Source organism: Megalobrama amblycephala, linkage group LG17 (assembly GCF_018812025.1).
Source record: "Megalobrama amblycephala isolate DHTTF-2021 linkage group LG17, ASM1881202v1, whole genome shotgun sequence".
NCBI classification, from domain to species: Eukaryota; Metazoa; Chordata; class Actinopteri; order Cypriniformes; family Xenocyprididae; genus Megalobrama; species Megalobrama amblycephala.
This window is the reverse complement of record NC_063060.1, coordinates 21,456,933-21,745,290: the sequence shown is the minus strand read 5'-3', so window position 1 is coordinate 21,745,290 and position 288,358 is coordinate 21,456,933. Positions and strand designations below refer to the sequence as shown.

The 288,358-nt window shown below is 37.1% G+C and overlaps 5 protein-coding genes and 2 long non-coding RNA genes across 16 annotated transcripts; 2 read left to right on the top strand and 5 right to left on the bottom strand.

Annotated features, from left to right (window-relative positions):
* Positions 1-5,144: 5,144 nt before the first annotated feature.
* Positions 5,145-31,619, bottom strand: prkacbb (protein kinase, cAMP-dependent, catalytic, beta b). The gene is made up of 12 exons (XM_048164987.1): positions 31,610-31,619; positions 30,581-30,649; positions 20,256-20,264; positions 19,735-19,796; positions 17,302-17,430; positions 16,898-16,996; positions 14,394-14,476; positions 13,298-13,424; positions 10,000-10,095; positions 9,795-9,917; positions 9,535-9,699; positions 5,145-6,974 (listed from the first exon to the last, which is right to left on the bottom strand). The coding sequence occupies exons 1-12, from the start codon at positions 31,617-31,619 to the stop codon at positions 6,849-6,851; spliced, it is 1,098 nt and encodes a 365-aa protein (XP_048020944.1). The 3' UTR covers positions 5,145-6,848.
* Positions 31,620-46,639: 15,020 nt separating this feature from the next.
* Positions 46,640-182,429, bottom strand: LOC125249983 (adhesion G protein-coupled receptor L2-like). 9 transcript variants are annotated; one of them, XM_048162258.1, is made up of 24 exons: positions 182,037-182,429; positions 156,440-156,643; positions 139,359-139,572; positions 136,996-137,105; positions 131,752-131,766; positions 129,605-130,405; positions 113,257-113,538; positions 108,863-108,966; positions 105,764-105,949; positions 100,815-100,853; positions 93,380-93,563; positions 82,015-82,137; positions 81,326-81,531; positions 80,111-80,287; positions 76,578-76,787; positions 73,563-73,783; positions 72,788-72,854; positions 65,300-65,391; positions 63,797-63,965; positions 62,930-63,058; positions 60,037-60,133; positions 52,903-53,016; positions 49,682-49,717; positions 48,290-48,453 (listed from the first exon to the last, which is right to left on the bottom strand). In XM_048162258.1, the coding sequence occupies exons 2-23, from the start codon at positions 156,513-156,515 to the stop codon at positions 49,683-49,685; spliced, it is 3,651 nt and encodes a 1,216-aa protein (XP_048018215.1). In that variant the 5' UTR covers positions 156,516-156,643; positions 182,037-182,429; the 3' UTR covers positions 48,290-48,453; position 49,682. The 9 variants fall into 9 exon arrangements, with proteins under 9 accessions (XP_048018208.1, XP_048018213.1, XP_048018210.1 ...); XM_048162251.1 differs by lacking the exon at positions 49,682-49,717 and having other exon boundaries at positions 46,640-48,453; XM_048162256.1 differs by lacking the exons at positions 49,682-49,717; positions 52,903-53,016 and having other exon boundaries at positions 46,640-48,453.
* A 16,657-nt stretch (positions 182,430-199,086) lies between these two features.
* LOC125251732 lies at positions 199,087-210,224 on the top strand. The gene is made up of 2 exons (XR_007181072.1): positions 199,087-199,645; positions 210,058-210,224. It is a non-coding gene; the product is annotated as an uncharacterized LOC125251732 (long non-coding RNA).
* A 10,343-nt stretch (positions 210,225-220,567) lies between these two features.
* helz2b (helicase with zinc finger 2b) lies at positions 220,568-255,409 on the bottom strand. Its single transcript, XM_048164802.1, has 19 exons — positions 255,254-255,409; positions 252,329-252,922; positions 248,990-249,097; positions 248,357-248,877; positions 243,928-244,578; positions 242,671-243,463; positions 242,282-242,357; positions 238,062-242,124; positions 237,819-237,904; positions 236,448-236,585; positions 235,084-235,239; positions 234,856-235,000; positions 234,628-234,738; positions 234,222-234,414; positions 224,106-224,240; positions 223,805-224,026; positions 223,390-223,549; positions 221,530-221,697; positions 220,568-221,359 (listed from the first exon to the last, which is right to left on the bottom strand). Exons 2-19 carry the CDS (start codon positions 252,824-252,826, stop codon positions 221,247-221,249), a joined length of 8,337 nt encoding a protein of 2,778 aa, XP_048020759.1. The 5' UTR covers positions 252,827-252,922; positions 255,254-255,409; the 3' UTR covers positions 220,568-221,246.
* Positions 255,410-255,924: 515 nt separating this feature from the next.
* On the bottom strand, positions 255,925-268,881 carry LOC125251716 (guanylate-binding protein 1-like). The gene is made up of 12 exons (XM_048164803.1): positions 268,765-268,881; positions 264,813-264,887; positions 264,471-264,667; positions 264,215-264,342; positions 264,006-264,115; positions 263,723-263,922; positions 262,203-262,448; positions 261,952-262,100; positions 261,600-261,731; positions 261,197-261,409; positions 258,548-258,650; positions 255,925-258,378 (listed from the first exon to the last, which is right to left on the bottom strand). The coding sequence occupies exons 3-12, from the start codon at positions 264,661-264,663 to the stop codon at positions 257,969-257,971; spliced, it is 1,884 nt and encodes a 627-aa protein (XP_048020760.1). The 5' UTR covers positions 264,664-264,667; positions 264,813-264,887; positions 268,765-268,881; the 3' UTR covers positions 255,925-257,968.
* Positions 268,882-268,918: 37 nt separating this feature from the next.
* Positions 268,919-281,701, top strand: LOC125251717 (guanylate-binding protein 1-like). 2 transcript variants are annotated; one of them, XM_048164804.1, is made up of 7 exons: positions 268,919-269,217; positions 274,310-274,506; positions 277,431-277,558; positions 277,709-277,818; positions 277,932-278,125; positions 280,893-281,135; positions 281,267-281,701. In XM_048164804.1, exons 1-7 carry the CDS (start codon positions 269,081-269,083, stop codon positions 281,593-281,595), a joined length of 1,338 nt encoding a protein of 445 aa, XP_048020761.1. In that variant the 5' UTR covers positions 268,919-269,080; the 3' UTR covers positions 281,596-281,701. The 2 variants fall into 2 exon arrangements, with proteins under 2 accessions (XP_048020761.1, XP_048020762.1); XM_048164805.1 differs by lacking the exon at positions 268,919-269,217 and adding an exon at positions 273,679-274,196 and having other exon boundaries at positions 281,267-281,698.
* Positions 270,971-273,245, bottom strand: LOC125251718. Its single transcript, XR_007181070.1, has 2 exons — positions 272,788-273,245; positions 270,971-271,917 (listed from the first exon to the last, which is right to left on the bottom strand). It is a non-coding gene; the product is annotated as an uncharacterized LOC125251718 (long non-coding RNA).
* Positions 281,702-288,358: the final 6,657 nt, after the last annotated feature.

Sequence of the window (288,358 nt, the reverse complement as noted above, 5' to 3'; positions counted from 1 at the left end):
ACCAAAGTAACAAAATGCATTTTTAGCCAAATATACCAGGAAAACAAATAACTGTATTGTGCCTTTTTTTTTTAAACAGACTAATCACATTAAGATTCAATAAATACAAAACTGGAGTCATATCAAAGTGTAGTCTAAGAAGATCTTCCATTACACTATGTATTTTCTTTCAGTATGGCAAAAATTTTGTCACAGTATCAAAAACAATGAATGAATGTACCTTTATCTTTATTACATTTCAGGCCAACACAGGCCTTATTTATTTTATTTATTTCTGTTTTATTATCTCCCGCAGGAGAAATTTGTTTCGCATCAATACGCATCAGTGTAAGATATATCCTATTAAAGAATTTGAAATTGAGCTTGTGGATCCCAAGGGAGGTACATTTAAGGTACACATTATCACATACATCAGCCCAGTCGTTCTCTTCAATGGTTTGACCAATGTCGCCCTTCAGTCCTGGCAAGGCAGAGATCCAATGCTAGACAATATATCATATGTCCTTGACATTGATCTCTTTAAGCAGATCGGATTCAGTAAAGTGTCTTCAATCTCTGTTATATCCATTCTTAACTCGAACGCCGGTCACCCGAGCTGCCCACAAGGCTATTGGCGCAGACGATAGGACATTATTTTGACCGCAATGTTTTATTCTCCATCATTCAGTGCATTTTACCTGTACATAAATGAACCTTTATGTTATGTCATCGCAGATTAAAATTTATTAAACAAAATATTTAGTGCATTTATGAAGAAAAGATTCAGCACCCAAGGAAATATGCAAATAGTACCATGTTACAGGCAACAAAAAGGCAGTCCTTCATTATGTTTGCAGAATTTTTAATCATGTGGCTCCCTCTAGTGTATATTTGGTAGTACATAGGCTATCATTTGAAATAATTGCTGGGCTGCGTTTCTCAAAAGCATCATGATTCGTTAGCCTAGAGAACCATTGGTACCGATGAAGCCTACAGTAAGATAATAGAACGGTTGGAACCAATTAAGCCTAAGTAGACATTAGAACCATTAGAAGCCTACAGTAAGTAGAACCATTGGCACCAATGGTCGCTCACAATGATTTGAGAAACACAGCCCTGATCATTTAGATGACCTGATGATGCAATTTGGCAGATGTCCTCAAACCGTCCCGATGTGCATATGGACCAAGGTTTGGAGAAACAAGATTCAGGCCGAATTCATTTTGGGACACAACCAAAACCATATCAGCTGATCTTCCAAACAACAAACGAGTTTTGAACAACTTTTAGTCAGGAGGGTCTCGTCATTTCTTGTTGTATAGCCTTCGTTGTGTTGCGCCTCCAGTCCAGACAGACGTGTTTGTGGGGTATTTCGGTCTATAGCAGAATTAGAATTTGTACAATTTGATTGTATGAAAATGTATGATTTTCAACTGCATGAAAAGCTCCATCATTCCTAAACTCATACCTAAATCTAGCCCTCAGTGGGGCGAGAGAAGATCACGATGAGGGTACGAATTCATAAGAAACTGCAACAAAACAAATTGTTGTGAGACTGTGTTGCAACTTGCACATTTCCAGAGGCTGTCATTTTGGTCATGTGAACACAGTTTTGTGAAGTTCATTTAGAAAAAAATTGCACTCACAAAAGGCAATATGGGCAATATTCAAAAATATGTTGGCCCATATCTGCTGCATGATTACACGATCAAAATTCTCGTTACCTTTATTTCAGGAGCACATCTATCTCTATGATTATATACCAAATTTCATGCAAATGTGAGAGAAAAAAAGACCTATATGACAAATTAAAAAAAATAATAATAATAATTTGTCAAATTTTCATAATGAGCCTTTCACAAACGTGACGCCTTTTGGATCTTTGGAGATTTCAAGAAGTCTACAAGAAAAGTCCAGACAGTTGGGACAAGTGTACAGATTTCTGCTTATTAATGACAAATTTAGCTGACAAAATAAAAAGTTAACAAATGCAAGATCCTTATTTTAATAAAATAAAGTTGTCTTATTTAATAATAAACTAGCCTTTATTTTGCTTCTTTATTTCATTTTACTTTATTTTATTTTTTAAAGAAAGACTGGATGTTTTATTAACTCTTTTGATCATAATTTTAAATCCAGGGCCCAGTTGTTCAAAAAGTTTAATCTGGATCAGAATGATCTAAATTTGGAAATCTTATGTTTTGCTATCCAAGATCAGGTAATCTTTTGTATCTTTTGGTAATCTTTGGTAATCTTAGTCTTACTTTTGTGCCGGTTTTTCAGAACAAATCAATTACCAAATCTGGATTACCAGTGCTCTGGATGGGGTTAAATTTCCAAGTGTAGGCTGCTAGCTAAGACAAGAACAACAGGTAGAAGTGTCAGTGTGGTCACATTTTATTTGAAGAGAAAGAGCATTCTCATTTTGCATTCCCCCAAGAAACTTTGCATTCATTCATTCAAGAACTCAAGTTTTGAGAGTGAATGCAAAGTTTATTGGGGGAACGCAAAAGCATTAAAGGGTTAGTTCATCCAAAAATTATGTACTCATTACGTACTCACCTTCATGTCGTTCCAAACCTGTAAGACCTTCGTTTATCTTCAGAACACAAATTAAGATATTTTTGATGAAATCCGAGAGTTTTTTTTATCTCCCATAAAAAGCAATGGAATTACCACATTCAAGGTCCAGAGAAGTGGTAAAGACATCGTTAAAATAGTGTAAAAAATAGTCCATCCCTTATCTGAGGTCAATGAAACACTGTCTATATAAATCTATATATAGAGATCAGTGAGCAAGCAGCAAGTCTTAATTGTTACAGCTAGTATCAGAAGCAATGTATAAGTGATAGAAATTAATATTTTTCAACATTTTGAATTCTGATGTAGTTACTTTGGTTTATTGTTTGCAATATAATTCATTTAGGCTACTTCTACGTTATGTTTCAGACTTGCGTATCATCTAGAATTCATCCCTTTCCCACTTCGCCTATTCATGTGCTTGTAAGGTGTAATTAGTAGTGATGGAAGAAACTAATCTTTTCAAAACTTTGAACAAAGCTCTCAAGGTTAGCAAAAAAAAGTGTAATGGATGTCAATGGAGGAGAGGCTTCATTACACTGAATAAATAAATCATTTTCCAACAAAAGCAGTATATTCAATGAATCGGCAGTCAATTGGCTAATCTTCAACATGTTTGCTCTTAAACATTAATTTTGGACTGATCTATTTTTTGCACCGAAAAAATGCTGTTTTATAAGATAAGTCACGGGCAATTGCGTGATGGGTAGGGTTCAGCTTACAGCACTTTTCATTCATTTCTATGGTATCCGCAAACAATGATTGACTGTCACACAACTCGAACGAAATTCAATGACGCCAAGGCTGTATTGTGATTGGTTAAGGCACATGTGTCTAAGTTGGACATTACGCTTTCTCCAATGATAGAGACCTTCGTATCTACAATAAGATCATCTGCTTTAAATCAATTAAACCAATTGCGTCGCAAAATGATTTACTGTTCCAAAGCGCTCAAAACGCCACACACCAAACATGCATAAAAACATCTTTACAACCCAAGCCTAGTAGTGACCATACCCTTACCGGTAACACTTATCCTTCATTAATGAATAACTACACAGGAACAAATGAGTAATGCATCATTAACACTCTAGTAACTAACAAGAAACTGTGATTAATAAATTAGTTGCAAATTAGTAATAGTGCTCAGTTGAATGTGGTAGTCATTATTAGCTAATCAGTAACTACTGTTTTTTCATACCTCCCAGAGAACTACTAAGAACTATACAAGTTCATAATTAATGTGAATAATGCATAATGTCTAATTAATACTAAAGTGAAGGTCATGGTAACACACTAGTATTGAAGGATCAGTATTCTAAAGTGTTACCATGTGCTCTATATGCAAGTCGCTTTGTAACTTTTATGCTTTCCCCATTTCTCAAACAGCTTTACATTTTTTAATCAAAAGAAAATATACAACATCAGAAAAATGCAAACACCCAACTTATTAAAAAGTCAAACAACTACAAAAAAAACCAACCAAAAAAAGTTAAAGTGGGAAAAAAAAATACTATTATGTAATGAAATAATTGCGCTGATGTTAATTTCCTGTTCTATTCGCTATTCTATTTCTTAATTCTTTTATTTTTAGTTATAAAGATCAAATTGATTTACATTAAAAGCTCTCAGACTTTAATCAAATGTTTTTGGCCATATAAATATCAGCAACTGAACCAAATTGTTTATTTTTTGCTCAGTTTGGGCCTCTGAATAATTTTGTCCCCTGCTCTAGTATAAGCACCATATTCATATTTCAAGTTTTTACGGCTCATAGCATCAAATATAAAACAAAGCACATTAGATTTTTCTGACTATTATTTCATATGTTAGGCTTTGCAGGGTTAACAAATATCAAAAAGCATCAGTATAAAACAATTGCCAGCAGCAATTAAAGTTTAAGTAGAATTACGTTTGACCAGTAATTGTTCCATAAAGGATAGTTAACTTCCTGTCGCACGAACTCTAGGTATAATAAAACAAACATTGCTTACTCGTGGTTATCAGCTCCAGAAATGTATTCTGGAGTTAGTTCAGTCAACGGAGTTAGAAACCCAGGGTTTGTACATCCAGAAAGACATTAGTCCACATCGCCACCTACTGGGCTGTTGTGAAATCACTTTTCTCAGTGCCATTCAGTATCTGACATTTTTGATGAATGTAAACAAGGATTATGTTGTTTAATACTAAAAATAAGGAATGATTAAACTCAAAAAACATCAAGCAAGCATGTTTGACCTTCTGTTTACCATATTTTATGTGCTTTATATATGTGAATAAAAACAGTCGTATCTCTTCAGAAGACTTGTCGATTCAAATGGAGTAGTTTCAGGGGAATTGATTTTCAATAGAGGGACAGAAATCTCTAGCTGTATTTGCATGAGCACTAACAGGCTTTAGGCTAGTAGTGGCTAAATGAACTGCAATTTAAGTGACAATGCTGCAACCTTTTGTGGCAGTACAATGCTATTTACTAACAGCCTGTCTGAAAGAATGTTTAAATTCTTGCAGGTTGAAAAGGTGATTTTTAAAGGCATTTAGTCCAAGTATAAAGATCATTTGTACACATTCAAAAGAACAACCAATCTTAAAAATAAAATTTATTAGCATCTCTCTAATATGTGTATAAATAAAAACATTTATAAGAAATAATGCATATACGCAGTATGAGCTGAACAATAACTGGATTATATGTGATACAAAGGAGAAGAGGCTTACTAGCCTCTGATTTTTTTCTCTCTTTCTTTGTAACATATTCAGTTTCTTAGTATATGTCTGTGAGAATGTACCTCAAAATTCAAACTTTTCAAACAATATGCATACCTAGAAGTTTCAACACTACATTCGGTCATAAGAAAAGAAAAAGAAAAAATACGACAGAAGTTCAACAGCAACAATGGAAGAGAGAACATGGAGTTTTGGCAGTTTTACAATTTTCAGTTAAGAGAGAACTTTGCAAAACAGCTTCAACATTAAATTAAAAACAGTGACAAAAAAAGTGAACAAGTAACTGATGTGTAACTGATAAGTGCCTCACTGTGATGATCCAATTCAGGGATGGGCAGCTTCGGTCCTGGAGGACCACTGTCCTACAGAGTTCAGCTCCGAAACCGATCAAACACACCTGAACAAGCGAATCAATGTCTTCAGGATTACTAGAAAGCTACATGCTGGCGAGTTTTTAATCAGGGTTTGAACTAAACTCTGCAGGACAGTGGCACTCCAGGATCGAAGCTACCCATCCCTGATCCAATTCATCTTGCAGCGATTGGACCAATGCATTTGCTGTTTTTCTTAGTTTTAAATATCAGATAATAAACAGCAGTTAAAATGATCAAAGTGAACCAATCTTTAAGGTTTTTCTTACATTTTAGAATAAAACCTTTGCATAATGAATAAAAATGCACAGAAGTGGTAAAATAAGATATATTTTATATTGCTAACAACATCTGTCAGTATATGCATGAGACTGGACCTTTACTGTAACATTGTGATAAAGATCACTGTAACATTTGTAACGCAATCATTCTGTGGGCTCTGTAATATCGAGTTTTCTAAGGCAAATCTGAAGAGTTAAGACCTCCTCCTCTGCCATTCACAACATGATGGTTTTGGTCATGCTTTCAACACACAAGGTGGTTCGAATAAAAGAAAAACCACTCTGAATTCAACAGATATGCACAAGTAACAAAAAAATAAAAAGTTGTCAGTTGTTTTGGTCTAAGGTAAAAAGAAAATAAAAGCGAGGTGTAACACCAAAACTGCCAATAGGTTCAGGCAACGCCTACCTTTCCAATCACAACACTGTGTGACGCTGCCATGAAAAAAGTAACAATGCTGAATTGGCCTTTTTTGTGTTTTTTTTCCTCCCCCACGTCTATTTTAAATGTCATTCTAAAATCTTCACATCTTTCAAAAAAAAAAAAAACTTTCAAAACGGGGAACACAATGTCAAACAACTGAGGTTGTTTAACAAAGCAAAAAAAAAAAAAAAAAAGGAGTAGGAAAAGAGTGAATTACAGGAGTAAGAGATGTGCCAGTGTATATGGTTAAGAGCATGAGAACCCTGGTGACCTGGTGACCTCTCTAAAGCCGGATGGAATGAAGGAAGTACACAAGAAGTTGAAGGGTGATGTGCTCTCTGCTCATCCCATGTCTTTAGAGTGCAAAGATACCCTTATTTGACGTGTCGTGTGATGCGCACACACAAACACACACGCATATATACACATATATAGAGAAGTAAATATATGTATATATGCATATGCCTAGCTTAGATGTGTCCGTAACTAAAACTCTGAGAATTCCTTTGCGCATTTTTCTGTAAGAGATACACGAATGTCTTCCTCTTCGTAGTCGTCAAAGTTGCTCGTGTCTCCAGGACCTCTGCACTTTGGTATGAATGGCGCCTCCACCTGGTGGGTGATTGGAGAAATTGTTATGATCAGAAGTCTACCATAATGCCTGTGCACTTCTCTGTTAACTGTTCACTAATCTCCTTTGTATATACATAACTGAATAATTTTCTCAACAATATAATATAGCAACAAATTTAGTTCTCTTACTATACATTACCGATCAAAAATTTAGAATAGTTAAGTTTCTTTAATGTTTTTGAAAGACGCAATTTTGCCAGATCAGGTAACGGTCAGATCTGATACTGAGAGTACTCATGGTTGTTACGGTTAAGCTCCACAGAAGGCAAAAACACATAATAAGCACCATAAAAGTTCTTGCACTATATTCCAAGTCTTCTGAAGCCATTCAATACAGTAAAATCAGAAATATTGTGAAATATTATTATAATATAAAACGGCTCTTTTCAATGTGAACATATAGTAAAATGTAATTTATACCTGTGATGTCAAAGCTGAATTTTCAGCATCATTCGTCCAGTCTTCAGGGTCACATGATCCTTCAGAAATCATTCTTATATATTCTTATAAAGCACATATTAATGCCATATTCTGCATGACCACATTCTACATCCTTTAATCCTACCCAATACCTAAACTTAAAGGGTTAGTTCACCCAAAAAAGAAAATAATGTCAATTATTACTCACCCTCATGCCGTTCCACACCCGTAAGACCTTCGTTCATCTTGAGAACTCAAATTAAGATATTTTTGTTGAAATCCGATGACTCAGTGAGGCCTCCATAGCCAGCAATTACATTTCCTATCTCAAGATCCATTAATGTATTAAAAACAAATTTAAATCAGTTCATGTGAGTACAGTGGTTCAATATTAATATTATAAAGCAACGAGAATACTTTTGGTGTGCCAAAAAAATAAATAAATAAATAACGACTTACATAGTGATGGCCGATTTCAAAACACTGCTTCATGAAGCTTCGGAGCATAATGAATCAGTGTATCGAATCATGATTCAGATCGCGTGTCAAACCGCCAAATTGCTGAAATCATGTGACTTTGGCGCTCCGAACCGCTGATTCGACACGTTGATTCATAACGCTCTGAATGTTCCTGAAGCAGTGTTTTGAAATCAGCCATCACTATATAAGTCGTTTTTTTTTTTTTTTTTTTTTTTGCCGCACCAAAAATATTCTCGTCACTTTATAATATTAATATTGAACCACTGTACTCACATGAACTGATTTTAGTACATTAATAGATCTTGAGAGAAATGTCATTGCCATGGGTGTGGAACGGCATGAGGGTGAGTAATAAATGACATTATTTTCATTTTTTTGGTGAACTAACCCTTTAACAACTACTCTACAAACTATTAAAGGGTTAGTTTACCCAAAAATGAAAATTCTGTCATTAATTACTCACCCTCATGTCGTTCCACACCCATAAGACCTTTGTTCATCTTCCGAACACAATTTGTAAGATATTTTTGATAAAATTCAATGGCTCCTGAGGCTGCATTGAGAGCAAGTTAACTTAGACTTTCAAACACCCAGAAAGGTACTAAAAACTTATTTAAAACAGTTCATGTGACTACAATGGTTCAACCTTAATACTTTTTGTGCACCAAAAAAACAAAATAACGACTTTATTGAGCAATATCTAGCACTCGTCACTGAACTAAACACTGCTTCATGAAGCTTCACAAATCTTTTGTTTTGAATCAGTGGTTTGGAGCGTGTATCAAACAATCTCAAAGTCATGTGATTTCAGTAAATGAGGCTTTGTTGCGTCATGAGTGTTTCGAAATTTCAATGATTCATATGACTTTGGCAGTGCTCCAAACCACTGATTCGAAACAAAAGATTCATAAAGCTTCGAAGCTTCATGAAGCAGTGTTTAGTTCAGTGACAAGTGCTAGATATTGCCGAGTAAAGCCGTTATTTTGTTTTTTTTGGTGCACAGAAAGTATTCTCGTCGCTTCATAACCTTAAGGTTGAACCATTGTAGTCACATGAACTGTTTTAAATATATTTATAGTAGCTTTCTGGGCATTTGAAAGTCCAAGTTAACTTGCCCTCAATGCAGCCTCATGAGCCATTGGATTTTATCAAAAATATCTTAATTTGTGTTCCGAAGATGAACGAAGGTCTTACGGGTGTGGAACGACATGAGGGCAAGTAATAAGACAAAATTTTTGGGTGAACTAACCCTTTAATCAGCAGTAAATTAGGAGTTTGAGGCAAAAGTCATAGTCAATATATGGATATTTATTTTGAATAAATGCTGTTCTTTTTAATTTTTTATTCATCATAGAATCCTGAAAAAAAAGTATGAGTTTCCACAAAAACATGAAGCAGAACAACTGGTTTCTACATCAAACCATTAATAATAACTGATCACCAATAATTTATCATGTGACACTGAAGACTGGACTAATGATGCAAGAAATTCAGCTTTGCATCACAGGAATAAATAATATTTTTAAAATATATTCACATAGAATACAGATATTATATATTGTAATAAACCTCACTACACTCAATATGGTGGTGTGTAAACTAAGGCTCAAACTAGGTAACTGAAGACTGAGGATCTTACCTTCCTCTCATAGATGGCTATCCAATCCGTTGTGGCAAACCATTTGTGGTTTTTGATATCATTGACACCATTCCTTAGGTTGCCATAGCGCTTAGTCAGGTCCACCTGCAGCAGATTCCTCAACAGATCTTTCAAATCGGAACTGAAGTGTGAGGGGAATCGTACCTACAAAACATGTTCATTTTGATTCAGTGCATATTCAAACAAATCTAATTGCTTAAATGTATAAATACAGTAAACACAATGCAACCTGCCAGTACCTTTCCAGATACGATTTTCTCATAGATCTGAATGGGCTGGTCTGCAAAAAATGGGGGATATCCAGCAGCCATTTCATATATGAGAACGCCAAGTGCCCACCAGTCCACAGCCTTGTTGTATCCCTAAATTTGAACATCAAATAAGTGATTTGCCTTGTGGGAAATTTGGATTCAACTGAATGTAAAAAAAAACGCAGATGAAGACCTTGCTGAGGATGATCTCTGGCGCCAGGTACTCTGGAGTTCCACATAATGTCCAGGTTCTGCCTTTTACTCTTTTTGCAAATCCAAAATCTGTTACCTGTGCGGGAAACCACAGTTTAGTACATTTAAGTAATCTTTTATAACAAAACAGGCAAATATTTAAATACAGCAAACTCAGAATGGCATTTTTTTTTAAATTATACAACATTCTTTCAGCAGACACTGTTTTATGAGTTTCCGTTAGGATTAAATATGACTGCCTCCAGTGTGTTTTGCAGCACAATTCAGGGTCAGCACTTTACCTGATGCTGAGGCAAAGGAACTACTATAGCTGTCACCATTACTGTGATTCTTGTGCACTTCAAATTCCAATTACACATTCAGGCCATCTGCAGGGTTTTTCAAATCAAATTCAATGAATTTAAAGCATTGCTGGGCACTGGCGGTGAAGGAAGCCAGAAGGCTGAAGGATATGGTCAGATCATGGGACTCCTGATTCAATGGACAGGTACTGGCAATCCAGAATGACTGACTGCAACCATTACAGATGTGAAAGCAAAAACTCAGGTGTGGGAAAAGTTTGGAAAGTCTATGAAGATGAACTGTTTGCCTGCATCAGACATCTCAGCCAAGGGGATATTGTTTTTAGCTGGGGTGGGGAACATGCCAGGCAATATACTCAGGTGGCCTGATTACTATGATTTGAGCATTACTGGAAAGCCTCAAGTTTCCTAAACATTATTGCTGAGCATGGGCATTATTCATGGCCAATTTAATTCAAATGACACCTAAATCAGGATAATACACCATGCCTGACTTGCTTGACTGATTTTCAGTCACAAATTCAGGGTGTTCTGAAGACCAGGGTCAATGACCCATTTAATAGTGGACCTAATAAAGAGGACTTTAAAGGTGCCATAGAACACTTTTTCCACAAGATGCAATATAAGTCTAAGTCTAACTGCCTATTTTGGGGCATAATTATAAATGCGCTGATCCAGCGCCTGTCCCCTTTAAATGCTTGCGCTCCCCGCCCCCATGCTCGCGACTCTATAATACATTGCATAAACAAAGTTCACACAGCTAATATAACCCTCAAAATGGATCTTTACAAAGTGTTCGTCATGCAGCATACCCGATTATGTAAGTATGGTATTTATTTGGATGTTTACATTTGATTCTGAATGAGTTTGATAGTGCTCCGTGGCTAACGGGCTAAAGCTAACATTACACACTGTTGGAGAGATTTATAAAGAATGAACTTGTGTTTATGAATTATACAGACTGCAAGTGTTTAATAATGAAAATAACGACATGACATGATCTCCGTGAATACAGTAAGAAACGATGGTAACTTTAACCACATTTAACAGTACATTAGCAACATGCTAATGAAACATTTAGAAAGAATTTACAAATATCACTAAAAATATCATGATATCATGGATCATGTGAGTTATTATTGCCCCATCTGCCATTTTTCGCTATTGTCCTTGCTTGCTTACCTAGTCTGACGATTCAGCTGTGCACAGATCCAGATGTTAATGCTGCCTGCCCTTGTGTAATGCCTTGAACATGGGATGGCTTATGCAATTTTTGGGGGCGTACATATTAATGATCCCATTTGTTGCGTCACAGTAGGTGTTATGTTGAGATTTGCTTGTTCTTCTGAGGTCTTTTAAACAAATGAGATTTACATAAGAAGGAGGAAACAATGGTGTTTGAGACTCACTGTGTGTCATTTCCATGTACTGAACTCTTGTTATTCAACTATGTCAAGGTAAATTAAATTTTCAATTCTATGGCACCTTTAAAGAGGTTATGACCCATTGTAATAAATTACGCTGTCTGCACTGGACAACAGACAGATGCACAATTATATTTTCAAGGTAAAAACCTTTCAGACGACCCCAGTGTTAGTAACAATTGGATGGCTTATTATTAATGATGTCCCAGAATGTGTCAGAGGATTACATAAGGAATTATTGATGACGGGCCAGTGAATTATTAGAAAACTCGGTGTACGTTATTGGCTGTTCACGTGAGCAAGCACGACGTATGCATGTGATGCCGACGCAGGAGCCGGCCAATACTGAGGCGGCGTTCTGATGTAGAACACGAAAGTGCTGAACGCCTATTTAATGACACCTGATCGAGTCATAGAATGTGATTATTAGCCAATTGATCGGAGCATCCCTAAGAAAAGTCATGTCATGACTCATGATCCCTTTAAGTAACCATTCACTTTAAAAATGTCTGCACTTGAGACTTTTACAGTGGTAAGAGTAAGTTTGTGAATCAAAAATATTTGGATTTCTGCACTGATTACTCATAAAATCCAAATCATAATTGAAGACCAACACAATCCGTCTTAACTAACAACACACAACAGTTCAACATTTTATTAAAGACACAGAATGATCATTAACAGGGTAGGCTGGATAAAGTAAGTGGACTTCTGTTTTATGACTGCTCCAAAAGCGAATTAGAGTCAATTAAGGAGGTGAGATTGGAAGTGTGGGTTTCCCTGTTCCTGGTCCTTTAAATAAAGGCACAAAGTCTAGTTACTGACAAATCTGTTCTTTTAAGAAAGACTGTTAAGTGTGAACCATGAATGTTCCACAATGCTTCTGGGAAAATTTTCAGTAGACAGTTGAGACAAAAGTTTTACAAAATGCTTAATTTAGAAGAAATAGGGCACTGCACACCAACACCAAAACTGTGAAACATGGAGGAGGAGCCTCATGATTTAGTGCTGCTTTGCTGCCTCAAGGTCTAGTTACATTGCAATCACTGAATCAAAAAGAGTATCAAGACACTTTACAGGAAAATGACAAGACGACAGTTCGTGACTGTAGAGAGGTTGGGTGCAACAAGACAACAACCCAACGCATTAAAGAATGGCCAAAAGAGAAGAAAATGCATGTTTCCCTGAGTCCTTACATTTCAGATGCTATGGAATGAATTAAAGGCGGCTTACATATTAATAAACAGAAATATTGATAAACTCAAACAGATTTGTGGGGAGGGATGTCCAAAATTGGTCAAAAGTCTCATAAGCAGCTACTGGAAACCATTGATGGAAGTGTTGCTGCTAAAGGAGGATTTACAAGTTACTATTCAAGGGTTCACTTACTTTTTCCACCCTGCACTGTGAATGACTCGATGTATTCAATAGAAATGTGAAAAGTACAACAGTCTGTGCGTAGTTAGAATGTCTATAACTACGAGTTAAATTAGAATCAGATCACATTTTATTAGGAATCAATGCCGAAATCCATTTATTTTCAAAGGGTTACCTGTATATATCCATGCTGGTCAATGAGTAGGTTTTCAGGTTTCAGGTCTCTGTAGATGAGGTCTAGTGAGTGGAGGTACTCAAAGGTCAGGACAATCTGTGCAGCATAAAACCGTGCATGTGGTTCACTATCGATCAGAGAAATCACATCCAAGAATTAGAGATAAAACAGGAGATCTAAGTGACAGTAAGACATAAGACATACAAATCATTGAAGCAAGGTTTTCCTGGATCTTGGCATGTGTAGATGACATCAGCTAAAACAGGTACACCGGTAAATAGAGTGTTCAATAGCAATTGTTTTTACATATGATATGACAATTACAGAGCCTCTAAAGGAAAAATGGAGGTGGGAAAAAATAAGATGGAAAGAAAAAAAGTCTAGGCTTATTTGCATTTGCTCGCAAAGAACTCAATGTTTTGCGAGCAAATGCAAACTTTCTTGGGGAAATGAAAAACATTTGTGAGAGAAGGCAAAAGATTTGACAATTTTTCCTCCAATTTCTTTTTTTTTTCCTCCATAACGTCCCTAGGGGCTCCGTATAGAATTGTATCGTGAATCATTATTGGTACTGGGAACGACCACTGATTTTTTTATGATCATTATTGTGAACTGCTGAATATAGTAACACTTTCTGATATATGACATACATAACATTAACAAGCCCAAATAGCATAGAATTACTTGCATTTCATGTAGGTTTTCAGTGAAAAACACATTTAAACCTATAAGATCAAACATTAAGCATTTTGTTTGAAATGCATGCACACACTTGTTGAGTTTATTGGTGACTTGAGTGCTGTCAGGATGAGTCATTTTGTAAAAAGGATCAACTCTTAGAAATTTCTGACATTTAAAAAAAAATAAAATAAATGCAAGCACATTAACCAGCACTAACACCTGAAACAATTTAATAACTTGACAAACTAGTAATTCTTTTGCAACATTAGCCAAGTAATACTTTTAATAACAATAATATTCAATCATTTAATCAGACATGGGCATTGTTTGCATAAACCTGAGCTGGAGTTTAACTTCAATTGATCTGGCAGAAATGAATAAACGGCTTTGTTAGCTTAAACATGTCTTCACTCACCTAAACCTTCCAATTCTTCTAAGATGTGAGAACATCTCCCCTCCTGGTACATACTCCATCACCATATACAAATTAGAGTTGTCCTATGAGAATAAAGCTGAAATTAAAATTGAGAGACACACAAGTCTAGACTAGAGATGTGTAGAGGTACACATTTTTTTTTTTAAAAAACAAAGGCCATGTTCAAATTACTGTCATAATAAAGTAATTAAAAAAAAATTATAATAATAATTCTATGTTGGCTAACTCTTGTTATTCTGTTTAAAATTTAGCAGTGGGACAAAAAGCCAATTCTCTGATGCTTAAATACACTTGCATTTCAAAATTCCTTTATGATGTAAAACAGTCAGTTACATTACAAGGGATTGTATATGGATTGGACAAAATATCTGATGTCTCAACAGTAGGGGTGTCACGAAGATCTCGCGAGACTAAAACGTGATGAGATTTCTCGTCGAGGCGAAAAGTAGTCTCGTGATGTTGCCATGACAGAGTGTTAGGATGATTAGGAAAGAATATGCCACCGCTACGTTTACATTACGCCTCCACTGTCGTTTTGCTTTGTATTTAAATAAAAAAACATTTAATTCAGTTGGATAACGGTTGCCGCTGCTTCATATTTACAGAGTTACGCGCAATCACTGAAAGTGAAAGTAAACACAAGCACGCATTCAAACACGATTTCAATACCCCGCATTTTGAAAGCGGCTCCCTGATGAATGCAAATATCTCTCAATATGAAAGCTATTTTAGGCTGGGCAGTGTAGTTGTAACCATCTCTTAGCTCTGTATCAAAGAAAAATGTTGGTCTTATTTGCACTTTGAATATTGAGAGAGTGCGATTATGGTTGCACTTATTGTAAAGTGTTACCATAAAAATGAATAACAGTTTTCTCTTAATCTTATTAAGCACAAACAATAAGGTTTCATTTGTTAACATTAGTTAATGCACTGTGAACTATCATCAACTAACAATGAATGACTATTTTTATTAACTAACATAAACAAAGATTAATAAATACTGTAGCACATATATTGATCATTGTTAGTTGCTGTTGGTTAATTAATGCTTAATAAATGAGACCTTATTGTAAAGTGTTACCATTTTTATTTATACTGTTTTTATGATCAGTTTGTGGAAAGGAGTTCAGTTAGGAGGTCAAAAGTTGTAGAAGCTCATAAATCATGTACAGTAAGGTCTGAAGAGACTGAAATCATACAGAAAAGAAGTCAGTCAGTTGAGTTAGTGGCAAAACCTTTTACAGTGCTTGAGTATTGTTGTCTTTTACTGCATATGATAATTCATACTCAGAAAGTAGAACTGAAATGACATTCATTACAAGATGATTAGTTAAAACATTTCAAATACACCTGAAGAATATTTTTTCTAGTCATGTATTTCGCCATTGAGGATTTCTTAAAAATAGTGTGTAAAAATCTTGTCTCGTCTCGTGAGATACCCATCTCGTCACACCCCTACTAAACAGATCTGTGCATTAGTGAATGTAGCCTATCAGACCTGCTGCTGTTTATGCTGTCGATAATAGTAATAAGTAATTGCTTGTAATGTATTTTTGTTCCTCATTACTGTCTGTTAGTTGTTTTGAAGCTATATTCTGACTGTTGTTGATGTTTTTCTTACAAGACAGTACAATCTCTAATTTCTATATGTGAACAGTGTTGCTTACGTTTGTTTTTTAACTTAAAAATAAAGAAAATTACAGAAAATAAATTCAAATGTATGTACACCATAGCTGGAATTACATGAACACTTCTATAGAATGTTTTTTATATTTATTTATTTTTAATATTGTGTAGATTTAGAAAAATGAACCAGGGTATAGTAACACTTCACAAAAAGGTCTCATTTGTTAACATTTGTCAACATTAGTTAAAGGGTTAGTTCGCCCAAAAAAAAAAAAAAAAAAATTAATAACCTGTCATTAATTACGATGTCTTTACTACCTTTCTGGACCTTGAACGTGGTAATTTTGTTGTTTTCTATGTGGGATAAAAAAAAAAAAACTCTCGGATTTCATCAAAAATATCTTAATTTGTGTACTGAAGATGATCGAAGGTCTTGCGGATGTGGAACGACATGAGGGTGAGTAATTAATGACAGAAATTTCATTTTTGGGTGAACTAACCCTTTAATTTAGTTAATAAAAAACACAGTTGTTCATGGTTTGTTCATGTTAGTTCACTGTGCATTAACTAATGTTAACAAATACATCTTTTGATTTTAATAATGAATAAGTAAATGTTGAAATTATCTTAAAGAGGAATAAATACTGTAGAAGTCTTGTTCATTCTTAGTTCATGTTAACTAAAGTAGTTAATTAATGAAACCTTGTTAAGTGTTACCCCATCTTTCATGGTTAAATAGGATACAATAAATTCAGATGAACTGGCCAAATACTGTCTGCTTAACTGCTTGGGCTGATACATCAGTTGATCGCTACACAAAGCTAATGAAATGGCTATAGGAAGGTGCTGTAAAGTACCTTAAAGGCATATTCCAATCTGACAAGGAACGGGAAGGATACTGCTTGTAATATTTTCTTTTCATTTAGTGTATGCTCCACTTGTTTCAACTTCACCACCTAGCAAAAAATATATAAACAAACAAGAATTCTTGAGCAGATAATCATACACCATCATTCGTACTGTATTTATTTAGAGCATGGTCTGTCTGAAGCATCGATTCTGATCAAATATATCATGTCTTAATGCACACCTAGGTGTTTATTATCCCTTTCATATTGATACAAATAATTAGACTGTGAAAGCATTACTGATACTTTTGTTTTTGAAGAACTGTTAAATAAATTACATTTTTATGGTGTGCAAATACTGACAGAGAAATCAAACACACATTGATTTTGGTTACAAGCGTACTACAACCAACCTTTTGTTTGTCCAGAATTTTCATGGCATAGAACTGATCTGTAGCCTTGTGTTTAACCAACATAACTCTCCCAAAGGATCCTGTGCCCAATGTCTTTAGTCTGTCAAAGTCATCTAAGCCAGTTGTGCTCTACAGGGACAAAAACAAATAGTTAAAAGAATCTGTCCTTCAATAGTGCCATATTAGATACAAATTAACTTCTGATATCTAAATACAATATTGAAGAAAATATATTCATAAAAGGTAGACACACAGCCCCCCCAAAAAATGCAAATTTAGTCTTGCTGTCCAGTAAAAATGTACATAAAACACATCATTAATCCACACATACTTGAATTTTATGTATTATATGCAATTTTATTATATAGCCGTTCAAAAGTTTGGGATCGGTAAGATTTTTTATGTTTTTAAATGAAGTCTCTTATGTTCAGGACAGCACTTATTTGATGCGGAGAGTATAAACCAAGCTTAAAGGGGTGGTTAAATGAGATTTCAGTTTTTTTAACTTTAGTTAGTGTGTAATGTTGCTGCTTGAGCATAAACAGTATCTGCAAAGTTACAGCACTGAAAGTTCAATGCAAATGGAGATATCGTCTTTTAAAGTTAAATGCCTACAAACACGACCGGTTTTGGACTACAACGGGTTGGTGACATCATAAACCCTGCAAAACACGCCCCCGGGAACACGCAACAAAGTGGGCGAGGCCATGTCGCGCAGCATAATGGAAGCCAAAGAGTTGTGTACACCCGACGCGAGCAGCGCGGCACAGCGCGACGTGTCAAAAGATAATAGAACCCATTATAATCTGTGATATTTTCTACACTGGATGCGGCGCTGAAGACAGCTTCCAGAATCTACACGAGTTCAATGCTGGATGGCTATTACTGAATGCACAAAGGCTATTACTGAAAGATGGAGCAGTTCCCACTTTAAAAGCAGAAGCTGCTGTTTATTGGCTTCAAACTGTAAGTACATTTTATTGTATTGTTAAGTCTTTTAAACTTATAGCCCTGTTGCTATTTTTGGTTGCATCAAGGACATATACAAAGAGCAACTCGTTTTTGCTTCGCTAGCCAGTTAGCTAAACTCTACAAACACCAACAAACTTCTATGTTCACAGACAAAGAGTTGTTCATTTTATAAATTAAAAGCTACCTTTACAAAAATGCAACTACTCAGTCATGTATTCGGCTACAGTAAAGCTTTAATCAGGATAAAACTGTATATTGAAAGCTAAAAAACAGCAGTGACAGCATATCTAAACACTTTGACACAAATACAAAATGAAATACCATTCATAAGCGTCCTTTAAAAGCTGCGATTGCGATTGACCCTCTTCATCTGGGTCTAATTCGGGCTCAATTTTATACAGCAATATAGACGCTACTATTTACATTTTGACTGAAGCAACGGATGGTAAGGAGAGTGTCGTGTCCGGACGCTTCAGCGAATCACGATACACTGGGCCAGCTACCAATCTGAGCACATTGCGTATTTCGGAGGGAGCGGCTTCATAGAAGCAGGAAGTCAAACGAGCCGTTCATATGACAGTGGAAACAGAGGTGTAGAATAAAGGTAAAATATATGAAAAATACAGCGTTTTCAAAAAAACAAAGCATTAAGACATGATAAACTGTGCCCCAAGAACACAATCAAGCACTTAACCACCCCTTTAAGCAACATGATCTCATTCAGGTGTGAACGGCAAAAATGACGGCATCGCAGTGTGTGGGGTCGTGCTCCATTTCACGAGGCGGTGTGCACAGCGTTTTTTGTAAGTTTGCGCACTGCTCCAATTCCGAAGATGCACGACTTTGCGCAAATTCTGGCCAAACAGGTACATCTGTACCAGCATCTCACAGGCACCCAGTTTGCACTTGTCCAAATTAATTTCTTACATTTACAAAATGAGCCTACAATAGCAGAAATAAGCCTTTTTAATGAAAATAAAGGGTTATGTTTAATAAAAATGTTCATGAAATTAAATAAAATTGTTAAATGAAATAAAATATTTAAGAGACTGTTGTTTAATTTAGTTTTATACATATGTTCTCATATCCATACATTTTGTTCTAATGTCACAAATAATAATCTCAAGGTTTACTGTATTTTACATGATTCTTTGGTTCTTTTGTAGCATTGGTTTGGTGAAGTGTAATAAACAAACATTGTCACATGTGTACCTCACTTCTCACCCCTGCTTCCTGATGGTTTAGAGAAAAATTACTCCAAGTCGCCCCCTGTCATTTCAAAGAGTACTACAATGGCGGGCATGTCAAGCATAAATGCCTCGTCCGTTTGGGGAGGAGCGCACACAGTCAGTGGAGGGTTACGGTGCGGAGCCAGGTGAAAGTATAAACAGGCTTTAGTGGCTGGCTGTGTGAATGGGGCTTTAAAAAAAAAAAAAAAAAAAAAAAAAAAAACACACTCACCTGTGGTGGTGATTCCCATTTTCTCAAGAAATCTTCTTTGGCTTTGGCTAGAAACTCTTTGACTGCAAGAAGGGGAAAAAATAAAAAATAAAAAAATCAGTACAATCAGGCAAACTGTTTCTGGAACTTAATTCAACTAACTAATTGGCATTTAAAAATGCTTCATATTCAAGTCGACAACCAATTAGTAAAACAAGGGAATATTTTTTCTAGCTAGTTATAACAAAATCAGGCAATCTCACAAGGCATGGCAACCATGGACATCAATGGTGAAAAGGTGTTCTTGTGAAGCATGCATATATTTTGTTACTGACTAACACAGGAACAGGACATCAACAGTGTAAGTTAAGACAATCCCACATAAAACAAAAACAACACAGCAGACTTCAGTTGACCGCAGTGACAGAAAAATGATCAGAAAGCTAATCATTACATTTACTGTGGCTTTTCTTAGACTGGCCAAGAGAATTTACGCAAATGTTTTCCGTCACTGCGGTAACCTAATGTAATCGTGATCATACCAAAAGTCTCTACAGATCACCAAGGATTTTCAGGAACATTCACCCACATGGATGGGATGATGAAGAATCAGACAGAGAAAAGGAGAGAAAGACAAAGAGAGATACAAAAGAAAGATTTCTGTCAAACAATCACATCAGTTAGACGGTGCAAGACATGGATTAGACGTGACAAAAGTACAGGTCTAAAGAAACTAGACAAAGCAAACGTAGATACAAAAGTCCAGTCAAAAGTTTATCACTTCTGCTGAATAAGACGACTACTAGAGACAATCTGAGGATGATAATCATAGTTCACAACAATTTAGCGAAACATTCAAGAGCAATGTGTACAAAACGGTTAACGGTTTTGGGCAGTGTACCATACGTGTGCTTATTTTCTAACAGATAGTTTTTGTTTGAAGACTTTTTACAACCGCAGATGCCTGCAGGAGGATTCTTCTCACTGTCACATCCTTTTATGGTATGTTCTTGCTTCGCAAGTATGTGATGGCCTGGAACAAACCATTTTGTAAAGTATGACTGCTTATGGGTACAGACAGTTATAGACAAAGACTAGAACAGTTCAGGATTTACAGAATTTAAGGAAATGTTGTGCAGAAATACTGATTTTGAACTGATATTTAACAAATTTGTGCTTGATTTATATTGACAATGAACACGGAGCAAGGAGAGTCTGCGCCTGTTTTGTACGTTCCAGTAGATATATCTAAAAATCCTAAATTTAGTTGAGCATCAACAATATTTTTCATAGACTATCTTAAAAATAAATGTATTTTGTCTTGCTGCACTGGCAGATTTTTACTTTTTAACTTGCTTACACTTAAAATATGTATAATAATAATAAAAAAAAATCTGCCAGTGCAGATATAAGGTATATCGTAGAAGATATATCTTCTCTGAAAAAAATATCTTAAGTGTCTAATCAGTGTAGCTTTTCACATAAATGTATCTTGAAAATCCCTGATTAAAATAACAATAACACTACCACCACTCATTAAGAACAGAATTTTTAGCAGTGTGAGTGCCCAGATTATTGAAATGTATTATTCTATATGCACATAGGCAGTTTTGCACCTATTAATATGATTGTCTTTCTTATGAGGACTTTAAACGTTTTGATTATTTTGGTATATAAAAGTTATAGTTATTTCTACTGTTTATTTTTTTTTTTATGTATGCATGCATATAACACTGCTTCCTTAAAGGAATAGTTTATTGGTTATTATACAACATTCAATAAACAAAATTGAGTACACTTTATTTTAAGGTCTCCTTGTTGCAGTGTAATTATAGATTTAAATACTGAGTAATATTAACTACTAGGGCTGACCGATATATCGCATGCGATTGTCACGTGCATTTCGTCAGTAAAGCCGGTTCCCTGATTACTGCTAAATCGCCATCACCTGCTTTCAAATGGAGCGGCATTTAATAGACAGGGCCGTAGTTCACTGACAAGCTACGCAATATCGCGTACATTATCGAAGGTGATTCATCTGCGATATGAACGTGATATTGCGTGGCTTGTCAGTGAACTACGGCTTTACTGACGAAATGCACGCGACAATCGCATGCTATATATCGGTCAGCCCTATTAACTACATGTTCTTTCTATAGGGTTAGGATTAGGGTTTGCTTTGGGGTTAGTTGCATGTAATTATGGATCATTTACTGTTATTGCTATGTACATGTAACGTCTAACAAGGACACTGTAAAAAAAAAAAAAAAAAAAAAAAAAAAAAAAAAAAGTGTTACCAACCTAAAGTTACATTTTAGACAAAATTTTGCCACTTAAGCCCAAAGTATAGTTCACTTTTTGTGAGCATTTGAGGGTACTTGTACACGCAGGTCGCAAATGCGCAATTATTATTTTTTTGGTTGCAGTAATTAGTTTAACCACAAGGTGGCAACTGTGCCATGGGAGCGTCGAATGCATGCAAGCTACACTGACAATGTATGAAGAGTGAAGAGGTTATGAAGTACCCTTAACTCTAGCATGAAAGAATACAAAGATGTTTACATGGGTTGTAACTAGTGGCGAGACATTGCTCCAAACTGTACGTCGAATGCCTGTGTATGCATACCAGTCAAATGAAGTACACTTTCCAAGGCTGTGCATTGAAAATGAAAATAGTTGGTATAGTGGTATTTGGTGTTTTGTTCCTAAATTAATCAGTGTTTTGGACAAATCAGGACTGCATTTCCCAAAAGCATCGTAAGTCTAAGTTGATCGTAGAACATTTGCCACCAATGGTCTCTACGATCAACTTAGGCTTACCGTAGTGTTGTAGTCAAGACCACCTAAACAAAGACCAAGTCAAGACCAAGATCAGTGTGTGTGTCGAGACCAAGACAAGACTAAGACTTTGAGAGGTTGAGACCAAGACCAAGGCAAGTCGAGACCAAATCAAGGTGAAATTAGAAATAAGTTATTGATTGCATTTGAAGCAGGAAGTTTTACATCCAATCAAATTAACGATGTGAATTAACGACATCCCTGGAGTTGTGGTCTTGAAATAAAATCCTGAGTCCTTTTAGTCTGAGACCAAGACAAGACCAAGACCTTCAAAAAATGGTCTTAAGGCTGGTCTCGAGTACTACAACACTAGGCTTACGATGCTTTTGGGAAATGCAGCACAGTTTAGTAAATGATTCAATGACTCCCTCATAAATACACCTTTAAACTAGCATAGCGATGTAACGTGCAGAAAGAGTCACTGAAAATTCTCAATACTACTACATAGACTGACAGCTTGTCAGGAGAGCACAAACATGGATAAGCAGATTGATAAAAACAGTGAAAAGTCTCAACACTCCAGAACACTGTTCGACCAATCAGATTTTAGGACCGAAACAAACTGTTGTATAAAATGTGTTAACCTTTAAAATTAAAATTACCAGTTACATTTTATATTAGGTTGCCTTAACTACTATGTACTAACATCAAATAACTACAAGTCTATGGATTTACTGTGTAACTGGCGCAAGTGTTAATGAGCATCACCTGCGCACCGGTCTCGAGTTTCTCATGGAGGAGCTTTGGGAGCATAAAAGGGGGAGAGATGACAATGAAGGAAGAGAAAGGACCAGGCCCAGGGAAACTCTGGGTTTTTCGTTTCAGAATGGGAGGAATCTCAAACCCGAGAAAGCAGGGTAAGTCAAGCCCATTTCTGAAAAAGAGGTAACTTGCACTCAGAGTCAGATACCATGGTAACTTACTCCGTGAACCTAACCTGGTCGCAAGCAGGTTTTCTTCGGTAAACCCAGAGTTTCTTTCGGCCTCCTTCCCCTTTTTTTAATGTGCAAGTGATGTTTAAATACCTCATTCATTCATGCTGCAAAAAAATGCTTTTCTTGCTGAGTCTTATTTCAAGTACAAATATTTACATTTTTACTTAAATCAAGATGGATTTAAATTTTTACTTAAATCAAGGTGGATTTTCTATTTAAGAAAATTATATAAGATATTTAGTCTTGTTTCCTGGGAGGGAACTAAATTAAGTGCATTTTACTTAAGTAAAATTATCTGCCAGTGTGGTAATAAAAATAATCTGAATGCATTTTTTTGCATGTTGGTTACCATGAAAATGAACAGCAGTTCAATAACTTATCGTTCTGCCAGTTTTCACCTCTAATATTATAACAGTGACAATTAAACTTGCATTGACTCGGAATTATGCGGATGTCTCTTTGTTTGGAGCTGTTGCCATGGTGAATCATAATATCGACGCTCCATTGATAATGGCTTTTCATAGCCGTGGTGCACGCACTTAACTCAGTCAACCTACTCAGAGTTGACTGAACTAACTCAATTCAGCTGTTCTGAAACAGAAAACTCAGAGTTTCCCATCTCGCATCTAAGTCAACTCAGAGTTCAAGTTTTAACTCAGAGTTTGTTGAACCTCCTTATTTAAACAGGCCCCTGGAATATTTATGTTATGTTTTATTTATGTGTGTGCAGCAGTCGTTCGAGAGGGTTTGCCGCATTTACTTTCGTTTTGTGTTTGTTTATTTTATGATTATTTTATGATTTTGTTTTAATGATTATTAAAGTGTTCCTGCCTCCTTCCCTGAACAACTAACAGTGTTACAGTTAGGAGTTAGAATTGGGTTAAGGGTTTGGTTTATGGTTAGGGGTAAAGTTAACAGTGTAACTACAAATGTTAATTAAACGCAAGTACTTTAAATTCTAATACAATGGAGAACAGATATACGTAGCCTATACAGTATCAAATAGTCAAGTACATAGTAGTTAAAGCCACCTAATATAAAGTGTGAAAAATGCTGGTTTTAGCCCTTCAAATCTGAAGTCCACATTGCATTTGGAGATGCAGGTCCATCACACTGAACAGTGCACTTAAACTAACAGTGTTGATTGCAGTTGATTGTATCAAGCCTTTCAAATCTACTAATTACTCTTATCCTCTGAAGATGACAAGATGTTCACATCAGTGACCACAGCTAAGTGTACTTAGGCTTGGAAGGCTCTCATAGTACTAAGATTACAGGTCACTGGTATGTTGTTGTGGCGGCGACCCAAAACAAAGAAACCACTACTCATTTGTCTTTAGTGACTGTTTTTGTTCACTGTTTAGGCCAAAAACAAACATCTACAAACTTGCTTAATTTAGGAAGGTCACAGCACAGTCCTAAAATTTGTTGTATTGCAGGGGTGGAGCTACATAAAGGCCAGGAAGGCACTGGTCCACCTAATAAAAGTTGTCAAAATATACTAATAGTCTGGAAATAAACCAAAACTGTAAAATAATCCTAGAAAAATAATCTGTTAAGTGTATATAATTTTAATACTGTGCCATTTTTTCTCACTTTTTAGTGGTTTTCATTTCACAATAACACTAGGCACAGTTTCCACAGAATAAAATGACAATTAAATCAATACCAGCGTAAGACTCTGACGGTGACGCACTGAACACTTACATGAGTAGCTTTGAGAGTAACTCAACTGCTTTCAAAACAATGTAAGTTTTCTAGCTACAAGCTACTTTTTCCAACAATAAGTTTTTAATATCTGATTTTTAATCACACAAGAACATTTGATCTTCTGCATGAACCGATGAGTTTTGTTCTCACACATCAAGTATGGTCGGTTGAGCTTCCGTTTACCATATTCGATTTGCCCTATGTAGGTTCACTGATCAATGTTTATATGTGAATTAAAAAAAATAAAAATACATGGGTTCATCATGAAAGTGATCATGTCTCTTCAGAAGCCTTGGATTAAACCGTTAGATTCATATGGATTATGTCTCTTTGTACTTTTTAATGTGTGAAAGCTTTGACTGCATGGGATAGAAATCTCAGGTTTCATTACTAAGTTTCGAAAGTGAACAAAAGTCTTATCGGTTTGGAACGACATAAAAGGCAGCGAATTTTCATTTTTTTTGGGTGAACTATCCCTTTAAAAGAATACCTGACTGAAAAATAAAAATGCTATCATTACTCATCTTCATGTCACTCCAAACAGTGAGGGACGATTCACACAAAACATTTTTTTGTGCCCCAATTTGCTGCTTTCTAAAGAGGTCATGAAATGTCTTTTTATTATTCTAATGTTTCTAGAGGGTCACATATAATACCAGTAAAGGGGGAAGTATACCAGATTAAAAGGATAAACTGTAGAGGTGCTTCGATTGACCGGATACAGATCGTTGTCGGCTGATAATAGCTTTATAGGTGGACCCTATAAAGGCCAATCAGAAGAGCCGATCAGATGACGCAAAACTCGGGAGACAATTTTTCTATGCGCAGCTAAAATTGCTTCACTACATTCACCGGTCTGGCAGTTCTACCAGGTGTCTGAAAAGGACAATATATTTGCAACTTCTTTGCAGATTGCAGAGACATTGCAACGACAGCAACCCTACATAAATGACAGCAAGAAACTAGGGCTGTGATATTTTAGTGCATTTCTTTTCTTCACAGCGGTGCACTTTTGTTCCTCCCAAAAAGCCCAAAATTAAAAGGCACAAAATATGTAGAATTTTTGGATTAAAATATCCAAAAACCACTAGAAGAGTGTTATATTTTGTTGACTTGTGTACGTACATTATCCTAAATGTTTCCAAGAATATTTAAATCCAGAGAAATAAGCAATTTTTAAACGGGACATGGACGTGTCCGACTGTCCACTCGTCACCTATCAGTGACGTCATACCCAATTTTATTTTGTAGAAACCATGGAAACACCAAAGACGCTTTAAAATATTACGTTTTATTAGCCCCGCTCTGCTTCATAATACATTAACGTTAATAACCTCATCCATGAACATGATTTCTGCCCGAGTCCCATCCAGATTCTTTTCCACCACCTGTGAGGCGAAGACAACATCTCCCAAGATTCCACGCTAAAACTGAGCATAATCAAGCTACGCCTTTGTTTTGAATAGGTGACCTCTAGAGGCAAAAGTTCTACATACTGTGCCTTTAGTGTTCAAATCAGCTAGATCAGTGATTGTTGTAAAATAAAGGCTACTTTTGCTAAACTGAAGGATGTGCTTTATAACAAAAAAAATAAAAAAAATAAAAAAATAATATATATATATATATATATATATATATATATATATATATATATATATATATATATATATATGCAGTTAAATAATAACATATATATACTGCATCAAGCCACGAAAGAAATACTGTTCTCCGAGCAGCGTTCTGTGTGCGCGCTCCAAAACGGAATAGGAACACAGAGAAGCAAAGTGAACTTTGAGCTTCTGGTTCGTGCCTAAATGGTTTAATATACACAGAAATGCCCAACTTGGTGAGTATTCACATAAAAACAGTTGGTTATGTCTTAAGTGAACATAAACAGTTGGGAAATAAGTCACGTGCAACAGTATAGTGGATCCGTGCATTCGGTCTTAAAGTGACAGCAGCCTAATATTCCTGCTGTCGTCTGTGTCATTAATGTTAATCAAACAAGAAAACAAAGAGAAAATCACTCATTGCTCTTTAGTAGATTTAGTAGGATTAATCTATATTAAATTTTTACAGTGAAGACTATGCAGTGTTGTTTACTTTGTTGATAAACACTTCAGTTTTTTATTTTTATTATTTAACTCACAGGAATATTCTATTTGTTAAGCTCTAAACTGTTCCTAACCACAGCAGCAACCCTTGCTTGCCATTAAATAAAGAGTTGTCATGATACTTTCTCATCTCTTGATTTTTTTACTTACAATACATTGTCGTCAAGAACATGATCCTGATAAATCCTGATCAGAGCACCCTTTAAAACTGGTATAAAATATTTAACCGGTTTAATTTTTATACTGATCGTACCAGTACCAACATGTTTAATGATTTAAAGAAGCAATCTGTAATTTTTGCTCTTATTCATTTTACACATGAAATAAGATACTCTGTTGAGGTTTTTAAGCACTTTTCAGCTGGTCAGGCTTAGAGACCAGATGGCTAGCCAGGCAGGGAGACCAGCTAGAGGCTAGTTTAAGCATTTTCCCCGTTTCACAGACAAGGCTTAAGCTAGTCCTAAACTAAAATGCATGTTTGAGCTTTTTTAACTGAAAGCAACTTGCACGGACATATTTTAAAATACATCAGTGACATCAGTTTTGTCTCAAGATGCACACCAGCAATGTTTTTTCTAGGGTAAGTTTATAAAAGCTACTTAAATATCCTAATTGAACTAAGGCCTAATCCTGGCTTAGTCAAAGCCCTGTCTATGAAACTGGGCCCTAATTTATTTTTTTCAGAAGGAACAGAGACAGATCTTTGAATTCTAAGATATATTTAATGACTTACAATTATGAAAATTGTAAAGTTTTAAAAGTAAATCATGTAATATTATGTAATAATTTTTTTGCGCTTCATGCAACCTGCCTTAAAAGCATAGCATGTAGAGGTTTAGAGGTTGTTTATTCAAAACAATAACAAAGGTGTAGCTTAATGATTCCATGAATGAGTGTTGAATCATGGGAGTTGTCATCCGATGTAATCCACAGCCGATGAAAAGCGATCCGATAGAACTCAGAACTCCTGATACAAACATGAGAGTCACAGTTTGTTTGTTTGTTTTTAACGCCATGCCAGCTTCAGTGGCTATTTTCATGGCGAGAAAAATCTATGGAAAAACTATATCAGGTGTTTTCAATTTATTTTTGCTAAAAACTCAAACTATATTTGGTTTAACTTTGTTAAAAACTTCTTTAAAAGAGTTAACTGAATAAAAAAGGTTTCTCACAGGGTTAAAACCAGCACAATCTAATAAAACATGCTTCAATGATAAAGAGTTTTGACAGAAAGAACATTTTGGTGGATCTTTTCCTAGTATTAAGAACTTGTGTGTCATCTTGGAATGGCCTATTCTGCAACGGGTATAAACAATCTTGTACAATCAGTTTGAGATTTGATATAAACATGGGGGCTGATTTCATGAAGTTTGTTCATAGAATATAAATCTCATTCTGTTTGCCATTTGTTATTAATATAGAAATTAATTATTGGTTTTAGATCCATAGGAGGTACTGTGCACATTTTGAAGTCTGCTGATAATGCCTCTATGTTACTCGCAGTAAATAAAGAAAAGAGTAAAACTAACAGTGTTGAGCTATATAACAATGATTAGTTTTCTGTCCATAAATGTATCCAAACAGTTGCTCACCTGCCTAATAAAAAGTAATATATTAAAGCATCTTTGGTGTTTCCATGGTTTCCACTGAAGTAAAAGAAAATCAAGGGTACCACTGATAGGTAACGCAATGACAGGGGCCGTTACACTGGTTAAAACAGCTGGTTTCTCTGGATTGTTGGAAACACTAGTGGTTTTCGGATATTTTAATCCAAAAATCGTAGATATTGTGTCTTTAACTGTTGTTAACATCCAGCTTGATGTTCCTATGTGTTAGAGCTGCACGATTAACCATTAAAAGCTGTTCTTTCGAGTTGCTCTCACAGTATTTTGATGTCATATGCTATTCGGTCTGCGCAGCACCGCATGAAAGCGAACACACACATTGACATGGTATAGGTTAAATGAATGAAGACTTGCAACCTCTTGATTGAACCAGTCTGAACCAGTCTGAACCAGCAGGCCTGGCGTGAAGGGGGGCTTAGCCCTATGATGATCCCTATAATGATCTTTTAATCTTTAATAATACTATCAGCTGACAGGGCTCCCTGTACGTTTACAGCATTAGTTGAGAGATTGTTTCCCTGAGAATAATTAACATGTAATTGTACCTGATATTTATTCAAATTAATCGATATTGAATCAAGATCAGAACTGTATCGCAAACTTATACAATTGAAATTGTGAAATGTGTCAAGCACTAATAAAAGCAGTAGGGTATTGCACCATGTAAACATTGTAACATGTTGTCACTTAACTTAATTAAATCGTTTCGTTACCAAATGTTTTGAGAAATAATACACTGTATTATTATTTTCCCTTCCATAATTCTCACTCCAAGCTAAACTCAAAAGTAGCAACCCTGCAGTAAAAGTCTAGCCATTGCCAATTAGCTTCACACGTATTAACGAACACCGCAAGAAACCAGTCGTTTTAGTTAGTTTTCCAAGAGTTTATTATATGCTCACCAGCTACAACAGGCGTTTAATTAACTTAATGGCTTCATGTTGTTTACTAGAGGCAGTAGACTGCTGTTAATAGGCCCAACCTGACACTCAGTGTACATTTTATTTATCCTGCAGCCCGAATTCCACAGTTCACCACAACTAGATCAACTGTTCATTTTTATGTACATTATCTAATGGCAACTAAAGATCTAGAAAACATGTGTGAACGATAAGAAATCGCGTTTGAGCGAGTGTTTCTCCTGATACAGGCGCAGCAGAAGGTCTGGGCCTCTCTCTAACCTAGCAAATAGCTTATTAGCCTCCAACCTTTTTGCTCCGTTGCATACTTAAAGTAGAAGTTATTAAAACAAAAGCGTTCGCACGGCCCTCTTTCCCGTTTTAAAGTTTCAGTTTATATAAGCGTTTCCATTCACGTAGAAAAATAAACGCCACTGATAGCCTTAGGCCTCCATCAAGCTAGTTTGACTCACTTTGTGGTTTCTAGATGACAAACAACCATAGCAGCTCGATCTAAATACAAAAACCTTTTTGCTGGCTATGGTAAACACAGAATGATCACAAATTAACAGTTTGGAAACGCACACACCTCTCCAGACCTGCTTAACATTTGCACTCACTAAGCAGCTAACTAACATTAGCCCTGGCTACAAAGTTAAATAAATACTGACATTCTAAGAACAGCAAGGACTTTTGAAAGTAATGCACCCCTTAATATCAGGTGAATCAAAAGCTCCTCCTCTTACCGCTCTCCAGTTCACTTGCCTTTCTTGGCAGTTGCTGCGTTTCCCATAGTGCGGGAGACACGGGCGATTCTCAGCTGTGAGCGCGGACGAGACGACAGCGAGTCCTTGGAGGAAGCTTCCCTGAACTCGACACCTCGGGCCGTATCTTATGGACCAACACTTTACACGGACGACGAACTGCAGACAGAGAAATCGGTTGCAGGACAGATCCCTCGGCAGCGGTTCTCCTTCCTTGCCGCAGATGGCAGCCTCTCGTCTCCGCCACGGTGATCGCGGAGTCTCTTGACTTTCTCACAGCGTTCTTCACCCACTAAGCCAAATCTTCCTCTGCTGTAGGAGAGACATGGCGATTGCGACCAGAAAGAGGATTGATACTGCCACCTGCTGGAGGGTCAAATTAAGTGATAACAGTTATGCAGTGCAACAGCTAAATGTAATAAAAAGGAATAACGGGTAAAACGTAAAAATAAAATGGTGAAAAGAGACAATGATACAATATGGCTGCAAGTAGTTACTGCTAAAATAATGAGGTGTTGTTTTATCTTAAAAAAGAAAAAGAAAAAAAAGCTTCTTGTGGCAATCTGTCTGGTTTGTTACAGTCACTGTTTTCACATCTGATTCTTCGTGAACATTTGTTTTTATTTCATTTACAATAATAATAATAATAGCAATAGTAAATAATAGTTATTAGATTGTATTGGGGGAAAAAAAATTAGGATCCTGGGTTTCATATTTTAAATATATGAGCAATATCACACGTGTAGCCATGTGATATTCGCTGTATATGAGCCATAGACTGGAGGGGAAAAAGAAAAAAAAAGGCTGCCGAGTGCTGTAGGTAATCACAGCGTGCTGATATACAGCTACACTGAACAAAATTATAAACGCAACACTTTTGTTTTTGCCCCCATTTTTCATGAGCTGAACTCAAAGATTTACTGTATTTGGGGGGGGATGGGGGGGGGGGGGAGTTCAGTAACAACACAATCAACAACCTGGGGAGCGTTTCCCAAAAACATAGTTGCTAACCTGTTAGCATCTTCGTTGGTTGGCAATGGGAAATTGTATTGCAACCAACAAAATTGCTAACTTAGTTAGCAACTATGGTTTTGGGAAACGCTCCCCAGTTTGTTGATTGTGGCCTGTGGAATGTTGGTCATCTCCTCTTCAATGGCTGTGCAAAGTTGCTGGATATTGGCAGGACCTGGAACACGCTGTCGTATACGCTGATCCAGAGCATCCCAAACATGCTCAAGAACTGGGATGTTTTCAGCTTCCAGGAATTGTGTACAACATGGGGCCGTGCATTATCATGCTGCAACATGAGGTGATGGACGTGGATGAATTGCACAACAATGGGGCTCAGGATCTCGTCACGGTATCTCTGTGCATTCAAAATGCCATCAATAAAATGCACCTGTGTTCGTTGTCCATAACATACGCCTGCCTATACCATAACCCCACCGTCACCATGGGCCACTCGATCCACAACGTTGACATCAGCAAACCGCTCACCCACACAATGCCATACACACTGTCTGCCCTGTACAGGGAAAACCGGGATTCATCCGTGAAGAGAACACCTCTCCAAAGTGTCAGACGCCATTGAATGTGAGCATTTGCCCGCTCCAGTCAGTTACGACGTCAAACTGCAGTCAGGTCGAGACCCCAATGAGGACGACGAGCACGCAGATGAGCTTCCCTGAGATGGTTTCTGACAGTTTGTGCAGAAATTCTTTGCTTATGCAAACTGATTGTTGCAGCAGCTGTCCGGGTGGCTGGTCTCAGACGATCTTGGAAGTGAAGATGCTGGATGTGGAGGTCCTGGGCTGGTGTGGTTATACGTGGTCTGCGGTTGTGAGGCCGGCTGGATGTACTGCCAAATTCTCTGAAATGCATTTGGAGACAGCTTATGGTAGAGAAATAAACATTCAATTCATGGGCAACAGCTCTGGTGGACATTCCTGCAGTCAACATGCCAATTGCACGCATCGCTCCCTCAAAATTTGCGACATCTGTGGCATTGTGCTGTGTGATAAAACTGCACATTTTAGAGTGGCCTTTTATTGTGGCCTTTTATTAAGGCACACCTGTGCAATAATCATGCTGTCTAATCAGCATCTTGATATGCCACACCTGTGAGGTGGATGAATTATCTCAGCAAAGGAGAAGTGCTCACTAACACAGATTTAGACAGATTTGTGAACAATATTTGAGAGAAATAGGCCTTTTGTGTACATAGAAAAAGTCTTAGATCTTTGAGTCCAGCTCATGAAAAATGGGGGCAAAAACAAAAGTGTTGCATTTATAATTTTGTTCAGTGTATATATAAATAGTGAATAGTGACGTCACATGTGGCCAAGTATGGTGTCCTATACTCGGAATTTGTGCTCTGCATTTCACCCATCCAAGTGCACACACCGTGAACACACACTCAAAGCAGTGGGCAGCCATTTTTGCTGCGGCACCTGGGGAGTGATTGGGGGTTAGGTGCCTTGCTCCAGGACACCTTAGTTGTGGGTAATGAGAGTGGAAGAGAGCGCTGTTCCTTCACTCCCTCCACCTACATTTCCTGCCTGTACTGAGACTCAAACCCACGACCTTCGGGTTACAAATCCACTGCAAAACAACTGCATAAGAGTTTTCATGGCCCTTTTCCCATTTTTAAAGTTTCAGTTTATATAAGCATTTCCAATTATGTAGAAAATTGAACAACACTAATAGCCGTAGGCCTCCGATCAAGCTAGTTTGACTCACTTTGTGGTTTGTAGATGACAAACAACCACAGCAGAGTGATCTCAATACACTAAACCCATATATTTCAAATATGAAACCCATAAGGGATGCATTACTTTCAAAAGTCCTTGACCTATGATCAGATTCGAGAAACAGAATGAACTGTTGTATAAATAAATAAATAAATAAATATATATATTTACGGTTTGAGTTCTTCCAAGCAGATTCAATCATTGTTAACACACCTCATACCACAGGAATATCTGATCAGATAATCTGTAGAGCCATCAAGATAACCTGGACATTACCTATATTGTCAGAATGGGAGAATTGGGCCCAAAATCGACCCCATTACTTTGTAGTGTGTGGGGGCCTTAAGCAGATTAATGACATGAAGGAAACTGTTGAATTTGTGAGTGCTGAAGGAAACAACTTTAAACTCAAATTGGGCACAGGATTGTGCACATCATTAATGCTGCACACTAGAAACAGCTTTTTGCTTTTCCAAAACTCTTTCATGCCTTCTAATTGTTTTGACTTAATGTTTTTGCTATTGTTATTTTTACTTATTTTCATTACATGCTCTTGTACTAAAGTTTAGGATTTATTACAGAGTATATTTGTAGTCTAACCACTAGATGTCAATAGCAGCTTACTCATCTGTAAACTATAAATACTCCATACATCTGAAGAAGTGTTGTTGTCAGTTTCCATGTGAGGACCTAGGGTGCTTCTCAAGTGGAATGCTGCAACCTAGTGAGGCTGTGGGTGCTTCTCATTTCTTATTTGTATATTATCGTTTCCTTTCCTCGCTTCTAAGCTCCACCCCCTTAGGATGCGAGGGAAGGATACACCTGTGTATCCTTGCTCATGACTCCTTAGTCCTCAGAGTATTGAGAAACTCCCTGTTTGTCCTTCCTATTCCAGTCCTTCGAAGGCTTGTAGAGTCCTCCTCAGCATTAAACAACAGAATGAGATCCTCGCTCCCCCGTCCTCCAGCCTGTGACCTGGAAACCGATCAAAGTTAGCCATCTTGATGAACATCTCAATTTTCGAATTGCACAGCAAGGAGGCAAGGAACGTGGAGTATGGAAGCTTCCAGGGGAGCTATTAGCGAGGATGTGCAAGTGTATCATGTAGTAATCCTGAACACCTGCTGAGATCTTAATGTACGGCTGGCCAACTCTGGCCCCTGAGATCCACTTTCCTGCAGAGTTTAGCTCCAACCCTGATCAAACTCGCCTGCCTGTAGCTTTCCAGTAATCCTGAAGACCTTGATTCGCTTGTCAAGATGTGTTTGATCAGGGTCCTGGAGGAAGTTAACCTGAGATCTTACATGGTCAGGACTGAAGATGGTCAAATCCTGAGGAGAAATCAAAGGAGTCTTCTGAAAACATAAGAGATATTGCCAGAGAATAAATCTGCAGATAACACAGACTTGGGTGCATCACCATAAACATCTGAAACATCACCAGCCCCACAAAACAAGGAACTAGCTGAAGAAATGCATTCACCTGTGTTGAGAAGATCCAAACGCACAGTAAATCTTCCTGATAGGCTTAACCTGTGGATAGTAATTTAAACTGAACTTAGACATTTGAGGATTCACAATGAAAATAAAAATAAAAACAAGATGTCACAGTCACTATCAGTTTGTTTTAGTTATCATGGACTTTCAGTTTGTTTTCATTCATCACGTGTTTCTTTGTTCTAGTTTCCCGTCACTCATCAGCAGTGTTGCCAATTGCCTTCAGTTCAAAGTAGCTAAAACTGGTCACTAAATGTTGCTAGATGACATCATACTGGCGAGTCCACTGATCTATAGTAATATAGTAATATAGACCAGTGGGCGAGTCACAGAATCTAGATAAGGTTTGTCCAAGAAGTTGCTAGATTTGTCACCAGGCTTTTAAAAGAAAGTCTCAAAAGGAGCAGGGAAGTCGCTAAATCTAGCGACAAAATCGCTAAATTGGCAGCTCTGCTCATCAGTCGCCATGGACACTAACTCATCTTTACAACTGATCATCATTTAGTTCGTCATCACTTTGTATTTAAGTTCCTGCTTGTGTTCAGTTCGATGTACGGTTGTTCGTGTCACGTTTACATGCTGTTTCCCATTTTGGCTATTATCTTTGTATTTATCTACTAAACTTTTTATTATATTATATTCATCTTCATCTTTCTTGGACCTTCCACTCAGCGTTACATTAGTAATTACTGGGACTGACTGCGAATGTAAATGTTTCTAAAGTTTCAGTTACATGCATAAGGTTCTGTATCATCTTTACAATGTTTGCAAGGTATTTACACTGTATTTACACTTTTTTTAACTGTAAATAAAACAGATTGTATTGGAATGTGGAGCGCTAAAGTCATGTGATTTCAGTATACGAGGCTTCATTACGTCATAAGTGTTTAGAAATATCAATAGTTCACGTGACTTTGGCAGTTTGATACTCGATCCGAACCACCGATTCAAAACAAAAGATTCTTAAAGCTTCGAAGCTTCATTAGGCAGTGTTTTGAAACCGGTCATCACTAGATATTGTTGAATATACAATTCGCTATTTTGGCGCACAAAAAGTCTTACGGGTGTGGAACGACATGAGTGTAAGTAATTAATGACAGAATTTTCATTTTTTGGTGAACTAACCCTTTAACTTGTACACATCTAAAGAAAAGCGGATTTTATTAAAGAGTATATGTCCAGTCTAACCACTAGATGTCAGTAGTGCCTTGTTGTTAGTTTCCATGTGCCACCTAAGATGGAATAAATAGACATGAGAATTACATTACTTTCATCAATGGTACTAGAAATATTACGCTCTCTTTCATTCTCTGCTTCCTTTCTTAGTGTTTTTCTGATACTCGCCTTCTCTCTAGCACTTTGTTTCGGGAAGAGTCTTCTTCTGTCTGCTTCACTCAGCTCCAGTGCTCTGCCCAGTGTGAGTCTTATCCATCTGCCAGCATATTCTCATTCACGCACTGCTCAGTCTGGTGTTTGACCTTCCTGGCTACATCTGACTATGGCAGGGGTTCTCAACTCTGGCCCTTGAGCGTCACTTTCCTGCAGAGTTTAGTTCCAACCATAATCAAACACAAGTCAAGGTGAAGTCAATAAATCAAGGTCTTCAGGATTACTAGAAAGTTATAGAAAGGTGGGTTTGATCAAGGTTGAGAAGCCCTGGAGAATGGTCTTCTCCAATCCTGGTCCTGGGAACCCACCACTCTGCACATTTTGGATGTCTCCCTTATTTAACACACCTGATTCAGATCAACAGCTTGTTAGGTTAAAGAATCATGAACTGAGTGTGTCAGATTAGTACCTCACTGGACAAAACCTACTTCTTTAGAGGGTGTTGCCCTGTATTTTCATATTTCAACACAGATTTATATTGGAAAATGTGGGGGTGCTGCTGAGCTCAGGAGTGCAAGGGCACCCTCTAGCTTTATTTGCTGGTTGATCAGAGGTTGCATTCAATCTTGCCTGCATTCGTTACCATTAAGATGTTGGGTTGGGTACACTAGTACTTACAGGCATATGGAAAATCGGCAACACTTTACAATAAGCTCTCATTCAACTAACATGAAAGCAAAGCATTTGTTGCAGCAAAATATTAATCTATTTTAATATTAGTTAATAAAAATAAAGTTGTTTGTTGTTTGTTCATGTTAGTTCACAATGCATTGTATGGTCTCATGAATAATTGTAAACATGGTTATAATACATTATAATACTTATCTATTCATTGAACACAGAAAGTACAATGCATTAAAACACACAGCAAACAACCAATTTCAGAATCTGTAAATATTATAATGTTTTTAACTTTGGTTACAATTATCTATGAAAAGATAAAATGCATTATAACATGCATTATGAATAGCTTTATAATGCATTATACATAAGGGCTTTGATTTTCTTTTCCAGTTAAGTATCTTTGGATGTACTGAAGATGAAAGGTTGCTCCCCTTGCTTCCTCCTAAAGAGCACACCTCGAGGCACCCAATGTAGTAATCCCAAATGAAGTTAACAATAACAGATTGCAATTTTCCAAAATGCCCAGCAGAGGGGTTTATGCATACCAGCCTATGCCAGAGAGCAGAAGCTATCCTATGTATGATAGTTGCAGAAGGAGATTTTTTTTTTTTTTTTTTTCCAAAAATCCTTCCCAGTATTTCTGTAAAAGTGAGAGATTGTTTTTAACACTTTATCTATACTGGATTTGGATATCTCTCCCTTTAATTCCGGCCTTTTCTCACCAGAGAAAGACTGTCCTCTCTTTGGGAGACAAGCTCAAATAATGTGATCTCCATTTAGCTCTGTTTTTGCAATGAAGCAAGTCATCAGCTCAGTACTCAGTACTGCCACTGCCAAGTGCCAAGATGGGTGAAGGAAGAAGGCCCAAGGCGATACTGAATGTCATGAAATGATCTACTTATCGGCCAGAATGCCCTTTGGTATACCGTCTTGCAGTCTTAACAGTCTTAATTTGTCTTGCAGACATTCCCACATTGCTGTCTCTTCTTATTCACTCTATGATCTTTTTTTATTTATTTTTTTTGTAACCCACACACAGGCTCGTTACATGTTGTCTATTGGAAATTGGTTAATCATGCTCAAGGGGAGTATCAAAAATAAGAATATTGAAATGGCCTCATTGTCCTGCCGTCTTGCCATTTCAGCATGGTGTGCATCTTTTTTTTGGGAACTGAGATTATTATCTCTGTATAAGGGTAAATTTATTGTACCCATAATATCCTGAGTGCTACTTTATCTTGTTTTACCATTGCCCTTTCAAATGTGTCACAGACAACACATCACAATTTTGATTATTTTCCCTACAAATCCATTCCTCAATGTATCCATAAGGCTTAACAAAATCCAAGGATCAAGTGTCAGTGATAAGTCTCTGATGGGTGTCAGATGAATGGTATAGAGAATGGCAATAGATGTGCCCTGCTGCTTTTGAAAATCAGCAGTTCATCTATATTAAATGATACCTCCAGTGTTGTTATTCTTCATGTTATCTCCCTCAGGTAGTGCTGCAGCTGCTCTCCTACATTAAAATAACACACTCCATCTTTATAGCACAGTGGTGCTGGAAGAGTTCAGACATTGGTGTTGAATGGACAATGCTTATCTTTGTTAGGACAGACTGACAGATAGATGTACTAGACCTTAAATAAATAGTTCACTCAAAAACAAAAAAATCTTTTATTTACTGTTGTTCCAAACCTATACAGCAGTATTAGTCCACACATCTATGGTTGTGGAGATTCTTAAGTTCCAATGTTCCAATGCCAGTGTTTATCACTCCTGTAGTTGTCTGTCAAAGGTTTCTTCATTATCATGTTTCTAAATGACTGCGACTCCACAGTCAAAAAGTATGGCATTTCCTCCATGAGTTACTTTCCCTCCTGATCCTTAACAAAAATCTTTTCTTGCTTGTTTGGGTGAGGTTGAACCACCCAGATAAAAATAAAGTATACTTGAATGCACTAAAAAATACTTAAATAGAAGCAAGTACATTTGTAGTTCATTCTTATTTTTTTGTGCTAAATAAAATTGTAAAAGTTATACACTATGAATTCACCAATTAAAAGTATATTTCTACTTCAGTAGTACTTGAGTGCAATTGAAAAAGTATACTAAATACCACTAATACTTAAATTGATTTTTAGTGCATTGAAATAAAGTATACTACCGCAAAAATATAGTTTTATTAGTGTATTTTTTAAAAATGTGCTTTGAATGCTTAAAAAATTTGTTCAATCTTAGTAGACTTTTATATAGTAATCCTAAATTTAAATTAAATTGTCATTTTCCCAGCTGTGGTACTTAAGTACACTTAATATAAATGCACTAATTAACACTAACACTTTGATTGATTTTAAGTCAGATAAAGTAAACCAAATATACAAAGTGCATTGCTTAAAAGTGTGCTATGAACGCTTTGAATACAATTTTAGTGGATTTTTATATACTATCACTAAGTTCTATTTTAATGCATTTTCATGAAAAATACAGTAGAAATGTATTAATTACAATTAATTAAGAGATTAATTTGAGAGCAATACATTATAAATACATTTTGTATATATTTATTATATATTCTTATATTTTAAATAATTCATAAGTCTATTTTCTATGTCTGATGAGTATATTTAAAAGTGTATGAAAGGGTACAAGTGGTAACTAAATACATTTTTTTAATTCTAACATTTTAGCTTATATTCATGGTGTCTCAAAATAGCACAGTTGAGTACACCTTTTTTGACCTGGGCACAGGATTCCTGATTAGCAACAACTTTTGACTTTACTTTGCAACACATTATACCAAACACTGCGAAAGATACAGCAGATTGATATGTAGCTGAAAGTGTAAATGTGTTAAAAGTTTAAAATCGTTTTTATCTACTTTTCATTGACCAAGTTCAGATGATCTCTAACAGAAAAAACGCTCTACTATAATTGCATAATATTCACCATTAAAAAAAAAAATCACTCAACAAATGCACACATTTTTCCCAAAATGGATAAATAAAACAACTCCTTACTCCAAAACCATATTCTCCACACAATGATTTGATTTGGAGCTGGCTGAGAACCTGGAACACCATGCTAGTTCTCACTGGCTCAACTACTCTACCCTAACTACTTATGAAGTGAATTGGACACTGTAATACTCCCCAGGGGTAAGGAAGAAAACTGGACACTGTCTATAAAGCCTTGCAACAGGTTTGTGCCTGTTACAGCACTCAGATCGATGCGGCCCAATTTAACCCCCAGTGCGCTCATTCACAAAATGAATAAATTTACTTAGACACACACATTGCAAGCCTAACAAAAAAAAGAAAATACCCTTTCCTAAAAATGTGAACTGTATTAAAAGAAAAGCTCTCTCTCCAAAAGATAACCAATGAGTTTGTACTGCATAACAAGTGCTACTAATGAACCTTCTTTATGCAAACAGCAAATTTCAAGATGGAGCTTGATTATATCGCACACACACACACACACACACACACACACACACACACACACACACACACAAACAAACAGAAGCCTTAGAACTTCTGCAGAAATCATTCCATACTTTAAGTCTCTGAAAAAAAACACCCACCGTCAAAATTCTTGTAATCAGGATGTGCATAAAACACTAACACTGTCATCATGCAAAATGGATAAGACGACAACATTGTCAGCAGTTTGCATCCAGCGGTTAATTTGCCATCTGCTCCACCTGAAGGGTGATAATTACATAGAAATAGGATGAGACGGGCTGTTTTTCAGAGTAAGAATGAGGCAATATATATGCATAGAAACCCTGCAAAGCTTTTTGAAGGTGTTTAAGACTTTCATTAAGCCTGGTGTTGTGTCTTAAAAACATGCTGATAAAAGAGTGCTGGTGCTGTCTGCTTGTTTATGGCTCTCTTTTATGCGTTTCATCTGGTTAGTGTGTGTGCAGGTGGATTGTTGTTGTATTTTGCGCATTTGAGACAAAAGTTTTATGGATGTTTCCATTAATTGAATCATTAGCAACTCCATCAAATTGCACTTTGTAGTTTAAAAAATAGTATGCTGCCATTCAGCAGTATTCTGATATTTTTTCCAAGTAACATTAAAATTGAACACATAGGTGTTCAGCAAGTAACACTAATTTTTGAGGACGCTCGAAGGCGTGAAAGATATGGAGTTACATGATAAATATTCTAGGAAACAGGTCCTGATACAAGTCTTGTACTTTCTTTTAAAGTAGGTGATAGAGCGACACCTTAACTCCCAATTCATGTCACCCTCTTAGGACCTCACCAGGCCTTTAGGCTAGGACACACCAAGCCAAAAGTCGGTCGTCGACCAAAGTCAGGCCGTAGGTGAGCATCTGTCGGGCTAGTTTTTGTGGTATGTTCCACACGTCAGCTCTTGTTGGGCTAACGTCATTGGCATTTTGCCCAGGCCTGTCGGTGAGAGTCGAAACTCTGATTGGATGTTCAGTTTAGGGGCAGGGACTGTCTAAAGCCTGGGACCCACCAAGTCGACATAAGAACTAGAGGCGACGAAAGCCGACTGTGTCTCGGGCCAAAAAGCCCGATAAGGACGAAAGGTGACTGTCAACTAGTATGTGCGTTCTGCGCCTGCATGTAAGTAAAAATCTGTCTATATCAGCAGGTATCAATAGTCTATTTTCTATTCTATTTCTAAGTCTATTGCCCGCCTGGGCACAATGACCTGCACCTACCCCTAACCATGCCCAATGTGTATTATTAATAAACATTCTTTAGGCACTTTATTTCCACTTTTCAAACATTTTCTTCTCTATTATTGAAAATAAATGCCTTTCCTGTCACTGTGTGGTATGTGATGGGAAAAAGGAGAAGAGCGAGCTCGACAAAAAGCAGTTTCGAACACTCATCAATCGCATCCAAAGCCAGGTGTGCGAGCCAACATGTCCAACCAATACGCCCATATAGGTCATTTGTCACTTCCCTGAAATACGACCCATAGAAGCATTTACTAAAGTTGCGCCCCTATAGAGTACCTCAGGAATTATGTGTTTTTGTAGGCCAACCCGAAAGTTAGCGGTGCACGGGTTCCCTCGATTGAAAGCCTATGCATTTTTTCCCATAGACTTTTGGGTAACCAAAGGTTTAACAAAGGATTATGACACTTACACGTTTTGTCTATCAAGATAATCTTTACAAGATAACAACATTTATACATTTTGAAGCCTAAATAAAGTCGTCAGATATAAAAAGCTAACAGTAGGCTATAAACAGACTACAGCACACCATGGTCGCGGATCAACGTCACCACCAACAAGCTTCCTCAAACTTTATTTAAAAAACAACTTTATTTAAAAACATGCTCGCTGATTATGATCTGCACTGTGTATGAATACTTATCCACTTTTTCATGAGAAATGCTATCCAAATGTCCTGTTTGTCATGATGACGTCTAAAGTCCCCGCCAAAGGAAGTAGTCCCTTTTAGCAATTTGTTAGCAACCACCGTTTTTTAAGACACAATAAAGGTTTAAAAAATCACAAGCGGGTTATAACTGGCGTGTTTTATGACATGGATCAAAACGTGAAAATATTTAGAGGCTTTGTTAACCACAGACCTTATTTCAGGTGATTTAGCAAAAACCCATTAAAAAAACCCATAGACTTTAGGGCAATGGAACCGGAAGTCCTAAAATGCTAACTCGCTTCTGGGTTAGCATTTTCGCTATCCCTGAGGTACTTTATTGACAACAGGACACTTTCATTTTAATGCATGAAATACGACCCATAGGAGCGTTTGCTAAAGTTGTGCCCCTATTGACAACAGGACACTTTCATTTTAATGCATTGTACCCTTTTATCTGCGTCATATTTTGGGTTTTGCGTGGCTCAATTGGTAGAGCATTGCAATATACAACAGTATGCAATCATGCGATCATGGGTTCGATCCTAGGGAACGCATGTGCTCATAAAGTGTATATGCACCATAAATCACCAAGGGTATGTTTAGGGTTGGGGTAGGTGTGGTTGTTAATAAAAAATGAATTTTTCTAAAAGGAAATAGGACAAATGGCAGGTAAGGGACCGTGTATTTAAATGAACACGCATTTTGATTGGTAACGACGGTCATACGTAATTTCATGACGACAGACGTAACACGACACTGTCATTATTTTTACGCCAGCTAGAGGGCGCATGACTTTAAAATGTAAATATAGGTTGTAATAAGGTGCTTGAAAAAAAACACCCATTGGGTCATTTTTTGAAGGACAGTCTCCCCAACCAGACATTGGTGGTGGAAGATAATGTAAATAGCGTTTGCCAACAAGCCTGCTATTTGCACTTAATGAGTGTACCAGCATTTTTTTTCCTTCCCCTCGCTTGGGCCCCAAGTGCGCACGGGCCCCTGGGCCCGTAATGATAATGATAATCCGGCCCTGTTAACGATGCTCAAAAACGGCCTGTTACTGCCCGACAGCCGACCATCAACTTGGTGTATCTCGGCCTTAAGAGGAGGTTGCCTTGGGTCAAAGTTGCCATGGCAGATATGTTCTTAAAACGCTGGAGAAGCTTGTGTGTTGGTTATCTGGTCTGCAGTACCTGACACAGGTACTGTGGAACATAATCCAGTTTGTGTTCTTGGCTTTCTAAGGTTTTTGCTCAGTTGTGATTTCACATCCTGATAGAGTCTGACAGTACTGAGACAGTCTGCATAAATCATCACGGACATGCAGTCACATCCAGTAGATTTGGCACTGCATGCTCTCTGGAGCAGCCGTCACCTGCTGTCCATTTGTGAGGTGTAGGTCCCAGGTCATCTGAATTGTGGTGCAGACTTGCTCTTGCATCAGGAAGTCATGATTAAAGAATGAAGGCTGCATTTTCAGGTGTTGAGGATTTGGTAAGAGTTTGAGAAAGCAAAATGGGCTTACTTAAGGCTCAGCAATACTTAATTTTCTGCGTTCTGCTCCATTTTGCAAACAGGTGATCACTCAACTGAGCACTCACTTGTCTTTACAAGATCTCAAATCATTCACAAATGCACTGTTGTCCATGCACAAGTCATTATGTCATGCAGACATAATGCCGGGCCTTCATTCACATCAGCTTGGTAAACATATTAGCTATGTTTCCATCCAAAGTTGCGAATTTAACTTGTGTGCAAATTTGGAATATCACATAAAACATTTGCGAATAAAGCACTGTTTCCTTCCAGTAAGTCCTGATAAACTGGCGCTAAATACCACTAAGAAAAATGGAAGTTGCTGCAGTAGAAGCCATTGTATATAATAATTTTCGTATATAATAAATTACTTGTACCTTAGAGCACACAGGTGAAACGCAATAAACGCTGTCATGTTATCTTGCATTCAGATGCCAGGTGTTTGTGAACGCAATCATGTGAGGCACTTCTGGAAGGTAATTACACCGAACCACTTTAATGACAGACTTTGCTCAGGGATTGACAGACTGACCAAAACAGCATTTCAAATGCTGTGCAAGGAGAACGGTCTGCTGGTTGGTCCAGTTATGCCATCCCATCGCAAAGTGGAATCTTTTTTAATGCGCATCAACAAATTTATTCGGTAAAAGTTTTTCCATCATAGTTCATGCGCATGTTTTCGTATTGCATAAAAATGTATATTACTCATTTAAGTGCATATGTTTTATGTGCATTTTTTGAATTTATGCGCATCTTGGCATTTCCATCCAGGTTTTTTTTATTCGATATCCCAAAATGCACATAAAAATAGGTGGATGGAAACAGTTATTGTCTGCTTTGGTATTCGATATTTGATATTCCAAGCTTCCCACAGCCGGGATGAAGCTCCAGCCAAAATGGCTTGTCCTACGTTTCCTCAGAATTTTACCCTTAGCATCCCAGATGCTGTGAAGAGTTGCTATACTAATCCCTCTCAGGCCCCTTTTACAAACTCAGGCCCCAAAACGCAAGCGTAGTGTAAACGACAGACCAAACAACCATGGCAAAACTTATGCGTTTTAAAATGAAAACGCACTCGTGTAAATGGGGCCTCAATAAATTGGTACAATTCTATTTGGAATTCAGGGGAAATCATTCCTGGGTGAGGTTACCGTAAACTCATTCCTTCATTCCTTCTTATTTCCACAGTGATGCAAAAACATGTTCAACAGGACTGTACACTTGCAATATACTGACCAAGCTTTCACATATTTACATGGAAAAGTTTTGTGGTCTAAGGGTTATTAATAATTTAATTCGCACATGTCGGAAAACAAGATATCTTAGCCACAAATTAAGAATTAATTTCAGAAGATTCAAGTCTTTCTCCATCACTGACGCTCATTTGTGCTCATTTTCCCTCATTTGTGACAAAACGTTTTTCCGCCATTGGCCAGTTGTTGCAGTAATCTGCGTTTTCAGTTATACAGTAGGGGCGCTGTAACGAAACTTCTGAAATACTACAGCATCTCCAGATCCAAAAACAAGTGAAGAAGAAAATCTGCATAAACCAAGCCGCAACCTCCCCGTTTCTCTTGGAGCCAATACGGAAGTGACTTAAACTGCAATTCATCGACTGGCCGCTAGGGACAGTCCCCAAAAGAGAGCAGAATCTCATTGAGCCCCATGTTAAAATGCCCAACTTTACAGCAGAAAAAAAAAAAAACGTTTACAGCCTGGTACAAATTGTGGTTTTGGTCTATACAGCTAATTTTGCCCTTCATGACAACTCTGATGGGGGTAAATCTTTTTTATAACTCAACCGTTTAAAATATATTAAGCCTTAAAGTTCTGCATAATTAAGGGCATGGTCACTTGAGTGACAGATGGATTGTAGTACCACTAGCCGTTTATCTGCTGCCGTCACGTCACCTCAGCTCCACCCACGTCCCACCTCTTTGCCCAATTTCTGTTATCCGGTAGTGACACGCTGCCAAGATGGCAACAGTCGGCTTTAGGTTTCAAAAATGCTCTTCAGAAACCTACGGGTGACGTCACGAACACTACGGACATTTTTTTTTTTTTTCTATGGCATAAACCATAAGGAGTGGACACAAGCATTGCTTATGCACAAGTAAGCTAACGTGATCATTAAACATTCAACGGCATATAAATCAAAACTGCTTAACGTTACTGAATGAAATGTCAAACCCATGAAGACAAAATGACAGCAGTTAATAGACTCTATTAGGACAGTTCTGGTCTAATGATTAGAGAGTCAGACTTGTAACACGAATGTCGCGGGTTTGAGTCTCATTTCGCTTTACTCCATCTGTTTTGATCATCTTTCTTAATAAAGGCCTTCTGAAGTGAAGCGATGCGTTTATGATAAAGATATACATATTTAACACGTTATGAAGTAAAATATCTAGCTTCCGCTAGACCGCCTTTTGTATTCAAGTTACAAAGAAAGTGTAAACTGGCGTCAAGCATTTTAAACTTCAAGAGTTTTACACTTTCTTTGTACATTGAATACGGAAGGCGGTTCGAAAGACACTTTTTTTTTTTAACAGTAAAATTTCACTAATGCGACTGCACCATTACAAGGCAAAATCGGCCACCAGCTATTTATTCCAAATCAGATCTAGAAGAATAAATAAAAGTCTTTTCCCCTGTGAAATACATCACATTTATGTAGTAAAATGGGTTATGAATGGAGTTTCATGCTGTCTTGATGTTTTAGATTAGAAAAATTGCAAATAAGTAATCAGGTGATCTCTGCAGTTTTTTCATTTGCCATACTTCTAAAAAAAAAAAAAAAAAAAAAAAAAAAAAACCCCACACATTTTGCTAGTTTAATGCCACACTGAATAATTGATATATCTGCAAACGAGAAAAAATTGTCACATTTATTCAATATCAAACAAGAGTTGAATGTACATTTGTAATGGGGTCTTAGAAAAGACTGAAATGAATATCAACAGTGTTACATCATACCCACTTTCATTCCAACCCTTTTTATTTCCATACTTCATATAATAAATTATTTAGTGCCAAATAATGAGATATGTTCTTAAGACATTGCGTTGACACATATGAATGTTACTGATCCCTGACAAAGTCAAAGCATTTTTTTTAAGTAAAAGAAATTACATATTAGTCCAATTCATACCAAATCTGTGCAAGACACAGCTTCCATTAAGCTAAAAAAAATTATAATTAAAAATAAGGAAGCTTTTTTTTTTTTTTTTTTTGTACATATACGTTGGCAAAATACAATTTTCATGGTGAAATCCATAACTGAACACATCATTCACAAGTGGAGATGTGGTGATCATGGGTTGAACTGTCTTTCTTTACACTTGGTACTGCAAAATATATTTTTAGTTGTCATTCGTACAACAGTTATTTGTGCAATAGAGAAAATATAAGGCCTGAGTCTGGGATATTAATTCTTTTAATTTTCTGTATCACAGTCTCTCTCCATTCATTCTGTATTTCCAAGAAGGGAAGATTCACCTGCAAACTGGCTGGGAGAGTTTTCAAAGTTCTACAAAATTCAGACATTGGCATGTTTCTTTTTTTCTTTTCTTTTTTACAGTATACTGTACAAAGCTTTTGGCAGATGTAGATGATGCCAGTCTTGACACTTTCTGCTCGAGTTTGACCAGACCGTCAGTTCTGTTACTAAAAAACAAGTGAGAAAGAGTCATTGTGCCGTTGACTAGTCCCTCTCTTTCTGTCGTTTGTGGCTGAATAGACAGAATGTGAGGCAAAAGAAGAAAACGGACGAAAGTTGACATTCTTGGCTCAGAGGCTGGTGATTAGCTGCATCTGTCCATCGCTAGCGGGTTCGCTCTCTAGTGGAAGGCAGCCGTCGGGGAGCCTGGGGCCAATGCAGCCCACGCTAGTGCCTCCTCGGCTAATCTGATAGTAGGAAAGCGCTTGAGTCCCATTTCCCAAGTCGGGCAAGCTCTTGTAGCAGTGTTCCTCAATTTCACTTTGAGCTGATGAGCAAGGGGAACCATCGTCCTGTCCACTGACCAGGTCGGGGGATTCAGAAGGTAAGGAGGACTGAGAGTCTCTGAGATTGGGCATGCTTGTGTACAATGAGTCTCTGTTATTTGGCGAGGGTGCGTTGTCTTCCTCTCTTGCGCTTTGCTCATCTTCTTCTGGCTCTCTGCTGTTTTTCTGCGGCCTGATGGCCTGCTGAGATGCCTTTTGAGTGCAGTAAAGGAGCGAATGAGTTCGTTGGGGCAAAAGCGGAGCCTCGAGGGTCACCCGGTCGTTCGGGTGAAGGAGAAGAAGCTCCAGCGCCTGGTGGCTGGCGGATGGCGGCAAAGCGGAGGTGTCGGCATCAGTAACTATGACGTCGACTTCATTCCCGCTTCTGTTCCCGACACCTCCGTCGACGCTGACGCAGGCCTCCTGTGGAGCCAGGTCTCTGTCCCTGTGGCCGTCGGACCCCGGTTGGCATTTTGAGCTGGTTTGGTTTTGCGGCAACCTGCGAGGTCTCAGGTTGTTGTGAACCAGCTCGGAGATGATCATCTTTTCAAAGGCAGCGTCGTCCAGGTGCACAGTAGTCGGGCAGCTCAATGCAGGGTCTTCGTAGTCGTCCTCTCGGAGGGAGTAACTGTTGTTGAAGTTGTCGTTGAGAGGGAGTGTGTCCATGGTGCTGACATCACGGCTGTTGGTCAGGGAGTGCTGGCCTGAAATAAAAAACAAAAAATTCAGTGAAATGAACAAATAGTAAGTAGCATGACAGACAATATTGGGTATTTGTTACTATTTAAAGACATGATATTTCTCATCCCACTCATTACATGCCAAATGCCAACTAAAAATAACATTAAAAACTAAAATAATAAATTAAAGAGGACCTATTATGCTTTTTTCCATGTTCAACTTTTTTTAGTGTTGCAGTTTGAGCATGAAAAAGGTCTGCAAAGTTCCAAAGCACAAAGTCACTCCAAAGGGAGTTATTCTCTATATCGATGCGCAATCAGTTTCTAAACTTCCTGAAACGCCTCCATTGTAGTTTAGAATTTTTTTTCTGGGAATGAACACGTCACAATATTCCTCATTTAAATAATTCCCACCCAAGGTATGCGCAAAACAATGGGGCGGGGCCTGGTTGAGTTAATTAGTAGTGTTGAAACTCATGGTTATGGTAAGGGGCGGGGCATTACCCAAGCACACATGTAGTGCTTGACCAATCACAACACACTGGTCCAGCCAATCAGAGCACACTGTGCTTTTCAGATGGAGGGGCTTCATAGAGACAGGAACCAAACAGGGCTGCATTTCCCAAAAGCATCATAAGTCTAAAGGTGATGATACATGGGGCAACTTTTGCCAGGCAAATGACGCCGAACGATGTTGCTTGGGCACTTTCCCATTGAGAATGGGAAACAAATTTCGATCTAAAGTTTCCAGATAGAAATTTGTTGCCCAGTCTCAATGGGAAAGTGCCCAAGCATCATTGCTCGCTGACATTGCCAGACAACGTTGCTCAAAAAGTTGCCGTGTATTACCACCTTAAGTTGATCGTATAGAACCATTGCCACCAATGGAGCTACGATCAACTTAGGCTTATGATACTTTTGGGAAACACTCAAATCAAGACTTGGGCATAATAGGTCCTCTTTTAACAAGTAGAGATGCATGTCACTAAACGGAAACTGTTCAAACAAAATGTTCAATGTTCCATAAACTGATGTCCTTAACAGTACAGCACAGAGAAAAAGAATGTTAAAAGGCAGCCAAAGAACCTCTTGCAAAAACACAAAGAGTCATTATTGTAAATGAATGCCAGATGCAACAGCGAAAAGCATAGACACAAAACATGCTGTAAATGTCTGTATAGAACACAACAGAATGGAAGCATGTTTGTAGAGCACACCGATTACAAACAGCAGGCAGGGTGAAAACACTCACATCATGTGTGTCTGCTCAGGCTAGCTGACCTGAGAACTGCCCATGTGCGAAAAGAAAGAGTCAAATAACGCCTTCTTTAGAAAATTGCAGCGAAGACAGAAAGTGAGAAATCATCAAGCAGAAAAGCTTGCAAATAACAAACGTCTGAATTCAGCCCATCAAGATCCACCACACATTTTATTTCACTCACGATTTGAAATAAAATTGAATTGGCCAGACGCCACAAGATGTTGAATTGTAATTTAATAACGTAATTTGTGATGAAACATAATTGTGCCCATAGTTTTCATATAAATAATAAAAATTCATATAAATTCATATAAAATTCATATTTATTATTTTCATATAAATAATAAAAAAAGTTAATTAAGAAAAAGTTTGCAATTTTGCAATGACAGCCTGCTGTTTCCTGACATAAATCAAGTTTAAACATGATTAAAAACTATTAACAGCTATAAAAAGTGATTATCATTTTAGTGATTATAACCACACAAGTGTGCTAATAATACACCCTTGTATATAGTATATTCTAATTTGAAGCATTTCAAACACTTCTTAATATTAGTTCATGGGGTGATTATACTGAAATGTGAAAAGAAAAAAGTATTAAAACTACACTCAGAGCAAAGAGATGAATTTCTTTAAATTTCATTCCATTTGAATTCACTTCAAAACTGAATTACAATTCTCTATCCTGTTTCCTACCCTCTCTCTCTCTCTCTCTTTTTTTAGAAGAGTCCTGGCAGTTCCAGACTTCTTTCATTTAAGAATAATGGAGGCCGCTGTGCTCTTGTTAACCTTCAATGCACCAAACAGTTTTGTAGATTTCCTTAGACCTGTGCCTCGACAAAATCCTGTTTCTCCACTCTGCAGGCTGTCCTTTCAAACTCATGACTTTTGTTCTGATATGCATTTTCAGCTGTTACACTTTATATAGACAGGTGTTTACTTTAATAATTTGTCCAATCTTTAATGAATTTGCCACAGATTTACTCCAATCAAAGTGTACAAACATCTCAAAGATGATCCAGAGAAATAGGTTGTTTTTTTTTTTTCCATACTTCCTGATTCGAATTAAAAATTAAAATATATTGAAATTTAAAATATATGTCACAATTGAATTTTTAATGGCACCCAACAAGGTCATAAATAATCAACAAAATATGATCAATATTTTAATTCAGCTCAAATTATTCTAGTAAATGTCCATGATAGAAGTGCCATTAATAAAATGTGAATGTGTAAAACAATAGAGCTTTTTTTAAAACTTATTATTATTATTATTTTTTTTTAATGATTTGTGAGTTGACTTCAGTAGTAAGTGAATCTATCAGAAGGCTGAATGCAGAATGTGGCAGGTGTAAGTTTTAGCCAAACAATCTTTAAAACAAAATTAATTACAAAAAAAATTGTTTAGGCCTATATGAATGCATAAACATCTCGAGTCATAATTACAGAGCAGTACAAAATATCAACAGTATCACTTAAGTAATAAAAATAAAGTGGTGATAGAACAGAAAGTGGAGAAAATCATACATTTTTGAAACTGCTGCTCGGTTTCATGCAGAGCACAGGATGAATTTAAATAATATAAGATAGCAGGGATGTGAAAAATATATCTGTGTTCTGCTGTGAAATAAGGAGTCTCTTTTTAGAGTGTGAAACAGGCATCAAAGGGTTGAACGGGAGGAGAGCGGGACCGAGGGGGAGAAAGGATGGACAAAAATAAAGCAAACAAGCATAAAACATTATCTGAGCCAAGGTTATTTGCATTTGTTTATGCATTGGCGATGGGTATAATCCAGACTGGTACTGTCTGGAGAGCCTGGCCAACAGATGCAGACAGAATGCATTTGGACAAGCTGGAAAGCAGGAATTCTGGGAGAAAAGCCAGGCCAGATCTTTGATTGTTCGGTGTCGGAAATATATTGCATGCACTCAGTGTTTACAATGGGCACAGATATTCTTTTCTTCTGCTGCTGGTGTTTGTCTAAGTGGAATGTAAAGAGCGAAGGTCTCAGGGAAATTGTTCTTTCTCTGGTCTGAGCCAGCTGTTCAGATGCAATTACTAAAGAGTTTCTTTTGTTCGCTCCTCCTGTTTCAGGCATCGCGGAATGTGTTCATGCTGCAGTCAGCCCCGAGACGTGGCTACAAAGACTCACAAAAAGAAATAAAACTTGTATATTTAATTAGCAGAGTGAATACATTTATCCACATGTCCGTAAACAGCACCGAATCTCATCTGCTTTCTTATTTATTCACAAAGATTCAAAGATTCATTCGCAGTGTTGATCAATTTCATCATATGCTGTGAATTTTGCATATTGTACCATAAAGTGCAGAATACGTGGTTTTGTAAAAAATCTACAATATTCATATAGTTTATTCAATTCTGTCAACTTAGACTTTTGAAGATACAGTAGATCATCACTTTGTTTTATACTTAAAGTGGCTTAAAATGTTGATTAAATGCATTTTTTTGATAATACAATATTAAATGGGAAAGATTACTAAAACAAAGTGACCTGTGGTTCAATAGTTTAAGCCTTCTACCACATCCATTAGTCTACTACATAAAGAGGCATGGCATTGCTTTCTTTGACTGTGTTTAGATCCAAAGCGATCAAAGCTGCATCTGAAGTGTGTCTGCACTGAATACGTTGACACAGCACATCCTTCTCATAATGTTCACTAACAACAGCACTACAGAGGACAGGCTCTGATTCAAATATCATGCTTCCAAAGATTTCCCGCTTTGTAGAACAAAGATGGTTCAAATCCATTCGTCACTCTGTATAAGTTACAGATTACGTGCAACGGCATGCAGGACTTCAGAAGGAATTGGAAGTGCAATGTTATTAGCATTAAAAAAGGCATTGTAAAAATGATTACAGTAAAAAGTTTTATAATAAATAATATTTTATGTGTAGTTTGGTACTATGACTTGGAACTACCCAAGGAACTGCCCGGTTAACAATATAAAGCAGGTATAGAAAAAACACAAAATCATTAACAAAAAGGGTGAACTAATAAATTGGAGGTAATGGTAATAAAAAAGGATTCATGCAGCTGAAAAACAATTGTTTTTAAAGAAGAACGGCCGCAGTGATTTCATTACAGCCTCTGCAAATGACAGTTGTGTGTTAATAGCGCTGTATTTCTTCAACCCACACCACCTCAATATTCCCAAACAGCAGAATGAGAACAGCCCTGTAGAGCACCTGGAGGTGAAGGTGTGCTGCAGACGATGGTTTCGGCAAGAAGGTTGTTATAGCGGTTGTTAGTGTCGTGAGGCCTGAGGAGAGGGTTAGTTAGGAGATAGTTGCCCGTCATTCCTGTTGAATAGATAAAGAGAGGAGCAATAAGAGGGATGACTGTGAACGAGAGAGGATTAGGAAAGCAGAACAGAAGAAAACAGGATTACGTAAGATAACAACCACAGAGTGATAAGTTGTTCCGAGAATTTCAGAATCACATATTTCAGATATGTGAACAGAACGGCCCACCAACCAAATGCTGTACTTGAACAGAAGTGAACAACTTTCACCATGCCAAATTACAGCAAAATATTTTTAGATTATAATTAGGAGTGCTACAAAAACACTTGATCTGAAAAGTATTAGGCTAGATGAACTTTCATGCAAATCTAAGGCCCTGTTTACACCAGGTGTATTTTCATCAATCGGATCACAAGTGGACGACACTAAATACTAGGGGTAGGAGGGAAAACAAACAAACAAACAAAAAAAAATTAAATCTATGCATCGTGATTCTCTCTCCAACGATTCTGGATCAGAATCGATTCTGAGCTTATAGTTTTTAACCGGATGCGCGATGACGCGGTGTGCTTTAGAAACACCCATATTCTGCCTGCTTCCAATTCCTCACACACATACATCACTCGAACTTTCCGCAAAATAATCATCCATAAAGTTCGGAAAGGTTGAAGCGAATTACAAAGGACATTTACAGGCTTCGTTGCACAGGCTGGCCTGTGAGAGACGCGCACTTTGTTTGATGTTACACACGTGCAGTGTGCGGTCTCACTCGCCGGTATTTTCCTTACAAATGCTCTACGAAGTCATCATTTATGTCGTGTGGAATGCAGTGGACTTATATATTCAAAATATGAAACTCAGAAGGCTGCTTTCAATTTCAAATGCTGACGAGCACTTTTCTGAAGAGTGCTCGTGCATGCGGCTGTGCGTGACTTCGGGTGCGTTCACACGGGGCGCCGGCGTTAACGCTTCTCGTTTACTTTGAATGGGTGACGTCATGCTTTGCTGAACTGAATTGTGGGTTCCGTCGCGTCGCTTCACTCGCGTTGCAAGCGGCAGAAGTTGAAGATTTCTCAACTTTTCAAGCATCAACGCAGGCGTCATCCAATCAGATCGCCCTATGCAAATACCCAAGAGCAGTCACAGCCAACTGCGTTCGTGCAACACCGGAAAGTAATGTGATTGGCTGTAATCACTATAACGGTCGCGTCAACACAAGCTTCAGACATGCCCTCCGTCAAGCGTTGACGCTGATGCCCCGTGTGAATGCAGTGGTTGCACTTGATTATCAAAATGGTTTTGTAAACACAGCCAGTTTTCTCTTAAGAGATTAAACGGAAGTAAACTCTTATTTCGGTGTGAAATAAACAGATATGGAAATGTATAAATTAAAGTTAAAGCTCCAGTCACCTCACGAAGATCCAGAAAAAAAAGTCCGCTGGTGCCTCAGTGACTACTTCACTCAGAGAAGCTGTCAATCTTGACGTCTCACCCCCGTTTTTGTAGCATCAAATAACTAACTAAAACCAAACTTACTTAAAAAAGAACACTTGAACTAACACCAGCGTGATAAAAACTGTCTGACAGAAATGTTTGAAATGTAATTTAATTGTTTAGTTTGTCTCACGTCCCACTGGAATACATGGAGAGGGCGGGGTTTATGACCTATATTGCATCCATATTGTAATCCAACTATATTGCATGATCGAGGCGCTTTGGCTTCACTTTTCAAGACTCGTGTGGCATGCTTGGAAAAATCCCATACATTTACCCACTAGGGCTGGAACAATGCACTGACGTGATTGATTACGCTAGTTGCGCACTGTTTACGTTTTTCTCTAATCCCGTCATTTTTCACACAAAACAAAACTCTAGAGCAGATGCTAATGGCTAGTATGGCCATTTTATTTTTTATTTTATTTTATGAGCGTGACAACTGCATTCTATAACCAAACTGACACTTGCACATTTTCAGGACTCGCAACCACATTCTCGACAAACTTGCGATGAAGTCTTAATCGACGTAATAGATTATGTCCAGCCATATTACCCACCCACAGACCCTCCCCTTGAAGAAATCAGGACAGAACTGGTCGAAATTGGACAAAAAAAAGATGGATTAACACACCAGGAATAACTGGAATGTGTCTCCCTCGTCTATTTGTGATGCAATCAAACAAAATGCATCTTAATATCAGGTGTAAACAGGGCCTAAGTGTAGCAAAGAACACTTGAAAAGCTAAACTTGACCTGCATCATAGCTGAGCATATTAGAAGGTCAGTATGACTCAAACACAGTCAAGCTCTCGCTCGGTCACATCTACTGCCTTATCAAGCGGGCAATGAGAGCTGGAAATCATACTCTCATCAGCAACACTTTTGCAAAGCCTAAATAAATGATCATTTTTAAAAAGCAGCCTGCATTGTCGCTTTCCAACCTAGGACAAAGGCCTCAAGACTTCATGTAGAGTGCTGATGAGAAAAGAACAAAGCAACTATTTGCACACAGCTCAGCTTGGGACTCAAAACTGATAGTGTTGTCTGATCCCACTATAGATAGAAAATTAACAAAAATTAAATAATAAAATATCCAATTAAGCCACACATTCTACTATTCATAGTTTGCATGTGATATCACACCCCTAAATAAAAGCCCACCTGGAGGCCAAAACAAGGCTTCCCTCCGTTGACCACCAGTGATTTTTATCAGGTTTGTACTAAAGTACTAATGTATTAAGACCGTGACATTAAAAGACCAAATCCAGTATATACCTTAATAATGGTGCATACTAGGGCTCTCACAGTACCAACATTTCAGTAGTCGGTACCAATACCAGTAAAATTTTGCGGTTCTCAATACTAATTTCGGTACCAGAGCAAAAACTGTTGAATTACGTACTTTAAAAAATGTCCTGTTTTGTCTCATCCATTGGGCATCACTGTCAATCACTGCAGTTTCTGAATCAATCACTTATTTAAATATGGTTGTCAATCCAGAAACTTTGCAGTGTACTGAGCAGCATGAAAAACTAAACTTGGATAATACTACTACTAAACTAAAACTAAACTAAAATGAACGGATAATAAACAGAAAGCAAGAAGAGCCTCCATTGGTCCCACTTTATATTAAGTGGCCTTAACTACTATGTACCAGTGTTGGGCACGTTACTTTAAAAAAGTAATTAGTTATAGTTACTAGTTACTTCTCACAAATAGTAATGGAGTTAGTAACTGAGTTACATCATTATAAAATTAACTAATTACCAGGGAAAGTAACTATTGCGTTACTTAAAAATAAATAAATAAATAAATAAATAAATAAATATGTCAAATAACTTGAATGCCCCCAATATTAAATATAAGTCTAAGAATAAATTATTCTTGATCTGCTCTTGTTATGAAATTTCTCTGTACTGTACAATACGTGTTGGAAAATGTAGTTCCATATTCATGTTTAAATAGCCCTATATTATGTTTTAAATTCATGTACTTGATTATGAAAAGTGAACAGCATGAGTAAGATGCATCATAAGATGCGCAATATATTGGGAGACATGGAGTGGGTCAGACATGATTTTAAACACTTTATTAAGTTTTGTTTTGTAGAAAGCCTTTCTTTAAAGTGAATTTCGGTTTGTAAAAATTGTATCTTCATTTTAATCAATGTTTCATCAACCAATTGCCTGGATTTAATAAATAAGAAGCAAATAGCAGACAATATAGCTAATCTTGGCAGACGTGGGCGCGATCACTGGGGTGTGAACTGGAGCGCGACTTATAGGCTAAATGAACCGAAACTCAGCGGCTGCTTGCCTCGCATACATTGAGAAATATATCTATAGAAAGCTTGAAATATCTAAAAACGAAAAGAAATAGGCTACTCTGATTACATAGCCTAATCCGAATGAAATGTGCATTCTCTCTCTAAGCGCGTCCGATGAGAGTCAGTAATGTCAACTTCATCTTTGCAGCCGACACTGATTCAGAAAACATTACTTTATTAATAAACAAGGTGCTTCGACAGATTGGAGTTGCTGTTTATTGCAGTAGATAGGACCTTTGAACCAGAAAGACACAGCTTACATTTGACTAAAAGGTTTTTGTCTTTATGCTCAACTAAAGTGAAATAATGAGCATATTTCCACTTTGAGAAACTCGTCTTGCTCTCGCCTTGACTCCATGACTGCCGCACATACTTGAATAAACGGAAACGTGCGTCTTCGTGTTTACAGGTTGGCATCCGCCAATCCTACAATGCGTCGCTGCTGTAAACAGTAGGCTGTAGGCTACACACTTCAGCCAAAATTAATTAATTTAAAAAAGTAACGGACGGCGCACCATATGGTAACGGTAACAGAGTTAATTTATTTAAAAAGTAATGCGTTACAGTATTAGTTACTGTCAAAAGTAGTAACGCGTTACTGCCCAACACTGCTATGTACTTACATTTAAATTAATCATTTGATTCAATGCACTTATTGTGTACATACATGTTTTTACATTGTACTTATATTTTAAAAACACCTGCATGTAATTACATCTGTAATCAATTTCTGTTATTACATTTATAATTACACTGATGACCCATCCCTTACACCTTACCCCCACCCTTAAACCTACCCATACCACCAAAGCTTTCCCTAACCTTACCCGTATCCACCTCAATAGCAGTACAAGTGTTTTGCAATTCAATATGAACCCAATAAGTACATTGTACTTATTTTTTGATGTAAGTACATAGTAGTTAAGGCCACTTAATATAAAGTGGGACCCCTCCATTTATAATCGCTGAGGCTGCGGGTGTGGAACAACATGAGGGTGAGTAATAAATGACATTATTTTCATTTTTGGGTGAACTAGCCCTTTAAGTGTTTTTCCATAGAAAGCCCTTATAAAGAAAACACTTAACTATTTAGTGTGTTGCATTCATATTCTGGGCTCATCTGCTCACCTGTATCTAGTATGCATCATTAATAAGGTGTAAACTGAATTTGATCATTTAATAACACTGTTTTAGTACATTAAGGCACTTTAAGTGTTTTTCGCATTAAGCGTTTTAGAATGTCATGATTTTAGTGATAAAAATACTGCAGCAGTTGCTATATATGAACCACAAGAGCCCAAAACTTGTATTTGTTCACTTCTTTTTGTTTTTCCTCTTTTGAGAGGTGATCTAAATATTCGTGCCTTGAAACAGATGGGAAATTGACAGGACTGTGCTGCAGTTGATGGATGTTTTGCTCACCAGGTCTCTGCGCCAGTCATGTGACTAAAAACTATGAACTGATTTGTTTCTTTATAATTGTTACAAACGTGTATGTAGCACGCAATGGGAAAAACATAAAAAGTTGCTATAATATGCTATAAATTAGCATATTAAATTGCTAAAATTGGTTGATAAAATCGGTAGATGGATTAATGCCACGAATGCCACGAACAAACAGTATATCACTAAATTAAATAAGAGACACCGGTAAACCAAATATATCTTCATTACTTCTTGTGAAAGTGTTCACTTACAATAATACAAGTGTTCACTTTTTAAATTAGTGGTAATTGCAAGCATTGTTCCCTGCTGCTTTGTCTTAGTAAGCAGTAGTAGTAAAATAATAGTAATTAAATAAGTATTTTAATTAAAAAAAAGTGGTAACACTTTCCTTAAAGCCTTTATGTAGGGGGCATTATAAAAGTAATGCGTTACTTATGCCATTTAATGGGTAGTATGATCTTATAAATACCTGTAACCAGTTATAATATATTATAATACTCATATATTCATTGTTACAGCTTTAAAAAAAAGATTAATGCAAGGAGACAGCAATTATTATAATGCATTTTAACTTTGGTTTATATTATTTATGAAAAGATAATGCATTATAAAATACATTATGAATAGAATACCTTTATACATAAAGGCTTTAAGTTTTACCAAAAAAGTTTTAAAACATTTTAAATTAATACAAAGTTTTTTTATTTTATTATTATTTTTTTTTAAATAAGGCTATGTTCTCGCTGTGGACCTTTATAAAATAATTTGATCTGCATTCATATGTAATCAACGATTTTTATATTACATTCAGCTAACTTTCTCACTTTATCATATAAATCATCATACTGTAGTAAACTGTCTGTTTCTTAATGATCTCTTGTACTGTCCTTGTTAAATGTTACATGTAGTTACTATAATTACTATAAATTGTGCATACTTGCAATGCAAGAGAAATATTTTCTTATGTTTATTCAATCAATGCTACTACTTATACATGATATTTTGTTAATCTTATATGAGTTGCATATATTTCCTGACATAACTTTTAAATAACGAAAAGATTCCATTTGTTTTTGACATACAGACATGTGTAGATGTGTGTAACCATTGCATGTACTGACAACAGATTTTCTACCTTTATTGTTTATTAAAATAAGTTGTTTCTGACAGAGTGATTAGTGAAGGAGGACTAAAGTAATGGTTTCAAAAGAGCGTTAACTGTTTAAGAATATACACGTAAGGGTTAGATTTTGACTGATAAGCATGGAGATGTTATAACTACTGAGCACTGGCCCACTCTTTCGGTCATACACGGTGAAAAACTCAGATATATTATATTTTATGTTTCTCTCTCTCTCACTCACTCTGATGTTTCAAAGCTAATCTACAAATGCTGTGAGAGGCAACTTGGAAACAATGATTTCTTTCTGCAGTCAAGGTCAGTTGGGCCGGGAGAGTTTTAGGGAGTCAGATATTTAGGCACGTCAGGTGGGCACGGCTATTAAAGGATGTCGATGAACTAGAAAATGTACATATATGAATATAGGAAGTAGGATGCCTTATGATAATTAAAAATCAATTTTGAAAGTCTTTGTTTGCCAAAAAATTAACATGCACATACCATAAATAAAATCCTATTAATAACTCTACAGTAAGATACTAAGACGCAAGAAAAATAATTATAACTTTCACATAAACATCAATGTTAAACGAGGCAACAATCAGAAAAAAAAAAACACCATATAGTGTCTATAAATCTATAGTAGCGTATCTGAGAGTTCAGTGTTTCACTATGCAAGATCTGTCACCTTGGTTTAGTGTGGAAGTGCTGTTGATATCTCCGGAAATGAAGGAAGACTCTGACTGTTTCCTCACAGTATCGTTCCACATCCTCCTGATGCGGCTCTGCGGCGAGAGAAAGACACGTTCACTGATTATTGAAGCTAATATTTATGTAGAATGACAGCTTTGCAGTCTCAGGCTGTCTCCGAAATCACCCCCCATTAGCCTTAAAAAGGGCACTATTTGAGGGGACTGACATTTGTAGTGGTGTCCGAAACCAGTGAATGTTATGGAGTGCACTCATTCAATCCCATAATGCACCGCAATAACAAGTGTACAACTGATGACGGCTAGAAAATATCCATAATGCACTGTGAGGGTCATGCTGAATGAATTCCAGCCTGCAGCTGAATCGTCCATTCATCCATTTTCTAAACTGCTGGTTCAATGTGGGTACAATGTAAATTCCTTTTAATTATTAAATTGTTTAGTTAATGTTTATACATAGTTTCCATGACAATCTTTTCATTACTACTGGAGCTGCCAGTTTGTCAAGTTTCAAATGATTATTGAACAGCAAGCACAAACTATGCAAAACCAGCAGCCCTTCCGGCGCACTCAGTGTCCAAATTCACTCATTCGTTTTCATTCACTCCTTCAAGTGGACTATATCAGTGCATCAATGTAGGGAATAGTAAAGTTGGGTATATGAGGCGATTTCGAACACATCTTCAGTGTTTGAGGGGCTATTAACACTACATGTGGAATAAAGACTGCTAAAGAAAAAGTCTTAACAACACATTTTCATCTTTTGCAGCTTAAGATCCCCCACAATATTTACAATGCAATTCAGGGCAAGAGAAAACAACAATATTCTACTTAATGTCTAATACTTATCAAGAAATCGTTATTATTGAAGGAATGTTGTGGTTTCAATGCAGGTCAAGCTCTATCAACAAAATTTGTGGCATAATGTCGACTACAAGAGAAAATTATGTTTGAAGTTTCTGTAAAACTGCTTTCAAACCATGTCAAACATAAGGGCCGCCACCCTATTTCTTGTGGCCCGCAAGACAATTTAATTAAACTGTAATTGCATCATGTTTCCACCTCTTCATGTATTCCTGCGATTCATTTTTTTTTTAAAAACAAAACTGTGTTTAACAACAATGTTTATTTTAGGTTTCAGACATTTAAATAATGCTAGTACTAGTAAAAATTTCACAGTTTGAAAAATAAACACTGATGTTTTTGAAAGCCACAATAGTTCAACTGTGCAAACAAGTTAAGTTACAGCTTGCTATAAATTACACATCAACTGACAAGGTCATTATAAAAAAATTAAATCAAAATCTATAAAAACAATACACGGGTCAAACAGCGTGAAGAGTATAATGACAAGCATTGTTGCTATGGAAATAGGAATGTGAATCATTCTATCTAATACTTCTTTCAAAGCAGCAAGTTGTAAATATATGGATTTTGTTATTGTCTTCAACCACACTATAACCAGTTTTAATACCGTACTGTAAAAAGCATTATACAAATAAACGTGAATTGAAGTGAATTGAATTAAAAAAAATAATGCAGTTACAGTAGTGAACTTACAATGGAAGTGAGGCAAGACATTATACACTACATGTAGTCTTTAGTAAAACTATTTATTATTTGAGCTTAAAGTTGTATTAATCATCCTTTTTGAACTGTAAGTACTAGTTGGATGAACCTGTAGTTATGCATTACTGATGTAAGTTTTCTCAAAATGCCAATGTCTTCAAGAAGACTGGACCAACCAACCAGCAAACTACCTTAAAAACTCTGCGCAAGTATCTGGCGGTGGTGGACGCTAACCAAGTATGTTTACTCTGTTACTATACTTGAGTACAATTTGAAGTATCTGTAGTCTATCTATTTCAAAGATCATAATATCATAATTTTTACTTTAAAAACATAGTTACTCAATATTTGGAACTGAAAAAATAGACATCTGCTTTGAGACACGACAGCCATGTCCGATTCGTGAACTGGCTCAAATACGAATTGGACTGATTACAATTGCAGCTGTTCTCCTGTCAACAAGGAACTGATTTTATGATCCATTCAGGACAAGCCTTCTGGTAACAACTCACTGAATTGTTTGTGTCCAGCTCAAAATTAAATGTTGAGTGACAGATGTTGAAAAAACTAAGTTATAATGATAATAATTATTAGTAATGTCAGTTGTTTGTGATGTAAATCTGCTGAAACAGGACGAGCTGTTTAAATCCAGTGTGTGAAATGTTTGAATGTGGTAAACATTTCACATCACTGTCTGTACAGGGTAGGCTAGGTAAATACTATAAATAAATGTTAAAATTATTCAAATTAGTGCCTCATGCATCTTCCCCCCGCCGCACCAAATTCAAAATATATGAAACTTGTAAATTTGCACAGCGTTCTTCTTAAATGTCAACGCATTTTGCCCCGTGTTGCATCTGTTTTATATTGTATTCTATAGTACAGATCTTAACTTGTTTGCACAGTTGAATTATTAGTAACGTTGATATTTTGGATATCAATAGTACAATTGTATATTGAAATTTAATGTTCTAGTAATAAAAAAAGAAAAAGAAAGAAAGAAAAACTGTTCTAGAAGAGCCCAAAAACAAAATCAAGACTTTGTCAAAGGGCATAAAATGGCCTCTTTGAATCATTGGATAATTTTCAGAGAAGTGAACATGTTTGCAGAGTTTAGCTCAAACCCTGATCAAACTTACCTGCCTGTAACTCTGAAGACCTTGATTAGCTTGCTAAGGTGTCTTTGATTAGGGTTGGACCTAAACTCTGCAGGGCAGTGGCCTTCCAGGACCGGATCTGAGGAACCCTGGTTTACTGTGTTTGGTTTTTCATATGATACAACTGGAGAGGTTATAGATGTACCTGTGTAGCAGATGAATATCGAGCTGTGGACCTGGAAGCCGAGGATTTGTTAGTGCTGTGGGGTCCTTCAGAGGGAAGAGCACTACAGCACTGAGACTGCCGGAAACACTTGCTGTACTCTTTACGCACCTATGATAACAGAATCCAACATCAGGTCAGTTAGCAACCAAACGCAAGACCCGAGCAAAAAAGATTAGGAGACATACATAATGCACAGTAGTGGCCAAAAGTAAAGTCTGGAAGGGTATATTTGTTTTTAACGATCCTAAAAGTTTGATTAAACCATCAAAATATGAGGAAAACACACATATATATATATATATACTTAGAGGCTAAGTGCCATCTGAAATTTTCTTCTAAAATGAGCATTTTTATCAAGTTTGTATGTTTAGGTTCAGGGCAATTCTGTCTCTAAACTTCTTTCACTGTGTAACAATTAAAATTTGAGCAAGAGCAACTTCAGGCTGAGTGACTTTTTGAAAAACAAAAAAGTCTAATGCCTTTCATTATTGAATTTTTCAAAACACTGACAGATATTTCACTCACAATTGAGCCTGAAATAAAACTGGATTGCAAACACTTATGTTGACTTTAACTATTATAATTAAATATATATTTTATTTCATACATAAAGGATATAACCTCTTAAAACAAGCCTTTAAAAAAAGACAACCTTCATATTTTCTACTGACTTAAAGTACGACAAACTCAAAGGATTTTAGTTGAATTAAAATCACAAAATAAACACTGCAGCCAGAAAATGGCTTTATGAATCAATATTTAACACATTCAGCAGTGTTCAGTAATGAAGAATGTGGTGTATGAAAACCATTTCCTGTAGCTTTTCACAAGTGGGCTTGGGTTTACCTTCTTCTGCAGAAGACAGTGGAAGATGAAGATGAACATCCCTTGTAAAGTGTTGAAGATAGTGAAGAGGTATGCCATAATAACTGAAGAGTCGTTCAAGAAAAACAGGCCAAACGACCACGTCAGACAAAGAAGACACAGCAACGCAAAAGCACCAAACACCCAGGACCTGAAAATGACGTGATAATGGTTTAAAACACATTCCGTAGCTTTTGTGAACAATATCAAGGCTTCTCTGCCAGTGTAACGGGTCTAAAAATTAGAACACATATTTTTGTCCCTTTAGTTCTATTTTTTTCTCTGTTTGCTTATGCAGTTGCAATCTCTTTCTAATCTTGATTCTGTACAATTGTAGATGTTGTCAGTGTACAGACTGACAACATCTGACTCCATCAAAGTGCAAAGCATGACAAATGATTACAATCTAATTTCAGACTGTTAGATTCATCAGCCAATCAAATAGTTCTGTTTGTACCTATTTATATGTAGGCCACACAGCAAGCTTTTTGTGTGTGCGTTTCTGAATTAGTTTACAGTTGTTTTATGCATTAATTAATCTCATTTACTTTGTTTCTACATCTTGTTGATTTTAACGAGAGCATTCGCAAGAGTGAAGAACTCAAGTGAGCTCATGCTGAGCAAAACTCTTGCGATTTGAGTGGTACTGAGCTTATTTCCTCTCTGTGAGCGAGACATTTAATTGCCTTTGATTGGCTATTGCATTTATTTGCTCAGTTTTACTCGGAACACACAAACACACAAAATTAATGATTAAAAAAAAAAACCACTACTTTTGTTTGCAAATAGAAAATAAATTCATAAATTTAACCCACTCCTACGATTAGACCACCCACATATAAGAGTCTAAGACAGCAGTATATCACTGGACTTGTTCCCAATAGATTCCAACAACTATTTCTGTGGCTCAAATGTCCTGAACGGATGATCCCTTAAAATGGACACGACAAGGGGAGATTTCTCTCCGTCTCCTGCTGCATTTTTAAAAGTAATCGTGACTTTGGGTCCAATAAAACATCTTGCGTATCATTCCATTGTATGGCCCATCTGGAAATATGCATGTAGTTCCCAAGGAAAATGTTTATGAGAGGGTCAGACTGTGATATCACATTGCAGGAAGTGAACGAATAAGTTAATAACACGGTGCTTGAAAAGTTAATGCTTTCTCTAATTATTCCCATAAACCCCAATTAGGTGCATTTGAGTATTTACAGTCCAGCTCCAGATGCAAACCTCTACCTCATGTGCAGTCTTTACCACAGAAAACTGCTCAGTGCCACAAAGCCAGATTGTGGAGATACAATCATAATGTTATCATTTTAAGATCTTGCCACTTTGAATAAAGCAATCAAGATGATAAGTCGGGACAACAAAATAGTCGAGTGCTAAAGATGAAAGAAAATGTCCGAATGTGAAATTGTGCAGACAGCTGGGCTAAAAACAAAGCTGCTAAATGTGTTCGACAGTGCTGAAGATTGATCTTACCTTATGCTCTCCAGTCTGCTGGAATCAGGTTTCATAGACATTGAGTGTTTTACCATCTTGTACATAGTCACCACCAGAAAGATGAGATTGAGCTGTTGGAAAAGATAAAACACGTTGAGAAGACCACACAGCTTTCCCCACAGTTCTTGGAACTCACGTTTGCAATTCATCATTCAGATGGCATATTTGTTCAGCTGCACTTTTCCGGAGAGCACCACGTAACAGTTACACGGGCAAGAATAGTAGAACATCTTTCTTTGGTCGTGTGATCACTGTGCTGTTAGACGAATGTAACAACGGCATTAAAAAATAAAAATCAAGTGTGGTTTATGTTGGCTGTAGTACACTATGATCTGAACTATGAAGTATAGCCTTCAATAATTCATAAAGTAGACAGCATCTGCAAAAATGTCACAATGCAAGAATGGATGGACCCTACTGGGAGTTTCCAAGATATCTTATAACCTGGAATGAGACGGTATTACGCATAGGCCATTTGGAAAGGTGTTCAATTCTTAACACGACAGGCTGTGACTCAAGTTAGTACAGAAGCTTGTAAGAATGTTAATATTTCTTGAGACATAAACTACCAACAGGAAAATATAGTGCTACCATTTGTTCCTAATTTTGATCTTAAAGGTGCCCTAGATTGTTTTTTTACAAGATGTAATATAAGTCCTAGGTGTCCCCTGAATGTGTCTGTGAAGTTTCAGCTCAAAATACCCCATAGATTTTTTTTAATTAATTTTTTTATCTGCCTATTTTGGGGCATCATTAACTATGCACTGATTTTTTCAGCACAGCCCCTTTAAGAGATGCGCTCCATCTGCCACACGAGCTCTCGACTATATTACAGTGCATTTACAAAGTTCACACAGCTAATATAACCCTCAAATGGATCTTTACAAGATGTTCGTCATGCATGCTGTATGCATGCTTCGAATTATGTGAGTAAAGTATTTATTTAGATGGTTATGTTTGATTCTGTGTGAGTTTGAGGCTATGCTCTGTGGCTAAAGCTAACATTACACACTGTTGGAGAGATTTATAAAGAATGAAGTTGTGTTTATGCATTATACAGACTGCACGTGTTTAAAAATGAAAATAGCAACGACTCTCGTCTCTGTGAATACAGTAAGAAACGATGGTAACTTTAACCACATTTAACAGTACATTAGCAACATGCTAATGAAACATTTAGAAAGACAATTTACAAATATCACTAAAAATATCATGATACCATGGATCATGTCAGTTATTATTGCTCCATCTGCCATTTTTCGCTGTTGTTCTTGCTTGTTACATAACAGTCTGTGTTATGTTGAGATCCGAGTGTTTTCCGGAAGTCTTTTAAACAAATGAGATTTACATAAGAAGGAGGAAACAATGGGGTTTGAAACTCAATGTATGTCTTTTCCATGTACTGAACTCTTGTTATTCAACTATGCCGAGGTAAATTCAAATTCTGATTCTAGGGCACCTTTAAAGATTATCGCAGACAAACGGCGCGTAGGGGCCTTCTCAGACTAGTGTAAGTCATAACTCTGGCCCTGAAAATGTCTGCTTGCTGGCAAGAGCTTGTGTTTTTCTTCACCACCCTGAACATGGGAATGTAATTCAGGCTGACCAGAGTAAAATAAAAATAATGAATCCCAAAAAAAAAAAAGAATCATCTATTTTAAATATGTGGAATAGGAAGAGAGCACGCTCTGTTAAAAGAGGTAGTGGTGTCTATCTTTTGACTTTCCTAACTTCAAAAACTAACCTAAAATATAATATCATCATCCTGATTTTAGAACCTCTCTACACAATTTCCTATCCATCAAATTCTCAAAAAAAAAAAGACTCTAAAATGGCATTTAATTAGTGGAAAACTCCTTGGTTAAATCATGTGTTTCTGGAGTGTTGAAAATCTACATATTTTACTTCAAAATGTGGGTCACATAGATAATAATATAACGACAGTTGGGGAAAACATTCCATTTAAGTACTGACTATTTGTATAGGTTAGTAACAGAGCACATGTTCTTAACTTGCTATATTGTGTTTGACTATAATCCAAAATGAAAAAAAAACCTACATTACAAATAAGTGAGCACATTACAGCTTTATAAACAAAAGTGAAAAACACACATCTGTTTTTTTATGTGTTTTTTTTTTTTTTTTTTGGAGGAACAGAAAGACAGAAACAGAATATGCGCTTTGAAAAGAAAGTCACCGAAATTCTTTGCTTTGTCGATCATCAACACAAACCACATGTAAACACCAAAGAATCCAACTCAATTTTTCAGAGCCTTTCAAATGCGGATCACCCCTGCCCAGAAACAGAAAGAAGGAAAGAAAGAGTATTACTGGATGAAATGAAGAGAAGAAAGAAAGAAAGAAAGAAAGAAAGAAAGAAAGAAAGAAAGAAAGAAAGAAAGAAAAAGAAATCTATCCATCTATATTTAAAAATGTATCCATCTATAATGATATACATATATATAATACAATATATAAAACTAGATTTTTACTGTATAGTTTATGAAATTTTCTTAACCTAGTTCATCAAAATAAAATGCAGAAACAAAACAGAGTTACACGGCTCTATTTAAATACAGAAGGGCTGTGCAAATGGTGGTACAGCAAACACATTTTTTGCATATGTGAAGGTTTCTACTTTATGTGGATATTGGGACATTTTACTTTGTGAATATGAAAACATTTGCATTTGTGTGGAATGAGAGGTACGTGAGCCAACAGGATTAAGCCATATGTCGGCTTTGTATTCTGTTTTAAGAGCTGCTCACCTCACTTTTTCACGAATTTAGCAATATTGCATGATTTATTTCACTTAACTACATGTATTCTTTCATTTCTCTTCACAAATCCTTATTCACATTTCACCCTGTCTTTTTTGCAGGGAATTTATTTAGATTATTCCCCTTTTATTTGAATCCTTATATTCACATCCAATGAGGTTAAAAAAGGCTGTAGATCAAATATATTTGTACTTGTCAAAATAACAGAAATAACTTTTTTTTTTTGAGATTGGTAAATGGTAAATATTGGTCAACGCAACACAACGCAAGTCAAATTTCAGTTTTCAACAGTCTGTGGTTGTATAACAAATTTCCCATTAGGGTTGGGAATCGAAAATCAATTCCAATTCTGGAATCGGATACTTAAGGTCAGGAATCGGATACTTGATATAAAGTTAAAAATTCGATTGCGCTTACTGTGTGTGTATTTGAATGTGGGTTTTCAAACCATTCAAGTGTAAGAAGACACGAAAGAGAATTCAATTTGCTGTATTCTGTACTGGGCACATCCAGAGCGTGCACACAAAAAGCTGCTTCTCATATAGTGCACAAATACTGAACCGAGTTGTCTTTGGCTTCATCTTGTGCTTGAATGGACAAATACACACAACATTATGTCAAAATATCCTCGTAAACACAGTCAGTTATGTCTTAAGTGAATATAAACAGTTGAGAAAGAAAATGCATGTGTAAAGGTCATTGCACACTGAGTCCGAAATTTGCATGCGAAACTTTCGCACGTTAAAAAATTAATTCGACCTCACGTTATGACAATCGCGTTTGCACACTGCCTCCGAAACTTTCGTCCGTCAAAAAAATATTCGGATCAGGTTCGATTTTCTGCGTTTTTCGCATCCGTGGCACGCATTTTGAGAGACGTTTTGACAATTCAGAGCCAACGTACACGAACGCAAAAATCCAGAATGCCATCTGACAAGTTGATACACGTCGTCTACGGCACAAATCAGTAGCACTGAATGACAAACAACGTGAGGAATACAAAGAGACCGAATATAAAGACATATTGTGCCAGTAGTAAAGCATCAAACAGAGCCACTGACATCCTGAAGTAACTAATCTTTGAAACGCTCGGATAATCCCGCAGCTCCTTGATGAGGTGAATTCTCCTTTCTCTCTATGCAATCTCGGGATTGAATGGACCCAATATTTCCTCTTTCTTTTTCTCTTTTTAAGAATAGAGGAGACAACTAATCATGCTCACTGCTGCTTGAAGACTTCATTTTATATTGTTTTGCGATTTGTTTTGCGATTTTTTTCCACAACGCATTCATTAATACGCATCGGAGTCAGTGTGCAAGGTCTCTGTGCATGACGAATTTTTTGGGTTGCGAATACGAAAAAACGCATGCGAAAATTTCGGACTCAGTGTGCAAAGGCCTTAACAGTATATTCGATCCATGCATTCGGTCTTAAAGTGACAGCAGCCTAATAAACCTCCTGCTGTCTGTGTCATTACTGTTAATCAAAGAAGAAAAGAAAAAGAGAATCACTCTCAATGATTTTGACTGAATAACTTTTGTAACTTTAATAAGGATTGTTCTATACTCTGCAGTTATTTTACACTTGATTTCAATTTCTGAACTTTCAGTTGTATTTATTTGTGCTATTGCTAATTTGCTTATTTGTTCTTATTTTATTACTGTGTTGTCTTTAATGATGTTTGAAATTTATATTAGTTAGTCTAGTTTATTAGTTAGTTGTTCTTTAGGCTGCTGATTTTCGTTCATGGTATTCAGCTGCAACAGAATGTTTTGCAAAAAGACATAATAAATATGTTTGATATCTAAATGTCTGACTTCATTTTTTACAATATTGGAGTTAAAAACTGGGAATCAATAAGTTTTGGAATCGATAAGCAGAATCAGAATCGGAATAACTAAAATTCAAATGATACCCAACCCTATTTCCCACAACCCGGTAATTCAGTAAGTTAGACTTTTTCATTTAGCAGTAAATATGAACAGAGTTGTGGTGAAGAGGAAATTACTAACGGTAAGAGAAACAGGTCAATTGACACACACACACAAAAAAAAAGACAAGTGAGGGTTAATGGAGAGAGAGCTTGAGGGTGGGTCTTTAGATCACTGATTATGGTGTTGTTGAGTGTTTGCTGCTGAGCCACCAGGAGCTGCTTTGCTCCGGCTTGAGTGGAGAGGCTAAGGAATGCATTTAACACAGCTGGGAGTGATGACACAGATCTGACGAGACAGCCAGGCAGGCCAGGCACAGCACAAGAGGAAGCCAGGCTAGCCGAACCACCTCAACCCTCCTCTGTGCCTCCCAGCCTCCTCCTCCATCTCACCCTTCCACTCCTCAAAATAGACCATCAAGCACAAGTTTAATATAAACCAGCTTGTGTTCAGAGGACAAGTTACTCTTCTAACTGCGTCTGTTGAAGTACTGTATATATTTGTAATTCATGGGTTGTGAGAGTACAGAGAGGATCTGCTTAATTAAATATAAATGTCCTAAAATAGGCTTTATGCAAAATATAATTTCTTATTTTTTTTCTCTTTTGGTTTTGAGATGAAATATGACCATCCTCGAAGATATCATGAATGAGAATGACAATTACAAACTAACAAGTGCCACATAAAAAAAATGTCACATGCAATTTATGAATTGGTCCTACCAGAATTTCTTTTTACTCCTAGTTTTGGGGTAAAACATGACCTTTATATGTGATGCACCCATGTGTTAAATTCCTGGTTACAGGAAGTGACCTCTCTGACACAGAAGGTACATGGGATGCAAATAATTTGATACAATGCACTGTTCATACATGTTTTTTTTTTAAATACTTGCATGTAATTACATCTATAATTACACCACTGAGCATTCCTTTACACCTTAACCCAACCTTAAACCTACCCATACCACCAAACCTGTCCCTAACCTTGCCCTTATCCACCTCTTAATAGCAGCACAAGTGTTTTGCAATACAATATGAACACTATACGTTGTACTTGTTCTTGAATGCAAGTACAAAGTAGTTAAGGACACCTAATATAAAGTGTGTTTCCTGTTCTGAAAAGCCACATTCAAAATATTGTAAAATATAAACTAAACAGTACTGACTTTAAACTTCATTATCTCAGCATCTAATGGCATCTATTTTTTGGAAAATGGCTTGGGTCATATTTTTATCTATCTTTGGGCAGAGAGAGAGAGAAAAAAAAAAACATTCATACTATGAAATATTATCCCCATTGTGATGCCATAATTCATATCAGTATGATAACAACTTTAGCTATCCATAGCTGAACAGCTGAAAATGCATACCAGAGTCATGAGGTTAAAGAAACTGCCTGGAGAACTGAGAAACAGAATTCTGTCAAGATCTGGGGAAGGCTACAAAAAATATGCATTAAGGTTCCTCAAAGCACATTGCTCTCCATTTTTAATTGCAGTTTACATACATTTTTAAATTCCATCTTAAATTGATGAAGTTTGCAACAACCAGGACTCTTCCTAGAGCTGGCCACCCAGCCAAAACAAACAGAGGAGTAGGGCCTTGGTAAGAGAAGTGACCAAGAACTCAGTGATTATTCTGGTTTAGCTCCAGAGATCATGTGTGGAGATGGGAGAAACTTGCAGAAGGACAACCATCACTACAGTCTTAGTGGCCATACACACATTTGCCCAAAAAAAGCACCCAAAGGACTACCAGACTATGTGAAACAATTCTCTGGTCTGATGAATTTCAATTACAAGCATCATATCTGGAGAAAACCAAAGATAATGGTTGTATCATGCTGTGGGGGTGCCTTTCAGAGGCAGGGACTGGGGCAGGGTAGAAACTAAATGTAGCAAAATACAGAGATATCCTTAAGGAAAACCTGAGGAACACTCAGGACCTCGGACTGGGCTGAAGGTATACCTTTTAACAGGACAATGACCCTAATCACACAGCTAAGAGAATGCAAGAGAGGCTTAGGGAATATAATGGACTTGAATCCATTTGAACATCTCTGGAGAGAACTCAACATGGCTGCCCACTGATTGTCCACAGCCAACCTGACAAAGCTGAAGACGATCTGCTGAAACAAATGGTAGAAAATCCCCAAATTCAGGTGTGCAATGCTTGTCACATCATATCCAAAAAGACTTGAGGCTATAACCGCTGCCAAAGGAGGAAGTGAATTAAGTCTGAATACTTACTTCAAAGAAAACTGTATTTCCATACAATCATTTCTCTATACTTTCATTTTCAAGAACTGAAATTCCATTTTAACCTTCAGGTCTGGAGTCATTCTCCAGGAATATAGAAAGTAAATAGGAGATCGCTCTATGAATAACGACTGACCCATGGGAAGACAGTATACATTACTGACCAATCAAAATGAAACAACAAAAAACAGCATCAATTATTGCCCAATGTAAAGAAAGCTTATCTTACTGAACTACAGAAAAACAGCATATGTTACCAAGACATGGGAACACAGCATACACATCAGGGTTGGGTATTATCAATTATCTCAAAAAAACATAGACATTATGATGCATATCTCACAATTCAACATGATGCAAAAAAACACCAATATATCTCTTTACTGGTGAATATGAAGTACAACATCACTTAAGGAATTTCAATGTTTTTGTAACCTTTCTAGAGGAAGTTCTAAACACCTAAATAAAGGTTGTCGTGTTAAATGTGAAAACTTACCATAATGATGAATGTAACAGGGCCGATGAAACTCCAAATGAAATGATTATCAACTCTCAACCAACAGCTAGAAAGAGGGAAAAAGGGAAATTACCACCACAGAAGCAATTACTTATGAACACACTGCAAAGTTTTGAGAGTGACAACCACTTTCATTGGATGGAATGACATTCCCCAAATCAGTATTTCCCAACCCTGTTTCTGGAGGCACACTAACAGTAAACATTTTGAATGTCTCCCTTATCTGACCCCACCCATTCAGGTTTTGAAGTCTCGGTCCCACTTTATATTAGGTGGCCTTAACTACTATGTACTTGCATCAAAAAATAAGTACAATGTACTTATTGTGTTCATATTGCAAAACACTTGTACTGCTATTGAGGTGGATACAGGTAAGTTTAGGGACAGGTTTGGTGGTATGGGTAGGTTTAAGGGTGGGTCAAGGTGTAAGGGATGGGTAAACAGTGTAATTATTAATATAATTACAGAAATTAATTACAGATATAATTACATGCAAGGCATTTTTAAAATATAAGTACAATGTAAAAACATGTATGTACACAATAAGTGCATTGTATCAAATGATTAATATAAATGTAAGTACACTGTAGTTAAAGACACCTAATATAAAGTGGGACCGCAGTCTCTACTAGTGAGACTAATTGTGTAATTAATATCAATGACATAATAGACCAATGCAGGTCTGTATTTGCATTTAAATGCAAGACCTTAAGCACAGTTCAATATTTTTATATCAACAAAGAACATTACTCACGCTTTCCTCGTCCCATAGCTCTTATAGTCGATGGCTGCCGAAATGCCAACCACCACACAGGGGAACAGGTAGCCAGATGCATAATAGTATTTTCGTCTAGAGAATTCACTCTCAAAGACCTCCACAAGCATGAGGAACAACTGAACGCCCTCCAAACACATCCAGGAAAATGCCGCAAGAAAGAAGAAATGCAGAAGTCCAGCAATCACAGAGCAAATAATCTGCGCAGAAAGAAATTAGAGGAGTTTAGTCTTCAAAGCCGTTTTTTAAGAACTTTATTCACCAAAAATGTTATTTGAGTTAAACCAATGTGTTCACACCTCTTTCACAGGGATAGTCAATCCTGCTTCTGGAGAGCTATAGTCCTGCAGTTGAGCTCCAACCCCAATCAAACCGACCTGAATCACCTAACCAAGGTTTACTTGAAAAGTACAGGCAGGTCTGCTGGAGCAGGGTTGGAACTGAACTCTGCAGGAGGGTATTTTTCCAGGAGCAGGTTTGGAGACCCCTGTTATAACATCTTACTGAACATCTTTAACGTCTCTCTTTTTTAATCTGTATCAAAAAATTTTTTGTTCCAAACCCTTGTGAGAAATTGACCTTACTAAGTCAGTATCCTAACCCATTTGAAACTCTATTCATAGTCAATAACATCATTAAACTCCTTCATTGGTCAAATTACTTGGTCAAATACTGCACCTCATGATAAGGGAATGTTAAGTTCTCTTCTTTGGATAATAATCACTGTTGATTCTAGTTTGATGGTAGCAAATTGTTAAGTTCAAGTGATGCGGTCTTAAATGGTTAGTTCACACAAAAATGAAATTTCTGTTATTAATTACTCACCCTCATGTCGTTCCACATCTGCAAGACCTTCATTCATCTTCGGAACACAAATTAAGATATTTTTGATGAAATCGGAGTGTTTTTTATCATCTCCCATAGAAAGTAACATGACTACAGTGGTTCAACCTTAATGTTATGAAGCACCGAGAATACTTTTTGCACCCAAAAAAATAAAATAAAGACAAGACGTATTCTCGTCGCTTCATAACATTAAGGTTGAACCACTGTAGTCACGTTGACTATTTTAATTGACTATTCTCTGGACCTTGAATGTAGTAATTTCGTTGCTTTCTATGGGAGATAAAAATTGGATTTCATCAAAAATGTCTTAATTTGTGTTCTGAAGATGAACGAAGGTCTTTCGGGTTTGAAACGACATGAGAGTGAGTGACAGGAATTTAATTTTTGGGTGAACTAACCCTTTAAGGTCCTCACACTGACTAGAGTTTGGCAAGTTGCCATTCTGTTGGTTGCCAGTAGGAATTTCTACTTAACCACATTATATCGCTGTGGGTTGTGGTGGCTCTTGTGGGAGTGCCTAAGTCAAAAATGTTGCAGCTTACTAGGGTTGAAACTGATATACTACAATGTAGCATATGCACACGTATCAGGATAATCAATAAACTTTGGAGTTTTCAGAACGCTTTTAACCTGATGAACTGTGTTTGTAAATCACTAAATCGGCTCCGGCCGGCTGTGACTTCGGCAGGTTTGTGGACCCGTGAGGGTAAACAGAAAACTCCAACTTCCACACTTTGGTGACTTCAAAGGAGCACTACCCCCCAGAGACTGTCCAGAAACATTCCAACACACACACACACACCCACACACAAACACATACAGAAACACACAAACATACACTTTTGACTGTATATGTAAAATACAACTATGCCAAAATATATCCATCATGTATTTAGAGCGTATGCATGTTTCCTAGTGTTTAAATGAGTGTATTTGTGCTAGTGTGCTTTTAATGATGAAATTTTGTCTGTAAACCATAACTTCTTTTCTATGCCTTTCTGATCTATCGAGTTTGATCTCTCTGTAAAGCTCTGGACTCGAGCTATTCACTGAGATAGGTCACATAGCTGACAAATGCATTTTTCTATGTGTTTAATGATATTGTGAAGAAAGCACTCCATCTCGAAATCCGATCTGATAGTTATTAGAGGTTGATGCAAAGGTTCAGCTTGGAGTGGAAACAAAGGAACTTTGCCCACCAAATAGTGCTGCGCATCTATTGCGCCGCTACAATTCTGGAGGTGTGTTAGCTTGGGTTTCCATAAGGCCAATGACACACACGGAAGTCCTTGGTCTCCCGATTGTCTCACGAGCCCTCGTGCACGTCTCTCCCGGACGTCTCCGTTGACCACGCGCTGCCATCGCGCTCATCTTCGGGACCGCCATCTTCCAGCGAAACTCACTCTCAAGTCCTCAGTTCAAAGCTTCCCGCGGAACGGAAGAAGCCAACGAACTGCACCAGCGCTAAACTGAAATTCGACACGCACAACCAATGCTGCCGTTTCTCAATCTTAGATGATGAAACTGATTTCCGTGCTGGCTTCAAGGACTGTTTTGTAAGTTTGCTACTTGCCTTCTCTCTTTCCTTCTCTACTTCCACTCTTGTACATACGTGTGTATATTCTTGTATATATATTTAGACGTATAACCTCTGTATTCGTAGTTTGCATATATTAAAACGTTATTCACGCTCGATTGTTCTGTTTGTTCTTTCAACTGAAGACCAAGTCACTTTAACGTTTTTCAATCGTTTTATGCTTTGATGCTATAATAGCAAGTTATTCTCATGGCCAGAGAATAACTCCGTTCATAATATTCTATGAGAAGCAGCGGTTTGCTGGACGAGCTGGTAGTTTCTCTAAATAATTATTGAACCTGAACTAATCACATATATAATCAATTATAATTCATTATAATTGATTCACAATATATGTTTAATCCCCCCCTTGGGTCGGTATGTGCATAATAATTCATAAAACCTTATGAATTATTATATTCATATTCCACCCATAAATTGATTAATAACCGCTACATCGTTACAACAAAAACATTTTAGTTTATTTGTATAGTGCTTTTCACAATATATATTGTTTCAAAGCAGCTTTACAGAAAACATTTTCAGTATTATAATTTAGGAAGTATACTCACTGGAGGTTCGGTCATGTTGATGCCTACAAGAAAGAGAAGCTCTGCAATAAAGAGGTTGATGCAGAGGTTCTTGTGGATGGTGTTGCGGTCATTCTGCAGGCCACGGAAGAAGCAGAAGGTGAAAATGCTAATGGCAAGGCAGACAAGCGAGACAGCAATGCCCATCCGTGTGATAACCGTCAGCAGGAGCTCGTGAATGCTCCCCTCACCCTTGAAAAATAAAAAATTTGCATTAACAGTTATGCCATGTTCTACTTAACTCTAATGCTTCACTTTTTAGAATATAATAAGTGAGAATTGGCTTTTTGTTTTCGAATGTGTAGAGACTAGAAAAACTGGCCCAGTTTCAAATGCAAAAAAAAAAAAAAAGAAAATTACCTTTTCCAGTAAATGTATCACATCTGCTAGTCACCCATGCAACGACCTTCCATCTTTTATATATATTTCTACTATTCACACATCAGCAACAAAATTCAGTTCCAGTGGAGACAGTTACATTGATTAAAATGGAAGCTCACATCTGGAATAGAGTGAGGGTTTGACAGCAGGCGTCTTAAATAAGACCGTTCAAAACTCCTAGTTCTTATAGCATCCATCTTACATCTTTGTTCATGCATAGCTCAATACACAACTTTATTTTAAAAAAAGCTAAAGACATTTTTACATTGAGCTCAAATCATTCATCTTATGCCTTTGTTCACACATAGCGTAACTAGATTTTTTTTTTAAATAAAAAAAGCCTACGATGATTTTATATTAACAACAGGTTCAGTTCACATGTCGTCCAAACAAAAAACAATTCTTTTATATTTACTGAAAAGGCTGTTTGCATGAAAACACTTAATGTCATTTCTTGAATGTTCAGTTGGCTTGTCTCTTCAATGACACTGCATTAAATTATGACTGTTTAAATCAGGATAAAAATTGATCATAAATAATAAAAAAAAAAAAAGCGAGATCATTACAATTTTGCGTGACTATTTAACTGACACATTTCGATTAGTTAGTAAGACTAGGTGCAACAATCCCTGTAGACCAGCATTTCATTTAAATGAGGAATGTTCTAATCAGCTATTGGCCCAATTGGTGTTCTTCCTTTTCAGCCATTGCTAATGACTGCTCCAAACGCACGACTGCCATGACACAAAGATTAAAGGCCAGAACACACCAAGCCGACGCTGACGAACTAGTGGCAACAAAAGCAGACTGCGGGGTTGGCTCACGTCGGCAGCATCTGTGTCCAAAGTTGGCCTGACACACCAAACCAACGCTAAACAGCCGACGGCCAAGTGGCACGTCAGTTCTGCGCCTGCGTGAGATGAAATGCCTTTCCGAACCAGCAGGTGGCAGTAGCTGAACAGCCAATCAGAAAGATCAGATGGCCCGATGGACCGACGAGCTCCAATGCCGATTCAATATTTCGAATCGGCCGAAAAAAAAGCAGACGAGGACCACCTTCAGCCGACGGTGCAGAACACACTGAGAACACTTAGTCGGCCGACGAAGAAAAACTGCCCAACGGCCGACCGTCGGCTTGGTGTGTTCCTGCCTTAACACTGAGAGGAGCCATCTAGTAACAAGCAGTGGGCTGATCAAGCTCAGATGTATGTCCCCAAGCCACTTTTTGGTCTCTTACAGTGCTCAATTGTTGGACCTTGTGGTGTTCCTCCTTTTCAGCCATAGCCAATGACTGCCTCGCTTGGTGGCCTGCAAGAATGCCTTTATTGTTTGTCTGCTGGACATCTGCTAAACTCATTCTATATTCCTCCACAGGTGGAATTCCACAGGTCTTTCCAGGTAATTCAATGCCCTCCCATCTCATCCAGCAGTCTTGCTTGGCTTAAGATACGGCTTTAGTGATCCTATTCACTTCTTGATGGCATACATCCTCCACCACAAGTTGTCGACATTCAGATAGTGTTGCCTTTTGCCTGGTGGTCTTGGTTTGTCCTAGTCCAAAATCCATTCTTTCGTGTTGTACCTGGCCAACAATGTCCCGGTGTAAAAGGGCTGATTTTGTGTCATGGATTGCTAATGCTAGATTGCATTTCCTTCTGTTATTATAGGATTGGAGTGGGCTCTCCCACAACAATATCATTGGACTGTCTAAATATGTCTAACTTAACTTTAGCACATTTGTTTTCCTCTGTAAGTCTTGTAATTGGGAGTGAAATTACCCTGTTTCCATACAGTCCCATCATGCTGAGACATCTTCGTAATCCAAGCCACTTCCTCATGTGTGAGCTAATCAAACTGTCCAGCTTGTTGACCTGTGAAAGGGTGACCTTGTAGAAGGTAATTGGCCAGAAAGACAGGGAAGGTGAAACTTTGGTGCCTCCAATTTGGGTTTCTGCCCTGTCTTTCCTGGGTGAGCAGTAATGTCGATGTACTTGAGACCAGGGATTACATCCCCCCTCATTTGTTTCAGATGCATGTTGTTTAGGTTCACATCAGACCAGTATCTGAAGCTTTTAATTGGTTTCTCCAGCACTGTAGGTATTGGTTGAATTATCGGATGGATTTGTTCAAACTATGGAAATAATGTGATTCATTTGGCATGATTTCCAATTCTCAACCCTACAGCACAGCTTTGACTATCTTGTGAGTACTGTCAAAGATTTTTTCAAAAGCACTGAATACAATATACGGAATATCTATCCACCTTTTTTGCATTAAAAAAACCTTTACCGCACACATTTCTGCAATTTCTAAGAACTTAAAGATAGTGTTATGGAACAATGGTAGCAAAAGGTTATGAAAAGACTAATTATTCAATGAAAAAAATATATTTCAATGCTGGATTTGTTCAACACAACTAAACCTTAACCTTAATCAATTTACAAGCAGCTGCTTTCCTTGCATTTCTGGGAGCTGAAATCTATCATTTTATTTCACAGCTTGCATTTAAGAAGTCAATATTTAAGTTGAAAACATTTCAGACAATTTTGTTTTTGTCATTTCGACAACAAATTCTGAGCTGCCTAAATTCAGTTTCTTTAAAAAACAAAAAAAAACATATTTTTCACTTAATATATTTTCCCTTATAAATTCACTTCAACACTTCGACTACGGTATACAAGACTTTTGTCATTAATGTACTTCCATATTTGTGATTTAAGATGCAGTTGCACCACAAAACCCATAATTTCCACATTCATTACAGCTTAAAACGATAACTACGCTATCATATAGTGTTTGGTGTTATCAGACAATTGCTACTGCTTTCATGTCATACTGACATATAATTGCATTGTTCCCAGAAACCTACTATTGACACAAGAGCTTCATTCATCAAAGTAAACTAAGAATTATATTATTATTAGGAAAGTGCTCCATTATATTCATTTGTTTTGTTGTAGAGAGATAAGAAAACTCAACAGACTCATGGTTATATGAAAAGCATGGAGAAAGCAGAAAATGGGCATTGAGGAATCGCTGGTGACTTATAATTACTGTACATAACTGAACTACATATTGATTTCCTCTACCAGATGTCCCACCACAGGGCAGGTCTGGGACCAATTGATACTCACCGCATGTGCATCTCGATGGGCCATCAGGATTGCAAAGTTAGTCAGGTGACTGCAGGAACAAGTGGTGTGAGTCTTGTTTGTTGCTAGGAGTTTGCAGCCTTGTGTTGACCAGTATCCTACCATGCTCCGCTCTGAATAGTTCCAAAATGAGCAGTTTGGGTTGAAGTAGTTCTCAGTCTGATAAATGAAGAAACATGTCAATTTTATTTGCATGTGATGGGTGACATCTGTAAGGTTTTGAGATTTAAACCTCCCAATAACAAAGTCATAAATGTTTTATACCCAAACAGTATGTTTTCCTTGATCAACAATCTCTATTAACTCTTTCCCCGACCAGCGTTTTATTTTATAGTTGCCAGTCAGCACCAACATTTTTTGATCATATTCACAAATTTCCATGCCCCCCAGAATATTCTGTTGAATGAATATGTAAACAGTCAATATATCAAAAGAAAAAACAGAGCCTCTGCTTTTAAACAAAACTTCTTTCATTCTTTTTATATCGAATACTTGAATGTGGGTAATTAAAAAAAAAAAAAAAAAAACTTTTGACTTTTTTTTCATCTGGATGGGATTCAGAATGATAACAAAAACATAGATGGAGTAGATAGAATCCATCAACACCCCCAAAGCTTCACACTCATAAACTCGACATTTCCTTCAGTAACGTTACGAAGTTTTGATCTATATGCCGTTTTAATATTTGATGATCTCGTTAGCTTACAACATAAGCAAGCAATGTTTATCTGCTCTTCCTGGTTTACGGAGATCTTCTTTTTATTTGTTTTTGGATCTGGAGATGCTGTACTATTTAAGAAGATCTGTAACAGCGCCCTCTACCGTATAACAGTGAAAACACGGAATGCCGGAAAAACCCGTCAATGACGGGTAAGTCATAAATGACGGAAATTTTTGTCAGTGGTGGGGAAAGAGTTAAGAATGTTTTTCAAGGTTTAACTCTAACCTTAACTCAAATCCTAGAATCAGAGGGCATGGATTACTTGCCAATTCAAAATAGCATGCCTCATATTTTAAATAACAATAAGGCCAAATACCAGTTTCCAAATATTTAGCAGTTGAAACGTGAACGATTTTTAAAATCTTTCTTCTTTTTATACTCTGATGAAAATAAAGCACCAATACCTGTGGGAAAAGAAAAAAAACAACTAACAAAAATAACATTAAAAGACTAACAGTCTTAATTTGATTTCTTACATCCAAATGCTCCAGTGTGAAGATGATTGGTTCCGCCACAAACACACGGCTGGATTCTTTATTGATGGAGGCGGAGAGGATGTGGGAGTTGACAGTCAGGGTGTGGTTTCTGACTCCGCCCTCACCCATCAGTCTCACCGTGGCGTTCTCCGTACTGAGGAAATGCCCCAAGTGCTTATAAAGGACAAAAACCAGCTTGGCAATACCTTGAGAAAATAAACGATGAGAGAAGATACTATGTAATTTCTTGTTGGAATTGCAATTGACGAAACAGAACTTCTCTTTCAAACCATTCAGGTAAAATGGCTATAGGGTTTCATTTTCCTTCTCAAAATATCTATAACATTTTCTTTCTTATTTTGGACTTTCTCTTTTACCGTCATAATAGATCAAAGAGAATGTTGAACAAGTAAGATCTTACAAGCATTTTTTTTGCTAGCAACCAGAATAACAAAACATGTGGAAGGATACACAATGGTACCCTTGAGTCCTGATGTTTATTACAGACATAGTAACACAAGAATGCATGTAAAATGTGTATAACAGTAACTTGCAATGCACTAAGTACTTGTGCAGAGTGTTTATGGCCTATATTACATCCTACAGATCAGGAAAATCATTGACTTCATTAAGCATCTGAAGTAGCTTCATTCAAGCATTTAAAATACCATAATCTTGCATTTATTTACCGTTTTTACTGTTTAGCTTGACCATATTTGCTGAGAGGTGAATTGTGGCTCCTCTTTTGCTGGTCTGTGGAAACCTGAAGTCCTGAATTTGGCCATCAGTGCTCAACACATACACGTCCAACACTGAATGAAGAAATAAATCAGATTGAAACAAAATGATAAACAATTGCTGTTGCATAAACTGCTCTGGAAGTTCTCACATTCTTCTGTCAGATGGAAATCAAGGACTCATTAAGTCTATGTGAGGTAATTTAATTTAAACAAGACAGTGTGTACATAAGAGACTGAATTGAGAAGAAAGCAATAGAACTGTGTTTGTTTCAAGTTTTCCTAATGCTCCTCAGGCCACAGCCAACTAATTCTCTTCAAAGCTGCATTTGTACCACATCATATAATTTTCAAACGAGAGGCAGAGAATAAAAACGTGTATTCTCTAGTAAGCAGAGAATATTTTCTCATGTGCCTAAATTAAAGAAGGAAAAAAAAGCTACTTCATTACCTTCTACTAAAATTGGCACCTTTAACTGAAAGATGACACATCCTTTTTCTTATACAGCCACCACTTTGAGTATTGTGATTTCTGACATTCATTTCCCTTTTGATGTGAAAGCAAGAGATCTGAGAGCTACGGCTTGACAGACCCCATCTTCATTCACTTTCAAAGTATATACAAGAGCAGTCAGGGCATTCTCTTTTTCTGACACCAAAAGAAAACAATGATATGATTTTGGATTGTATAAATGATGAAAGACTATCTAATATCCTGATATCAGACGTTACAATCGTGAACAAATTTAAAGTGTCATGAAAGCCACCTGTTTTAGCCTGTCATTCACATCTCAGAGTTGGAAAAAGTCTCAAGGAATGGGCATGTAAAGCTGTGGAAGAGTGGCAGGGTGTGTGTGTGTGTGTGTGTGTAACAATAAAACACAGACCTGCAACACACTCATTATACAGACACATGAATATTTAAATGTGTCAACGGGAGGGGGAAGAAAAAAAAAAACAGAGTTGAGGGCACCTTGATGCATTTTAAAAATCTAACCCTACAGTATATAACAACAAACTGCCAAAACAAGGGAGAAACGCGGAAGGTCAGATAATATTTTCAATATATTTAAGAGCACTACAGTCTCTAAACAAAAAAAACACATCAGTTTAACACAGTTACTTTTTTGCCAATTCTTTGAATTTTCCATTTAGATCATTTTCTTCTGTATATCAGAATAATCCATCATGTTATCACGTTCACGACGTACGGCTGTATCAGTGTCCTTATTTGCACAAATATTTCATTTGAAGAAGACATGATTAAATATGTGTGCATACACGGTGCTGGTTCATGTTTAGAGCACTAGAGTGTAAGAAATATGTCCATAAAAAACTTGAAACGTGCACGCTCCGGTCTGTATCTGATCTATAAGATCCACGTAGGTGAGCGTTGTTAAACTCACTGAGGCGTTCCGCACAGAAACCGCTCTCATGCACACTCCGCATGTTGTTTGAATTCTCCACTGTAATGCGATAATATAGCGCAGTGGTTGGGTTAAAAGAGTTTATTCTCATGAATAAAAGCAGAGATTAGCTCAGGGCCAGCTAACGTAGATTTGTGCCTGCAGCCAGTCACACACTCCAAAGGCACACTTCTACCTCACATTCGACTTTGCTTTTCAACCCGTTAGAACGAAATTGCAAGCAAAAATAACCAATTTCCACTTATTGATAAAATGCATGAGTGCTTTTAGTGTTTTCAGAGATGTGCACATCTCTGTTCACATCTCAAAAAATGTGTTTTAGGGATTCATGACCCATTAAAACAACAACAAAAAACACGCACACAAACAAGCTTTGAGGTGAAAATCAAGGGAGTGAAAAAGCTTTGAGCCAAGGTTTGGGGGGGTTGGTGGGTCTGCAGTAATCCAAAGGCCTACATAGTGAAATGACAGATGAGTGCACAAAGCTGACTTATATGAATGAGATCATATTACTAATAAATTCCACTTGCAGGGGCCTGGCTTGTATTCTTACTATGTGAATGGTTAAAGGCCGTCACATGCTGAGACCGGAGCTAAACCTATTCGGTTTCAGCACTTCACCAGTGATGAATGCATACATGAATATTACAAATATCCACCCTTTTGACACGCACTCAAGATAATAGCTCAACCCCAATCTTGACTTTTTTTTTTTTTTTCTATGGACTCTACTCCTGATGCCTATAAGCACTTTAAGCGCTAAAATTTAAAGAGGAGCTATTTGCCCTTGATTTGTTTTTGGCCTCTACAAGAATAGGATTTCATGCTTGAATGTTCAAAAGCTCATTATTTTCCCCATACTTTTACATTTGTTGCAGCTCCTCTCTTCCCAGTCTGTCAGTAACGCTCGGTTTAGTTCCTGTCTCTGTGAAACTTCTGAAAAGTACAATGTTCTGTGATTGGTCGGCTGGATCAGTGTGTTGTGATTGGTACAGTATCTCACAGAAATGAGTACACCCCTCACATTTTTGTAAATATTTTATTATATCTTCTCATGTGACAACACTGAAGAAATTACACTTTGCTACAATGTAAAGTAGTGAATGTACAGCTTGTATAACAGTGTAAATTTGCTGTCTCCTCAAAATAACTCAACACACAGCCATTAATGTCTAAACCGCTTGGCCACAAAAGTGAGTACACCCCTAAGTGAAAATGTCCCAACTGGGCCTAATTAGCCATTTTCTCTCCCCGGTCTCATGTGACTCGTTAGTTTTACAAGGTCTCAGGTGTGAATGGGGAGCAGGTGTGTTAAATTTGGTGTTAAAGGGGTGGTTAAATGCGATTTCACTTTTTTAACTTTAGTTAGTGTGTAATGTTGCTGGTTGAGCATAAACAGTATCTGCAAAGTTACAGTGCTGAAAGTTCAATGCAAACGGAGATATTGTCTTTTAAAGTTATGGCAGTTTACTGCCTACAAAAACAACCCGTTTTGGAGTACAACGGGTTGGTGACATTATAAACCCTCAAAACACGCCCCTGGGAACGCGCAACAAAGTGGGTGTGGTGCAGCATGTGGAAATGAAGAGTTGTGTACACCGGACCACGCGACACGTCAAAAGATAATAGAACCCATTATAATCTGTGATATTTTCTACACTGGATGCGGCACTGAAGACAGCTTCACGAGTTCAATGTTGGATGGCTATTACTGAATGCACAAAGGCTATTACTGAAAGATGAAACAGTTCCAACTTTAAAAGCAGAAGCTGCTGTTTATTGGCTTCAAACTGTAAGTACATTTTATTGTTTGTACATGTCTTTTAAACCTATAATTCTGTTGCTATTTTTGGTTGCATCAAGGACATATACAAAGAGCAACTTGTTTTTGCTTCGCTAGCCAGTTAGCTAAATTCTACAAACACCAACAAACTTCTATGTTCATAGACAAACAGTTGTTGATGCTATAAATTAAATGCTACCTTTACAAAAATGCGACTACTCAGTCATGCATTCGGCAACAGTAAAGCTTTAATCAGGATAAAACTGTATATTGAAAGCTAACAAACAGCAGTGACCTCTTATCTAAACACTTTGACACAAATACAAAATGAAATACCATTCATAAACGTCCTTTAAAAGCCGTGATTGCATTTGACCCTCTTCATCTGGGTCTATTTCGGGCTCAATTTGATACAGCAATATAGACGCCATTATTTACATTTTGACTGAAGCAACGGATGGTAAGGAGCGTGTCATGTCCGGACGCTTCAGCGAATCACGATACACTGGGCCAGCTACCAACCTGCTAACCAATCTGAGCACATTGCGTATTTCAGAGGGAGCGCCTTCATAGTAGCAGGAAGTCAAACGAGCCGTTCATATGACAGTGGAAACAGAGGTGTAGAATAAAGGTAAAATATATGAAAAATACAGCGTTTTCAAAAAAACGAAGCATTAAGACATGATAAACTGTGCCCCAAGAACACAATAAAGCCTAGAAAAAAAACACTTAACCACCCCTTCAATCACTCTCACCCTCTCATACTGGTCACTGGAAGTTCAACATGGCACCTCATGGCAAAGAACTCTCTGAGGATCTGAAAAAAGAATTGTTGCTCTACATAAAGATGGCTTAGGCTATAAGAAGATTGTCAAGACCCTGAAACTGAGCTGCAGCACAGTGGCCAAGACCACCTTAACAGGACAGGTTCCACTCAGAACAGGCCTCGCCATGGTCGACCAAAGTTGAGTGCACGTGCTCAGCATCATATCCAGAGGCTGTGTTTGGGAAATAAACGTATGAGTGCTGCCAGCATTGCTGCAGAGGTTGAAGGGGTCAGCCTGTCAGTGTTCAGACCATATGCTGCACACTGCATCAAATTGGTCTGCATAGCTGTCATCCCAGAAGGAAGCCTCTTCTAAAGATGATGCACAAGAAAACCCGCAAACAGTTTGCTGAAGACAAGCGGACTAAGGACATAGATTACTGGAACCATGTCCTGTGGTCTGATGAGACCAAAATAAACTTACTTGGTTCAGATGGTGTCAAGCGTGTGTCGCGGCAACCAGGCGAGGAGTACAAAGACAAGTGTGTCTTGCCTACAGTCAACCATGGTGGTGGGAGTGTCATGGTCTAGGGCTGCATGAGTGCTGCCGGCACTAGGGAGCTACAGTTCATTGAGGGAACCATGAATGAGCAGAGCATGATCCCCTACCTTCAGAGACTGGGACGCAGGGCAGTATTCCAACATGCAAACGACCCCAAACACACCTCCAAGACGACCACTGCCTTGCTAAAGAAGCTGAAGGTAAAGGTGATGGACTGGCCAATCATGTCTCCAGACCTAAACCCTAAACCCTATTGAGCATCTGCACCTTCCATCCTCAAATGGAAGGTGTAGGAGCGCAAGGTCTCTAACATCCACCAGCTCCGTGATGTCGTCATGGAGTGTAAGAGGAATCCAGTGGCAACCTGTGAAGCTCTGGTGAACTCCATGCCCAAGAGTGTTAAGGCAGTGCTGGAAAATAATGGTGGCCACACAAAATATTGACACATTGTGTCCAATTTGGACATTTTCATTAAGGGGTGTACTCACTTTTGTGGCCAGCGGTTTAGACATTAATGGCTGTGTGTTGAGTTATTTTGAGGGGACAGCAAATTTACACTGTTATAAAAGCTGTACACTCACTACACTACATTGTAGCAAAGTGTAATTTCTTCAGTGTTGTCACATGAAAAGATATAATAAAATATTTACAAAAATGTGAGGGGTGTACTCACTTCTGTGAGATACTGTATATGGCTATAGAAATAAAGGTAACATTTCATTTCTGAACTCCCGGGATATGTAAGAGAACCAACATAAAAAAAAAAAAAAAACTTCCAGGTACATGTTCATCTGTTTCGGATAAAATTAACACGCTTTTAGTGCCACTCATTGGACATGTCACTTTGAAACAGTCACGAAACATGCAAAATGTGCAAAATATTTTGTAGAAATTTCGACACAGGCACATTTTTCCAATGAGCCTGGGTTTATACAAGTGGTAGCTTTTTTTTTTTTTTAGAATGGTAAATTTAAAATTGATAAAGAAGAATTCAAGGGAATAAATACATTTATTAATATTTTACTTGTGTGAATAATATGTAATCAATAAAAAAGTAGCTCTATTCTGATTGGGAGTATTTTAAAACGTCAATCTAATTAAAAGTACATATTTTTTTAATGTAATCCAGATTACAGTATACAGAGCAGGATAGTAACTGATTATAAGTAGATTTTTAAAACTAGAGAAGAATGCTAAACCTTGGTTAGCAAATTCAAGAAAGGTCAACATCCAGCCTGAAATCAAACTGACAAAAGCAACATGAGATTCTCTGTAAACTCTTGTACAGCTGTCAAAGCCTCAAATTCCTGCATTATTCACAGTAGATTCTCATATCTGTTGTCTGTAAATAGCAATCAGCACAATGATTTCTTGAGGCCAGATCGAATCTGCCGGGAAAGGTTCGCTAAATTAAGCAGCACGACATTAGTGTTGTGTAGTATTGCTTAGTTTCTTCTGCTCATTCCACAGACTCACCAGGAAAGCTGATATCTGCAGAGACGGATGTGTGGTAACAAAAGCAGTGTTGGTTACAGTCATCTAAAAGACTCTGCAAATGCATAGTTGTAACCTGTAACTGCCCGAAACACACTTCACTGTGACCTTGCTTAATTTCACCTGATACAACACGAACAGCATATTCATTAATCCGGCAAAAACCTTCTTAATCCAAGCGTGTACAAAATCAAAAGCTTCATAAGAAACAAAATGCTTTAATAAAATGCATTTTAGGAGCCAAGAACATCTAATGACTGAATAAATTGTTATAAAGCTCTCCAGCTGTAGAGGACCACAGCAAACAGATAAAGACAGTAACAAAACATTTGTGCTCAGATAAGCATAGTTTAAATTCATACATGAACACAAACCTAATTATCCCAAAATGCTCAGAGAGCTGAACAGGGTACATGAAACTGCCACAGCAAGACCTGCTCAAGACATTTAGCTGCTGCAGTATGTTTGATTTGCATACTGTCTAATATGCTAGTCGCCTGAATAATTAATCATGGAGCTGCTCTCCATATGATTTCTTTACCTCTGAGGAGCTGGTCCTAAATATGCTTGTTTCAGATACTTAACTGTTCTATCCGCACTGCAGCAATGTACAAAAAGACTATCTGTTTTTCAAGTTTTCCTTTACTACCAATGTCAACACTTTTATTGCAGCAGGGCTGTCAACAAGGCTGAAAAGTTCTTTTTTTTCCAATAAATATTTCAAAAACGCCAAAGGCATTATTTCAGTTATAGAAAAAGATCAGTGAACACCAGATTTTTTTTTAAATAACGCCATATTATAATATATTGTTATTTATTGCAAAGGGGAAAAATGCATTTATTTTAAAGTGCAAACAAGTATGAAATGAAAAATCTAACATAACCTCCCAGTTCCAGTGTTAATTTGTTGTTTTAATCGTTAAAGTTGTTTCAGTCCTAGATTGACTTTTGATGAACATCTCTTGTTAGTTTGGTTAATATTTCAACATATTAATTTTCACTTTTTCAGTTGATGAAAATAACATTTAAGTTGACAAGAAAGAGCTAAATTAAACCAAATATTCAAACATTTTATATATTAATGTGCAGTACCATTCAAACGTTTGGGGTCAGTAAGATTTTGTTAGAGAGTGCATTTATTTGATCCAAAATGCAGCAAAAACAGCAATATTGTGAAATATTAATGTAAATTAAAATGACTGTTTTCTTTGTGAATATACTGTAAAATCTAATAATTTATTCCTGTGATCAAAGCAGATTTTTCACTAGCCATTATTCCAGTCTTTAGTGTCAAATATTGCACTAAACATGTCTTCAGGTATAAAAAAAATATTTTTATAGCTTTTTTAATAATTTTTATTTTGCACTACCCAACAAAATCATCCCACTCATTCTAGAACAATGCTCAGGTGAACATTTCTGTATTTCTTTATATTGCAATATATATTGCAGAAAAAGTTAATCTCTTACTTGTTTTTCCAATATTGCGTAGCCCAATATTGGGGTCTTTTAACTAGTTGCTTATTACCATATTACTAGAATATTGGCTATTAATTAGTACTTATTAAGCACATATTAATGCCTTATTCTACATTCTTGATTCTACCCAATACCTTAACTTAACAGCTACCTTACTAACTATTAATAAGCAGTAAATTAGGAGGTTATTCAGGGAAAAGTCGTAGTTAATAGTTTATATGTGTTCCCTATACTTAAGTGTTACCAGTGATCCTCCAGAAATCATTCTTATATGCTGATTTGCTGCTAAAGAAACATTTCTGATTATTAGTAATGTTGAAAACAGCTGTGCTGCTTCATATTTTTGTGGAAAATGGGATATACATTTTATTTTTCAGGATTCTTTGATTAAAGCTCACAATAACAGCATTTATTTGAAATAGAAATATTTTGCAACCTTGACTGTCCCTTGATCAATTTAATGCATTTTTACTGATTAAAAAGGGTTTTTTTGCTGGTTTTTTTTTTAAATAATACAAAAAATCTTGTTGACCCGAAACCTTTGAACATGTATAAGGGTCAAAGATGAAAATACAATAAGTGCAAAACAGCTTTGAATTGTTGTTGTTGTTTTTCAGTGCATCAGAATGGGTCCTGTTTAATTAGTTTTTTTTTTTTTTTCCCTGAGCAAAAATGAAATATACATTTTTACCATGATTTACAGAAGACACCCACTAAAATGTCATTCAGTGTAACAATCATGTCAGGGATATTTACAACCAAAAATACATTCATACCATATTACCATACATATATACCCTAAATGCTAATTACTTATAATTTTACATTTTTATACTTTGCCACTATCCTAGATTTTGCCCATTTGTCAGCAAGAATTTTTTACTCATTTAAATTGCAATAAAATTTAGTATGCTCACTTACTCTTTTAAATATTTTAATACATACATATCAGAATAAGTATGTTGTTTAAATTTTTACATAAATATAAGTGTTACACTGAATGACAATGGAACATTAACCCACATTTTGACATTTTATTTTTCCAAAATTTATTTGAAACCTTAAAAGTAGACATTTTAATGTGCTTTCTATGTATATAAAATCACAATTTCTATTGACGCAGACATCTAAATGTCTTTGATCCATAAACATTTAACAAAACACTGAAATTTTACACAGAGTACACTATTGTAATAGTGCGTTGTTGTGGAAAATTCACAGCATGATGTTCACATTCTGACTAGCACGCAACTTAATTCAAGTTCACTTGTGAATTTGCTAGTTCAATAGTATGTTTGCGTTGTGCGTATATGATTAATTTGACAAAACATATGAGTTAATGAACACATTAGCAAAGCGCTTTAGTGTACCGGTGTTTAGTCACTGTTCAGCTTTAACCCTACACAGTGGACCGATCCCTGAAACTATAAATATATTTTTTCTAAATTGTTCTTCAGTGCTAACAACTGCTTGCCAGATGCCAGCTTTTGTATTTGAATGTGCACTTAAATCTGTTGAATGTTCAAAATACAAATTTTCATTTGAAAGCCTTTGTAGTGAGTTTCATAATTCAAAGTGATAGACAAACAGCTAAACTCGAACTGGACTGGCAAAGCATTTATACCACAAAAGTATTAAGGGTTCAAAGTTTCATAAAATAAGAACTTTAAAGAAAAGAAAGATTGCAATGCAAGACTGATCTCTACATCCAAACACTGACACAGTACTTAGATCTATTATTCCCTTTTTCAACGTGTTGATTTTGTTTTTAGGCTCTACTAGAACAGGTTTTCATGCTTGAATGTTCCAAAAAAAAAAAAAAAAAAAAAAATATATATATATATATATATATATATATATATATATATATATATATATATATATATGTTTTTTTTTTTTTTTTCCCATATTTAAAATTGCTGCAGCTCCTCTCTTCTCAGTCTGTCAGTAACACTCTGTTTCATTCCTGTCTCTATGAAGCCCCTCCTTCTGAAAAGCACAAAGTGCTCTGATTGGTCAGCTTGACTAGTTGTGACTGGTCAACTGCTTTGAGAGTGTTTGGGAAATGTCCCGCCTCTTACCATAACGGTGAGTTTCAACACACTACTAACTCACTCAACAGGCCACGCCCCTTTATTTTGCACATCTTGGGCAGGAATTATTTAAATGCGGAATATTGTGACGTATTCGCTCCCAGAAGAAAACTCAAGACTACAATGGTTGGCGTTTCAGGGAGTTCAGAAACAGTACACACTTATATAGAGATTATTAGGGGTGTGACGAGACGGGTATCTCACGAGACGAGACGAGACTCGACATTGAGTTCACGAGATGAGACGAGACAAGATTTTTACACACTATTTTTAAGAAATCCTCAATGGTGAAATACATGACTAGAAAAAATATTCTGCAGGTGTATTTGAAATGTTTTAACTAATCATCTTATAATGAATGTCATTCAGTTCTACTTTCTGAGTATGAATTATCATATGCAGTAAAAGACAACAATACTCAAGTACTGTAAAAGATTTTGTCACTAACTCAACTGACTGACTTCTCTTCTGTATGATTTCAGTCCCTTCAGACCTTACTGTACATGATTTATGAGCTTCTACAACTTTTGACCTCCTAACTGAACTCCTTTCCACAGACTGATCATAGAAATAAAAACAGTATAAATAAAAACGGTAACACTTTACAATAAGGTCTCATTTATTAACATTAACATATTAACCAACATCAACTAACAATGAGCAATATATTTGCTACAGTATTTATTAATCTTTATGTTAGTTAATAAAAATAGTCATTCATTGTTAGTTCATGATAGTTCACAGTGCATTAACTAATGTTAACAAATGAAACCTTACTGTTTGTGCTTAATAAGATTAAGAGAAAACTGTTATTCATTTTTATGGTAACACTTTACAAGTTGAAACCATAATCGCACTCTCTCAATATTCAAAGTGCAAATAAGACCAAATGTTTCTTTGGTACAGAGCTAAGAGATGGTTACAACTACACTGCCCAGCCTAAAATAGCTTTCATATTGAGAGATATTTGCATTCATCAGGGAGCCGCTTTCAAAATGCGGGTACTGAAATCGCGTTTGAATGCGCGCGCGCGTTTACTTTCACTTTTAGCGATCGCACGTAACTCTGTAAATATGGAGCGGGGGCGACCGTTATCCAACTGAATTAAATGTTTTTTTTATTTAAATACAAAGCACAACGACAGTGGAGGCGTAATGTAAACGTAGCGGTGGCATATTCTTATATTCTTTCCTAATCATCCTAACACTCTGTCATGGCAACATCACGAGACTACTTTTCGCCTCGACGAGAAATCTCGTCACACTTTAGTCTCGCGAGATCTCGTGACACGAGATCTCGTCACACCCCTAGAGATTATGTTTTAAAAAACGAAAAGTCCTCTAATAAATCCTCTTTAAACTTCAGACTGTCTTAAGTATGATGCTCTGTTCTCTTATATGAGCATAATGGCATATGAAATCTTTGACAGCACTAGTGCCCTGTCCAAAAATGTGTACTGTGTTGGCATTTGGTTTCAGAATGTTCGGAAACATAATTTGGAGTTTTTTGGCACTGGTTGGAGTAGTGTGAACTGACCTTACTACCTCTTCCAAGCATTCTTGCCAATTCTATTTCCTTCTCCTTTGGTTTTCATAATTAGCCCTTACTCAGGGAATACTCCATTAGTCATTAAGTGGCAGTTGTGACAGGTGGCTCAAATCGAAACTTCATCAGTTATAATCAAAAGATTCCGGCTCAGATGAAATGACTTACTGATGTTCTCGGCAGGCACTCTGACGACAGCGGGCTCTATCAGGTTGTCTGCAAGGACAAAGGCTCCTTCCTCCAGGGTATCTAGTAACATAGTGGCGGCATGTGTTTGCTCTGTGGAATTCATGTCCTCCCAGGATTTAAGGGCTTCTGGCCTCAGGAGGTTATCAACCGTGTCCACAATAGCCTGTAACCATGGAAACAAGGGAAATGACAGGCAGTTGATATTTTTCCAACACTTTCCCTGGAAAAAAAAAGGATCCAGCACATGGAATACACTGGGGACAGCAGAAGCAAATGAGACTTGTGACATGCAACAACAACTATAATGGGAAATGAAACACTTTCTGAAACTGTACAACTAGTGTAATTTGTGCAAAAATATGCCGTTTGACTTCATGGCTCAACATTTAATGTGTTGTGTGTGTTCATGCCACCTTTCATTAGAGATCACTGTGACAAAATAACATTCCTATCCAATTCCATTACCTATTATTTGTAATTTCCAAACAGTTTCTACATGGTTTCTTTTTTTCTCTGAATCCATACTGGACATAGGGGTCCATTTGGGTATCCCACACAAACTGGAGCCCTTCTGCTCCCAGCAACAACCCACTGCTACACAATCTGCTTGATTGTGATATTAAATTCCCTGTTGGGGATCAATAATGCATTTCTTCCTATCTGTAACAGAATCTAACTGCAATGCTGTCACAAAAATCTTTCTGAGAAGTAAAAACATGATCAGACTGGAAGTAGGCTTACAGATTATAGGAAAGGCTCCAGAAAATGGGATGTTCTCATTTGTATCCAAGAAAAATCATTAGTATGCAATTCAATTAACAAATCTCAAGGCGACTAACAATACTGCAGTGCTTCTGGGATTAAAGGAGGATTTTAACCCTGTAAACTCTGACATATGAAATAATAGTCAGAGAAATTATGTTTTATGTTATGTATCATATTTGAAACATCAGACTTTTATGCTCCATTTAGTATGATACAGTCATGTGAAAAAGATGTATCAGGATATAATAAAAAAAAAATCATCTGGCCGTTAGCAGGTCTTAAATTTAGGTAAATACAACCTTAGATGAACAAAAATGACATAACACTTCATTATGGTCATTATTTATTTAACAAAAATAAAGAAAAATATATAGAAGCCATGTGTGACAAACTCAATAGTATGAAATACTAAATACTTGCTGATGATCAATTAATCAGTGGCATTTGATTAGAAGTACCCAGCTGCAACTTAAGCCGAGTTTCCACCACAGGAACTTTCCCCAAGGAACTAGGGGCTTTGGTGTGGTACTCGGTGTGTTTCAACTGCAGGGACCAGGTCTAAATGAAGTTACGGGTAAAAATTTCCCCTTCAGAAAGTCTCTGCTCTCTAGGTAGTAATTTTTCAAAGTTCAGGAACTTTCGGGGGTGGGGCTTGGGCACTGAACATGCTGATTGGTTGAGTTCACGCAGCATTTTGATTGATTGACTCCATGCAGCACTTTTATTTCAACCATCTTTTATAAAAGCATATTTGCGGTGCATGCAGTCGAGTTGTTTGCTATTCGAATCAACAATGGAGTTTAAAAATTACTACTGGACCGAATGAGGTTCAGGCTTTATTAAGCTTATATGCGGAGGATGAAATCCAGCGGGAACTGGAAAGTCATGCGCAGTCAATACAGAACGTCACCGGACTAATCTTCACTGTACATTAGAGCCGCAATGGAAACACAGACAGCAACAGGTATTGGGGAAAAAGTTCCATGGACAAATTGTTAGAAGGTAATTTTTGGTGGAAACGAGGCTTTACCCTCTTAATTCCTTTGGAAGCAGTAAGGGAGTACTTAGATTTTCATACATCTCCATTTTGGCCTACTTTTTGTTAAATAAATAATGACATGGTGTAATATGTCATGTGTTGTTGTTCATCTGGGTTGTATTTACATTAATTATAAGACGTGCAAAAAAACGATGATTTTTTTATATTACGTTATGATGCATAAAACTATAGAATTCAAAGAAGATGTACTTTTGTTTTCACATGGCTATATAGATATATATATATATATATATTTTATTGAGGCCCAAATTGAGAAAAAGTATGAGAAAAAGTATGCAATTTAAAACTTACAAAAATTAAGTTGAAATTCTGACACTTGTAATGTAACTCAGTGAGATCTTTCTAACATTATAGCAGATATTTACATAAAATTATATAAATTTTATGTAAATATCTTTTTAAAAATTACATACAGTCATTACTCTGTATCTGCCAATAATGTGCCTTAGTAAGGTGACATTTGATGCTTAGTTTTATGATCAAAGCTCTGTAGTTTTTAGAAATCATTCTGTCCATTTCTCCTCTTAAGCTTTTATTCGTTTTGATTTGCAAGGAAATATTCTAAATGTTATGTTTAAGATGGTTAAAATTATTATTTAATCTTTTAAAATATTTTTAAATTTCAATATACATTTTGAAAATGTTATGTTGCTAAGCGTAAATGGTATAATATAATCTACAAAATATAAATGTAATTTTTTTTAAAATTTTAAAGGTGAAGTATGTAAGATATTTTATGTTAAAATACATTCTCTTAACCCAGTTTATTGTTCATTGACTACTATTAGTATGTCATTTTTGGGTTTAGTATGTCTGCTCAACCAGTAGCGTGAGCTTGGAGGCATGGCTACAGTAGCAGGCAGAGCCAGAGGGTGTTAGTCACTGTACGACCATGACTAACACGTTACATTGGAAAAGACATACAGCTTCGGTTACAGAAGCGCAAGTTGCTGCATGTAGACCTTCAAAGGTTAAATAGATCATGAACACATCAAAGCTAACAGGGCAATGCGATGCTATGCACTACAATGGACACTTCAATACTGTATACAGTATCCATCATGCACCCATTCAGGGGTGCATTTTCCCAAAGCGAACTATGGTCGCAAGTTTCGTCATTACCAATAGAGTTCAATGGGACTTAAGACTACGATAGTTGGCTAACGAATGCTTTCAGGAAACGCACCCCAGAAAGACAAATGTACAAGTTCATAATGTTTACTCAGCCTTGCTTGTGTTCGCTTTAGACAGTGTTAGTCTACTCACCTGCATACTTATGACATGTAGCTACACAGCTAAAAGTATTCCTAAAATGTTGGGCCTGTTATTGAAAGTAGCCTACTTTTACCTGTTGAGACATGCCTTCACAAGCACCCGCAATAGCTGTATTTGTGATGTTTGAGTTGGGGGAGGCGCAACGCATGAAAGGAGCTTTTGCAAAATATGTTTTATTCTTGTAATTCCACTTTGGTGCCACTAGTGTTGCAGAACTACATACTTCACCTTTAACTTCACTCTGAACTTCTAAAGGACTTGCAAAAGCCCATGCACTGGGTCCCAGACGGGGTGACCTGTTACCTGTTGAGACTGTGAGAGAATCTCATTACCACAGAGCCCTTGAATGACATGGAGTAATTGTAGGACACTAAACACTAATCACTCCAGCGAGACTCCCCCTGCAATTAGTCTACAGTAAGTCAAAAGCATCTGCTAAGCCATAAGTAGTATTCACAGCCCTTTTCTTGCTGGTTGGCAAGTTATTATGTACAGCAATTGATGGAGTACTGTGTGGGCTGTCTGAAGTGTGAGTGGCCTTGTGGGCTGTAACATTTATTTCAGAGTTGACGCACTGCAGAAGGCATATAGCCATATGCGCTGCTACCAATTATGATGATATCCGACATTACCAAAAGACAAAAATAACAGCGAGAAGTAACTTAGCAGTTAAGTTTGTGAAGGATTTTCAATCTCTAAAATCACTGGGCTTGTTTAAACTTGGCATTAACATGTATCCGGATGTTGTCCACATACACATTGAAAAGACAAGCGTAAAAGCATTTGTGATCAGAATGTTATCCAATCTGTGTGTTCTAGTACAGGTAGTCGAAGACATATTGTAATCGTATCTCAGTGGAATGGAAACACAATCTAACCATCGTTTCTGCATTTACAGATCAATGTCACACAAAACCCAGCTCACTATCCGGTAGCTGGGTGTTTTTACAAGACAATCAGGAGAGGAGTAGAACACAGTAAAGGTCCCGATATACTCACAGCAAAGTTCTTCTTCGTTCTTCGCTTAGGGGTAAAGAGAAATTCTAAATACGTGAGCAGCGGTATACTGTTCCATTATACTGCAAATAATCTGATGTTGTTCACACTGCTGAGAGCGGCGTTTAGATGAATATGTTAATATGTGCTCTGTGCTTTCCTCTCAATAGCAAAATAAGCAACTACAATGATCAGTTAAAGGGCACCTATTATGCAAATTCCACTTTTACATGGTGTTTGGAAATAAATGTGTGTTGGCAGTGAGTGAACAACTACCCTACAATGATAAAAATCCACCCACTTCTTTTTTTTAATCCCCATTAAACCAAAGCGGTTTTATTAAGCCCTATTCGGACGGGATTAGTTTTACATGGGGATGTGGAGTAATGCAATTTTACCTCAGGACATCTGTAATATTAATTGGCCAATTTGCACGGGACAAGACATCTCAGTAAAACTAGCAGAAGTGGGAGGGGTAACTCGATTTATGCCCCGCCGTCACCTCCCTGTCGTCATGTGGGTATATGTTGCTTTCTCATTCCATGTGCGCAAACCTGGCGCAAACACATATAATCTAAATATATAAACTATATATAACAGTTAGGTCCGGTCAAATGACTTATCAATTAAATTCTGACTGGATTATGATGGTAATATAGCCTGACTTCGTCATACTCATATTCTAGGTAGAATGTGAGTCTGATACTGCTCCATTGCACTTGAATTATGGGGCGTGTCTTAACCGAACCAGTAAAAAAAAAAAAACTCTGCACTCAATTGGATAGACCTACAACCAATCAGAGCAACGCAGTAAGTGACGTATGTTGAACTTGTACTTAAACTTTTGCCGAATCACGTTGGAAGGACGGCAAACACATCTTTCCCATCGACAAATGCCTTGATTGCGGTTCTTTGTTCGTCTTTTAAAATTAATGCGCTGTTGATTTCTTTTATTACAGACGTGATAGCGGAATCTAAACATCGTACTTCTCCAGCTGCAGTCATCGTTGGTGAAAACCAATTCAACCCAAGCGCTCTTTGATGACGTGGGTGGTTACGTAACCGCAGATAGCCTGTCCATCATCGATTAAAGCCCACCCTGGCAATTTGATTGGCTCGGCCTTCTGGGAGCTGAGCATAATTACTCCACAATGGATCGAGACCAGACCGAACTTCCCGTCCAAAAAATGTTGTGGGCGGGGTTCGGGCTGGCACCCAGGCTAATGGTAATAGGCACTTAGCTAAAGATAAAATTAGTTTTGTGCCTCTGACAATTGCTTTCGATCTTCTTTTTGCTCTGAATGGTATGTAGAAAATACTTGAGGTTTGCAACAGACTTGTCCCACCACCTACAACACAAATGAATGTTTCTTCAAGTGCTTCCATGCTTGAAAAATGCGCAGAAAACTACTTTTAAACAGGAAATGATGGAATTTTACCGTACATATTTACAGTGGGTCTATTCGAACGGGATTAGTATTACCTGAGGTAATTTTTCCGGACCTTTTTACAGAAGGTAAAAGTCACCGTAATCTTTACTGACATTGTCCGTAATGATTACCGAGATGGCACATTCGGACGGGACTAAAATCACTGAGAAGCTCTGGTAATTACTTTACCCCCACCTCCCCATGTAAAACTAATCCCGTCCGAATAGGGCTTTAGTCAAGCCGCTTTTGATTCTCTGGGCAGTGTGACGTCAAACTGCTCAGGCCCTGCCCACAGGCCACTGACTGACAGTCCTGCATTACCATAGTTTCTATCTTCAGCGAGTTGTACACCGTCCTTCATTTTCTCCATGTTTGAGCAGCTGTAGTGACAACAATGTCTGTTAAGTAATTGAAATGTTTTGTTGCTGGATGTAAGAGTGAATATAACATTCTTCTTTTACTCCTGACATCTAAGCCGCTGATCGCAGTGGATTAGTTTTAATTTTGAAAGGAATGTGCCACAGATCTAATATACACATATGATTTCTGTTACATTACCTGCTGTTTGTGTTCACAGATATAACTGGCTGTGTTTATGTGAACTGTGTGTGTTTTTGACACAGCCTTGTGTGTATTTGACAGTTTAAACAACAAAAAATGTGAAAGAAGTTACTCACGGAGACTTGACATCTGACAGCCAGCTGTCTGTGTGTGCGTGCTTCAGATAAGTGTGCTCAGAAAACGATCCATTAGAAGTTTAAACTGATGTAGCTTTAAAACGTGTAGAAATAGTAAACTTTAATGATGAAAGAATTATGCTATCTGTGAGAGTGATCACGATACAGATGATAATCAAAACCAAGCAGATGTCTTGTTAGTATTTGGCAGAGAATCAGATTGAGGTGGAAACTGTGATCACGGCACGCAGCAGCTCATTTGCATTTAAAGGCACATGCACGAAAACAGCTTGTTTTTGACTGAATAATGGGTATTTACAACATGGATTTATAAATGATCTGTGAGGTATTTTAAGCTGAAACTTCACACAGACATTCTGAGGACACCTGAGACCTAAATTACATCTTGTAAAAATGGGCAAAATAGTTGCCCTTTAAGATAGCATCTGATCATAGGAATGTGGATGTTCGCAGCAGCTCTGTAAGTATTTGATTCAGTTCAATTCTGTGAACCGACTATATCTCAGTCGGCTACATCAGCTCAAATGAGTAAATGGATTCAATAAACTAAAGCCTATTGTTTGTTTTCTTTTTCCAATATGTCCCAGTCCAACCTTGTTTCAAAAGGAAATAGATCAACACAGGAAAGAAAGAAAATAATAATAAAAAAGGGTTGTGAATATCTATATATGTATTGTGTGTGATATGCCATTATTCTTTTACAGTGCAGCTTTGAATAACTGACTGAAACAAGTAATTCAGGATGACGAAACTACAGGAGAGATATGCATAAAAGATAAAAAGGAAGAAACGGCGGTGTGTGAAGCACTCAGGTGCGGGTGAGGAAGTGGCCACATTTGCACTTTGATCACACTATCAGCTGATAGACCAGAGCGATTATGACTGTGGGATGTCAATTACTCAGGCAAAGAACAAGAGTATAAACCAGCAAGAAATCCAATCATTCAGGTATGAACAGAAAAGCACAGAGTGTGAAGTTAAGGAAGAAAAGCGGTGAGGAGGAGGAAGGGAAAGCAACACAAAGCAACACAAAAGACGAGACTGCCTTAAAAGAGAGCTGCGTGTAATCAGACAGACTCACACGGGCCAGCAGGACAACAGACACATGGATTTCCAGCCAGACACACAGACAAACAAGCTGCATGCAGCTGAGCAGGTGAAAGGAATACTGGGAGTGTGTCCGTATATACCTTTGTATAGGCCCTGCAAGTCCTCTCTCTTTTTTGACGCTTTTTCCCCCCAAACACAAAGACGAGAGATTAGGAACAATACAGAGAGAGAGAGAGAGAGAGAGGGAAAGAGAGAGAGGAAAAGAGAAACAGAAACAGAACAAATAAGAGCCAGCCATTTCATGTATGGGTACTGCTTAAACTATGAGCTTGGTTTTCAGTGATTTTTTTTTTTTTTTTTTTTCTTAGATGAAGACCACTGTTTTTCCAGTTAAAAATATGAAGCATATTTACATGCACATTCCTTAAGCATTTTGGGTGTTTGTTCACAGAGAGCCCCTTCACAGACAGTGCGCCAGTACAGATTTGAATTCTTTTATTGCATATTATCACGCTGGAATGGTTTAATAGCACTTGAATTAATAGTGTGATCATATAAAGTAATGCTAGCCAAAGGATGACAGAAAAAAAAAAAAAAAAAAAGAAAAAAAAATTACATATACACTACCATTCAAAAGTTTGGGGTCAGTAAGATTTTTTAATGTTTTAAAAGAAGTATCTTCTGCTCACCAAGTCTGCATTTATTTGATTAAAAATACAAACAAAAACGGTAATATTGTGAAATATTATTCCAATTTAAAACAGCCATTTTCTATGTCAATATACAGTAAAGTGTAATTTATTCCTGTGATCAAAGCTGAATTTTCAGTATCATTACTGCAGTCTTCAGTGTCACATGATCCTTTAGAAATCAATCTAATATGATGATTTGATGCTCAAGAAACATTTAGGATTATTATCAATGTTGAAAACAGTTATTTACATTTTTATTTCATGATGCTATGATGAATAGAAAGTTCAAAAGAACAGCATTTGTCTGAAATCTAAATCTTTTGTAACATTAAACACTACCGTTCAAAAGTTTGGGGTCAGTAAGAATTTTAATTTTATTTTTGGGGGATAGAAATAAAATTAATCAATACTTTTATTCATCAAGGATGAGTTAAACTGATCAAAAGTTACAGTAAAGACAATTATAATGTTAGAAAATATTCTATTTTCAATAAATGCTTTCTTTTGAACTTTCTATTCATCGAAGAATTTAGAAAAAAATAATTTTGATAATAATAATGAATGTTTCTTGAGCATCAAATCATCATATTAGACTTGATTTCTGAAGGGTCATGTGACACTGAAGACTGGAGTAATGATGCTGAAAATTCAGCTTTGATCACAGGAAAAAATTACACTTTACTGTATATTGACATAGAAAACAGCTGTTTTAAATTGGAATAATATTTCAATAATATTTTTTAATCAAATAAATGCAGGCTTGGTGAGCAGAAGATACTTCTTTTAAAACATTAAAAAATCTTACTGACCCCAAACTTTTGAACGGTAGTGTATATTATATTATATTATATTATATATATATATATATATATATATATATATATATATATATATATATATATATATATATATATATATATATATATATGGGCTGTCAAACGATTAATCGCGATTAATCACATACAAAATAAAAGTTTAAGTTTGCATAATATTTGTGTGAATACTGTGTGTAATTAATATGTATATATAAATACACAAATTAATGTATATAATTAAGAAAATTATGTTATTTATGCACAAAATATTTTTATATATAATATAAATTATATAAAAATATATAAATAAATAAATATACTTAATATTTCTCAAATATATACATGAATGTGTATTTATATATACATAATTAAACACAGTACACCCACATATATTAGGCAAACTCAAACTTTTATTTTGTATGCGATTGATCGCGATTAATCGTTTGACAGCTCTAATATAGAGTTCAAATGCAAAAACCTTTAAGTCTGTCTAAAATGTTTTCTTTTAAATAAGCAGTTTTTAATCAGGCTTCAATGCTTTAGGTTCTGTAATTTCACTTTAATGGCAATGAAAAGTGTTATTAGTCAGTTATTGAAATGCCTTATTTTCAAAAATGTCACTTTAGTGAATTCACTGGTATTTAAAAAGGGACATATCATGAAAATCTGACTTGTTTAAGTGCTACGTCCCTGGTGCATCTACCAAACCAGATAAACATGCAAAAAGGACAACCCAGTAACTTTGTTTTGGCCAAGCCTTTTCTCTGCAAGCATGTGAAAAAATAAGCCGCTCAGATTTCGCTCCTCTTGTGACATATCTTATTATAATATTACCACCCCTTAATCTGCATGTTTCCACCCACAGCGCCTCATAAAGCCAAGACAAAAGCACATTAACTGCTCTGTCGTTGGCTGCACAGAAGAGCAACTCGTTAGCTTGGATGGCCTGCAAGTTGACCCTGGCAAGCTCGATTGCTAAAAAAGTAGCACTTCTGTTCAAGCGATATTTTGGAAAAAAATATTAGACCATTCACAGCATTTGATAGCAATCATAAACGTTAGCCTGGTGTGTATGACTCTGTTTGGCAAACAGGTACGCCATGTATAGTGGGCGCCCATATGGGTTTTTCACAAAAGATTAGCATGACGGCACATGCTAGTCGATGAATTGAATCAACTCCACAGCAACTACATAAATTTATCCACTAACCATTCAGAAACGTCCAGTTGAATTCTAAAAGTTGTAACTTCTTCCTGAATCTCTCCATCAGTGTCTGACTCCAGTTTGAACAATGCAAGGCTGAACAACCGACAATCGTCATTTCGGTCGTGCGTGAGATTCTCCAGCTTTGTTGTTGTTAAGCAACCAACGCGCAAACTGTTAAAGCTCCATGTTCTTTTGGAAAGAAGCTCATTTGCATTTAATGGGACACACAAAAATAGCATGTTGCTCACACCCAAATAGGGGCAAATTTGACAAGCTATCATAAATGATCTCTGGGGTATTTTTAGCTGAAACTTCACAGACACATTCTGGGGACACCAGAGACTTATATTACATCTTGTGAAAAGGGGCATAATAGGTCCCCTTTAACAAACTTGACTGTCTTTTGTTGCAAAACCAGCTAAGTCCATGTCTACTTTTTTTTTTGCAAAAACCTCTAAGTCCACCTCTCTTTGGAACAAGATATATGAAAACGTCTGTCAGTTTTAAAGCAGCAAAAGGAACACTGTTGTGTGTACTTGCTACTCGTGAAATCCTGTCATTGCCACTGTAACGATGGACAAAACATGATAAAAACTTGCAGCATTGGCAATTGAAAGTCGACTCATATGCACAACATCATTCATTTAAAAAAAATTATATGATTCGATTTGCGTCTTCTGATTGGATTCTTCTGTGGACTTAGAGGCTTTTGCTGACAAAGGAAAGTGGTGTTTAGCGGTTTCTGCCAACGAACCGGTATTTCTGAATGAGCTGACTCTGGGATTTAGCGGATTTGAAGCAAAAGTATTTAATGAACGCATAACGATGTGTGGAGAGCATTCGCTCAATATCATTCTCCCATTTCTGACGGAGGTGGCGTTTAGCAGCTTTTGCATTGAAGTCTTCATATATTAAAGTGAATATAATGTGTACAGTATATATTCAAATTTTAACTAAGTTTTTTTTTTTTTTGGTGGTTGTAGTATTTCTTTTTTTTTTTTTTTTGTGACAATCTTGGGCCAAGATGTTTTTGCAGGCCTGGATGATGCAATGATGCTGAATTAACTGTCACCTCTGTTTCTCTCTGCTGCCCAACATTTCCACATGTGAGAACCCAAGGGGAAAATGTTTTGCTCAGAGTCTGATCTTTCATATGTCACTTCAATGAAAGTTTCAGAATGTAATATTGACAGCTAGCAGTTGAAATGGGTACTGCAGTCCAAATTCAAAATATTGGAGAGGGTTGTTTCTCCTGCTCCCTCCTACTAGGACTCCACGCTTACGCTGGTTGCCAGATTGAGGCCACGTAACAGGAACAAGCGCTACTGACAATGGAAGGTGACAAGCCTTACACTAAGTTGATCAGCCAAAGTACCACGTCATCAAGCTTTTTAGATGGACAGAAACCGCAATCTCAGATCCAGTTTGTTTGCTGGCTTCAATACGCTGTGTTTTCGGGGTATCAAAATACTATTGGGTAAATTCGCAGTGTGCGAGAATCACACAAACCATAACAAAAACAAACATTTTGACACGGAATACACATTTCAACATAGACTAACTAGCTGTAGCATTGTTTTTCAGAGAAATAAGTATTTGAACTTCGTTTGCATGAACATGTTTCCAAAATCTCTGCAAACATATGGTATTTTTATGCTTTAGTACAGTCAAACAAATTACAAACAGCACCTTTAAGTATCAAATTACATGACATACAGAGTACAGAGCTATTCAGTGAATGTGGATTACATACAGTTCAGATAATGTGATCTTGTCAAATTCTGCAGACAATATTATGTTTGTATATTTATGTTCATACTGAGATGTCTTAACTGAGTGAAGGTTTCAGAGTCTCAGAAAATCTATATTCTATATTTATACTCTGTAAATCTATATAGAGCTCTATTTATATTTATACTCTATAAATCTTTATAGAGCTCTATTTTCTGGATGGATGGATGTCAATCGTAACAAATTTTTGTGTCAAAAAATTGTCTGGGTGGGACACAAGCCTCATGACAGAGAAGGAACTAGGTGCAATGATGGATAAATCAGCTTTGGGAATTTATGTGGCAATATAAGCCATGGTAGTAATGCCATAAAAGCTTGACTCAAGATAAGAAATGACACTTCAGCTAACAATAGGGACTGGCATCCCCTCACATAAACATACTTTTCCTGGCAACTGAATTTGTCATGTTAAAAGCATCTCCCACAGAGACTGTCAAACCAGAACTGTTGAGGCTTTTAGGATTTATTCAAACTTTATCAAACCAAGATTCAATCATGTGACCCCATAAAAAAAAAAAAAAAACACACACACACACACAACCAGAAAGCACAAACTCTCTTGCCAGACATGAAGTGTACTGTACCTTGTTGAAGCTACGTCCCGCCGTATCTTTATCGTCATGTTTAAGCTCTTGCAGTTGTGCGTCCAGTATATCCACAAGTTGCTCCATTAGCCGAACAGATGAGCTAATGTCCCCGGCAAACACAGGGCCCTGAGTGTGACGCGCCAACTCATTGGCCAGACTTGCAGCATTTTCACCACTGCGGATCTGGAGTTGTAAGAAGTTCAGAAAAAAACGACTGAGTTAAAAAGCCATGTAACTGAATGGACAGTTATCATATTAATAATTATGGCTAGGCATTGGCACAAATTTCATGATTTGACAATTTTGATTCACAAGCTTGCAATTCAATATTGATTCATTAAGATATACTGTATATCAGGTAGAGTACATCAATTTTCTCAAGGAAAAAATCTTTTCGACCTAAAGCTGTAAACTGTACAGGTAACCCTGTCAGTCAGTGCATTACTATCATTGCATTAATATGTTAGAGGATAGATGTTCCCACATCAACTGAAAACAGCACAGACTAAAAACATCCATTCTTAGGATTTAAGAGTCAATATCAGTTCATCAAAATGAGAATTAAAATCGAGAAAACATTATTTTCAACCCAGTCCTAATACTAATTTTCTGGTACATCAGCTCAGTGAATACTTGGGCTTGTTAATGGCATCTACCCATAACATATTATATTTTGTAAATTTATCTTATCTTCCCCTCTATCCACTGATATTTTCCCTGTATTGTACTGCTGTAGAACACCTGATCCTCACTACAAACATTTCAATGTACAATTGGTTATATTAAAGGTGCCCTAGAATGTTTTTTTACAAGATGTAATATAAATCTAAGGTGTCCCCTGAATGTGTCTGTGAAGATTCAGCTCAAAATAACCCATAGATTTTTTTAAATAAATTTTTTTAACTGCCTATTTTGGGGCATCATTAAATATGCGCCGATTCAGGCTGCGGCCCCTTTAAATCCTCGTGCTCCCTGCCCCCGAGCTCGTGACTATAAAAGTTCACACAGCTAATATAACCATCAAATGGATCTTTAAAAAATGTTCGTCATGCATGCTGCATGCATGCGTCGGATCATGTGAGTATAGTATTTATTTGGATGTTTACATTTGATTCTGAATGAGTTTGAGGCTGTGCTCCGTGGCTAAAGCTAACATTACACACTGTTGGAGAGATTTATAAAAAATGAAGATGTATTTGTGCATAATACAGACTGCAAGTGTTTAAAAATGAAAATAGCGATGGCTCCGTGAATATAGTAATAAACGATAGTAACTTTAACCACATTTAACAGTACATTAGCAACATGCTAACGAAACATTTAGAAAGACAATTTACAAATATCACTAAAAATATCATGATATCATGGATCATGTCAGTTATTATTGCTCCATCTGCCATTTTTTGCTGTTGTCCTTGCTTGCTTACCTAGTCTGATGATTCAGCTGTGCACAGATCCAGACGTTAATACTGCCTGCCTTGTCTAATGCCTTGAACATGGGCTGGCATATGCAAATATTGGGGGCGTACATATTAATGATCCCGACTGTTACGTAACAGTTGGTGTTATGTTAAGATTCGCCTGTTCTTTGGAGGTCTTTTAAACAAATGAGATTTACATAAGAAGGAGGAAACAATGGAGTTTTATATATATATATATATATATATATATATATATATATATATATATATATATATATATATATATATATATATATATATATTACATACATATACATATATGGCAAATCTCAACTGCTTGATTGTTTATATCGTTGCATAAATGTAACTATATTATCACAGCTCTATATTATATAAAGTTGGATGTCCGTTATCAAACCAACATTAAAGTACATACAATATACTGCCTTAAGGTGATAAATAAAATATAGCAATCTTAACTACTTTATTGCTTGTATCATCGCAAAATATAAACCATATTATCAATATACTAAATGCAACTATAAAGCATGGAGATATTATGAAATAATGTGTAGGGATGTCCAGATCCGATCACGTGATCGGAAATCGGGCCCGATCATGTGGTTTCAGACTCGATCGGAATCGGACGTTACCTCCCGATCAGGACTCGGATATATATGTATATATATTCTCATTATTTTTAACACATATATAGTGACGCGGTGGCACAGAGTTAGGCCTGTTTCACACTGCAAGCGTAAGCGGCGCGTGAGTAGCGCATATTTTTTTCAGAGTGCATGTCAACCAACGGATGCATTCACACAGGCAGCAGGAGCAGCTCGTAAAGCGTCAGGCAGGAGCGTCGCGTAAGCAGCAGTGCCGCGATCGTCTCGGCACCGAGTCTATCCCTGTGTCTCAATCAGCTCCCTAGCTCCCTAGGTCGTGAATCAGTATATAATGAAAGTGAATGTGGCTGATACCCTGATCAGTGCCTTGACTACTGAACTAGGGAGCTGATTGAGACACACTGCGCTGCTGACGCGTAATTAAAGTGAAAGCACACTTTTGATGGACAAAATAAATATAATTTCACACAAAAAGTGTTCAAAATGCATGTGTTTTAACAAGAATTTGAGTATGACAGAAAAGAAAATTAAGAATCAAAAATAATAATAGAAGATTTACCCATTTAAACTTGTTTTTTATTATTCAGTTTGGGTTAAAGTATGGTGTGTTATAAAAAACTAAAGTAAACTAGCCAGAAAATATGATATATATAAACATTATTTTAGTTATTACACAGACTCATTATTTTAGTTATTACACTACGCATACCCAAATGAAACTTTGCCTTTTTTATATTTACTGTTGCACTAAAGTGAAGTGAACAATTTATGTTATTTATTACTTGATTGTTCAAGCTACCTCACAGAAGTGCTCTGTTTGTAATTAAATAAAAAATAAGGAACATCCTGGATCTGTTTTTTTTTTTCGCTCTTCTTTATTCTTTTTTTGATGTATTATAGAAGTATCGGATCGGGACTCGGTATCGGCAGATACTCAAAATCAAATGACTCGGACTCGAGGGCAAAAAAACCTGATCGGGACATCCCTAATAATGTGTGATGTAAAAAGTGGTATACAAATAAGTTTGAGTCAGCTATTTTAGACTCACCTTCTGTGCCACCTGGGTCACCCAGTGCGAAGTACAGTTGCTGAGATCAGGACCTTTTGGACTCCAGATGCCGTCAACAGTCGTGCAGAGGAACAACGCGATTCCTGGTGAACCACAGAAAGGGCAAATCTGTTCAACAGTGATTTTAAGGTCAGCACTAGTTTGGAGGTCTCCATCTTTGGGACAGTTGTCAGTTCTTTCCTATTTAGTACTTGGGGGGGCACTGATGAAGTTAAAGGTGGGGGTTTAATGCTATTTCATGCATTCTGACACTGTTAAAGAGTTAGATTCTCATGCTAAACATGGCCAAAGTTTCAAAACACGAGTTGGACGCATGACGTATTTCTGTGCTAAAAATACTCTTCCAAATCCTCTTAAATTTCGGGATCTTTTTTTCAAGTATGTGCCTGTGTGACATCAGAAAGGTCGGAGTTCCTTGTTAGGGCACTTCTCCCGGAAGAGAGCATGCACACATGTCGACCAGAGCAAGAGAGCAAGAGCACGCCCATCAACGTGCTTCATTCAGGTTTACAGAAATCATCGGCAGCCCTGCACAGGACTTGCTCGAGAAAGATTTGTCACTGTTTTTAGACCATGAAATCAACAATGTCACCAAAGAAGTGTATTTTTGGTTGTGAGGGCAAAATAACCTTGCTTCCGAAAGAACCCAGTGTTCAGTGGAGCTGAGAGATTTGTGCTCACGCATTACATTGATGCGCTCTCGATAGTTGCAAACTGATAGTTGCAATCACTTTTTTTATTGGTTACAATGAATGGAGAATAACTTGTGTATTTCCATGGCTGCTTGTCGGTGTTATGTTGCTTATGGTTTCATAAAAAAAGGCCCAGTTCTACGCTGGATATACAAATTGTTTGAAAATGAGTCGGAACCGCAGGTGGTGAGTAAAACTGCTTCAAATGTCTGTTTTGTTGGCAATAGGCACCTAAGTGCATTTAATGTAAACAACACGAATGTAGTGAATTCATAAATTCATTATTCATCATTCACTATACGCTATATTCATTATAGTGATTCAAAAGTTATCCAGGGATAATGCGATGGTGTATTGTGTGTGTTTAAATACATTTGTTTAGTTGACCATTGATAGCTTGCAGACGATCACTACACAAAAGTTGCACGTGCTCGTCACTCTATAGCTCCGCTCACACGACACGCCTCAAGGCACTCGGCTGTTTTCGGAAAGACTCAATAGAGCGTATCTATCTTTTATAAATATGATAAAACTAAAGACTTTTCGGCAATATGAAGGATGCTATACTATTCTATAGGTATACACGCAGAAACTGTGTGTGATACCCTCCTTTACGGAAGTGTGATTGTGTTTGTCACTCTCTCTCTCTTAAAGACACTTGTTGAGAGTGCTGTTGGAAGGTTGTTGTAATCCCGCTCGGCACTGAAAATGCTACATTTAAAGCTGGGTTTTTCTGTACTTTTGATGCTTGCAATTCTTATTTTGAGGAACATGAATTTCGTAAAGCATCAGAAAGTTGTGTTTGAGAGAGCGGTTCACGTGTATATGGAGCGTATTGTGAGGGAACTTTTTCCAATTCGGTAGAGTGAGGTAATCTTGGGGTTTAATCAGTGCATTATATGTAGAGTTTGTTTGAGGATGATTTTGGTGCAGGGAATTATTTATTTATTTAGGCACTCGAGTTGCAGATTTATTTTGTAAATATTGTGTTTTCACTGCTGCATGCAGAATATTGTTTGATATTTTGAATTATTTTTCTGGGCCCAGTAGTTCAACGAGTGACACGGTAAGCAAATGAATGTTTGTTCTTTAAATTTTAATATTGCTTGTTAGGGGTGTGACGAGACAGGTAGCTCACGAGACGAGACACAAGATTAAGTTCACGAGAACGAGACGAGATTTTTACACACTATTTTTAAGAAATCCTCCAAGATGAAATACAGGACTAGGAAATAATCTGCAGTGTATTTGAAATGTTTTAACCAATCATCTTGTAATGAATGTCATTTCAGCTCTACTTTCTTAGTATGAATATGCATATGCAGGAAAAGACGACAATACTCGAGGACTGTAAAAGGTTTTGTCGCAAACTCAACTGACTGGCTTCTCTCCTGTATGATTTCATATGAGTCTCTTCAGACCTGAGAACTGTACATGAATTATGAGTGTCTACAACTTTTGATCTCCTAACTGAACTCCTTTCCACAAATTGATCACAGAAATAAAAACACTATTAATAAATGTGGTAACACTTTACAATAAGGTCTGTTTAAACATATAAACACACATTTTATATATATATATATATATATATAGTTAGTTAGTTCATGATTCATTGTTAGTTCATGATAGTTCACAGTGCATTAACTAGTGTTAACAAATACAACTTTTAATTTTAATAATGTATTAGTAAATGTTGAAATTAACATCAACTAAGATTAATAAATGACGTAGAAGTATTGTTCTTCCTTGGTTCTTGTAACTACAGTTGACTAATGTTAAGTAATAAAACCTTATTGTAAAGTGTTATCATAAAAATTAATAACAACCATATGCAATTAATAAGGTTATATGCAATTAATAATAACCTTATGCAACCATAATCAAAGCACTCTCTTAATATTCAAGTGCAAATAAGACCAAATTTTTCTTGAAGCATGATACAGAGCTGAGAGATGGTTACAACTACAAAATGCAAAATGCAGGGTATCTCGTCAAAATTTAATCTCTTAATTTTGTTAAAATACTATTTTTGTATAGGTGTATGAACTAATTGGATGAATGGATTTAAAAAAATAAATAATTACATGTATGTGTATATAAAAAAATAATAATTACATGTATGTATGTATTTATTTATTTATATATATAGTACAGGAACCGCTAAGATTTTTAATGTTTTTAAAAGAAGTTTCGTCTGCTCACCAAGGCAACATTTATTTAATTAAAAATACAGTAAAAAACAGTAATATTGTGAAATATTATTACAATTTAAAATAACTGTTTTCTATTTGAATATATTTCACAAAGTAATTTATTCCTGTGATGGCAAAGCTGAATTTTCAGCATCATTACTCCAGTCTTCAGTGTCACATGATCCTTCAGAAATCATTCTAATATGCTGATCTGCTGCTCAAGAAACATTTAATGTGTACAATTGTACAAAATATTTGTGTACAATATTTTTTTTCAGGATTATTTGATGAATAGAAAGTTCAAAAGAACAGTGTTTATCTGAAATCTAATCTTTTGTAACATTATAAATGTCTTTACTGCCACTTTTGATTGATTTAATGCATCCTTGCTGAATAAAAGTATTCATTTCTTTAATTTCTTTTCAAAAAAATAAAAATAAAAATTCTTACTGACCCCAAACTTTTGAACGGTAGTGTATAACGCTACAGAAGCTTTGTATTTCAGATAAATGCTGTTTTTTTTAACTTTCTATTCATCAAGGAATCCTGAAAAAAAAAGTACACAACTGTTTTCAACATTGAAAATAATCATAAATGTTTATTGAGCAGCAAATCAGCATATTAGAATGATTTCTGAAGGATCATGTGACACTGTGTGTGTGTGTGTGTGTGTGTGTATATTATATATATATATATATATATATATATATATATATATATATATATATATATATATATATATATATATATATATATATATACACACACACATACATATATATATTTTTTATATTTTATATTTTTTTTAAGAATTGTGGAATTGTGGCAATATTGAATCTAATTGTTTGCTGATTTATTTAAGTGTCACTCATTTATTATTGTTGTAAATTGTAAATGTTCCTGGGGCTGAAATTTTTTGTGATTTAAGTTTCTCTCTCTCTCTCTCTCTCTCTCTCTCTCTTTTTCCTTTTTTGGGATATGTTGTACTGAACTGAGATGTGATATCAAGATCTGAACTGAGCTTGAATAGAAACGTTTTAAACCAAATCTTGTCGTTCATTGTCCTATTTGATATCCATAAAATAACTGATTAAGTGTCATCTTTAATAATTATGAATTTAAATTTAATAACTGCAGTTTTTACTCCTGGCCAAATAGTCTAACAGTATCACATGAAAAATGTATTAATTACAAGATTAAAACATTTTAAAATGTTAGGACTATATCTGGTGGTATTTGTATAAAATAGTTATGCTATGAAAACAGTTTCTATTACAAACAGCATTGTACAACATTTACTTATTAACTTATGGAATGCAAATCTGGCCAATAATTTTGACATCACGACTCGGATAATATTCAAATAAGAAACGGCACGTCTGATACCAGCACAAGTGGAAAAAGGTGTCGACTTCTACAATTGACAACAAGATGCCTGACACTAACTGTAAAAATAATTCAAATGCCTTTTTCACGGCAGACATACCTCGAGTTCCTTTAGGACAAGGACGTTCCACTGTCACTCCTCTGTGTGCTTGTGGCCAGGATATTCCTCTTCTCTCTGTACGGTCACAGAAGCGCTTGCTGGAGGGCGGGAGGCTGACGGCGGTGGGGTCCGCCGGCGGATCAGGGTGCTCCACCGCAACAGGGTTGGGAGTGACGGTCATGTGCGCCGCAGGTCTGTGGGCAATGGTGGTAGTGGTGATCATGACAGGAGGTGTAGATCTTCCAGGCTGCAGTGTTGACGTGACATCAGAGACAGTTGGTACTGTGGGAACAGGAGAGAGTCCGTTTGTATGAGTTTGTTTTCTTGCTTTCATTTTATTTTTAACACACTGACATGGTTTGTGATGTATGCAGTCAAAATCAGAGACCCTTCTGTTGCAATTCGCTCACTACAAATTTGATACATGTTACTGCCAGGGTTTTTATAGTTAAACAAAAATGGTTACACTTTATTTTAAGGTGTCAGTATTACAGTGTAATTATTCATTTAAGTACTGAGTAATGACAATTAACTACATGTACTTACAATAGGGTTAGGGTTAGGATGAGGGTTTGGTTTAGGGTTAATTGCACGCAATTATGCATAATCTCCAGTTATTACTACAGTAAATACATATAACATATGTAACAATGACACTGTAAAACAAAGTGTTATCACAAAAACTAAAACATTTTTGATACAAGAAATAAAATAAACATTAACTGAAATAAAATAAATAAAAATAAAAAATATAAGAAAATTAATTAAATATGTATATAAAAAATGAAATAATTAAATATAAATAAAAATATAAAAAACAAACTTATTTTATCTAATTGCAAAAGCAAACATTTAAATGTTAACTGAAATAAAATAAATAAAAAAAAATTAAAATAAAACATTTTTAATAAGAAAAATAAAATAAATAAAAAACATAGCTATTTTGAGATATCTATCCTTATCATGAAATAAAACTTATGCCGTGAAATAATATTGTGGTCATATCGCCCACCCCTATTTCGATGGCAATTTTTTTTCCATCTCTGTGTGATGCCTAATAAAGTAGTGTTTATAAGGTTTGTGTACAGGGATATATATATAGATAGATATAATTTAAACTTATTTTAATTCAGCTAATTGCCTAAGCAACATTTCTCATTTTCATTTAGCTTAACATTTGTTATTGTTTACTTTTGCTAAAATAACAAAACAAATTTAAATGAAATAATTAATAAAAACTATATAGACAAATAAAAAAAATAATAAAAGTGACAAACACACAACAAAATTCCGAGAACTTTAACTAAAATGAAAATGAAAATAAAAAATACAACAATAAAAACTCAATAATGATAGTAAAACAACACTGGTTACTGCCAGATGTAAACGGCAATAAGCATCAGCTGACCACTTGTTATCGAATTGACCAAAATGTATCTTGCCAGGTGTAGACATAACTTTTTTTCTTTTCTTTTTTTATCTCAACTTCTTTCTCTTGTAATCTCTGATCTCTGTCCAAAGAAAAATGACTGCAGCAGGAAAGCAAACTCAAAAGTCCCTTCTTTATCATAAGATACAAAATACTACCAACTATTATAAACACACCATATAAGCTTTGATGAACAAAAGTCAATGACTGGTTTAACATTTTCGGGCTATTGGTCTCTAATTACAGCAAGAAAGTCGTAAACATGAATATCTCAAGATACGAATGTGCTCAGATCAAAATATTCCCTTTCATGTTAGTCACTCAGGGGAGACAACTGCTGAAAAATCACACCAATTCATTGGCAGATGCCGCTTAATTCCCGCCCCTTCACATGTGTATGTCACGTCACACATATAAAGAAGCTCAGCACCATCTTGTTCTCTCTGAGATACAAGGACAAACATTTTTGGATGCCGAGTTGTCTTAGAAGGGGCTTTTTAGTGAAGCCATGACAAAAAAATTTCAAAAAATGAATAACTTGCAAAGGAATGTGTGATATTGTTTTTAATAATGTGCAACACATTAATATATATATATCTGTTAAGATATCAAAAAATATGCTTTAGGGTTTCATGACCCTTCATCACGGGAACTGAAATTCTGCAGGATGTTGTGATATTAAGTAGATTCAGAGCCGTGTGCTGTACTGTGATCCATGAGGAATGTTAATGAAGTCGAATCGCTTTTTGTGGCCATCGTTCTATTTGCAGCATTCTAATGCAGTCACAATAACAAAACTGCCCACGGGCCTCTAAGACCAAGGTTTCAGTTTTTTGCTTGTGTGTTTATGTGTGTGTGTCATCCCAAATATCCAAAAGCTTTATCGCTTAATACTGAATGGATTTTAGAAGGGTGAGGACACAGTCTGCATTAAAAGAAAAGGTTATTTTTTACTGAATTAAGAACATTGGTAGATCATTTAAAGTGCTTTCCGTCATTGTGACAGATAAAACAAATAAAGTTGAATTCTGGTCTTTTGTGTTTTCAAACTTAGCAATACTCCCACAGTAAAAAAAAAAAAAAAAAAAAAAAGGGACACTAATACACAAAACCAAGAGCCTGAAACAATGTTAGGACTGATAAAAATAAAAGCGCTCTTGCAACAAAAGCTCTTGTGATGTGCATGTCACAATAAAACTAAGAAACCTTAGAATATTTACTGACAGATTAAAAAAAACGAACAAAATGGAAAATGTACACCCCAGCTTGTCAAACTGTGGATAATGAATATGTGTAACGCAACCTCTGCACACACACATTTTCCCTTCCATTCAAAGTAACAAAATGATTAAAAACTTGACAAAACTCACATCGCTGTGATAAAAACACTCAAAGGTTAGGCTATAATCATTATTTGTCACTTTGACAGATTGGGTTATCATGGTCTGTCATGCTATATTTTAACCATCAGTAGAATAAAAAACATAAGACTAAAAATATTGACACTTAATCCATTCCTAACATTTCCAACTAACAAAATAGTTTCAAAAGAGAAGAAAGTTTTGAAGAGTGCTTTCAGAATCTTATTCTAGAGGTAGAAGTTACCAAAGTGTTTTCCAGACAAAAGCAGTGATTTTTTTTTCTCAGCATTATTGCCATTTGATTATTATTAATGACATTGTCGACAGCGGCAACTCTAATAGGCTGCATTCACACTAATGCACTAATGATGTATTCTGACACATCATTAGATTTGTCGTGTCCGTTTACAATCCCTTAAGACATAACTGATTGTGTTTACATTAGTTTCGCATCATACAAACACTTGCAAGTGCATTTTCAGGCTCACATGCAGTCGCACACAGCCGCATGCCGTGGACGCTGTTCTGAGAACACACATTTGAAAGTAGCCACCTGTCAAGACAGCAAGTTTCTTGTATCGAGTATATTCTGTATTGCAAATGGCATAAATGATGCCTACATCAGGCATTTAGAAGTAGGCATGCACCAAAATATCGGCTACAGAAAATTTTCAGCTGAAACAGCTATTTTCGGAAATGGGCCAAAATCAGTGACGATTTTAAAACACTGCTTTATGAAGCTTCAAATCTTTTGTTTCGAATCAGTGGTTCGGAGCGTGTATCAAACTACCAAATTCACATGATTTCAGTAAACGAGGCTTCGTTACGTCATAAGTGTTTCGAAATTTCAACGGTTCACGTGACTTTGGCAGTTTGATACACGCTCCGAACCACTGATTCGAAACAAAATATTTGTAAAGCTTCGAAGCTTCATGAAGCAGTGTTTTGAGATCACCCATCACTAGATATTATTGAATAAAGTCATTATTTTGTTTTGTTTTGTTTTTTGGCACACAAAAAGTATTCTCGTCGCTTCATAACATTAAGGTTGAACCACTGTGGTCACATGAACTGTTTTCAATACGTCTTTAGTACCTTTCAGGGCGTTTGAAAGTGTAAATTAACTTGCTGTCAATGGAGGCCTCACTGAGCTATCGGATTTTATCAAAAATATCTTAATTTGTGTTCCGAAGATGAATGAAGGTCTTACGGGTGTGGAAGGACATGAGGGTGAGTAATTAATGACAGAATTTTCATTTTTGGGTGAACTAACTCCTTTAATGATACAGACGACAGCAGGAATATTAGGCTGCTGTCACTTTAAGACCGAATGCATGGATCCAATATACTGATACATACACATATACATAAACTGAGACATACAGTATACTTATTTCCCAACTGTTTATGTTCACTTAAGACATAACCAATGGTGTTTAAGCAAATATTCACCATCATTTTGACATTTCTGTGTGTATTTATCCATTTAGATTAAGCTGTCTGTGTGGTCCACTCGGAGAGAGTACACAGAAAGCCGCTTAAAGCAGTTTTATTTAACTCTTTTTTTATCATTAAGCATTTTAGCATGTCGCTTAGAAAAATGTCTCAAGTTTTGTGCCATCTGACCGGCTCTTCTGACCTGCCTTTATAAAGACCTCCTATAAAGCTAGTATCGATCGGCACAACCCTTAGCGCCTGCCATCCAATAATGGCAAAAAACGTTTGTGCTTTGTTACTTTTAAATATGAAGCAAAGTCTCAACTTTGAATTCTGTCAATTTTATTACCAAATTCAAACAACAAATGTTGTTTTGGCGCTCTTTAATACAGTATGACAGATGGCTGTAGCGCCTCAATTCAAGCGGCAGCACAGATCAAGCGCACTACAGCATTAAAGGTCATGAAACACTAAACTATATTTCCTCAGATTTTAACAGAGGTACAGTAGTGGCCTAAGTGATGTCTGGCCAAGGAAAGTTGACATCTTCACCTTCTTTATTCAAATATTATTAAAAACTTGTTAAAGGTTTTTGTAAGCAAATTGTGTATTTGTATTTGGTGTCAATCATTTTAGATGTGATAACCTAATGGCAAATTGTACAGACATAATTTTTGTCCAGGCTATCTTACAAAGAAATTATGAACACGACAACAAGAAAAAACCAATGAAATATTAATTACTTATTATGTTTGATTTAATGTATGCTTTTTTCAAGATAAATACCTTAACCAAGATTAGTGTTTTTGACAAAGAGTGAGATCACATACAGTAAGTGAGACGCATGAATTTGTAAATTAAATGCTCAGTTAAATACATGTAAATTAAATGTTCAGTGTTAGTGTAATTAATGTTCAATATTATTATTATTATTTTTTTTTTTAGGGCTGTGCCGGTCAGCGTTGACAACCGCCCCACCAGTGGTGGTACGCCAAAACACATTTTTGAGCTTTAAAGATAAAACTAGAAACGAATGCTTTCATTTCCACCAGAAACAGTATGCTGTCTTTGTTATGTACCTTTGACGTTTTCACTGTACTATGAGATTCAGGATACTTTTTTTCTAATCTGCTGGGCTATATAAAATGAATATTATGCACATTGCAATTCAGCCCTTGAAGAGTGGGTACTTTTTAGAAAATGAAAAGTGGCTGATTGTGAGTGAATGGTCAACACATTAAACAAATTAACTGACTGTGAACCTATTTAATTAAGCCGTCTACTACTTCAAAAACGGCAAATAGTGTCTCATGCTGCCACAAGCAGGACACATTTTCCCTTTGTTGTAGCAGTCTTGAGTCCTCGTCTTGGTTATTTTTGCACACTGGGCTGTTCAGGGAAGATCTGGATCACAATGAATTGATTTTGTTAGCAGAAACAAATGCAAATAGAAGAAACAAATGCAGAATTGTTCCAGATTGGTAGTTTGGAAGCCAACCCAGTGTGTGTTTGTGTAACCATTGACTTAGAGGCAGTGTTGTCACAATACCAACATTTCAGCACTCAATAACAATACCAGTGACATTTACCAGTGTTCAATACCAATTCTGATATAAAAGTAAAAATAAATAAAAGTTTGATTATTATAAATTACACCAGACAAAAAGCTTGCTATATCTGAACGGTTTATCTTTAATCAAACTGATCTCGTCAGCTTTGCTCACACCAGCTAATTCTGATATTAGAATAGAACTGCATGTTTTTTAGGTCACAACATTCTTTTGAAACAACCTAACATGCTGAACAGTAAAATGATGTAAAAACTATGATTTAAACAACGTTACAACTTCAAGTAATAAAAGATGACAAAAAAATAATTATGTATGATATATACACACACATACAGGTGCTGGTCATATAATTAGAATATCGTGAAAAAGTTCTTTTTTTTTTTATTGTAAATTATTAAAAAAAAATGAAACTTTCATTTATACTAGATTCCCTACATGTAAAGTAAAACATTTCAAAAGTTTTTTTTATTTGTTGATTAGAACGTACAGCTAACGAAAGTCCAAAATCCAGTATCTCAAAATATTAGAATATTTACATTTGAGTTTCATTAAATGACCATCCCTATAGTATAAATTCCGGGTATCTCTTGTTCTTTGAAACCACACTAATGGGGAAGACTGCTGACTTGGCAATGGTCCAGGAGACAATCATTGACACCCTCCACAAAGAGAGTAAGTCACAGAAGGTCATTACTGAATGTGGTGGCTGTTTACAGAGTGATGTATCAAAGCATATTAAATGCAAAGTTGACTAGAAGGAAGAAATTGGGCAGGCAAAGGTGCACAAGCAACAGGGATGACCACAAGCTTGAGAATACTGTCAAGTAAAGCCAATTCAAACACTTGGGAGAGCTTCACAATGAGTCAAATGAAGCCGGAGTCAGTGCATCAAGAGTCACCACACTCAGACATCTTCAAGAAAAGGACTACCAAGCCACTTCTGGAGTTTGGACTTTCATGAGCTGTACGCTCTAATCATCAAAATTAAAAAAAAAAAAAAAAAAACTTTTGAAATGTTTTACTTTACATGTAGGGAATCTAGAATATATGAAAGTTTCATTTTTAAAAATAATTTACAATAAAAAAACTTTTTCACGATATTCTAATTATATGACCAGCACCTGTATATACATATATATATATATACATATACACACACATATATATTTTTTAAAAATGAAACTTTCATATATTCTAGATTCCCTACATGTAAAGTAAAACACTTCAAAAGTTTAATATATACCATTACCATATATACAAAAATGCATACACACACACGTATACACCCACTGGCAGTTTTAGTTTCTTATTTAGAGCATAATTTCATTAGAAATGTATTTTTAATATTTCCATATTAAAACCAATTAAAAGTATAGATCATCCACAAATGAAAATTCTGTCATCATTTACTCACCTTCATAGCCAGTGAAGCCTAAAAATGTTATGTGTAATAAATGTTATGTTGAATCAAAAAAAACATTTCTTTCTAAAGCTACTTTTTGTAATGTCTATTTGATGCTTTTCTCATTTAACACAACAATGACTTTATCTTTTGGTGGTAATTTCTCAGCCAAATTTGATGTCTGATAAATTTGTGATTAATTAGATGATTAATCACCACATCATGAAATTAATTAGATTAAAAATTGTAATCCTTGACAGCCCTAATGTAATGTAAATACTCTACAGACACTTCATACACATATACCGTCATACCGCCCAGCCCTACATCGACACTATGCTTTCTAGATGAAAACCATTCAATTCTTAAACCTCGTGGCAACTGCATTCACCTTGTGCCCACTTAAATGTTCTTCTTTGGCAAAGTGGAAAACAAAGAGAGTGAACGAGTGAGAAAATAAATAGAGGTAAACTGCTTGTCAATGGCTGAGTCCGCCTCATTGCTTCATTTTGACATCTCCTGGATCGTGCCTCTACAATTTTCTTTTTATTATGCCAGGCAATTTCACTGCCTGGCAGGAGAAGGAATCGCAAGGCATTGTCCATCAGAGCTTTCAGGAAAAGTAGCATCAATTAGCTGTCATTTCAGTCAGTGTCACTGAAATCACCCTCTGCAGAACGCAAGGACGTATAGCCTATCAAAGGCGAGACCACTCAGCAGCTCACAACGATTAAGAATAACATGAGTCCCAGAGTGAAGAGCAATCCTGAATGGTCTGCTGAGAAATTGGGATTTCAAGAGGAAAAGTGGTGAGACTGCTAAACAAATCTGTCACATAATTGACGTTGGCTTGTGCTTATTACTGCTATGGAGCTTTTACAGACTAAAACATTAAGAAATATAACTGGCAAAATGGTCTCAATTTCTTTTCTTTCTTTTTTTATTCAAGCAACAAGTAGGAGTTGCCAAATGCAAATGTAGTCTTTGTCCAAAGTTTCCTCCAGCTGGAGTTTTCTGGTGGCTGTCATTTGGAGGTGGGTTTATTACACGCTTACTGCATCACAAAAACATGACTTAGGATCAGCATGTGTTTGTGCAGTCTAGGAGCAATAAATTATAAATGCCATCTTGGTGCTTCCAAGATTTCTATCTCAAGGTCTAACAAAATTGTGTGGCATCAAAATAAAACAAAAAGACCAACAAAACTAAGTTGACAAAAGATAATAACGCAGAAGTGCTTTTACAAGTGGCAAGTGTTTGTTGTATCAACAAAACTTGTAGCAAAGTCACGCAGTCCATGAGGCGGGTTCTTGTGCTTTTACTTGACTGTAGCAGCTGCGCAATGTGTCTGCTTGTGTTTTATGACAGGTGGCAACCAGTGTTAAGGTGGCTAACTGATGCTGGATTTACATGTCATATTATCATACGTGTGCTATTAACTTTAAACATTAAGGTTATCTTCAATACCGGTATATTGCGTCACCCCTAATTAACACGATAACGATATTTCATTTTTAAATATCATGATTATCGTCAATACTGGTATATCGTAACACCCCTAGTTTAAAATATCCAAATTGGTTTGTCCCATTTCAGACATTTCGCATTTATATGGTTTCATCAATCGTGAGTTAGACTGCCATTTTGTAGTCTATGTCGTTCCTAAGAATCATCAAGGGAAAATTCATCAGCAGGGTTTCACCTCTACTATTGATTAAATGACTGAATAACTATTTCCATTGTTGACTGAGAGTCAACTTCCGTGACATCTCTAGCAGTAATGTGTGACTGAGACAGATGGGGGCTTTATCAGGTCATCTAAGGTAAAAGGCATTTCACATCTGACTATCAGGGTCTAGTCCATATTGGAACAAAGGATCCCACTTTATATTAGGTGTCCTTAACTACTATGTACTTGCGTCAAAAAATAAGTACAATGTACTAATTGTGTTCATATACTTTTGCTGCTATAAAAAGTGGAATACGGGTAAAATTAGGGACAAGTTTGGTGGAATGGGTAGGTTTAAGTGTGGGTTAAGGTGTAAGGGAAGTGTCAACAGTGTAATTATATATGTAATTACAGAAATGAATTACAGATGTAATTACATGCAGGTATTTTTTTTAAAATAAAGTACAATGTAAAAACGTGTATGTACACAATAAGTGCACTGTATCAAATGTTTAATCTAATGTTAGTACATAGTAGTTAGACACCTAATATAAAGTGGGGCCAAACAAAGTTCTATGAACATTAACAATCATAGGAATAGGACTTAAATCATAAATCGTTTGTCCAATCTCTTTGCATATTTTATAAAACTGTATATTAATTTTCAGTTAAAAAGAAGTTGCAACCAAAGTCTTTTGTTTAAATCCCTAACCCTAAGTATGAGCAACAGCGATACTGAAGCAATACTAAAGACCATCAGTTAAACTTCATTAAACTAATCTTTCTGACTGAATTAGGAAAAAAAATAGAGTTAGTAACTAACCTAGAGCAGCACACACCATCTGAAGCACTAGCAATCTCATAGTGTAACTACATTACCTCCAACCCTTGGGATACTAAGGGTAGTTTCCGTTGTCCGGTAGAGCCGGGAAAAAAATGTCACAAAATTAAATCTCTCCGATCCATCCCGGCCCCACCCCCCTCAGTAAATTTTTAAACAACATCGACATCAAACCATTTGTTCTTCGATTTTAGAGGCCAGACGCGAAGGAGGATCTTCAGGAACGCCTGAAGTATAGAGCCAGACAGCTCCGCCACCACCGGAGAAAAAGCCGAAGTAAGCTTTAAAGATATTTTGTATTTTCTGTTCGCGCTATGCACTAATTTAAATGTTACACAGGAAAAATACATACATTTTATGTTAAAAAAATGCATTCAGAATAGGGCTGGACGATTATGGCCTAAAATCAAAACCTCGATTAATTGAACATTTTACCTCGATTACGATTAATGAACGATTATTTTATTTCTGATTTTTTTTTTTTTATTCCCTCATAGTTCACTGACAAGGTTTGTACAGTAAATAGCCTATGATTGACTATTAAGGTGGGATATTTTTTTCCTGTTGAAAGAGTGATCTGACATCATAGCTCACTATCAGCAGTTATTTTATCTATGGTTTGTAACATTTCTTACAGGTTTCTGCTCGTTGTAAATCAGATAAAGATAAATTAGCACAGTACCAGTAGTGATTGCGTGTGTGAATTAGTCATACCGTCTCTCTATTAATTGTGAGGCTGTGGGTTGTAAATAGTTCCTTCAAAAGTAGAAAAAATAGATGCTATAACTTTTGAGTTTCTAAGCTATTTTAGTGATAAATCACAGGACAGCGCTGACAACAAGTTTCTGCGTTCCTCTGTGTGCGCGCGATCTTCACGTTTTGCGCAGCTGTTTGTATGAGTGTTCGTGCCACATGCAGCTGCGCGAGCGCACCATAGATATATGTATATATCTATGCGAGCGCGGTAGCTCGATATAATAATACACATCCGATCGTCTAATCGCTTCAATGTCCAAACCATAAAACAAATACAACTGACAAAGTTTAGTCAAGACGCAAGGCTCACCGCTCACGCGCCATCACTATGTGTTGAACCGGCGTTCGCCTCCGTGTTTTGCTTTTATGCCACTGACTGGACTGGGCGGAGTCACGTGGCTACACACGCAGTTATGTTTTTAAGGGGGAAGTATTAACAGGATTAAAAAACCGAAATAACCGACATGGGAAAATTACGTCGGTTAGAGGTTCTGAATTTCGGTTTCGATTACTTTTCGATTAATCGTCCAGCCCTAATTCAGAAATTGCTAATAAATTTCACATACAACTACAAAGCAAAATTTACTCCAATAATCACATAAAGCAATATATACTATATAACAAATCTCAACTGCTTGATTATTTATATTGTCACCATATGAAAAACTGATACATTTGGAAAATGTAGGCATTTAAGGTGTTATACACATTTACATCATGAATTTCTGTAAAGCTGCTTAAAAACAATGCGTATTCTCAGAGGTGCAATACAATCAAACAAATTAAAATAATTGCAAAAGAATGCAGTAAAGCATGCAGTATTTCCTAAAGCCATTTTGTTTCTGTGAACTTGTAAAGAGAAACACCTGTTTTGCAGAATCTTTAAAGGTTTAAAGTCTTAGACCCCACATGGGCATTACATTTCCACTAATCACCACAGACTAACAGGTGTCAAACGCTCCATTACCAAACAACATTACCAGTTTGACTTGTGTGTTCCTGTGAATAGCTACAGGCACATTAAAAAAACAACAACAGACGAATTGGTGCCAGAGTCAGAGACTCTGTTTAGAAACTCTGATGTATGTGTGCTAAAGACCAAAGAGAGGGAAAATGTGGCTTATTAACTTTGGGACTGACACTGCCTCAAGGAATATAACTCTGTATGTGAAGCAAGAGAATGAATAACAGAGGCAAATAGTGAGGAGGCAGAGAAAAGCATAGAACAATACTCTCTTTTTTCTTGCTTGCTCTTCTCAGTTCTGTTTGCTGCGAATGCCTCGATTAAGCACGAAATGTGTGTTGTGTTGAAACTCAAAAGACACAGAGGCACTCTTATGGGATACTCTCAGAGGACACTGGGCATTGAAAGCCACATTTTAGTCTCTTATTGGCTCCAAAACGGGTTTGTTATATGTTATATTATTATATTTTATGACTTAATGTATATATAAAAATAAATAAATAAATAAAACAACTGCCAATTCAATGGTGGCTGATTCTTCATACCAATAAGTAGCATTAATTTTTAATCTTTTACACTTGAAAAATTGCAGTTCTAAGCTTGCTCTCTTTTCTCTTTAATGCTTTGTGGTACAAGTCTTTTTTTGGTCTATTAATGAAGTGATGCTTGAGTTGGCATGCAGACATACATTTATTTTTATTAACGAAAGAGTAACATCTGTAAAAACTGTAACCTTTTTATAGGGTATAATTTAAATATTCTGAGTCTGACTCTCATTAAATTTAAACATTTGTCTTCCATAGTATCATATTTTGTAGATCATGATAACCACAGGTAAAACCACACAGGGCACCTCATTACCATGGTAAAACGTATGATATCAGAAGTAGACGTAGGCTAGAGGTAGATTCAATCATCTCACTTGAACCAAAACACCACATTCCCTTTCCAAATGAATAAAAAAAATACACAGGAAGCACAGATTTAGAAAAGACACAGAAGATCAAAAGTTATGTCAAATTAGTTATACCATAAGGTCCATTTGTTCTTCATTAAACCCAACAAATTTTTTATCAGTCCTGGTGTGAACAGACACAGATGCATTTCAAATTCACATTTGTTAAGACACCTTAAAACTATAAAAAAGCTAAAGAGTATATTTTAAGAGATAATTTGACTAATTTGTGTGAAATGGCAAGACGATTTCTATCTATCTACAATGGAAGAGAAACAGAAATCGTCTTATTATAATGTCCCTTTTCCCTTACAAATCAGATATGTTTTATGTCGGTCTGCGCCCCTCATGGAATTATAAGAATTGTAAAGGAGGATTACAACACCACGCATTTTACACTCAGCTCTAAGACTTGCAGTAGCATTTCAGGGTGTTGTTACAGTGGTTTAAGAGCACAACAGTGTTCCTGGTACACTTTCAAAGGATGGAAATTGAGCTAACGTGTAATTACCCAACTCACAGTTGAGGTGTAATACATAGCTCATAAAGTCTGGTAATGAGATTTAATCGCTCCCATAGATGCATCTCACGTCATCAGTTCTGGATGGTGTAAATTCTACAGATGCTTTGCCGGCAGGTAATGCCATGGGGTTTTACCACTTTCCCAGTGAATTTTAATGCAAGCAACTAATTTTATCTCTGCGCTCACAGATTCCATTCTAGCTAGAGACACTACATGTACCATTACATTTTCTAAGAAAAATATTTCAGTGCAATCAATACTGAAATACTATGTATTTAACATTAAGTATTTAATTAAAATCTTAAAGGTAATAAACAAGTGTTTTGTATATGTTCAGCACAAGCTCACTGATGTAAAGCTGCTACTGTGAATAGGATTTTGTAATTATATTTTCATCAACAGAGCATATGTTCTAGCTTAAGCTCTGGTTTTACAACAACAGTGGTGGCAGAAATTAACATTTCCATTTCCATTAAGGGGCAATTTATGACCCCTTAAAATGATTTCCATGGGGATTTTTTACTTTTATTATGGCTGTTTTTAACTTTATTAAATGTATCAGTCATCTTTTATATCAATTCTTACATTTAATCCAATTAGAATAATAAGACACTTTAGGGCTGTTACCAATCAAAATAAATTAGTATCAATAAACGCCATCTTTGCACTGCAAAGGTGGATCAGAAGCTGCATTTGAAGTGTATTTTAGGTGTTTTTACTAATGAACATTATACGTGAACCTCGGGTGATATTCTAAAATAATAAAAATGCAATTCATGTCAATGTGAGTCATTGAATCATTCATTCACCTGGTTTGTTTAAAAGCGGATTCATTTTCAAATTCAAATTTATAGTCAAACAGGCTGAATACATGGTTTTTATAATGCATGCACATTAAAATCATGACAGGTCAAATCTAACCTGTTTAAAATCTAACTTAATGCTCTACAATGCAAGTAAACCACTCGCATGGGTGACTAAAATTTCATGCTAGGCGACTAAATAATGTCTATTTAGCCATTGGCTTAGGGCTGCACAATTCCTAATCGAATTTCTAATCGCGATTACGATTAAGGATGCCACTATTTCGTAATCGTTCAAAGGTGCGATTACAAGGAAAAATATCCACTTCCATTAGTCTGCATGTTTAAGAGGTGTGTTATGAGCATGTCACATTGTGAGAGGTGAATCACGACTACTTCAGAATGTATAAGGTCTAACCTAGCACAAAAGGAGCTACCAGTGACGTAGGTGTACGCTGATATGTCGAACAGCCACGAAACACCAGCACCTGCCATTTTTTAAAAGCCGTGTACACAGCCTATGTATTTACACCACAAACTAACTCTACAAACATGGAAAACAGTGATAGATGGACCTCTGAACCATACGCTAAGGAGAAAATCCAGGACGACTTTGAGCATACCAAGCAAAACATGATTATGTATAAGCACAGCAAAAGCTAATACTGTTTCATATACTGTCTACTTTCTTTGTATAATAGTTCTATCTATTAACATATTAGACAGGACTGTTAAACAGATTGTAAACTACTGAAGATGGAGAATGCAAGCATTGTGTGCTCAGGCTCTGTCTGAACTGTTCTCAGCGGCGTCAAAATAAAAATCTGCCGCGCCGTCAAAATAAAAGTCACAACAACAAGCACAGTTTACGTCTCTTCAGGCCCTAGTGGAACATTAGTTTTCAGGGAACCACACTGGTGGTGAAAGCCCCTATTATACCATTCATATATTGACTTTTTCATTATTATTTAAAAAAGAAATCAAACCAATATATAGTTGACATTTGAGGTTTAATGCTATAGAAAAATAATAAAAATTGTGTTTTCAGATTGTTTTTATACAAAAATATGGCATGCAGTTGCTTCAAACAATGGTATAAAGCTATTCAATACATCATTCTATGTAAATTGTGATAATCATAATTAATAATCGCAATTACAATTTCAAGGGAATAATTGACAATTATGATTTTTGTCAATCGTGCAGCCCTATATTGACTAATAAATTGTTAGATTTCACTCACCAATGTTTGAGTTAGAGGCCAAGTATAAGTTTGGCACAGATATTTTTTACCCATTTTGAACACTCTGAGCGCTTGAGTGTTTCGCTCTCCGTCTTTAAAGCCCACAATTGTAATTTATCTCAAAGGATGCACAGTGCATGTGACCCACTGTAAACTGTAGCGTGAAGGCTCCCAACTCGCAGTCACTCAGCTGAGAGTGCCGCTACATTGACACTACATGTAAATGATATTCTTTGTTGTAAAATGTCGAAAAATGTGCATTCATACATTTTCATTCATACATGGTTACCACGTATTAGTTCTAATTAAGTTCTATCGAAGGCGATTCATCTGCGATAATGAATGCAATATTGCGTAGCTGGTCAGTGATCTACGGCTCTGTCTATTAAATGCCGCTCCATTTGAAAGCAGGTGATGGCGATTTAGCGGTAATCAGGGAACCGGCTTTACTGACGAAATGCATGTGACAATCGCATGCGATATATTGCCCAGCCCTATGATATAGTAACTAAAGCAGTATTTAAGAAGGGGGACAGCAGACTACAAGAGCAGACAGAAACAGGCCTAGTGAGAATGGGTACTGCTGTGTTGTATAATGGCGCACAAACACATTTAATGGCTCTTGATGACTGATCATTTCTTCCCTGGCAAGTCATTCCTCAAGCCTGGTCGTAAGCAAGATGCATGTATTTCGCCATGCAATTGCTATCCCTTCAACACTTCTGGAGAAACCAGTCCTGTAGCAATGGCAACTAGCTGAGACTATAGATTTTCCTAAGTAGGGTCATAAGCTTATCGCATACTGTGTACATTTGTAAAAATGCTGCAGGTGCAGGTCTAAGCCTGGCAGTGAGGTTAATATGGTTATGGCCGTCATACCTTGAACCTTTATGCAGCCAATGATAAATGCATCATTTTCAAACTATACATTTTCCTTTAACACACACCACATGATATCGAGACTGTCTAAATGAACTGAAAATACTATTCTCTAAGAACTTAATCAGATTCTATGGGAACAATTTGAGACGTACTTTTGCGAAACATGGCAATTATGGGTGAGGTTTACAGGGTTACGCCATAATAGAGGGGAATAGGCCTGCAAAGTCTCATCAGCCACTTGAGTCAAGTCACTGAGTGTCCTGCTTGCCTCACTATGATAATTGGCCTTTACAGGCAGTCACTGCAACAATCACACATGAGAATGATTAAATAATCCCCTGCACTTGAGCCATTTTGGTTTAGAGGACTCTCTCTAGGGGTCTCTCCACCATCACACACACTTGTATCATTACAGTACTCAAAATTAAAAGTAAATCATCCATAGCAGCCTATGCTCTGCAGACATAAAAATTGGACCACCACACAAAACCAGAGACAATAATGAGTCTTACCTTCGCCTGGATCGGGTGGCCCAAACTCGAGATCGTATCGTAGAATGTAAAAATTATTCCACACATATAGCTGGTTATCCCTGGGGTTGTAATCCACAGCTGCGATGTACTGATACTGGTTAGGAAAGAGGATATTGATATACTCCCCTTGCCCCAGTTTGGTGTTATACACATAGTCAATTTGGCTCTTACTGGCCTCGCTTTCATTCTCTTCATAGGTGGAACGCACCACGTGCAGTACGCCACACACCATGAAGGCATTGGAGGCCGAGCGTTTGTCATAGACGGTCTCCCATGTGGCCTCAAAGCGCAAAGTATATGGATTGAGTTGGCTGAGAACGATACGTCCATTATTCTGCTCGGTAGCATAGATAACCCACAGTCCCCGTTCGTCAACCGCCAAGTCGATGTCCGTTTTCCCACCCCAGCGATACGGTGAAGTGTCGTGGTAGTTGGCATTGGCAACTATGGCCTCCCCACTCTTTATCCGTGTGCGCAAGTCAAACTTGACAATATTTCGAGTGCGTTCCTTGTTGAAGAAGATGGCCCCATCATAGGCCACAAACCCGGTTCCGTCAACGCGGTGCGGAAGCTTGTAGGTAGTTGTCTGGCGACCACTTCTCAAGTCGTCGAGTGAGGCATACTCTATGAGAGTGTCAGTGCGGTACGGAGTCCATGGCATGAAGTAGATCTTGTCCCCTGCCTGCAGGGGGTCTTTGCACCAAGCTCCAGACTGCTGTTCAGCCTCGAAGACAAAGGTTGGATCTCCTACTGCTTTCAGAGTCCCAGGGCAAATAAAAACTGGGGGAAAAAGGTCAAGAGGCAAGAACTAGAGTTAGAAAATGAACCAGTAATGCATTATGTAATGATCTTCTATGCATTCTTTGGGTCCAATGTATGTGTAAGGATTTTTGAGGCTAATGTACCACAATATAATTTTAGCAGTGTCATATCTGGTGGTGTGTACATTGTCAAAAGAAAACGAGAGGTTAAGTGGGAGAAACTGCATGGACTGTTTGAGGTGGCCTTGCTCCCTGAGATTGTTGGCAAACAAGTTTAACTGAGAGGAACAGACAAAAGGGAAAAAGCCCTGTAAATGAGAAAAGATGAGAGAAACAACACTAATGGACAGATAAAATTCATTTTGGAATATCTATGTTAATAGCAATGATTCTTTTACGTCAACAGTATGGGGCGGGTTTTGTCGTATTTGTTGCAAAAGCCACACCTTGAAAGTAAGCACACATACATGGATTATGTCTGAGGAAAGAACCGACGACACATGAGAGGCGAGAGGAAAGGACACAAAGGTCAAGGGAACTGGATGATAATGCTGTTCAGGACAGATAGGATGACAGCCAAACAGAAGTGTCTTCACTCGTCACTGAGGAACGAATAGGAGAGTGAGGCCAAACGCACCCGTCTCTGGGCGTTGAACCAGTTAGAAATGCAAAGTCTGTGGTGAACAGCATATCACATGCAGATGGCTACAGGTAATTGGCCTCTCTCTTCCATCAATATCATGTGGCATCGAAGGAAAAAGCCAAATAAAATTAAGCCAGAGTTCATTGTACATTAAATCAACTATGTCAAAGAGCCTATATTACCTTGAAGTGAAATGTGTGATTTTAGTGCTTTTAGAGGCACTAGAATGGCAAAAAAAAGTGTTTCCAAACAGGTTTTCAAAACTGGTTTTCCCTGTCTTAAAAACAAAACAGTTCCACCTTAATCTCACCACTGGTTGAGTCAAAGCTGGGTTGGTCGGGACACTCAAACAAAGAGAGAGATGTGTTGATAGCCCAAAAGTGTTTACACTTTGCAGGGAATCAATAGACAAACACTTATAGCTTACTTATAATTGGCTCCAAAAATTAAACTGGGAAAGTATTTTATCGTCTAAAAAATTACAGACATCAGATTGGAAAATGGATGATAATATAGAATCTAGACCATAGGAGATATCCATGTCAGTCTATAAAAAAAAAAAGTTTTAAAAGCATTTTAACCTCCAGTTTCAGTTAGATAGATCTTGTCCATCCTGATATCATGTAGGTGATGGGGTGGGGTGGGGGGAGCAGTGTGGAGGGTTCGAAACCATACAACACAAAACAAGGAGCTGAGGACTGAGAGCCAGAGCAGTCATTTACCTTTTTGCTCCACTTCTATTTGAGCCGTGGAAAAACAAGAGAATGAAAAGAGCGTCAAGGGAGAGAAAAGATTAGAAGAGGACCCCCCACCCCACCCCCTAAAAAAAAAAAAAAAAAAAAACGTACATTTATATATACAGGCCAAAGCATTTACGTCAAATAAGAAACCATCCAGTGATGAAATGTATACAGCACATGCAGAAAAAAAAAACTGTTCAGGGAAAATGCTTTTAGTGTTGCACCTGTGTTACCGAGAATAGGGTTTAATTAATCATGTTGCTATCAGTGGACACCTAGCAACAAAGAAAGAAGCTATTAGAGTGGTAAAGAGAGCAGGAGAAAGAAAAACTGCAAGATAAAGAGGTACACAGATAATAGGTATTTTGAAAAGCACACAAACTTTTCTTTCAAACACTAAAAAAGATGTAAAATTAGAAGTTATGGATATTATCTAAGAATAGATAATATTACAACTGAACAACTCTATTAATTTTTTGACATGAATCACACACTGCCACAAAAAAAACCCTAATAATACATGAATAGGCATGTAACATGCTAGATAAATTGATATACATGAGCTTATATTAATTCAATATGAATATGTCAATTAAAATGTATTTTTGGACAATTTCAATACTACAAAAAACTAAGAATGCTGAAAAAGAAACTGATACTACAACATTTAAAAATCAGAGGTGTAGGAACAATTTGAAGGCTTGGATCATGAATATTAATGAAGTGACAGTGTATGTGCATTAGTCTTATTTATTTGTATTAATTATTTGAAAGAGAGGTAAGCGTGTGCTAGACATAGCACAATTACTGCTTACTGCAAAGTTCATCCATTCAATCCACTGCCAAAGAAACAGTTTGGATTGTAAGCAGTCTTCTGCTTGGTTTATAATGTATAATGTAAAAAAAAAAAAAAAAAGTTTTCTTTGCACCTCAGGCAAGAAAAGTGAACTAAAGTTTGGGGTCAGTAACATTTTTAATGCAGTTGAAAGAAGTCTCTTGTGCTCACCAAGGCTGTATTTATTTGATCAAAAATGCAGTAAAACATTAATATTTAAATTAATTTCAAATAGCTGTTTTCTATGTGAATATATATTAAAATGTAATGTATTCCTGTGATCCAAAGCTGAATTTTCAGCATCTTTACTCCAGTCTTTAGTGTCACATAATCCTTCAGAAATCATTCTAATATTATGATTTGCTGCTCAAGAAAACAAAGTTGTGCTGTTTCATATTTCTGTGGATATGGTGAAACATTTGATTAAAAGCATTTACTTTATGTTATTCTTTTTTAACATTCTAAATGTATTTACTGTCACTTTGGATCAATTCAATGCATCATTGATGAATAAAAGTAAAATTAAGCCCATCAACATGGGGAAGGCTTAATTTAACCTTGAACCTACAAGCTGAAAAAGTAAAATATAACTTCCATAACTTCCATCAGAAGACATATGCTCTTTGAGAAAATCAGTGCCAAAACAGGAAATGTATATGGTCCTGAAACAACCATCTGCAAATGTAAAGGCTTTCAATAGAGAGACAAATACAAGAAACAAAGCATCTGTAGAAGAGACAACAAAGAAGAGAATTTTGTTATTCCCCAAAGGTGCAATAGCCATCAGAGCTAACAGCTGCAGAACTGGACAGAGAATTAGAAATCCAAAAGGTAAGCTGAAAATATTAAACACAGAGTAAACACATTTCCATTTAATCACTGATAGAGAAACAATGGCACGAAGCTAAATGCTGAAACAGACAGTGGCTCTGTTCCAAATCCTAATGAGCTTCCTAGTGTATATACACAGCATTTAAAGGCTTCATAAGCTACGTTTCCATCTAATGTTGTGAATTTAACTTATGCACAAATTAAAAATATCTCAACATGTTTAACAGAATAAAACAGTCACTTCCTGGGAAATTGGAGCAAAATATCTGTAATAAAAATGGAGGTTGCTGCAATCAGGGAAGAAACTGTGCCTCTTTTTTTCTCCGTTATAAATGACTTGCGTCTCAGAGCGGCAGACGAAACGCAATAAACATTGTCATGTTATCTTGTGTTTGGATGCTGCTGTGTGTGAACGCAATTGTGTGACACACTTCTGGGAGGGAATTAAAACAAATCATTCTGAGGACAGACTTTGGTCATTTCAGAACCACCAAACCAACATTTGAGATTCTGGTTAGTCCAATTATCCAGTCACATCCAATGTCACTGTTGAGGCAAAGTCACATGAATTTTCTGTTGTGCATCAAGGGATTTATATATGTTTCCATTGTAGTTTATGTGCATATATTCTTATCAAAGAAAAAATTAATCCGCCTCAACTGAGCACATACATTTTTTATGAGCATTTGTAATATTTTTGCATTATCAATATCTTGGCATTACCATCCAGAGTTTATTTTTATGGATATCCTAAAATGCGCATAAAAATAGGTGGATGGAAACATAGGAGTGCAACTATAGCTACAATGCCAAATTTTGGTCTAAATCTATGGCAGCACTGCATGTTTTTTTTTTGTTTTTTTTCCACTAATAAGAATGTGCAAAAATTCTCATTCAAGATCCAGGAAAATTACATTTATAAAGACTACATATAATGTATTCACCTGTATTCTACACAGTAAAGAAATTCAGTATTTCACCTATAATTGGTTTGTGGTTTTATGAATGTACTTATTATTAGATCATTGTGTTGTTTGCTTGGTAACATGGTGACATCAACAGTGACTATTAATAGAGCTGCTGCCCATTAATGAAGAAAGTGTGAAATCACTTACAAAGATCCTTTTCAATTAGGATGCTACCTATGTAGGTAGCAGACAGCAGGGCAGCTCACTATGTTTTGGAACAGAGCTATGATGTTAGGATTCGACACAGAACTGCACTCAACCTGATACCTGATAAATACATTTACTTGAAGTATTTTGTGAAGTGCTAAAACTTATTCACCATCAAAACATATCTATGTGGCTTAAAGGATTAGTTCACTTTCAAATGAAAATTAGCCCAAGCTTTACTCACCCTCAAGCCATCCTAGGTGTATATGACTTTCTTCTTTTATGATGAACACAGTTGGAGAAATATTAATAAATATCCTGACGCATCCAAGCTTTATAATGGCAGTGAACAGGGGTCACGAGTATGAGCTGAAGAAAGTGCTTCTATCCACATCCATCCATCCATCCATCCATCCATCCATCCATCATAAACGTGTACTCCACACGGCTCCGGGGGATTAATAAAGTACTTCTGAAGCGAAGCAATGCGTTTGTGTAAAAATATCTATATTTAACAAGTTATGAAGTAAAATATCTAGCTTCCGCCAGACCGCCTTCCGTATTCAACGTACGAAGAAAGTGTAAAACTCTTGCAGTTCAAAAAGCTTACGCTACGGCCTACTAGCTTCCACCAGACCGCCTTCCCTATTCAACTTACAGAAAAAGTGTAACTGACGCGACACCAGTTTACACTTCGTAACTTGAATACGGAAGGCGGTCTGGTGGAAGCTAGATATTTTACTTCATAACTTACAGTGGGGATCGAAAGTTTGGGAACCCCTTTCAGAATCAGTGAAAATGTGAAAATTTTTAACAAAACAAGAGAGATCATACAAAATGCATGTTATTTTTTGTTTAGTACTGTCCTGAGTAAGATATTTTACATAAAAGATGTTTGCATATAGTCCACAAGACTAAAAAAAATAGCTGAATTTATTAAAATAACCCCGTTCAAAAGTTTGGGAACCCTTGGATCTTAATACTGTGTGTCGTTACCTGATGATCCACGACTGTTTGTTTGTTTTGTGATGGTTGTTCATGAGTCTCTTGTTTGTTCTGAGCAGTTAAACTGAAGTCTGTTCTTCAGAAAAATCCTCCATGTCCTGCAGGTTCTTCAGTTTTCCAGCATCTTTTGCATATTTGAACCCTTTCCAGCAGTTACTGTATGATTTTGAGATCCATCATTTCACACTGAGGACAATTGAGGGACTCAAACACAACTATTAAAAAAGGTTCAAACATTCACTGATGCTCCAGAAGGAAACACAATGCATTAAGAGCCGGGGAGTGAAAACTTTTTGAATTTAAAGATCAAGGTATATTGTACTTAATTTTTCTTCTGGGAAACATGCAAGTATCTTCTGTTGCTTTCGATGGGCAGTACTAAATGAAAAAAATTATATTTCAACAAAATAAGAAAAATGTGGACATCTTCATCCTGTTCAAAAGTTTTCACCCCCCAGATCTTATTGCATCGTGTTTCCTTCTGGAGCATCAGTGAACGTTTAAACCTTTTTTAATAGAGTCCCTCAGTTGTCCTCAGCGTGAAAAGATGAATCTCAAAATCATACAGTAACTGCTGTAAAGGGTTCAAATATGCAAAAGATGCTTGAAAACTGAAGAATTTGCAGGATCTGGAGGATTTTTCTGAAGAACAGAGCTCAGTTTAACTGCTCAGGACAAACAAGAGACTCATGAACAACCATCACAAAACAAACAAACAGTCATAGATCATCCAGGTAACCAAACACAGTATTAAGACCCAAGGGTTCCCAAACTTTTGAACGGGGTTATTTTAATAAATTCAGCTATTTTTTGTCTTGTGGACTATATGTAAACAGCTTTTACTGTCCTGAGTAATATATCTTACTCAGGACAGTACTAAACAAAAAATAACATGCATTTTGTATGATCTCTCTTGTTTTGTTAAAAATCTTCACATTTTCACAGATTCTGAAAGGGGTTCCCAAACTTTCGATCCCCACTGTATTAAATATGGATATGTTTTTTTTACACAAACGCATCGCTTCATTTCAGAAGGCCTTTATTAACCCCCCAGAGCCGTGTGGAGTACGTTTATGATGGATGGATGTGGATGGAGGCACTTTCTTCTGCTCATATTCGTTGATCCCGTTGACTGCCATTATAAAGCTCGGATGTGTCAGGATATTTATTAATATTTCTCCAATTGTGTTCAACAGAAAGAGGAAAGTAATATACACCTAGGATGGCTTGAAGTTGAGTAAAGATTGGGCTAATTTTCATTTAAAAAAGAATGAATCCTTTAAGTGTTTTTTTTTAAAACGTCTTAAATCATACCAAATTCCATAATGTCACATTTCAGCATTACTTGGCAAACAATTTACAGTAAAATAAACAAGATAAACTCATTATTATTTGGCACCATGTGCAGTATTACAGAATATTTGTAAGAAGATAACTTACTGTATGGCACACATTCATACTGGACCTCAAGATACTTGTATGTCCCAGGACACGGATCAGGAAAGACATCTGAGCCAGTGACGACAACACATTGAGTCCGATTGTTACACCTAAAAAACCAAGCATTAATGAGAAGAATTAATGGACAAAACTTCCTGGAGAGGTGTTTACTATTCTCACTGTTAGTTTACTAGAGTATTTTATGCTATCAGTAAATAAAATTATGATTACTCCATTTATTTTAAAAGAAAATGTAACATTAATATAAAGTGTGAATGATTACTTCTGATTTGAGCGCTTAACTTCATGGCATTTTTGTGGTGATTAATTAAAAGTCAGGTTTCAGTCATTCTGTTTAGTTTGATGTGAAAAAGATTCAGTTTGAAGTTGGAGTTCACCCCTAAACCTAACCATCAGTAGGGCATAAACAGATTGTACAAAAATATTCAAAATGGTACAAATTCATACAAATTAACCGCCAATTCACCAAAATATTGAAATAGTTATGAACTGCCTCAAGGGTTTATTCAACAATACACCTTTCCTGAGATTTGAAGATACGACTTCACATTATGGCCCTACATGACCTTATCCCAAACCCTTGTATCTGTTATGTGTCCATCAAGCTTATGAATATTCGCCTCGGCATAAAGACATCTTTTATTATTTATGTTAATTGCATCCTTCTTTGCATCACATTCTACAAACACTGAGGCGGGCTGTATTCATGCCATGATTACACATCCTAGATGTTAACCAGCAGAACAGCTTGGCTATGGGCTAACCAGGAAAAAGAAAATAATTTAAAAAAAACAAGAAATTTCATTAATTCATTTCAACTTCATTCGGGCCAACTGCAAGCTATTCTGACAGGGAATATAAAAAAATGAAGAAAACCCTAAAGGACATTCAAATCCTCCAGCAGCACTGAATATAAATACAATCTACGAATTTCCTTTTCTGTGATGCAGTTCATAGGTAATGGTAAGATTGCATTAACCAATCAAATCAGATGAACATGTCTATATGATTGCTGCAGAAAACTGAAGATTCGGCTGTCAGAGGTTTAACTTTGACCCTGGCAATGTTACTCATTCAGTCATTGAGTTAACAGCAGAACAACATGGCATTAAATGGACATTTTACCCAAAAAAAAAAAAAATGATTAATCTGTGCACATAAATATTCTTTTAAATGCATGTGCCTCATAATCTTGAATGAAAATAACTTCCCCTCCCTCTTGCAGCAACATCTCTTCTCTGATGACGAGGGCGGGGCAACCTATCACTCACATGAAATCCACCAATGGCAAACTACAACCATCCAACTATCTAATCAATTCCCCATGGACAAAATCAAGCCCCGCCCTATATTTTTCTTCGTGCTCTAGAAGACATTTAGGGAAGAATAGACCATCACAATTTCCGTTTCATGCTGATTTTAACTTGGTGGATACTGCATTTTCAATCTCAAAAACAAAACATTATGTTATGTTTCATTTTATTCTCTCTCTAAACCCTGATATCCCAATAGCAGGGCTGGCACCATTTTTGCGGGATGAATCCCTCATTGCGGTGACAAAGCTATACAGTGTGCAACAATGCGCTGTTAGAATATACAGATAGTGTTAGCCTAATACATAATTTTTTTTTTTTACTTAGAATCGAATGGTATATAATATAATAATAAAGTATTAAAAACTAAAATAATTATAAACATTAAAATAAAATAAGCCCATATGCTAATTTAATCGCTGTGAAAAATAATAATATAAATTTGTATATAATAAATATTAATATTTATAAAATTATAATAATACAATATAATATAAATAAATAATATAAATATAATATGATAACGTAATATAATATAATTTATAAATAATATAATATGAAGGCAGACCTTTGACTATCTTTGTCTACTTTATAACAGGTCCAAAAACACTGTGTAGAACAATCAGTTAAAACAAAGGAACTTGAAACTTGAGTTTACATGCTAAAACGTCAATGAATAAAAATGAATATGTAGGATTTACTTTGAAACAATTTTCACTCAGAAATGCAAATAATTACAAATAAAAATTTGCAAGTATCACATTGAATTGAAAATTCAATTCTGAAGTAAAAAAGAATAGTAATGGTATTTTCTTGTAAAACACTCCAATAATCTTGTTTTATTTCCAAATCTTTTTACAGTGTTTTTAGAGTGTAGAGCATTTCTGTAATCACCTAGCAACAGAACACTAAAAGAAACAATGACAAAAACATTCGCTCAGCAAACTTCAGTATCTACAACCGCATAGGAAACAAGGAAATAGAATCCACATTTGGACTACAGGCAATGCTTGGCACACAAACCTTTACCTTTGAGATACGATTTTATAGGCATCCGGGAGGTAGCAATTAGTGTTGTCCATCTGGAACGGGTCAGCGGCGCATATTTTGTTGTCTGTGCGGCCGTAGTTGGCAGTTTCAATCATGATGACATCACTTCCAGGGCAGCGGAGATCAATGGGATAGCCCTCACAGGACAGCTCTCTGCGCACCAGACCAAACGGCAGTGCTGCACGACTGAAAGCTAAAAAGAAAGAGAGGAATATTAGAGATTAGAGCTGGGTGAAAAAAAGGATTTTGGGTTTAATGCCCAAGCCACTCTGAACACACTGTTTTTACTTATGCTATGAAATAAATTTCTTTCACTTAACCACAAAGAATTGTGTTAAGCACTAGATATTCTTAAGTAGCTACTAGATATTTATCAGTTGTCATATAAATAGCAAATGGCTTTCATTTTAACCACAAGTCCACTTATTTTGATATCTGATCCACCGGCCGTTTACTAGCATGAAGTAATAACTAGGCTTGGTGTCATTTCTAAATACACACTGCACTTTTAGCATGTATCATGCGTTAATGTCCCAACAATATTCTTAAAATGCATCAGCATGACGCCCTGAGTACCATATGAAATAGATGGGTCAGCATGTGTCTTTTGGTCCAACTGACAACAAAATGTCAACAAAAATAGAGAAATGTTTTCTAATTGTTATTAATGCATAAAAACATCCTTGCATTTACCCAGTATAAAAATGACATGTTTGTTTTGAATCCTCTCAAAAGGCCATCATACTACAAGATATAATTATATTGAGTGCATGTAGGAGTTATGGTCCATATGGTTAGTCATACTTCTCTAAGATGCAGGAAACTTTGTTAAGTGTGGGAGGAAGAGTAGATATTACTGACCAAAATATAAAGAGGTGTTTTCTGTTGGCATCCTATATTTGAGATATTTACATAATGCTGCGTAAAACTGCACGATTCAGGATAAATTGAGAATCACACATTTCTCCCACGATTCCAAACAGACAACTAAACAAAATAACATGTCATTTACTAGAGGTTCTGACAAAATGTTAGGATAATTGCTGCAGTCAATTTAAAATTTTATTTCAATTTAATTAATTAGAATTCTTTTTTTTTCTTTCTTTTTTTTTTTTTTTTTTTAAAAAAAAGATCAGTTTGAATTTATAATTCAATGACTGACTCATAAATACTTCAATTCAAAATTACTAGATGAACCAGCGTTCCTGAACAAATCTCTTGAATCTTCAATGACAAATACCACCTACTGGTGTAACGATGTAATATAAAGTCTTTAGTTGAATTAAGTTCCTTTCAAAAAGTGATTTCCTTTATTTTGATCGCTGCCGTAGACATCAGTGTTTATATACAAACTACATAAAGTTAGTTCAGGCAAGAATTAAAAAAACAAAGTAAATTCTACTATTGAATTGAGTAGTACTAAATTCCAGCTTGTAGAAATTAAAGAGTAATATCAACATTATAAAATTAAGCAAAACTACTCAGCTTTTCTGATACTGGTGTTCCCATCATACACTGGTCCTTAAATAATAATTAATGAGGTTGATTTTTCGCTGTTTTCCAGCTGTATATACACTTTTATCATTTCTTTTGTTGTTAGGTTTAGTAACTTGCCATTTTGTGATATTTGGATTAATTTTCTACTCAAAATGTCACATTCATATTCAAAAATGATCAATCGAATGTTACCGTCATTGCGTATTGTGTACCAAGTATTGAGGTCTCTGTGTTCAGGATCCATGTTACTTCTAATATGTAAATATGGTGTCTACACAATATCTATTGTATTATTTACTTAGATGTTTCTAAGTAAACACTTTAAAAGCATGGTTTAATTGAGTGTTATATTGTTTTAGTAAAATGTATCGCACAGAAACCTTGAACCAAGTAGAAATTACTCAACCTTTTAGCCTACTGGCTAAGTTAAAATGACTTATTTTCTTTGTTAATTTTACTTAACTTAGTTTACTTAATTTGATATGTGAAATTTACTTAAAAAAAAAAAAATATGCATGCAAGAATTTGCAAAAAAAAAAAAAAGTTAATAGACATAACCTAATCATTATCATTTAGGAATGAGATCATGCAGGTGTTTGAATCAAGATCGCGATCTTTTATAAAAAAATAAAAAAATAAATAAATAAAGTAACAATTAATCATGCAGTTCTAATGCTGTACAATATTGTTTCTAGACCACATGGGTTTATAAGATGTAAGCAAAAACTTTGTGCAATTTAAACTGTTGCTATAGGGTTTGAAGTAGAAACTCAAAATTAGCTGTGCACTTGTTAGCATATAATTCAATGGGCTGCCATAGACTCCCGCTTTGAGAGAACAGACTGTACGTGCCTACACACAGGTGCAAGCAATAACATATGGGTCCAAGCACCAATGGCACACCCAAAACAGTCAGAATGTCACATTGTCATTGCGTATCAAGTTTTGTACAGTGTAGACCTTGCGAATGGATTATATGAGTCAACTGGTCCATCATAGGTTGGCACACCTTGTTTGCAGAGGCTATTTACACTGATAATAACTAACTCTTCTTTATGATCGCATATCAGCTCAGAGAAGCGTTTATTTGAAATAAAAATGAAATAAAGTTATTTTAACGGGTATTTAGTAGTGGGAATAGTGTTTATCGGGTAGGGTTAGGGGTTGGTGTAGGAACGGAGAGATGTAATGCCCCAATAAGAAAGCATCAATTTATGATTTTAATATACACGTATACTCTGAATATGTTATTATTGAATACTGTTTATTATAATATACTACAATACACTGAGGTGCAAATAGCATCCGTTAATAAGTATAAATAGCATCTAACAATTATTTACACAGTGCAAAAAAAAATAAAAAATACTGCTATTTTCACTTAGCGTAAAAAGCATCTACCAAAATTTCATTGGTTTGTCTCTTAGGAATGATTTGCTTTTTTCCATGAAGGTCTGTAGATTATACATGATTTGTGTTCTTTTCTAATGCAAGTACTCATGTCCCAAGTGAATGATGTTGCATACAAGTAATGTCATTTGTTTGTCAATGCGCCACATGCAATATTCATCCCATTACACACTCTGCTTATATACTTAAATCTAAAACAAAGAAACCAGAAACACAAAAAAAAAAAACACACAGCACGTTCATTTAAATAAAAGTGTTCAAAGCTTTCACTGCATATCTCAAATACTTGTGATACTACTCAAATATTTGTGAGTAAACGAAAGCAAAATGGAAAATAGAGTGCGAGAGAACATAAATCCCGGCACATGAAGTGTGATTTTATGTATTCTGCACAGGAGCCACTGTCCCTTTGCCCTCACAGGCTGAGATGCCACTCTAGCAGGCAGAGTATTGCATGTGCTGTTCCGAATCCACTCCAGGGTTTCCATTTCTCACTCACATCCCATCCACACTCACCAGGCAGTTAGTGAAATCTTGCTCAGAGTTCTCTGCATGTGGACATTCATTGGCTACAATGCTGCACAAACACTGTAAATAGAAAACTTTTACACACCAAGAGTAGATCTAAACAGATTGCTATGTAATGGACATATTGCACGACTAGCCAATCCAAAAACCTTTTTTCTTTTTTTTTTGTCTTACCTTAAATGGATACCAGGATTCAGTTGTTTAAAAAAATAAAAATGACTTGAAACGACAAGGCAAGAACAATGAGATTTTTTTTTTTTTTTTTTTTTTTTTTTTTTTCACCAATCATTTTTTAGGTTTCAGGATTTTTTTTAACCAAACTTTGTTCAAAGATGATTGTTAACTATATTATGAAATATATAATGGAAAGAATTGATATACCATTTTACTTTATGCAATATGTGGGTAAAATGGCCATATATGGGTTTTCCCATTCAATGCAATGTATCTATACACTGTATCTAATTTGCATATTAATGTGTTCTTGGAGCAATATGTAATGAAAAAAATAAGTGTAACAATGGGAGTAATAGTTGGCAACATTTTCATAATATCTAATAGGAATATGGTATGTATTGATATGTATTTTTTTTTCCTATTCACTTAAAATGCCTGATAAACATGATTTAAGTCCTGAGGTCCTCTACAGTGGACATGAAATCAATGCCCTTTTGATTTCATTTTTTTTTTTTGTAACAAAGTTATTTAGATTTAAATGATATTTACAAAATATCATATTTCCACACAGCATTATGAGAGAGTGTCATGTAATAAGTGAGCTAAATTTGATTATTTGCCCTGGTGAAACCTCCAAACATTTGGTATCTCTCAAAAGCTCTGAATGTGCTCTTTACAGGACATTTATGGTGTCAGAGAAATTCACTATAATATAATATCCTTGTATGTGGACAGTGGGACCCAGGAGGCTATAGGCACAATTGAACAATTTTGTGTGCATCCCCAGAATATCCTGTTGTCCATGTGTATGTCTATTTTTTTTTTAAAAAACATTTTAAACACAAACCATTTTAAAAAAAATATACCTGGACCACATGAGCTTGTTTATGATCAAAGTGAGAGAGATGTTACAACATCCAAATTTAATGATCACAGTAACACTTCATCTCAAGAGCTCCAGCTGTCAGTTGTTTTCTGCTCTCTGATTCCTCAGTCTCGGCTCAGACTGTTGCTTTCATGAAGGGGAAAAAAAAAAAAAACATGACACCCTCTCATAATGCTGTTGTGTTCATGGCTCAGTCATGCACTAGCAAACTCACTTAGCAGCTAAACACTAATTACCCTATAAATTCTTTACATTGCATTTGCTAGCAAGTGAGCAATTCCAAAAAAACACAGATGGGAGTTGGAAATTTCTGCACGTGAAATACTGATGAACACAGACGCAGCCCGATCATTTCCATAATGACCAACTCAATCTACCAAGAGCAGAGCAAATAAACATCTGGTTTAAAGACATTCTTTTTTTTTGCCGTTAAATAATGGTGCAAATACCAGTAAATTGACTAGCGCAAACCTTATTAAATCACCTTGCATGATTCCTTTAAATACTCTCCTCCCATAAATTTTGCATCTGAAAGAGAAACTCCTACAAATGCATATGCATTAAAGTCAGCCACAAAAATGCGTTAGTAAATCTGGCCCCTTCTGTTGTAAGGCCCTTGTGACTTTGCCAAATTATTTTTTTTCCCTTCTGTTTTAATTCATTTCACTTCATATAATGTTAACAATTTATTATTATTTGAACAATAACAGTTCCCTATGAGATGCGTTTTATTTTTTCAGAAATTCTGTTTCAATTTTTCTGGATAGTGTGTTCTATGATTTAATACAAATTTGTTATAAAAAAAAAAAAGGGTAATCAAATGCATTAAAAAGTTTAACAATTTAATTAAGCTTTTAATAAATATAATCAAATGAACTCCTTTCATTTTTGTTTTTTGTTTGTGATGAAAAAAGTGCTGCACAACAGAGATTACCTGTTTAGATTAAAACATGAATGAAATTGTGTGATATTCCTTAAAAACAGTAATACACTGGAACTGAACCCTTTACAAAACCATCAAGAACTCCAAACATTAGGGTCACTATTAACACAACATAGGGCAATAACTTTGTCCTTCGGAATTTGAATGTTAGCCCACATGACCTTGACTACATGTGTCATTTCAAATGAAGATAAAGTTATTTCATTTTGATAATGAGCTTTTGATGTTTTTTGGAAAAACATGTACAGAAGAATAGTGCAAAGTAAGCATGGTTTCAATTTCCGTAAGACAAGTCTGCTTTATGTTGTACCGGCTCTCTGGAGTAAATATATATTTCCAAGAATCAGCCTAGTTTTTCAAACTCACCTTTGTCTCAGCAAAGAACTGCCAGCAGCAGTCAAGATTTACATCTAAGCTGGGTAGGCAGAGAGGAAAGCAGCAACAGTCGCCCTAAACACGCCTGTCAAAGCTTGTGCTTCTTTATCTCACCCTTTCTTTTAAATTAAACCATGTTATAAGGGGGTATCCCAAGTCATAAATGATATATTATATGGAATGTTCGATTGTATTGCCATGGCAACAGTTCTATCTGGATTGCAATTGGGTGTGATCTCATTCTTCTTGCTGACATGGAATTTTATCAGGAATTCTGGTCAGTGGCTGGAAAAGTCATTTTCTTATGCATCCTCCTGGAGTTTGCTGTGGGACTCAAGACCGTGGTAGCCAATTTTGTCACACAATGTAGCGCTTTTGCACAACCCCATTTTCTGTTGGACCAATCTCAATTATATAAAACAAAATCTATCAACACATGATGCACCAAAATAAAATATATTATATATATATATATACTTTAAAGGTGATAGAGAGGATGTTTTCGTCGACTGAGAATCCAAAGACTGTTACTGAGTTTTTGAAATGAGCGCATGCGTAAGAACAGCCCCCCTCCTTCACAGCTCACTTCAAAGGAACGCCTCCCAAAACTCGTGCACGAATATTGGAACATGAGTGTTTACCACCGGCATTTGCTGTGTCGTGTTTTTGGATTCATTATGTCGGACTCACCGCAGGTAACTCATAATCTGCAGTTGTTACTCCTGTCTCCTGACAAAAACATTGCATGCGGCGCCTGTGGAGTGTGGAGAGTTACTGGAGCGCGCAGCCGCGCTCGTCTCTCACAAGGAACGTCACGGCAGTGATTGACAAGCCAGAGGGCCAATCCGCGCACGTCTCTCACAAGGAACGTGTGATGATCGCGTAAACGATTGGCTGATGTTTTTAAGGCCCTACCTCGTGCACAGATGATGTATATTAATATTATTACTTTCAGTGCACCTAATAAATAGTCTTTTATCAGTTAGTAAAGACAGTTTCAAGTAATATTGCAAAAATGTATAAAACAAAACATCCTCTTTAGCACCTTTAATAATCAATTAATCAAAACGGTTTAATACATCAAAACACTCAAAAGTTGTACACAAACATATAGCAAAAAAAAAATGCCTCTCTAGTGTTTTTTCTAGCTAACCAACAAGTACTGTATCTTTTCAGCATTCCTTCTGATGTTCATTCATGTTTATATTGTGTTATAATAACTAGTAGTAAAGAGAAATAAAATGATTGGTTCACATGCTACAGTGATCTGTCATGCCACATTAAAGAGTGCAAAAACCACATATTTCATGATAAAGTGGATAGAATTTGAATGCTTAGACTTTGTTTCATATCAAAAGTAACAAAGCACAAAGCTTATTGGGCAGTAGACACTACAAATAATGTTTAGAAGTTTTGTTCACACACCAACTAAAAACCACGTAGAATAAAAGATTGACCTTTGGATTTAAAGAATCGATATCCGTTTATCATAATGAAGATTGATTAAAAAAAAAAATGTTCCACAAAGTTGACATTTACCTGTTGTAGTTGATCCATGTGTGCATGAAATATACATTGACAGTCAAAACACAGCATTGGAGAAGAGCTTTAAATTAAACGTCACCATTTTTGGTCAATGAATTTTGGCCCTCCAAAATCCATTTCGGACTTACATTTTTGGTTGAATCACTACTATCAACATCCTTGAAAATTAATGTTACACTACACCTCAGAATATCTCAATTTAAAAAAAAAAAAATGTTTATACAAGGCAAGTGATTGTGGTAATAGACTACTACTGTACATGTCAAACACGTCATTCCAGTTATCTAGACTAACCAGTAACAAACTAACATTGACCTGTTTAAGTCATCCAAATGTCTTGGCTTGACGTTTTGTTAACATTTTTAATCCTTTCCAGGCTTTCCTCAAGGAAAGTTCCCAGCTCAGTGACCATATGGGCAGAAAACCAATGCAGCTACCAAGCGAGTGAGTGTGAGGGCTGGTTCCAGCAGGATTCCTGGCCATTGGGTGATGCCTGTCACCCTCTATTAATGCAAATTTTATTGGCCTTTGTTAGGGGTGGGACAGAATATCGATATGGCGATATATCGTCATCCTTCTCTGTGCGATACGAGAATCGTATCGCTGCGCCAAATATCGATATTTTAATTAAAAAAAAAATAAAGCACTATATATAGATTTCTTTGCTCAAAGCGTCCTACTTCAAGGCGGCGCTCGACACATGAATGAGGAAAAACGTGAACTTAAGTTAACTAGCCTAAGAAAAAGAGGTTATTAACAGGATGGCGGACAGCAGTGTGAGTAAAATAGATGCCCCAGCCACGTTTAAGTTCACAGTCTTGACGCACTTTTATACCATTGATGTGACAGTCGTAGACATCTTTGACGTTCTTCACCGAGCGCTTAGATATACACGGGAGCATTTGAAAGCATATATTAGGGATCCTCTGATAGACGCCTGCTTTCGAACGCTCCCGTGTATATCTAAGCGCTTGAAGAGCGTCAAAGGGTGATGTTTGCACCTGGTGACTTCATGCATTTTCTCTGATCGGATAGCTATCCGATCGTGAAAAGACCAGGTCTAAATGCCTAAATACGCATTTGAGACGGATTTAAATCCGATCGCTCAAACCACTTCAGGAGATGGTCTGGGACGCATTCCAGTCAAAACTGTCTATGCTCAGTCTAAATGCATCTGGTTGTTGAAACTACATATGTAAATTTTACTTCTCCCAAAAATACTAAAACTGAAACATGTGAGAGTCAGATATGACAACGCTACTGCATCACACATCGCCGCAGATCTCTTCAGCAAGCTGACGCGCAAACGGCCGCATATGAAAGTGAAAGTAAGTCGCAGACGCATAACACACAATTATCTTCATTAAAAGTAATGAGACCTTATACCAGTGCTGTTGCCGCTCTCTCCTATTGCAGTCTTTGATTTTGAAATTAACTGATGGTCAATAAAATGCACCTCATATTTCTTGCTTTCGGTGACGTGAACTCTATTAAATGTACATATAAGATCGGATTTATCCGTTAACCTGCACTTAACCTTTTCACGTGCATTTTGTTTTCATATTAAGACCAATATCGCGATGTATCATTATAGGATTGTCTAGCGATATATCGATTATCGCAGAATCGCTGACTCGCGATATTATCCTTATCGTGAGCCATTTATCGTGATCGTATCGTATCGTGAGGTACCCTCCGATTCCCACCCCTAGCCTTTGTAGCTTTAGGAACAGCAAACAGCTGCATGCAAATCCAACACACTCCCCCTCGACCAGCCTCCATTGTGTCCCAGACTCCAGTCTCCACAGGGGATTTCTCAGAGAGAAAAATGGGTGGAGAGGAAAAAAGGATGGTGTCATCTTTAGAAAAGTTTGAGAGGTCCCACAGTAGACCCAGCAGGGACTTCTTGAGCCTGCTTGTCTTATTTGTAATTTTGTTCCCTTTTACTGGCCACCAAGTGTCTTCAGAAGAAAAGGAAAATGTGCAAACTGTTCTTAAGTGCCCATAATCCAATATACAGGGCGTACTGTATTGTACTGTATTTTCTGAAAGAATTCAGATGGATGGGAGGGAGGGTTTTCTTTTTAGGGTTTGTTTCTTCTAAGCATCTTGGCCACTAAATTTTGCTGTTGTTCAAGGAATCCTTGCCTTTAGAAAAAGTACTCGTGCCAAAATACACCAGAAGGCAAATACAAGCTATAGTCAACTAAACACTACACACAGTGACTTTGTGGCATCATAAAAACACTGATCTGCTTATTTCAGCATCCAAAAACTCCCAACACGGTGACTCACATCGGTGGCATGATTTGGGTCGAGACTATCTGTGCTGGAGGTCAGGGTTATTATAGTTAACTCAAACTATTAAAAACATTTCTGTTCAATTTAAATATAAATATTTAGTTGAAAAACAAACTAAATGTTGCCTTGAAAATAGAACTAAAATTAAAACTAAAAATGAAATAAAAATTAAACAAATAATGTTTTCTTTTAAAAAAAAAAAAGTCAAAAAGCACATAAAATGACTAAAAATTGAACTAAAATGAACTAAAAATATAAAAATAAAACTAATTTGAAATATTAATAAAACCATCATAAAGAAAATTAAAATAGGAATGTTGGAGGTAGGGCTGCCCTCGTCGGCTAGTAGTCGTTCATTTAAGCGATTAGTCAACTAATCGCGCGTATATTAAGCCATAAATCATAATAATGAGCCTTTAATAGCCTATATATAGCCTAATACTAATCAACACTCAAGCGCAGCACATAAAGCTTGCCACAGAACAACAGCAAAAGAAATGATTATGTATGTCATGAAAAAAAACAGAACGAGACTGTCTAAACATTTTAATAAATTATTGATATTGATTATCAATATTGATGTTTTCTGTCTTTTCGGCAGCAGTAATTAAGTCGACGATGCTGACTCGCCATAGTAGTGGACCCACCTACATGCACATTTCATACGGATTACATAATCTGAGGTAGGGCTGCACGATTAATCGCATGCTATTCTCACGCGCATTTCGTCAGTAAAGCCGGTTCCCTGATTACCGCTAAATCGCCATCACCTGTTTTTAAACGCAGCGCCTTTTAATAGACGGAGCCGTAGTTCACGGACAAGCCACGCAATATCGCGTTCATTATCGCAGGCGATTCATCTGCGATATGAACGCGATATTGCGTGGCTTTTCAGTGACCTACGGCTCCGTCTATTAAATGCCGCTTCATTTGAAAGCAGGTGATGGCGATTTAGCGGTAATCAGGGAACCGGCTTTACTGACGAAATGCGCGTGAGAATAGCATGCGATTAATCGTGCAGCCCTAATCTGAGGATATTTATTTTCCATTTGAATAAAAAGTAGACATTTCAAGCTTTCTATAGATATATTTCTAATTTCTGTGAGGCAAGTATACGCCAAGTTTCGGTTCATTTTTTTGACGTGCTCAAGTTCACAGACCAAGATGGCAGAATGCACATCCTGATTGTTTTCGTTATTTTACAAAAGCACAACGTTTTGTTGTTATTTTGAGTTTACAGAAATAAAAGTGGACCCTTTACAGTTTGCAGTACTCTTATCTGTATGACCAAAATGACAGTATTTTAAGTTAAATGCAAGTGATTGCATCGGCACCTGTATGTCATGCAGTAAGCACGCTTTCCACACAAACACTTGAATATGCGCCTAATAATAGCGCACATTTATCTAGGTTAACATTAGAGCGAGCGGACTTGTAAAGTTGCTAATACTTAAATGTTTCAAGTGATAAGCCACATTTGAGGTCGATGAATAAAAGGCGAATGTTTGGAATTTCCTTCTATTAATGATTTGTCCGTCACAGCCTGATTTTGATACTTCCTGTGGATTTTTTTTTTCTGCGACTAACCAACTAATAAAATTTTGGTCGACCAAGTCTCTTCTAGTCGACTAGCAGGTTAGTCAACTATTAGGGAGCAGCCCTAGTTAGAGGTTGACCAGCCGCATATGGGGGAGTGTTTGATACTTTTTTTAAATGTATTATTCATTATTTTTGCAATTTCACCAACTCTTTTGCAAAATATTTATTAGAGGAGGGGGGTTTAACGTGCCATCCACACAGATAGGACAGAGGTTCATGTGCTCGTTGTCTCCTAATTAGGACACGAATATTAAGTCGGCTCTTTAAAAACAAAAAACACTGCAATGTAGGAGAATGGTTAGTAAGCTATGCACAAACAGCAGGCAGCTCTGTATATTCGTGCAGTGAGTGCATGTCAAAAAATCTATTACCAATTTGAAGCTTGTGACAAACACGCACATCAACCCGATCATCATTATTTAGCGATCATGTAAACATTATGTTCTGATTCAATCGGAATGAAACACAAAATGGTGTCCTATGTAAATGTAGCTAATGAGTAATAACGTTTTTAAAAGTAAGTAAAAAGTATCATACTTCAGAATGTAGTTAACTAAAAGTTTTCCAAAATACTCTGAATAATACTTGAAATTTGCAGTTAAGTACAGTAACAAAGTAAAGATATGGTCCACCACTGGAAATGACAGTAATATGAACAATGTGTGCAAAAAAAATGTGCGCAGTAGTAGAGCTTCTAAAGGAACTTGAAGGGCAAAACTAAACCCTGACAGACAAAACAGGGTTCCAGACTGTAACTAATCCACAACAGACCTGTTACACACTCACTATAGGGATGAATAAACATTACAATGAGACTAGAGAAACTATTTGCTCTATTTTTTGAATTATGACCTTTTGACAACAAACTGGTCAAGCATCTTTTTTTAATCATAATACTAACAACTATTATGAAAAAGAGAATCTAATAAGATTTGATTGTGGGACTAGAGGAACTATTTTCATTGTCAGAAAAAATGTGGTCTTAAATTCAAGTAATTTAATATTTATTCAATGATGTTGATTGAAAAAGCAATTTCTTTGTATAACTGTTGCTTTACCATTACATGTACATGTTGTTTTTACTTTTGCCTAGTAGGTGTTTTGTCTGTATACACAGCTGTATTATAATTTTTAAATAACTGTTATCCCCAACCTATTGGGTCCCTGGATTCCATGCATAATGCAGTGCAGTGATTAGATGGAAAGCATTTCCTCTCATGAATGTGAAGAAACTCTCAAAATCAAAATGACAAATGTACTCGCCTACAAATAACCACTCTTTATAAATATACCTCATGTTTTGTGACATTGCTTCAACTTGGCTGGTTTAAAATTAGTTCGTTTTAGACTGAAAACTGATTTCAACTGAAGCTAAGCACTAAATAACCTGAAGCACTTCTTAGAGCAATTCTGTAATTTTTGCAATTGTCAAGTTTGTCATTTTAGAAGACACTGTCTCCTTAGTAATTTTTTTGTGTGGTCTGTCATATTGGAATATAAAAATATGGCAGGTCTTTTTTCTCCTCAGGACTGTCAGAGAATGACTGATTGTGTGTAATGATTCAGGCCTCAGAAATCAGGGAAGGATTTTGCTCAAGCTTACAGTGATATAATACATTGTGCAGGAAGGAGTGCTTGCAGGGTTTAAGGTCCAACCTTGGTTTGCTTGAACTCTTGATCTTTCTCTCCAGCAGATATGCGCACAAATAAAAACCACACCAACGCCAGCCTCAATCTCAAATGGAGGTTCATTCAGCCACAAAATCATTCGAAACAAATCTTTGCTTCCATGGACAAAGATTTACTGCTCGGAAACACTGACTGATGCAGATGTAGAAGTATCGATACCTTCAATGATGTTGTATTGAGTCAATCCTCTCATGAAAATATTACTACTAAGTGGTTTTAACTAGTGACATTATTACTTATTAAGCATTAAAATTAATGCTTCAAACAGACTTTATTTGGAGAGAAAGAGAAATGTCATTTGGAGTTATTTTGCTCTATATAAAGGCAATGCTAAATATTTTTGTAATGGGTTTGTGTGACAATTGTGAAGTTTATTTAAATTAAAAGCCCATTAGATTGCTCGTGTTCTAAAAAAAAAAAAAAGGTAATAAATGGTCAATGAAAACAGTCTAATAATTAGCAGTTTATACCTATTAAAATGTTAAAAATGATGGTTTTCACCTCAGAAATTGAAAAAAAAAAAAAATCTATTGATGAATACTTGGATATTCAATGTGTATTGAATTTTATGATTATAAATTTAATTGTTAGGTGTAATTAATCACAAGTAATCCTGATTAATGCATTGCTCAAATCTATATTAATAGACCGACTGACCTTGCATCACAGGCAATCACAGGTAAAGCGGGTTTTCCCAGCAGAGAGCTGAATCATAATGAAGCATATAGTCATAATCCTCAAAGGATTACAGAAGTAATCTATAATAAGGCTCTTCATAACACAGAGGTAGAATTTACAATTACTGGACATGTTCCAGGAAATGAGAAGGCTTTAAAACTAATTGTTCAGGCTTACTGTAGTTAGACTGAGTCAGTTCGATAAGTACCCCAAATTATGCACAAACTTTTAAAATGATCCCTAATCATTCAAAATGATATGAAACACTGTCTGACACTGTAGCAAGTGTACTTAAAAGTGACTATTTTAGCCCTTACTGGCAGTAACCTTGTTTCTTTTCACTCAAAACACAATCCATTCACTAGTAGGCTACTCTTTCCTTTCTAATGACAACTGACTTAAATACACATTTTCCCACCATCACTAACTGGAACAAACCATTATTAAATAAAATGAATTCATTCCCTTTCTACAGTATTATATTGAATAAAGGCATAATGGGGATGCATATAATTAACTAGTAAACTGTTAAGTGACCATTATTTCACCAATTTTATTTGATTATTAACAAGTTAAACCTTCGTAAAAATGTAACGAGTCTTTGGTTGCTAATATTTCTTTACTTAAAAAATAAAAAAAAGAACACTAAATGAGTCATTTTTGGCAATACTATATTCTTGTAATACCGGAGGCTCCAGTTCTAGGAGCCTAGTTTTTTGTGACAGTGCCACCTAGACAATTCCACTCAGACAGAGGAGACCTGAATTAAACCTAAAACAAACAGATGAGAAAAACAGACCCAGAAATTACCTTTTTATTATCTTTCCACCTTATTTTTAACATTAGAGCGAGTGCAGCCATTTGAAACGTGAATGTGTAAGGCTTTCAGTCAGGCATCTCCAGTTATTCTAGCTGTGCAAACAGTTAATTATGGTGTTTGACACTGCAAACTAGTACAGTATCTCTATTTTAATTTGCGTAATATAATTTACTCACAAACAGTTTTACTGTTTACTGCCCATTAAGTCTGTCACAGATTTGTCGTGTCGCGTCGCATCCAGTGTGGAAAACATCACTGATTATAATGGGTTCTATTGTCTTTTGTCACGCTGCTCACGTCTGGTGTAGATTCGGTGTCACTTCCATGTTGAAAAATAAGACCTTTCTTTCCAGGAAACTGGATTTGAAAATCATACATTAGGTTAAATATTTCAAGAGGGATACCAACGGTTATGTTTAGGGTTAGGAGTTGGTTGGGACAACATATCAATTAAATTTAAATAATTAAACAACTAAATCATTCCTGAAAATTAATTAAATTCAGAATTGAGTGATATTATAAACTGTTACATACAAATAATAATAATAATAATAATAATAATAATAATAATAATAATAAATGAGGGTCCTAGAACTGCTGTCCTGAAAATGCAGGAATACCCTACTCATTTTTGGAGCTTAGTTACATAGATTTTTATTTTTTTGTACTGAGGATCTTTTAAGCCATGACACTTGTAGGCTGCTTTAATGGTACTAAGACCTCTTCTATGTCAAAACATCAAGGCAAATTTGATTTCTCATGTTATGACCCATTTAAGGATATTCTTTACTGTTGCAAAAACACAGATCTTTAATTGCACCATTTTGTCTACCCAAGTACTCAACAGATAAATCAAGCAAGCACTCAGCTGGGGGTTAATGGTGTGAAAATGTTGTAAAAGTTAGCCGTTTTTTTTTTTTTAAGCTTTTTGTTTTTTCATAAGTCATTCAGATCAAAACAAACTCACGCAGAAACATGCGCCTCGTTGCTAGGAGATGATGCAGACAGACAAAAACAAACAAAAACTCCCAATTCCAGATCCAAATCTTGCAATTCTCAAAGTTATAAAAGATAAACTAAAATCAAAACATAATAAATTGTGTTGGCTGATCTTAGTGGTGCATTTTAAGGAAGAAGAAAAAAAAAAAGAAAAAAAGAAAAAAATCAACTTCATGAAGGAAAAAAATCATCCAATTGCCAAGAGAAGTAGTAGTTAGTAATCAGTGAAGCCTTCAATAGAAGCCCTGTGAAAAGCCAGACATTTGTAGAGAATCAATGCACTATTTACTATGACAAAATCCAGATCATAAAAGCAAAGACATGTTTTGAGGAGCATTCTTTCTGGCCAGCTTTTGTGGCTCAAGATACAGCTTTTCTTGTTCATGGAAGACTGGTGTAAGATTGATAACTCATATCTTCTGTGTGCTTGTGGACACTTTCCCCATGGCAAAGCAGAGCTAATTCATGAAAGCCATGTCTCATACACCCGACAGACATGAGCTACCAAAAGCTAAAACTCAACAAAAGACAAGCCCAGTATGAAAGCGTTTCACAGATGGGTGTTTATATAGTTGAGGAACGAACAGCCCTCAACCAAATCAGACTCATCCAAAACAGACCAAAACAATGGACTATGAGAATGAGAAGTTTCAGACCATTGGACAATATGCCAAACAGTGCAGTTAACTCTGTTTTTATTACATACAGACTCTCTCTGACTCAAGTTTGTCCAATCTACAAATCCAGTCAATTTTCAGCTACAAACACTAGATTTTGCAGCTTTTCATTATTGGCTTTGCCAATTTTATTCATGGTACTGTATGGTAGAGATAAGTCAGGAAATGATGGAGAGAAAGAGGATCAACTAGGCGAAATGTAACAAGCCAAAATCAGAAAAATAATTAATGTCACCTCAAAATCAAAAGAAAAACAAGACATTGTTTTGCACAAAAATGAAGTCTATTTTAGGAACATTATGACTTTGACAACTATGCAATGAGTATCATCCTGTCTGGTCTTTTTTTTTTTTCTTCTGTAAAGCAAATACAAACCTGATGCATTAATACAACCATACTTTACAACCATACCCCCCCCCCCCATACACCAACACGGTGCGCTTGAAAAGTGTTCCAAAGTCACTGACGTCTTTAAAAAAAAAAGTCACATTATGATTAAAGGGTTGGTTTACCCCAAAATGAAAATTCTGGAAGAGGAAGCTCAAATTGTGTAGCATGTGTAGCAGGTTTGGTTGAGTTTCTGCTTATGTTAGCTGATCAATGTTTACATGCGAGTAAAAGCCTAAATTAAATCTTTTCATCATAAAAATCGATCGATACTCTTCAGAAAATTTAGACTAAACCGCTCGATTCATATGGATTAGTTTTCCAATCTCTTTATAAAGTTTTTGAATTGTCAAAATGGAAGTTACAAAAGCAGTCAATGGAGAATCAAAAAGATCTTCATTTGTGTTCCGAAGATGATCGAAAGTCTTACGGGTGTGGAACGACATGAGGGGGACTAATTAATGACAGAATTTTCATTTTTGGGTGAACTAACCCTTTAAGTGTCTACACTCACAACCTTAAACCATTGCACAAAAGAGATGCTCTTACCTTCTGAAGATTGTAAACAAATCACAGTAAACAGAAGTCCATGCACGAGGGGACATTTCCACAGTGACATAGCCATTTTGGTTATTCAAGTCCGTCTCCAGATGCTGGACAATAGTTCAGATTGTGAAGAAGATCTATACAGTATGCAGGTCACGTGGACATCAGCAATCTGTTGTTCTCCTCCTTTCACCATTCATTCTCCATCTAAAAGCACATGAAAGAAAGAAACATTAGTTTTGGTAATGGGGAATCACCAAAAAATAAATCATATCACTGTCAACATCAAGCCATGACGCTATGCTGAAGACTACATCACAAACGTTAAGCTCTGATTTCCTTTGAAACAGTAAAACCTTACCTGACATCTGATATAGATTTGCACAGGACCATTTACAATGGAATGACATATACCTCATCCTAAAGATGCACTGATAGTAAAATTCTTGATGACACCGACACCCTGATAACTATTTGAATGTTATTGCTAATATATCTGGCCCATATTAAAACTATATACCTTACATTAACATCAATATATTAGCAGTTTTATTAAAGAGCAAATACTTTTACTTTTACCCTTTTACAAAGTCTTGTAAAGCCTTGTATTTTGTTTTTGGGCTCTACTAATATGGGTTTTCATGCTTGAATGTTCACAAATCAAATAATTTTTCCCATATTTGATATTTTTGCAGCTCCTCTCTTCCCAGTCTGTCAGTAATAGGGCTGACCGATATATCGCATGCGATTTTCACATGCATTTCGTCAGTAAAGCCGGTTCCCTGATTACCGCTAAATCGCCATCAACCTGCTTTCAAATGGAGCGGCATTTAATAGACAGAACCGTAGATCACTGACAAGCTACGCAACATCGCGTTCATATCGCAGATGAATCGCCTTCGATAAACTCCGTTGCTTAGTAACGACGGCGCAGGAGAAGGCTGCAAAATGCCTAACGTTTCTCTCCTCAATTTGATTTTTTTTGTTTGTTTGCTTGTTTTTGAGCCGTTGGTTTTGTTTCCAAAGCTTCAGTACATAACGGCACTTGCAAACGTAGAACGCTGAAGGCGAGCAGAAATGAGATATACAGCTCTCTGCTTGCAGCACATCAGTTACGCTCATCGGGAAAGTGAGTGAAATGCGCACACAAACACATTTTTTATGAAATAATACGGCCATTAATAGCGGTTCACTTCCGTGGTTTGGTACGTTTGCATTCATATCAGCAGGGCACCGTGCCGGAGTTCGCTTGAACCGTACCCCAGTCCACCCTTTTTAAGCAGACTCGGGTATCGGGTTTGTGGGTGCGCACCCGAGTTCAGAAGACAGTGTTCACATCAACCAAACGTACCGAACTCTGATGTCAATCGAACCCGGGTGCGCACCAAAAGTGCTAATGTGAAAGCACCCTTGGACTACATTTGCAACTAAAACAGGATACAAATTTGCATCACATACCTAGTCTACATTTAAATTTCATGGGTTTATAAAGATTACAGACCAATTTCTCATATTCCCTCCACTAACCCTGCATGAGGTAGATAATTACTATGGCAACAAGTTCAGTTGATAAACTATTAAAATCACCTCTCTTTTGTATGCATTTGCTTTTTCCAGCAAATCTCACGGTCTCAAAACACATTCAGGGTCTTTTCCTGCATTGGCAAAAGGTAATATCTGAGACCTTGGGGAGCCCAAGATTCTTATAAGACACAATGTCAAACGTAGAAGACAGATGACATGTCACGCTCACTTTGTTCACGAATTCATTCCCACTGATATGCGCCTGTGCACACACACAAACACCCACCCACAAACTAAACAATACTTTCATCTTTCTCAGAAAATTTCCATAATGCACAGGCTCAGCATTTATATTGCAGGTAGGGAATCCTGTGGAATGTTGCACTTTGAAGTGTGCTTCATCAAAGCCTTCCCCGCCATCAAGTGCAATGATTTTATAATGAACCTAAATATAAAACATTTGCATCTACGAACATTGGTGAAAAGAGAAATAAAGAGTTGGAACAAAACGTTCCATACAGCAGACAAAATATAATTTATGTCTCATCACGAATCCGGCTATACGAAATCCTTTGAAGATGCACTGAAGATCAGACATTTTAACATGGCAAAAAATGTTTTTGTGTGTGGTATTAAAAATCAAACACTCAAACACAATGCAGTCCGAGCACATTTATTGTTAAAGCTGTCCTAGAACCCTTTTTCACAAGGTGTAATATAAGTCTAAAGTGTCCCCTGAATGTGTCTGAAGTTTCAGCTCAAAATACCCCATAGATTTTTTTATCATTCAATTTTTTTAACTGCCTATTTTGGGGCATAATTAAAAATGCACCGATTCAGCGCGTGTCCCCTTTAAATGCTCACACTTCCCGCCCCCAAGCTCACAACTCTATAATACATTGCATAAACAAAGTTCACACAGCTAATATAACCCTCAAAATGGATCTTTACAAAGTGTTCGTCATGCAGCATATCAGATCATGTAAGTATAGATTTATATATATTTATATATATATTTATTTGGATGTTTACATTTGATTCTGAATGAGTTTGATAGTAGCCTATGCTGCAGCTAATGGGGCTAAAGCTAACATTACACACTGTTGGAGAGATTTATAAAGAATGAAGTTGTGTTTATGAATTATACAGACTGCAAGCATTTAAAAATGAAAATAACATGGCTCTGTGAATACAGTAAGAAACAATGGTAACTTTAACCACATTTAACAGTACATTAGCAACATGCTAACGAAACATTTAGAAAGACAATTTATAAATATCACTAAAAAATATCATGATATCATGGATCATGTCAGTTATTATTGCTCCATCTGCCATTTTTCGCTATTGCCCTTGCTTGCTTACCTGCATAAAGTCTGTTGATTCGGCTGTGCACAGCTCCAGACGTTAATACTGGCTTGTCTAATGCCTTGAACATGGGCTGGTATATGCAAAAGTTGGGGGCGTACATATTAATGATCCCGACTGTTGCGTCTCAGTCCGTTTTATGTTGAGATTTGCCTGTTTTTCAGAGGTCTTTTGCACAAATCAAATTTACATAACGGAAGGAGGAAACAATGGTGTTTGACACTCACTGTATGTCATTTCCATGTACAGAACTCTAATTATTTATCTATGCCAAGGTAAACTGAATTTTCAATTCTAGGGCACCTTTAAATAATTGGCAGGGGCACACTGAATAACAACACAGCAAACTTTGAAACACCTAGAACGTAGGGCTGTTAATAATAAATTTATTTTCTATTTCAGCTTCCACTAATTATGAAAACAACAATCAATGTAAAACAATTATTGTGCTGCATTCCATCTACTACACCTTCCAACTGTGAGCTTTTGTTCCATGTTAAATGTTAATTGTTTGAGGACAGTTTACTTACACTAGTTAACCTAGTATTTGTTTTTGCTGAAGTATCAAAGCTGTTCTTGATAATTGTGAAATTTTATTGATGTCTAAAATTACTTGTGAAATAGGAGTTTGATCATATCGCCCACCACTAATAGTGTTAAAATCATCAGAATTTCAATAACAGCCAAAATCGGATTATGATTTCTGACATAGAAGAGCCCTACCAGGGGGTTAAGGCTGAATATTTGTACATGTCGTTAATACACTAAATTAGGCTAATCAATGCTTAATCATATAAAGTTAATCAGCTTTATCTCTGACTACACATTCAGGTAGGCAAATCATTCATTGCATTGCATTATGGGATTGGGATTCCAAATATCCCAAAGAAAGAGCGAATCTACAAGTTCTTGAATAACCTGCAACCACAACCATAACCCGCTGAAAACCCACACCCTGTAGAGACTGCAGAGATGCTGATCCCAGCAGACAAGAGGCGTGGAGTGAAGGTTTGCACTGTCTGCTCAACATGCTTTACTTCCCGTCATCATTGTGTGCAAACCCTCACGCCGCTGAGAAACATGCTCGCTTTATGTCTGGAGGCTTAACCGCAGGAGCCAACTGTTATCATCCCCATAAACACCACTTTGTTTGGCAGATTTTGGACTGGATTTGTTCTGACTTGAAATAAAAGGATTAAGTGATTAGCATTAGACAGATTTGCGCCATTCCTGACTGAGCCGTTGAGGATTTTTCTGTGCATGAAGGAGAGATCTGCAATTCACTTCGGCACATGAAATGAGACAAACCAACAATAGCAGTTTGATTCAATGTCACGAATCATATTTTGCCCCGTATTCAACTATGCTGGAAATTTCGGATAAAATGAACCATTTGAGAACTTCATAAAGACATCAACCCTTGATAATGCAACATTTCTTGGAACTGAACTGGAGTTCAGTCTGATTGGCCATTAGATTCATTGTCCATTTTAAATTGATTGATTTTATATTTTTGTGCTTTGAATAGTTTATCTGGATATGCCAAATGAAGGTCATTGGACCGAAACGTTGTGATAAAAAATTTGATACTTTTTGTATGCTCTGATTGTGTGTGGGACTTCCTTTTGATTTTTGACCACTTTAAATTAATTTTTTTTTATTAAAGAAATACTCTCAAAATGAAAAGGTAGGGAAGAGATGGCAGCCAGGAGGACTTCAAATATGGCTCTGTTTGTGAATGTGACATTCATCCCAGAGCTTCCTGTCTCAGGCTGGAAAGGCGAACACAGAAAGAATGCCCAAGAGTCCCGGTTTCTAAGACAGGGTGGAACTGAATGAACGGGGAAGAAAAGAATGAAAAAGAAAGAGAAAAGGGTGGGCGGGTCAACCAGGAAGATTGACAACTAGTGAGTGTCGCTTGACCTCTCAGGGTTCACCTCCAAGTATTCTTGACAGGCTTAAAGGAGGAGAACATAAAAGAGCTGGAATGTTAATTTATTTTCAATTGCCAGGCCCAAGATGGGAGAAAATAAAGAATGCATACATACATGCATAGCAAGTGAAGCAGGCACAAATGAGACGTAAAGCTGCATTCAAAATTAAGCTCAAACGCAGCTAAATAAAAAGACCAGACCAGATTTATTTTTCATTTTTGGAGAATACTTACTCTTTCAAACATGGACTGTACAATTTTCATAAACTAATCCATCTGTCATAACAGGGCTCAACAGTGCAAGCGCTTCACTCACATCTAAAAATATAAGATGTGTGTAACTATAAAATGTAAATATAAAATGTATTTAATATATGTATTTAACATGGTTTCTTAAGTCTAAAAAATTTAAAGTCATAAAAAAGGTATAGCAAATTTTGGGATGAAAAATAGCAATACAAACTAATGTGATTATTAAACTTCAAAAGGCTATGATTTCATTAAATAAGCGCTGCACATTTCAGGGTAAAAACGTGGCAATGTTGTGCGTTCTACAGGGCCGTGGATTCAAAGCACTTCGTAATCAATGAATACCATGCATTTATGACACTAGATTGCTTATGAATTACGGTTGATGAATTATGATGATGTTTACTTCATGTTTATTTTGTAATATGTTGTAGATGGTTGTATTTAACATTCAATTTAATGTAAACTCTTGTATCTCATCTGTGCTGTGCTGCCCTGTCATAGGAAAGAAGGAACATTAACACATTATTCAATATATAAATTTCTACTAGTGCTGGCACAATAACATGTTTATTACAGTATGTGTGTGTATAAATATATAATTACATAATACAGTCTGAAGCAGAAATATTGAAAAACCTAGTGTACTTCTGCTTGTAAATGTCTTCCCGTTTCCCTTTATTAACAAAAATTCACCCACATTTGGTCATTGCACCCCTTAAGTTTTTGTTTTTAAAGCACTCTTAAATTTAAACTTAGGAGCACATATGCTCCTTTGGAAAAACGTAAACGTTAAGCCATGTATAATAATGACTCACATCGAGAGAACAGACTATTTAAGATGTAAAAATGTGAGAAACATTTTTGTCAATCGTGCATTTCTAAAATTAGCACTTAACGAATCCAAAATATTAATGTGATTGTGATTTTGTGATTTTTGTCACTGATTATGATCAATGGATGTAGATAACCAACGATTAACCCACCTTAATTTATTCGACTAATGCCATTGGTTAATTTACACAAACATTTTGCTTAATTTTTTTTGACAGGCTTTTCCAATTACCGTCATGTTAAATTCACAAACTACAATCATTAAAAAAATAAATAAATAAATAAAAAATGGTTATCTGGAGTGTATGATGTTTCACAACAGGTGCTCTGTTTAATTATTCTCAGAGTTATGCTATATTATTATCATATACTGATAACTAAACTAATCATGCTACATGTTTACTTTGAGTGTTAAGTGTTTAATTTATGGCTCCTTTAGAGCAGCACACTTAATTTCCAACTCTGCTCTAACACACCTGTCTGTCAAGCAAAACCTTGATTAACTGGTTTGATTGGGAATGAAGGAGTACTGGGTGCAGGGTTGACTACCTCTACAAACATTTGGTTTTAAACTATTTGTTTTGTTAGAACATTAAGCATCACATTAGTTCTAACATTCCACATTAGTCAACCCTGATCTGACGTGTAACAATCCGGTTTAGACACTTGTTGCAGTGGCCCTTTAAATTCAATCACATTCATTCATCACTCTTACATAAACAAACTGACACCTCCACACACATCTCCACTTTAGCTGATGGATGTCACTGATTTTTGGCTATGGCACTGTAATCTTTTCAACTGTATTAAGCCATGTTATTTACATTTTTGCACAACTATCGAATCTGTATACTATTGTTCTGTTCAGGGGAGTATAAAAATATTTCTGCTCTCATCCAGGCATGGCTGGATGTTAACTGATAAAGCTGAAATTATATATAAACATTAGTTAAAAAAGAAATATTACAAATGTTGCCTTGGCAAGAATGTGAAATAAGTTTAAGTAGAAGCACTAAAATTCACCACCTTGGAAATTGTAAGGCTCTATCTGCATTCTGAGCAGTTTTGAGATATTGAGCTTCCAAGTTTTTGCGTTCCATAGCAAAAAATTATATGGGGGAAAAAATGATCCTAGTTTCTTTCATACATAAAAATGACAGTGACTCTAAATGTATTCTAAATGTACAATATCAAAATCTTGTCAAATTTGTAAATGGGGATTTTTGGAACAGGTCAAATGCAGATAGAACCTTCTAGTTCTAAACAATCATTTTCCGCTGGGAATTATTAGGTTCTGTCTTGCAAAACATTAATTGTACGGTTTACTTATTTGTTTTTAAACATAAAATTAGTGTTGTAACAATGTGTCATGTATGAGAAAATGTATGAGTTAAATGTAATGCTTTCTATGACATTTTTTTCATATTTTTAGAACAAATAATTATTTTCTTGTTCAACTTAAGCATAAAAGGCAGTGATAAATATTTTGTCCAGTGCAGATGTTCATTTTAGGTAGAAATATGGTGGGTAATTAAACACATTATTGCAGGAAACAGTTTAAATTTCTTTTGGTTTAGAGTTAGACAAAGCAGCTGCTGTAATAATAATATTCCACAGAAAGTGGGACAGGTAAAATGGCTTTTTCTCTAGAGATCAGTATGGATTGGAAAGTTTTAAGTTTAAAATATTTTTAAGTTTTAGCTTAGTAGTTTTAAAAGCTAGAACTGTAGGTGTAGGTGTAGGTGTAGGTAGAATGGAAGCTGAAATGAGTCTATAAGGGCTTCTGGGTGTTTAAATTTGAATTTTAAGTTGTTTGAACAGTTTGAACAGTCTTGGCTCATTGGTCTTCTTGTGTACAAAGTGCTGATTGGCTCACAGATAGAACCTTATAGAATCAAATTAGAGTTTGACTTTGTAGCTAGAACCTTTTTTTCTAAATAAAAAGTCCAAAAATATACACAACTAAACAATAAACATCACATAATGTAAATGCGTTGTCACAGAATAAGAATATGTGAATAATAATGTCAAATTTTTATATATTTTTATTTTTATAACTCCAAGGTGACGAAATTATTAACTGGAAATAAATAACTATAACTTAAAAAAAAAAAAAAAAAAAAAAAAAAAACTATTAAAAAAAAAAAAAAATGGCAAAAGCACATAATGAAATGACAAAATTAGGGCTGCAACAGCTATTGGACAAAATCAATAATAATCGATAATGAGAATCGTTGTCGATGATTTTCATTATCGATTATTATTGATTTTGTCTAAGTTGGGTCTGCTAGTCGTGTCAAATTACAGCACTGAATAACACATTTATATGGGCAAAAGTGCATCTAAAAATAGTGGAGGAAATGGAGTGCGCTGCTGCAGGAAAGGTATGTGATCCAAGCTGCCCAAAACATGATAATTCTTTATTTTAAGCTTGGTTGCTTGTAGGTCTCCCTAGGTAGAAATCGCGTTCCGGGGGAGGAGAAATGGGAATGCAGCGGCAGCGAGATGTGACGGCAAAGGGCGCTTTCACTTTTCACTTTCGCGATCAAAGGGGCAGGGGGGGGCCCTGCTACTGCAGAACATTTATCTTGCCTGTTGGTTAACAGAGTTTGTTTGTTATTCTTTATCATCTTTATTACTATCTTAATTTTTAATACAGAGAATTTAATATACATTTTTAATATATTCACTATATACAGTGCTTAATTTTTTTAGACCTCTTCCACCTAATGTAAGGTTTGTGCCACAGCTGCCCTAAACTATCAGGAGGTTATTTGTCATTACCAAAATCATTTTTCATGTTTCTGTAATGATTAATCCACCAGTATGTGTAAGCTCTTTAGTCACAGCAGTGTTTTCTAATGCTAAAATATAATTATTGTTATCCATGAATTTTCACTTTTACTGTTTTACAAGACAAGACAAGAAAAAAAGTAAAGCACTTTATAGTTGTGATTTTTTTTTCAGATGCCCAATTACAGTCAATAACAACAGAGACTGTCAAGTATTTTTTGGGATATTATGTGTGAATAATGACTATTTAGCTGTTTCAGTTTGTTATTTGACTAATAAATGGCAATAATATTTTTAAACAAATTTTTGATTTCTAAAATATTTGTGATCTCTTTTTATTATGACATGTAGCACTGTATGTTTTCATAACATTCAACTTGGCCATATTTGTTTGAAGTACACTTGGGCAGGATGTGCAATAGCGTTTTTTTATTTTAAAAAATGAAATTAGGATTTTGATCCGATTAATCGGTTAATCGGAAAAAAATATATAATAATCAGCCAACTAATCAATTATCAAAATAATCACATCGCTGCCAATGATGCTCAGCCACAAAGATGCTGAGGTTGTCGGGCACGGCCCTAGTTCCTGAAGAAAATTCAGTCTTCTATTGATAAATTCTGGCATTGCGTTCACATGCATTTATTAAAAAAATACTTTTGTCAAAAATGCCATGGGAATCTATGTGGACGTTTTGTCTAAAAATGTTTATCATTAAGCTTAAATACCAAATCATGGTATGGAATGAAGATGTGAAAAACTTTCAACATCTAAGAATGAATAAGCATTAAATCATGACATTTCACATGAATAATGAAGACACCAGTCTTTCAACTGTACCTTTTATCAATGTTCTGTTCATTAATGCAAGGAAAATCATAATAAATCTGCAGTCGCTTCAGCTTCATTGGCTTTGTATCCATGTATTTTGTATAGAAAGAATGAAAGTAACTTTTTTGATAATACAACAAAAGAAAAGAAATTGCTGGATCCATTTTCTGCCCCAATCCTCCACTCCAGCCTTTTCCCTCTTCTGTCCCCCAGAACATAATTCCTGCTGGTGTCTGTGTACCATCCCTTAGTAACCGCATAGAGAACAAGGCAACACAATGATACAAAAAAATGCCAGGTCCCACTCTAAAACAAATCGTTTTAGATGATTCACAATAATTAGTAGCATTATCTAAAAAACGATTTAGTTCTTAGCATAGTCTGTGACAGGTCAGGAAAAGATCACGATGACAAGATGGAAAGAGGGTTTGTTCTTGGAAAACAGGCCAAAAAAGGAAGCAATAAGGACAATTCAGACTAATTGAATCTAGAGATCCATATATTTAGTGTAGTAGTCCATTCTTTTAGTGTTTAAAACCACACCTTCTAACTAGAGGAATGCCTATGTGACCAAGACTTGTTCATTTTACTAAATAATTCAAATAACTTAATGAAAACTGAAGAGTTGCAAAGTGAAATCAACCCAAGCACCTGCACTCAGAAAAAAATCAAGCCTTTTTTTTCAAGATTTACACATTTCGATTAATAGTAAAATTCCATCAAATTGAATTTGCATACTATGAATTAAGAATTTTAAATGAGTAAAACAAAACTAGAGCTTAATAAAACATTTTGTATAAATCTTAATGGAACAAGGAAATGGACCATTTATTTTATGTGATTCGCATTCATAAATTCAAAAGAATGAAAATATGTTTAAATTTAAGTTTAGGATTTATACAAAATGTTTTAAGCTCTTTATTTAAAATTCTTAATTCATTATATGTAAGGATTATTCAATTCAATTTGATGGAATTTTACTATTACTTTTTTTTTTTAGTGTGCCTGTTTCACAACTGTTTGCTGATTCAAGTTTTTTTAGCTTGAGCAATGTAAGCTGAGGAGAAAAAAAAAAAAAAAAAAACACCTTACAGTGAACAGCTACATAAAATCAAACCTCAAAATTTGATGATGATAAATAGGTGGCAGTGATAAAGTGCATAGCCTACATTTTCAAGAAAATGTACCATACTTGCAACAATGACAACAAAAAGCCTTCCTGAGAGATGTTTGAAGCAGTCTTACATGTTGGAACAATAGAGTAAAAAAAACATAAATGTGTTAAAAAAAAATCCAAATCCAATAAAAATCCAATAAAATTCCAAGTATGTTAAAGGTTCCAACCACAAGCAAACTCAAGCGTTAAACATCTGTAAATGTAGTGCAACAATATTCGATACACCATTTTTATGACTTGCACCATTAGCAAATAGCTTTGAGCATTTTTAAGAGCTCATGATTTCCATAATTAAAACCCTGAGCAATCAGCAATCATGCTACTGCTCGCCTGGCTGATCAACACAGACTCGCTTTAGCAACGCATCTATAGTAAGACAGTCATGCCTCTTTTTCCACAAGCCTGTTTAAAATGGAACAATTCAGAGCCAATCAAGAGGGAGGGAACGAATTAAACACCACAGCTATGTGGCTTTCTGCATCTGTCAAGAAAATATTTGATTTAAAAAAAGAAATCAAGGCACAATAAAACACAGTTGGCTGTATTTTATCAGAGAAAAATAAATACAAGGCACAAATGCTGCAAAAAAATATATTTTTAGAGGGGCTTAAACTAACTCCACATATGCATTTTTTCTGTTTTTTTTTTTCTTTTTTCCCCAGACAGGTTCATCAAGAGAGTGTCATTAAATAATGCTCCATGCATTAACAAGTCAATTGATTCCACATGTGCTGCCTTCCTCTTCAAGAAAATGTGGCAAAAATGGCAAAGACAACCGACTCTAGTATCATCTTGACTGACACTAGGGCTGCCCCCTAATAGTGAACCAAATATTAGCCAACAAGAGGCTTAGTCGACCAAATTTTAATTAGTCAGCCACCAAAAAACTCCACTGGAATTGGCAAAGTCATGCAGTCTGTGACGGACAGATCATTTAAGGCAGGAACACACCAAGCCGATGCCGACGAACTAGTGGCGACGAAAGCAGACTGAGGGGTTGGCTCACATCGGCGGCGTCTGGGTCCAAAGTTGCCCTGACATACCAAACCAACGCTCGACAGCCGACGACCAAGTAGCACATCCGTTCTGCGCCACCTGCTGGTACGATGAAATGCCTTTCCGTACCAGCAGGTGGCAGTAGCTGAACAGCCAATCAGAATGATCAGATGGCCTGACGGACCGACGAGCTTCGACGCCGATTCAACATGTCGAATCGGCCGAAAAAAAAGCCAAACACACACACTGAGAAAACTTAGTCGGCCAACGAACAAAAACTGACCGACGGCCGACCGTCGGCTTGGTTTGTTCCTGCCTTAACACAGCTGGTCCATGTGGCAATTATGTCAAGAAGGAAATCCAAATGTTTGCATATCATTCAATGAGACTTATCATTTGAAACACATAAGTTGTAGCCTTTTTTAGGCACATATTCAAGTGTTCGTGCAGAGTGTGGAAGCTAAATTAGTACCGTGCTTATGGCATGGCATATTTAATTTAACATGCATTTCTCTCTATAGACCTTTTTCACAAGAATCGGAAATCACGTGATGCGGGGTAAAGTTAGTTCCGCTATGCGTCTACGGCTATTAGATCGATAGGCTCTTTTCTCAAATATCGCTTCTTACCTTTTCTGTTTTGTCTGTTTTCCGAGTTGCTGTTGTATAATCTACAAAGAAATTATTTTCTACTTGTTTGTAGCTTATACGGCCACTCAAACCGTTGCTCGAATTTACGGCAGATGGATTTATAGTCAGTATAGGCTACGCAGCTACTCGTTCAGTAATTCCCCTGATCATATCACGTATGATGCACATTATTTATATAATTTATACATAAAAAAAAAAAACTCCCAATATATACTTCAATGGGGGATATAAAGTCGTGAGATACACAATATTGATGCGAGTTTAATACGTTTTAAAAATATATAGCATGTATTAATCTCATGTGGCATTACATCCCACATTTAAGCATATGTTATATCCTGATCAATTAAAATTATTAAACTAGTAAGACAATTAATTTCCAACACCACACTGTACACAACTATCAGTCTTTGCATTAATGTTGCAACAGCACAATAATACTGTGCATAATACACACTTCATGTGACGACGACAGGAAAATATGAGTGAGAGATGACTGAAGTGTTATATATATATATATATATATATATATATATATATATATATATATATATATATATATATATATATATATATATATCCAGAAATATCCAGGGTGCGAACGGTCCTGTTTTATGAATCAGGAGGATCAGGCTTGCGTGATAAGGGAGCTGCCAATCATTTCCCCAGCACGTCGCTAAAATAAACTCTATACATCCCAATGTGCATACTATCCACCCTAAATAGTACTAAATATTACTAATGTCACATAGACTACTATTCAGTATGGCTAGTATGCACGTTTAGACGCAGGCACTGTCTTTACAGCACATAAAGCGCGATAATGCACAGCCGTGCCAAACAGACACAAAGAATACAACCAGTTAAACTGCCATCACTTCAAATTATTTATTAAATTTAGCTCTTAATCAGAGCTCTGTAGTCTCACCAATAACTCACCAAGAAAGTTCAAACATTTTCATGACATTTAATTTGTAAAACAACTTTGATTCCCGAGCTGGTTCTGATCGAGGCTATCTATCACTGTAACCGGAAAAACTTTTACCCAGCCGTGGATCATTCCGGAAGCCAAAAACACGGAAGTGTGAAAAAGGTCTATAAACACAGAAGCACTGGGATAAAAGTTTATAGTTCTGATATAAACACTGATGTCTACAGTAGTGATCAAAACAGAATAAAATACCTTTTGAAAGTAATTTGATGCTTCAAATAAAGATTGTATTAATTACATTGTTTCACCAGTAGGTGGCGACAAGTGACTATTAAAAAAATGTAAGTCATTAAATTATTCTTTCAAGAGATTCTTTAAAATAAAAACTCCAGTAATGAAACAAGTGAAGTCTTTATGAGTGAGTCATTGAATCATTTATTCAAACCATTTATTTTTAAATAATTCATTCAAATGAATTATTTTTTAAATAAACTGCAGCAATTAACATTTTGTCATAACCTGTAGTAAATTACATTGTTTTGTTTAGTTGTTCATTCAGAATCGTGGACGAATCATGATCTCAATTTTAAATGAATATAAAACTAAAATTTTGTGATTCTCAATTTATTCCCAATCGTGCAGCTCTAGTTCAGTTCATTTCTCCAATGTAGAACAATGCTAGCAATATTACACATAATACAAGCCCTGAAACTCAAACTATTTTCTGAAGCAATTAAGATCATAAAAGTGCAGCTAGTCAACTAATGGCTTAAATGAACTACTAGTTGGGGGCAGCCCTAGCTGAAACAAACACAACAGAGGAAACATTCCCAGCTACCGTGTGCATCCTATCAGCTACAAAAATACATAAATAAATAAATAATAAAAAATAATAATAATAATAATAATTAGAAATTCCCGCAGAGGTATACAAATACATTATCACGCTAGTCTCTGATGAGCCTGTGGTCTCTATGTTAATGTAGCCATTTGTTGTGCGGTAGAGCCCAGGGGCCGATGGAGAGGTCTCACAGGTCAATGCTAATCCCCTGATAGATGGAGCTACAAGACCTTTAACCATTCATCAACCCTCTTATCCACAGCTCCAACTGGATGTGCTGCCCCAACACAGAGCGCTTAATACATAACCCAAAGGGTCTCACAAATATCCATCCGTCAATCTTGGCAGCTCCAACAGGGTGTGATTAAAAGACTCTTCTCTAAAAAGCTGCATGAAGAACTAATGTGTCCCGTTCACCAACACAGCAGTTACAACTCATGCTAGGTGTGCAATACAGGTTCTAACACACGTCTTTGTGCATTACTTAAAATGTCAAGATTACAGAAGAGAACAAAGGTGAGGTTACAATACATTACCCAACAAACTGGAAGCTTGGATTTACACTTAAGTTTCTCTGTAATTCCCCAAACTCTTTTCACTAACATGATTTATTAGCATTCATACATTTGTATGAAGTGCAGTTTTAGCACCAGTGAAGTGTACGATGTTAACATACTGACAGCATCTAATGTAAAGTGTTTTAAGCACAACTTATACTATACACATGAATAAAGATATTTCTAGTCAAATAGTAGTCCTCCATTTAAGCCATTTTTTTGACACGCTCCAGTTCATGGAGACCAAAATGGCAAAAAGTGCATCCCATTTGTTTTCTTTTACAAAAACACAATGTTTTATTGTTATTGTGAGTTTACACAAATCAGGGCTCAACGCTAAGGATTTTTTCTACTGGCCCGGTCAGGCCAGTGGTTCAAATTTTTACTTGCCCCGCCAAAATTTTTAACTGGCCCCACAACAAAAAAAATTATAAAAGTAAAAGACAAGAAAATGGGCCTATAAAATAAGCATAGTTATTGTTTTCATTGTCTTTGTTACATTTAACCTCAATAAATAGGGTTATGACACCAAAAGCTAAGATTAACATATTTTAAAGGTGCCCAAGAATGCTTTTTCACAAGATGTAATATAAGTCTAAGGTGTCTCCTGAATGTGTCTGAAGTTTCAGCTCAAAATACCCCATAGATTTTTTTAATACATTTTTTTAACTGCCTATATTGGGGCATCATTAACTATACACTGATTTTGGCAGCGCACCGCCCCTTTAATTTGCCTGCTCCCTGCCACACGAGCTCTCGACTATATTACAGTGCATTTACAAAGTTCACACAGCTAATATAACCCTCAAATGGATCTTTACAAGATGTTCGTCATGCATGCTGTATGCACGCTTCGAATTATGTGAGTAAAGTATTTATTTTGATGTTTACGTTTGATTCTGTATGAGTTTGAGGCTGTGCTCTGTGGCTAACGGCTAATGCTACACTGTTGGAGATATTTATAAAGAATGAAGTTGTTTATGAATTATACAGACTGCAAGTGTTTAAAAATGAAAATAGCAACGGCTTTTGTCTCCGTGAATACAGTAAGAAACGATGGTAACTTTAACCACATTTAACAGTACATTAGCAACATGCTAACGAAACATTTAGAGAGACAATTTACAAATATCACTAAAAATATCATGCTATCATGGATCATGTCAGTTATTATTGCTCCATCTGCCATTTTTCGCTGTTGTTCTTGCTTGCTTACCTTGTCTGTGCACAGATCCAGACGTTAATACTGCCTTTCCTTGTCTAATGCCTTGAACATGGGCTGGCATATATGCAAATATTGGGGTCATACATATTAATGATCCCGACTGTTACGTAACAGTCGGTGTTATGTTGAGATCCGCGTGTTTTCCGGAAGTCTTTTAAACAAATGAGATTTACATAAGAAAGAGGAAGCAATGGGGTTTGAAACTCAATGTATGTCTTTTCCATGTACTGAACTCTTGTTATTTAACTATGCCGAGGTAAATTCAAATTTTGATTCTAGGGCACCTTTAAATATTGTTAGACAAATAAACAGTAAGTAATAAAATAGTAACAAATAATCAAATTACGAGTAATAGCACAAATATATACAACAGAACAAACATATAAATGAAATAAATGGTGCTTTTCAAGTTTTTCATGTAGGTTTAAACAGGAGATTTTCAGGTCCAGAAATTGTAATCTAATGTATAACTATAGAATAGATTAAACTTTATTAAAGTTAATCAGTCAAGATTAACTTTAATAAAGAGCAGATACAGATGCATAAATAATCAAGAGCAGTTACAGATGCATAAAAATGTTTTAATGTTGAAAATATAAAACGTTAAATACTGTTATTTGAAATCATTGAGAATCAACCGATTAATTCAAGCAGCCGATTCATTCAGGAAGTGTTGCTCAGAGACGCAAAACAATTCTGTGGACTTTGGAACTATTTTCGTTGGCAAAATACAGCGAAATAGACGATTTGGTGTCTAAAATGTAAGTCACTTGATATTAAGTTCCTGTTCATTAAACCGTACGCTGTATAAAATCAATATCACATTTGTAATCATGCTAATATTTTGAGAAAAATGACGCTCTGTGTAATATTGGTAAACTATATTAAATTATATAAATATGAAATATATAGGGGGGCATTTTTGCCCCTTACCTTAAATTCTGGGGTGCATTCTAAAGGCATTTTAATAGACTAAATCACACAGTGAATGCGTACGTTACACTCTAAATATGCACGCGCACTAGTCTAAACTACTAGACTAAGTCACGTAGTGCATGCGTGCACTGAATGAGTGCGTTTTTGTTTGGTTTTTTTGTAAAGTGAGGGACATACTCGATAATATCAGATCGTTAAATAATTCCGATATCATAGACGATATATAATGCACAACCTACAGCACTGGCTCGATCAGGCAAGTGACTGCTCCGTCTACTGTCCAGAGCATCGCTCACACTGGCCCTGGGCCATCGGGCAGTCCTCATTGTCGAGCCCTGCAAATGATGCATTACTTATATCTGTATGACAAAAATTACGGAGTATTTTACGTTTTTTACACTGTTATCACAAATACTTGGATATGTGCCTAATAATTACAACCGTTAGTCGACAAAGAGAGGCTTAGTCGCCCAAAATGTTATTAGTCGCAGGAAAAAAAAACTCCACAGGAAGGGCCGAAGTCACGCAATCTATGACAGACAGATTGTTAACAGCTGGTCTATGTGGTCTATTAGCATATCAGGCAGGACATCCAAAAGCTCGCCTATCATTCACTGACCTCAAATATGGCTTATCATAGCATCTTTACATGGCCGCTTGCTTTAACGTTAACCTAGAAAAATGTGAACTATTCAAGTGTTTGTGCAGAGTGTAAAATTTGAATAGTAGCACGCCTACCGCCTGGCACTTAAAATACTCTGACGTTTTTGGTCATACAGATAAGAGTAATACATCTTTTGAATCTGTTAAGAGTCTACTTTTATTTGTGTGCACTCACAATAACAACAAAACATTGTGCTTTTGTAAAATAATGAAAAGCACACAGGATGCGCTTTCTGCCATCTCTCTCTGTGAACCTTGAGCGTGTCAAAAAAAAAGAAAAAAAAGAACCAATACACCATGTAAACTTCCCTCACAGACATGAAAAATCTATCTATAGAAAGCGAAATGTCTACTTTTAAATGAACCAATTCAAATGGAAAACAAATATTCTTAAGTTATGAACTCAGTATAAAACATGCATATAGGCGTGTCCACTACTGCGGAGATCAACTTCATCACTGCAGCCGAAAATACAGAAAACACTAGTTCATCAATTATTTATTAAACTGTTAAAGCAATCTCCTTGCTGTTTTTCCCCAATGCTTTCATAATTATTACTTTTGCCGGTGTGCTGTGGCAAGCTTTATGCGTGCTCTTGAACGCTGATTAAGCTGTAGGCATTAAAGTCTCTTTATTATGATTTATATGGTTTATTAATAAATGTGAGATTAGTTGACTAATCACTTAAGATGCAAAGAGTAATCGCTTGTTGTAAGTTGCTTACGTTTCAAATGATAAGCCATATTTGAGGTCGATGGATGATAGACAAACGTTTGGATTTCCTGGCTGACATACTGTAATTACCACAAGGACCCACTGTTAACGACTTTGCCGTTTCCTGTAGAGTTTTTTTTCCCCCTGCAACTAACCAACTAACATAAATTAACTAAAAAAACTAACTACAAACAACCGTAACATGTTTTCTGACAGATTGTAGTTTGTCCAGCGCTACTTTCAACCAGCATTTTCTTTCCCTACATTTCTTCAGTCTTTTTACACAGATGAATTGGTGAGAAATGCTTCTTCTACAGGTACATTTTTCCTCTCAAACATTTTAGCCTTCATTCGAGAAATGGTGAGTGACAATAGCCATGTGAACGGTTTGTGTTTTCTCTATAGGAATCAGTGGTATTCTAGCACCATGTTCTACCAGTTGAACTGCAGCAACAGAATCGCAGGACACTAGCTGTTCTTTCATGTGTAGATCAGTAATAAATCTGACCAGCAGAGCTTTGTTTTTAACAGAGCTCTCTTTAAAACTATTTTAATGGCCTATGTTGTTTGTTCACAAAAAAAAAAAAAAAAAATCTGAAAAAAAAGGTATGATTATCAATAGCTTTCATCATTGTCACTCAAAGAGCACTATGTGTTACTTTTCAGCTACTTAAGGTTACTGGCATATACGGAAAGATTTTTTTATGAAAGTAAAATAATGGCAAAAAATATTTGCATAAGCAAAGTAAGATTTGTGAAAGCATGGAAAATATTATCATTACCAGACTCATCACACACACTTGCGTTGGAGTCTTAAATTTAAAACGTTTTTTAAAAAAAATTGTCCTGAGAAAGTACAACATCCCAATTATAGATTAAAACTCTGCTTAAATGTAATAGTAAAGTATGGTCATATTAATCTACATTTAGAAGAGCATTAAATTGCAATATAAATCCAATACAGGGAAATGTGTCATGTCAAGACAATCTGAACTTGTAAGCTTTCTTTAGGTTATGTCCACATTTCTATTTGTTTTGTCATTGACATAACATACATCTGTACATACATCATACATACAAGACAAATAAGCATAAAGTTCTGGCTTTCTTCTGCATGGCTGCCATTTGCTCTCTCATATACTTCCATGTTACGGAATTTGTCGCATGATTTACAACATTTTAGTAAAAAGAAAAAAACGTTAGATAATGTGTTACTGATGTAGAAACAGGGAATGTGTAATATTCTGGATTCAGAATTAATATTTAACACTTCATCAATTATTCGTCCAGCGAAAATTGAGGTTAGAGTATTTTACCAATTCTGGATAAAATATTATTCTGCGGCCAACAGTAACAATATTTTATTATGATTATTGTTATTATTGTAATTATTATATTATAAGCAAGAGGTAACTTGATCTTTAAGTTTAAGACAGTAATTTGATACACAGCACAAGAAACTCGTATATGTGAAAATCAAAACAAGATTTATTGACTACTTCTAATGATTACAGGAAACTAAGGCTAAACACACACACACACACACACACACACACACACACATACATGCACACACATTTGCGGAGTTGATGAGTTATGAAAAGTCCCAAGTTCAGTGCTAACTTAACTCATAACCTGAGGAAAATCACAAAAGCAGAGCTTTGGCTTGATTCTTTAGGTTTAAAGGAGTTTCACCAGTTTCCAGAAGAGAGAGAGAAGTTTGCTTGTACCTGCGTTTGCTGTGACAGCTGAGGTAATCGGGTTGTTCCGTGACTCGTGTACAGCGGAATCCCGTTCTGGATTGGCTGTCTTTCAGGTGACGTCTTCTCGGGAAAGCCCTGTGGGTTGCGCGGAAGCTTTGAAGGATGCTGCTGGCTGGTGTGGTGCGCTGTTCTGAGCGTCTGGCTTGAGCGGCTCTCTTCTTGGGAGACTTTGGTCAGATATTTCACAGAGGGTTGCAGAGTCTGGATGTGACGGCTGTCGAATGATCAGCGGCGCAGCTCGTGGTTGAAATCGGGTGTTAGATGGAAAATCAGCCCCGGTCAATCAGTTATCAATGACCCATGGACTTTTCCGCCGTGGTCAAAGTAGCGGTGTTTCGGCTACCGGCTTCTGACCGATTTCGAGCGATTTCTGACCGACTTCTGGCTTCCAGCTTCTGACATTAGCTTGTTCGGACAGCATAGTTTTAAGGGAGCGATCCTCCAATGAGACGTTGCTACGGAGATTAGACACGCCTCGTCTATTGTCTATTGATCACATCGCGTGATATCTGCAGAACATTCTGTTTCATTCACACAGAATTACACAGAATTATAAATTCTGCATTTAGAACTCAGTCCCGGGTCACGATGGACGGTCAACACAAGGGAGGTATTGATAGGACAGATTCGTCTTTAAATCCGTTGATGGGTATTTTCCTGTTCCGTCCGATAATACAAGAGGGTTTTGTGAGAGAATCAATAGATTTAATGTAATCAGATCCACGTGATGGGTTCTGATTAGTTTATTGCTGATGAGCTAAGAAGTCCTTTAGACAGAGTCCTTTGTTAAAAGAAGTCACGTCATCACTTCAGGAAATGGATCTTTTGGACCAAATGAAGCTTTGTTCAATCATGCCTCTGGCTGATGAAGCCATTTGGTAACGTCTGTCGAACGAGTCCCTACATACTGATGTAGAAACTGTGTAATACTGGGGTTTAGTGCAATTGTGTGTGTGCAGTAAGCCATGTTGTGTAGTGTTATATATTAACCCAACCATAAAAACACATTTTAAAACGATTTTTGGAAGACAACACATGATAGTGGCAGCTTGCTTACATGCATCATGAAGTCTAAGTAGTAACGCAAGAAAAACTCAAGACTTTCTAGGACAGCAGAAATAAGATATGTCAAGCACTTGAGTAATCCAGATCATTTCTGTGGGAACATTAGCAAACTACAGAGATCAATCTCCATTCATCGACTTTAAAGAGTGAAACGCATTCAAAGACAAATTCAGGAAGCTGTTAATTACTTAAACACAATTAAAGGTATGGGCAAGTGGCATGTTAGGTCAGGAAATCACACTTTTTTCAATTCATAATACTAAAGATTATGACATCCATCCATTGTGCTGTGTAATATGAGAAACATTAAACAATTATCATCATTCCTTATGCATGAGGTAGTCGGCGTAACAACTGAATTCTCCCACTGTACAAAACATCACTGAACTTTTCCAGATGCTTCATTCCTCATTGCACACAGCTCCATACCATTTTTTCCATCGACTCCAAGTACTAACCTCGTTCTGCCTTTCGCCCCAAGTTCTTGAGCCATTATTGCTTTCGACAGACAAAGTCTTTTGGTGGATGGAGTCAGTAAATAGTGGTAAAAGAAACCAGTGGTGTAATATGATATAGCTGAATGCCGTCTTCAATGACGTTTTCTTCTGTGCAGCTATGTTCACAACATATTTTATATATATAAAAGAATTAAAGAATAACTTATACATACATGTATGTATGTATATGCATTCTTCAACAGGACAGTGAGAATAAATTGACAGGAAGTGGGAGAGAGAAAGGGGTCGGGATCAGAAAAAGGACCCCAAGCCACCGGGACTCAAACTTGGGACGCTCAAAGGCAAAGCGCAATGTGTTGAAGAACAGCCCACATGATAGACTCTGACAGCAGCATTGTTTCAAAGATACAGTAAGTAGCTATTTTCACACCAGTGTAATGTAATGTGTGAAACTACATTCAATATGTGCCACAACTAGGGTTGCAAAGGGGCGGAATGTTTCCGGTAAATTTCCGGAAACTTTCCACGGGAACTTAACCTGGGGAATTTTGGAAATATTCCAATTTGGAAACTTTACAGGAATTTATGGGAATTTACAGGAATTTATGGGAATTAATTGGAAATTTTGGGAAATGTATATAAATGTATAATATTTACATAAAAAGTATCATATAAAAACAAATATAAACATTTTGTTTGGTCATAATATGAAATAAGTTATTTATTTTTCGCATTCAATTAATTCTAATTTAGTAAATATGTAAAATAAATATATTTTTATTGCAGCAATTGTTATGTGTTATTTATTTCAGTGTCACATGATCCTTCTGAAATCATTCTAATATGCTGATTTGAGACTCAGTTATTATCATTGTTGGAAACAGTTGTGCTGCTGAATATTTTTTGGTACCTGTAATACTATTTTCAGGATTCACTGATTAGAATAGAATAGAATTTATTCAAAATAGAAATCTTTTCTAACAATATCACTTTAGTATCACTTTTTTTTAACAATTTCACACATCCTTGCTGAATAAAAGTATTAATTTCTTTCAAAAAAAGAAAGAAAAAAAATTACTGACCCCCAAATTTTAAACAGTAGTGTATATTGTTACAAAAGATTTTTATTTTAAATAAATGCTATTCTTTAAATTTTTATTCATCAAAGAATCCTAAAAAAAAAAAAAAAAAAACGTATCACAGGTTATAAAAAATATTAAGCAGCACAACTGTTTCAACATTGATAACGGAGTATTAAATTAGCATGTTAGAATGATTTCTGAAGGATCATGTGACACTGAAGACTGGAGAAATGATGCTGAAAATTCAGCTTTGATCACAGAAATAAATTATATTTTTATGTATATCAAAATAGAAAAACCATTATTTTATATTGTAGTTATGTTTCACAATATTTTTTTTTCTGTATTTTTGAGCAAATGTGCATGTTATGGACCTGGAGAATGCACAGTGTATGCAGGGGGTGTGGCCTCAATAGCCCTGCAGTAAGTAGTGTGCTGTGTGACTGTGATTGAGGAATGTACAGGGTAAAAATTCAACTAAAATTGCATTAAATATGGTTGTTTTAACCAAAATTATGCTGCAAATATTTTCAACTACATTTAAGTACCCTGTTATAGGCTAACCTGTAGTTTTGCAAATTCCCTGTTTATTCCCATTAATTCCCATATATTCCCGTTAATTCCCATTAATTCCCGTTAATTCCCATGGAAAGTTTCCAGCTTTGAAAATTCACGGAATTTTGCAACCCTAGTAGCCACAACTCATTATGTGTGTTACAGTGCATGACCATGATTAAATCATCAAACCAATAGCCTAATCATTATGGTGAAGTGATAGGGAATCAATTAGGTGCTATTGAAATTGTCTATATAAATAAAAATGTTAAAATTGATCAGATCACTGTTATCTCCTTAGAATTACACTTAAAACCTAACCAAAGTTTCCACCAACTATTATTACTATATAAAATTAATAAAGGATTTCTTTTAATAGAGGTTTAGCAGTCTTCAAAAATCTATCATTTAGTTTCTTTTTGGACAACAGTAATGGATGGTTTTACTGTTTTATTGTACAAACTATGATATACAGCTGGATTGCTTGTATCGTTGCAAAATGTAAACTATATTATTGCCCAGCTCTAATTAGCTAAAGGCGATTTAAGGTATGAAGATATTTTTTTATAAAGCTGCTTTGAAACGATGTGCACAATCAACCATGGGCATACTGCAAACCAAACAGATTTAATATGCACAGAAGAGCAAATCACAACTGCTGTAAAACAAAAACAAATTCACAAAGTTACATTTCTTAAAGTTATTTAATTAAAACCATTCTAAGAACACTGCAAAGTCAAAAAAAATCCTAAATCTTTCTGACAATCGAGATCTGGATCTAGGGATTTTTGGAAAATTGGAAAATAACTAACTTAATTGAATCTTTTAGTATCTGAAAACAAAAGGCTCAATGAAAAAGAAAATCAGACTGAAAGTACTACTTTAGCATAAATGGCAAATCAGTAGGATCTCTGAACACAACAGTTCAGCCATACTTTGGGAGGGGGATGGTGGCGACTCAAGTTTTTCGCAATTGAGATTCAACCACTTTGTTATGTAAATGCAAGCTTGGAAATGAAGCGGCAGAAATCAGAGGCAGTTGATGTGAGCTGAGATGGCACTTCCTCAACAAACGGAGCGCTCCACAACTGCGCATTTGTTCATGTGAGTTCACTCTCTGAATTCAAATGAATGAGCACTAAACAATGACTCATAATACAGATCTGAAATACATTTAAACTGTACATACATTTAAAATGTAAACTATGGGGTTTCCACATGGATGAGTCCTTCATTTGTCCTTTTTCTACACCAGCAGGTTTTATGTTATCCACATACTTACAGAATTATTTCAAGTAAAATGCGTTTGGTTAAAGAGGACGGGGTTCATTCAGACAACATTCTTTTTTAACCGTTTTGCTCATGTCACGTTCAGACATGAGAGTCTGCTTTCAGGTTTATCTTGCTGCGCTCCTTCTTACCGTTTTTGAACACAAAACACATCCAGTGTGAACACCTTCTAATCCAAATTCAAATTTGACAATTTTAATGCCATTTTTATGACTTCTTATTCAAATGACAAATTATAGGCTCATCCATGAGTTTGTCTCTCATGAGCTATTGTGACGTGTAGCTCATAACATGGAGAATAATGCATGTGCAGTAAAATGATCTTAATGTAGCTACAGCACACGGACCTTCAAAAGTCAACTGAAATAAACTCCTATTCCCATTTTATCAAGAAAGGGCTCATCCCAAAATATCCCAATCTCTAAACTACTCATAATAAGCCATTCTGTTAAATAAAAAGTTCACTACTGTATTCATTTTATTTTACTAGGGCTTCTACATTCTATGCATTATATATGCATATATATATATATATATATATATATATATATATATATATATGTGTGTGTGTGTGTGTGTGTGTGTGTAATGCATAGAATATATTTTATATATACATAGAATATATAAATATATATACACCACAATGCAGAATGAAAGTGGGCTTTTGTTTGTTGTAGCTATAGTTTGAGAAACTATAACATACTCATAGTCTCTCATAGTGTTTTGCCCCTTTATTTTTTGTTTTATTGCACAGGTCTCTATATTTCTCCTATAGAGATAATTCTAGTACAGATAAGCATGATGTATAGCCTCCTATGAAAATCACATCTGGCCCTCATCCTTTTCTTTTTAAAGAAAAAAAAAAACATTTCTTTCTAAGATAAACTGCCGTGTTATCAATATTACTAAAACAATGCGCGCGCCATTAGTCGACCCTGCACGCTTTCACCCCTTTAGACATTAAATCTTTAAAAAGTATTGAGCAAGATCTTCATCCTGCTGATGTTTTGTTTTTTAAAAAAAACACTGCAGTTTTGATGCTCGTTGTCCCAGTATCTTAAGACTCAAATGGAGTCGCTAAATGTGTAGACATGATAGAAAAAACACGACATTCAGTCACACTGTGACCGTACAATGGAAATATGCAAGGTGAATAATACTCACAGATTAAGGAATAGTCCCAGCGGATCTATTGACGCAAGATAAAACGAGGGTTTATAAGTCACCTCTAAATCAGCGCACAAAGACTTTCATCGCGTCCAGTGCGTTCGCGCAGGTAGATCGCAGATCCGTGCAGTCCAGATAACCCCATTAGGCCTACGAATATGGAATGCTGAGGAAAACCAACCCCGAGTGTTCATTTAAAATGAGCATTTCGTCGTTTTCAGCAGCTGGAGTTGTGCTGCTCCATGCAACACTCGGTTTAGGGGAGAGCGCGATGAATGTCCGTTTAAATCAAAGCCACGCGCCTTTCTGTCGTCGTGGTGGCCCGACGGGTTTACTTCTAAACCCCCGTTTTGCAGAACCGAGACGGTACTTGCCGCACACTTAATTGGAAGAATGCAGGGACGTGCACAGGAATTTTGAGGGCAGTTGCTCTGACCTAAAAAAAAAGGGCACCCCCCCCCCAAAAAAAAAACCAAAAAAAAAAAAAAAACCTCATGGGCTATATGAAGGACTGAGAATAACCGCGGTATAAGCGGAATAATTGACTCCGCTTCGAGTCGTGACCGAATCACGACCTCAGGTGTGCATTATTTTTCTAATAATTCAACGGCCCGTCGTCAATTATTCCTTACTTGAATCACAGCTTAAATAGTGTTTTGACATCGACAACCCTTGCATTTTACCTGCGTCTAGTTAACTTTCTTTCGCTTCTCGGGTCGACATTAACACACTGACAAAATTATATTCAGAATTAAAAATATTTTTATACCACTTTTTAATGTGTGATTGTGTAAAGATTTTCACGAGATACCAACCTTTCGCAAACTTGCTTCCAACACTCGTTCTCATGGAGGCGCGGTGTGCACGGAGGGAGGGGCTGTGCGTGCGCAAGTATGTGAGAGAGACGCGTGAGTGAGAGACGCAGGGAAATGAAATGCAGCTGAACGTTTGCTCTATGAAAGACATTGACAAAGACGAAAACTAAGGACATTTAATCTATAATTGTATTCTATTTTAGTTAGTTTTGCCAAACACACATCACAGTTTTGGTTAGTTATCGTTTTTTGTAATGCCTCGTTTTTATTTTTATTTCAGTTAACGACGTTGTTTTTCCCCAACTAGTTTTCGTTTTTTCGTTCGTTTTCGTTAACGATTATAACCTTAATCACCTTTCCGACAACGTTAAGTCGTCTCTCCCGACAACCGCGACAATCTCCTTCTAGTGCCGCTCATGCAGGCTCAGCTCAGGTGCCGGTCGCGTGCAGCGCTGCAGCCACGTAAACAGAGTTTGCCCTTCCCCTACTGACTTTCACTTTAAGACGGGTGCCCGAATATGGAAGTGAATGAGGCTTTGCGATTTTTATATTTTTATTTTTTATCTAGGCCTACGTGAAATTCTGCATCCATTGTACGATTTTTTTATTTATTTTTTCCACCTCGGAAGGGCAACGTGAGTCGAGAAGGGCATATGGGCAGTTGCCCGGGCAACCTGAGCAACCCCCCTGTGCACGTCCCTGGAAGAATGTATTTTTTTTTTAAAAAAAACCCAACCCAAAAGTGAGTCTCGATCCAGGATCAGAAAGACGGCTAGAGCGTCGAGTCGGCTGCGTGTCTCACTGCAGAGGCGCACTGGAAAACCCGACCTGGAGTTCACACAGACCTGAAGACGGACCGGAGCAGCACCTGGCGAGTCATGCCCATTCAAGGGGCCATAAACCTCACGGAAGTCTCTCTTCTCAACAACTGTTCAAACACTGCCAAAACTTTGCTTTGGGATAGTGATATAAAATCTGACTTCCTCTTACACACTGCTCATTCTACACTTTTGTTTAATATTATTGTCTAAATTCTGTGTGAGCACATTATTACATACTTTTGGAACATCTGTATAGATATTGTGTGATTATTACATCACAAACTAATATTAAACACATCACAATTGTGTAATCACTTTACAATTATTTTACCACATAACTACACTTGTTGATTCATGAATCATATGAGAATGAGAACTTTTTATTTTCATTTATTTTCATTACAACTATTACAGTTTTGTGGGCTGTTTTTCATAACAGATACCACAGCTACGGTAAAACATGTCTTCCCAGCTAACAGTGAACATTAGCTAATGTTCTGGCAAGGTTCTCTCAAATTTATAAACAAACGTTCTTCCAGTAACTTTAATGAATGTTCATTCAAAGTTATTTGGCCTTTACAAATGTTCTCAAAACATTAGCGCAATAACATTTATAAATAAATTGTTCATTGAGATTTTTTCTTTCTTTCTTTCTTTTTTTTTTTTGAAATGTTAGGCTACTTGTTTCAGAATGTTCAGAGAACATTCAAACGTAACATTCCCATAATGTTTGAAGAATTTTAATATGGAATGTTCCCTTAATGTTCTTATTGCCAAGGAAAAACGTTTTTAAAACATTAAAAAAAACTTTTTGAAGAAATAGTTGTTAAACTTGTTTTTAATTAAGTCAAAGTATCTTATTTTACAGTTAAATTATTTACAAAAGTTCTTTATAAAAAATAACTGCACATTTTAACATTTTACAGTGAAATGAGGTGACATCTGGTTTTACCTCCAATTATTGGGTCATGTTTGGCCATTTTGATCCCACTCTCCCTTCAATTCAAGCAGGAAAACAAGCTGAATCATTTCTCTTAGATGAAGGAGGACATTGAGGAAAGATCTTTTCGGCTGATGAATGAGGTTTAGAGAAGAGTCAGATCAGCAGGAAGTGGAGAGTGGAACAGGAGGGATGAATGAATTAGGCAGACTCAGTGGTAACTTGAGCCCCATGCAGTCATCTCAACACTTCAACCAACAAAAAATGTTTGTCCAGCCATTTGTTCCCAGTGGTGTCAGTAGTGTCTCCCCTGAGTAATACCTCTGGGGGCCCCAGCCCGCTTCCAGGAGGAACCAAGATAGCCAAGGGAACAAATGATATGTGCTGCAACAATAGTCGGTTCTTTGAAACATATCAGACTGTGTTTTGTCATTGTGATTCATTGTGATTGTGAAAAGAACATCTTTCAATTTTGATCTGTATTTCAGCGCAAAGAATTGTCCTATAGCCTATCACACCACTAAGCTTTCTGGTTGGTTTCAAACACACTCTTCATTGTCTCACCAGTATATATCTGAAAGAATGAGAGATTTTCTCATTTGAACCAGAACTCACTCTGCTACTGTGCTAACACAAATACAAAAACAAGTTTCACGTTGCTTCAGAAAAATTAATTTCCATCTTTTTCTTTTTTAATTCCAAGAATAAGAACATAGGTCATAGGATCTCATGTGGTGTCAATATTAATAATATTTTAAAAAAGAAAAGGAAGCACACAAGGGAAGCTATGAATTTGGGTCAGATTCACAAGGTGGATTAGTGGTGTACTCTCATGTATTAATAGGCATAATTTTACATAATAAAAAAATAGCAGAATATACCACAGGTTTCTACCACCATAGCCACATATTGTTATTGGAGCAAAAAAAAAAAAAAAAAAATGTTTAAGAAGGTCGAACAAACAGGAAGAAATATAGATACTGACATTCACTGTGTTTTTTCTTGTAATGCAAACACTTATTTGCATGATATATGAATTGATCTATGTATTATAAACTATTTATTATTTTTTTAAAAATGATGTTGCATCCATTATAATGTAATGCAAAGTTGCAAAATTAGAACATTTGAAAAACCTTGTAATACTTTAGAATAAGTTCACATTAGTTAACTTTAGTTTATGCATTAACAAACCTTAACTAACACTGAATAATACAATGGTTGTAGTTTACTTTTAAAAGTATTAATATTTGTTAACAATATTTATGAAAAATACAACTGTTCATTGTTAGTTTATGTTTGCTCTGCTGTTTTATAATATGAACAGATACAATTTTAAGAGATAATTATAAAATAACTTATCTATAAGTAAATGTTGAAATTAACATTAACGAAGATTATTGATAAGAATGATAAGTAATGTAGTTAACTAATGTTAACAAATGGACCTGTACTGTAAAGTGTTTCCATTTTTCTTCAATTTTTACTATATGCGTTGGTAATAGCGTAAAATGCATAATACTCAATCAGCTAATGCATCAGCAACAAACTATGAAATGCATGTACTTTTTTTTTTACAGAGATCAAATAAATGAATATACAATAAATGTATGTGAACAACTGTATAAAAAAAAAAGAAGAATCCAGATTTAAATTAAAAATGCATTTCATACAATTAATTGAATGTAGTTTCTGCAATGAAAAGTAAACAGTAAAGCTTGCCTTCTTTTATATAGCAGTTGAAAACTACAGACCAGTCTCTCTTCATCCTTCTCTGTCAAATACTCTTAAAAGAGTTTTGTTCAAATCAACTCTCTGCTTTCTCTCACAGAATGGCCTATTTGAAAACAACCAGTCAGGCTTTAAAACCAGACACTCAACAGAGACCGCCCTGATGTCTGTTGCTAAAACTGTTTGGCTGGCAAGAGCGAACTTCCGATCATTTGTTATTATTTTCTTCTGCCTTTGACACTGTAAACCAACAGATCCTTCTGTCCAACCTTCATGAAACTTTGTGGCTTCAGTCTTACCTCAAATTTAAATCTTTCAAGGTTTCATGTGGATGGGTGTCTGAGTCAAAATAGCTAATCACTGGGGTACTTCAAGGTTCAGTGCTTGGACCTCTTTTTTCTCCAATTACACTGGGATTAATCATAAAGGCACATGACTTCTCCTACCATTGCTATGCAGATGATATGCAGCTTTGTGTCATTTCAACCTGACTGTCTCAGCTCATGTCTTCCAAACATCTCAGCTTGAATAAGCATCATCTACAGATCAACCTTGCACAGACAGAGCTCCTGTAATCCCTGCAAACCTGTCGGTTAAACATAACATCACTGTTCATCTGGGACCTACATCACTGGGATCTACAACCTGGAGAGCCTGAAATTACTTTCCTCCCACATTTCAATATGGCCCGATCATATGGAACCGTGCTTTATAACATCAGGAAAATTATACCCTTCCTGTTATAGCAGGGATGCCCAATCCTGTTCCTGGAGATCAACCTTCCTGCAAAGTTCAGCTCCAACCCTGATCAAACGCACCTGGACCAGCTAATTAAGATTTTCAGGAGCACTTGATAATTACAGACTGATTGTTGGATTAGGGTTGTATCTGAACTCTGCAGGCTGGTAGATCTCCAGGAACAGGTTTGGGACCCCCTGTGTTAGAGTATGCAGTGCAGCTCATTGTCCAAGCTCTTGTCATTTCAAGACTAGACTACTGTAATGCTTTACTGGAAGGCCTTCCAGCCAGTGCAACTAACCCTCTGCAGATGATCCAGAATGCTGGTCCTCAATCCTGCCAGCTATGGTCAGTGAATGAGTAGCACCTTTTGGAGGCATGGCACAAAGATGCTCTCCCAAGCCTTCACCTTCTCTTCCCCTCCAGTTCCCCTATGGTGGTCTCCATCTCTGTTGGTGCCACTGTGGTCTCCAAGGCCACTTACACCTCATGGTCCTGGCCCTCCATCCCTCCCCCTAGTGCTCTCCACCGCCACCTCTCGAAAGAACATATGTTCTATGCTTTTGTGCCTTTTGGGTTGCCAGGAGCGGCAATGTTTATTTATGTTTAATGTTTTTAATATCTTCATCCTTTTGTTTTGGGGACTTTTAGTTTGCAGCTATGTTCTGTTCCTGTTTCCCCTCATTAACCCATGTCTATTTAATGCCTTGTGTTGTCTTTGTTGATCTTTCTGGTCTTGTCCTTGAATGACTTTGTTGGTGAGCTCAGTTCTGTTTTCCTTTTTCTTCCGAGTTCCCAGTGTAACAACAAGTCCTTGTGTTTCACTTCATGCAGTGCTGCACAGACCAATCAGCATCTGACTTGAAGCAGTGCATGTTGGTTAGAAATTTTGTCCAACTTGAGATGGCAATGATGCTATGTCAACATTTCACAACAGCATTTCAGGTGCTGTGCAAAGAGATCTGTCCACTGGTTGGTCCAGATATGCCGTCCCACCGCAAAGTCATGTCTTTTTTGAAGTGCATCAAGGAATTTAATTGGTAAAAGTGTTTCCATTGTAGTTTATGCGCGTTTCCGTATCACATAAAAAATGTATCCGACTCAGTTTTTTATGCGCATTTTTAGAATCTATGCACATCTTGGCATTTCCATCCAGCAGTTTTTAATGTGATATCCCAAAATGCGCATAAAAAATAGGTGCATGGAATCATAGCTACTGTGACGTATGCCATCAAAGTACCTCGAGAGTGATTCAAGAGCAGTCAGCCAGCTCATTCTGCACAGCTTTTCCAGGGCTGCTGTTCGAGCTCTGATGAAAACACAGCTGTTTTGCAATTTGCCAGATTCACAATGATAATGATGACGAATTCTGACTCCTTCGGTTCAGTTTATGCTCACAAATCCATGTTTTTATAAAAGTAAAAACTCTTTTAATGTAATCAATGTTATATTGTGTCATATTTAACAAAATAAAACTGAATATATATATAGACCCCACTTTATTGGTAAATAGTATAAGCTAATATGTTTAACTTCATTCTTGTACACATGGATGCTGAATTAATCCGTACATAATGCAATGAAAAGTGTTAATAATGGCACATGAAAACTTCTGAAATGTCTGTGTATTTGACAAATATTATCATATCCACTTAATCTTTGATGAACATCACTGCAGGAAGCAGAAAGTGTCTGATTTGCCTCAGTTTTTCTCAGTTTTCATTTACTCCCCGACTGCAAGTGGCAAATGTCGCCAATTGGTTACATCCAACCACATTTTTAAAAGCCAAATCTGGTGAGACGTGGGAGACGAGATCATGTACATAAGAAAAATAATTCAAATGTTTTGTTGTGATTATAATGCACATATTTTTGTCATGCATGAAAAATATTTTAATATGTAGTTTGCACCTGTGGTGTTTATAAACAGCTAAATTTAATATCATTTTAAAAAATAGCAATTAGAATTGCCACTTACTACTGTAGTTAGGGACGTTTTCATGTAGCATTCAACAACTAAATATGTGTTGCACTTGATGATCAGTGTTCAATATGTTTTTTGTCCACTTCCCTGGAAAAGAAAAATTGCACATTTTAAATTATTAAAGTTAATTTGTTTTATCTTTCTGGTGTACATATAAAAAGTCAGTAGGCGTAGCCTAAAAAAAAAAAACCTCTTTTGATGACATCTAAAGAAGAATTTCAGCAGGAAAATATTTAAATTTTTCCATTCACATGCACAGGGTTTCATTTTCTCACCAGCCTCTGCTTTGTACTCTCTCCACATTTTGCACATGTGTTTCCCTTTTAGACATTGTTCTCTATGTTGGGAAAACATCACAAAGAACTGAGAACTTTTCAGAAAGTGTTTCACCACTAATAAGAGAGCACTGGAGAACTGCGGCAAAATATATATCTGTTGTAAATGAGTCATTCATTGGTTAGTTGGGTTAAAAAAAAACAATGTTGTTCAGATGACTCTCCATCAAAACTTTGTGATGAAACACATTTCTGTGCTTTTTAATGGAACACAAAGCACATGCCATGTACTCCACCCACAAACTATCTTTCATGACCCACTTTTTAAATCATTCTTTGCTGCTGAAGTCGCCTCAATTCTTCACCCGCCTGCTCATTAATCTATGAGAGACTGAAAACAGTGATGCTGATTTCAGCACTAATTAAACAAAATCTGATGAGCCAGATCTCTTCTACTGTTCAGTGTAAAAGACTTCTGAGTTAGTGTCTACTGGAACCCTCTTGTATTTCTACTGATTTTATCTGGTTTTCAAAGTCAATATGAAATCAAAATTGACAATTTTTTATGGAACATTACTTTATTATTCCCCTCCAACAGCGACATCTGTTCTCTTTGATGATGTGTTTACCTGTCACTCAAGTGAGATCGACCAATAGCAAACCACAACCATCCAATCAATTCCCCATGGACAAAATCAAGTCCCGCCCTGCATTTGTTTTTGTTCCAGAAGCCATTTCACTTGGATATACATCACAATAGGGAAGAAAAGACTATCACAACATCTGGTTAATGCTGATGTTAAGTGTGATGTCACAAAATGTGTTAACGTACATTCATGTGTGTTGTATTACTACCAAAAAAATCATCCATAAGGGGCTGCCGCATTAACTTTCGCTTTGTGTTTGTTTATTTGATTATTAAAGTTGTTGAATGTTCGCTGGTTCCCGCCTCCTTCTTCCCTGAACAACTAACCTTACTACATTGGTGGTGAAACCCAAGAGGAAGGAGGGACATGCTGTCAGAGTGCCTTCGCTGCTGAGGGGAATCGCGGTGCTGAGGAGGTCAGGCAGCGTGAAGGAGCGGAGATCGCCAGTGGCTGCCTGAGGCGGTGGTGCTGGAGTGATGGAAGACCAGGTGGGACAGAGAGCTTGCTGCCATGTTCCTGGGTCAAGGTGGGGTGGCTGCTATCCGTAAGGGGATGGAGAAGTTGCTACCGTTCTCCAGATGCCAGGCCTGCTGTCGTCCACTATGATAGGGAAGAGCAGGCAGACCTAGGGAACGGGGAGCTTGCTGCCGGGTCGCCGTAGCGGAGGAGCCATCGCCGGCCGCCAGGAGGCGGAGGAGTATCGAGCCATCTGCTGAGTTTCCAGTACCATCGCATGGCACCGCGAGTGAGAGTCTTTCAGCTGGCTGACGACCATGTGCCAGTGTGTCGGGGAACCGGACATAGATTTTTTTTCCTCTCTCCCCTTTCTCGTCTTTGTCGCTCCTGATGCTTCTGTCTCCTTTTCCCTCACCTCATGTCCTTAACCCCAGATGCTGCGGCCTGGGTGGGGGTGTGAATAGAGTGCAGTCTCGTGAGTACCACTGGCCTGCGAGGGGTGATGGGGGTAGGTGGTAAGAAGGACGAGGCCGAGAGAATGACAAGTGGTGTGATTGATAATGAGTGTCACCTGTGCACCGCACCAGTCTTGTATCTCACGGAGGAGCTCAGAGGCATAAAAGGAGGAGTGATGACAATGAAGGACGAGAGAGGACCAGGCCTGGACTTTACTTTATGTTCTATTTATATGTATGTTATCCGTGAGGGGCTGCCGCTTTTACTTTTGTTTTGTGTTTGTTTATTTGATTATTAAAGTTGTTGAACATTCGCTGGTTCCTGCCTCATTCTTCCCTGAACAACTAACCTTGCTACACTTAGCTTAAAGGGTTACATTTTTGGTTCACCCAAAAATGAAAATTCAGAGATATATTTTAATATCCTGGCTTCCATGTTTTATAATGGTAGTGAATGGGAGGCGCGATTTTGAAGCCCCCAAAAAAATGTGTCCATCCATGATAAAAATAATCCATTCCAGGGAGAGATGGGTTATCCATATAATATAAACCTTATAAACTAAAATAACTAGCTTACGGCAGACGATCGTACACATACTGCCCAAGTCGACTTGCGCCACAAGAGTAACAACTGACGCAATGTATGACGTAGGATGTAGGAGTATCATAAACTCCTCAATCCTGACGCCTCTCGCGGTTCAAACAAAAAGGGCTGTGTAACAAACTCAAACTCCTTTTTGGGTCAGGGATTACTCTTCTGCTACAAATTGATGTGTACGACCGTCTGCCAGAAGCTAGTTATTTTAGTTGCAACATTTTAAATATGGATATTTTTCTTACAAAACCCCATATCTTTACTTCAGAATCCCTGAAGCTATATGGATTATTTTTATGATGGATGGATGAATTTTTGGGGGCTTCAAAATTGCGCCCCCCATTCACTACCATTATAAAGCTTGGAAGATCCATGATATAATTTAAATATATCTCCGATCGTGTTAGTCTGAAAGAAGATATTCACCTAGGATGGCTTAAGTGTGAGTAAATCATGGGATAATTTTCATTTTTGGGTGAAGTATCCCTTTAAAAGTTTGAATTATGCACATAAAAGACTGCTGAGATGGTATCCTCAAACAGAGAAGAGGCTTAAACTCGAAACAGTAATCGATACATAACAAGTGGATTAGGGCCCTGTGCACTGTGTCATGTCTTGTTTTGGTGTTGTTTCATGTTCACGTTTTTTGGTTTATTTTATTGTTATGCTATGTTTGTTTTCCTTGTTTTTGCTATGTGATTTTGTCATGTGATTTCCCTTTGCCCTCTTGTGATCATGTCATGTGCTTCCCCTGTCTCATGTGTCATGTTCTCATTAGGCTTGTTCGACTTGATGCAGCGCTGCACAGACCGATCGGCGGCTGACTTGAAGCAGTGCATGCCGGTAAGAAATTTTGTCCGACTTGAGACAGCGCCGATGCCATGTGACTGTGACTTATCGCTTCAAAGTACCGTTAGAGCGATTCGAGATCAGTCACCTAAGTCAGCCACACACTTTCTCAAGAGGAGCTGCATGAGCGCTGATGACTACACAGCTGTTTCATGATTGGCAGGATTCACCGCATGACAACGATCACGTGTGTTTCGTGTTTATTGTCACGCCTTTAGTTTTACTAATGCTCACAAATCTGTATTTTTATAAGAGTTAAAGCTCTTTTCATGTAGTTGCAATGTTATATTTTTTCATGTTTATCAAAATAAAACTGATAAAAAACTTAGACCCCACTACATTAGTTTTTATATAGTATATATGCTTATATATGTTGAACTTTTTCTTGTACAAACAGATGCTGTAAGCAGTACATAAAGTATTGAGTGAAAATGTCTCTGAAACATCGGTGTATTAGTCAAATATTTATTTAACTGTGATAAAAAAGTATGCAAACGCAGCACGAGCGTCACTACGGGAAGCAGAAAGTGCCCGACTTCAGGTCTTCGTTTTCAGCTCCTCCCCGCCTGCACGCGGCTACTCTCGCCGATTGGTTACATCCAGCCGCAGTCGATGTCGAACACACCTTGTGGTTGTCATTGTCATGTGATTTCAGTTCTGTCCTGTCATTGGTCCTTTGTCTTGATTGTTCACAGGTGTTCCTTGTTTGTCATTAATCTCTTTGTATAATAGCCCTCATGTTTCATTGTTACCTTGTCTAGCTTTGTTTATATGTAACTCGCTTTTGGTGAGTATCGTGTCAAGTCAAGTCAAGTCAAGTCAAGTCAAGTCAAGTCAAGTCAAGTCAAGTCATCGGGATATTGTTAATAAACTGCACTTGAGTTCCAACTACACTCGCCTCCAGTGGGTCCTTATGTTACACACTGTAAGTTTTGAAGATTTTTTTTCCTAAGGATTTTTTTTTATTATCTAATGTGCTAAGTACTTTGTGCATGTGAGTCACACTACAATTTAAGGTGTGTTTCATGTTCACTGTCCACAGAGTAAATTAACTGACCATCAACTATGTTGGTGTCACAGCCCCTCTTCCAGCACACTCTGTTTACGCTTTCTGGAGTAATTTTTAATCACACACACCTGGAATCTATGTTAATTTATTTTGATTGATAATCCATCACCTGTTCTTTCCATCATTGATTCTTTGTATTAGCCAATTCTTGAATAACATTCTTGGCTCTTGGTTTTCTTTTGACTTCGGTTTACTCAACATTTGCGTCAGTAGCTAACACAATAGGCTTTCTCCGAAAATACTGAAGCCTTACTGAACCATACCTAAGTACACTGACCAATGACATTCAGAGTACAAAAAAAAGAGGTGAGCCTACACAGTATGTAATGTGGCACCTTCTGAATATAAGGCTACATTGCTTTAGAAACTTTCTCCTTAAGACAGTGTTTTGTCTGAAAAAAAAAATCCTTTACAACTTCCTTTTCATTGATCTGCACTACTTCAGAGTATGACAAACATTTCACTGCTCCTCTGAAGCACTCTGGCAAGGACAACTCATCATGTTATTCAAGAAGTACAATTCCTGCGTGGGCCCAGTGGAGCAGCAATACTCGGCAAAGCAGGCAATACTCCTGTCCCCATGGATTTTGAATTGCTTTGAGTTCTGGTAGAGAAACTTGGCCTAGAGTGGTCTTCCTCTGTCAAGCCTTCACACAGCTGATTGGATACATGGTTTCTCTAGTTGGGCCTGAGAAACCAGACACTTATTTCCTGGTCCGAACCCAATGCTGATTAAGTAGCTATGCAGTGCCATAGATTTGGCTCTGAGTGACCAAAGTGACAGCACAATCTTTTGGCCGCAGTATGGGGGGTTTGACATGCTGAACGTAAATCTCACGAACATGAAAAACTCAGAGAAAAAGGACCTCCTGGATGTCCTGGTGAACCCTGTTAGCCTTTTTGGGGATGCCGTTGAAACAGAGTGCTTCCTAGAGACTCAGAAGCAGATAAAAGGCATAAGTCAACATTTCAAGCTAAAGCATGTCGGAGCACCCCCTCCCACTCTCTATCGCTCCTTATCTGTGTGACACTCTGCCAGAACACCAGCCAGCTCGGCCTCAGCCCCTTGTAGAGAGCCTGAGCCAGCTGTAAAGCCCAAGGTCTTTTGGCCATAGTAACACCCCTTTCCAGAGTGTGAAGATCTTCACCCAAGTGACAAACCATCTTGAGGAAAACAGCATTGTTCCTGACAATGCTGCTTGACAATGGCACTGAAGATGGTACGACAGCACATCCCACTGCCTGTTGTGGGCAATGAGGGCACAAAAGTGTTATTGTGTTCCAGCTGTTCCACTGTGCAGTGTAATATAGTTGAAAAAATGCACAATACACCTCGACATCAGAGCTCTTTCCACTTTCAAGCCACACTCACTCTCACTATGAACAGTTTCCTGCCTCCGAGTGGTGAGTGGTTGTTATTTTTCATGGACTTGTATTGTTTCCTGTGTTTCCTTTCTGTTGTCATGGTTTCTAAGAATGTTATCATTCATTGTCATAGTTACCCTTTGTTAGATTGATTTCATTCACCTGCTCCTTGTTTAGTTCATCTGTTTGCTGTGTAACTTTTGCCCTCAGTTTGCTCTGTTTTTTGTCTGGTGTAATTTGTGTATAGGTCACACTGTTACATGCTTATTTTGTTCTTTGGATTCTCACCTTCTTGTATTTTTATTTTAATTTGTTTAATAAAGTACAATTGCTGCAAATAGATCCACTTTGCCTCATCTCATAATTTTACCTGTTCAGACGTGACAGTGGTTCAATCCAAGTCTTCTGAAGAGACTAGAGATGCAAAGTCTGATTCATTTCCGTGAACCGGTTCTTTTCGGACAGTTTGGCTCAATGAACCGGTTCAAAAAGCTGATTCATAGATTTTTGACGTCAACATGCTCTGATGCCACTACGCATTTCTTTTCTAACTAATCAGTGTCATGTTATATCAATGAAACGTTCAAACAAATTCACTTCAAATAAAAACATTCAAATAAAAAGTTATTTGTGTGAACGCATATTGCTGATTATTGCCTTTCATTCACTTTCATTCACATAAGTTTGTGGTCACAGTTTCTTTGTATCACGGATCCTTTATGTCGGATACAACTGACCAATATTGATTAGCCTACATCTTGGATAAGATTCACAACTACAACGCACATATTTATGCACAAACGCAGATATGTTCTACATGTCTAAAGAATAAACTCATCGATTTCACTTAACAACTTAAAATATAATCTGCATTTATAATAAACCATAGTAAAATTTATCTCTCGACAAAAAGGTTTTTGCAGGTTTTAATAAAATGGTATTTAATAACAGTAGTCATAATAAGCATATTTCCAGTACGTGCCTCAGGCTTGCATGGTATCGTCAACTCACTCATCAGACTCCTCGATGATCCTCAGCAAACTTCGATAGTTGGTTGAACTGGCTCATTTGGTTCGAGTCGGACGTGTTACTTCGGCTTGTGCGTCTTGTGTCATCAGCCCGGAACTTAAGTTCGATTAGTGAACCGGCTTGACCTGTTACTTCCTATGAACCAGTTTCAACCGGCTCAAAAGAATGATTCGTTCAAGAACCGAACATCACTAGAAGAGACATATGATCACTTTATGAACAGATTTCATTTTGTTGTATCTATATGTATACTAGGATGTAGGATGAAGCAGTGGAAATAATCCTGGAAAACTTTTTTCATAAAGACCGAAAATATGGAGAGACCTCCATTGGCCAGGCCATATGACATGACCAGGGGCAAACTGGCTTTCTGGAGCACCGGGAGTTTTCCCTGGACATTTTGTATGTCTCCCTCATCTTTCACACCTGATTCAACTAATGAGCTCATTAGTAGAGACTGCAAGACCTGAAATGGGTGTGTCATGCCTCGAGTATACTTCACGTTCCGCGCCCGGACGCGTCAGGCGCGCACTCGCGTCCGCGCATCTTTCAAAGTATACTAAACCAAGGATGCGTGCGGATGACAGAGTTCGACACATGCGCAGTGCAATTTTTTCTATACTATTACCAGACAACCGGACATTCGCTGGGCAGGATCGGAGAAGAAAAATAGTGCAGCCACCATTGCAACATAGTTCAGAAGATACACCAAGAGAACAGGAATCAAAAACGATGGAGAAGGCATGCTTTTGAGTTTACTCGTCTTATTTTTGAATCGTTCTTTACACACTCTTCTTCGACGACTGCACATTGTGCTCAGTACTGTGTGCGTATTGCCATCTTCTGTCCTGCTTGCGCATGCGCTGTTGCACGCGCACTGTCCGCGCGGTCTCGAAATTTGGGCTGCGCGCGTCCGCATGAGGAAAATTACGTCATGCAGACGGTGCACGAACGCGGACGGCTGAAGTATACCGGGGGCTTCAGATATAAGGAAAGTGTGCATGGCTGGTCGTACTCCAGGACAGGTTTGAGAACCACTGTGCTAGACAATGTGGGTCGGCCCGTTGCTACTTAAATATATAAAGAAGGAATAATAGTACATTTACATGTAATTCCGCCGGCCCAGGCGAATGCCCACATGGCCCACATGACTCAAAATGATTAACCTATTTAGCATGCTCTGGCTCAGTGCAGTGGTCTAACAGCGATCGTCAATGTCTAAATGTTTGAGATGGTCAATCAATTAAAAGAAGGCAGGGTTTACTGTTCACAGAAGTCGACCCCAAGCAGTAATGCTGCATTACAGGAATATTTGCTAACTGTTTAAAGGTGCCCTAGAACTTTTTTTTAAAAGATGTAATATAAGTCTAAGGTGTCCCCTGGATGTGTCTGTGAAGTTTCAGCTCAAAATACCCCATAGATTTTTTTAAATTAATTTTTTTAACTGCCTATTTTGTGGCATAATTACAAACGAGCCGATTTCAGGTTGTGGCCCCTTTAAATCGCACGCTCTCCGCCCCCTCTTGAGCTCTCGAATCTATCACAGCATAAACAAAGTTTACACAGCTAATATAACCCTCAAAATGGATCTTTACAAAGTGTTCATCATGCATACTGAATGCATGCGTCGGATTGTGTGAGTATTGTATTTATTTGGGTGTTTACATTTGATATTGAATGAGTTTGAGGCTATGCTCTGTGGCTAACTGGCTAACACTACACTGTTGGAGAGATTTAAAAAGAATGAAGTTGTGTTTATGAATTATACAGACTGCAAGTGTTTAATAATGAAAATAATGACGGCTCTTGTCTCCGTGAATACAGTAAGAAACGATGATAACTTTAACCACATTTAACAGTACATTAGCAACATGCTAACGAAACATTTAGAAAGACAGTTTACAAATATCACTAAAAATATCATGTTATCATGGATCATGTCAGTTATTATTGCTCCATCTGCCATTTTTCCCTGTTTTCCTTGCTTGCTTACCTAGTCTGATTATTCAGCAGTGCACATCCAGACGTTCTGCCCTTGTGTAATACTAACTGCCCTTGTGTTATGCCTTAATCATGGGCTGGCATATGCAAATATTGGGGGCGTACACCCCGACTGTTACGTAACAGTCGGTGTTATGTTGAGATTCGCCTGTTTTCCGGAGGCGTTCTGCCCTTCTGCCCTTGCCCTGCCCCTGCCCTGTTTTTTGGAGACGTTCTGCCCTTGTGTAATACTAACTGCCCTTGTGTTATGCCTCAATCATGGGCTGGCATATGCAAATATTGGAGGCGTACACCCCGACTGTTACGTAACAGTCGGTGTTATGTTGAGATTCTCCTGTTTTCCGGAGGTCTTTTAAACAAATGAGATTTATATAAGAAGGAGGAAACAATGGAGTTTGAAACTCACTGTATGTCTTTTCCATGTACTCAACTCTTGTTATTTAACTATGCCAATATAAATTCAATTTTTAATTCTAGGGCACCTTTAAGATAAAAATGTAAAATACGGTGGCCATCTGCCTGGTTTTAGGTCGGGCAGTCCGGTTTTAATATACCATGCCCATCTACCGGCACAGCCTTGAGCTGGACGCTCATTTGTCCTCCTTTTAAGATCATCATTATTTTATACTTTATTCAATAGTATATAATTAATTCATAAATAGCTAATAAATTAAAACATAGGCTAAGTTTAATCTCTTGATGTACATCCCCCTTTTGAGCCCAAAACAGGAACATGACATGCTTGAACATGCTCAAATGGTTGTCTTTCCTAAACCCTTTAGAGTTTGAGCATAGTTGTGGTCAGAAGAAGACAAATGGAGCTCTGTTTTTCAAGTTTCAGAATTAATATACTGTAAAAATAAGTTGTTATCGTTCTTAATATTTTTAGACAGTATTCTATAGAGTAAATGTTTACCATGGTAAACAAAGTGACATCAAGCCTGAGGTCAGGTCAGTGAACGTCAAGAGGTTAAGCTAATATTAAGTGATGAAGCCCACAACATAGACACAATATTGTGTTTTTACTCCAAAATAGTTCCAAACAGAGTCACAGCAGAACTTTTTTGTCTCTGCTGAACACAGTAGTGTTTTGTTCTTGAATGATTTTTTATTGAATCGCCTGAGTCAATGATTCAATGACCCATTCATAAAGATAGTATGTTCAGTTATTTCACTTTAATGGCAATGAAAATGACCTATTAATTGCCACTGAAGTGAAATTACTGAACCTAAAAATACAAGCTTGATAAAAATGTTCATTTTAGAAGAAAATTTCAGACGGCACTTAGAGGCTTTTGCATCTGAAGTCTTTAGTTTTAAAAATTATACAACTGGCCTCTGTATCCCTTTAATATGTAATAAATATGATTTATTTTGTTTTAGTCCTTTGATGCATTTGCTACACTCTCTCCTGATTTCCCCCACCTCCACACACTTCTCTTTGTTTGACAAGTTTGTGGGGTTATGCATACAAATAAAAGTGAAAGCCAGTGTGAATTTGTTAGACAGACAGTTGAGACTTGTGGCATATGGGGAAGCAGGCTGGACACAATCCAGAGGGCTAGAAGCTATACAGAGAAAAAGAGAGCAAAAGGGGAATGACTGGTGTGTGGAGTAAAAGAGACCGACAGAAAGGGAGAGAGATGGAGGCCCCAGGCAGCCTGCCCGGTCTTTGTTTACAACAAAAAACCATTGTTTGATGTGGCCGCAGAGCCTCTGCTTCAAACCAGGCTTCTTCTCCCACAGGATGTGCTGAGGGTAAGATGCCAGACAGAGACTGAGGACTGGAAAACCTGTAGGCCTACACCAAGGAAAATTCTCAGGACATTGGAATCTGTAAGTTCACTATTCGTTCCTTGTGTTGTAGCTGCCACCCCGGGACGACTCATCGCTGTGCTCCTAACTGTTGGAACAAAAGCTTGATTGTTGCCCAGCCAAACCTTACTTTAATGTTTTTTCTTTGTCCTTATTTAGAATGCAACCAACCGGATTAGTCTGATTTGCCAAATACAAAATGTTGCAGCACTGTGTTTTGGTTTGAGGGGCACAAAGAAAGTTGGGGGACTTAGGTTGTCAAAGGAATAAATATATGCCTAAAAAGACTCTAATGCTAATTTTTTGTTTCCTGAAAGTTTTAGTTTCCTTCAGGTGTGTCTGTAGGTGTGAGTGAGAGTGTGAATGTGTGTGTCTGTGTGTGTTAGCCCTGCGTTGGACTGGCCGTGGCCCAAGACAGGTGAGATAGGCTTCAGCATCCCTGAGACCCTACAGAGGAAAAGTGATTGAAAATGAATGCATGGACTGGGCAGAGGGACTACACATTAGTCACATTTGTGCAAAAGAATAAAGATCTGTGGCTATGAAATGTTCAAGAAAAATTCTTGGTCCCACTTTATATTAGGTGGCTTTAACTACTATTTACTTGCATCAAAAAATAAGTAATTGTGTTCATATTATATTGCAAAACACTTTTGCTGCTATTGAGGTGGGATACGGATAAGGTTAGGGACAGATTTAGTGGTATGGGTAGTTTTAAGGGTGGGTGAAGGTGTAAGGGATGTGTCAACAATGTAATTATAAATGTAATTACAGAAATTAATTACAGATAAAAACATATGTACACAATAAGTGCATTGTATCAAATTATTAATTTAAATGTAAGTACATATGATATAAAAAGGGACCAAATTCTCTTTTTCCATTTCATTTTTTTTTCTTTTAAAAACTTTCTCATAAACTCTATTTGAATTTCTGTATTTCTGTGTATATACATTCCACTTTTATGTAGACATTTTTGGGTTTTTTTCTTTACCCTTGTCCCAGACTTTCATTCTTAAAATATGAAAATCCAGATATTGATATTTATAAAAAAAAAAATAAATAAATAAATAAAAAACTGTGATAGAACTGTTGTAAAGTTTCCCAGACTGGTTTAAAATTAAATTTCTGGTAGTGATAAGGCATACTAATCTTATGACATCACCACAGCCATTAATCCACCATATTGCCTTTCTTAAAACATACTTTCATAAGGTAAGGATACCTTATGAAAGTATGTTTTAAGAAAGGACTAAGAACACAGTCAGGTCTGCCACTCCTTCCAGGGATAGACTGGGACTAAAAATTAGTTCAGGACCTGTAGCAGCCCATCTACTGTCAGGGTTTCCCTTTTCTGTTCATGTATGAGTTTGTTAATTGTTTCAGTGCTCCTTGTGTGCCTGCCTGTTTGTCTCCTTGGTTACTGATTAATCAGTGTCTTCAGTTCAGGTGTGTCTTGTTAATTTAGTCTCGTTAACTCCTCTGTTTGCTGTGTATTTAAGCCCTCAGTTTCTGTCTGTTCTTGGTCTAGCTTTGTTTAATGTTACATGTAGTTTGGTAATTTATTTTCCTGGTTATTTCCCCTGTTCGGATTACTCCATTAAAGATTCCTGAAGATAACTTCTTTGTTGTGTGATTAAATACTACAACCCACTGTGACATCTACTAGATCATTATAAATGACCTCTTATATGTCAAAAGATCAGGGAAATTTTGATCTCTCAATTCATAGCCCTTTTAAAAAACAATTTTATTAGGTTTAGCAGTCCTTGTTGATTTAGTAGTCCCCTGATTGTAAATGAATGTGCTCCAGGGACTTGAATCTATTGTTAATCATTGAACAGCTTTATGTGCAGACTAGCTACTGGTAGCCTAGTTTATAAATGCTGCAGATTTATATGGAGCAGTTCAAGGTTTATGATCAAAAATGTATCTTGTAATGAAACAATAGGAAGCACTTTTTTGTGATAACCCATTCATTAAAAAATGGTAATAATTTTAAATCACAAAATAAGAAAATGCAGCCAACTTGTGGTTTCTGCAATTAACCCTTTTTTAATATATGGTCTCCACAATTTTTAAGTATTCACAGTTACACCAGGACCACCACGGTAATTGTCGACCCTTACCCGTAAATCTACACTGCTTATTTCCTGTCCTCTTTATATGTCACAAATTGAACATTGCTGATAAAGTGAAGATTGAAGTAATGACTGAAAATAGAGATTTGCCATCAGAAAAGAAAAAAAGTTTAAAATATACTAATAGAGTACAGTTGTACAGCATTGGACAGTACAGAATCTTTTTTCAAAAAACAAATAAACAAAAATCATACTGATCCCAAACTTTTGTAAGTATCATTTAGGAGGTGTGATGGCGCTGAAGTCATTTTATTAAACCCGGGGAAAATACGCCATCTGATATTTTTTTGATATTTTTGCAATTTGCTGTTATACCACACATGTACAAGATGGCTGAAAATCATGATCTACTTGACTTACTGACATGTTCTGACTATTTGCCAAGACAGAGCGCATCTCGGTGTGAGGATGGAGACTTATGATCTTAGGTTCAGCTCCTGCAGAACGAGGTCGCTGTACTGCAGCGGTGTCTCTGTGACTCGCTGAACCTGCAAAAGAGTATGACTGACTGCATGTGTCCAGATGAAGGTATCGTTCTTGTTTGAGTCATGACCAACATCTTATCCTTTTAGCCGCTTCTACCCCATATGCTCGAGGACATGCTCCAGTGGGAGATTCAAGGTCAGTTTTTATCATGTGTGCCTGTGGTGGCTCAACCAGCATGGGCTGATTTGTCAGTTACTTCCAGGGTTTTGGCCTCTGTCCTCCATCAATTGCATCTTGAACTTCTAATATTTGACGTTGAAGGAAAGATGAGTCTGGGTGATTGGCTTCAGTCTGTCAACATATAAAGGACTTTACTAGACCTTACTGATTCCCAGATGTTACTTGAGCTCCCCTGTTTTCTGTCCAAGGAGCTGAAGAAGTTGTTTAATATCCTGAGCTCCCTTGTGATCCATTTAGGTTGTTTTTTTGCCATTCGATAATAAGGATTGCATTATGAGAGGTATCCTGGACTGGGTTCAGATGACAGCAAACCTTTGCCTAAATTTGTCATCCACATGCTGAGTGAATTTTGAAAATTGAGAATGCCTCCTCCGCTGGAGCAAATCGAGCTAATATTTAAGCATGCTGTGTAGAAATATCGAGTAGCGTTCTATGGTACTGCAGTAATGTATGTGATGGACCTTCTCTTGTATGCGCATGAGCTGCATGCAGTCTTGGGTCTGTGTGGTCATTATGCACCTCAAGCCCCGCAGTCAGTTCCTGTGGCAAAGGAAGTTCATTGTTTCAAGTGTTTGTCGCCAGGGTATACTTCACCCTAACTGTCCATCCTGTAGACTCCAGAATAGTCTAAATGTGCACTCAGGAGATTTGCCCAATCAGCAGGTTAAACAGACAATAGAGATGCTGAGATTGGAACACTCAAGTAGTGTCGCGTACAGTGGTTGCGAGCCCAGGTACCTCACTTAGGCCCAGGTCGGGAAATTTCAGAGGGGGGAAGATGTTTCCGAACGAGAATCTTTTTTCCCACGAGACAGTAATTGTGCCTCACTTACCTGCTCTTGGTCATATGGAAAACCTCACATCCTCATCTTACTGGAACACACCTTTCCATGTTTAGGTCAATTTTCATTAAGCCAGGTATTTGAAGCTACCCAGGATACGGGTGCTTCTGTTTTGGCCATGCGAACGGATATTTCAAAATTGTTTCGGGGGGGGACTTACAAAACAACAGCTTGGTCTGCGCATCCTTTACAGCTTGCAGATGGGGCAATGTGTTGTCCATCAGGTTTAGCTAGATTACAGTTTGGTTTCATGGGCCAACTCTCCTACCATCATTTTGCAGTCATCCAAAATCTTTCAATGCTGTTCGTCTTAGGCATGGGTTTTATGATAAGATCTTCTGTCATGATTTGGGTTGTTCTGGGAGCTGTTCTGGGTGATGTGCCAGGAGGTGACTTAATAATGCCAAGTCACAGTGTGCTTGGCTTAAAGTCCAGTTCTTTTAGTTTGGCCACAACAGTTGACGAGGCTACACTAAGTGATGGCAAAAAATTAAACTTGCTAAGTTGTTGAGATCTTTAGCTGATTTATTCGACGGACATCTAGGCCATACATCCTTGGCTGAGCTCAAAATTGACACAGGACTGGCCAGACCTATCATCTTGCTTCATACAGTACTTGCTTCCTACCGTAAAGTTGATTCAGTGGCAAATCGACATTGGTGGAGGCCATTACTGAACCAGCGTTGTGGCCGTGGCCCATGCCAATTTTCATCGTTCCAAAGAATTCCAGTGAAAAGTGAAAGACTCTTAACCACTCCCAGAATAGACCCTTTTTTTTTAGCTAGAGGAAATTTTGCGCTACAATTGATCTAGCCAGGGCTTATTGGCAGGTGGCCATGAAGGAATCATCAAGGCCAAAGACAGCTTTCATTTCTCACCGTGGGTTGTATTAGTTCCATGTTCTACCTTTCGGCCTGTGCAATGCCCCAGACACTTTTCAAAGGCTCATGAACACTGTGCTGATGGGCCTTACATACGAGTCATGCACAGTGTATCTGGACAATATTGTAGTCACCTCGCCCACGTTTGAGCAACACCTGATAGACCTAGAGGAGGTCGTGGCAAGGCTCAAGTCTTCTGGTCTGTCGATCAAGTTGGAGAAGTGTCAGATCTAGAGGAAGGAACTTACCTTCTTGGGTTATTGAGTCACCAAAGATGGTATCCTAATGAACGAGGAGAAGGTGAAGGCAGTGGTTTATTTTGTTACTCCAGTAAACGCAAGGCAGGTGAGACAGTTCTTGGGTCTGAGGAGTTACTACCAACGATTAATTCACGAATATGCACAACATGCTGAACCTCTTTTCGCACTTACAAGAACCAACATTCCAAGACTGTCAAAATGCTATGTATTTCCTCAAAAGTAAACTGACAGCTGCACCTATCTTGAGGTTTCCGCAGTTTTCACTTCTATTCTTCATTCAAATAGATGTGTGTGATGTTGGTCTGGGTGGTGTTTTGATAGTGACATGTGAAGGCCAAATATGGTAACCCATACTCCATTAGGCCACAACTGGCCACAACTGCCTAATGCAGAGGGAAGCAGAGGGATGAAGAAGGTAGATGGCCTATGCCAGCCATGCTTTGCACAAGTCTGAATGGCCATACTCTATCCCCAAGAAGGAGTGCCGAGCGGTAATTTAGGCACTTGAGTATTAGACCATACACTGAGGGACTGCACGTCACAGTTTTTTCTGACCACAACAGTCTGAAGTGGTTGATATCATGACCAAACCCCACTGGAAGGTTGGCTCAGTGGTCACTTCAGTTGACGAAATTTGATTTTGAGGTTATCCATAAACCCGGAGCATCCAATAGCATTCCTGACAGTTTTCCAGGATCCCATTACCTGCCTGTGGTCAGCTGCTAAGTTGTCTTTGGAGGAGTGATGCCACTGGTTAGAGGGGGCTGCAGAACCCTTCTTGGTCTGGACATTTCACAAAAATCTTGAGTATATCCATTCAGCCAAGAGATTAAATTCTCGACAGGCTCACTGGGCATTGTTCTTTGGGTGCTTCAGATCTATTTTATCTTATCATGCAGGATCCAAAAATGTCAAGCCAGATGCCCTGTCCTGCCAGTTTGCTGGCGAAGACAACAGCCTCACCCCTGAACCTATTATACATCCTTAACATGTGATGGCGGCTGTCATTTGGGACATGGAGACACAGGTCTGAGAGGCCCTTCGGGTGGCTGAGGTGCCTGAGGAATGCCCAGAGAACCTTTTGTTTGAACCTAAAATAATCCATTCCTTTGTCCTTCAGTCAGGCCACTCATCTAAGCTTGCTTGCCACCTATTAGCGGCATCTATTTGAAACCTTTTTTGTCCTTCTATGGCTGGGGAGGTCTGTCAGTTTGTGGCTGCTGGGGAGGTCTGTACCCAGAGCAAATCTTCCAACAAGCCTCCTGCTGATCTGCTCCAACCCCTCCCTATCCCCTCCCATCCTTGGTCCCATATTCCCATCTAGTGGCAATTCGGTTATCCTGACTGTGGTGGATCATTTTCCAAAGGCAGTCCAGCACCCCTCTGCTAAGGAGACGGCACTGGTGGTGGTAGACCATGTCTTTTGTATCCATGGTCTTCTGGTGAATGTGGTCTCTGACAGGGGGCCCCAGTTAATCTTAAAATTCTAGAGGAAATTTCTGCTGACAGATTGGCACTTCTGGAGGAACGAGCTGACCTGACAGACTTTGTGGCTGGAGACAGAGCCAGGGGATCCTCTTGCCAAGGTGGCAGATCCCCGCAACAGAGTGGAGTCAGAGGAGGAGTCAAGTGACTGAAGGGAACCAGCGAAGACGGGGATGAAGAACTGGATGTCTTAGGAAGAGGAGGTGGGAGAGGGAGACTGGGTGGAATCACTGGAGATGCAGGAGACATGGAACTGGGTGGGACCAGCAGAAACGCAGGAGAGATGGAGCTGGGCGGGACCAGCGGAGATGAAGGAAAGGACACCTTCAAGCCCATCTGCACTGCTGTCATGGTCGTCTGCTCCGCCGTGGGGGTCTTCAATCCTATCTGCTCTGCCGTGGTGGTTGTCTGCTCCAACATGGGGGTCTTGAAGCCCATCTACAATGCCTGTGCTGCCCTGGCCACCTGCTCAGCCTGCTCCACCCTGACCTCCTTCTCTGCCTCAGTCTCCAAGCCCTCTTCCATTACATGAACCTGGACCTCTATCCCAACCCCTGGTTCTGCCTCCACTCCACCACCCTCCTGGTCCTCTTGTTTTTAGGAGTGTCTGGAATCCACTCCTTAAGTGGGGGGCTATGTCACATTCACCAGCTGGAGTGTCCTTAAACTCTACCAGAGGGCACTCCTCCCAAGCCCTTTACTATTGCATCACAAACTACATTTCCCATAAACCTTTGCCTGGACTCAGTATTGTGATTACATCCACCTGTGCATCATTATCTTGTTAACCCGGTCTATATAAGCTGTGTGTCTTTCAGTCAGTTTTGTCAGTTGTTGTCTTCGTGAGGATGTAGCATGTGTTTTTCCCTTTGTTTCCGGATTTCTTGTTCATGTTTGGATTATCTCGTTTTATTAAATTTCTCCTTGCGTTTGGACCCAACCTCTCCTTTTTCCTGCTTAATATGTTACAGCCTGTGTGGCAAGTATTTGCTGAGTTTCGGTTCATTCGGTTCACAGAGACTGAGATGGCAGAAAGCACACCCATTTTGTTTTCTTTATTTACAAAAAGTTTTGTCATGATTGTGAGTTTACACAAATAAAAATAAACATTTACTGTTTCAACTGATGTATTACTCGTTTTTGTATGACAAAAATTGACGGAATATTTTAAATTCTTTTCGCCGTCATCAGGAAAAAATGTAAGTGATCACACCAGCACCACAGCTGACTCTAGGGGGTTGATATTGAATAGACCAGTACACAAATTAAGGGATATATTCGAGGAGATATAGCATCCACTTTTGTTGAAAAAAAAAAAGCATCCTCTCTCTATAAAAACACCCCTGACCATCTTCTTTAGATTCATATACTGTCATGTACATTATGCAAAACTTACCATGCAAATGAAAAATTAAAATTCTCTACATTTAATAAATTATAAATAAACAGTGATTGTCCAACTGGATATCAGTATTACAACAAGCTGTGTACCAGGTCACACAAGTCACACAGATTTGCGCTCTTCAAAAACGGCCATAAGAAAGGTGCACATATTTTGACAATCAGTAAAATGAAGACAGAAGAGAACAGAAGGTAAATTTAGTGTTTCAGGATATTCTTCTGAACATTAGAAAGAATAACGTACTCAGTTATGAACGTAACCTCAGTTCCCTGAGATATGGAACGAGTACTGCGTATGGGGAAAAGCTCCTGTTTTCCTTTGTGCTGAAGCCTTTTTCAATAGCGCAGTGTAACTGCACGTCTATTGGTTCAATCATGAAAACCTTTTGAACCAATGACGGTGTGGTAAAGCTGTGCGAACCATAGGATTTCAGGTCATTTGACTGAAGCGACGACACTGAAGCCACAGCCTCGTGGCACAGCATAGAACGCAGTACTCGTTCTGTATCTCAGGGAACCGAAGTTACGTTCATAACCGAGTACGTTCCATTTCGATAATTCACTCATACTGCGTATGGGGAACGAATTCAACAGCGCCGTGCCACGGCAGGGAACAATTGTACATATCTTGGGTGCCTAGGGGCCCAGTGGATAAGTGAGAGGGCCAAGGGCCATCAAACCCTAGTTACACTGGTAGAGGGAGACACTCCCTAACAGTGGCATGATGACGGAGCTCGAAGACCGACCACTTCTGGGAATAGAGGCGTCTTGTAGACGGAGCTCTAGCCTGAGAAATGGTGTGCAAACACGTCCCTGGGGAGGCTCAAAGGCTCCCATCGAGGGAGCACAGGTGCAGAGCCCACAATTCTGGCTGAGGATGCCAGATTGTCCTGTTTGCCTGAGAGAGGAGGTCCCGTTTCAGGGGGATCATCCATGGGGCTTCCGTGGAAAGCCTGAACAGCTCCGAGGACCAGACTTGGCTCCTCCAGAGTGGGGCCACCAGCAGGACTCTGTGTTTGTCTTCCCATGATTCGCCTGATGACCTGGGGGATCAGTGCGATCAGGGGAAAAGCGTAAAGGAGGAGGCTGGGCCAGTCGTGGGCCAGCGCATCCAAGTCCTTTGAAAAATAAGTTGGGCAGTGAGAGTTGTCTTCTGAGGCGAAGAGGTCGACCTCTGCCTTCCCGAAGATCTCCCAGATCCTGTGAACCGTCTGGGGGTGTAGCATCCACTCTTCCAAGGGGACATTGCTCCGAGATAGCATATCTGCTCCCAGGTTCGTTCTGCCAGGTATATGCATCGCCTTGAGCGACCACAGCCTGGGTGCTGCCCAGACTTTGCCCCATCCTCTTTCTTCCCTTTAGATCAGGAAGACTTTGGAGGCATCGGGTCCAGCACTATTCTTGGCCGGGGGCCCTGGCGTCTCGGGAGCGTGGCGCGTTTAGCCGTCATTGGTTCAAAAAGTTTTCATGATTGAACTAATGGACGTGCAGTTACACTGCGCTATTGAAAAAGGCTTCAGCACGGATGGAAAAATGAGCTTTTCCCCATATGCAGTACGAGTGAAGTATCGAAAGGGAACAGACATAAAGTACATTGATTCATTGATAGATCAATGTCAAGGTTACATTAAATTATGCTAGGTAAATGTAGGCTAAGTGTGTTTATTTATTTTATTTTTTAAAAATATCAGATTTTAGTTTAACTTGAGCTACTGAGGGACTGAGAGACGACAATTCTGAGGGAGAAAGAAGACTGTTCCTTTCAGAAATTAACACCATATCTTTACCATTATATGGTAAAGTATTTACCTTTCACGTGAGAGCTTTGCAGCACTGAAAAGTCTCACCTTTAGAGTTATTTCTATTAAAAACTCTGTTTAAAACGAGCTTGGTGATAATGAGTACATTATAAACCCTTGATAGAGTGAGAGTGAACATAAAGTGTTAATCTGTTGCTCATTAAGACTACATTATCAGAAGAAGAATTCCTATGTATCCTTTTTATTTATTCTCCTCATAGTAATAAGTATAATAGTATAATCTAGTAATAGTCTCTAATCAATTAATCACACAGAATAATGTAGAATAAAGTCAATCAATAGGGAAAAGAATGTAGTATTTTGTTTTGATTGATTATTTTTAGTCTTCAATCCTTCTCTTTTAAATTGTCAATGAAATAACAAGTGAATTGAATAATAAAACCCAAAATAACAAAAGGGTATAAAAATTCAAAACCCAAATCAAGGTTCAGATTCAGAATAAAAATAAACAAAACAGTAAAATAATAATAAATTTCACACACAATTTCAAAATCAGTGTCTCAGTTTTGAAATCAGTTCTTCAAAGACATTCAGAGAATTATTTTAAAATCTGTTTCACAATGAGCTTCAGTTTTTGCATTCAACTCAGTCTAAATGTCCAGTTGAGTTTAAGTTCAGTTTCTCAATTTCAAGTTCAAGAGTATAAAGCAATGTTCATCAAAAAGTGGAAGAAAAAAAATTAAATCCAGGAGAGAGAAAAAACAATGTTTTATCCACTGAAGATCCAGGTAGAAAAAACTCGGGAAAAATAAAAAAAAATCAAAGCAAAAATAGTTTGATCCTGCCAGTTCGGCAGACTTCACGCTCTTTTGTTTGATCCTACCAGTTCAGCAGACTTCACGCTCTTTTGTTTGATCCTACCAGTTCGGCAGACTTCACGCTCTTTTGTTTGATCCTACCAGTTCGGCAGACTTCACGCTCTTTTCTCTGTTTCCAGGTACGAGAGGATGGAATGGCTCACCAGTCCCAACCGGAATACGAATATTCAGCAAGGACAGGATTCAGGAACACAATTCTCACAAAGAAAAAAAAACCCAGCCTTGTAACAACAAAGCCAAAATGAAACATTAATGTCATTGTCCAAATAAATCATTTCAAATTAAATCAAACTCTCTGTATAAATCATTTGCACATACATGAGAACATACATGCTAATTCACCATGTGCTCAATCCAACACTAGGGCCTATGCACAGTGTTAGCAAACTAGCACCGCATGGCGCGCATTTCATTTTATAAACCTTTAAACACGACTATATACAATCATATATCATATTGATACACTTTTAAAGCATTTTTGAAAACTTTTACATCACTTATTACTAGTGATGGCCGATTTCGAAACACTGCTTCATGAAGCTCCGAAGCTTCATGAATCTTTTGTTTCGAATCATTGATTCGGAGCGTGTATCAAACTGCTAAAGTCACGTGATTTTAGTAAATGAGGCTTCGTTACATCATTACTGTTTCGAAACATTTCAAAACAGTTTGAAATTTCAATGGTTCACCAGTAGAGGGCGATGATAAAGTGAGCCCATGAATCAAGCAGATTCACTGAGAACTATTGAACAAGTGTCTAGGACTTTACCCTATGGTTTTACTTGGTTTTACTTACTTTTATCTCCGATCAGTTTTATACATTTGAAGATGCTTTGATTATACATTAGAATAATTAAAATTAATAATGGTAGTTATTAATCTCTTATTGGCCTGTTTAGCTTGAGCCATGGAACAGAGAAACACGCATTGAAAATTGATAAAAGAACACATATTATACTACAGACACTCTATATTTAATCTTATTAGATGATTAGTTAATTCCATTTAATTGATTTTACTTTAAATAAAACTTTTGTTAAATACATTTGTTAAAGGGTATTTTTAATGCATGTTTGGCCTGAGTTTTTTTGCATTTGCACTGTTCTGACCACTAGGGTTCACCGTGGAGACGAGTGTCAGATTGTTTCGAAGCCTCGAATCATTACGGCACATTTGATTCAGCTGCTTCAGTGTTTCATGAAGCCTCGATCTGCCCATCACTACTTATTACCCGTTAAAATTCCTTTTTCACATTACAATTCACAGTATTTGCAATCAAAATAACTAAATACACTTCTTATAACAAAGTTTGTACTCACCAAGGAGAAGTATAAATCAGAAAACAAAAATAAAGTTGTTTCTCCCCGGAAAAGATGTATATTATATCTTATTGCGTCAGTCTCGTCATGTCCGGTTCAAACGTCGTCACACAATATTATTCTCAAACAGTCGAATTTCTAAAAGTTATATAATCACAGATATAAATTCAACTTGTTAATAATCTATCGCTGGATTATTAAACAAAGGATTCTAATCACAATTTGTGCAACTGCGTCTTCTCTCGTTCTGCCTGCTTGTCCGCTAACTTTCGGCAAGGGGCGGAACTAACTTTTCACCTCACCAATGAGCAATCGGCTCAAGAGCATTTCTAAATTTAATTTGTAAAGCAATTTTACTGCATTTTTCTTCTTTCTTTTTCTTTATATTTATATATGTTATAACAATAATAGTTATATAAAATTGTCAATAAATGCTAGTGACCTAGATTAATGACCTGGTTACACTATGATCAGGATGAAATGGGAGAGGAACCAGGAACCAACATATATAATATACATTTATAATATTGTGAAAATATTGGAAAATAATGTGTTTTGTTTTAATAGCTAAAAATTAAATTTATAAAACTTACAAAAAATGTTATAATAATTAGACAGATTTTGTAATCTTTGTGTAAGGGTAGCTATATAATTTATAATAGCTAAAACAACTTTTTGACCACTGGGCGGGCCTATGTATAAAATACATCCTAATCCTGGCTACTATGCCCGATGTTACAGTGTTTAATGACAATGCTTTTAATCCATTTCATAAATAGCCTGGAACAGATAAATTGAAAGAGGAAAAGAAAACAAAAAATGAAGTAGGGGAAACGGATATGGGCGACACCAAATCAAAGAAAGAAAGAAAGAAAGAAAGGTCTATTCAATAGGTCAATAAAAGTCAATAAATTATGCCTTAAAATTAAAATAACGTATTACTTGCTCTTTGAATTTCATGCTCATCATTTGCTAAAAGAAATATTGCACTTTAAAAAAAAAAACTTATAATATAGACCATTAAAAGAAATGTACCTAAATATACATTTTTTTTTTGTTCTTCCCATTTAACTTTTGTTTTCTTTTAGTTGAAAACTATTTTTAATATTTTCTTTCTTAATTCTTCGTTCAAACCCATTCATATTTACTTTAACCTCACCTTTTCTCTAGTATATTTCTTTACGCATGTATGTTTCTTCTACATTAATGTTTATATTTTTATATATCACGCCAACAATTTTGGTAAGATAAAGTTTGTAGCTTTCACAAAATTGCACCTTAAAAAGAGGATTGTTTCTTTCAGTGTAGTGAGAGTTCACCATTGTTATCTTTCAAACAAGCTTGACAGAAGATTTGACACTAATCTCAGTAAATTGGATATAGTATTTTTTGACATCCTTGCTGTGGTTATTTGGTTTAGTAACTTGCTTACATTATGCTACATATTTTGTTTTTGTTTTTACTTGTCTAAGTAGTGCTAGCCGGGCGTGTTGTGTTTTGTGTATTTGTATTTACTGCCTGCAACAATTGCGCAATTGACAGCTGTATTTACATGAAAACTGAATGTTCTGTGGATTTACCTAGTAAGCAATGTCAGGATGAAATGTTGCAAAAAGGCTGAGGGGTGGCTGCTGACAAATAGATTATGTCACCACGAACAATACAGGGAGTGCTGGTTTGGCGTGAGGGTGCCAGAAAATTATACAGCACACTGACATGTAACGATACAAAACGACAGGAAGAAGCTGCCAAGGACGCCTCACATTCTGGGACAGTCCCCATACAAGACAGGATCAGTGTCAAGAAAAATTTGACTCACAATTATTGTGTTTTGGTCACCATCTCCATGGCCTGCAGCTGTTCCCCATATCCCATTGCAAGGAGCAATTTTATTGTGTATATGCAAATGTTTTGAGGGCCAATTTTAAAAACTGACACTTCAACTTTTAAACGTGTCATTTTAGTTTGCTAATATCCTATTAGCTTAGAGAAACCCATTCTTTTACACATAATAATTTAATTTCAAACTTTCTTAACATACCTATATTTCTGTAAATTGTATAGTTTAAGAATAAACAACTTAAAATAAGATTGTACAATTTCAAAATAACCACATTTCTATAATAAACAACCTTCTAATGATGCTCTAATGATTTTAAATTACCTTTTTACTTCTATATCTGTGTTTTCAATTATTTTCATTTCAATGTAATATTTATTTGTATAGCACTTTTCACAATACATCGTTTCAAAGCAGCTGTACAGTAAATGCATGTGTCTGCATTACAATTTAGAGTGATCTGTTATCAGAGGTGACTTTGTCCAAGTAATGTATTTCTGCAATGTACATATAGAAATCATGCAGTTGGCTAACAATGTATTAGTTTAAAGCAGAAACAATGAGCTTGTTCAAGTAATTATTACGAGTTGTGAATGATTACAATATATGGAAAATTTAGGGTAACACTTTCTATGAAGCCTGTATTTATAATGCATTATAAAGGTATTCTTAATGCATTATAATACATGCATAATGCCTTATAAACATCCAACAACATAATAATTATAAGGCATTATTCATGTATTATAATGTATAATTTGTGGTTCCGGGTTCGCTCGGGCTGTACGCTCTCTCATCCACGTGAGTTGTTTTGTGTCTAGTTTGGATGGATTCTGGAATCCACTGCCGCTTCAATATATATCTTTTAAGTTATTTATCAACATTTATATTTCTGTTAAATTATTTGAATGACTTATTCAATGTATGTTAAAGCATCTATTTTCCTCTGTACCTGTAACATGTTATCAGTATGTTTTGGGAAAAGTTTCCTGCTCAGAGCAGAGCTCAGATCAACTTCAGCCTTGAAGAAGCTGTGAATCATGTGTATCTGTGTATGTGCGCTAAGTGTTCTGTGCAGGTCCTTTGTTACTGGACAACTGGCATTCTGCTTGAGACCAGCAGACGCCATGTCATGAACCCAAAAGGACATCCGGTACCTAAATCCAGGGTCCCCCTCGTCATCACCGTGACAAAGGGGTGATATGCTTCTTACTATCTGTCCATATGTGGAAAATTTCTAATCTTGTCTATTTTTCTTAGCCAATCAGAATCACCCAACCTGAAGTAATGAAGTTGTTAGTTGACTCTGTTAGAGTATAATTGTTGTGGAAATGTGAATGTACGGAGAGCGGCCTACGAACTCCTTGTGAGACTTGAAGCTGGCTTCTGCTGATTAAACTGCAAACTATACTTCATTAAATTTTTCTTCAATTTACTAATTTTTTTAAACTATAACTCCGGGTCTTTATTCAACATATCTGGTCTCAAGGGTCCTAAACTGTTTATCCCCAACAATGTGTTCTGTTAAGAGCGCACAGGTCGGGTTCATGTTTACATCAGCCACATGTTTTCATGTTATGCTTTGTGTGAATGCAGCTTGTGAGTGTTCTCATTAACTGCGTGCTTGTGTCTAGTTTGTTTGAGCACATGGCTTGTGATTGTTTTCGCTGGCCACATACTTGTGTTTTTGTTTTGTTTTGTGTGAGCACATGGCTTATTATGTCTGTTTCTTTGTGCCATGTGCTTGCATGTCTATTGTGTAACCCCTTGATTCTTGTCATCTGATTATTGGTTCATTTGCCCCACTTTCCTCCCGTGCCTAGACACGACGACAACACAGCCCTGAAATGTCAGCCTGATTGTGCCAACTAGATCAGTCCCTGTGAAGGCCTCATCGACACGACAGCCAGTGACACAGATTCCCAACAAACCATCCCCGTGATGAATACGATATTCAACTAGATGGAACTGGATTAAATATTTTGACTGTTGCAATCCCAATTGGATTTATGACCTGTAAAGCTGCCTGAATCATTATCAAGCACTGTTCGCTGTTGGCCAGAGGAGAACTGGCCCACCGATTGGTTTCTCCCAAGGTTTTTTTCTCAATTTTTATCACCTGTTTGTTATCTGATGTCACCTGTTGGAGTTTGGGTTCCTTGCCGCCGTCGCCTTTGGCTTGCTTAGTTGGGGACACTTGATATTCAACAATGTTTTTGATCTGCCTTCATTGACACCTTCATTGGTGAACTGAACTGAACTGGACGATGACATCACTGTTTTCTCCATTGCTGATAGACAAATTCACTAAATTAATAACTATTGATTTTTACAACTGAACAAATCAATACTGAATTTATTTAAGCTGGTCAATGACACTATTTTCTTTAAGAGCTGCTGTGTAGCCAATATTATTTACCAGTTATCACTGTAAAGCTGCTTTGACACAATCTGCATTGTAAAAAGCGCTATATAAATAAAGCTGACATGACTTGACTTGACTTGTTTGCACCGTATTTATTATTCCCTGTTTACCTTGCCTAGTTCTGTCTTGTCAAGTTGCCAGTCATTGAGCCCTTGCCTCATCCCTCAACCCGCATCCTGACACTACTCCATGTCTCCTGAAATTTTTGAAAACACTTAAGGATTTTTTAAGTCGTCATCTGGTTGGTTGAATTCTACAGGATGTTCAGGAGACGTGTGTGTTGCGTTCTTTAATGGTTTGCCTTGTAACAAATGCCGTGACGCCAAACCCCCTCGTGGAAGAAAAACACCATCATGTTTACAACTGTGACAATGAGCGCTTGATCAACTAAATGCTGGATTTTCAAAAGTATGTGAAATTCACAGCTTATTTGCTGCAGTAAACTTGCACAGCGTTCTTAAATGAATCATTTATTAGATGCACACCGGTCTGTTATCATAGGGACATCGACTTCACATTTTCACACCCCTAAACATGATGTGGAACAAAGTGAACTCTGATTTGTTGCCTTACAAATCAGTCAAATGGAATGTCAGTCAAATGTCCTCTTGGGTGAATCCAGACACTGTTGAGTCCAGACCTTCTGCCATCAGTCTGAAGGTCTGGCTACATGAGACTATAGCCATGGCTTCCAACATCCATGGAAAACTAAAACACTTGATGATTCTTTTGATTCAAACTTGCAAACTTTTGATTCATTAGATTTTTCTTGATTTTCCTTTCTATCAATATGAAGTACTGTAAGATGATTGGTATTACAAATCTGACATATCAAACATCTTTGACAATTGCTGCTCAAGAGCCCAAAGTACATTCAATTGGCTTTCATGAACTCCGCCGTTTCTTTGTTGGATTTCCTTTTGAACAGGTCACAGATCTCCATTGTGTGGTCTATACCACAAAATGCATGAAATTTCCTAACAGCAACTGAGAAAGCATTGATTGGTCTTTCTTTGAAGTTCAATTTAGTTTAATTACTGAATTGTTCAGTCTCTGTAGTGACTGCTGTGGCAAAACTGCTCCCCCTGCTGGCCATTTTAATGTTGAGTTTTTAAGTTGTTTTGTTATAGGAATTATTCTATTATCCGCTGGACTTTGAATTTCTCCAAAAACTGGATCAAGAACGTCTCGTGCTTGTTTCTCAATGCGAGGAGATCCAACTCTGGCTTTCGTTTGTCATTTTCTTGTATGCTGCAGGTAACAAAACTCAATTTGTTACATAAATTAAAGGCGATTTAGACACAATAACCTTTATGTTTGCTGCAATTTCCATCCTCACCATAACCAACTTCCTGCATTGTATTGAAGCCACTTCTCAAGAAAAGTGCATAAGATCTCAAAGCAGGACCATCTTTTGCTCTTATAGCAGACCAGTTTAGAGCTTTATCACTACAGGCAGATGTTAGTTTTATCTTATTTGTATGGCATCATCAAAATACACCACCGTGTATGCATGTGTAACTGAATACCAGACTAGGAGACAGGATTATCGTCAGACCCGAACGGAATGCACAGGTGAAGCAGGTAAAAGCGAATTCGGAGTTATTGATGACTGATGAATAGTGAAGAACAAAATTCTTTCATTTTACCAGGTATCTTGGGATGAGACGATGATCGGTGAGTGGAGGAGACTGGAGAGCACACACTTCTTTAATAGTTGGAACAGGTGAGCAGTAGAGTGGGGAAAAGGTGAGGAAACATAGGAAGGCAATTGGCAATAGGTATATGGGGGAGATCTCAGGAGTATAATTGGGAATCCACAGGAGACAACTTCAGGTAAGAAGTCGGTAATCCACATTATGTTCCAATCTACCTTATTCACTCAGTATAATATTTCCCAAATTGTTGTGTTCGGTGAATCATTTTGATTCTGAGTATTATCACTAGGTGGCAGTAAAACCTAATAAGAAAAGCTATGAGATGTAGAAGTTGTTATTGAGTTGCTGATAATCTGTTCGTTGATGCTTCCTGACATTATAGGATCCATCATTTGCTTCATTTTACAGCCTACAACATTACAATTTCTATTCAAAACATTTCAAAAACATTTTCATTATTAAAAATGCAATAATCCACATTTGCCCTCCAGACTTCACTTCCAAAATATTCAGTGTTTAAAAATGCAACCTATAATTATTTGACAGGCATTTTATTTCACTTTACAATTTCGCTTCCAGTAATTCAGTGGTTCAAATCCAGCAGATTAGTAAACATTGCACATCTTTGAAACTGCAGGAATAGCAGTAGAGTACGGCTCACCAGCATGTGATGCAAGCGGGTGTTGACAAAGACCAAAGCAACAGGTAGAGTAGTGGTTCCCATTACGCGTACTCCTGGGGGTACGTGAGGTGACAAAGGGGAGTACGCGAACAAAATGCTGAGTAGTTCATTTAATTATACCTTAAAAAAAATATTAAAATCGAGCATGTATTTCTAACTGCCAATGTCGCAAATCCAGTACATTTATGTACTACCAGTACATTTATACACTGATTCATGCATAAATGAATCAGTGTATCGAATCTGCTGTTCGGAGCGCCGTTTCAGCCGTTGGCAGTTTGACACGCGATCTGAATCATGATTCGATACACTGATTCATTTGTGCTCCGAATCTTCCTGAAGCAGTGTTTTGAAATCGGCCATCACTATATAAGTCGTTATTTTATTTATTTATTTATTTATTTATTTATTTATTTATTTTGGCGCACCAAAAATATTCTCGTCGCTTTATAATATTAATATTGAACCACTGTACTCACATGAACCGATTTAAATATGTTTTTAGTACCTTTATGGATCTTGAGAGAGGAAGTGTCATTGCTCCCTATGGAGGCCTCACCGAGCCATTGGATTTCAAATAAAATATCTTAATTTGTGTTCCGAAGATTAACGAAGGTTTTACGGGTGTGGAACGGCATGAGGGTAAGTAATAAATGACAGAATTTTCATTTTTGGGTGAACTAACCCTTTAATGGTAAAGGTATGATTGCAGTCAAGGTGGAAGAGAGGGAGTATGCAGAAGGATGGTAATCCCTTCAGGGGGTACTCCAAGCTAAAAAGTTTGGGAACTACTGAGGTAGAGCAAGTTAACATGTGTTTTTTCTTCTCCACCTGTTTTGGTCTGACCCTGCTGACCCAATGAGTGTTTTGCTGTCCAATGGTCATGCCTTAACTGCCATGTCTAGTATTAGTACTGCATCCTTCCCATGGGTATTTAAAGGTGCCCTAGAATTAAAAATTGAAATTACCTTGGCATAGTTAAATAACAAGAGTTCAGTACATGGAAATGACATACAGTGAGTCTCAAACACCATTGTTTCCTCCTTCTATGTAAATCTCATTTGTTTAGAAGACCTCAGAAGAACAGGCGAATCTCAACATAACACTGACTGTTACGTAACAGTCGGGATCATTAATATGTATGACCCCAATATTTGCATATGCCAGCTCATGTTCAAGGCATTACACAAGGGCAGCCAGTATTAACGTCTGGATCTGTGCACAGCTGAATCATCAGACTAGGTAAGCAAGCAAGAACAATAGCGAAAAATGGCAGATGGAGCAATAATAACTGACATGATCCATGATATCATGATATTTTTAGTGATATTTGTAAATTGTCTTTCTAAATGTTTTGTTAGCATGTTGCTAATGTACTGTTAAATGTGGTTAAAGTTACCATCGTTTATTACTATATTCACAGAGACAAGACTGTCGTTATTTTCAATTTTTAAACACTTGCATTCTGTATAATTCATAAACACAACTTCATTCTTTATAAATCTCTCCAACAGTATGTAATGTTAGCTTTAGCCACGGAGCACCATCAAACTCATTCAGAATCAAATGTAAACATCCAAATAAACACTGTACTTGCGCGATTAGACATGCTGCATGATGAACACTTTGTAAAGATCCATTTTGAGGGTTATATTAGCTGTGTGAACTTAGTTTATGCTGGTTAAGGCAATCGCGAGCTCCGGGGGTGGAGAGCACGAGATTTAAAGGGGACGCGCAAGGAATCGGTGCATATATAATTATGGCTCAAAATAGGCAGTTAAAAAAATCTATGGGGTATTTTGAGCTGGAACTTCACAGACACATTCAGGGGACACCTTAGACTTATATTAGATCTTTTAAAAAGACGTTCTACGGCACCTTTAATCATTTTTGACTTTTCCGTCTGAGTTAAATATCTTTTTTGGCTCATTTTGCCTGTAAAAAAACAAAACAAAAACACCTGCCTAATAATTATGCACACTTGCCTTCATGAACAATTATATATCACTTATAAATGATTAAATACAAAATTAATAGTAGTTATTATGATTGATGTGGTTTGGAATTGGTAAAATGTACCTGGAAAAAAATATTATCAGAAAATTAACTTGCATAATAATTATGCATGCACTGTATTGTATCTTGTTTCTCTCTATCAAAAGAATTGCATAAAACATAACTCTCTGAGTACCAACAATTCACTGAAAATTATTAAGTTGAGGTACATTAACATGCTCTCAAACATGTATTATTAGAATCTATATTTGAGTTTTAGGGATATTTGAAACATGGGATTTTGTTCATTTTAACAGCTACCAAGAGTTTAAATAGGCAGCAACGTAACTATACATTAACGCATTGACATCCCTATATATGACAATGAACCACTAACAATGAAGATTATAAAAAAAAAAAGTTTTTGAGAATCTAGAAGGATATTAAGATATCTTGAATACTTTTAGAGTCGCAGGCATAATAGCTTTAGAAAAAGAATATTTATGGCACTCAGATAGGTATTGTATGTGAATGAAAAAAAATGAAATACATTTCTAATTTTAACATGATTTGTTCATTAGATATTTAGAAAAAAAAGTGACCCACATTTGGTTTTTGACCACTGAAAATGTGTACAATTTACCTTTTTTTTCTTTTTCTTATGGAGCCACATTAACATGAAGGAAAGTTTGATAAGAACCTAATGCATCTAAAAGGATAATAAGATATCTTTAATACTTATTGGGTTACAGGCATGCAAATTTGGGGCAAAAAAAGTGCTTTTTCCCATTGGATTCTGACACCAGACAATGTTAGTACAAGTGGTTAATATATTTTGCAGGTAAACGTTTTAAAAATTTATGTCTTCACATAAATGTACAAAATAAAAGCTTTTAAGTAATATATAAGCCAAATTCTGTATATAAGTCAAAGTAAATGTGAAAAAGAGTTACAAAAATAGTTGCTACGCTTATTGTTACAACAATAGTTACTACAATTGGACTTTTTATTGCCACCACTATCATAAAATTTAAAAAAAAAAAAAATTACAGCTCAGTAGATTAAGCATAGCACTGCAAGTCTTTGTGGAAATGTATTCAAAGCAAATACCCCCCCTCACTCTTTTTTTTTTATACAATCAATTAACATTAAGTTTGTATAGTTAGATGTAGTAAAATATGTGTAATTTCTTCTCTTAAACTGCTGTAGTTTTAAATTAATATAAAATATCAGGAATATTTCATTAGTTCATTAATATAATCATTTTAAAATGGTGTGGAATGATACAAATTTGGAATGTATAATTAAAAATATAATCTTAAAAAAATAAGTATTTACACTGATTGTAAAAATGATTCAAGCTCAATCCAACTTAATTTAAAATCTGATTTAACGAACACTGTGTACTGTTATCTGGTTTGCAGAGACCACACAGCCATGACCTGAATAATGTTTCAGTAGTTTCTTCCACGCTGGGCTGCAGTTCAGTACCTCCTGATTGCCTACAGCACAGAATTTAAAAAATATATTAGTATCTTATAATAGTCAATATAAAAAATTCAATTCTTTTGTATAAATCATTGTGATTTAAGATACTGGGATATGCATTTAGTAATTTGTTAAGAATATATCACTTAAAATTATTCTTAGATGAATGTAATGTAGGGATTACCCAAAATGCATAGCCCATCCTGTGCTCTTGTGATGCCAACATTGATTTGGTTTTCATCACCCACAAAGCCAATGTGTTTGGAGAGCCATTCCCTTGAAGGCAAAGATTCAATCTCATCGCTGGGGCAGGAGCGAACCATCGACAGAATCACATACCGCCACTCACTACCTGCAGTCACATCATTATAATGCTCATCAGATTTTTGAATACATAAGAACATGAGAATCTTTTAGGACAAAAACGGTAACATTTTACAATAAAGTTTCATTAGTTAACTACTTTAGTCAACATGAAATAAGAATATCTCAACAGCATTTATTAATCTAGCTATTTAGCTAATCTATTTAGAAATCAAAACTCACTGTTATGAGAAAGAAATAATTTATTTTTACTATCTTCCATTTCGGTTTATAGCATAAATATACCTAATTTGATCACTCAGTGTTTGAAAACTCAGTTTTGAGAAACAAATAAATTTTTCACCCTTGCATTTCTGTTTATTTTGTAACTATATACAGAATATGCATACAAGTCAAGTCACCTCTATTTCTATAGCACTTTATATAATACAGATTGTTTCAAAGCATCTTCACAATAACAAATTCTCCTAAAAAGCAGCTCTAAAAAGCCAATAGTGGCATTATTCAGCTCAAGTCATTTCAGTGTTGATTCAGTTCATTTCAATAACTGTAAAATTCATCAACTGTGGAACAATTGTGCATACATACTGTATAGAGTGTGTATTTAAGCACATACATGTGAGTGCTATGACAAACTTCTGTACACTCCACTGCACAGTGAACAAGCAGTAGACGTGTAGTTTGACTTGTATATGGCTAATCGTTTGATAGTTTTTGTGTAGAGTTACTACGCAAAAACAATTTTAAGAACAGTTAAATTTTAAGAAATTGTGTGTAAGCAATTTTAAAGTGCCCCTATTATGTCTTTTTTAAGGTTCCTAATATTGTTTTGGGAGTCTCCTACAACAGGTTTACATGTGTAGGCAAGGTCAAAAAACACTTTAATTTTCTCATAATATACATTTAATTTCACCTCAGTTCTCAAATATTCATAAACGATTCATTAGAAGCAGTTTGAAGAATCAGTCTCTCTAAACCCCTCCTTTCCGTGAGCTTACACTGCTCTGATTGGTCAGATGGCCCAATCCTTTGTGACTGGTCTACTGTGTGCACCACATGCCGGATACGAAATGCCCATTGCCATAACTGAACGACAGCTATCAATTCGCAAGATATTGTATACAATGTATGGAAAGAAAAGATGGCATCGATTTTACTGTATTAATTCGAGCCCGAGTCCGGCGGGCAATATGCTAATGTTTCGTTGTGATGACAACGAAACGGCTTGGGATTCATTTCACAAACGAGAAACAACTTGTTTAATTGACTCAGAGTCGATTCTTATTTTTGACAGACAATAACTTTTTTTAGATTTAGACTTAGACTTTCAGATTTAAAACTTTGCAGGTTGTTTTCATTCACTTAGAGCTATGTTACACACTACATGAAAGGTAATTTTCAAAAATCCATAATAAGTGCACTTTAAAAGACTGTAAAATCAAAAGTTGTATTTGTTAACATTAGATAGTGTGCTGTGAACTAACATAAACAATGACCAACTGTATTTTATTAACATTAACAAAGATTAATAAATACTGTAAAAAAATGTATTGCTTATCATTGGTTAATACAATAACTTATTGTAAAGTGACACACTCCCAAACATTTGATCATTCAAAACTATTCAACAACATGAACCTAACAGATGTCATTGGCATTATCAAGTAAGAAACAAAAAAATTCATAGATCTAAAGAGAGAAAATGATTTTAGAGTTTCACCTTGGCTCTTTGTAATGGTGGTGACAGTGATTTTCTTCATTTGGGAGCCATTGGACAGTCTTTCTCTGATTTGGGCCACCTGTGCATTATATGGTGACAGAATGGCAATTTCCTCCTGCTTCACACGGCCCACTGATACCAGCTGAGCACAAATCTCAACCTGCGTAAAAACAAATTTAGTTTGATTTGTGTGGGTGCAAGCTCATTAGCACCAGAACCTGGCATTAACTAGTTAAAAGTGAGAATTGCTCCCCATACTAAGGTGTTACCAAAGTGCTAAAGTTTGGTAAATTTAAAAATTGTATGTAGTGAGGTGAGTGTGTTAATTGCAACCATGCAGTGGATTCTTTGTAGAATTTACATATAATTAGGTGTGAATGTTTGTTTATTCGTTTGCATGCTATATTTTACTTACAGCTTTCTCAACCTCTTCAAAGTTGGCTTTTGAGTTTTCATTTCCCCGTGCAGTTGAAACAACCAAACTGATCTCTTTTCCACGTATATCTCCAAACAGAATGTGTTTGCTTTGTCTTGTTGTCTCAGTCTCAGCATGTAGCATGCTGATTCGTTCAGACACATCAGTTTTCAGCTTACCAAGGTAGTATGCTTCTGATGGAAATTTGCAGATTTCTTCATGCTAAAGAAAGAGTAATAAATGTAATAAACAGTGATAAATGTGTGTAAGCGTATAAAGTGTGTGAAGCACATATGTGTACCATTCTGTACTGGGTGTCAAGCAGTAGTGCTCTATCCATGTAACGTTCAAACAGAGAGTGTGTCATGCCCAGTCTCCGCGCATGCTCATTCTTCACGATCGGACGCAACTGCTTGTGATCCCCCAACAGCACAACCTGCAAGATTGAGTATATGAGACTGTGTGACAAGGATCAGAAAACTTTTACAGAAGGTTGTGAATGAAAATGTTTCATGGACAAATAAGGCCAGAGTATTGGAGAAAGAAGTAGATGCCTTATCTAGTTTTGCTTATCTTAGTTAACCATTCATGGCTGAAAAGGTTTGTTGCATGGAGAAAACAGGCTTGAGTCACTATCTGCTGTCACATTTCATCCATTATTATATTATATTAAATTAAAAGTACTCAATAAATACAAATCTTTTATATACTGCATTTTTTCTTTGCATTTCAATTTATTTTGTCTTTAAATGCTTAAAGGTGCCCTAGAATTAAAAATTTAATTCTTGGCATAGTTAAATAACAAGAGTTCAGTACATGGAAATGACATACAGTGAGTCTCAAACACCATTGTTTCCTCCTTCTTATATAAATCTCATTTGTTTAAAAGACCTCTAAAGAACAGGCGAATCTCAACATAACACCGACTGTTACGTAACAGTCGGGATCATTAATATGTACGCCCCCAATATTTGCATATGCCAGCTAATGTTCAAGCATTAGGCAAGGGCAGCCAGTATTAACGTCTGGATCTGTGCACAGCTGAATCATCAGACTAGGTAAGCAAGCAAGGACAACAGCGAAAAATGGCAGATGGAGCAATAATAACTGACATGATCCATGATATCATGATATTTTTAGTCATATTTGTAAATTGTCTTTCTAAATGTTTCGTTAGCATGTTGCTAATGTACTGTTAAATGTGGTTAAAGTTACCATCATTTCTTACTGTATTCGCGGAGACAAGACGTTCGTTATTTTCATTTTTTAAACACTTGCAGTCTGTATAATTCATAAAAACAACTTCATTCTTTATAAATCTCTCAAACAGTGTGTAATGTTAGCTTTAGCCACGGAGCACCATCAAATTCATTTAGAATCAAATGTAGACATCCAAATAAATACCATACTTACGCGATAAGACATGTTGCATGATGAACACTTTGTAAAGATCCATTTTGAGGGTTATATTAGCTATGTGAACTTTGTTTATGCACTGTTTAAGGCAAGTGCGAGCTCCGTGGGTGGGGAGCATGAGCATTTAAAGGGGCCGCAGCCTAAATCGGCTCATATTTAATGATGCCCCAAAATAGGCAGTTAAAAAAATTAATTTAAAAAAATCTATGGGGTATTTTGAGCTGAAACTTCACAGCCACATTCAGGGGACACCTTAGACTTATATTACATCTTGTAAAAAGACGTTCTACGGCATCTTTAAGTGTCAAAGATGAGACATCACCTTTTTGATGTCTGCATCAAATTAAATATACTTAAGTGATTTTATATACATAAAAATATGGGTATAATAATGTTTTCAGAGTGTAAAACTGTCGTTGATTTTACCATTATATCTTTAAATAAACATAAAATACCAAGTTAAAAATATATATTTGTTTTCTTGGCATTTTCAAATAAGTGTTGGCTGCATTATATTAAAGGGACTGTATAACTGATTTTTAAAGTATTGAAAAAACCAGGGGACGTTTGTCCTGAATATGCAGTTTGTTAGAGGTCATTCAGTGTAAAAGGAACAATAAAGAAAAGCGAGTTTATTGCTCTTAAATATTTGATAATTTCACCTTTTCATGGTATCAGGGCTCGGTGCAACCAATTCAGTCGCATCTGTGACTGAAAATTACTGCGTGCAACTGTGAAAAAGTATTTTGGAGCACCAGTGCGACTGACGTGATCAGGCCTGGTTCTACAGGGGTGCTAGAGGGTTGCACTCTCAGTTGAACTAATAACAGCATATTGGCCAAACAGATTTTAACGTGGAGAACGTGATTCTAGAGAACATGTTTTTGCAGCGTTGAGCAATATAGCCAATCACAGACATATCTGATGATTTCTTGAGACACAATGGCCAATCAGAGTCGTTTAAGTTAAAATCTATGGATTTTTTTCAGTGCTGAGTTAGGCAAGCTCACGAATCCTCTCATTATAACAAACAAAGTACAGACACGATGTAAATAAGAGTTACATAAATGAGAATATTTAGCACTGACAAATGTGTTCAACATTAAATATTACTATTTTAATGTATTTTTGTATCGTTTGATTTGTGTTATTGATTTATTTTAGATGCCCATGAACAGAGAGAGTTGCTAGGCACTATAAAAAGCCAAAAAGCTGAAAAGTAAATGCAAACAGCTCAAGCCGCACTTAATAATGCACTTGATAATTGTGTTGCAGGGTATTGGAGGCCAGAAGGCTCACGGATTTCATTAAAATTATCTTAATTTTGGCGCTTTTCCACTGCATGGTACGGTTCATTACAGCTCGATACGTCTCACTTTTTGGTGCTTTTCCACTGCATGGGACGGCTCGGTACGGCTCGCTTAAATAGTACCACCTCGGTTGAGGTTCCAAGCAGTTGAGGAGCCGCACAGATACTAAATGCAGAGATTGTATATTATAGGGAGATTAGGGTGTCTTTATCTCTTACCATTGGAGAAAGTGTAACGGCTAACTTAATCATGTGTGGCACCTCTCAGCTGTTCAAAACTCCTTCCCTGTGTACAGCCACAGCCGGAGCCTTAGCATTAGCCATTACGTTTTTTTGGCTAAAGGTTGCCTTCCAGTTGCTTTTAAACAACATCTATTGTTCTATCTGTTCAGCAGTAATGCGGCACATTTGCTGTTGGTAATGCCGTAAATAAGTCCTACCTGTCACAACATTCCCTAGTCTGCCTTCTCTTAAAAATACATTTTTATCAAGCTAAAATATACATATAGTTCTCAACGAAAGTATTGTTTAGTGAAAAACATTCTGAAGATTAGCAAACAGGCTGTCGATTAATTAAATGATTAGCTATTTCCCCACAAAAGCTGTTTAATCAGCATAGTGAAGCCTCTCATCCATTGACATCCATTCAAAAAACAGCCTCTTGTCTCCTTCCCTGCGTACCGCCTGAGGCGGAGCGTTAGCATTAGCCATTACGCTTGTTTGGCAAAAGGTTGCAGGCAGGGTTGCCAGGTTCACAACAAAACCCGCCCAATTGCTCCTCAAAACTAGCCCAAAACTAGCCCAATCGCATTTCAGGGGGCTCCCACGGTAAAAGTCATGTTCCGGGGGTAAAATTTGTTCTTTTGGCGGGGCTCCCCTGGTAAAATTCACATTCCAGGGACTAAATATTGCGTTATTTTGGGTCGATTCAACCCGCGGACATGAAAAACAACCTGCGGCAACAGTGTAATAGTAGTCCAATCCCGTGGGTCAACCACAGACTTGGCAACACTGGTTGCAGGCTTGCCTTCCAGTGGCTTTGATAAATGTGTAGTTTAAACACAGCAGATCACTGATTGGTCAGAGAGAATCATCACTACCAGTGTCATTGGATTTGATCATGAGACACCAAACCCACTAGATTTAAATAGTCAGTAACAGTCACCGCAGTATAATTTGTTCGCAAAATGACTTGCTTTAAGCGACTATCGTACGAAACTTGAAAAAAGAAATGGCTGTATCGTGATCAGTAGATGAGGTGCAGACTTGTTGGTAGCTGAGGAGCAGATCCACGGCAGTAAAGAAGGCGCCTTTAATGATCAGTCTATAATCCCACCCACTTTGAAGCAGTACTAACTGCAATGGAAAAGCAAACCGAAAGTAAAGCGAACTGAGTAGTACCACGCAGTAGAAAAGCACCTTTTGGGTTCCAAAGATGAATGAAGGTCTTACAGGTTTGGATCAACATGAGGGTGAGCAATTAATGACAGAATTTTCTTTTTTGGGTGAATTAACCCTTTAAGGCTCATTCACACCAAGAGCGATAACTCTCAATATAACCACAATGATAACTATATTAGCATCCAGTCAACGATAAGGCTCTTTGTATTCCAAGCATGTGGTGCAGGTTTGTTGTCTGCCACTTTAAATGCTCTAGCTCTTAAAATGGAGGAAGGATTATGATTGGCTGTCAATGTTTTTAACGTTCATCAGCTGGAAAAATCTTTCTGAAAGTGATTTAAACGATGCCAGTTTGACATTATCATTATAATTATGACTCTGCTATTCTTTTATATTTAGAACAATTTTTAAAACTATATCTTTATCATTATTGTTATAGATATTGTACTTGGTGTCATCGGACCTTTAGCAAAGAAAACGTCTCGGGTTACAAGTGTAACCCCTGTTCCCTGAGTAAGGGAACGAGACGCTACGTCAATGACGTGATGGGAACCTTCTGCATTTTGTGTTCGTGAAGCACCTCTGTATCCAACCAATGAGAAGACGTGACGTCAGAGGCGGGTGACGTCACGGACCAGGAAACTATAAAGCATACCAAAAACAGAGAACGCCAGCTTCTGGAATATGTCTGAAGCAAGCGCTCCAGGTATGAAGGAGGTACGGCAACGCGACGTAGCGTCTTGTTCCCTTACTCAGGGAACAGGGGTACACTCGTAACCCGAGACGTTCCCTTTCGTGGGAACTATCGACGCTACGTCAATGACGTGATGGGAACGCTGTCCCAACTACGCTGTATCTTCAAGTGCCTGGCTGCTATCTTGCAAGACCAAGGAACCTGGAGTAGAACTTATATTAAGATTATAAAATCTGATGAAAGTGTGCTGGGATGACCATCCAGCTGCACCACATATGTCGTCCAGTGACACTCCTGACAAAAGAGCTTTAGAAGCGGCCATACCTCTTGTGGAATGAGCTCTGATGGCTAAGGGACATGGCTGTCCCACTGCTTTATATGCGAGTGAGATGGCCTCGACCACCCACTTGCTTATCCTCTGCTTGGATGCTGGGCCCCCCCTTCCAGGGGACCCGTAACATACAAATAGTTGATCTGTTTTTCTCCACAGGGCAGCTCTGTGGGTGTAGGCATCCAGGGCCCTCACAGAGCAAAGCAGATTACGTTTTTCCTGATCCTGATTTTCAAATGGAGGAGGACAGAAAGCCTCCAGTATGATGGGACCTGGGACTCTAGTGGGGACCTTTGGCACATAGCCTGGTCTAGTATGTAAGAAAGCCTTGATCATACCAGGCGCAAATTCTAAACATGATGGAGCGACTGACAGCGCTTGCAAATCACCAATCCTCTTCAAGGAAGAAATTGCTAACAGAAAGACTGTTTTTAGTGTTAGAAATTTATCTGACACTTCTTCTATTGGCTCGAAGGGAGCCTCAAATAAACCCTTGTAGCACAATAGATAGGTCCCAGGTTGGAGTCTTTGTGCGCACCGAAGGCCTCAACCTCAGTGCACCACGGAGGAAGCGTATGACTAGGGGGTCTCGACTCACCGAGGAGCCCCCTACAGGATTATGATAAGCCGAGATGGCTGCGATATATACCTTCAATGTTGAAGGGGTTAAGCCTTCTGAAAACTTTTCCTGAAGGAATTGTAGCACACAGCTACTAGGAGAGTGGACAGGGTCCATATTACGCTGGCCACACCATGTAGCGAACAGTTTCCATTTATACATATACAGCTTCCTCGTGGAGGGAGCTCTGGAGTGAAGGATGGTCTCCACAACTTCGGTTGGGAGACCAGATTCTATGAGCCTTGCCCCCTCAGAGGCCAGGCCCATAGTTTCCACATTTCTGGGCGGGGATGGAGAATCGTGCCGCCCGCTTGTGACAGGAGATCCTGTCTGAGAGGAAGCTCCATAGGAGAGCCGTGAAGGAGAGATATTAGGTCCGCAAACCATATTCTTGTCGGCCAGTAAGGGGGAACCAGTATTAGGTCGGCCCTCTCCTGGCGAACCTTCTCCAGAACTCCCGGGAGCAATGAGACTGGGGGGAATGCATAAAGGCGTAGCCTCGGCCACGTCTGTAGCATAGCATCCAGCCCTAGAGGCGCTGGGTGCTCCAGAGAGTACCACAGAGGGCACTGAGTTGACTCCTCTGTGGCAAATAGATCGACTTGAGCTCGACCGTAGACTTTCCATATCAACTCCGCCGCATCGTTGTGGAGTTTCCATTCCCCCAGCCTCGCGCCCTGCCTCGACAGAGCGTCTGCTCCCACATTCAACCGCCCCGGAATATATGCTGCTTTCAATGAAAGGAGTTTTCCCTGGGCCCACAGGAGGATGCGGCTGACCAGATTGCAGAGCAGGCGAGACCGCAAACCCCCCTGGTGGTTGATATATGAGACCACTGTAGTGTTGTCCGTGCGGACCAACACATGGTGTCCCCTCAGGTCTGGGAGGAAGTGTTTTAGTGCTAGAAACACCGCCATCATCTCCAGCCGATTTATGTGCCAGGAGAGCTGATGGTCCTCCCAGAGACCCTGAGCTGAGCGACCACTCATGATCGCTCCCCAGCCCGTGAGGGAAGCATCTGTCGTTAGCATTACGCAATGACGAGGAGTTCCCAACACGGGTCCTTGGGACAGGAACCAAGGCTTTTTCCACATGACCAGAGCACGAAGGCATCGCTGCGTGACTTTGATCATACGAAAAGGATTCCCCCTCGGGGAAAACCCCTTGGTCCTGAGCCACCACTGTAAGGGTCTCATGTGCAGAAGGCCAATAGTAATAACGTTGGACGCAGCTGCCATCAGACCCAACAGTCTCTGAAACTGTTTTACAGTGAGTGACTGGCCTAACTTCACCCCGTTCACGGCCCCGAGAATGGAATTCACACGAGCAGGAGTCAATTGCGCCTGCATCGTGGTGGAATCCCAGATTACACCCAGATAATTTGCAACCTGACTCGGGACCAGCACACTCTTTTTGGCATTGAGCCTCAACCCAAGCTTCTTCATGTGTGACAGAACAACATCTCGATGTTGAACTGCTAGACGTTCTGTTTGAGCTAATATCAACCAATCGTCGATATAGTTCAGTACGCGGATGCCCTGGAGTCTCAACGGAGCCAGCGCTGCATCCACGCACTTCGTGAACGTGCGGGGTGATAGAGATAGGCCGAAAGGAAGGACCCTGTATTGGTAAGCTTCGCCCCTGAAAGCAAACCTGAGGAACTTCCTGTGAGAAGGATGGATGGATACATGAAAATAAGCGTCTTTCAGATCTATTGCCACAAACCAGTCCTCGGACCTGATCTGTGGGATAATCTGTTTGAGTGTGAGCATCTTGAACTTCAACTTCTTTACAGATCGATTTAGCACACGTAAGTCTATGATCGGACGCAACCCTCCATCCTTCTTTGGAACAATGAAGAAGCGGCTGTAAAAGCCTGACATTTTGCTGGGAGGAGAAACCCTCTCTATAGCTCCTTTTTGCAAAAGCGTCGTAACTTCTTGTTCCATCACCAGAGACTGCTCTGGGGCTACCACTGTGTGGAGAACCCCATTGAACTTGGGCGGTCGAGAACCGAACTGAATTCTGTAACCCTGTTGTATTATGAACAGTACCCATTTCGAAATGTTCGGGAGATGTTTCCATTCTTCCACATATTCTACTAAGGGAACCAGTCTCTCGAGACTGGTCTCTGGTGTTTTTTGAGCACTTGGCTCGTTCGTCTGACACGGCGCACCGGCAGACAAACGAATCGAGCACTGACCGACCCCCCTCAGAGGATCGGTGGAGACCGCTGCGCCCTGACGCACACTGGGTGGCAGGGTTGGCAGAACGGCCCCCTGAGGGCACCGGGGTAGGACGGGCGCCTGATATGACAATTGAATTACCCCGGAGGGGACTGCCCTCAAAGGTCCCGAGTGACTGGCGTCAGGACCTTTTCTTGGAAGCCTTCTGGGAGATAATGACGGTCCTCAGATCCGCCCTACCCCCGGAAGGCTTCACCTGTGCCGACCGCCCCGGTCCCCAAGCTTTCTGCGGGGGAGCCCGGGTGGCCACACTGGCTTTCTGCTGTGCCCTGTGCGCCGAGGAGCTGGTTATCGGCCGAGACTGCTCCCGCCCAGCAGCCTCGGGGGGATGAGAGCGACGGGGGAGAAGCTTTTGAAATGCCGCTGACTGCTTGCGTGTCTCCTGGAACCTGTCGACGACAGATGTCACTGCGTCGCCGAACAGGCCACCAGGAGACAGCCGCGCATCCATCAGGACGTTCTTATCCTTTTCCTTTATGTCGGATAAATTGAGCCAAAGGTGCCTCTCCGTGGCCACCAGGGCTGCCATAGAGCGGCCGATTGATTTGGCCGTCTCCTTGGTGGCCCGGAGAGCTAGATCTGCCGCCTTCCTAAGCTCATGTATAGCTTCAAATGACGCTTCCCCGCTCTCATCTATTTCCCCCAGCAGGTTGGCTTGGTAAGCCTGCAAGATAGACATCGTATGCAGGCATGCCGCCGCCTGACCTGCCGCCGAATAAGCCTTGCCCACTAAGCTGGAGGTTGTTTTTAATGGCTTAGTGGGCAACGTCGGGGTCTTAAGGGACGACGCAGACTCGGGAGAGAGATAGCTGGCGAGCGTCACTTCCACCCGAGGCATCGCCCCATAGCCGTGGTGTTTCAGCCCCATGATGTTACTGTATAATGACGTTTGGGGGCTGTAAACACGGTATTGTACTGGTCTCTTCCACGACCTCGACACCTCGGTGTGGAGGTCGGGAAAGAACGGCAGACCCCGACGCTGGGGTAGTGACCGCGCTGGAAGAAATCTTTCATCGAGTTTGCTCTTAGGCTGAGTTTCACTTTTCTCTGCGGGCCAGTCTATGTTTAACTTTTCAACTGCCCTGGTCACTACCTCCAAAAGCTCCTCGTATGCTGGAGATGAGGATGGCAGTCACTCATCTCCTTCTTCGGCACCCTCCACATCAACCTCCTCGGAGGAAGATATGTTGAGTGCCGGTATCTCTCTCCGGGGGGAAGAAACCGCAGCGCGTGCTTCCGCCACCAGAGGAGAGACACTGGGTCTAGCAGGTAAGGGGAGCGATAGGGCAGAGCCCGTCTCTCCCCCCTCTGCTAAATCCATTTGTGAACCCCACGAGTGCAGCCTTCGCTGTGCCTCAGCAGCAGCGGGACCGGACCCGCGGGGAACACTCGCCGCGGCGCCCTCCTCAAAGAGCGCCCGGCGTGAACGCAGCACTCTGAGAGTGAGCCTCTCGCAATGTACACAGACAGCTCCCTCGAGAGCTGCCTATGCATGCTCAACTCCCAGGCATTTTACACACATTTCATGTGTATCCCCGTCCGTAATGAAGCGCGGACAGGGAGGAGCACACTTTGTAAACTTTTGCTGCTTTTCCGCCATTTATATATATATATATATATTTGTCTTATTTTGTGTTATGAAACTCTTGTCCTTGGACAAAGAGATCAGTGTGTGCAATGTGTGCAGGGACAAACAACAGTAAATAAGACAGACAAGATACAGATAGCGCTTGCTGAAGACAACAGAAGCTGGCGTTTTCTGTTTTTGGTATGCTTTATAGTTTCCTGGTCCGTGACGTCACCCGCCTCTGACGTCACGTCTTCTCATTGGTTGGATACAGAGGTGCTTCATGAACACAAAATGCAGAAGGTTCCCATCACGTCATTGACGTAGCGTCGATAGTTCCCACGAAAGGGAACAAGAAAGATATTCAAGTTCAAGAGAAGAGATTGAGGGGATTCTCCACCCAAAATACCCATCCTGATAACGTCATTTATGTTGGCAAACAGAAAGTATTCATAAATATAGATGCAAGCCATAGTTTTTGGGGCAGAGCAAGTCACGAACAAAGTGACAAGCTAAGCAAGCATGGCAGGGAGCATCAGAACAGTAGAATAAAATGCTTATTATTTTTCAACATCTGGTTTTGCCATCATTTACTCAGGAATATTATTAAAACTAAAAGGAGTTCTTTGTGTCCAGCTTCCTGTGGATTCTTTGTTTAGTATGCTATAAAGAGTGTGTTTTAAGTTTAACTTTCTTCCAAAATCTAGTTTCAGTGCTTTGAAGAATTAGGCTGTGTTAGTGCTTTACAGCAAGTTCCTTAACATTTCTGTTCAATTTATTTCCATTTTATATTGTTTTGACTTGTTTGTTAGATGGGTCAAGAGTCACTCTGACCTTCTCAGGTTTGAAGCTGACCAGTGGGACAAGCGTCTGGGGTTCTGTTGCCATGGCGCACTCATCGATGAGGATCTGTCGTGCACTGAGTGTCTTGGTGAGGTTGGGGGAGGCGGCAGCCGTGCAGGTGCATAGAATAATATCATGCCTTTCCAGTTCATACAAACGTGCAGAATTTAGCAGCTTCTTATATCTGAGAATACACACAATTTAGTGTCATGCAGACATGCATTCACACACAGTTACAAACTTGTAGACACACTCTTAGATACAGAGATGTGTTTTAGATGGATTTAGATGATGATGGCAATTGAAATTAAGCCACCGGTATTTAAAGTTGTTTATGACCATGTAGCATTTTCAAGTGAAAGCAAACAGCATTAATACAACAAAAACATCTACGTACTCTTCTACTTGTTCATCTGTCAGTGAATCAATTCTTTTATCAAAGTCCTTTATTGCTTGAGAATGAGGGTTGTGAGAGTTGTCTCGAATTCTATGATGAAGAGTTATTTTCCTAGAAACAGCAATGTGAAGTTTGAGTTATGTAAAGGTAAAATGTTTTTTTTTTTTTAGCAATAGCATGATGATGAGTGACAATATGTTAAGGCAATTTTTGGTTCATTGGCAGTACCTGAGCTCAGATTTAGACTGCTCTTGGCGCAGTGATTTGTGTGATAACTGGATGTTGCTGCCGGGATAGGGATACTCCTGCATCTCCATCTGTCTGCTGTACACACGTAATGGCTTCAGCTGCTCTCCAAACTTGAGCAGGTATTCTGTACACACAACACAAGCACATAATACATAAGTTTCTTCTTCACACGAATACTAGTTACTTAGAACACAAACATCGGCGTACCTGCAACTACATCCACAGACTTGTTTGAGGGTCCACAGTAAAGAATAACCTCTCTCTTTTCTTTGTCTTTTGGGTCCTTTAGCTTCCTAGGATTCTTAGAGTTCAGATGAGAGAACCAGTACACTATATATGCTCCTACAACTGTCTTTCCTGTTCCTATAAAGGGCAAACATAAAAAAACCATTAAGAAAAAGTCCCATTAAGAAGCATTGAGAAAAAAAAAAGATAAAATCCCTGTGACTGTGATAAACTTAAAGGGTTTAATGAAAATGTTGTCATTAATTACTCACCCTCATGTAGTTCTACAACTGTAAGACCTTCGTTCATCTTCGGAACACAAATTAAGATATTTTTGATAAAATCTGATGGCTTGGAGAGGCCTCTATTTCCAGCAAGATAATTAACACTTTCAGATGCCCAGAAAGGTACTAAAAACATATTTAAAACAGATCATGTGACTGCGTGGTTCAACCTTAATATTATAAAGCAATGAGAATACTTTTTGTGCACCAAAAAAAAAAAATTAATGACTTTTCAACAATATTGATTTCAAAACACTGCTTCATGGAACTTCGAATCTTTTGTTTTGAATCAGTGGTTTGGAGCACCAAAGTCCCATGACTTCAGTAAATGAGGCTTCGTTACATCATAAGTGTTTCGAGATTTCAATAGTTCACGTGACTTTGGCAGTTTGATACGTGATCCAAACCACCAATTCGAAACAAAAGATTTGTAAAGCTTCGAAGCTTCATGATGCAGTGTTTTGAAATCGGCCATCACTAGATATTGTTTAAAAAAAATCTTTATTTTGTTTTTTTTGGTGCACAAAAAGTATTCTCGTCGCTTTATAATATTTAGGTTGAACCACTGTACTCACATTAACTGTTTTAAATATGTTTTTAGTACCTTTCTATCTGAAAGTGTTAATTGTCTTGCTGGAAATAGAGGCCTCACTGAGCCATTGGATTTTATAAAAAAATATCTTAATTTGTGTTTTGAAGATGAATGAAGGTCTTACAGGTATAGAACTACATGAGGGTAATAAATTACATAATTTTCATTTTTTGGTGAACTAACCCTTTAACTGAGTTTGTCTGTAATTTAAGGGCAATTAACACTACACAAACAGATGCCAATCAACACTGACAATCACCATATTACAGTACATCACTTCTCAGATATTCCACAACCCAACAAATGGGGATTGAACATTCAGTCTACAAAAAAAAAAAAAAAAACATTCTGACCAACACCAGCATATGAGGAAACACACTCATCAAACAAAACCTGACAAATGTGTCTGTTGCAGTGTAAATTAGCCTTGAAGGCTAAACAAAAAACTGTATATGCTCAGAATGTTTAACCTGGAGGCCCTTGAATGAGAGTGAATTTGCCATTTAGAGCTCGCTCCAAAGCTTTAAACTGGCTTTCATTCAGTCGAGGCAGACCTGCTGGTGGTTCCTCTCTCATAAGCACAAATGGTAATACAGCTGGTTCAGAGCCTGTGGATTGATAGAGCCGAAACAACCAATGAACTAAAGTACATGTACAGTACATGTTTAACATATAAAGTGCAAATATATCATTTTAAGCTCACATAATGACTTAGGTTCGATGTGGTGTTCAATGAAGAATTAAAAAGAAATCAGAAAATTAAACAAGACACCAACACCCTGTGTAGGTATATTATATAAGTAAATAAAACAAAACAAGTATAAAATTTAAATATTTCTTCTGAAACCAAAATGAAAATGAATATGCTGTAGTTTTCTCTGCAACTGATTTTTGGCAGCAATTCTTTTGCAACACTTTAGGCCCTATTTTAACGATCTAAGGACATGGTCTGAAGCGCATGGTGCATGTGCACTTAAGGTGTGTCTGAATCCACTTTTGGCAGTTTAACGATGGGAAAAAATGGTCAGCACACCAGGAGCATGGTCCAAAGGGGTTATACCTTGTCTCTTAATGAGTCATGGGTGTGTTTTGGGCATTACGTGCAATAAACCAATCAGAGTCTCATCTCCCATTCCCTTTAAAAGCCTGTTGCGCTTGCACCAAAGACTGAATGCTTCTCCAGAAAGGAATCTTTTAATTTTTAAAATTAAAAAATGTTTGTGTGATGCTGCGTGTTCGTGTGTAACAAGCAGAGTGTACGCATGTTGTGCACCCACCTATAGGTGCATATTACTAACACGCTTTTTAAATAACAAAAAATAAATAAATACTGCGCCATTGACTTTAGACCAGGTATTTCTTGGTCAATGGTGCAGTCGTTTTCAGTTGCGTCAAAATAGCAACACGCCAACAATGCGCCTGTGTCTGTTTTCAGACCAGCACACCCATGGGCGAACAGATGGGCGCGAGTGCAATGTGGTGCTGAACATAAAAATGATAACTGCGTCGGGGTGAAACACTTGAGTAATGCCTGGCGTCGCATTGTGCTGGGTGTATGATGGGGCCCTTTGAGCTTTATTTTGGCTATTTTTTTTCCTTTTCTTTGTGATGCATCTTTTGCTTTTATTAAACTATGTTTCAATACACAATAGAAATCACACTTTGCATTTCACTGTGGCACAATGTGCAAAGAACAAAAACGTGTTTAAAAAATGCTGTCAAAAGTTTTTTTTTTCAATGTTTTTTACTTTTGTAATACCTTTCGAAATCACAGAACCACATTTTGTGTATTTAAAAAACATTCTCTCAACATATGACATATTATGAATTTAATTGCATACTTTCTTTCCCAATCCGGTGTCTTAGTGCAATGTTCTTAACGAGACCGTTAGCTGCTGTTAAATTATTCACTGCACTTTCCTTCCGTCTGGATAAATCAAGCAGAAAAAAAAATCACACATCATTGCAACTCATTGTCATGACTTTGCCTCTATGAACTGAACAAAACATATTTATGAACTGATTTATGATGGTGTTAGTTGTAGTGTATTCAAATATAATATGGTTGTGATGTACATGCTTACATGTCTGGAATGAGTTTTGGGATCACCTCCACTGTGAATTTGGCATCCCGCTTGAATTTTGGAATGATCATGGATGTATTTTTTATGCTAAAGTGAATAATTTTGGACTTATTCACACTGATCTCTGGAGGATCTAAACACCGAGTTGTCACACCATGGGCCACCCAAGTAAAGTAGTCTGGATCCAGCTCTGTCTGATTTGCTTGGGTCTCCTTCAAAACTCTCTTTCGGATACAGAGGAAACACTTGGCCAGGTCAAATTCAATTGCCCATTTTTTGACACATTCTACAGGCAGTGAGAAATTTCCAGAGAGTTTGGAATCATCAAAGGATTTCATCCAAGCTATCTGCACATTCTCTATCACTACACAATCACTGTCATCCACAGCAGTCGCAGCAGACTCCATTTCACAGAGGGGCTTCCATATCTGCACATACTCCTCTACATCCTTATAGTGACCTTTGGATCGGTGGTTTGCAAGTTTGGAAAAGCACTTTATAGGTTTATCAGTGTGTTCCACACAGATCTCAAAGTTTGAACTCAGACTCAATAATTGTACAGTTGGCGCCCAGTAGCCCCTATCCTGTTCTGAGGTCAGCTGGACCTGGACAGTGTCTCCAACTTTCAAATAGAGTGTGAAGTCAGTGTAATGATCATCTTCTGACATAAAAGTGTTATCAGGATCCAATCGAGATGTATGCACTTCATTGGTCTCACTGTGATCGTTCACATCTGCTGCCAGTATGAGGGACTGTGCCTCTTCCCATTGTTCGTCTCTCACTGCCTCAACAATGGCGTGCCAGGTGCTTTGCTGTATCTCTGAACAGAATCTCAAGTTCTGCAGTGGGCTCTGTGTCATGCTCAGTGAATATATCCGTTTTTTCCAAGTCAGTTTCACTTGTTTTTTGCAAAATAACGGTTGATCCTCAAGCTGCAAATTTCTGTACTTAACAGGAAGCCTGTCCGGGAAAGTTCCTTTATCAAATGGAAATGATAATTTGAAACTTTCGCTGTCATGTCGAACAAAGGTGACAAAAGCCATTTTGTATGTGCTTTGTTTTTGTAGACTGACTGCCAGATTAAGTGACTCTGCTTTACTCTCATACTGCTGTGCCCTCATTTCTCCTTGTTTACACTTGTCACACAACAGATCAATGTCTGTCTGCGAATACTCAACAGGACGATCGTTGAGAACTGCATGCATGAGCCTCTGAAGAACCACATCTATGTACCGGCGAATGGGTGAGGATGAATGTGTGTATGAGTCCAGATTCAACGAATAGTGCCCAAGTAAAGCGTCTTTGCATGACCGAGAACGAATGAAAAAAGCTTTTTGGATACTGGCCTTTAACTGAACAACTGCTGGAACCAACTGTGGATGAATGTCATCTGTAGAAATGAGGTCAGCCATTTTGTAAAAGTCACATTTCGAAGCTGCTGATTCAATCTTTTTCCACACAGATGTCAGAATGGTGAAACTGCCATTGTTCTGCCCACTTTTTGAATCCAGATGATTATCCAGTGCTTGTAGGGACTCACATTCCTCCTTGTTTTTCTTCAGTTTACACACCAGTTCAGGCGAAGCTGTCACTAAGGTGTTCGGAAACAGGGTTTCTTGATCAATCAGCTGTTCACAAGCTCTTTTAAACATCAACTTCAGCTCCTCCATCATTAAACTGCACTTGCTGTCTTCTGATGATCCAAGATCAGCAGGATTGGAAGAGTCCACTTGTCCAGAGAGTCTTTGTTTCCTGTGATAAAGTGCAAAACGACAAGCCACAAGGATGCAGCCTTCTATTGAATCAGTCTTCATCTCTTTTTCACCTGGCTGGTTGATGATGCTGTCAGTCTCACTGTAGGACAATGCCCTGTTTGACTTTATGCAGGAAAGCACCAAGTTTTGCCCTACTAGTTTGCCGTTGGTCTTTTCCACTTTCAATATTAAAGAGATGGCACGACGCTTTTTGCCTGGCATAAGACTCCACATGTCTGATTGTGCACCCAAGCTAAAAAAATCTGCTTTGTGTACTCCAATTTCAAAATGATATTCAGAGTGACTGACAGAAATGGCATCTTGTAAATGGCTTGATAAAGTGCTGAGGTTATCATCAGGGTTAGGATTATTGTCAGAGTGGTCATCACTAGAACCTGGAGAATAAACAGTGAAGGTGATTGTGTTATTCAGGTCCTCTCGATTTTTGTTGATATGAAATGTCAGGTGTGACGATAAAGGAATGAGTTCCATATGTTGATCACTGATCATTTGTAATCGTTCTGCATCAGGATGAGCCTGACACCTCAGAGGAGTGCAGAGTTTAGTGTTTGTGTGCTCTGTCAGAAATTTTGACACTTCGTGGTTAAACATTATGTTTAACTCTTCAATCATTAGATTTGCTTCTCTCTCCCCTGGCATCCGCTGTTTATCAGGTTGGGCATAGTTCCAGTCTTCTTTAAGTCGTGCTTTGCGTTGGCTTCTGGCAAAACGGTAAGCCACCCTGACACAGTCCTCCAAAGTATCAAATCTCAGCTCATCATTGCACTGACTTATTATATCCTCAGCCTTCTTGTAGGTTAGCTTCTTTTTAGAATTGACCAGAGAGAGATCAAAGGTCTTTCTTGTGATAATCCCTGATTGCTTTTCCACTTTAACAATTAATGAAATGGCTTTACGATCTTCGCCTGGGAGAAGACTCCAAAAGGTGGTGGCCAGATGTTTTGGGAACATGAATGAAGGTTCTTTTCCTGGGCCATAAAAAGTTGCTCCCATCTCTTTTGCAAAGCTATCAAGTGAGCTGTCCTTAGACACGAAACTAGCCACATCTGCAACATGAACCCCTATTTCAAAGCAGCTTCCTAGATCTTTAACACTAATGGCATCATCCAAATCTCCAGCCATGGGTGGATCAACAGTGAAGGTTTGTAAATCTCTGAAGTCTCTTCTTTTCTTGTCATCAATTCCATCAGTTTTCATCTCTGAAATTGCATCCTTTTGCATCAGAGGAGGAGACATTAGTTTGAACTCTGATTTTAAAATATTAAGTCCCTCCTCTAAAGATGTCCCAACTGGTAGAATATCTGTAACTTTGCCTAGCGGAAAGGAACAGTGTGCTTTCCAGTCCAAAATCTGAACAACAAATACATAGTTTTGTTTTGTTTGTTCATCCACACGAAAATTTCTTGTTATTGTCCAATTGCCATTGACAAACTTGTATATTGGAATACAATTGCGAGTCTCTTTCTTTACCAAGATACGTATTTTGGTAGTGTTGCGGTTGAGGGGTATCATAATTTTTGGCACCAAATATTTGTCAGTGTCTTGTGTTCGTCTGTAGTAATTTTCAGCCTCTAATATACACACAAATTCAGAGGATGTTGGTGGTCTGTTTGTACAACCTAAAACTCTCCCAGTAAGATGGTCAGCATCATGTTGTCTGGTCTCAACCACAACTTCATCACCAGGGAAAGACATGCCAATGTTTTTCTTCCCTTCAATATGAATTTGTACAGATGGGTTGTCGTAAGGTATTACATAAGCTGATTGGTATCCTTTCATCACCAATTCCCCATGCCTATAGATAGCAGGCTGTTTCCTGACCAACTCCAAGAGGTTTTCCTTTTCAGAGGAAGAGAATAAAGGCCTCCTTTGTTCATTCTCTTCATCTGAGTCCTGTTCATCACTTTCATAGTCTTCCATCTCTTTCAGTATAGTATCAGTTTCAGCCTGGGAAAGTACATCATTCTCAGCCATTTCTACCTTTTCTGTCTTCTGAAATTTTGAAATTTCCAATACTTCCTGTTGTAGAACATCGGTGGTGAAATTATCTGGTATGGTGCTGCCCTTCCTGATGCAACGCTCTATGTAGAACCTCCAGATTTTTGAACACTTTCCAAAACAACAAAGAGCACCAGCATCTCCAACTACAACCACCATTGATTGGGCTCTGGTCAAAGCAGTGTTTAGTGCTCGAATGTCATCAAAAAACTCGGGGCAGCTTGACTCTGATTGAAGAAGTCTGTCTCTTGTCTGAACTGTTGTTATGATGATGGCCCTGAACTGCTTCCCTACGGACACAGAATTTTTATGGGTATAGGTTGTAATTTAAATATAGTAATAAACATTTTTAAAATGGATATACATATTGACACAAATTGTAAATGAAATAAAATGTGAGATTTTTTTTCTTCTCCAGTAGACAATGATGTTCTGACCCCCCAGTACCTTGAATGTTTGCTAAATTCTGAACAGACACTCCATAAACCCCTTTCTGACGGAGATGAATTCTGATTAGCTCAACCTGAAGAATCAAAAGAGAAAGCAGGTAAAATGGATGGAACAGAATTGTGGTTTGTATTTTTGTGACTTTAGTATCACTTCTGATATGTGAATATCACATTTGTGATGGTATTGTAATTTGAGCACTATACCACTACATTATCGTTATTTGGAAAATAACTTTTTTCAAATGCTTCAATAATATTAAATGTTTATATTTATCATTCATAGAGCAAATCACCATACCATACTTGTATGGTATAGCATTACAAATTTTTAGTCATAACACATTTGTCATATGTCAGAGTGATAAATGCTTTGTATCACTAAAGTACCTGTCGGCCTTCACTAAGAACACAGATCTGTGTTGGCTCTCTATCACCCCATTCCATTGGCCAGTCAGTCAGAAGCCTTTGCACCATGTTTACCACACTGTTGGCCTCAGCAAGATTGAACCAGGACATGGAGGTGGAATTCAGATGGCATTCTCCTCTGACATGCTGAAAGATCAGGGGGTGTAGCCTCGGGTGGGGTGGGACATCCCCTTTGGCCTTGATGCCATCACTCACATAGAAGTAAGTGGATACAAAGTCCACTATTTCTGTGGTGGAACGGTAGTTCTCATTAAAGATGACTCTGCTTTTCTTGGCAATATTGCTGCTCTCGTCCTGGTAGTAGTGGAAGAGACGATTGAGCAGGGTGTGTTCTGATCGTTTGTCATCGGTTACAGAGAAAAGTTTTGGAGCCATCTGCATGTGGTCCCCTGCTAAAACCACTCGAGTGTGTTTGTCTGCTAATCCCAGAGCCATGAGTGCTTCAGCCTCCAGCATCTGAGATGCTTCATCAATCAGGATATGACTAAAGAAACCTTCAGGAAGCTTTAACTCACGGAGATGCCGTGCCATCGATGTGGTGGTTATAATGATGCGGTGTGACTCTAGATCAGAACGTGCTGGGAGGATAAAGGACTGTCTATCTGGAGAGCAGAGACAGTATTTCAGAGTGATGTCATCAGTTGCCTTGATGGAGGCACCACCTCTGTTTGCCTTTATCCTGAGTAGTTTGAGGTTTGGGTGTCCATTTGTAATGTATGGGTGGAAGTGTTCTCTGACATATAAATCTGCAGAGCTATAAGGAACAAAACTTAAAATTAGACTTCTTAAATGGACAGGAGCTTATATATTCACTGAATGCAGATTTACTTCCTATCTGTTCTTTTTCTTGTTTTAAATAACTGGTATTGATAATATTGCATTTTATGGACATGTAAGTAACTTTATTACACCATTCTTCCGAATAATGAGTTCTGATTGATGAGTTTTATGGTCAAATATTTTTGTATAATGACCACTAAATAATTTTTGTATGTCTAGTATTACTTTTCAGTTTCTTTATTCTCACATAATAAAAATTATGTAAAATTAACATTTTATTTTAAAACAAATATATAATAACTCAAACTTTAATGTCTTATAAGTATATACTACAAAAAACAAACAAACTTTGTTTGATGCATGATCCTGATCCCTCTGTAGGGTTTATTTTGTGCTAATGACTGGCTGAAAAGGTATTATCCTTTATTTATAACATACCTGTTAGTATATGTACAGATGAGCACTTTGTTTTGAGAACGAAGGGCCAGTGTTTTGGCTGCTGAGGCGAGACAGAGTGTCTTCCCGGTGCCAAATGGCCCGTATATCAGCAACGGTGGAGCCACTTTGTTTTCCTCGCACTTGCCAAGGATGAAGTTCAAGGCAATTTGCTGTTTGTTGTTCAATTCAGGCTGTATGGTTATGTTCACAGGGACACAACAGTTACTGAGGTCAGGTAAAACGTTGTGCAAGTCTGGTAGGTAATCAATAGCCTGGTGCATCTGACAGAACGACAGTCTGTTCAGCTGAAACTGAACCTCCATTTCACACCTGGTTTCTTTCCTCAGCTGTAGCTCAGACACACACTTTGCAGACAGCTGAAGACCGATGTGACCCTCGCCGGCAGCCTGTTTGAGCACCAATGCCTCATACACTTGGTTTCTGTGCTCTACTGACACACTGGCTTTTGCTGGTATGCAATCCACCAAAGCCATCTGCACCCCTCGTTTAAGCATCACCCCTTCAGGAGAGTCTGGTGTGAGCGAGCAAAACACCTTCAGAGTGGCAAAGAGTTTCCCTGGTGCAGCAAAAATCCGTAATATGCCATCACTCAGCTGGTCAGTGAGAGACACACTGCCACAAACATTTAATCTGCAAGTTTGGAGGGGAGGTGGGGGGGAGAAAACGTGAGCAACTGTACATATATATATAAAAGCAGCATCCTCAATACTGATAAATAAAAAAAAAAAAAAAACTCTAATATTGACCAAAACACAATATGCTACAGAAATATGGTGTATTGTATCATTAAACTATTTATACTTTCATGTGGTTTGAAACTTGGGTGAATATTGAACAGTTAATGGAAGGATTATTTGTTCAGATGTCAGATGTCTGACTAGTATGCCAAATTTTACTATCTTTTACCATATAGTAATCTGGCAAGCCATACATATCTATGTAAAAAAAATGTCAGAAAAGAATTACAATAATGGTGTAATGCAGGGGTTGGCAAATAAGTTTGGCATCAGAAAAATTTTCGCCACTAGTTGGCGGGCCAGAACATAGTCAAAGGATAATTGATGAAAAAAAAAAATCCATCTAGAATTGCCTGTGATGGACTGTTTCAGTGTCTTTTGTAACTAGTAGTGAGCTGTTACTCAGTGTTAAATCCTGTAGTAGGACAGTCATTAACAAAAAGAAACGTTTGTGTGGCGGTGTCCGGATTTTACACTAAATAAATTAATAAAGCAGAGTAGTGACCTGGCAAGTATCTTCATTCATCAACTTGCAACACAGACCGCCTTGCTAAAACACACATATGTGGGAGATGCGGAATGGATAAAAATAACTCAAAAATAAAAGAGGACTTGAATAAGCCCATTAATGGCATGTTTGAGTCATGCTCTTAACGAACTATGTTTTATTTCCTCGGTTCATATTGTAAATAATAAATGTCTATCATTTTAATTTGCTTGTTGTTACACAGTGGAGCCTAACTTATTGTAAAAAATTATTTGACATAGCCTGCTTTTACACTCAGAATTATTCCTTGGCATTCTCACGTACTAAACTGCATTTTTTTTTATTGTTTGCGTGCTAGAGGTACGCTATTACGTCATGTGCAGAGTGATGTTAACATTTAAGCTAGCTGGTGAGAGAAAATGGCACTATCAAAGGAAAGTTGACAGCGAAAATAGGGCATATGTGCATTCATCCTACCTGGTTTTGTGAATGCAAAGCCGGTGTGTCTTATTTGCAACGAAGAACCAGCCGCTATCAAAATAATCTGGCTGCGGGCGTGGGCCAGATATTATTGCTGGCGGGCCAGTTTTGGCCCGCAGGCCGCTTATTGCTGTAGCGTGAAGGGCACTTAATTGAAATTTTGTAGGTGGCGCTATCGAGTCATTTTGCCACCCCTAATTCAGGAACCCAAATAAAACATCTGACGCGTGTGCAAAGACGCATGTGCACTTCTGACTTGCACACTTTCGTGAGTTTTCGAGCATGTTTAGGCCCTCAAAAAAACGGAGCGCTATGAATCTTTTGTATCGAATCATGATTCAGATCGCTTGTTAAACCGCCAAACTGCTGAAATCACATGACTTTGGCGCTCCGAACCGCTGATTCGACACGCTGATTCATAACGCTCCGAAGCTTCACGAAGCAGTGCTTTGAAATCGGCCATCACTATAGTCGTTATTTTTTTGGCGCACCCAAAATATTCTCGTCGTTTTATAATATTAATATTGAACCACTGTACTCATATGAACTGCTTTAAAAATGTTTTTAGTACCTTTATGGATCTTGAGAGAGGAAATGTCATTGCTGGCTATGCAGGCCTCACTGAGCCATCGGATTTCAACTAAAATATCGTAATTTGTGTTCTGAGGTTACCGAAACGGTCACCTGAGGATAATATTGGTTTAACTTTTGTGTGTGTGTGTGTGTGTGTGTGCGTGCGGGTGTGGGCCAGATATTATTGCTGGCGGGCCAGTGGCCCGCAGGTCGCTTATTGCTGACCACTGGTGTAATGTAATAGTGGCTAGACAATATGTCTGCCTTAATCTCTTAATTATTTAACAAACAGTAGCTAGTGTCCTGTTTTGTGGTGTAATGTTTTGGCTGTTCAAAATAGTGACACTAGTACTGACACTGAGACAAATCAAATGAATGAGAGTATTCATAATACAGTCCACCTATTCACTGTGAACCTTAACACCAACCCATTCATCCAATATGTTCATCTTTTACTACTACACTGTCTTAGTTATGCATAACAACAGCACTTGTTAATTTTTGAAACTGCCCTGCCCAAGTTTCATCCATTCACTGAAACCACAATTAACTTGTTAGAAAAGAATGCCTTTAATCTTTGCATTCAGTTTGCTTTCAGTGACATTTATATTCAATTCAGTGATTATACCTGCCTATCAGACTATGATAACATGGAATGCCTCTGATCCCAGTATGAGTTCAAATTCCAGAGTTAGAGGCATGTGATGAGAAGTAAGTAACAATAAAATACACTATTTTAGTAGTAGAAATTCTATTCAAGGAGTAAAATCACTGATTCATTTATTTATGTGGTAAAACGCTGTTGCCATGTGACCCACACTAAGCCAAAGTCTGTGACTCATCTGTTTGCAAACCATAAGAACCTAGGGACAGAGAAACTTATCTGCTAGGGAAAATATGTCTGATAGGTGTGGCTGATAAAATGACATTAGATAAATTATACTCCCTTAATGATGGTGTGGCCTGTAGACATAAAAAAAAGGTTGGACTTGGACTTAGATCAGCACTTAATACTGTTTACAATTACATATTGGATCTCTATAACCATATTAGTGGCACTTTCCTTACATTAAAGAACCAATCATTATAACAGAATCCACATGTTCAGTGTGAACTCCAACCCAAACCTGTTTATCCACTTTTCCATGAATTTTATCTATGTATTACATAAAGATACTTTGACTTTATGGCAACGTTGCACACATTTCATGAGAACAGCTATTGGCTTGAATTTGAGATCTGCCTTATTTTTAATGCAAGAGAGGTGCGGCCATTTTTACTTTGTGCAAGATAGTGATTGTGATAGCATTGCTATGATCGAATCGATCCATGATGAACTCTAACTGAATCTATGAAAAACTATGTGACAGATGACTATTATGTGATGGTTGACCAATGAAATCAGCAGTGGTGTGTGGTTTGCACTTAACTGGTTTGGGGGGGGGAATTCACACATTCATATAAATACAGTAAATATGAAAATTTACACCATATATGGTATTATATACCATATATGCTATGGTATATTTGTCTGGCTATCACCAGACCAAGCTCAGTTTAAAATTGAACATTGGTCTGGGGAGTCTGTATGTATTTTCTACTGCACAAGAGGCGTGATCAACGAGCATTATTCATGCAATTGGATAGTCCTTCAACCAATCAGATCAACGATCCGGGTGATGTACTTTGCAGAGCGACGCGAAAACTCCAGACAGGTTTAGTTTGTAGCATTGATCAGCGGTTTGCAGAAGCAGCAATGGCATCGAGCGATTTTTGCAGGTTGTGAAAAAAAACAGGAAAGTGAGTGGTATTTACACCCACGCGAGCGATTTGTTTGCTAAACTAAAGAAGTCATTCAGCATCGTTGAGAGGTTAAAAGGAATTGGATTGACGGTCGTGCTTGCCGTCGCTTCTCTATCGTCATCGTGTTATACCCGCCAATAGCGAGCAAGGTGGATAAGCCAGTCTGTGATTGGTTCCCACAAAAGTGTAACAGAAGCAGTAGAAATTAATGTACGGGTTTCCAGACTGAGTTGCCGGGCGAAATCAAATCGCCGGCAGATCAGGCTGGGTTTACCCAGTCTAATGGTATATATAAATAGCATATACTATTTCTCTAAGCTATTTGTACCTGCTAATGAGCTTCTCCTCTGCAATTTCCTCTCTGAACAGAAAATGGTGAGCTCTCTCTCTGTAGTTGTCTCGGTGAAGTGGGGAACTGTGATCTGCATGGAGATTGAACTGTAGGTTCATCTGGGGTGGTTTGTATGTACTAAGCAACTGCTCATCCTCCTTTCTGGCAAAGAAGGGCACAATAACCCTGTTTCCTCTGTTCCAGCGCTCATCCGAAAGAATTTCAGCACATTCATTCTCTTCTGCCTCCTCTGGCTGGGCATGGAACTGCTGACCGACTCTCACCTTCAGTTTCCTGAGCAGAACTGGTCGCATGTCGAAGTCAAACACCAACCATTGCTCGTACACACCAGGGCGGAACGACAGGAAAGACACACTCAACTGGTAGGTGGAGTCAGAGGAGCGAAGGTGATGGCCTGCAGTGTGTGTGATTGGGGGGACGTTGTTCTGTAAACTGTCACTCAACGAGAAAACAGCACCATTTTCCACTTTCAGTAGAGCCACATGAGCCAAGGACCTCTACACAAACACACATGCACACACACAAGACAAAGAAGGTTATCAGTAGCTAATGTGCAATAAAACTATTAATTGGATGCAAGATGATACAGGTTAGTTTGTTTTTACTGACCTCAGTAGTGATTGTGAATTTCCATCTGATGTCACTGTCTTCTTGTAAACAGTCTAAACAGAGATCCTTATCGTGTGTAACACACACATCGTCCACCTGCTCAGAGATCTGCAAAATACACACACATGTCTAAGATGTACATGAAATTTTTTTTTGTGGATTTTGTTACTTTTCAAGTTAGTAATTAATTAAAATAATTAACTGCTAACATAAAAGTTAACATAAATGCACAAAAAAAATTTTAATTTCTCGATTACAGTATATGGCTCTTATATGTTTGATTCTTGGTATATCATGATTTTCTTCAAAATCATTTCAAGAACAAACATCATCAATGTCAGCATATTTAGCGACTAATGGAGGAATGCACTACACAACTTTTACAGTTTGAACAGATTTTAAAGGGTTAGTTCACCCAAAAATGAAATTTCTGTCAACAAATACTCACCCTCATGTCAAAACTCATGACCTTATTCTACATCCCATAATCCTACCTAATACCTAAACTTAAATGCTACAAAAACTACCTAAGTAACTATTAATGAGCAGTAAATTAGGAGTTGATTGAAGCAAAAGTTGTAGTTAATAGTGAATATTTGTTCCCCATACAGAAGGGTTACCGAAAATTTATAATTAAACATATTTATAAGGAAACATTTATATGCTTTTGAATACTAAATGTTCCTAACACTTTGGCCAAAGTTAGAGTTGATTTTAAACTTGTATGATTTTATGAGTTTACATTGTACTTTCTGCATGAGGGCACCCTCAGGCCTCAAGTATGAACTACAACATGCATTACTGCAATAACCGAATTCAGTTTTAATAATAATTAAAGCTGCAAACAGCGATTAAAGTGCCCTCACACCTAGGCTTATGGCCACCGGGTGGCTTTAGGAAAACGGTGAACAATGGGTAATATTTATTTAAGTGGATAAATAGAAGAGAAATATGGCAAAGTCATTTTGATTGCACCACAGTTCCTGCTGCCAGCAGGTGGCACTTTGACTATAACTCAATGTTGCCATGTTGATGTCTTCAGGTCAGGATTATTATCAAACATGTGAAGTTTGGGGCAGATTGGTCATTTGTATGCCTGAGTGTGATTAGAATGTTCAGTGCATCACGTGATCAACTGCCAAATTCAAATGTACGTGCGCGCTTTAACTGGCGCTAAACCAGAGACGGACGTGCGCAGCGCTTTTCATATATTACATATATGCAGTGTTTTCAACCAAATAATGTTTATTTTAGGTTTCAGACATTTAAATACACACTAGTACTAACAAAACAATATATTTAGAGTTTGTAAAATACACACTGATGTCTATAGAAGCGGAAATAACAACCCTTTCCATTATAATTAGACGACACGTTTTATTCATATCAGATACACATTGTGAAAGTAACTATAAAGCTTACTCTATTCTTCCCCAGTTCACCGACTCACTTACTTTCATGTATTTCGATTCTCTGTGCGGTGCAAACTAACATGGCGGCGCCCATCGCGCATATGGCTCAACTAACATGATTGTTATAAAGGTGTTTAAACAGCAAAACACATCCACTTGCACATATTTGGCAATCGGAATATTAGATATTTCATGCTATAGTTAACAAATTTCTGAATATTTTGAATAAAAAAGTAGAAATTAAATGAAAGTAGATCATCATTCATACAGTGCTGCGGTGTGTCACGTAACAAGCATTGACGCGTCACCATGGAAACCATAAAATGACACGTTCTAAATAACGGTCGCCTTAAAAAACTCACGCTGGGGGGGTCAGCCAGAATATTTGAAACTTACGTGCGAAAGGGTTAAATGTGTTTCTGGGAGTGAATTACAGTGTAAAGGCAGGAACACACCAAGCCGACAGTCGGCCGTTGGGCAGTTTTTGTTCAACGGCCGACTAAGTTTTCTCAGTGTGTTCCGCACCGTCAGCTGAAGTTGGTCCTCGTCGGCTTTTTTTCGGCCGATTTGGCGGTCCGTCGGGCCATCTGATCATTCTGATTGGCTATTCAGCTACTGCCACCTGCTGGTACAGAAAGGCATTTCATCTTGCGCAGGCGCAGAAAGGACGTGCTACTTGGCCATCGGCTGTTGAGCGTCGGTTTGGTGTGTCAGGGCAACTTTGGACCCAAACGCTGCCAACATGAGCCAACCCCACAGTTTGCTTTCGTCGCCACTAGTTCGTCAACGTCGGCTTGGTGTGTTCCTGCCTTAAAGCATGCCATTTCCTGTTGCCATTAGGTGGCGCCATGACTAATTGAATATTTGCATGTAGATATCTTCAGGCCAGGACTCTTATCAATCATGTGAAGTTTGGGGCAGGTTAGACATTGTATGCCTGACTTAAAACAGCTTCCTCTTTCATGGTGAAACATCAGATTTTGTCAGGCCGCCACGGACACAGCGTTGAACGAAAACTCAAGATCTTCGCAATTTAATATCACTAAGGCCTTAAGATTAGACTGACCAAATATGATGTTGATCTGTTTAAAAAAAATGTCTGGAAATGGCAAAATTTTTGAAGATAATTAAAAATATCCCACTTTCTGTTGGTTTTCAGATTTTGTTCCAAGAGACTTTGTAGGTATTGGGCTGTTACATGTATCTGCCGAATTTCATACCTGTACGTGAAATGTAGCGCGAAGGGCGCTTATTTGAAATTTTGTAGGTGGCGCTGTCGAGTCATTTTGCCAAAATGACAAAAATGCGGAGCGTTATGAATCTTTTGTGTCGAATCATGATTCAGATTGCGTGTTAAATCGGCAAACTGCTGAAATCACGTGACTTTGGCACTCCGAACCACTAATTTGACACGCTGATTCATAACGCTCCGAAGCTTCACGAAGCAGTGCTTTGAAATTGGCCATCATTATAGTCATTATTTTTTTGGCGCACCCGAAATATTCTCGTCGCTTTATAATATTAATATTGAACCACTGTACTCACATGAACTGATTTAAAAATGTTTTTAGTACCTTTATGGATCTTGAGAGAGGAAATGTCATTTCTGGCTATGCAGGCCTCACTAAGCCATCGGATTTCAACAAAAATATCTTAATTTGTGTTCTGAAGATGAACGAAGGTCTTACGGGTGTGGAACGGCATGAGGGTAAGTAATAAATGACGTTATTTTCATTTTTGGGTGAACAAACCATTTAAACATCAGGGGTTACCGAAACTTTTGTGTGTGTGTGTGTGTGTGTGTGTGTGTGTGTGTGAACTTTCCCTTTAATTTACATAGTTTCAAATACTTTAGAAGATATCATTAAAGTTACATGAACAGAGTTGTGCAGATTTTCAATCTTGTGCAGGATTTCACTGTACTCACGATAAGAATCTCATTGCTGCTGTGTCTGTACTCTTCCAGAAGTTTCTCCTGGTATGAGGAAAGCTCATGAGAGCTCGACTGACCATCTCTTTGCCTGCTCTGTTCAGCCTTTCGTTCTCTTTGAGTGATCAGATGAATGAAACTCCTGTGGTCAAGGTTTGTGTGTTTTTGCAAGTTCCACACCGCAGCTTCTCCTGGACTACTGGCAAAGGTGCAACGGTCACGATGCACAGAGCACCCGACATCCTCCTTGAAATGCCAACAAACTTCATATCGAATAGGTTGTAGGTGAGTGGGACGAGAGAACACAGGGCTCCATTTGTGACCTCCGACCTTTGCTCTGACAAGCAGCAGATTGTGAGAGCAATGGTGAGGCGTTTCAATGATGACATAGGAAATGCGAGAGTGTTTATGAGTGCAGACATTACAAGCAGTTCTCAGCTCATACATCTGCATGAACCCCTGCAGCTGAGCATCTCTAGACTGTACCTTAAACATATCTACAGATTCAAGCCATAACACACATAAAGTCTGACATGAACACCTTCAGCTGGCACCCACAGCTTCACATACTGCTACTGCTGGAAATTCAACCTAAGATGAGGAAAGAGAAGAACTCATCAGATGACTTGTATTCACATGAGAGAGAGAGAGAGAGAGAGAGAGAGAGAGAGAGAGAGAGAGTATGCAAATACCATTCAAAAGAACATAAAACACCCACTGAAAACAATTACTATATTTAGACCTTTGAACAGCTACAGGGAAGTATAAAAAATGAATTATGAACTGTGACTTTGCTTGAAGGGATAACAAACTTTCCGCATGACATCGTGTCTCACGTTTTATAAAAGGTATATATCCTTTATTTCAGATGTTGCTTCTTAAAATGATTCTGCTGGTAACAAGCTTTTGAACTATTTTATGGGTAATTTTTCATTTTAATTTTTAAATGTATCTCAAAAAGGACCAAAAAATAATAATTTAAATAAATTGTGCTTTTTTGAAAATTTTGTTAAATAACATTTTGATAGAACGGTCTGTAAAACATTTCAGCTGGTTAAACTTAGAAATAAAAGTTCACCTGCTGCCTTAAAAATGTGAGTTAACTCAACTAAACATAAGTTAACTCAACTTGAAGATAATCTTTGTTTCAACTCACAAATAGTCAAGACAATGTATTACTTTAAGTTTAATTTTTAACTTAAAATAATGCATTGTCTTGACTATTCGTGAGTTGAAACAAAGATTATCTTCAAATTGAGTTAACTCACATTTTTAAGGCAGCAGGTGAACTTTCATTTCTAAGTTTAACCAGCTGAAAATGTTTACGGTATCACATTAAAACAAAAAAATAAAGTTGTGATCTCACGTTTGATATGCTGTGTGCAAATGTGTGCATAAAACTGTGGTCTGGTCACATACCAACATTTTTTAAATAATGCACATTTAAAAATTTTTTAATATTTATACTTTTAATTTACTGGTACTAAGCAAAGATTAAATTGTAGAAAGACAAGCATTATGTAATTGCTGGCCAGAGCTGTTGTTATTGAGACTATGTGAGAAAGAAAAGCTGGGGTGTACAATACAAGGTCGAGCTTATCATAAACAAGACAAAACAAAAGACTTATTTTCCTATTTGACAATTGCTCAAAACAACTAGCAACCAGATTTAAATGTGTGAACTTAACTCCATGTGAACTGCCACAGAACAGGTTTTGGGTTAAGTGGCTTTCAGATTAATGTTAGTCAATGACAAACCTTTTTAATCTGAAGCCTGGCTTCAGATCATGTAAGGATTATTTTAGGTCAATATGTAATGAAAAAGTCTATAATGAAAACTATGTAAAGTGCCTTGGTAAATATTACACAAATGCATTACATAAAATGTGCATATATACATAAGGATTCATTTAATTGCATATTTATCTTGTGGTACACAGACAGAGTTCAGGTATCAAAACACAGCGGCTGTTGCTGGGCAGCCCTTATTATGAGGTTGTTGCTTCAGACTAGTTGCATAGAGTAAATGAGTTGTTGTTGTTTTTTAACAGTGCCCAACAGCTGTAGTACTGTCATACACCCTCATGTAGTATGCACAGGTTTTGGGGGTGGCAGGAAATGTTACCAGTTTAACAGCTTTTGAGCTCTCATATGCCATTTAAATAAACAGTTTATCACTTTAAAGCCAAAGAATGGACCCATATCTTCCCACACATCACATTCCACACATTCATACCATTTAAAGTTTATGGGTGAACAGTAGAGTTTATGGGTGAATATTCATTATTTCCTATGTGTGTTTACCCAGGTTTGCACAATGAAAAATGTACAGGTAAATTTTGAAATGTTCTATCTGAAACATTCTTTGTTATTTCATTGTGATATTTTAAATGTTAATCTTAACAGTAGACAGCAGGATTTATTTTCATTTAGCCTACTGTAGTATAGGCTAATGATCCTCCCCCTGCTGTCAAACGTCAGGTGGAAAATGCTTGTATGACCATTACGACAAAATGGCAACGAGAGTAATTTTGTATTATTATGAATATTGTAAAGGGCCTTGTTGTAAATTTCTGTTGTAAATTATAGGTTACACTTACAGTTGCCGCGTCGCACCCAACGGCCGATGCAAGAATAAGACAATATTGCACTATAATGAAAATTGGCGTTTTGAAATACCCCAGAGTAAATGAAAAAGCACTTAAACCTATACGTAGTTCTAAAGAAGTAGAATAATTAAAGACAGCGATATATTTGAAAACACTAAAATATTGATTTATAATGCGCTAATGAAAAATAAAAACAAGAACAGCGCGCTCTGTAATTAGACGCCTGACGGAGTCTACTGTAGAAGCGGAAAGCGTGATGCGGAACAACACATTTTCCACACGATAAAGCAGTTTAATTAACTTTTAGACCCACCTTTACATTTCAGAGGGAAACGTGCGGTCACCTGCACTCGAAACCATCTCAATCAAGTGCACACAAACCAAACTTTATGATCCTCTATAGTAGGCTAACCGTCAGCCGCTTAAGTTTCGTTTTCCTGGTAGGGAGTGAGGGTGACGATGTTCTTGGTCACGTCCTTCTTTTTTTTTTTTTTTTTTTTTACACACTTCCATTTTTTTATAAACCAATGAATCCCCAAACTCTTGCCACAATTGTTTTATATCTTCTTGCTTTCTTTTTAATGGTGGCGCATGCGCAATTAATTTATTTTTTAAATATATTTTTATAATATTTCACTTTATAACATTACAAATTAAAAGGTTTCTGATAGAAAATACAGGTTGAAGAATATATTCAGACGTGATATCCCCAAACAATGGATAGACTGGTACATGCTGATTAATGAAACAAAACAGCTTAGTTTCTTAATTCTGCTCTTATGCTGTATTTCTAATTAAAATGTACCATATCAGATAAGTCAAAGATGATTTTAAAGATGAATTTGAATGTATAGGTTATAATAAAAAAGATCAAATCTTATAAAATTAACTTGCGAGGGGGTCTGTTGCAGAAGTGAAAAAAAAAAAAAAAAACTCAGAATGTTACATAACCATTGTACAATGAAAACAACCAGATCAAAGATGCTCCAATGAAAAACACATTTATTGTTATGAAGTGCAACAGCAAAAGTAGAATATTGGAATGCCATGCTACATATGATGGTTGTTTTGCAGACTAAATGACATTATTAATGTGATAAGTAATTTATGATTGTTTTTTTTTTACTTTTGCATTTGGACTAGAAGACTTGACTGGACTTGACTTTTTTTCTTCAGACGAGGAAATTCTCGATACTCAATACAAAAATACTTGATACAGAACTAAATCTGACTATTTCACTTGGGCAACCTCCAGTTACTAATACAATGGGCAACTTTCCATTGCTAATACAATACATACAATACTAAACATACAGTGCAGCATCCCATAAGCTATCACTATCCCAATTCGCAGATGAACGCCTGGTCTTTAGCATCTATACTATCACCGCCCTAATGCTAACTCAGAATATTACTGTCGCACTCTGAGCACTATCACTGCCACGATAATGACTACATGAGCTTAGAATCTTCAGTTCTTTTTTTTCCATTTGCAGAATTCAGTAGGTTAGGTTAAAAAAAAAAAGTGTTACAGAAGTTTTCATTAATGTGATTGGTTATACTGGTTTGGGGATTGGTTATAATGATCTAAGCTAATCATATGACTGTTAGTTCTACTGTGCTAAGCATTTACAACGTCTAGACTATCTGATCACATCACATGGTATGCATATGGTATTGCATTCAAAAGGTGCATGGTCTTTGGCCTGAGCAATAACGTCTCATGCCAGCTTGCCATTTTAAAATACCCTTTTGACCTTTTCTTGACAATGCGTGGGCCATAACATTTCTTTATTGCAACATAAGCACATTTTTCAAAGCAAAAAATAAGAACTAATGAAATCACAAGTTCCATTTTTCCAAAAGACTTCCTTTTACACATTTCCTTTTGTTATTGAAAATAAACATTCTAACTTTGAATTTGAAAAATTCCATCACATATCCAAATCCATTCATCTATCTCAAATATCTCAAAAGAAATTGTAACTAGTTAGTTCAATGACCCTACCTGTATATTTAACAGTTACACCAGTAGGTGGCAACCTATGAATGACTTTGAGCCACATTCTTCTATGATCTTTTATAGTCTAAGCCAGGGTTGTCCAATCCTGCTCCAGGAGGGCCACAGTCCTGCAGAGTTTAGCTCTAACCCCAATTAAACACACCTGAACCAGGTCTTACTAGGCATAGAAACTTCCAGGAAGGTGTGTTGAGGCAAGTTGGGGCTAAACTCTGCAGAACATTGTCCCTCCAGGACCGACTTTGGACACCCCTGATCTAAGCAGTGGTTTTTCAAACCAAAAGCACTGGAGCCCCCCGAGCACTGCACATTTTGTGTGTCTCCTCATCTAACACATCTGATTCACCTCATGAGCTCATTATTAGAGATTAGTCATGTGTGATGGTATCAAATTTTCATGTTGCAATTAATTGGTGAAGATTTTATCATGGTATTCAGTATTATCACAATATTGAAATAAGTTGCAAAAAAAGTGTTGTCATAATATATCAGGTTTAAGCACTCTTTTTAAAAAGAACAATAATACAATACACAAAAAAATAAAAAAATAAAAAAATTCACTTAATGCCAATGGAATGATTTTGGGACAGGACTTCCTGTTTGTCCGATCAATGGCACCAACAATCAATTCAAACCAACTCCAAATGCCTTTGTGTGTGTGTGTGTGTGTGTGTGTGTGTGTGTGTGTGTGTGTGTGTGTGTGTGTGTGTGTGTGTGTGTGTGTGTGTGTGTGTGTGAATGTAATGCATTATTTCTACACCACTAAATTGTGTAAATTTGAGCCGAAAGGAACTTTTTGACCAAACAATGGAAAGTGAACTAAATAACAAGCCCTTCACATTTTGCAAATTCAATGGGTGTCACTAATGGTGCAGAATTTACAAACTGCACTTTCAAGGATGCAAGAATTATCAGCTCATTTACCTAGCCTATAAAGCTCATGCTTTTGTTACTCTTTGAAGGCTACAGTTAGAATGAAGATGAGTCAGATTGTTCTGTATGAAGTTTTTAACGGTTAAATCCCTTTTTAAAGCATTTCATCATTGATCGCTGCATAAGGAGGTTGGGAACCATTTCTACAAGAGGACAGAGAAATGGCATCACATAATCCTTAAAAATGCCACCACCATGTATGCGTTCCTTTTCATTATTTAACTTCTTAATTTCTTCTTCAAGATTTTTAGTTCTCTCCTTAAAGCCTTTGTTTAGCATCTCCTCCTGCTCCTTCACTTTGCTCTCAATGGCTCTGTCCATCTCCTGCCGCTGCTGTTCCATCTCCTGTTTGAACTTCTCCTCCATCTGCCTCACCATGTCCTTATGTCGTTCATTCTCTGCCACAATCATTCGTTCTCTCTCAATTTTTTTCTCCTCTTCCTCTTTACATTTCTGTTCCAGCAGAGCAGCATTCTCCTTCTCCTCTGAACATTCAGTCAAGAGAGAGAGAAAAATCAATATAAATTAATATGAAAATAAAATGAAAAATAAATTAACATAAACCCTAAGCAAGTTTTGCTCTGTATCTCATTTTCCTCAAAAAGCCCACTGATGTTGTGTTAATAAGTTGTGTTGTACTAAAAATAAACTTACCTTTAATTTGTCTCTCATTTTCAGTGAGTTTTGTGTCCATGTGGAGGATGCTGTTTGCTTCAGCTCCTCGCTCATTCAGAAACTCATTTAGCACAGCCTCAGCCTGCACATAAACATACAGCTGCAAGAATTAAGTATGTGAACCACTTGCAGAATCTGTGAAAATGTGCAAAATTTTAACAAAATAAGAGAGATAATACAAAATGCATGTTATTTTTTATTTAGTACTGTCCTGAGTAAGATATTTTACATAAAAGATGTTTACATATAATCCATAAGACAAAAAAATAGCTGAATTTATTAAAATGACCCAGTTCAAAAGTTTGTGAACCATTGATTCTCAATACTGTGTGTGGTTACCTGGATGATCTACGACTGTTTTTTTTTTTTTTGTTTTGTGATGGTTGTTCATGAGCCCCTTGTTTATTCTGAGCAGTTAAACTGAGCTCTGTTCTTCAGAAAAATCTCCAAATCTTCAGTTTTTCACCATCTTTTGCATATTTGAACCCTTTACAACAGTGACTGAATGATTTTGAGATCCATCTTTTCACATGGAGGACAACTGAGGGACTCAAACACAACTATTAAAAAAGGTTCAAACATTCACTGATGCTCCTGAAGGAAACATGATGCATTAAGAGTCGGGGTGTGAAAACTTTTGAACAGGATGAAGAGGTCAAAATTTTTCTTATTTCACTTGAATAATTACTGCCCTTCAGAAGCAACAGAAGATACTTGCATGTTTCCCAGAAGGACAAATTAAATACAATTGACCTTGATCTTCAAATTCCAAATGTTTTCATCCCTGGCTCTTAATGCATCGTGTTTTTTTCTGGAGCATCAGTGAATGTTTGAACCTTTTTTAATAGTTGTGTTCGAGTCCCTCAATTGTCCTCAGTGTGAAAAGATGGATCTCAAAATAATTCAGTCACTGCTGGAAAGGGTTCAAATATGCAAAAAATGCTGTAAAACTGAAGAATCTGCAGGACCTGGAGGATTTTTCTGAAGAACAGAGCTCAGTTTAACTGCTCAGGACAAACAAGAGACTCATGAACAACCATCACAAAACAAACAAACAGTCGTAGATCATCCAGGTACTTAAAAATCAATGGTTCACATACTTATGAATGGGGTTATTTTAATAAATTCAGCTATTTTTTTTGTCATGTGGATTATATGTAAACATTTTTTATGTAAAATATCTTACTCAGGACAGTACTAAATAAAAAATAACATGCATTTTGTATTATCTCCCTTATTTTGTTAAAATTATTAACATTTTCACAGATTCTGCAAGTGGTTCACATACTTTTTCTTGCAACTGTTTAGACCAGTGGTTTTAAAATCCAATCCTGGGGACCCACTGTATTGGATCATGAACACAAATGTGCTTTCATTTATCAGTTATACAAGTAATATTTATATTATTATTATTATATTATTATTATTATTAGTGACCCGATCTGGCAAAATGAGTCGGAAGTCGCAACGTTCTATTTTAAGATATGGGCCGATAATGTGGAAAAACAATGAAAAAATCGATTTTTTTAAAGCTAATTTCAAAGAACAGACTTTCAGAAATAATCTCCCAAAGTTTCGTAGTCCAGATAATCGAGTAAAGGTATTTAAATGGCTATTAAATTTGACATGGTTTCACTAAATTAGCTGGAAATGAACTTCTCAACTCCTCTCGTCACTTATGAGCATTTCCCAGTATCCCCTGAAACGTCATTATCTCTGCTCTACAAATATGGTGTTACACGTTGTATAGAACCGATCAAAAAACTGACCTAAACGCTGATTTTAACAATGGGAAGCCCCGTTTCGACTGACAGGCACGCGACCGGTCCAGCCATCCTCCTGTCAGACTAGCGCGCCTTATAAAATAAAACTCCCATTTGCGTGTCTCTCTTTAAAAGCCAATAAAAATTTAATCCATATAGGTAGCACAAAAATTCTTTTTGCATACAAAACCAAAGACTTTAAAATTTCATATCAAGCCTCCAACATGCTTCTGTTGCGTTATTTTCACCCTCTAATGAGTCTGAGAAATATGCGTTTACAACAAAAATAGCACAGCAGCTAACTGAATACAAGTATGTATTTCACGTGCTCATAACTTCATGAAAAATGCACAGATCATAAAAAATGAAAAGCACTTTGAATTATCTGTTGATGTTTTTAAAATTTGTTAAATGTCATGAAATACTAATTTGCTTTTTACTTAGATAAACAATGAGATTTCTATCCATATAGAGATTAAATGGAAGGATGATGTAAACAGAATCCAGATACTATGTGTATTTGCCAGATGTAAAGAGAGATATTGTTACAGTCACCAGCACTAGCACTCCATTTCCAAGCATCCCTCCTGTTCCTCACCTGCACACATTCATCTATCACCATGGACACCTATCATCTTCACAGCTGCACGTCATTAGTTAATTCTCCCTTTGTGTATACAACTTCCTGTTTGTGTTCAGTTCTTTGTCCATTCACTGTCTTATTACGTTGTGTTGTATTTGACTATCTGCCTGTTTGGATTAAACTTGGATTATTTTGATATTGACCTGTTCTTCTTCGTCTTCCTTCAAGAACACAGCCTGACATATTTACACAAATGCATACTCACAATGAAAATGTCCTCACCCTTACACCTTTGTTGGGTTCTCTGCGGTACTGCTCAACGATGGCGTCTCTGTCTCTGCAGTAGAGTTCATATCCTCCAGACTTAATGTACTCTCCATTCTGCAGCCGTTTATTCATGTCAGAGAACAGATTCTTCAGCAGATCTCTGCACTTTCTCTCTGACGCCATCTCATTCTCTTCCATCAAGTCTATGTACTTCATACTTATAGCTTCCTATAAACATAAAAAAAAAAGAAATAAAATCTCAAACATGACAAAGACTGGATGTACTGAACACTGTTTGTGTACATTGTCATGTGAATTAATTGTATTAATCTGATGGATGTAGGAATTTATGTATGCTAGAATGCATACACGAGTGTGCAAGTATTAGTGTGTCTTCTACTGTATATTTAAAGCTTACCTCCAGTGATTTCAGGTATTCCCCCTTTTCATCTTTGAATGAGCGTTTTATAAACTTAGAGGTGGCCAGACTGCTGAATTTCTGGTGCTCACAGGTAAAATTTTCTGTACTGACTGGGAATGTATTCTTCACCTGTAAAAACATACTGTTTACTTCAAGGTTCACTGCATTCAGTGAAGATTTTCAAGCCGAAATCAGTGGTTCTGATTTCATATTTAAAATGTATACAAAGTTTGGTTTTCTGACATTGCATGGGATTATGTATAAAAACAAATATATGAAGGATAAAACAAAAGTGATTTTGAAACATGACCATATAAAAAAAAACTTAGTCACAATGTGCATGTCCTACCTCTTCCATCCCACTCTGATATGCTTTTAAAGCGTCCTGAACAGCTGCCTGGTTCTCTAGACTTGCCAAAACAACCACTGCATTGTCCAGACAAGGCACTTCACCACTGCTGATTGTATCCACATAAATCTGCACCAGATTCCCAAGCACTGAAAACACACACACACACACACACACACACACACACAATTATAAAGAACAGCTTTTAATTGTAAATGCTCCATAGTATGAACATTTGGTAAAACACTCACATTTGCCAGTAACTCTGTGTCCTCCTTTCAGTGTTTTTACTGCACTATTGATGAAGATGTGGTCACAGAAATGACCTGTGACCTCTAGAAAAGCTTGTGCAAGGTCCTGCTCCTGTAAGCTCTCTAGGCGTGTCATGTCTTCTTGGGAGGTAACAGGAAATGGGAAAACAAAACACTTCCGGCTAGGGAAATAATGCTGGATACATTCACGAGGCAGATTGTAGTCACTAATTTTCTTACTCACACCTAAAAAGTAATTTGGGAGAAATAAATATTTTCCCAAATCAGTGGCATTTCATTTAAGTTTTTCAGGCATTGTTCATTTACACAAAAACTGACAATTGATTCAAGTATTGCAGTATCTATAACAATTATTCAACATTATGTACACTCAAAAAATAATGTGTTGGCTCAACAAAAAAAAAAAACATAACGCAACAGTTTGCATAATTTGTTTGAGTTACGACAACTTTGAGTAAATTTACGTTCAACCAACAAGCTTCACTGAGTTTTCACTGAGGAACTTAATCATTTGTAGCATAAACACAATTTTTAAAATTGACTACTCAAAAATATTAAGTCACTCCAACTTAACCAGTTGTAGCCCTGGAACCAATTAATCTCATCTCATCATAGCACATAACATAACTTATTTAACATGTATATTTAATGAACAAGTAAGATATTTGTCACTGGCATTAGTTGCTTAGAGTCAATGTAGTGTTTACCTTCATATACTCTTCAGCACAATGGTAACCACGAAAACTTTTTAAATGTCAAACATAACAGCATTAAACACTAACAGGTCTTTCACTTCACTAAAAACTAAAAATTAACACCTAGCCTGCTTTTAACGTTTATTCTCCTTATCCAGTCCTATATGCAAAGCATGCTGGGAACTAGAAATCCACTGCCTAATTTCTGAAGTTATCAAGGCAATTTAATTAAGCTGCTACAATCTAATTTAAAAAAAAGCCAATTAATGCTGAAATTTTAGTTTAAATTACAGACGTTATTAAGTTGATGTAATGATCAACATTATTATATCAACAGAACTCTACAAAATAAGGTTTGCAACTTAAAAGGTTTAATTAAAACAATAAATTAGAATTTTTAACTTGCAACCATGCATTTATTTAAGTTGTGGTAACTGGTCCCACAACCTGAATTACTTTTTGTAATTTGTATACATTATGTATATTCTGTGTGTGCAGACAAATATGTGGTCATGTAGCCTAATGAAAATTAATCATACCAGTTTAGTATGTACTCTAGATGGCATTCATCAGTGGTTATTTCAATGACCTCAGAGAATGAGTATCATGGGTCATTGAGCCTGCTCATGTTTATTTTGACACATAAACTCTATTTTAACTGAAGCTTAAGCATTGGAGTATGGCTTTAGCAATGCTAATGTCATGGGTTTGATTCCCAGTGGAAGCAAAAACTGATCAAATGTACACCTTGAATGCAATATAAGGATAAAAGCATATGCTTAAATGTAATTCTGTCTAAAATACCTTTCTTCAGATCAAGGGCAAACTCAAGGTACTCGTCCTCTGTCACTCGGTTTCCATTAATTTCCAAATCCAAGGTAAAATCTCTAACCACCCAGATGAATGATGGGAAAAACCGCACAAAGTTAGAGTTCTCCTCTTCCTCCTCGTCTGCTGCTTCTGCTGAGCTGATCTTGATCTGCTCAGTGAGCTCTGTAACGTAGCTGCAGCACATTGAGAAATAACAGCATCTTGCAAAGGTTGTATAAATGAAAGTGGGTCTTACATGTAGCAGGTTAAAGGATACTGCAGATTTTCCACTGCATTGTTATCGATGGTGCCACGGCTGTTGTACACCAGAGTGCTGCTGAGCAGAACAGCCAGAGAAAAAATCCAGCCATCATTCTTAGAATCACCCTGAAACACACAGATCAGTGTTTTTAGATCAAAACATTTTCTTTCAGGGCACCAACTGGTACTGGGAAATTAGTGTTAGTAGTTAGTGACTGTGCTCACTTTCTTTACATCTCCAAGTCCCTCTGTGTCCAGCAGCACCAGGGTGTGTCCTTTTTTAGTGGGGTGAGGGACACACCACATCCAAATGCCTTTGGTCTTTGACTCAATAGTGTTGCCGAGAGCAAAGCCTGGGTTAATCATATTGTTTAAAGTATTCAAACACTTGATGCAGTTACTGTTTTCAGATATTGACAGACATACAAACAAAGATTCTGTCCTCATTTGTCCCCCACAGACTTTCAGCAGTTTCTCTCACCAGACTGTTGTCCTGCCAGGCGGTTCATCAGGTAGGACTTCCCCGTCCGGTAGAGTCCCACCACAGACACCACAACCACCGGCTCCTTGATCCCATCCAGAATTTCTTTGGCATCATTCCTCACACACAGCTTCCCATTTTCATCATTTTCAATGAGACACACTGGAGCTGTCATATACCCACTACAAGACATGATTCTAAGTAAAAAAAAAAAACACACACACAAAATTAAAAAGACCCACACTTACCATACAGTGCACCACTGTCTGAATTTCAGCATAGTTGTGAAAAACTGTGGCCAAGCCCAGATTGCATCATGTTATATGCTTTATTATTGATTACCTTATTGAGAGGCAGGTGAAGTCACAAATCCCTTTGAATTTGAAGTTTGTGTTGGATGTCTATAAATTTGCAGCTCTATTGAAGAAAAATTGCTTATCTTTAGGCCTACAGAAACTTTGAAAACAACTAAAACCACATACAATTAACGAGACACAGCTAAACACAGCCTCTTATCCTCTGCTATGCGTGGTACAGACTGAGGAAAAAATGCACTCTCACTGGCCTATCTGCAATGCAGGACTTGAAAGTGAAAGTGAAAGCCTGTTTTCTGATTTAGTTTCACTTGCTGACAACCTAAATCTGCATCTGCTAAAACCGTGCACATGGGCTCTGTAGAATATGTGAATTATTATTTATTTATTTAGAAAGATATTATATTCCACAGTCATAGTTATTACTATCATTTTTATTTATTTATTTTGTTATGAAAGCCTTTCCCATCACTAAGTTACATTTCATTTTGTATGGACTTTCAGTTTGTTTTAATTGATCACGTGTTCCTTTGTTCTATGTTCCAGCCACTAACGGTCACCATGGACACTAATCATCATCATCATCAGCTCAGCTGTTCATCATTTGAGTTAATCTTCTGTCTCACTATTTACGTTGCTCCCTTTCATGCAGTCCTTGTCTGGTCACCATATAGTTTAGTGTTGACGCTGCCTCTGTCTGTATTGGATTTATATTAAATGATTTTGAACCTGTACCTCCTGCCTTCAAGCACGTTACATATACAGTAGTGTCATTCTTCTGCAGTGGAGTAACTGGATAATATGTGCAGTGCTGGGAAGCAGCTCTAGGAAGCAGCTAAAGCAGCTCTGTGCTGCTCCCTGCCGACAGTATTATTTACAGCACTTTGTTTTCCACGCATGTACAGTTTGATCCATATTTGAACAGGTATATAGTTTTCATTAAAGTTTGGTCTGAAATACCATGAGGTGTTGCTTGGCTATTTCTTTCAAAAGATAATTATTTCTAAAAGTTTTTTTTTTTTTCTTTGAAGAGAAAGAGGTGGTGTAAGCTAATTTAAATTGTGTATAATGGTCATTGTCACTGTTTTTATTCATATTTCATTCTCATGTGAACGAGAATAACAAACATTTCGAAGTTAAATGGAAATGTCCCCTTTCACTCAACACAGCAGATGCCTCGTTAATTCGTTTTTCTTTCAATGAGATGTCGAATTGCAGTTTACCCAGTGTTTGAGGAATACAGTACTGTACTCTGCCTTTTACTTTAATAAATGAGCTCCATACGACTGAATGCAATTGTTTAAGACATATGCTACCATATTTTTACATTTTTACATTTACATTTTTAAAATGTAGAACTTTTTCCTGTACTAAAAAAAAAAGCGAATTGAACCCACCCAAGTGATGCATAGTTTCACTTTCATTCGTTGCAGCATCATTATTCACTATAATATAGCGTGTCTGGTTATGACATAAGTGATATTAAAAGATCAAATTCGGCACAAACCAATTTTTCTGTATATTATGCTTTGATATAGTGTTTACTAAGTTTGGTACTTTTAATGGCACTGTCTTTTTTTTACGGGAGGAAAACCATCAAATGTGTTGCGTTCATATACACAAATCCGCCGCGAACTCTATGGGCGCCGCCATCTTGCCTGCCGCCATTACTGCGTGCCTGCGAAGTGTGACGGTGTGACACTTGCCTTGCCGGTGCCCTCTAATGACATTTCAATTAAAGTTCATCCTGCTCATTAAAGAAAATGTCTGGTGAAAGGGAACATGGGTAACGTAGATGATGTCAGGCAGTGGCCAAAACTTACCGATAAAGGTAATTTATTGACAACATAATGTAATAATGTAATGTAATGTAATGTAATTAAGAAGTGTATTAATTGATGACAACAATAAAACCGAACGCTGTCATTACTAGCTGTGTTGCTAATATGTTCACAAGCTTAAGTTTCAAATAATTATTAGGCCATCCTTAAAAATATTCTTGTTTGCCATAACTCGACCGACCCTGTCAATTTAGGACCGACCCAATTAATTATTTTTTCCCCTTTTAGTCCGACCGACTTGCCGATTGTAATTGCGTTAAGACCCACGGATTTTTTTTTACTCTTCAAACAGCTAATACAAATGCAATAAAATGTGAGACACGCAATTGACGCTTTTCACACGCTCTCACGCCACACATCCATTTTCTCAAGCACAGAAAAATCGCGAAGTAAAGAGGACACAGAGACCGACAGACTAGACAGAGCAGGTTACTTATGATAGAAAAAAATCTCAGCTCTCAGATTCTGTCAATTTTATTACGAAATTCAAACAATAAATACCGTTTTGGTGCTTGTAAATGTGACATGCTAGAAATACAGATTAAAAAATATTACAACATCAAACGACGTATAATGTTATGTTCTTGTAAACATGTTTTTCAAAATGGATTTATGTATTCACACTTACCTTCGTCTGAGGTAAATCTCTCAGAAATGACCGAACGCTGTCAGCTAGCAGCCCCTCACACAGAACCTGTTTTGGCTGATATGTGTACTGTATTACATCTTTATTATATTTTTACTTATAGCATTAAATAAAGTTGTTATTATAATAAAAAATGCATTATATTTAAATTGTTATTTTTAAATAATACTGCCAGCTGATAGGGCTCTCTGTATGTTTACAGCATTAAGTTAGGTGAGTTGTTTTTTTCTTGAGAAAAATTAATGCCTACCTTGTGTAGCCTAGCTAATATCAAATCACAATAATAATTAAATAATAATAATTGAATAAAAATAATAAAAAAGTGTAGCTTACCAGAAATTGTAGCCTACCATGTAAACATTGTAACATGTCACTAAACCTAATAAAATTCAGCTTAGTTACTAAAATGTTTTGACAATCACAATACACTTAATGTGATGCAATAAAAAAGTTTTTTTTTTTTTTTTTTTTTACATTTTTTACGACCTACCGACCATTTTTTTTTATTTTTTTGGCTGTTACGGCAAACCAAAATATTTTTAAGGATGCGCCACGACCAGTTGTAGCAATAAAATACATGTTCTTATAGGTATTCAAGATTATTTTATTAATCATCTGGCATGCGATGAGCCATCTCGGTTATGTGTTTCATCCACTTTTGACGCACATCTTGGTCCTCCGCTCGACCAGGAACTCTGTGCAATCCGTATGGCCGTAAACATGGGCAGTCAATGTGCAACAAAGCTTCGTGGATTACACAAACGGTTTTATTCCAGGCCTGTAGTTTTGTGCTGTTGTTAAAACAACCAACCACACAACACGCTCTGCCCGGCATCACTGGACAGCATAGGTACTAAAAAAACTATATAGCTAACATCTGCTACAGCCTACGGGACCAACACGCTACTTCTGCTACTTCCTTAGCAGCAAGGCACGCAGTAATGGCGGCGCTGCTTTACTTCCGTGTTTCGCCGGATTTGTCTATAGAGGGTATGCATCGACGTCACTTTCCCGCCGAAACGCGCTCCCTCAGCTGGACTGAGTGGCAAAAGAACCTGCTGCGTAACTGGATTAATAGGAGAAACGGCGAAAACGCGAGTAAAATTAACGAATTACCCTAAAAGTTGGACTCGAAAGTGTTTCTTACAACTTGTCAAATAAACCTAATCCATGGATATTGACATGCAGCCAGGAGTCGTGTTCCCTGACATTTATATGTGCCTGATTTGACGCCGGGGAAATACATAAAGCAAATCTGGCTGTGAATATTTTATATAACTACAATATCGGTAGGTTTAAATCTGCTTAATCACTTATATCAATGTTATATCGTCATATTGTCCAGCCCTAAAACATATATAGTTTTATAGTATAGTTTTTGACTGTTGTTTATTTAAAAACACCCAATTATGCATAATATAAGATGGAAAATATTTAATTGATGAGTCGTCAACATAATATATAACAATACAATATATAAGGTATGATTTTACCTCAAAATCCAACAATTCGACACAAAATGATAACTGCAAATCCATGTTTCTTTGCCTGGGGTCCAGCTGTGTCATGATAGAACACAGGAAGCAATTAGCCTTTCGCCGAGCCCCGCCCCCCTTAGTTACTGTTGGTACGTCCGACAAACAAATGGTCAAACACGACCAGCGCGACAGATTGCCATGACGGGAAGAGGTATACCCGTGCTTGTCAGTGACCTTTTTTGGAGCAATACCTCCGCGATATCCTCCAGATCGAGGCAAAAGGGGTTACAGTATGCAGTGGAGGGATACATTCAAAATATAAAAATACGCAATGAAGGAGACACGACTACTATCGAGGCTAATGCTTAACTGTTACCGGTCTCAAGCGAAATCTGAGAAACCCCATGACCTGTACCTCAAATGCAACCAGCACAGCCTTGTGGACCAGTCATGCTCTTGCACTGCCGGGTAAGTTCTCTTTCATGTGTTATGGTCTATTATTGTATATTGCGAGTAGCTATTTTGTTCAAATACAAGGGTATGTTAGCTAGCTAAACATGTGCGTCAAAGCCATTCAAAGCTAACTAACATTTCTCTGTTGTTTTGAGAATAGCCGTTTTGAGAATCAGAATCAGAATGTTTTATTTCCATTGTTGATGAACAGAATTCACAAATAGAAAATTGCTTTGGCTTAAAATGTGCATAACAGATAAAATAATAAAATGAAATACATAAAACAAAATATAAGGCATTCAGATATCCATTTTATTTTATTGTATTATCTGTTATGCACCTTTAACTAAGCCAAAGCTATTTCATAGTTGTGAATTATGTTCAACAATGGATATAAAACATTCTGAATCTGAAAACAGCTAACACTAATACTCAGGGGTAGGCTTTCCGTTCATAAAATGCTACATGAAAGATAAAAACAAAATTATTTAAAGTTGCTTGTTGGGGCGCTATGTTCGACTTTGTTGTAAACTGACGAAAAATAAAGTTGGGGAGCTCAAAGACCCAACACAATGGTAATCATAATCCATGGTAATCATAACTTTGGTCCAATTTGTGTTCTTGCCTCTAGTTAGTAGATCTAGACAACACGGTAACTAGTTAGCTGTTAGCCTTACCTTTGAGCAGATGTATTTATGCTTCCTAATGTTCGACTCATTTAACTGGGAGTTGGGCCGTCTATGGAATTACGTTTGTTCCAAAAATAATGAACGTAACTTTTCAAAAAAACTAATAAAAATAGAAATTGAAACTGAATAAAATGTCTTTGAAACTTAAAAAAATAAATCACAGGCAAAATGTTTGACTTTGTTTTTAATACACTGCATGTTTTGCTAACAGTTTCTTTTCTTTCCTTCACTGATCTTTACTTACAAAAGCATTTCCAGAGTTTTCATTTATGCTTCTGAAGTTTTCGTTTACGATGCCAGAGTTTTCGTTCGTCTTTCTGACACAAATCCCTCGCGGGGGCGGGGCCAGCAGTGGTGTGTTCTCATTGGCTTACTGAGTTTTTGATTGACAGCTTCTTCTTGACCTGGAAGTGAAGACGTCAGCGTTGTGTTTACAATTACATGTGTGGAGGTGAGCGTCTGTAAGCGGCTGCTTATTTCATTTAAAGCTTTTATTTATTTTATCTGTATTTATCTGCGGCTTCTACTTTGTCACATAAACTTTTAGGAACGTGAGAGATGTCTTGAGGTTTAATTGTACATTAAAGGTTATAATACTGAAAATATTGCATAATGTCCAATGTTTTCGGAGAATATTTGATTATTTCTGATGATTCTTCTCTATTGTTGGGTCTGATTAGGTTGTGCTGTTACAGTTTAAAGAGAATACTAGTATCATATACATGTATATATTCAGCCGTCAAGAAAGTCTCACTCCAACCAGGTAATCAAGGTTGGCAACCATGGCCATCACTCTACCCATTGTTAGCATATGCACACACCATCACAATTAATGATCACTCAATTCTGAAGGATTCAAACAATATGAAAATAACAGTCGTGGCTTGCTTTACGATCTTGTTGCCATTTTTTATCATTCTAATAATTTTATTTAGTTAACATTATCATCTAACATATAAAAGTAGATTTTTTTAAACAATTATCAACAGTTTCAATTGTGACTTATATATATATATATATATATATATATATATATATATAAAACCGGTTGAATAAATGAAAATATGAATCAATTCAAATAAATTTAAATTCTTTATTGTCACTACAGCATACACACAAGTATAAAAGTGAAAGTGTTGGATGCAATTATGTTGTGAAAGGAACGACCAGAATCCACAAAACACTAACTGCATATTCATGTAATCCACAGTATTCTCATGATATACAGTACATTACTATAAAAATGCACAAGCACCTATTATAGAATACACGTGTAAAATTCATAAAATTCATTTTATTACCATTTTTTTAAACTATAGTGAATAAACTTAATGAATGGAATGAAATGTTCATGTTGTCTGAATACATTTTTGGTTTGACTGTATGACTTTCTTTCTCCACATAAGCACAAATATCTTTAAGAAAATAGTCCATCTCTGTGTCCATCTCATAAGTGGACTGTAACCCATACACGTATGATGGTTGGGAAACGATTGTCAATAATTAAAACAGTTTAAATTATTAGTATTTTTCTCATCTATTGTTTCACTTCAGAAGACATTGATTCATCCACTGGGGTCGCATGGATTAATGTGTCTTTAGGACTCGAAGACATGTATTATTTTCCTAAAAATCCTAATTCATGTTTATCTGTAGAAAGAAAGTAATACGCATCTTGGACGGCATGAGGGTGAGTAAAATATATGAGAATTTTTTTGGGGTGAACTATCACTTTAACATTCATATGTTGTTGGTATGCTAATCCAAGATCAGTATGGACTAATAAGAATAAAGTACAACCTCTTGTGTGTTTGTGAACTGTGTCTTGTTTTAATCTAGAGCTCCAAAAAAATTAAAATATTTGCATAATATCAGGTGTCTGAAGATCAAGATCCCAGTCAGTCAAAGGTGATGTGTCTGAACAAAATAAGATTCTTGTCTGATGGGGACAGTGGATCTCTGGGGCTACCACTCCCTTCTCTGGGTCAGCAACAGAATGTTGTTAATGGAGAAGTTGCTCCACTCCCTGGAAAATAAGAAATCAGATGTATTATAATCTAACAATACAAACTGCTTTGAATTCCCACATAACAAATTATGCAGACTTAAAATATTTATTTCAAACAAATTATATATAATTTCAGCCATAATTACTTTCATGTATTAGGTTTTGCATTTAGCCAGTAGGCCTACTGTGCAAAAGTCATAGCTTTGTTGTTTTAGCAATGTTTTAATGACCACCCATGTTTATTTTTTGGTCTTTATTACAATGTAAACAGAAAATACAGGAAATTTGCACACAAAAAAAATCAGAACAAAATGGATTCTATAAGCAAAAAATCAGTATTTAATGTGACCTCCTAGACTTCCAGTTTTTTCAAAGGAGAAACTTGTGATCAGATTTTGAAAGTTTTCTTGGCCTTCCAGTCATTTTCCATTCCATTTAGGTTTGAGAGAGCCAGGTTCTCACTATTACTCAAGTGTAAGGAGAGGTCACTAAATACTTGCCACTTTAGCCTGTAGAAGTCTTTTTTTTCCCTGTTTTTTAATAATGCTTACAAATTTAAAGTATTTCCTGGTCATATTATAATAAGAAGACTGAAAAAAAAAAATTATATGGTCACTATACCATTGCTAAAACAACATCTAATGGTGTCCTAAGACTTTTGCACAGTACTTTATATGTATTATTATTAAAGACTACCTTTTCCCCTTTAAATATGATCTAATCAAAGGCTGTATGTACAGTACATAACCAGATCCTGTAATTAAATCAAGACAACACTGCTGTATAAAGTGGGCTCTAAATGAGCTCTAAAATACCTCTCCATCTGAAAAAAAAAAGCAAGTAATGTTACTTATATTTATTTTTTAAACGTAAAAAATGCTGACTTACCGCGAGTATCCAGATAACGACGATGACTGATGATAATGATGATTATATCATTCGTCTGTGCTAGGCCTAAGAAATCATCTCACCATAGTAGCAGCAGCTACAGATAAAATAATAAAAACTCCTATCTTTAATAAGAAGCCGCTTACAGACGCTCACCTCCACACATGTAATTGTAAACACAACGCTGACGTCTTCACTTCCAGGTCAAGAAGAAGCTGTCAATCAAAAACTCAGTAAGCCAATGAGAACACACCACTGCTGGCCCCGCCCCCGCGAGAGATTTGTGTCAGAAAGACGAACGAAAACTCTGGGATCGTAAACGAAAACTTCAGAAGCATAAATGAAAACTCTGGAAATGCTTTTGTAAGTAAAGATCAGTGAAAGAAAGAAAAGAAACTGTTAGCAAAACATGCAGTGTATTAAAAACAAAGTCAAACATTTTGCCTGCGATTTATTTTTTTAAGTTTCAAAGACATTTTACTCAGTTTCAATTTCTATTTTTATTAGGTTTTTTTTTTTTTTTTGAAAAGTTACGTTCATTATTTTTGGAACAAACATAATTCCATAGCCGTCCACACTGTTTTATCCATTGTAGGCACCGCTCACGTTGTGTTTTCGGCTTTGGGAATGGAAAGAACACAACTCCTCCAGACAATCTCTCGGGGTATCTAGTGTCCGATTTACAAACGCCGTGGGCGCACCGCTTCACCATCTTGGTTGGAGTCAATGTTTGTCGGACCTGCTCACATAGTAACGGTTGCTATGATGTGTGATTGGACAATGGCCGTTTTTGGGGAGGGGCCGGCGAAAGGCTAATTGCAAGTAACGCCGTTTATTGAACAACAAGCAGATAAGGTGACGTCACGTGCATACCCTCTATGCTGGGCTCATCTGGTTTTCTGTCCGTATGGTGTTTACGTTTGGTTCGTTAATAACACACTGCTGGGGGATTTAAAGTAATGCTCTAAAATAATGGTCACCTTAAAATGGTATATAATATTATATATATGGTTGGCCCTGGTTGTTTTTCATGTCCGCGGGTTGAATCGACCCAAAATAACGTGATATTTAGCGCCTGTAATGCGAATTTTACCACCCGGAACACGATTTTTACCATGGGACCCCCCTGAAATGCCATTGGGCTAGTTTTGAGGATCAGTTGGGCGGGTTTTGTTGTGAAAACCTGGGAACCCTGGAACCAACCCAAGCGATGCATACTTTCACTTTCACTCGTTGCAGCATCATTCACTAATGAGCGTGTCTGGTTATGACTCACAAAGAATATCCTGACAGATTCAGTCACAGGAGGAGCCGGCGAGTTTGTGCAGCTCAGAAATGAACGGTATCGCGTTCTGCTGTTAAAAAAACAAATCGCTAACAGTCCTTTGCTCTGTCTCACTTTCAATAAGGTATACGGTTTAATCTTTATTTATTATATTTTATGTGTACGTATGAAATCGCGAGAATGGCTTTGTTTTTATTTTTGTTTTATTCTTGTGCTTTGTTGTTGTTTTTATCGCAGAGTCATGTCTTGTGGTGGGTCCATGTCCGCTCCGGTGTGTCTCGTTGAAAATGATGAAAATGGGAAGCTGTGTGTTAAGAAACAGGCTAAAGACATTCTGGATGGGATCAAGGAGCCGGTGGTTGTAGTGTCTGTGGTGGGACTCTACCGTACGGGGAAATCCTATATTATGAACCGCCTGGCAGGGCAACAGTCCGGTGAGAGAATCTTCTGGAAGTCTTTCTCATGTGCAGAAGGTTACATGCTGATAACAAGGACACTGTGAATGAATGTGTAAAACAGTAACTGGGTCATTCCGTGTCAAATCAAACAAATTTCGGAAACTTCCCCGGGCCAGATTTTTGATTTTGTTAATGTTTTTATTGTAGAAAGACAAACATAAATGGTCATGAAAGCCAATATATGAAATCACAGATGCATTTTTGAGTATTTTGTAGGGGGGTGTGTGTGTGTGTGTGTGTGTGTGTGTGTGTGTGTGTGTGTGTGGGTGTGTGTGTGTGTTTGGCTCCAAATCTTCACCTGAGATTTGGAGCCAAATTAGAGGGTGTAAAAATGACTTTAGAAAGATGGAAGCATCGTTATTTTATTTTTAAACAGAGATTGGTAGGTCTATTAGTAAAATCTGTTGACTTTGTTTCATTATGCCAACGGTGACAGTTCAAAAATAGCAACGTGTTTTTTTGCGTCAAGTTTGCATGCCTATAACTCAAGAAGCTATTACATCTTAATATCCTTTTAGATTCGGTTCTTAAGAACCAGCAAACTTTCCTTTTGGTATCTTTATTTTGAAGGCCCTCAATGGTTCAATCCCAGAGATATGGAGATCTTAATGTGGTTCCATGAGTAATTTGGTAAATTGAAATTTGGTCATTTGGTAAAGTGTAGCAAATTAGCTCAAAAGGGAAAAATTTATAATTAACTCGTTATAATTATAAATATTTGGATCAGTTAACTGAGTTAAGTTCATGTAGTTTAATTAATATTACAATCAATTAATATGTTCATCCAGCAAATACTCATTATTGGTCGTCTATCAACTCAGAAAGGATATTTTCCTTGGCCACAGAAAAATAACTTTGTCTAAGCATGTAGCTGTGATCATAAACATTAAATTGACATTGATTTATAAGCAGATCAGAATCAACTCAAAATGTGCAAAAAAGTTTTATTGGTAACACTATAGAAGATCCTTCATTAATGAATAACCACACAGGAACAAATGTGTAATGCATTATTAACACTCTACTACTGTAGTAACTAACAAGAAACTCTTGCTAATTAATGAATTAGTAAGTAATAGTGCTCAGTTGAAGGTTATAGTTCACTATTAGCTAATAAGTACAGTTTTTTCATACAGAGAACTACTAAAAACTACTATACAGGTTCATAATTAACATGAATGATGCATGTATAATTAATTCTAAAGTGAAGGTCATGGTAACACTAGTAATGACTGAAGTATCATCAAATCCTTCAGAAGGAATTACTAATTATTTGGATCAGTATTCTAAAGTGAGAAACATGATAACTCTCTAGTAAATACTGGAGTCATTGTAAACTTGTGAGGTTTTTGTACATTTTTGTATGGTAACACTTTATTTTAGGGTCTTTTAACTAGTTACTTATTAGCATGCATATTACTAGAATATTGGCTGTTTGTTCATATTTATTAAGCACATATTAATGCCTTATTCTGCATTCTTTATCCTACCCAATACCTAAACTTAACAACAAACTTACTAATTATTAATAAGCAGTAAATTAGGAGTTTATTGAGGGAAAATTCTTAGTTAATAGTGAATATGTGCTCCCTAAAGTGTTACCTTTTGTATATTTTTGTACAGTAATTCCTTCTGATGTATTTGGTAACACTTAAGTAATTACCATGGTCTTCACTTTAGAGTACTGATCCAAATAATTAGTAGTTCCTTTAGAATTATGTAATTCTTGAGTTATTACTATCCAATACTTTACAAAATAAAACCTCAAAAGTTTACAATGAATCCAGTATTTACTAGAGAGTTATCATGTTTTTCACTTTAGAATACTGATCCAAATAATTAGTAATTCCTTCTGAAGGATTTGATGATACTTCAGTCATTACTAGTGGATTGCCATGACCTTCACTTTAGAATTAATTATACATTATGCATCATTCATGTTAATTATGAATCTATATATAGTAGTTCTTAGTAGTTCTCTAGGAGGTATGAAAAAATAGTAGTTACTGATTAGCTAATAGTGAACTACGACCTTCAGCTGAGCACTATTACTTACTAATTCATTAATCAGAGTTTCTTGTTAATAGTAATTACTAGAGTGTCAATAATGCATTACTCTTTTGTTCCTGTGTAGTTATTCATTAATGAAGGATCAGTATTCTAAAGTGTTACCATTTTATTTAACTAAATCACGAACACATAACTAATCTAACAAACACATACACACAAATCACACATAAAGGGGAAATGAGAAAGTGGGAGTGAAGATACCATAGCATAACAGGGGAATGGAGCTATGAAAAGAGTAAAGAGTAATTTAACAAGCTGAAAAAACCATCAGTTTCTCACTATATAAATCACCTTTGTTAACAAAGGGGTTCACAACTTAATACTAAGTTGCTGTTTAGTGTTCAAATGTAAGATACTTGCAATTGCCTTAGCTGTTGAAGAGCGTCCGGATATGCAGTCTTGAGAGACATTCTTGATTGTTCGGTCCGATGGTGCTGAAGTTGTAATCAATATCTTATGCATTGAATGAAGAAATGATGACAAAATTTCTCTGTCAATTTGACCCTGTTGTGGTCAAGGAACTAAAGTTTTTTATTTTTATTCATAATTTGCTTTAATTATCATTTCTCAACAAGAACAAGAAATAGAGAAAATATTATTCATAATCAGAAAACTTTTATGAGGTTGTTAGTGACAATTACAAAACAGGAAATGGCATCACAAACAGGATATCATCTAAACATTTTCTTTAAAATAGTATGTTTTTATGAAACAAAACCAATTTTATATTAAACAAATATTATATTACTGAATTCTGGACTGGCAACTAGATTTTTAAAATATTTGTTTTTCATCTCAAACATCCTTATATGTTATTGTGATTGTCTCAGGCTTTGCTCTCGGTAACACTATTGAGTCAAAGACCAAAGGCATCTGGATGTGGTGTGTCCCTCACCCCACTAAAGAAGGACACACTCTGGTGCTGCTGGACACAGAGGGACTTGGTGACATGGAGAAGGTGAGGAGGAAGACCTTGAGATGAGAATGAGAAAATTCACTGCACAGAATAATTTGGACTTTACACTGTTTTAAACTGAATGGTCTGAATGCTAGTAAAGGTAAATAAGTGGCCACTTATTCTGTAGCTGACGGACTGTTAATGTTTCAGGGGGATGAGAAACATGACACGTGGATCTTCTGTCTGGCTGTTCTTCTCAGCAGCACTCTAGTGTACAACAGCTTAGGGACCATTGACAACATGGCACTGGAAAAGCTGCAGTATCCTTCTCACATGCACAATAAACAAATAATAAATATGCACATCCACTGTAATAAATTAAAAACACTCTCATAGCATTAGTGTAATTCTTCCTGAACAGTGCTGAATGTAGCTACGTTACAGAGCTGACGGAGAACATTCGTGTGAAGGCAGAAGTGAGTCGAGATGAGGACGACTCAGCAGATTTCATGCGTGTTTTCCCATCTTTTGTCTGGGCTGTTCGTGACTTCACTCTGGAACTGAAAAAGGGGGATGACCAGATAACATCAGATGAGTATCTGGAGAGTGCATTGAAACTCAAAACAGGTGAGAAAAAGAGTTGGCATTAAACACATACAGTACATACTCTTTTACTTACAGGCACACTTACAAAAACACCATCACAGACCATTTTTGCCCTTTCAAAAACATTTGAGACCAATTAGAACAATATTACAGTAAATTCTATGATTGTCTTAAGGCTACAATGTGCAGCTAGTGACACACTAGTCATAATGACTGTCTCCAAACAAGTTTTCCCCCAAAAAAATCTCCAAACTAATTCCTTTGGCTGAGCTTAAATTGGCACTCATAAAATAATACAGTGTTTTCCAACCCTTTGGATCGCTTCACAATCTGACCGATATATTACTGGTCTTGAAGTCTTTACTTATGAGCTGATGAGTTAAATCAGGTGTGTGTGATTAGGAAGAGTTTGAAAATGTGCTGGTGTGCCTCCAGGAACAAGGATGAGAAAGAATAATCACTGATATAGGGTGCTTGTCAAATAGAAGTCTTGATCCTATTCGAAAGAAGGAAGGAATCCAAAGATAGCTTTACTTCCTGTTTCCTGAATCTGATCGATTTTTGAAGGCAGCATGGATGTATCCTTCGCTGCCTTTGATATCCCACAATCCTGTGTAAATGTATGTTTTTGACCAACGTTTTCCACTTTTGATGTCATTTCTAACAAGAAATGAGTAATTAGTAAATAAATATTTGCTTAGTTCTCGCCAAAGATTGCTCTATTTTGCTGTAGATCAATAAACCGTTACGCTGCCTCATTTCTGTCTGAAATCAGTTTCGTAAGGTGCCTTTGTGCACAAATGCTGCCTGCAAAGTCATTGCCTTCCTAGTCCAGTTCTTCAAAGGCTTGTAGGCTAGTGTCCTTCTCAGCATTAAATGCTAGAATGAAACAGTCTAGTAAAAGCACATGGCTACGTCACACATGTTCCCGTCCCCACAGTCACAGCACGAAAAAATACTATTAAAAATTAATTTTGGAAAAATACTTTGTATTAAAAATCTCGGTCCCACTTTATATTAAGTGGCCTTAACTACTATGTACTTACATTTAAATTAAGCTTTTAATACAATGCACTTATTGTGTACATACATGTTTTTACATTGTACTTATATTTTAAAACAACTGCATGTAATTACATCTGTAACTAATTTCTGTAATTACATTTATAATTACACTGTTGACCCATCCCTTACACCTTACCCCTACCCTTAAACCTACCCATACCACCAAAGCTTTCCTTAACCTTACCTGTATCCCACTTCAATAGCAGCAAAAGTGTTTTGCAATTCAATATGAACCCAATAAGTACATTGTACTTATTTTTTGATGTAAGTACATTGTAGTTAAGGCCACTTAATATAAAGTGGGACCAAAATCTCATTATTAACTGGCTTTCTATTAATGCAATACAGTGAATGACAACCATCTGTGGTCTCCCAGTGACTTAAATTATTGGCTGCTTATTGTGAAGTGATTCATTTTACACCAAAACAAAAGATAACATGTAAGCCCTAATCTCCAATAACATAGTTTTTGTCTTACATTTCGCAAATGAACTCAGACAAACTAAGGATTGTGGGTGATTGAAGGACGCGAAGGATACACCTGATACATCCTTCAAAATGAGCTGAATGAAGGATGCGAAACAAAGGCTGCCTTCCAAGGATCCTTCAAATGGAGATGTAATAATGATGTGGCAGCCGAGATATGAATCTTTACTAGAACACAGACTTCCGCACTCACAATATATAGAGTATATACAGTACACAGCATAAATGAATGCACCCCCTCTGAAACTTCTGAAAGTCAGCAATTACTCAATTACTTAGAAGACATGTTTGGGTTCTTTAGAGATATAATGTTCCAGGAAATCTGCTTAATCAATTACCAAAGAAGCATGTCAAAATTATTCAGGAAAATAAGATTTTCTTATCAAAGTGATAAAATGTTGTGTAGCAAAAATGAGTACACCCTCCTAAAAGTTACTAAATAAAACAAAATTTTTCTCATGAGATCAATAATCAATAATGTAACATGCATCTAAAATGTTATGGTGTTACTAGAGGAGGAGTACAATGAAAAGTACCTGGTTCCCACAGTAAAGTTCAGTGGTAGTAAAGCTCTTTTATAGGGATGTATGAGTGCTGAAGGTGTGAGGGAGTTGTGCTTTATCAAAACTGTCATGAATTCCCACACCACTTTGTAATTTAATACACAAACATGAAACAGGATTTGTTACCATTTCTTCATTCCCTGCATTGTTGGGCATTTTTTCAACATGACAATGAGGATATGGATTCTCCCAAGGTGAAAACCCTTCTGTGGACAATCTTAACACTCTTGAGCGCCTGTGGGGAATTCTGTAGAGACAAGTTGAGCAACACTCCCCATTAAAGATCAGGGCATATAAGGAGCTCATCATCCAGGACACTCTGTGCCAAGAAGGGTCAGAGCAGTATATTCAAAATTATGGAGGGCATACTAAGTAGAATATTATACATTTGAATACATTTGTTGAATTAAATCTAGGGTGTATTAATTTCTGCAATCCTTAATGTATACAAAATTGGCTAATTTACTTATTTTATGGCTATTAATGAAATACATTTCTCAGTTTTTATTATGTATATGTTTAATACATTTTTGTTTTTCCATCTTTCCATAAATTGTATTAGTGATCATAAAGAAAATACATCTTTTGTATTTGTTCAGAGGGGGTGTACTCATTTATGCTGTGCACTGTATTATGATTCAATAATTATGTTACTAATAATTATCTTATTTTAGGTAGCTCAACTCAGACTGAGCGGTATAACCTGCCCCGCCAATGTCTGCGTAATTTCTTTGCGGTGAGAAAGTGCTTTGTGTTCCCTCGGCCGGCTAGTACAAAAAACATGAGAAGAATGGAGGAACTGGAAGAAAACGATCTGGATTCAGAGTTCCTTGAGCAGGCAAAAACATTTTGCTGTTACATTTACGACAATGCAGAGCCAAAAGTAGTCAGTGGAGGCCGTACTATTACTGGAACAGGTGTGTACCGCATTAGAAACCCTTGAGAACAAATTTATAAAAGTTTTGAATCTCTTGAGAACCAATGACCAATGGTCTGTGTATAATAAAACAAATACAAATGACTGAATTATGGAGTTGTTTCCTGACAGCTCTGGGGAATCTTACTGAGGTTTACATAGAGGCGATCCGCAGTGGGAAGGTTCCATGTTTGGAGAACGCAGTCGTGTCTCTGGCTAAGATCCAGAATGTACGTGCAGTGGAACAGGCCCTGGAGTCCTACATGACCGAGATGCTCAGCATGGCTCAGCTTCCTATGGACCCTGAAGATCTGTCCAACATCCACACAGTCGCAGAGAAGAAGGCCACTGTAGTTTTCATCGCCATGTCCTTCAATGACAATGACCAGATCTACCAACAAGAGCTCATGGTAAAATTTGATTATTGTTGTATTCTGTTTGAATTTACATATAAGCATTAGCTAGATTTAGCTAACTTTTCATACATTTTATTTAAAGAAAATTCCATGTTGTTTAAAGGATTAGTTCACTTTCATATTAACATTTCCTGATAATTTACTCACCCCCATGTCATCCAAGATGTTCATGTCTTTCTTTCTTCAGTCAAAAAGAAATTAAGATTTTTAATTAAAACATTCCAGGATTTTTCTTCACTTCAATGGAGCCCAAACGGTTGAAGGTCAAAATTACAGTTTACAGCGATCCCAGACGAGAAATAAGGGTCTTATCTAGAGAAACCATTGCTCATTTTCAATTTTTTTTTTTTTTTTTTTTTTAATTTTATATGTTTAACCATAAATGCTCATCTTGAACTAGCTCTCTTCTTCTTCTCTATTTGAATTCCAGCAGTGTAGATGCTGCTAAGTGTATTACTGCCCTCCACAGGTCAAAGTTTGAACTAAATTCTCATATACAATATGCTAGTGCAAGTATATAACAATTAGTTCAAACTTTGACCTGTGGAGGGCAGTAATACACTTAGCAGTGTCTACACTGCTGGAATTCAAATAAAGAAGAAGAGAGCTAGTTCAAGATGAGTATTTATTGTTAAAACTTATATAATTTTTCTTTTTCTTTTTTTTAGAAAATGAGTTTTGGTTTCTCTAGATAAGAGAGATTCCCCGTCTGGTATCGTTTAAAGCCCTTTGAAGCTGCAATGAAACTGTAATCTGTAATGTTTTCATCAAAAACCTTAATTTCTTTTTGACTGAAGAAAGAAAGACATGAACATCTTGGATGACATGGGGGTGAGTAAATTATCAGGAAATTTTAATTTGAAAGTGAACTAATCCTTTAATACAAGTGAAGCTCCTTAATGTGGATTACCATAGAAAAAATGGTTGTAAACTTTTGTGACTATATTCTCAATGTCAATTCTCAGTTTATCGCCGACATGCCTCCCACAGTTGTGTAGAACATGGGCCATCCAGTTAGCCTTGATAATTGAAGCATTCCTGTCCGTCAGTTTTTTTGATACACTGAGTTATGCACACCATAATTAACGCTGGCGTTATCAGTCGAGTATGCAGAGATCCGTTCTAAACCCAGGTTTCTGTCCTCGAGCCTTGAAACGACCTAGTTAAAAATTGCATCATCATAAAAGTCCAACAGTTTGTTCTGCACTCCTAGGTCGGGTGTGTTATATCTTTGGATATCATGGTTTGATGCATCAGAAGCAATTGAGAAAGGTGGAAGAGAATCCGGTCTATCTGCAATCATTGGCGTATTTAACTTTTTCAAGCATGTTTCTAAAGATGCTGGTGTAAGCACACTTGTAACAATGGATGCACTTTTAGTTCTTCCACAAGCAAGCTTCTTTGTTATTTCTGAATCTGGGAATATGACCGGGGCTACTTTAGTAGTACAGTCGCCTGACCTATACGACAAACCATGCTGCACATTATGGTAGACACTTGTCACTTCAGCTGCTGTGATTTTATTTTGGTTGCTATCTTTTGGTGGAGAGAAAAAACTTTTTTTTTTTTTCTTTGCTGTGCATTTTTCTTGTGACTTTACCCATCTCCATTCCTCCTTATATCCCCCTCACCTCCATGCGTGATGGTAAAACTTCGGTGGCATACACTGCAGGGGCGGTTTCTTCATTAGGGCAATAGGGCGACGCACCACCAAAGTGAGAAAGGGACGGATTTTTCAATCACATTCAACCACAGAGTTATGCTAGCTGTCACTGCTAGGCTGTTTGTTCTGCCTCTGGATATAGTCCAATCAGCGTCGAATCACGCTCTGTGGAGTACCGCCTCTTTTTGGGCATTTCAGTCTGGCGGAGATTTGCCGAGAGGGAGTAAAATCTTTGCGTGGCAGGGAGAGCTGCCACTGGACCTGCCACGGTTATGTGCGCCTGCCTCGGGACCTGCCACGGTTATATGCGCCTGCCTCGGGACCTGCCACGGCTATATGCGCCTGCCACTGGACCTGCCACGGTTATGCGCGCCTGCCCCGCGACCTGCCACGGTTATATGCGCCTGCCTCGGGACCTGCCACGGCTATATGCGCCTGCCTCGGGACCTGCCACGGCTATATGCACCTGCCACTGGACCTGCCACGGTTATGCGCGCCTGCCCCGCGACCTGCCACGGTTATATGCGCCTGCCTCGGGACCTGCCACGGCTATATGCGCCTGCCTCGGGACCTGCCACGGTTATATGCGCCTGCCTCGGGACCTGCCACGGTTATGCGCGCCTGCCCCGCGACCTGCCACGGTTATATGTATGGCAAGCCAAAGTACTTTGTGTGCCAAAACGCGCGTTCTCGGCGTGTGATATGCTATTAAAACGCGCGTTCTGGACGTGCGCTTTGGAGTGACCAAAAACGCGCGCTTTTGACGTGCGTTTATCATAACAAAAATGGGCGTCGAATACGTGCGTTTTGAGTCAGACAAAACGCTCGTTATGAACGTGTGAACAGGTAAACCAAACAGGCAGTGCAAACGTGTGTTTAAAGTGTCCATCAGGCGAAGAGAACGCGCTCTTTCCTTAGAGTTCTCAAAAGTGCATGTCGAAAGCGTGTGCTCACTCTTTAGGGCTTTGAGTCTGTTATGTTTTTGTCCGCTATAGGTTTAGGACAGTATTATCATTAAACTCAACCAAAACAACATGGAATTGTCGAGGATAAATTTGGCAGATGATTATAATGGTTGAGTTATAATCCATAATAATTAATATGAAATATGCATATGAAAACGTAAAACTATTATTTAAAATAGCCGTGGGGGATTACAGTGGATATTCCTTCGATCAAGGCCAAAACTTTGTAAATTTGTAAGGAGCCAATAAAATACTACACCATATGTGTGATCATCTTGGCTATATATTACGGTGGCGTATTGCCTCATACATAATATTTTTTTCCCTCAATTATGTCGTTAAGACATCTTTTCTCGTAATAACGAGAATTTATGTTGTTAAGACATCTTTTCTCGTAATAACGAGATGTTATGTCGTTAAAAACGACATTTTGTTGGCATATATGACGTGAATGTATAGGCTATACCTTTATCTGATCTATAATAGAGAATTTATCATGCCTTTATCACACTTCCGCACTCGAAAAGCAGAAGCAAATATAGTGTAAAATACCTTTAGATGCCTGTATCGATGGCAATGCCCATAGAGTTATGAACACAATATTATTGTTTTATTGCCGTGTAGCCTATGCAGTTTCTAATAGCCTAATAAAACACAGTTTTATTATTTAGCATTACTTACTTTCTGGAAAATAACTCGCACCTGATTATGCCACATGCACAAAGTCAGAATTAAGTTTTTGAGAGAAAAAAAATATCATTGGTGTTTCAGTCGCATTTTATTATAGGTCTATTCAAAAATAATTTTGCTAAAATACACAGGCCTGCAAAAAAATACAAAAATAATGCTATATTGTCATAGACCTATTTATCAAAATAAAACTGATGAATGAAAGTGGAGACAATACCTCAAAAAAGGTCTTCTGTGAACGAAGAAAAAACAAGATGAAATCTTATAAAAGGAATAAATAGCCTATTTCTAGCTAGGCATACACGAAATATATTAAACCTAAATAATTAACATATTAAGAAAATGAAAGAAAAAAAATGCGACAAGTAGACCATTGTAGGGAAAACACCCTAGGAAGTAAAATTAGCTCAAATGAAATATTTATAGGGAATTATAAAGAGTTGTTTAGATTACGACCGAGCAACTGATTCGTCCAGCGTTCATTTGCTCGAGCCGTAATAAGCTCTTGTAACGGATATAAATATCCAACACTCGTGAAAACCCTGATTAAAGCAGGTAGCTTGATCACAGTTTAAGACATTAAATCATAAAGCACATAATACAAGACACTTTCTTTTTAAAATCTACAAGAGATTTTATTTATTCTAACACAAACTAATCTAACACAAAGGCACGCACATACACACACACACACACGCACATACATTCATACGCGTTGCAGTAAGAAGGAAATGAGAGAGAAAGAGTTTTGAAAGAGAGAGAGAGAGAGAGAGAGAGAGAGAGGGTGATCTGATTAACCGAATTCCTATCAATGCATTTCAAAGACCAGAACGAACCATGAATCATTCATTTAAATGCACCAGTTCAGTTTTCATCTGGAGGTACTTGCTTGCGTTGGCTTAAAGGTGAATTTCCCTCGTCGTGCAGAGAGGGGTTTCCCAAGTCGATGATTGGTCCAGATCAGGTCCGTGTGGAACAATGAAGGAAGTCTCTTTGTCGCTGGAGTTGAAGCGGCAAAAGTCGTTGGTTGAACTTTGCGGCGAAACTTAGGACACGAGACTTTCAGCGGTAAAGGAGAATTAAGTAAAAGAAAAGAAAAGTGAGTGAAGGTTGAATGGCTTGAATGAGCTGCTTGTCTGTTCTTTCTTGTTACTCCATTGTTCTTGGTACTTGTCTTGGCTTCTTTTCCCAGAACAGAACCAACTCCCTGTTCGTTTACTAACCAACTTCTCCCCCGTTTAGTGACCAACCTCTCCCCCCAACTTCTCCGTTTACTATCTTGCAATATGATCATTTAAACTTAGTTGTTTGTCACACCTCTGAGGAGTCCTGGCCAATCAGACATTGTCCTGTTTCAAGAGGGCCTTCCTCTGACCCCAATAAAACATAAGTATTACATCCTGTTTCTGCTTCAGCAGAGAGTGCCATTTTAACATAATTTCTATTAAATGGAATACAATACATTTTAAACAGATTTCATTCAAGCCATGATTTAAGAAAGATGAAAAGAAATAGATCAAGTCCAAATAAGGCATACTTTCAGTCATTCAGTCAAGAGTTAACACATTTACATGAATTGTGAGTGTTCTAAAGCCTAACTGTTTACAGGTAGTACTTGTGGACACATAATGCAAAATGTATGTAGTTAAAAGATGTTTGATAAGTCCGTTAAAATTGTTGGAACAATTTTGAAGCAGATTTATTTGTTCAACAGTCTCTTTGGCTTTCCTGTGAAGTAAAGAAACAAAAGGGTCTGGATTGTCTCTCTGTCTTCTTGGGTGACCCTTTGGTATGTCGCTTCTGCTATCAGGAAGCATGTGTCGTAAAAGTAATCAGCCTGGCTTTATCTGCAGACGGGCCGGAGCCGGAACCCCAATTCTGAATTAGAATTATGTTTTGAAAGAATCATCTGAATGATTCATTTGTCTGGTTCGTCCACAGTTGCTACACCATATGATGAGTTTCGATTCATTTTTGAGAAGTTCACGGAAAGGCATTGCTTGTCTTTATTTTTCAAGCAATGTTTTATTGTGTGAGTGCAAATAATAGTTACAATAATAGTTATACCTACACAGATTCGAATGGTGTTACTCTTATGACCATAAATGTCTGAGTATTTTAAGTTGTTTATGCTTTTATAAGAAAATTCAAGTGAACGCGCCGGCGCCATATCAGTTTTAGCTAGGCTACTATAACTTGACATCGCATGCAGCCTGTTTATTGTCAAAACAAAATACATTCAACCAAATACAGAAAAAGCCACTGCTCATTTTAGTCTGTGTACAATCAGGGCTGAATTTCCCGAAACCTTGTTAACTCTACGTCGTTAACGTTAATACATGTTTCCCGAAACGTTCTTGTATACCTTCTGTAAGTCATACTTTCGTAAGGTTGGTCTGGACCACTCTTAACTATACCTTATCACTGCTGACAGTCTATACGAATATAATTCTGAAGTTGTAATGCACCCAGTGTTCAATTAGGATAATGACAAAGAATAAAATGCAAAGATTCACTTCAAATGTGCTTTAGCTCTGATCCAGAGACAGACGCGCTCAGCTCTTGTCATATATCACAACTATATTTAGTGTTTTCAACCCACATCAGGTTTATTTAGATTTCAGTCATTTAAATACACATATGAATGAGGCACTAGGCTATATAAAAATACATTTATAGTTTGTTAAATTCAAATTCAATACACCGATGTCTATAGAAGCTGCAATAATAACCCCTTCAATTATATAATTTGACGAAGTGTTTTATTAATATCAGATACACATTGTGTATGAAACATAAGTTTACTCTATTCTTCTCCCAGTTCACCAGCCACATACTTTAATGTATTTCGGGGAAAATTAAGTAAATCCGACAGCTCTGAATTGCGGTGCAAACTCATCGCGCGACAAAAATTCACTTCCACATATTTTACAATCGGAATATATCATAAAATGCTTGGTGTAGTTAACAAGTTTGTGAATATTTTGAATAACAAAGGAAAAACGATATAAACGAGTTACATACATATCTGCCAGCTGCATGACGTGTCTCCAAGGAATTAATACATTCTAAAATTATGTTCTAAATAACTGTCGCCTTAAACTCGCGCTGATAGGGGCCCGGCACCCCCAGAATATAGATAAATTACAAGATAGATTTAGCTTGTAATTTGGATTATTTTTATAAGATCCAATGAGTCCTGATAAATGCATTTTCTACTTCTGAAGTGCTTCTTTTTATAAAGAACACTGATTTCTCACATAACATAGTGAAGCAGCCCCTGTATAGAGTGAATTATCGATTCTCGAGCCATCGATATCAACCAATTCAGCTTCAGTGCCATGGGCAGCACCTGGTAACGTCGCACTTAAGAAGGTATATCTTAAGCAACCTCCTAAGGTATAGTTCGGGGAACATGCCTGAAAAAGGTATACATTCAGTTAAGGTATACTTTAGGGTCTTCGTAGCGCGCTGAGAGACAACGTTATCG

Coding starts and splice junctions, on each gene's coding strand:
- prkacbb (XM_048164987.1), bottom strand. Junction 16,997..17,301: donor AAATTCTGGACAAACAAAAG/GTTGGTTGTAGT, acceptor ATTTTTTGCTAG/GTGGTGAAGTTGAAACAAGT. Junction 9,918..9,999: donor CAGAGATCATCCTCAGCAAG/GTCTTCATCTGC, acceptor GTTCAAATTTAG/GGATACAACAAGGCTGTGGA.
- LOC125249983 (XM_048162251.1), bottom strand. CDS start 156,515: ATGGCTATGTCACTGTGGAAATGTCCCCTCGTGCATGGACTTCTGTTT. Junction 80,288..81,325: donor TCACACTGGAGCATTTGGAT/GTAAGAAATCAA, acceptor TTCATTTATCAG/ACTGAGAACTACTTCAACCC. Junction 53,017..60,036: donor CACTTCCACACTAAACCAAG/GTGACAGATCTT, acceptor TCTATTCAACAG/GAATGACGGGCAACTATCTC.
- helz2b (XM_048164802.1), bottom strand. CDS start 252,826: ATGTTTAAGGTACAGTCTAGAGATGCTCAGCTGCAGGGGTTCATGCAG. Junction 248,878..248,989: donor AATTCACAATCACTACTGAG/GTCAGTAAAAAC, acceptor GTGTTTGTGTAG/AGGTCCTTGGCTCATGTGGC. Junction 243,464..243,927: donor ATCTGTACATATACTAACAG/GTATGTTATAAA, acceptor TGTTCCTTATAG/CTCTGCAGATTTATATGTCA.
- LOC125251716 (XM_048164803.1), bottom strand. CDS start 264,663: ATGTCTTGTAGTGGGTATATGACAGCTCCAGTGTGTCTCATTGAAAAT. Junction 262,101..262,202: donor ACACAGAGTTACTGGCAAAT/GTGAGTGTTTTA, acceptor GTGTGTTTTCAG/TGCTTGGGAATCTGGTGCAG. Junction 258,379..258,547: donor AAATGAGAGACAAATTAAAG/GTAAGTTTATTT, acceptor CTGAATGTTCAG/AGGAGAAGGAGAATGCTGCT.
- LOC125251717 (XM_048164804.1), top strand. CDS start 269,081: ATGAAGGAGACACGACTACTATCGAGGCTAATGCTTAACTGTTACCGG. Junction 269,218..274,309: donor TCATGCTCTTGCACTGCCGG/GTAAGTTCTCTT, acceptor TTTTTATCGCAG/AGTCATGTCTTGTGGTGGGT. Junction 274,507..277,430: donor CCTGGCAGGGCAACAGTCCG/GTGAGAGAATCT, acceptor TGATTGTCTCAG/GCTTTGCTCTCGGTAACACT.